The sequence below is a fragment of the Oryzias latipes genome (genome assembly GCF_053564925.1).
Source record: "Oryzias latipes strain Hd-rR chromosome 1 unlocalized genomic scaffold, Olatipes_Hd-rR_3.1 chr1_Y".
NCBI lineage: Eukaryota > Metazoa > Chordata > Actinopteri > Beloniformes > Adrianichthyidae > Oryzias > Oryzias latipes.
In genome coordinates, this window is record NW_027616335.1 from 7,845,685 (window position 1) to 8,126,656 (window position 280,972).

A 280,972-nucleotide genomic window follows, 5' to 3' on the forward strand; every position below is an offset into this window, starting at 1 on the left:
GCAACAAAAATGCCTTAATGTTAAAGAAAAATGCTGTTGTTTTCTTTGTTCAAAACAAGGTCTTGGCTCTTTGTCAGTTTTCTTTTTTTGCCAAACTTGTATTATCTAATGAGGCTTAACATTCTTAAAAGTTAAAATTTAGAAAGTAAATTGATTAAAATGTACAAAAAAGTGACCCAGAAGCTCATTCTTCTATCAAATAACACACAAAAGTGGAGATTTTAGTCACTTGGTCAAAGTCTTTGGTTTAAATAAACTATACGTCTTAGATAACGGCACAGACCTGTGGCTCTGTGCAGAACCAGGAGCTGGTTTTATGCATTTTTTAAAATGCATTTTATGCGTATATCCATCTTTACCGAGATGCATATACGGTAGGTGGGCCAGCGGTTAAGGCAGTCTAAAGGTGGAGTGTCCAAACAAGGTGAGAGGTGAGGTGCAACCTGGAGAACAGGTCCAGTCTGTAACATTTTAACCCTTGTGCTATCTTAGATGACCCCACCCTTGCATTGATGTGCTCTCCCTACCATGACAAAGGTGGATAAAGGTGAAGAGGATTTCATGTAATCCATGGACACCAGTGAAGATCCCAAATCATTGAAGAAAAAAGGTTCAGCGCACTGTCTAGTGGGTCTAGATCACATCTGTCAACCTCAAGGCCCGGGGGCCAAATGTGGCCCTCCATGTGATTTTATGTGGCCCGCGAGAGCATAAAAACTTTTAATTTCTTAAAATAAAAATAAAAATTGGTGTGTATTTATTCATATTTAGGGGGAATTGAACTTAAACTATCGGATTGGGCAACTATACATTAGGGCTTAAACACTGTCCATATAACCTAACCTGACAGAATCAAATTTAAAAGGATTTATGCTAAAGTAACAAGCAAACATATGTTTTCCATGTAACTGTAATTGTCACTTCAAAAAGTTATAATAAATAAATAATGAGTTATTTAACATTAAGGATTAGTTACATTTATTTGTCAGTGCATTTAGTTACATGTATAAGTCAAATCTGGCCCTTTGAGGACAGCTGCTATGCTGATGTGGCCCTCAGTGAAAATGAGTTTGACATCCCTGGTCTAGATGAACCAACTCCCAATGTTAAAGTGCCTAGGATAGCACAAGGGTTAATAATGTTTATGTCTGAATTCTTTTCCCACTTACTACACAGTGAACAATATAGTGTGTTCACGATTTTGTAGTGCTGTCAGAATTCAATTCCAAAATCGAGTGCCCTAGAAAATTTCCCCAAATTCTGCGAAAAACCAGTGTGCATTGATGCTCACTATATTGGCAAATACAGAACACAATGGCTTGCATTTCAATCATTTTTGCAAAAAAAAAAAATTATTTAAATGTATTTTTCTTTTAAACTATCATTGTTTCCACCTGAACAAACTGAACATTGATTCGATTTTTATTTCATGTCATATTCGCACTTTAAAAAAAGAAATAGTGAGCATGGTGTTCGAATTGCTTTTAAAATCCAGGGTATATATATATCGTTTTTTTAAGTTAGGTATTAGGGTGGGAATTCGGACACATCCTCTGTTTATATAATAAATTGTAATATATACCTATTGCAGTATCTCAGAGTAAAACAAGGACATTTTGTGTGCAATTTGTGTTCTGTTATTTTCACAGAGTGAACAGACAGAAGACACCGTTGTTTGAATTTAAAAAAAAGTGTTATTTTGATTTTTTTGATTATGAGACTTTCTCTATGAAATGTTTGGTCTTTCATATCCTTTATGTAGATTTAACAAACCAGGTCAGCCTAAATGTATTTACATTACTGCAATGAAAGGGAAAATAGGACTAAATTCTTATAGCAAACGGCTCTGTAAATTTAACGAAGCTGTTTTTTTAACTCTTGTGCTATCCTAGGCACTTAACCATTGGGAGTTGGGTCATCTAGACCCACTAGACAATGCGCTGAACCTTTTTTCTTCAATGATTTGTGATCTTCACTGGTGTCTGGATTACATGAAATCTTTCCACCTTTATCCACCTTTGTCATGGTAGGGAGAACACGTCAATGTAAGGGTGGGGTCATCCAAGATAGCACAAGGGTTAAACTAAATAAAACTTTGATATAGTTTAAAAACCAAACACCAATCTCTCTAAAAGTAATTTTAAAAAATCATTTTACGTTAAGTGTTGACAAGTTATTATTTGAAAAAATGAAAAAAGAAGTTTTAAAATGTTCATGTAAATGCACAAAACCTCCACAGACTGTTGTTTTCATCAGTGTAGACACAACTATGGCAAGCAGTCTTAATAAAAGCAGGATGTCAACCTTATCTGTAACGAAGATAAAAGTCATTGCATTTTTATTCTATTTTTATTTATTTCATAAAAAATAAATGCAATTTTAATGCATTGACATAAAAAAAACATTATTTGGAAATTGGTCTCACTAAGCAAATCCTTCAGTTTTAATTACTGAAAAGAAAAACGACAATAAGGCGGATGTTAATTGTTCCAGACATAGGAAGCAGACAGAGATAGGCAGGGAGTGGCCTGATAACAAATGAAATCCTCTGTTTTATCTTTTTCATGGAAGAACAAAGAAATGATTATTAAACTCATATCACAGTTTCCCTTCCTTTAACCCAGTGGTGATGCTGTGAAGAAAGACAGAGGAATGATAACCCTTTGGACTCAAGTGGGCAGATCTGCAGGTTATTTTAAAAGTTCAGGAAGAGGATGAGTGGCCAACACCCTGACACAGGCGGTGCGTGACCCAGATCCGCAAACATCTATTTTAAGCACTTTGTCATTAAATAAACTAAACTTTCCCTGACAATAGTTTAGCCATCCTGTCCACATTTAAGAGCAGAGACACATTTTAAAAAAACTGGCACATTTAGTAGCTGTATGCTCCACAATTTTCCAGCCTATCAAGGTGTTTCAGTCACATGGTAAACACAATAATAATAATTTAAAAGTATTTTAAAGCAGAAAAAGATGGTTTTTTGTTGCAATGTTTACAACCAAAAGCCTTTTACCTAAAAAAGAAAAAAAGGTATTGCTTATTTACGAAGCCCCTGAAGGAACATTGAAGCCCTGGAAGTTTAAAATAAATGATTAAAAGAATTAACTGGTGCGCACCAGTTAATATTTTTTTTTACTTGAATTTTTTTCTTCTTCTTCAAAGTTCCTTTAGGGGCTCCATACTTAATAAAGATGAATGAATGCAAACAAGCCCAGCGGAGAACTGCAGAGAACTGATGTGTATTCGTCACAGTTAAGTTCAGTTCAAACTTTCAAAGACTCTCACGTCCATCTGGCCTGTGTTTGTTACTGGATATTCCGCCTCGTCACGGGCCAAACTGCAAAGCTCTCCTCAGTGGGAGACCTGGCAGAGCCCTGAGACTGTGGACCTCTCCTGTTACAAAACATGCACTGCAGCTGACGGCTGACTCTAAATGTCACGCAGACTGCAGGAGATGCTGACTCTCTCACATACGCGACATGCAGGATGTCCTTTTCATTTTCAGTCAAAGCAGATTGTAAACATTGAACAAAGTCTGGACTGTGGCTGATCTGTAACCACAGCAGCAGGAGTTGACTTGTGGTGGAAAGAATGCTGGCCTTTCTGACCCCATGTTAGGCAGGTTTAGAGCTTCAGCAGTGCAAAGACCCACACTGTAATGACATACTGGGCCTTTAAAGAGCATGGGAAAACTCAAGACAGGGACAGCCGTGCAGGTTTCCAAACATGTATCAGATGTATCATGATGCATTTCATATGCCAAATCTTCATATGCCAAATCAAGTGCCCCAGAAAAAATAAATCTCTTTGTGAAATTACAGTAAATTATTTGGCACCTGAAATAAACATTCTAATTAGCTTTCTTTTTATCCTTTTTTTTACTGAATTTAACATGTTTATAGACCTAAAGACTTGCAGGGATTTGAGTACATTTGTTTTAATGAATTTATTCACCAAAGATGAATGTCAAAATCAACCTTCTCAAAAGATTTTTTAATGAAACCTCCTTCACAATCATGACAATCGTGAGATATTAAAGGTTACAAGGGGTCCAAATTTCTATTGTGTAGTTATGCATGACTTGGTTTAAGTTAGGAGAACATTGACATCATCTAGCATGAATTAGGAAATCAACAGAACTGCTGAAATATAATTTGAGAATTTGTGAAAACAATTTCAATTTTAAAAAAAAGGTTTACACTGCATCTTATGACACCAACAAGCTGCATTGTAGTAACAAGAAGCTGTCTTATACCACCAAGATGTTTAATTAACACCTGAAATGTTGAATCTCAATAAAATATCACAGAATTATGAACCATGAAATGGCTGCCATTGTTTCAAAAATCAGGAGCATGAGATCCCAAAGAAAAGTCTACCATATAGGTTGATATATTGATTTATTTCAAGCATGAATTTTAAACAATACAAGAATTTCACAAATAAAGAAATACATTGGGCAGCACGGTGGCGCAGTGGTTAGCGCTCTTGCCTCACAGTAAGAAGGCCCCCAGTTCAAGTCCCGGCTGGGGGACCAGAACCAGGACATCAATGTGTGGAGTTTGCATGTTCTCCCAGTGGATCTGTGGGTTTTCTCCAGGGACTCCAGCTTCCTCCCACTGTCCAAAAACATGCTTCATAGATTAATTGGTTTATCTGAATTGTCCCTAGGTGTTAAGGTGAGAGCGCATGGGTGTGTGATTGTGGACACTCTACCCTGCAACAGACTGGCAACCTGTCCAGGATTGGCTCCAGCAGCCCTGTGACCCCAAAAGGGAATAAACAGAAGAAGATGAATGAAAAAAAAGAAATGCATTGAGTATAAAACAAAGATGTTGATGCCATCCTCTTAACTGTCACATCAGTCATCAAATTTAATTATTAGTAATTAAAGTCAAGAGTTTGATTTATTACTCAAAAAGGAGAGGGAAGAAATGAACAATATGTAATCACACTCCTTTTTAATTTTATATTTTTGCATAGTTGTCAAAGTCAAGTGCAGATTGTTTTGTCAAGTAACAAAATAGAGTGCTGTTGATTATCCTAAGTAAACATTTTTTCATCATTTCAGTCAACAATAATAAGTATTACACATCATGTATTAGATATGTGGTAGTAATTTGAAAATAATTGTAGATTTTTGCTGGTTATTTCAACAAGCTCATAAAATGCTAAACAGTCCTTTTCTGTGTCAAGAGACACATCAGCCTAAAGCGAATTACCACCTACGTCTTACTCCATTAAAAACTATGCAGAAATGCCTTTGAAAGCAACTTTGGCATCTTGTTATCATTACTCAGTGCCATCATGTCTACTTTTCTATGTGAGATGCAGTCCTGTCATGTACCTTCATTTTAAGTTTGACTGCTTGCTGGATCAATACTGAACTTCTGTGTGTGCCGATCAGCAGTCCAGCTGACGGATCCCTTTACCTTTATCAACTAACTACCCCTTCTAAATGTCAGACAGTTTCATGTCAGTTACCTCGCCAACATTTACAAAATAGAAATGTCACGGTGTCCGAACTGTCAGTCTATTTTATCTCATTCTGATGTCACAGAAAAAGAACACCTGTCTGAAGAACACCTAAACTGCATAATATTTATGAAAGCAATGTCCAAGGCTTCTTGACAAAACACGTTTTTCTACTATATTATTTATTTATCTAATAGGATTAGGTGAGGGTTTGTAAGTATAGCCAAATTAAAATAGTGAAAATTGACATTTATTGATCTCCTGGATATTCACCCCTTGTGCTATCTTAGATGACCCCACCCTCACATTCACGTGTTATTCCTACCCTGACAAAGGTGGAAAAAGGTGGAAAGATTTCATGTAATCCATGGACACCAGTGAGGTTATCAAATCCTTGAAGAAAAAAGGTTCACAGCACTGTCTAGTGGGTCTACATGACCCAACTCCCAATGTTAAAGTGACCAGGATAGCACAAGGGTTATAAGGTGGATGCAGTTTGATAAAGCTACCACTAGATGGAGGCAAATACACATCAATGTAAACCAGTGCACTCTAGAGAATTTTCCAGAAGAGAAGTGGAGGCTTCTAGTGTTATGGTTTTTCTCAGTCGCTTAATTCTCAGATCAGAATTGAAGTTTGCAAATACGTGTGTGCATTTCTCACTATGGATTTCTTGCAAAAGCCTGTAACTTTCTCAAAATCTTTAGTTCATCTCTCAAAACTAAGTCTTTATGTCATTGAACGTGTCAGTGCCATCAGAATGTCAAGTCCTTGTGACATTGTCTACGAACAAGACAGTCAAATTACTTAGTCATGTTGTCAATATAACTGTGTACTTTAGAGGGAGGTTCTGATGTAAACTATGGCTAAAGTTTGGATGACAATTATTGTAAAATGTAAGTTACACCTTTTTTGTTTGATTGCAAGAGACTGGACAAGATTCACATTTACACTTTACAGTTTTTCTCAGTCGATTTAGTACAATTCTCAGATCAGAATTGAAGTTTGCAAATACGTGTGTGCAATTCTCAAAACAATTTGTACAAACAGCAAAACACTATGGATTTCTTGCAAAAGCCTGTAACTTTCTCAAAATCTTTAGTTCATCTCTCAAAACTAAGTCTTTATGTCATTGAACGTGTCAGTGCCATCAGAATGTCAAGTCCTTGTGTCATTGTCTACGAACAAGACAGTCAAATTACTTAGTCATGTTGTCAATATAACTGTGTACTTTAGAGGGAGGTTCTGATGTAAACTATGGCTAAAGTTTTGATGACAATTATTGTAAAATGTAAGTTACACCTTTTTTGTTTGATTGCAAGAGACTGGACAAGATTCACATTTACACTTTTATTGTTCATGTTGTAATTTTTTGACAGACCATGTCATACCAACATAGAAAAAACCCACTGCAAACAGTAACACAAAGGGAGATAGGACAATATTCTGTCCAACAGTACAGGCAGTGCAGTAGGAATTGGTGTGGTCTTCCTACACCTCTTGTCGTTCCTGTATGTTAGGACACAAATTCTCATCCACATCACAGCGAATATCCTCTCTTGCAATGCAGCGAAATATGTTTGTCACATTACGACAACTTGGTCAACCATTTTGCAGTTAATGACTTTTACGATGAACTAATGACTAGGTGTTTTGAGGAGTAAGACTTTTGCACAGTGAACTATATAATACATTTTGATCAATATAACATAAACAATTGATAATGTAGCAAAGAGCAGAGAATTGTTCATAATCATTTGCATGGATGTACCAAAGCAATTGCAACTTGTTCAAAGAAGTGAGAAACTGCTTATATGATGTGCACAAGTGACATCATGATGTGAAGATTGAACAAATAGTTTTGGGAATTTCATTCTGATCTGAAAATTGTGAAAAACTTTAAAACTAGACAAACTGTTGAAACAGGTTGGGCCTGTGCTATAAGTCTATTTGAAATTACTGGAACTGTTTTAACACAGTGCAATGAACAATGAATAGACAGGACATGTTTTATTCTGCACTATTAATAGATGAAACTACAGTGTTTTTAGCATTTTTATTTTTTTTACACGCTGATGCACAAGCAGATTTACTTTTAGGGACCAACTTTTTTAAATTGTAATTACATGACTTTAACCTGTATGGGAGACAAATATGTAAAATAAATTTTAAAAAAAATAAAGCAACTCTGAGATCCAGCATACAAACTAAAACAAGTATGGATTGTTTTCATTTTGAAATTTGCTGTTTCTTTCTTTTCACAAATTATTTTTTTCTATATAATAGCATCTGAGGGGTTCTTTTAAAGATTATACAATACTTGCATTTTAATTAATTTTTATATTTATGCCTCATTGACACTAAACATGTTAAATTGTTTACTTCCAAAATAAGACAGAAGTAACGTTTTGACTGAACTTAGAAAACAGTCAGAGGTTTTCTAAGATCTTTTTCAAAATCGCACAACATCAGATGTTTTATTCAATAAAACCCATTTTCAAGACTTGAAATTGTTTAATAAAAACGTTTAATGATGCAATGAATTATAAATAACTGAGATGGAAACAAACTGCTTTCTTTCTTTCTTCTAGTATCTGGCAGAATAAAGCTCAGTTTGCCCAAAGAAATCCTGCAATGTTGGCGCAGAATGAATGACTGTCATATTCTGAGCACAACCTCATTGTGCATTTATGTGAAAAGTGGTGCTAAAAGCACAATGGCCCAACATTTTCAGCCACAAGAACAAGACAAAGTTGCAAATAACAAAAGACATGGTGACATAATGCTCATCAACAGAGTGGAGGAAGTGATAATAAACCTCCTCTCTCCAATTCAATCAAAAATAATCCCTCCATTCACTCAGTACCAAGCAGTGGCCTCCTCCTGCCATACCATGGAAGGGAAGGAGGACCAGTGCCAGTCTTGTACCTAGTCTGCAGCCTTTCAATGGGCCTTTGTAGATGCTACCATCCTCTCCCCCCAGCCAGCCCCGGCAGCCCATTCAGGAGTGTCACATGGCACTCCCACTCAGCGCTCATCTCACAATGCACTCCTGTCATTTGCACCTCATTGACATGCACTCAAAGTGATGTTCAACGGGGGAACGGCCGTGCTCTTCCACCCATTTCAAAGGAAATCGAGTGCCGGGCTGGGTGGCCAAAGTGTGGCTTCCTGGGTACAGACTTCATATTTCTTGGGAGGAAGTGTTTGAAATGAGGGTGTGAGTTAGGAGCTGCCATTGACTTGAAGCAAATCCAACTGAAATTCAGACATATTCTAAGAAAATACTAAACACTCACCATCAGGAATGTTCATGTTGAGGAAAGATTTGTAAAGGAAATTCTTGCGTTTGGTTCTCCTTTGTGGTTTCTAGAAATGTTACTCATCCCAGAGCTGATAAGTTAATTTTAGCACAAGGCAGTTTACATGTTTTGTTCATCACTCAGTGTATCACACTAGAAGTGTATTCTGCTGGGAATCTGACAGATATGATGACCTAAAAGGGGATTTTAATCTTAATTGATCTGATGTGTCAACATTTTAGTTCAGGGCAGTGGTCAGCACTCCCACCTCACTGCGAGAAGGCCCTGCTTCAAATCGCAGCTGAGATCTTTTTTGTGGACTTTGCATGTTCTGCCCATGCATGTGTGGACTTCCTTCCACAGTCCAAAAACATGCTTCCGAGGTTAATTGCTTACTCTAAAGTGCCCCTATGAGTGAGTGTGTGGGAGCGATTATGTGGCTGTGTGACAGACTGATAACCTGTCTGGGGTGTACCCTGCCTTTGCCCAACAGTAGATGGGACAGACTCCGGTGACCCAAAAGGGATAGTGGGTTAAAAAAATGTAATGGAACATTTTTTCATTTTATTTATGGGTAATAATGAAAAAGGTGGGGTCCCTGCTGGTTGTTTCAAAAATAATTTGTGATATTTTGTGACCTCAACAGGTTCATATGAGACTTGAGTTTAGCTTGTGACAAAAGAATTTGGACTTAACTTGGAAAATTGTCTCAGTATTTTAGTAAATATCTATCTATCTGTCCGTTAGGACAGTCAGTAGTGTGGCTCACATGTGTAACTTTGTACCATCAGATGTTTCAATTTCACATTTTATAGTCATGTTTAGGTACATAAAGATGGAATCCATCTATTTTTTTTTACTACATCACATGAACAAATAGTCTCTCAATGGATAAATGGCTTTGGAACTTGAAAAATAAAAAAGCACACACAAAAACGTGCAACTCCATTCATCATTAGATTTTATTCCATTAAAACTGATTTTTTTTTTTTTTTTGCAGAATGTGGGTTTGAATGGATGGATGGATAAAAGGAAAGTATGAATGAAAGGACAGACAGTTTGAATTCGTTTAAAGACGTTCTACAGCTTCAAAAAAAAAATAATAAGTGACATAACACTAACAATAAAAATAGTGTGTAAAAAATGAATTAAATACTTTTTAGGCTGTCGAATGTAGCCATTCTGATTCCCAAGCTTTTATGGTGTAAAAAAAAAGCCTAAAGGACATTGTGCACCTGTTTGATTTCCTTGCTGGTACAATAAAGTGCATTGAAACTGTCTGGATTCTGAAACGAGCACGCGCTTCTCAGAACCTGCATGCATGATGAGCTCTTCTAGTCCCGCGTGCTGCATCTCTCTCTCTCTTTTTGCGTGCTGCATCTCTCTTCCACCCTGGAAGTCGTCCGGGGTGGGCACTTCTCTCCTCCTTCTCCACCTCCTCCTCCCGAGAGCTGCCTCTGAGGAGGTGGGGTCTATTTACAGTGGTAGTGGGCGAGTAAACGTGTACGTGCGAAACGTGTCCACTGCCAAGGACGACTGCAGTTCCAAACGACGTACATTTTTGGGGAAAAACTGAAACACTTTCCTCCTTAAAAATTAAATAAATAAAAACGGACTCCCTGTGGGCTTTCCATCCACCCCCACTTATTAGAAACCCCGTTTCCGCTGCCGTTTGTTCCTCACATCTAGTATTAATACGTCTGCCCAACCCACCGCCCACCGTCAAGCTCGCAGTCGCAGACAGGCGGAGCCGGGGCTCTGTGATGAGGAGGTCGCTCTGCAGCGGGGGTTTGCGTAACATTGCCATAAGAGGGTTTGGGTCGAGAGTAGCGCTTTCAGAATTGCTCTTCGTTTGTCACTGAGGTTGTGCGAGGAAACAAATAAGCCCATTCGAGAAGAATAAGGCGGCTACAGGGGCGGATTGGCGACTGCTGGTAAGTGAACGGTTCTTTAATTCAGGTACAGTTCAGAGCTAGTAGCACAATTAACGTGCAACTTGATAGTTTTGTCAACACTTTTATGGCCCACTTAACACAATAATGTGTTTTTGTTTTTAATTTACAAATTAAATGTATTTATTTTCCATTTTAAAATGAAATGTCTATAAACAGTTGGGATGGTTGTGCTCGTGTTACGCTATGTCATTCGTGGCTACTGCTAGCTAACGAGCCGCCGCCCATTTGGCTGTCCTCTCATAAACTGTGGCGTCAGAATGCTAACACGCCGAAATATGTTTAGCCAAACGTGGATGTCGGCGAGCTCATGCATCCACTGCCAGTCAGTGAGCTTTTACTTTTTCCCTCGTGGCCGTGCTTTTTGTTTGTGTTTTGTGCCATGTGCACAATAAAGCTCATCCGTCAGGGTTAAAAGCTTAACTCCGTGTCGGGGGGAGGTACCAAAAACCCCCCAGTGAAAACGCGTGGAGCTTCGTGCTGACAACTCTGGTGGCTTTGTGTGAACACAAAGTAGAACAAAGAGGCTTCTGCCTGATCCACTATTGAAACCCCCTAATGCTAACGGAGGAGAATTTAATTGAAAAAGTTGTCAGTCAACTCTCAGGAGTTCAGAGGTGCCAGAAGAATGATTATTGCGTTAAGATCTTGCTTTGGAAGGAGCTGTCATCCAGCCTGGATGTGTTTTTGCCATCTTTTTAAATGTTTAAAAACCCTTTCAAAACCAGTTATTACTGTAAGATCACTGGGAGAGGAGTTGTCTCTTGAGCATGAAAGAAAACTGACTGGTTTTGGTTTTCCTTTGATTGGAACACACCCCATACATTCCAGAACAGTCTACATTCAAATGATTCCGCACATCAAAATCTCTACTCTCACATACAGTTTTTGGTGTATGGTGCTGTCCCCCCCCTTTTTTTGTTTTCATTTATCTTGCACCATCCTTGTCAATTCCCACATTAACCAAGCAAATAAAAAGATCCTATAGTTTATAGAAGACTGGTGATGGATTAGTCATCATTTGTGATCACATATTTCAAAAACTAGTGTACTAACTAACCCCAACCTTCCCAAAAAAAAGAACTGCAGCACGCAGATCTGTGGGCATTATTTACATGTTGGTACACACAAGTCCTGGGGCCTGTTTCAGAAAGGAGGTTCAACCAACTCTGAGGTTAAACTTGAACTCTGAGTTGGTCAATCGAGAGATTAACAACTCTGAGTTTTCTGTTTCAGAGAAGCTGATCGGAGTTAGGTCAATCAATTCTGAGTGGACTGATTCGGAGTTAAGCGTGCGCACCGCGACTATAAGAAGCCATTATCAATGGAGCGGAGATATTACGAGTCACCATGGCAACCGTGGAAAAAAAGGGGTCTGCATATTTTTCGTCAGCTGAACTTGACGTGCTGCTGCAGAGTTACAGTGAATATGAGCACATATTCCAGAAGAAAAGCAACACCGCTGCATCTGCAAAACGGAGACCGTTAGCGTGGGAAAACATAGCTGCTCAAGTTAATGCGTAAGTTTGCATTTAAATCATTGTTATAAAATATTGGCTGTAATAACTTTTTAAATAGCGTAAGGTGTGAAATAAAAAATGGCGATTATTTAGGTGTACTTTTGAAGTGTTATTCCTGGTGTAATTGCATGAAATGCTGCACAGTGTACAGAACCAATCTGGGGGAAAAATGCATTTAACGTCGGTAATGTTTAGAGGACTTTTTTTGTTAACCTTCCCCTCTTGCAAACGTTGGTCAGTTTAATATTAATACATTCAATTGTGTTTTTAAAAGTGAGCTTATGTCTACCCTTGTATTGATCAAGTGGTATAGGTTTATATGGGATTAAGAAAGTAAGCAGTGCTAGCACATTGTGTTTCCAAAAAGTAATTGTTACATTAATCTAAGCCAATGTCCCTGATTTCATTTTCATGTAGATGAAATCCTGCAGGAATTAAAAGAACATGGCAGCAGCTAAAAATGAATTATAAAAACATAATTCAATCAGGTAAAATTTGAGCATGTCATGGATGTAGGCTTTGTTGACAATATTTGACATATGAAACATCTACATAGCAATACATATCTAATGTTGTTTTCATTGTATATATGTAATTGACTGCAACGAAAAACGGTAACGCTCAAACAAAAACGTATGGGGAAATGACAAAAAAATCGAGTCTAGGTCTCAAAATCCTTGCACGAAGTAAATGTAATTCTCTACGAATTAATGCAGCCTCCTCGTCTATTGGGTCCTCCAAAAAAGGACAAGCCATTCTTGTCACTTGTCTCTGTGTGACGGAAATTTGGGCAATGAAGGTTAAAGCGAAAAAATACCGCTTCGTCTTTAAAAAGGGGAGGGGACCGGCAGAAACCTTGAGTTTAGAGAATAAAACCTGCTCCCGACCAGGTTTGGTTCACAGCGTAAGTAACCATGGACACTGACTCCGAGTATAAGTTACCTCTCTTTCAGAAACGGGTTTGACTTACTCTGCTTCTCTGGTTTAACAAACCTCCCATTCTGAAACGGAAAACCCAGGGTTTCCCTGATTTCAGGGTTAACGCACTCAGAGTTTACACTTAACCTCCTATCTGAAACAGGCCCCAGATGTGTTTTTCTGTGGAAGGTAAAAAATGCTCAGATTCCTAGAATTCGATTGGCTGACCAAAACATATACAAATTAACATGAATTTTGGCTGTTACTTTACCTTCCACTTTCGGCTTCTCCCATCAGGGGTCGCCACAGCGAACAAGTCGCATGGTAAATTTGGCAATGTTTTACGCCGGATGCCCTTCCTGACGCAACCTTCTCAAGCCGGGCTTGGAACTGGCAGAGGTAGAGAAGGGAACAGGGAGCAGCCCGGAGTCGAACCCGGGTTTCACGGACGGAAGGCGCCGCAAACCAGCACGAGCTAAACTGGCTCCCTGAATTTTGGCTGTTACTATATTCTATTAATATACTACATATTGTGGTTGTACCATAATTTTTTACTTCCAAAAGTTGGCAAATGGGCTTTTATTTTTTTTTATCCTCTACCAGAAACCCCCTAAGTAAGTCCCATCTGTTATAGCACTGTCATCACAGAATTTGGGGAAATTTGACAACTAGCATTCGCATATTGGGATGAAGTCCAATTCAATTTTATTTGTATAGCCCAAATTCACAACAACAGTCGTCTTGATGGGCTTCGTATCGGTAATTGAAAAAGTGAAACATGAATTCAAAAAGATCATGAATACATAAGAGTTCAACAGGAAAATACTGAAATGAACTAACAAACTGACTAAGCTATACTGGCATCTCTGCCCTTAAGGCAGAGATGCCAGTGCAGAAACCTTGCAGAAACCTTAGGGGTGCCCACATAAAGGAGGGATCCTCCCCCAGGACGGACAGGCGATTTACCAGAACTCATAGAGAAGAATTAACTTATCTAACTCTACAACTACATAAATAAAGTCCAGCAGACGAGCTTCATCCAGGTACACGGTCAGGAACAGGAGCATGAATGAGCCAACTGGAATCTGGAAGCACTCCCACTCCCCAGGAGGGGAGAGGGAAAGGGGGACAATACGTGACTCGCACTGCACCAAACAGAGGCATGGGAAGAGAGAAGAGAAGAGAGTAGAGAAGAGAGGAAGGGTAGAAGTAGATGAGGATAGAACCCCAGTGCACCATAGCTACCCAAGCTTCAACTTCTAGCAGCCTACTAAAAACAAATTGTTATTGTTATTAATTTTAATTTAAACACATTAACATTAAGTTAAATAATCTCTGAATACTAACTAGTCTGACAATAAGCCTGTCCAAGGAGGAATGTTTTCAGTCTAACTTTGAATGTAGAAACTGTGTCGGCCTCTCTTACATGAGCTGGGAGCTTATTCCATAAAAAAAACAGCTTTCCTTTGCTTGTAGTCGTTTGTATCTGATGATACACATTAACAGAAATAAATAAAAAGGAGGAGTTAATCATGTGCCTTCACCCATGCACCAGTTTTCATCTTTTCCCCTTTCAATAGGTAGTGTTGATTTACCAAAACTTGGATTCTACTAATATTTCCTTTGAAAGTACAGTTGTGTAACTGTTCCGGGCGATAAGGCACCACTGCTGCAAGTAATAGGCTATTTTCAATTTGGCCAAAAACTTAGTTCAACACTTCTCAGTTAGATGAGATGCAACCGGGATATAGTGGTTAAAAATAATTACTCTTTTGTAATAGGAATTTTAGTTTCTTTGTACACACCGCTCTGAAATCTTTAAATATGTTCAAAAGGGGAAACGTGTCAGTGATTGCTACATTATACAACACTTTCTTCAGCCTTCCTGTGGGGTTGATGCAACAGTGCAGGGTTGCAACTCCGGAAAATCAACAGACGCAATGCACCTTTAAGGAGAATAGTAACCTCTTTGTTGGTTACAGACCGGAAGTTGAGTTTTGATGTTCACGTCTGAAAGTAACTAAAATTATGACTGAAATAACATATAAAATGTCCCTTCACTTTGTGGTGAGGGCTTCCATGTTCAAAACTTTCATGTTCACGCGTAGCCAGCAAGTTTCTCTGACCGTTTTCTGGCTCTACATACAAAAAGTGTGGGCATTGACTGTGCTTTGCAGGTTAAACCAGGTCAAACTTTGTCCAATTGAGGGCTTTGATTTTGTAGTGACATATGAATGGTGTCCCTTTTAAATCACAGAAGTGCCAACTGTTTGAAAATTGATCATGAAGGGGAAATTTATAATTGTGATTTGTGCCTGGCCAGAATTACAAGACACCACGTCTTTCATATCTCACAATTGATGTGTAAAAGGAAAAACCTGGAGTGAGATGTGCACCACTGCACTAAACCTCTCCAAACAGGTGGTAGACAGACGTATTCTAGCAAAAAGTACAAAAAGGAGTGAAAAAAAGAAACTCCTCCCTGCTTGTCCAGTGTGAACACTATAGTGTTATGTATTTAGTGTACACACACAAAAGTATATACCTATAATAAACAAAGATGCAGTTATAGGCCTTATAAGCCAAGAAATTACCACAAATAAAATAATAAATATAACACCAAGTTTTTTATTTTTAATTTGTAGCTTTGAGATTAGTGGTTTAGTTGCTGTTTGTCATTAAGGCTGCAGGGAACAGAAATAGTAAAGTGTTTACTTGAAGAAGGCAATGAGGTCATTTAAACATATGTTATCTAATAAAGCTTTAGTTACAACTCATCACATTTCTTTTGACCGGGGGGGGGGGGTATTCCAGAATGTTTAAGCTACCCTGACTTTAACCCTGAACTCTGTCTGAAATCCGCCTGAACTTGCTTACTCCGGGTATGTCAGTTCCAAAAGACTGGATATGAGTTTTTTTCACAACTCAAATTTACATATTTATCTAACTAAATGTCATGTTACTCCAATTCAATTAAATTTACCATATGTCCGACTTTAACATTACTCAACTAATCAGTAGGGGTGCTAAATAAACTCATCATCCTCTCCCTCCCTCTCACTCATGGTCCAGAAAGAATTAAACATAACAGGACAAATAACTCGGCAATACACAGTACAACAGCTAAACACATTTGGTCAAAAACCCACATTTAAACCCAAATCCATCCAGACAACCAAAGGGAATGGTATCCCACAATCCCTTGCGGTGCCGACCGAACAGCAGCACCAAAGTTACACCTACTTAATTGAATTAATTTGAATGAAAGTAAAAAAGTAAAAAGCCATATCTGGCTCTTTTGATGGCCACGTCTGGCTCACAGACAAACCTTTAATTATTTAAAAAAAAAAAAGTTTCATTAGACCTGTCCTTCTCGGGCGCGATGCAATGCAAGTTTGTAACAGCCTGAAACCTGTGAATTGCCTCCCGTCTTTGAGAATGAAACAGGGAAGGGGTAGTGGGCGCAGGCAGCAAGGTGAGCTGCGCTCTGACTAGAACACGCTGCCCGTCAAATCCCAAACACTGCAGCGTTTGAGGGTTGCTGTACTGACAATGTTTGGCTCCACGTCTGCATGTGAGCAGTCTCTCACATCTAAAGAACATTCAGACCAACGACGATCACGTTTAACGGATGAAAGTTTCAACGCCTGGATTAATCTTAAACTCACCATGTATCAACCAGACAAGACCATCAGCAAAACCACCATGCAGCACCAGAAGTCGCATTAATTCTAAGAAATACTCCTCATTTATTAGCAATAGCGTAATGTAGCGTCCCTTTCCCACACTGAGGCACGGAGACTTAACCTCTTTTAATGTTCTTTATTGTGGTTACTGCAGGCCGTAACAAACGGCGTACAACTAATTCAGCAACTCCTGAATCTCTTCCACCGAGAGCGTTCCCCCCGCTACTTTATATTCTCCCGCTCCCGAACCAGCCCTCCTATTTCCCTTATTCGGCCCACAGCTGAACCCATTGGTCAAAACTCCCCAACAACAGGCTGAGTGATAGAACTGAGGGCCAATCAACATCTTTGCTTGATGCGTTCAATGAACTCCGGAATTTAAAATGCGACCCAACAGCCACCCAGTCCAACTCAGTCGGCTACAATAACAATGTTATTAAAAGAATCCACAGACATATTGTACTTTAAAAGTGTTGAAATTACACAAAATGCACAAATTCACTTGTATTTTTAGTTTTAAACATATTGTATCCCTCTCACGAAATTACATTTAAAAATGTGTGCCGTTTATGGCTCTCTGGGCCAAAAAGGTTCCCGACCCCTGCCCTAAGAGCTCTATGACTTGCACAGGATTTAGATTTTCATCTTGTTGGTTGTCTTAGACACTCTTTCATAACGGAGAGGTTTATTTTTAGTGACAGTGATCCTATCCTCAGCAGACCAAGGCTCTTCTTACTTTAATGTAGATAGTTGTGAAATTACATTCCCTGGTGTGAGACTTGCTGCAAGAAAACCTATCTTAATTTGTATGACTTCTAACAGATCAGTAAAATATTTAAATTTAAACAACCTGATTTCTTTTGGTGTGAAACCACCTTTGATAATAAATGATCATATGAACCAATAAACATACTTGTAACTTTAAAGGAGCTGCAGAGAAAATGAACACTTTATGCCAAATGTTAACAGTTAAAGAAGCACTAAGAGTTCTAGGAAGTATGGAGAATAGAAATCCTAAAGAAATGTCACATTAAAATTTGACATTAAGCCTAAAAAAACAGTTTGTTTTAATTAAATTAAAAGTAGTTTGATGCATGTTTTTTATGTCTTGTATATACTTTACCTTTCAGAGTTCATATTTACATTGTTTTTGTAAAGATGTCATATCAGTGTTTTATCAGTTATTTTCATGTCATGATTTATGTTGAGTATTGCAGTTTTTACAGTAAATGGTAGTCAGTAATAATAAAAACTCACAAATTTCCGACTTAGATTTTTTCAAATGCCAGGTCTTTCAGGAAATGCTCACAGCTCCATCAGTAGCTGCGTTTACATTGACAAAAGTAATCGGAAAGAATGCCTGATCGGAAGAAAAATGCGTCATATAAACACGCCGTTCGGAACACTCTGCCCCAATCACTCGTTTGGATCAAAATTTCTTTCCGATCGAGATAGGTGGGTTATGCCGATTGTTTATCCGATCGTGTTGCATGTAAACAGTTCATTCTGATTGTGTGTCACTACTACTGTGGTTTACGTCACGCATAGAAAGTGCGGTGCTCCAGAGAAGGCAGAGCGCATACAGGAGCGACCAGCTGCTCAGCGCGAGTGAACCTTGTCTATGAGCAGAGCAGCCGGAATTATAGCTTTGTGTTTGCGGACAGACCAGTGCTGCTTTGTTACGTGTGCGCTCCGGGGGTCGAGGCTTCCGACCCGCCACTCTGGGTTGGCGGCTGCCGGACTCAGGAGAACCGTGTTTCCAAGCAGAGCTCGGACCGCCAGCTCACACAGCGGCTTTGGGACGGTGTGCGAACTTTTCAAAGCAGAATGTGTTTCAGTCCTTAGAAACCATTCAAACATTCACATGGATTTGTTTCCAGTCGTGTCCTGACAAAATAAAGGCTGATGTTGTTCCCACATATCAGCCAAGATGAAGATTGCAGCATTTCCCGCATGGATTTTGTGTTCATCAAAGGCTAAATGTTGTTAGCGCGTGTAGCCCACTCCTAACCCTGGGTTCCTCCAGCTCCGTTCTTCCACCAAAAAGAAGCACTGACCACACGGATTTAAAATAAAATGAGGAGCGAACAGACGCTTCATAATAATCATAATATTAATAACAGCATGTTTAGAAGATCAACTCCTATATTACCGAGCTGCCGCATAAATGTATATGGCAACTCAGTTTATTTACTCAATTCCTCTTTGGTATTTTCAACACTACTGCGCATGCCCAAATGATTCATTCCTACTGAAAGTGTGACCATGTGAATGTTTGTTCTAATCGGAAAAAGGTTTTCTGGGCCCATGTACACGGTTGAATTTTAATCCGACCATTGATCAAGATATTTTGCACATGGAACCACAGCTACTATTTCTGCCTTCATGTTCCATGTGCTGCTTACAGTGAAGTCAGTTAGTCTGTATCCTGTAATAACTGAAATACTTGAACATTTAAAAAGAAAAGATGGTAACCAAAAGTTGTGACAAATAATTCAAACATTTTAAAGTTTTTTTTGTATAAAAATAGTTATGTAGTAAAATGTAGTGTAGGTTGCAGCCTGACTGTAGACTTGTATAAATAGGCACATTAAGGAGCCTGTTGGTGCTTCTCATTACATAGTAGATTTATGCGTTAGTGGCCAGAATGTAAGTTGAGAATTATATTAACGTGAACATTTGACCACCACAGCCAGCACATTTTGAAGAACTCCTTGCTTTGCCTCAGAGGCTCGGGTGTTGGTCGCTGCCCTTTGGCATATTAAGTTTCAGATGAGCAAATCACAGCACCTATGGTGGTAAGCTAGTGGAAATTTCCACTTCTCAGTCAGATGGCATGCTGTAAATGTGATCTTGAGGGTTGCCGTCTGAATTTCAGCTGTGCAAAGTTACAGTGGACTCGAGGTTTGTTTGCAAAGGCTGTTTGATACGTGATAAACTAAACTAGAAATTGAAACTATAATTATTTTTGGGGCTTTCTGTGGGCATGGGTTTAAAGGATTTTTGCAGGATCATTGCCTAATCCTTTCACATTTGCCAGAAGTTGTAATAGTGTTTAAGTCCTTTTGTTGCTTATATGATGAAAAACTGGTTCATTCACTATTGATCGTGGTTCTGGAAAATCGATAGTTGGTTTGTCTTATTTGGGAAGTATTGCTGTAATCCTGTTGGTTAAGGGGCAAAGTTTGTTGTTGTTGTTGTCGTCGTCTGTTAACAATGTTACAGATGTGTAAATGCAGAACTTGACATATTTGTGATTTACAGGTTTTCCATTCAGACCTGCCTCAACTCGTATTAATCTTTGGGTTCTGTAAATCTTTAAAACTGATTTTTTTTTTTTCACATATTGGCAAAGTGAGTAATAACAATGTGCTGTGCTGTGGAGTTTGTTTTTGAATGGATTTCATTGTGGAAATAGCCATCAGGGTTGGAAACATTGTCATACAGAAAATATTGTATTTGCTCACTGAGTTGGGAAGTGTAAGTATCCCAAGAATTCCACCACTTGTTGGATTACAGTTCAGGAAGTGGAAAATTATAGGGAACTTTCACTTTGTATTCTTTTTGAATATTCACTCCTACAAATGAACTTGTTGGAGTAGCATTCCTGTTTGATTTGTGCCCTTATCCAGTATCCTTCTGTTTTCCATCACATTTAAGAGGAATTGTTTTGGCAGCAGTGTAGTTTAGGAGCTGGATAGATCAGTTGGTTGAGCGCAGGACTGGCATATGGGAATCAGGGTTTGATTCCCAGGAGAGTTTCAACCAATGTGGGTCCTGCCTTACTATGCATAATACTCCGGCGTAAAGATCTCTGCCAAACCACCTTTGGCAATTCCTGTCTGGATAAGCCGAAAGGTGAACAACAACTGACATAAATATAATTCATTTTAGTTACTAAAGGGGCTAACAGAAAAGTTCTTGTTTATCAAGTTTTCACCATTTAATATTTTTATGAATAGTGTAGTAGAAATAAAATTTGAAACGCCCTCTTGTCCTCACTTTCCCAGAGTGCTTAATATTAGACGTTTTAAGAATTTTCTTAGTTTTTTACGTCTATGTTTTTATCACAACAGAGTCTATATTTAAAAGTTTGCTTGTTTTCTGGTTTTTGTTTATAGAACCTGGTTCATGGAAACTGTTCGTCTGCCTTTCCTGTTGCTGCCTATTACATTTGCCTTTGTTTACAGGACTAATAGCCTTTTACTAAGTATTGCTGCCATTATTGTTTTGGTAATAATAGTAGTAATAGTGGCAGATTCACATTTTCTTCATTTCTATATAACTATTGACTTATCACTTCCTTGACCTACTTGATTTGTTTTCTTCTCTGCTCTTTATACAGTTTTTCTTTTCACATTTTAACAGTTTGAGCTGATGTTTTTATTTGCTAAGATTACTGTAAAACTGCTGTACTTTATAATTCATCACCCTGAATTAATGTGGGTTTATGACTATAACATATCTAACATAGTCACGATTTCAGGATCTAGCTGGTCAGAGCCTTTTTATTTACACACAAAATACTAAAATATGATTTCTTGAGTTATCAGATCTTTCATTTCAATATCTAAGCAAAATGTGATGAGATATCAAATGACCTTATGTAGATATCTACTCAAAAAACATATATTTCCTGACATGTTCCCATGTTTTCTCTCTGTGTTTTGTAGATTTACATCTCCATGTGTTAACAAAACAAGGGAACTGGAAGTTGCTTAAGATATGAGAGAGTTTGAAATTCAACACAGCCACTGCTGCTTTCTTGTTTGTACAAACCGGTCACAGCTTTAGTGCGTAGTTTGAATATTGTTGTTTACTGATTACAACATCAAAGATTGTAGGTTATGGTTCTTTTCTCATAGGTCTTCTTGACCTCTTTTCTTACAAGACTTAAATAGAACGTACAGCATGTTTGTCTAGGAAACAGACCACGTTATGGCTCATTGAAATGCAGGAAGATGTAGTTGTCGTTGTGGTGAGACAGCACTGCCCCAAAGAGTCATAGTAAGGAGGGGCTTGAGTGGGAAAAAAGGCGCAGAGAAAGGCAGGGGTCCACACATCTGAACAGACAGAAATCTGGTGAACCTCAAATCTCAAGAAGATATGTCGGCGTTTAGCTCTTCAACATGAAAGCACCAGAAGGGTACGTATACAAAGGTGTCTTGTGGTTTACATTTTTTATTTATTTACAGTTCTTTTATGGGTTGCTCAAATATTTTATTTTTGTTGTTGTTATGAGCAATGTGTAAGGCTAAAAAATAGGTTATCATGTCTTACGTGGCAGCTAAGTATCACATTTTTATTTTTTTTTTTGTAGTAGAAGAGATGGTTGGTGACTCTTCAGTGCTTGGTGAAGATATGGTTTCTAGCGGTTTAGGGATTCCTCTGTTTTGTAGCAGAGCACAGGTTTTTTAGGGAGTGGTGTATTGTTGTCAACAGTACAAGAGTGGGAAATGTCCCAGCTAAAGTTGGCCTTTTTCACCAGAGTGTAGTGTGGCAAAGTGAAGTTGTCTGGTGAGGGAAGGGAACAAGATAGCGTCCCAAAAAAAGCTGCAGTTATTCTGGTCTCATCTGCAACCTCCACCTCCTCCTCCTCCTCATCCTTGGGTTAGGCACAGACATGCCTGGTCTTGTTCCCTGTAACACACTGAGTAAAGGATCTTTACTATTAAGGCCCATCTTCGTGTTCTTTGACAGTTTAATAAGTTATGTTTTTAAATTAATGTTTGAAACATCAAAAGCACAAGTTTCAAACTGAACCTTTTTTTAAGAGGAGCACAACATGTTTTACTTTGAGAACCTTATGGAAATGTGTGGCCTTGTTTTGCTTGTAAAAACATGCATCAGTTGTGTTTGTAACAGTATGTAAATATGCAGGTGAATGAGTTTTTAAACCTGTGGTATTGATTTGTTTATTTATTTTTTGATTATTATTATTTATATATTTTTCAGAATGTACATTTATTCCAACAGTACCTGCATAATTTCATACATCTTAGACATTTTTTATTTAATTGGTTAGTTTTATACCATGTCTGTATGTAGTTGGTCATTATATCTATTTGATCCAGGTATTTAATAGAAGAATTCTTAAAAATTAGATCCAAATTTTCACTTTAAATTTATTTGTCTTATTTCTATCTGTTTTGCCGTCTTTTATTTATGTAAGTAATTATGCACTCATGCTACATTTCTTTCTCCTTACAGAATATCCATGAGCTCCGATTTTCCACACTACAGTTTCAGGATGCCAAATATAGGGTTCCAAAACCTTCCCCTTAATATCTACATCGTGGTGTTTGGGACAGCCATCTTTGTCTTCATCCTTAGCCTCCTCTTCTGCTGCTACCTAATAAGGTATGAGCCAAACTCAATTATTATTGGAATAGAATGGGATTATCTTAGAATGAGGACCTTTAGGATCATGTTGTTGGTCTGCTAGGATGGCGTCATTCTGGTTTTTCTTCTTTCTGGGAACTTTATTGGGTTTAGAAAAATACCAACAGTCCTATCCACTCTTTGAAAAGTTCTAAGATAAATTAGAAGATTGAATAAGAAGAAGCACATTTTTGTTCTTGAGATGAATTGTATTACCCTCAGGCCCTACCATATTTTTTGTATTTGCCTTACAAAATCAGATTATTGATGTGAGTACTCGTAAAGGAAAACCGCATACCTCTGACCCACCAAATAGGAAAATAAAAAAACAATCATGATGAAATGAATAAAATGCATACCAAATTGAGATATAATTGCATGATGCTTGTTAAAGCACATTTGGCGCTATTTTTCATTTTAACAAGCGGTTAATGTGGTTGAGAATCCCTTACAGTTGGTCAGAATGTTGAACAGCACAGTTTGGAAGGTAACACTGATACTAAAACTGGAACTATTTTTGTAAAAAAAAAAAAAAAAAAAAAATCGCCCCTCATCATTCTGTTAAATCCAATTTTCAGGGCAAATGGTAAGTACAATCAAAATACATTTAGCTCTTTATTTTCCCATTAAAAAAAAATACATTGTCTTTGATTCAGTACCATGATTCAAATTTACACAGTAAAGATTTTTATAAAAAAGAAAAGCTGCTAAAGCTGCATTCTCCCAAAGGACTGGGTCAGCAGGGATCATGTATGCATGAAACTGCATTGCTGCGTGTGCTAGTAAACATTTCTTTACAGACATTAAATGCATACAATGAGGGTTTCCTATTCAGAAAGTGAAGTCCTCTGTTACATCGCTCTTTCCTGCTTTTGACACAAGAGCGAAACCCCACTCTTCAAGCCGATGTGACATTCCCACAGAGCTCCATTTGCACACACCCTTTGACAGAAGGCAGACTCTCACAGAAATACTCAACCGCTTCTCTCAGTAAGACACGAGTCTGCGGAGACAGGTGAAAAATCTGTGTGGTTTGTATAAGCAGTAGGTGTGTTTATTTAGCGCTGGGTTTTTCTGTGGAGAAGCAAAAGCTGCAGTTGGGCTGTTGATGCATAGTTCAGTAATGTGTAAAATGGATGCAATGAAGGAGAAATGCATCACAGTGTAGTTCATTTTTTTTATTTACTTAGAAAAGTTTTAGTTGTTTGAAATAATCAATGATTTCAATAAAAGTGTAATAATTATGATTACATTGAGTTTACTAGTCTGACCCAGTTCCCTTTAAGTGTCACACATCAGTCAGCCATGACCCTCTGACCCTCGACCTTGCCCTTTCCCCTTGGGAGTCTCTGCACCTTCACTCACTGACTTCCTTCAAAATGTCAGTTTCTCTCCTAGACTGTGCTGTTTGTTTTACAGATTCCTCTCACTCAGCTGCGAGAGGTTAAGATTACTAGTAATGGAGGTAAATCTTACAAACTAATGAATTTCTCTTATCTCTGCTCTTTATCCCCACCCTCCGTTTCTGCAAATGTAAATCTCCCTCTCAGCACATAGATTCTGCTATTGATCCGTGCTTGTCTTATTATCTGTTCACTGTGTTCATTGAGTTGATGTTGAATCCGTTGATGCTCCACTCCTAACTTGGAGTTGTGCAAGCCTCTGTAGACGTCTCACCAAACCTGCAGTTTTTGATGTTCTGTAAGACTGATTTTGACTGTGTACATGTTTATTTGACTTCAAGTGTGGCTCTTAAAAAGAAAAAAGGAATTCTTTATTTTCGTATTTGTGTGCTTTTTGCATTACTAAATTAAATCATTAAAATTCCTCAGTGCAATCTTGAATATGTTACACAACTTTTACTCGTTTGTCCCTATTAACTTAACTTTTGGGCTGTTTTGTCTACATGAAAAAAGGTATTTTAATAGCCTGAACCTGAATCTGAAAAGTTATGTGGAAGGAACAATTCCCCTTTACTTTATTCTCTTCTTGTCATTTTTGTCCATTTTTCTTTACTGTTCTGGGATTTATAAATGTGTCTTTTTTGCCCGTTGTAAATCATTAATTAATCAGAGAAATGATCTGTCTTTGCCTCTCTCCAGGTTACGACACCAGGCGCACAAAGAACTATATGCATACAAACAAGTAAGAATGCACGTTTATGCTTTGTTGAAATTCAGGAAGTGACATCATTACCCAGTACTCTTCCACTGTAGCTACTGCGTCAGTTTGTTTGGCATTTCCTATGACACTTTAAGGGGATCATGAGGATCATCAATTTTCATTTTCAAAATAAACTGCTGTTTTTCACACGCGTGCCGTTCCAAAAGTTCACAGAAGCAGCAACTAGTGGCTCAGCTTAAAAATGGCATTTTAATAGACAGCACAATTTAAGCCAATAAAACAACAATATGGGTACAGATGGGACCAGGTCGTCCTGTTCCCAAATTGTGAAGCTTCAGCATAAAATCAGCCACGTTTAATAAAGCTCTTGAGCACACACAAACAAACACTGTGTTCAAACAGATGCTACTGTGACAGTGCCTCTGTACCTTTTTATTCATTAAGCACATTATGAGTTGTGGTCTGATAACGGCGCCACATCCAAGTCCTGCCTCGGTTTACACAAGACCATCAAACCCATAAAGTTTGTGCATTCACAAACAGCCGGCATGTATTTGTGAGAATCCATGTTCCAGAAATGAGTTGCTATAAAAACCAAGCATCTGTCCTTCGTTTAGTCTGACTTTTTATGAGACGGGTTTGAGTAAAGGGCTCCTTTATTTATTTTTAATGCTGGTATATAGATATCTATAGCTACACTGACCAAAAATATAAACGAAACACTTTTGTTATTGCTCCCATTTTTTTATGGTATGAACTCAAAGATGTGAAACGTTTTCCACATGCACAAAATAACCAGTTCTCTGAAATATTGTTCACAAATCTGTCTAAATCTGTGATAGTGAGCACTTCTCCTTTGCCAAGACAATCCATCCCACCTCGCAGGTGTGCCATATCAAGATGCTGATTAGACAGCATGATTATTGCACAGGTGTGCCTTAGACTGGCCACAAGAAAAGCCCACTCTGAAATCTTCAGTTGTATCACACAGCACGATGCAACAGATGTCGCAAGTTTTGAGGGAGTGTGCAATTGGCATGCTGATAGCAGGAATGTCCACCAGAGCTGTTGCTAGGGAATTGAATGTTCATTTCTCCACCATAAGCCGTCTCCAAAGGCGTTTCCGAGAATTTGGCAGCACATACAACCGGCCTCACAACCTCAGACCACGTGTAACCACACCAGCCCAAGACCTCCACATCCAGCATGTCCACCTCCAAGATCGTCTGAGACCAGCCACTCGGACAGCTGCTGAAACTATCGGTTTGCATAACCACAGAACTTCTGCACAAACTGTCAGATACCGTCTCCGGGAAGCTCATCTGCATGCTTGTCGTCCTCATCGAGGTCTCGACCTCACTCCAGTTCGTCGTCGTAACCGACTTGAGTGGGCAAATGCTCACATGCGATGGCGTCTGGCACGTTGGAGAGGTGTTCTCTTCACGGATGAATCCCAGTTTACACTTTTCAGGGCAGATAGCAGACAGCATGTGTGGTGTCATGTGGGTGAGCGGTTTTCTGATGTCAGTGTTGTGGATCGAGTATCGCCCATGGTGGTGGTGGGGTTAGGGTATGGGCAGGCATATGTTATGGGTGAAGAACACAGGTGCATTTCATTGATGGCCTTTTGAATGCACAGAGATACCATGACAAGATCCTGGGGCCCATTGTTGTGCCGTACATCCAACAATATCACCTCATGTTGCAGCATGATAATGGATGGCCCCATGTTGCAAGGATCTGTACACAATTCTTGGAAGCTGAAAACATCCCAGTTCTTGCATGGCCAGCATACTCACCGGACATGTCACCCATTGAGCATGTTTGGGATGCTCTGGATCGGCGTATACGACAGCATGTTCCAGTTCCTGCCAATATCCAGCAACTTCGCACAGCCATTGAAGAAGAGTGGACCAACATTCCACAGGCCACAATAGACAACCTGATCAACTGTATGCGAAGGAGATGTGTCGCACTTCATGAGGCAAATGGTGGTCACACCAGATACTGACTGGTTGTCTGAGTCCCCTGACCCCCTCAATAAAACAAAACTGAAGATTTCAGAGTGGGCTTTTCTTGTGGCCAGTCTAAGGCACACCTGTGCAATAATCATGCTGTCTAATCAGCATCTTGATATGGCACACCTGTGAGGTGGGATGGATTGTCTTGGCAAAGGAGAAGTGCTCACTATCACAGATTTAGACAGATTTGTGAACAATATTTCAGAGAACTGGTTATTTTGTGTATGTGGAAAATGTTTCACATCTTTGAGTTCATACCATAAAAAATGGGAGCAATAACAAAAGTGTTGCATTTATATTTTTGGTCAGTGTATATAGTGTATATAAACAGTATATATCTATCGGATGTCTTAATTCAATTATCTGCTAATTTTCCTTTTTGCCCCCTCAGGTCATCCAGAAAGAAAAGGTGAAAGAGCTAAATCTGCATGAGGTAAGAACGTGCTATCTCTGGCACTGCAGTATAAGAATGTCTTGTTCCAGTCCTCAGAGTGAAAGATCAACTCTTTTAACAAACCTAGACAAGCGCACTCTGTACTTTGATAGCAATTTGTACATTTTAAATGTGCAAATCCTGCCTTATTAATGATAAAACAATGTATTATTTTGTCGTTTCTGTGTTGCATTTGTCCAGAAATGGGAAATAAACTAGTTTCTGGAAGAATACTGAATTTGAATTGGGTAATACACATGAGATGCAGACGCACGCTATCCTCTGTTGTCTTTTTTTGTGAGCTGTTGAGACACACTCATGGCCTATTGTTTGTCATTCACATGACTTAGTTTCATGACGATCATGTAGTTTAATCATGAGTTCCCTCCCTGGTCTTATTACATAATTTTTCATGTCAGTCTAGCTTTGTTGGAAAATTACAAGTAACGTTTAAAGAAACAGACCTAGCTTTACTTTAAAGTCTTCACTCAAATAACCCAATTCCCAGAAAAGTGTAGCACAAAGGAAAGCTTTTAACAGTTTTTGGTTGGAATTTCCCGGTCTGTGTTTGAGCTTCATGCTCTGCTGTTTGTGTTGAGAGAAACTCAGACATCAGAAAGCGTTATGTGAGGGATGTCTGGGACAGACAAGCCGAACTAATGACCTTCCAGGTCATGAATAGAGGCATAATAACTGCCTGAGTGAAAGACCTGTTTATAGAAGCACAAGACAATCTTGGAGACGCGTCAACATTTTATGGAATGTGTAGAAAAGGAGTGGGATCAGTTTGCGGGTCTTTGCATGCTCAAGTGTTTTTTCATGCGTTAGTCAACCCAGTCTTCTAAAAAGGTTCTCCTTTTGAAGACCGGCTTAAAGTGAACCTAACAAGGATTATGTAAGGAAAAAAACGAATGGCATAAATGTTTGTACACAAAGTGATACTGATGGGATTATTTGATAAGAGCTTTAAGCTCCAAATATAGCAGCGGTGTCTTCTTAAAAACGTATACATGCGAGGCTCTCTGACTTTTCTTGATTGTTAATAAAAACACACACAGAAAAAAGAAGTCTATTTTGGAGTTGACTGTCTGGACCAGATGTTTTGGGATATTCAAAAAATACTGTCTTAAAAAGAGTGTATAATACTCAAAAAAATGTTAACATTTTGAAGTAGGAATATCTAAACACTTTTCCCACACATAAATCCTATTTTAAGCCCTTCAATGGTCCAACTGTTCTTATTTCTAGACCATAATCATCTGAAAGTGACACTAGAATGACACATTTTAAGATAAATTTGTCTAGTAAATTAAATGTAAAGGTGTTTACTTCCAGACTTCTGTCCCACTGTTCTGTGTATTTGTACTGTTGGGAGTCTAATACGACTTTCCTGTTTCCCCAAATTAAGAAAGTCTGTTTATTAAAAAAAAAAGACCAGTCATCGTTTGCAAATCTAACTTCTACTTAAAAATATTATGTAAAAGTTTAAAAAAAGAACTCGTTTTAAGGAAGCCGACGGGCCGGCGTGCTCTTCACCTCCGCTCCGCTCCTCAGAAATTCGCACTGCCCCTTCCTCAGATGCAAAAGTCTCTTACACGCGTTTTTGGGTTGTCTTGAGCTTTTGTGATGAACCGGAGGAGACGCGTTACTGGAAAAAAAACAAAAAAAAAACAGCGAATATTGAAACGCGAATAAGCTTACAGTATAGATGAGCTGGTCCACAAGTTAATTGGCTAAAACTCTCGATATAAGGCAGTATTAAAGAAATGCGCTAAAGTAAACCTCTGTTTTGCAAGGTTTATGTAAGGCAATGAGGAATAAAAGGTTGCTTTTTGTAGTTTAATCGTTTTCATGACCACTGTGATTGTGACATAAAAACCTCTTTAAAAACATTTACCTCTTCATTAGTAAAGGAGAGAAAAGCAGACTTCCTAAGGAGATATTTCTTTACCCAAGACTCCAAAAGAGGGGCTGGCCAAGGGCCCCCATGCTGTTCTTTTCATCCACAGTTTTCCATCAAGCTATAAAGAACAGAACATTTTTTTCTTTTTCTTTTTCTTTTAAAGGAATTTGTGTTGCTAACTAAAAGTAATTGTTGCTGGGTTCGACAGCCAAAACCAAAGAGTGAAAATAAACTCTTCAGCCATTAAAGACCCCGTTGAGGTTTTGCATGGGAAACACTGGTCGGACCAACAATTGCTTTTCCAGTCCTCCCATTGTGAACTGCTTTGCTGGCCATTGCTCACTCTTGGAGCAGACTGATAGGTGTGGACACAGTTCAGTCAGCTCAGGAAAAAGGTTTCTTCTGCTCCCAGCTGCTAAGAGATCATTCCACACGCTCCTACTGACACATCTGCTCTGACTGTTAAATCCTTTCCCGGTCTTTTTACCTGCCCATACCCTGGAGAGATTCCACAATCTGCAGCTGTTGTTGACATGGTTTGGTGACCCCTACGTTAAAAGGTCATTCACACATTTGCTGGTTTTAAATCTCAGCTTCTCTGTTTCACATGTCGCGCGTTCCTACTCAGAACGCCAAACCTCACGTTGACCTCTGATGCCCTGCATGTGCCATTTGCAATTTGAAATGAACTGAGAAATCGGCAAAACCATTAAGGGACAAATAAAAGTGCAATGTTTTGATAGAAAAAACAGATGAAATTAAGAGTTCAAGAAAGAAAAAAGACTTATTTTGACTTGTAAATATTTAGTTCCACTGAGGATCACTCGACATGTGCAGCGATGTCTTTTGTCCCTGTGCAGAGTGTGTGGTCCTTGGATTTAAATCTATCGTAGCCAGAGGACGGGTATCTGTGGATTGGCGCTGTCACAGAAGCAGCAGGGCACAAAACTGCAGCCTGGCATGTGTCTCTTGGTTATGAGGTCCCTGTAATCAAATGACAAGGAGATTAAACGATCTCTGCTGACGTCTGGATTTGTTAGAGGATCTCTTGATTCACCAAAAATATGGCTGAGAGGTTCTTGAAAACTGGTCACACTTGATGATTGGATGTAGTTGTTGGACTACTTTTTTTTTTTTAATCCATACATGTGTTGTCACCCAGCTAGTAACCAAATCATGAGTTCTCAAATGTGATTTTAATTTGGAAATGGCAACAAAAAAGGATTCTTGATTAATATGGGACACACGGTTACACCCCACTGCCTTTAGATTTTCTTCTTTCTTACTTTCTCATTTGTCAGCAAAAAAGTAATTGAACATATCTTTATATAATACCATGACTCAACTTCAAGACGTCACCTGGATGAATGAGAATCGTTTACATATCTCTATGAATGTTTCTAGCCTCACAGATGACATTTTCCTCCTAAAGGAGACTAACAAAAGGACTTCTAAAGTTCTAAAAGTCTGCAATCCATATTTGTGAAAGTGGTACATGCATTGCGGTAAATTTTATTCTAGAATATAATAATATACGGTAACCAGATGTAGGGATTTGGAGAAAAGAATTATAATAGCGCTGCCATAAGTAAAAAAGAGAAATAAGTATAATTGTTAGTTTTTATTTATTTTTTGCTTATTTTACTTCTGTTTCTGTAGAATTTACTAAAAAATGAATGCTATACATAAATTTTGAAAGGTAGAACTAAATGGTCTAGTTTTTCACGTATAAATTAGAAGACTTTGTTCATTTCCTTACAAACATGCATGGATGTAAAAAAAGGCGTACACACTATTTCCTCTAAATTTCTTACAACTGTATCCAAGGAAAAGTGATTCTACATTTCTATGTGTGCTTTCCTGGTAATAACAAGCTCTTTCATGACCTTTAGTGCATATGTGCACCAGTGTTTAGAAAAAACCTGCATCTCCATGCTTAAATCAGTATAAATGTCACACGTTGTGCTTGTTAAAGGTGTGTGTCCATTCCAAACAAAGACAAACATCTGTTTCGTAGAAATTCCTTGATGTTATCACTGGACATACGGGATGAAAACTGGCTGATTTATGCTAGTAAAATGGATGTTTGAAGGACTATAAAAAGAAAAAAACATAAAATAAAATTCTAAGAATGATCAAACATTCAAAGTTACTTTACAGCTTTTTCTAAGAGGCGTTTGATTGGAACAGCGGCCGTGTGTTTTTTTCTTTCAGATATGTGCTGTATGCTTGGAGGAGTTCAAACAAAAAGATGAGCTGGGGATTTGCCCGTGCAAACATGCCTTTCATAGGAAGTAAGTACATGCTTTTATATAAACGAATACATACACACACACTGCAAAGGATGCATGGATCAGTGCAGATTTACTTCATGATATAGATCATTAATATGCATCCTTTCATGTTCATATTATAGGTATATTACATCAAAAGACGCAGGTTTATCCCACGCTTCTTTCAGGCTCCACTATTTCAGCAGAGTTGTTTACGACAGCGTGATACGTCCCTTGACCTACTTTTTTCCCACCGGTTGTCACAAGGGTGATGACCGTTCGCGGCACACACTGTGTTCACAAGTAGAGACGTGCTGTTCATGGGAGGGAAGGAAAAGTTGTTGTGGTTTTTTTATGACAAGACGATCAACCTTACTGTAACAGTAATCTACAAATGACTCGCTATTATCATCAAAAAGGAAGATATTTCTCAAAAGTAAAGAAAAATCAGAACACATCTGTTGCAATTTTCCATCTCCCTCTCCATTTGCCTCCCATCAACACAAATCACCAATTAATCATACAGTACTGACCTCATGGCTGTGGTTTTATTGTGAAAGCACCCAAAAGCCGATGAAGTCAGTACAGTTACTGAACTAGAAATGGGCTTCGATGAATGTTGGATCTGACAGAGATGGCAGTGTTACTGCTCTCTCTGCTGCAACAAAGACACTAAATGGAGTTTAGCAAAGCTTAAATCACGACTGACTTTACGGGGGGGAAAAGGGCAAACCTGTATGAGGCATACAAACATGGATGAGGTCATAGGTCACTCAGTGAGCCCGTAGGGTGAAAATGTTTGTGCACTTTTTGTCTTTGGACATTCTGTGAGTGACAGGTCAAAGTAAACACTTTAGAAACACGTGAGGGAAAGTAGGTGAGACAAACAACTAGAGTGTGGTGTGAGGGCGTCGTACAACAGCGTCACCCGTGCACGCAACTTATATTAGCCTTGTAACCCTTGTTTTATCTTTATTGGATTTATAACTTGTGTTTGAGGGGAGGGGAGGATGCTTTGTTTCGTTTGCGTATTGTTGTTTTGTTATGTGTGGGACTGAGGCTTCGGACTGCGATCCGTCCCGCCGCTCTGGGTTAGCGGCTGCTGGACTCAGGAGAACCGTGTCTCCGGGCAGAGCTCGGACCGCCAGCTCACACAGCGGCTTTGGGGCGGTGTGTGAGCTTTTCAAAGCAGAAATGTCGCTCAGTCCTTAGAAACATTTCAAACATTCACGTGGATTTGTGTTTCCAGTTGTGTCCTGACAAAATAAAGGCTGATGTTATTCCCACATATCAGCCAAGATGCAGATTGCAGCGTTTCCCGCATGGGTTTTGTGTTCATCAAAGGCTAAATGTTGTTAGCTCATGTTAGCCTTCTTCCAGCTCCGTTCCACAAAAAAAGCACTGAGCACACGGATTAAAACTAAAATGAGCGAACAGGCGCTTCATAATATTCATAACATTAATAAAAGCACATTTAGAAGATCGTCTCGTATTACGGAGCTGCTGCATGAATGCATATGGCAGCAGTTTGTTTACAACGGGACTCATTTCCTCTTCCGGTATTTTCAACATTACTGCGCATGCCCAAATGATTTATTCTGACCGAAAGTGTGACCCATGTGAACGATTGTTCTTATCGGAAAACGTTTTCTGATCCCATGTACACGGTTGAATTTTAATCTGACCATTGATCCGATCAAGATATTTTGCACATGTAACCGCGGCTACTGACCCCACAAGACGGGTATCGGCGTGTTCAGCGCCATCAAAGGCACATTAACGGTGGGATCTGAAGAGCTGTACCCCACAAGATGCCAAAAGGGATAAATACTTCATGGTACACATACCACACACACGACAATCCCACGTTCCACTTTCACAACGTCCCTTGAGTTAGCCACACTAACTTTAAGGGAACTGCAAGACACACCCACACTCCTTAAGATGCAGGCGCTCCTCTCTACGACCTACGATTCGTACGATTCGACCCCCGTATGGTCACATTTTAGTTTCAGATTTGTTGCTTGTTATTACATCAGAGATGTAATGGCCAAAAGAAATTGCGTTGATTCGGCCTGTAAAAAGAAAACGGCATCACAGTAATAAATAGGAGGAGCACATTTGCAGGTCAAACACTGGTCTGTAGGGCAAGAACAACAGAGTGAGACATCAGTCCTTAGGTAATTTCAGAACCTTGAGATGTTTCAGGAGGCTGATGGCAGTGGAATATGACTATGCATGACTAATGTGGTATTTTATATTTTAAAATTGAACTAAATGAGCATTTGGTTGGCTTTTTAAACCATGACCAATTCCTGTCTCCCAGGTGCCTCATCAAGTGGCTGGAGGTTAGGAAAGTGTGCCCGCTGTGCAACATGCCCGTCCTCCAACTGGCCCAGCAGGCCGGCAGCACAGAGCCCCCCGCTCCTGTTCCGCAGCCTTTGCCCGGAGTTGAGAACCTGGTGTAGCAGAACTGACACGGTACACAAAAGACCCGCCCATAAACATCCCTTCACTGGCACACCTGGACAGCTGGGTGTGAGAGCACGGACAGAAGAAAACAAAACAGTGCTTCTGCAGCCGTCATTATCATCATCATTGTCATCCTCACCTCCCGTCTTTGCATTCATTCACAAGAGGATTTTCTTCACATTAGCTCCAGCCGGTAATGAACTGTTTCTCTCAACATGGACGATGAGGACAAAAGCCGACGCCGAGGAGCTTTCATTTATGTTCTTGTCACAACCAAAGCACTTTTCTGGGGACACCAGCGACAGGAGGAAAAAAAACACACAAGCCAAGAACTTTAATACACTAAAGTCTATAATTTCTTCTTTTTTTTTTTTTTTTTAAACAAGCACTTTATCAAACCGTAATTGCTTGTGGATCTTAGTCCCAAGGCAATGTTATATATTTTATCCAATGTTTTAGTGTAAATAACAAATCCTAGTGTTTCAGCTTGAGTTGATGAACTTTGATTTAAAAACTAACATCTCAAAGGGACAGTAGGAACTCTGCTGGTGAATATCAGAGAACATGGAGAAGGGTTTGCACACAAACATGAAGTTACAGTCAAAACAACCAATGAATGTTTTGGCTGACTTGAATGTGAAGATCTGGACGGTAACACAGTGATGCTCTGCCACTCCAGGAGTTCCTTAAGACTTTTGCTTCAACAGAAAATCCAACATTCAAAGTTACTGCTGCCAACATTAAACTGGAATTAGCGAGTGTAGCCAAATGCTTGGCGTGTATACGAAGCCTCCAGGTGATGCACATTTGCAGATGATGCGTTTATGTGCAGCTGCATTGTGTGAACGGTTGAAGGTTCCAGTGGATGGCTTTGAACAGAAAGCAAAAGTGGCAAACTTTTTTTTTTTTTTTTAGAGAAAGTACCTTCACATATCTCTCAGCAAAGCTGAACAAACTCCTCCTCTACGTCACAACTGCACACTTTTCTAATTTAATTTTAATTAGTACTGTTGCATCAGGAGAACAGGTTTACGGTTTGGCACCTGCACCACAACCACTGCCTTCAGCAGAGCCACCAGCCCAGCTTTTGGCTGTCAGCAACACTGCCAGAGTGGGGCGGTCAGCAGGTTGCAGTGGAACAGCAGTTTCATTCATGCAGGCTCACATATTGGACAGTTCAGCCTTTGGGCTGCAGCGTTCTGGTGCTTTCGTCTCTGCCTCTTTCTGTGCGGTACAGGGTGCTTTTGTTCTGGGCTACACTGACTCTGAGCTCTGCTTTTGTTTGGCCGCTTTAAGGAAATTGGTGGTTTTGAGAAGTTTTTCTGCACAGACTCTTGAGTGACATCGGAGGGGAAAAACAGTCATCTGTATCCGTATGCTACCAAGAAGTGGCAATGAAGGATTTTTCTTTTTTCTTCTCATGAGAATGAATGTTTGGTGAGAATTAGATCATGTGGCGACGGCTCAATTCACAACTGACCCAAAAATGAAAATAGATTAAATTATTCTGATTGCTCTTTCCTGTTGTTGGAATAACAACCAACCAAGTATTATTAGGTCATAGTAACAGACATTGTTTAGTTCTGAATGTAAAAGGCCAAACGATGTCATCCTCTAGCTAGAAGAAGTTGATTCTCTTCACACAGTAGCTCGTTTAAATGGAGCTTTTCTCAAACTGTCATTTAGGAAAGAGCTTACAACGTTATCAAGGTTTGTCTGTGCTTTAAACGCTTTGTAATGAAATAAAATAGAGAATAATTGAGAATTAACAAAAAATGTTGAATTTTAATGATTTGAACTAAACTATCAATGCAGTAATACATGTTCTTAGTATACCTCTTCAACAAATCTGATTGTAGCTTTACCTGCACTCAGTTGGATGGTTTTATTTTTAGCACTGTTACAAAGAGAGCAATGTTTAAAAAAAAAAAAAGTTACGCTGCATTTTGCTCAAGCAAAGTGTTGTCTCCTAACTCAAATTTTTCGTTTCGGTTAAATCGCTCCTCAAACAGTGGAGAGGATGGTTTCTGGGAATTCTCTGGGGAGTTTTCTGGGAAAATGCTGTAAAAACACAAAGAGGTTTTATGACTTTACACAGAGTACGGCCTCAGATGTAAATTTAAAAAAAATAAGACTTTAGATTTGGAGAGCTTTAAACATTTGATTTGTTATAACTGAAGCTCTTCTCTCAACTAATTGGAACAAAAAAGAAGTTCCCGTAGACGTTGGCATCTTTACTGTCTTTGTTTTTTTAAATAATTTTTACTGCTTAAAGTACGATTTCATAATCCCAGAAATATTTGTCTAAACAAAGATTTGTTAGCATTAGATTTGTCACTGAATGTATGTTCTGTGTGAGAAAGAAGCAGAGATTTAATGTGAAAGCATGTTACTTAACGATGGTTACTTTGCCACTTACATTGTTAAATGTCGTCCAGAAAAGAAAGTTCTTTGTAATGTAGTCAGCAGCTGACACCTTCCTGCCATTTCTGCCTTTTTGTTTTTTCATTCTGATGATCTTTTTTCTTCACCTGAGCTTCCTGACTTGCCTCCTCTGTAATGCACCGAGCCCTTTTGAAGTGCCAACTAAAAAAAAAAACGTTAAATGTAAGAATGCATTTTTATTTCTTTTCTTTTTTTTAAGAGGGAGTCCTTGTGAAGTATCCTCCTAAAAACCGGACTGAATCAGTCATGAATACATGAATGTCTTCCCACAGCTGAAATCATCATTGACGTCAGTGTTAAAAATAGTCGCACAGTTAGGAACACGGTCTCACAATGACAAAACCAGCGATTTGTGCCCAATGAGAAGGCGTGAGCGATGCTCTGAGGTGTTTGTGTGACGGTTGGCTGGGCCAGGAACGCCTCTCCCAAATTAGGGAGGAGGATAAAAAGAGACAAAAGTGGTCCTTTTCTTTTGCAGTTGAGTTTGATCGTATCTTCCAGTACTTCTTTTTATTTATTTTCACTGCCTTCTTGAACTGAACCTTTCTTCTGTGTGTTTGGTTATATTTATTTCTGGGTAGCTTTTAAAAACTCTCAAATAACCTGCCCCCCCCCACCCCCACCCCACCACCACCTTGTCCAGGCACCCCTCTTCCTTTCTTTTTGTATTTATTTTTAACACTGATTGTTTGTGAACCATCACAGACATTGTTTGTAAAACTAAGAATTCTGCAGCAGAATATTTTTGAACACAGTTTGCTGTACAGTATTTGTAAACTATTTTTGTATATTGCTATTTGGAAGAAATTAATATGCATTTTCTTTTCTTGTTTTTGCTAATTTTGTGTTTTCTTCATTTAATATAAAATGTTGCATGTGACTGACTTGAAATGTAAATAAAAAAATTCCAAATTTTGGAAGTATTAATTCTGTTCCTTTCTTTGCATGAACAGTAATGCATTTATAAAAATGTATCTGAGGTTACAAGTGTTAGATTACTGAGTCCAAATTTTATCAATTTCTCGTTAGCATTTTAATTTGATTATACGGTAGCTGAACTGTAACTTACAACAAGATTGAGTGAAACGTTTAGCAGCTAATAAACCAAGAAGTCTTTCAGAGAAATTGCATTTTTCTTTACTCCATTTTTAAAGAGGATTGTGGTTCAACAGCACCCCCTTGTGGCTAAATGTTGTAAGTGGCCCGTTGTAATTCTATTACAATTAACCCTTGTGCTATCCTAGGCACTTTGACATTGGGAGTTGGGTCATCTAGACCCACTACACAGTGCGCTGAACCTTTTTTCTTCAATGATTTGTGATCTTCACTGGTGTCCATGGATTACATGTAATCTGTCCACCTTTATCCACCTTTGGCATGGTAGGGAGAACATGTCAATGTAAGGGTGGGGTCATCTAAGATAGCACAAGGGTTTTTAAAGGTGGTATTTGAATATAATTTGTTCGCATGGCAAAATCTTAACCCTCATGCTATCTTAGATGACCCCACCCTTACATTGACATGTTCTCCCTACCATGCCAAAGGTGGATAAAGGTGGAAAGATTTCATATAATCCATGGACACCAGTGAGGTTCACAAATCATTGAAGAAAAAAGGTTCAGCGCACTGTGTAGTGGGTCAAGATGACCCAACTCCCAATTTTAGAGTGCCTAGGATAGCACAAGGGTTAAACTGAGTTTGGCAGAACTCTTGCAGCTCAAAGGTCATTTCAGTGAAACCAGTCATTGAGCCATCCTCATCACAATACTCCACTGCTGCACAGTTGACCACATTCATTCCAAACTGTTCAATTGATTCATTGATTTCACCCTTTTTTTTAATAGTCTAATGATCCCTAGATGAGGATGTGTGTTTGTGAATTTGTGTGGCCCTGTGATGGAGTGGCAAACCATCCAGGGGGGTACGCGACACCAAACATCACGTGATATACCCCGCTAAAATTAAACCCAAACAAGGGGAAACGGTCCAATGAAGGGACAGAAGAGGAACCTGCACCCGCTAAAAAAGGGAAATCTGCCTTCAACAGGCAGCAGTAAACGTGCCTTGCTTTGTACTGGTCCGCGGTGACAAAAAGGTTGGGGACCACTGTCCTAAATGTTTTCCAACCAACCTGCCATTGAAGCTCCTTATTGGCTAAACACACCTGATCCAGGTCATCAGCAGCAAATAAGGCAGGGTTTCTGGAAAACCAGCAGGACACCGGCCCTTGAGGCCTGGATTTGGGGAACCCTGGCGTAAAGAATTCAAATGAATTTAGAAAACAGATGGATGATTTTTATTTATTTATTATAATTTAACATTTTTACCACATTTATTTTAGTACTGGAATCCCTTTAACCCTTCAGCCATGTGGAAGTGCGTAATCGTGGGTGAATGGGACTGTGACTAAATCGCTGCATAGACGGGATGTAAGAATACCGGTAAATAAATTGTTAAAATATGCCATCTGTTCTGTTTTTTGGTTTAACTTAAACATTTTTTTTTTTCCATTTTCACATCTCAGGAACATCTTCTATACCAAAATGTGTAAAGGTTGAAGCTTTTACAGAAATTAGAAAATAGGTTGAAACATTTTTTTATTATAAACCATATTTTGAATAAAGTTCTTCTTCAACATTCAGTTTCTTATGGCAACTACTTTTTCTGTAAATATTTGTTTCTTACTAGATAGAAATTTGACACCACCCCACCAAAAAACAAAAATAATTGTAGAATTATGCTTTAAGAGTGACTTTCCTCTGAAAATAAAGCAGAAAGCATCTCTTTCTGGCTTATGAACAGCTCCAGTCGGATCAGTCAGTACATTTTTAGTAAAACTACAAGACAAAACAGTGGATTTCATGGCAATTTAATGTTTACATTAAATCGTGTTAAATATTTGTGTGTGTTTTGGTGTTTGAATTTGAAGCCAGAGTGTCTCTCTTCTCGATTTTGCGGAGCTGTTTCTTCTTCATCCTCTTGATCTTAGCCGTGTTCCGGATCTATGAAACATATTAGGGAGAAGGTTGGCATGTTTTATAAAGCAGATGCGTGAGAATCAGAACGGAGGAATTCCATGGAGTCTGCTTCGGACGTACCACTTGCACAATCTCTGCTTTGCGTTCGTTCTCTGCGCGGCGTTTCAGGTTTTCTTCCCTTCTCTTCCTTTTTTCCTAAAGAAAACAGAACAGAGCAGAGTTTGTTGGAGGGGCCACAGCATGGACCCTGCAGTGCTTCAGCACACACACGCCTTCACGTTACCTCCTTCTGTCGTGCTTTCTCCTCTTTAAGCTTCAAAGAATACGCCTTCACCAGCTCCTTTTCCCGCTTGGCCTCCATCTTCTTCTCCCATGAGGAACACAGTGGTTTGTCTCGCAGCAAAGCAGAGAACCTGGACGAAAAGCGTCCCATCACATATGTGGAGACAGACATTCGAATGGATCATTGAGAGGAACTCAGCAAAAGAAAAGTATAATATTTACAATTAAATGAACAAGGAAAGAAAATGTTTAGATGTTTGTAAGAAGTTAAATAAGAAAATGTTCTTTTTAAGAAAACCCTTAGTTACAAAAAAACGCTTCCTCAAACTAATCATTTGTGGCCTCAAATTTGTATTTTGCGTGCTTAAATGAGTGTTTAGTAATTCATGACCATGAATAAACATTTGATTAGCATTTTGTAGGCACAAATAAGTAATTCATGGCCAGATATTAACCCTTCTATTTGCAAGTGAGTATTTTGTGCCTTCAAATTTCCATTTTGTGGCCAAAATTAAGTACTTGATGGCAACAAAAAATTAACATTTTAACAATTTGACCACAGAAAAAAGATTTTTGTGCTAAAAAATTGGTAGCTTGTGTAGTCAGATTTGCATTTTGCGGCCACAATTAAGCGTTTCACGGCCAAAAAATTTTGTCAAAATTTTGTCAAAATTGCATGTGGTCAAATGAGCATTTTGTGGGCATAAGTTAGTGAGAATTGAAGATATTTAAATACTAATTTGTAAACAAATTAATACTAATTTACAACATACCAGTTAGTGGCCAAAAACGAAAAATTTGAGGAGTAAATTATTCTTATTGTTATTATCATGACTAGAGCCCCCACATTCTAGGAAGTGTTCCGTCAGATGGGTGAAGGTTCAGAAGAGAACAAGCAGACAGACTTTTTGCTCCTCACCGCTGTTTGTTTCGGTCCTTCCACACTCGTCCTGATTTGGGTTTTCCCAAAGGAATGACTGCGCTCTGCTTGACGTTTGGAGCAGCAGGAGGAGGTTTCTTCTTCTTTTTCTTTGGGATGGTTTCTGAACTCGCAGGAGGAACCGTTTCTACAGGCTCGTATTTTAGCACGTCATGGTGGTCTCCGCTAGCTTCATCGCCGGCTGCTTCCCCCACCGGCTCCTCGTTGTGGTTTTCTAACTCTGGTTTCGTTGACCCACTGCAGTCGTCTTCGAGGGGATCACCGGGTTTGTTCTCTGGTCCTACCGTGTTTTGTGCCTCCACTGCCGGCAGCTCTTGGAGGACAGAGCGCCTCGTCCTTCTGCTCGGAGTCTTCACCGAGGCGGCGGGAGTGCACAACCTGCGGCCACTCCTGGTCCGTCTCGGCTCCTCCTGGACCGGCTCCTCCTCGTGTCCTCCTTCGGGAGCGGGATTTTCTTCCACCGTGGGCTTCACTCTCTTGGGCATATTGTCAGTTTTGCGGTCAATAACATAAAAACTGTGAAAAACTTTACCCACGTGGGTCCAGACTGTACTTTCCTGCCATACGTCATTCTGTTTCCGGGTTTCAACGTGAGATGTGAAACAAAAGTACGCATTACTGCCACCTACAGGTGAGACAGCGAAGGTGCAGCCTGCAGTTGGCGTTTGTAGAGACTATGGCTGTGTCCGAATTACCGCCCTAACCCCTAACTACTAAAACCCTATATAGTGCGGCACTATATAGTTCTCTATATAGTTCTCTGAATTTTCAAAGCAATTCGGACACCCGTGCTCACTAGTTTTCTCTTTCGGGTGTTTTCAAATGGCGCTTGGCACGGAAACAAAGTGGCGCATTACTGCCACCACCTGGTCTGGAGGGGAACTACTTCTATTTAACGCGGAGAATGACACCCATTTGTCAAATTAAAAATATAATAAATATGAACATTTTATGAAGACTATTTATGAATCTGCTGAGTTCTGATCATGGAAAATGTGGCTGATTTATAAATAATAAAATTACAAACACATTGGTGTAGATTTTATGTATTAGTTGATAAATAAACCCCCATGTTATTACTCCATGGCAATATTTATTTTTGTGCCGCTGAACGATTTACGGGCTCTTGCGAGGAGGCATTTTTTTCTGTAGTTTTCTCTTCTACCTTACTGAAAATAGCTTTAAATATGAATCTGTCCGTGTTCCTGGCAATAATTCAACCGTTTTTGATGGGATCAAACCAAAAACGAGCAGATATGCACCATCACAGGACGGCAAGGAGAAGCAGACGTCTCAGAAGATTTCCTCTGGAAGCCCTGGCCAGACATGAACAACCTGTGAGTTAAACTTAAAGTTTTTTATTAGTTCAATTTAAGCATTTGTCACTAATTGTGCTCAAGGTTACACAGTCTGCTGGGTAAGAGTTTAAAATTCTTTTTCAACACTGGACTATTAACTGTATAGTCTAACTACATGAAACACTTGTGAGATCAAAGTTTAGTATTTTTTATTCAGAGTCAAACCATATAACTTGATTTAAACAAAAATACTTTAATTTTTAAATATTTATATAAAAATCCAAAAACCCAGCCAAAAAACACGCGATTTTCCAGCATTTATAAATACGTCATAAACTAAAATGTAAGACATCAGAATAAAATGAAACATTAAAAAAAATCAGATTTAATTTTCTCAATGAAATAATTATTTTTCTATTTTCCAGGGTCTTCCACGTCTCTACTGCTTTGCCAACATAAAGGTGTCTGTCGTGGCCCTTCACGCTGACGGTCAGTCCGACACAAAACCAGACCGGCAGACCCGCAGATCGGTTGACCCGCAGGACCATTGAGCATCTGGTGGAGCAGCTTCGGGTTCCTCACACTCTGGGGGGGGGGCACAGGAGACTGAGGTCCTGGTGTTTCTTTTCTGGCTGGCATGTGGCGCATCTTACGGTGTGGTAACCAGGGCCCTTTACATGCCACGGTCCACTGTGAGTGACGTTGTCCACAGGACGGCAGACCGCATCCTCCAGCTGATGAGCAGGGTCACCCAGCATCCAGTGGGAATGAACTACCATAAGTCACCTCTGGTTTTATAGCAGCTTGCTTGGTCTTCCACCTTCCAAAAGGTCGTGGGGAGCATTGAGAGCTGCCACTGAAGAATAAAGGCCCTAAAAGAAAATACAGCTTGTTATTTTAACAGGAAGCTTTTTTATTCCATTCAACTGCAGGCTGTAGGTGACTCTAAGCCAAATTTAGAGATATTTTTGTTGGGAATCAAGTTCAAGGATCAGTCCACAGTTCACAGGTTCTACGTAAAAGCCCCATTTATGTAAATCAAACATTACCCACCTGAAGGATCCTTTTGGGTGATGGTGGGTATCCCTGCATTGCTCATCCCATCACGCTGCTGACACCCTACAGAGAACCCATGAGGAATGCGGTTCAGGCCCGTTACAACCAGAACCACTCCAGAACACGCTCTGTGGTGGAGAGAGCATTTGGCAAATGAGGAGGAGAGCAATATTTCTGGGGGCACTGGAAGTAAAACCAACCTTTGCAATGAAAATCATTGCCTGCAGTTCAGTTCTGCACAATCTGTGCATCAGCGAAGGGGACTGCTGGGAGCCACAGATGTTGAGCCACACCAGGAACCAGTAGGACGGGGAAAGTGGCGTCCGTCTGCGAGGACAAATCTCTGCATTCCTTTCAGCTCCAACTGTGACACACATGACTCTAGAAGACCAGGATTATTGTTAAGATGTATAAAAATAAATGTTAACATAAAACGAAAATGTAAATATGTACATTTGATATTTATATGAAAATCCCTTTGAGATTGTTAAAAATGGCTCAGATTTAAATAATGCATTTAAATAATTCATTTTTGTTCATGCATTTATTAAACAAATTGCAAAAACAACGACGACGTTACATTTTTGAACAATATTTTAAACTCAGGTAAGCTTAACAGACTCTCCTGTCACTCTTTGTCCCTTCTTGCTCTTTCCTCCTCTCCTCTTTCAACAACAACCGTTACCCCAACATGACAACGATTACAGTTTAATGATAAATAAATACAAATCTGATCAAGTGTCTCTCACTCCCATCCGGCACGAGCTTGCCTGATAACAAACAGGCTTTCTCCATCCACAGATGGATCAGATTTTCCTTATCCTCGTCTGTCCATACATATATAAACACATTTTAAAAATGTGTTAATAACTTATGACTACGGTTAGAACTCACTGCTTTTTTATGTAATATCAACAGCGTTTGTTTTTAGCCTTCAATGCTAATTCGCGCTAGCGTTAGCTTTAGCATTACCGAAATTGATGAGCTTCAAAACAATGTAGGTTGTCGATTGAGGAATATAACATATTAAACAAGTCATCTTACGTATTTACAAATATATTTTACAACATATACAAGATACTTTTAAATATACTTACATTTTTAAGTCCTCTTTCTAGCGCAACCGTCCGCCATCTTTGAATAATTCAAACGCAGTGTATTGTGGGTCACACGCAATGCATTCTGGTATGAACGCAGTGCATTCTGGGCAATATTCGCCGATCGAGTGAGCATCGATCCACACTGGTTTTTCGTAGAGAATTCTGGGAAATTTCTAGTGCACATGATTTTTGAACTGTAGATTCGGACAGCACTACAAAATGGCGACCGCACTATATAGTGCACTATATAGGGGTTAGGGCGGTAATTCGGACACAGCCTATGTATGAAGTATTCAATCCTGCACCAATACAAAACCTGTTAAAACAGTCTAATTTAAAACATCAAAAAGAAGGTTATTATTATAATTAGTGTTTTTGTTTTGAGTTAAAGTGCCTTTATTCTTTCTTTTAACCTGGAAAATCAATAATCTATTGTTGTTTGACTCAAACAAATTTGGACAAGGTATGGAATGTCTTGTGCACTGACCATATATGATGGTCATGTATGATGTTCTGTATTTACAGTATTTGTCAATAAAGTTCATAAATAAAAATACCGTTAGAGCACTGTAAAGCAGCACAAGGAACAAATGCAGACAAACAAACTGTTATAAAATAACTGTTATCAATAGACATTAAGGTTATAATAATGGCTTTGAAAAAAACCAAAGAGAGGCAGTGACGTAATCAAATTTAAGTTTTGACCGAGAACAAGTACGGACAGATCAAATGTTCTGTGATACCAGAACAAACACTAATAGACTTTATCATAACTCTCACATGTCTTTTGTCTATACACTTTCTTTTAAACTGGAGAAAATGTAAACATCTTTTCAAATCATTCTTTTGTGGGTTCCAAAGTTTAACACAATATTATAAATAAATAAATGCATAAACAACACATTTGTTTTAAAGTAGTGCGAGCAACTGTTACTTGAAATCAAACACTTTTTAATTTCAGTTTTTCATTTTCTTTTGTTAAATATTTTCAATTATTTCAAAAAAAGGTTCATGTCATCTGCAAAAAGACAAGATTCAGTTTTTTAATAAAAATAGCTAGCTATTACTTCAATTAAAAGCAAATATATAAAAAGTAATTTAATGATTAATTCCAATGTAATCGATATAAATGTATTTGGTTTTATCTAAAGTAAAACCTGCATATCCAAGCCCATTGCTAAAAAAAAAAAAAGCAGGCAAGACAAGGGGAATAGACTGTATGAACGTCATTTAACATTTGGGTAATCTTGTGCAATAAGAAGATCCATAAATTGGAAGCTATTTTTTTACATGCTATTCATTTATTTGTTTGTTTATTTTTACCACATAACAATTCTTCAACATCTTTGAGAAGTATACACCTCGTGTGAAAGGTAAAAATAAAATGAAAATCTAAGACTCGTGTTTGGGGAAAAGAAATTGCAAAATAGTGCCACCGTGCGGTTGCATTAAATCACTGCATCAACATGTCACGTGATTTTACTTCCGCGTCTCGTGATGCCGCTCTGCTCAAAACACAGCACTCAGGAAATTCAGTTCCTCAGCGGTTCTGTCGTTGGGAGTTTTGATTAAACAAAAAAGGTTATAAACAGAACGGAGCAGCAGAATTCAAAATGAGACTGATCTTGTCTTTGTTGAGACTTAGCTTCCTGCTTACGGTGTTGTCTGTACAACGGGTAAGTTTAACTTTACATTGTAGTTCTCCAGGTCTATCATGTTGTTCTGTTTATTAAGGATGTGTGTATACTGTTAATATAATTAATACTATTAAACAAAGCTCTGGGGTCGGTTTTTATATGTAAAAAGATAGTATTGTGTTTGCTTTTCATTTAAATATTTGTATTAATTTCAAATATGTCATTTAAAAGGCTTAAAATGGTTTTAAAGAATATTCAGACAAAAAAAGCGTACACAATTTCAATTTAATGTTTTTTTCTTTAGTCATTTCCTTCATCAATAAACATTTCTCCCTGTAGTTGCTTTATAATGTCTCGTGTTATTTTTCGTAATGTTGTGACCTGCAGCTCTGGGCAGCACCTTCATTCAGCCTGGACTATAACGCTGACTGCTTCCGTAAAGATGGCCAAAGGTTCCGCTTCATTTCAGGAAGCATCCACTACAGCAGGATCCCCAGAGTCTACTGGAAAGACCGACTGGTGAAGATGTACATGGCCGGGCTGAACGCCATCCAGACGTGAGTTCCTCTCTGCACTCGGAAATCTGGTCTGTGAGTGGCTGACACACTTTTTTGGGGGGGATTATAAATGTCAGGGGTCAATCTTTGGATGCAGGTACATTCCCTGGAACTACCACGAAGAATCTCCTGGCATGTACAATTTTAGCGGGGACAGGGATGTGGAATACTTCCTGAAACTGGCCCAGGACATCGGCTTACTGGTCATCCTTCGGCCAGGACCCTATATATGCGCAGAGTGGGAGATGGTGAGTGAATCGCTTTGAGTATTTGTCTTTGCAGAGTCTAGAAAAGAAACAGAAATTGTTTTTTTTTTCTCACAGCTGACAGACGTTAAACAAATGAGCTGTAATCATAAAAGCAGAGCGAACATGAATAAAGTTCAATCTAAAGTCTCATGGTGTCACATGATGGTGTTTTTTTCAGCCAAGAAGGCGTGCTGTTAAGGAAATATAATGGAAAAGATGATCACTTTTTAAAAAAGACCACACAATGCTCAGCTCTACTTTAATAGTGAGGGGCCTAACAATGTTAAGTTAATTAAAGTCTTAATTGTCTTTTGATCTATTGTAAAAGTGTCCCCAGTGGTCTTTTTATTGTGATTATGATGTTTTTAGTCAAAAGAAAAAAAACTTTTATTTTCTGGGACATAGTTTCTACAAAGCTGCAATAATTCATAAAAATTTCTCCTCTGAGTTGTGGGCGACAGCCGATGGTGCAGAGCAACCCCGCCCTCATTTCCCGTCACCCATAACCAAGAGCTATCCGTTTACACCAGGGGTGTCAGACTTCAGGCCTCAAGGGTTGACCTCCTGCTGTTTTTTTTAAGAAATCCTGCCTTATCCACAGTTGATCACCTGGATCAGGTGTGTTTTGCCTATATGGAGCTGCAATAGCAGCATATTTGGCTAAAGTCTACCACACCAGCTATGGAGGGCTGGAGCTTGACAGCTGTGCTTTACACACTCTCCTGCTAGTTTACAGCCCCATTACACCCCCAACCTAACATCACTGGTCCAACAAAAATGGCAGAAAACATTGGATCTACCCAGCCGTACAGTTAGTCAGCTCCGACAACGAAAATAAAGACAAACATGAATCTATTTGTCTGCAAGTGGATGCATCAGAATGGAGCGGAGCAGGGAGCTTGTGTTCCGCCTAGTTTATTTCCTACGTTACAAATACTATATTTCTTCACCTATTTTTGTCTGCTCTGAATGACTTGAATAAAGAAATACTGAGAAATACTTAATTTTCTTTATATAATTGTTTCCATCATAAGAAAAATACCTCAAGATCATGTTAAAAACACCAAAAAACAATAGTCATCTGAGTGGATCTTTAAGCAGAATTTTTTTATGCCGTTTGACTTTCTATAAAACTTCATTTTTGTAACTTTGTTTGGGAACAGATGCTTGCTGCACAAGATTCCTGAGAGTTTTATGCTTGTAGTTGATGGCTGTTCTAAGCTAACATCTCTGAATCCGCAGGCTTTTTTAATTTATTTATTTTAATTGTATTTAAAAACCTGATCTACTCACATTTTCTACAGATAAGATATAGAACAGGTTTTGAGCAAGTGGAATGTCATTGGTTAGTTAAAAAAGGAGGAAATAAATATAGTTCATCATCTTCTGAAAGGCATAAAGGTAGTCACGTTTTTTTCAGCATGCTGCACTCTTTTTTTATTTGAAAGGTAAATCATTTGCAGCAGAGATCTTTGCTTTTGATCTGAAGCTTTATTTGTTTGTTTCTACCTCTCCAATAGGGCGGCCTGCCAGCCTGGCTTCTCAGTAAGAAAGACATTGTGCTGCGATCTTCTGATCCAGGTGAGCATCAATCTCAAAGAGACAACTTTTGAGCCCAGTCATCACCTCTGTAACCGGCGGCAACCCGTTCCAGATTACGTGGCAGCTGTGGATACATGGATGGGGAAGTTGTTGCCCATGATGAAGCCCTACCTCTATCAGAACGGCGGCCCCATCATTACTGTTCAGGTGGGCGAGATGTTCCTGCGCACCGCCTGAGTTCAGAACTTGGAGGAGGATGAGACTTTGTATTGAATGTTCAGGTTGAGAATGAATATGGCAGTTACTTTGCCTGTGACTACAACTACATGCGCCACCTGACCAAGCTGTTCCGCTCTCACCTGGGGGAGGACGTGGTTCTGTTCACCACAGATGGCGCTGGCCTGAACTACCTGAAGTGTGGCGCCATACAGGGCCTGTATGCCACTGTGGACTTTGGTCCAGGTCAGTGCTCACCTGTATTCTGCAGATTACACATGACTATTGGCAGAGTGCTGCAATAAGAGTTTTGTTGGAACATTTGGCTTCCTGCTGGTGTTCAAACTGGCTCATTTTTGGAGAAGTCACACACAGGAAGAAGAAGAATAAAAAAAGTAATCGTTATCTTTGCATTCTGGCTTTTCCAGGTTCAAATATAACTGCAGCCTTTGAGGCACAGCGCCATGCTGAGCCTCATGGACCTTTGGCAAGTGTCTCCCACCTTTTGATTTTTGTGTTTCAGTTGAATTCTTACAACACGAATCATCATTGTCTTCCTCCACAGGTCAACTCAGAGTTTTACACTGGCTGGTTGGACCACTGGGGATCTCGTCACTCGGTTGTATCCCCAGATTTGGTGGCCAAGTCCCTCAACCAGCAGCTGGCAATGGGAGCAAATGTCAACATGTGAGTCTTTGCTGTGCTGAGTTGCCAATTATCCACTAAGATACAGGATTAAACTTGGGGTTTCTGGAGAAATCTCCGAAGACGTATGTGATCACAGATTTATTTACTCGCAGTTTGCTGCTTTAAAGACTAAACGATAAAGTCCCACTTCGATCGTCTTTTGATCCATTTTGAAACCCTACTCCCACTTCCCTTCATCCATCTTTTTACACTCTCTCCCGCTGGCTTACAGCCCTTCACAACCCCAATATAACATTACCGGTGCAACCAAAATGGAGAGCAATGTCAGAGCTATCCAGCCCTACAGTTTTGAGGCGGATTCCAGCGTGCACGAGGAAAAAAATGATGTGCACGGATCCAGTCATCTATAAGTGGATGCATTAGAATGGAGCGAAGCAGGGAGCTTGTGACCTGCCAATTGCATTTTCTACTTAAAAAATACGATATTTTCCAAAGGCATTTCTCATCTGCTCCTGATTCCTAACGATTGGAATAAAGAAATGTTTCAAAATGGTAATTTTAGCTTAATTGTCCTAATATGTGTCAGAAAATGCCACAAAAAAAGCTACAAACATCATTTTCATCGGAGTGTGTTTTCAAAACCTGTTGACAAATTTAGGGCAACCAGGCTTTTTCCATCCATCACAGATGTTTGTATATTTTAGCCTCTTGCCTTCCCTCTCCTACAGGTACATGTTCATAGGTGGAACAAACTTTGGCTATTGGAATGGTGAGTGTGCTGTACGTAAAAACCACATGAGTTTGAAGTAACCCCCTACCACAGGGTCACCGCTATCTCACCTCCAGGTGCTAACTCACCTTACAGTGCACAGCCCACAAGCTATGACTATGACGCTCCGCTGACGGAGGCAGGTGACCTGACCGAAAAATACTTTGCCATCCGAGAGGTCATCAGAATGGTGAGAACAGACAGTCATCTATCAGCATGATTGACCGTATAAGAGAACTGGACTGAGCAAAGAAAACGGACTATTTTCAGTTCCAATGAAATGACGTTAGTTCAGTCACCACCATGTTGGAACCAAACAGCATTAGTAAGCAGTGATTTGTCCGCGTCAGTCTGAGTTTCTATGGCAACCACCCTGGACAATTAATTGTGAGCCTGTTGGAAGTCCACACCCCTTCCACTGAAAGGGGGCTTCACGAAATCTGTCAATCAAACATTTTGAATGTTGGACGTGAGGCCACCTGCTTTTATTGAGGCATCTGATTGGCTAGTTTATACTTTGAATAACTTGCACTGCCGAAGAAATATAGTGAAAAAATATTAGGATTAGCAAGGACATGTTAAAAAGTTATTGGCACAAGAATACAATGAGTGAGTAATAGCTGTTTATTTCTTAATCTGTGGGATTTTTTTGGCTTTGAGCAGAGGGTACTTCCTGTTTGGAACACGAGAGGGGAGGGGTCACTCAGTCCAGCTGTCATATACAGTCAATTTTCATCACAGATACACTGTTTCACTAAAGATGTTCTCATTGTAGTATCGGAGAATCCCAGAGGGACCAGTTCCACCGTCGACCCCCAAATACGCATACGGGGCCGTTACCATGAAGAAGGTTGGATCTCCGTTCCGGTATTTAGTTCCTGAACATTTTAGCTTCGAATTTCTGTACTTACTCTTTGTACTTACACTATGATCCTCCGTCCCTTTAGCTGCAGACAGTAGCGGACGCTCTGGAAATCTTGTCTTTCTCTGGTCCTGTCAAAAGCACGTATCCTCAGACTTTCATAGATTTAAATCAGGTATTCTTAAAAAAGATGTTATTCTTCAGCTTTCATAAATAAACTTGGGCTTGTAATGATTTTCTTTCTACCTCTAGGCTTATGGGTATGTTCTTTACAGAACCACATTGCCTGTGACCTGCAGTGAGCCCACGCCCCTGTCATCTCCTCTAAATGGGGTTCACGACAGGGCGTATGTTTCTGTAGATGGGGTGAGTCTTGTTCTTCACCATCAGATGTTTACAATGCTTTTCTATGCTTTTCTTAGATATTGTATGACATAAAGGATTTTCGATTGGTATTAAAGTTTGTAGTATTTTAAAATTTATGAAATTCTGAGGCACTTTCTTTCTTTTAATATATGCTCCAAAGGTGGCTGCAGGAATCCTTGAAAGGAACAAAGTCATAAGCATCAATGTGACCGGGAAAGCTGGCAGTCAGCTGGACATGCTGGTAGAGAACATGGGCCGGATCAACTACGGGAAAGGCATCAACGACTTCAAGGTTCATGAAAATGCATTTTCAAGCCTAAAGATCCACTGAATGGCCTTTTACCTCTGTTGAACTGACAAAAAGTGAGTAGATAGTCATTAGAATTTTTCCATTTTTTAACTGCTGTCATCGGATGTCAGGGTTTGGTGTCCAACCTGACCTTGGGCAAGGATACACTCACTGGCTGGACCATGTATGGTCTCAGCATAGATGATGCTGTCAGCCAGGGCCGTCTTGGAGAAACACCTTCTGCATGGGCAAACCCTCCTCAGCCTGCCTCTCTGTCCACACCAGCCTTCTATGGAGGAAGCTTCATAATTCCAGACGGCATCCCAGACCTCCCCCAAGACACCTACATCAAACTGCCCAACTGGAGGAAGGCATGTTCAGTCTAGTCTTTGTACCTAACGGGTATTTAGAGGATTTGTTTTCTTTGTTTATTTTAGTCTTTTAGGATAGAAAACATCTTAATAGACAAAGGATGAAGCAGCTCTGAATAAAGATTTGTCAATCAGTTGTCAATGTTAAAAGAAAATAATGATTTCTGAGTTCTTTTGTTTGTTTTTTTCATTCATTTTACACTTGATATGACAGAATCAGAATCCCACTCATTCTGTTTATTTTTAGGGGCAGATCTGGATTAACGGTGTTAATTTGGGACGTTACTGGCCGGCTCGAGGGCCTCAGATGACACTCTTTGTGCCGGTCAACCTTCTCAGCACAGCTGCACCCAACAACGTGACCGTCCTGGAGCTCGAAGGGGCTTCCTGCAATCCCCAGCCGTGCACTGTGGAGTTCTCTGCCACTCCCATCCTTAACGCCACAGTCCAGTCCGAGGATGAACAGCACAGGAGACTCTTTGCAAAGGAAGATTTACTTTGATAACAGGGGAACTTTGCTGCAATAAACAACCCAGTTTGCGCTAAACTTTTTTGTGAGTTTAATCAGTTTGAATTTTTATGTAGGATTTTAATTGAGGGAAAATCTTTATGTCAAAGTCATTTGTGCGTGCCTACCTCACTGATTGTGCATCCCCTGTATTGTCTCTCACAGTGTTTTTCTGCAAAAAGCCATTTCATATTACCTTGAAGTCCATTTAAACAAAGTTTTCTATTCAAAATAAACAGGAATATATGTTTCCAGGTGTAAATAATTCATTTTTTTGGTCAAACCTAGATATTAACCCTTGTGCTATCTTAGATGACCCCACCCTTACATTGACGTGTTCTCCCTACCATGACAAAGGTGGATAAAGGTGGAAAGATTTCATGTAATCCATGGACACCAGTGAGGTTCACAAATCATTAATTAGTAGGTTAATAATTATTTTTATTGTTTGCAAAGCTTTTGTAACCCTTGTGCTATCCTAGGCACTTTAACGTTGGGAGTTGGGTCATCTAGACCCACTAGACAGTGCGCTGAACCTTTTTTCAATGATGTTGTGGGCTGACGCTCTCCAGTTAGCTGTGAAGAATCCCCAAAGGGTGAACTGACTTATATGTTGCTGATGTCTGATGTTCTTTCAGAGACCTGTGAAAAGGTTATTTTCAACAACAGAGAAAAATTATCAAAGTTCTTTTTTGTTTTGTTTTTGAGAGTGCATGAATGCAAATACCTGGTTTTGGCTACCTGTAAGAAAACACTTGAAGTATTGTGCATTCCCTCAGCGGGTGCTATTCGGTGTTCTACGCCTTTGGAGGCCACCCATTTGAAGACTTGGAGAAGAAGGTAGGTAAGGAATAGCTTAGATCTGGTCATTCAAGCCCGGGTGGAGTAGCAAATGTTCAAACGAGAACTTTGAAGGCGTGGTAAAGAGGAAAAACATCTGATTCACAGTTTTGATTATAGTTGTTGTCACTGATGATGTCTTATGGGGCAAAAGGAAAGAAATAAAGAAAAAGATTGCTTGTTGAAATTACAGGGAGACTTGTTATGTTAAAATGAGAACAATAAACACATCAACACAGTGGGTTTATAGAATTTGATAAGTCCAGCAGACTTGGACAGGGTTCAGGTGGTGTGGTGGCAGCACAGTCTGAATAAGGTTGTATTCAGACTGGACACATTTGATTCGTTTATAGTGAACCAGAGTTCCTTTCCCTCGATAATCCATGACAAATTTCCAGTCTGAATACACAGAAGAAAACCCTGAAGCAGGACCAGAAACCACTTTTAAAGTTTTATAAATGATGACTAAATGACTAAATGCTGGTTTGGAAGATAAAACAGAAATAAAACGCACCAACCATGTGATGGAAAAACAATTGGGGTTTTGACAGCTAGACTACATGTTTTTTATTGTTTGTTTGGGTAGAAAGCTTTCATGTTTTCAGCAAAAACTGAGGACAATGTTTCCATTTTTACACTTAAAAGGTTTTTGAAATCTCAGGATGTTGCACGACTATCTTGGTTAATGTATCTCTATAACATCACGTTTCACTAAAAAGGAGGATGTGTGTTTTAATGACAGGGGATTCAAGCTGCTCTCAGCTTCCTGGCCCTGGCTTAATGTGTATGCAGTATTGGTTGGACGGTCCATACCTCACTTTTAGGAGAAGCGCTATTATGTCTGTTTTGGCCGTGGATCAGAGCTCTCTTAATGCAGAAATCCTATAAGGATCTTGAAAGTTTACAGTTCACATGTGTTTGGCAGATTTGAAAAGGCTTTTTGAGCCTGCCCCTTAGGGTTTCTTGGTAGGTATGCTTTGGAAGTAGGAGATTCATTGCCTGCTTTTGGGAGCAAAACAAACAGAGGAGGAGTTTGGTTTGCATTGCCAGCGATAAATCAGATATGGACTTATAATTATTGTTTGTCATTCAGTCTATTCGTGGCAGAAGGGTTTGGAATCCTGTCTTCGTTGCTCTTAGATAATATGCTTCTATGGTTTCCTCCAGCCCGGACCTCCACCTCTCACTGGAGTGTATGAAAGAGCTGGGATTAGAAAAAGGAACCCTAAGTCCAAGAAAAAGGTCAAAATTCCACTCTCAGAAATGTACCATTTACTTGGCTTGGTATACTTGGGTATTTTATGCTCTATTTGACATAGTTAGGGCCAAAGCACGTAGTGCAAGGACCATAATGTATTTGTAATGTTTGTTAGGGCCCACGCACGAAGTTCAAGGACCCTATTGTATTTATAATGTTTATTATTAGGGCCCGAGCACGGAGTGCAAGGACCCTATTGTATCTGTAATGTTTATTATCAGTTTTGTTCTTTTTATTCTTCCGACAAGAGTCACCTTTTTGAGGCCTGTAACATACCTGAAAACTCACCAAAGTAACCCTAAGTCCAAGTCCAAGTCCAAGAAAAAGGTAAAAATTCCTCTCTCCATTTACTGGAGCGTCTCTGTTCCTACCCCCACCTGCAGCCATGAGCTGGGTTGAAAGGAACAGTTCAGATCATAGATTCACAAAGCCAACATTAAGTTTTCTTCACAAGGAGGCGGGGGTCTCCCTTTATAGGGAGACAATTTGGAAGGGGACTCAGAATGGAGATTCTACTCATTCTACTCATACTCAACGTGTGCAGCAAGATGCTGGGGATTTTCTACTAGTCTGTGGTAGCAGCACCTTGTTCTCCTCTGTGGTCTGCTGGGGAAGCAGCATTGCAGTCAGTGACGCCAACAGACTGAACAAGCTGATCAGGAAGGCGGGTTCTGTCATTGGCTGCAAACAGGAAACATTTGAAGCAGTGATGGATAGGAGGTCACTGAACAGACTCCTTTCAATCATGGACAACCCAGAGCATCCTCTCCACCCTGTTCTGGACAAACAGCAGAGCTCCTTCTCTAAGAGGCTCAGACAGCTCCGCTCCAGACTGCCCGGTACCACAAATCCTTCATACCCAATACAATAACCCTGTAATAACCGTTGCACATTTTTTTATTACCTATTTATTTATTTTTCCATTTTGAACATTTCTTTTGCACATCTTTTTACCTTCACTGTTATGTAAATAGATTTTTAAATTATACTACCTTGTTGTTTGCATTTATGCTACATTTTCTTTGTTCTTGTTTTTTATATTGTTCTTAGTCTTTTTTTTTCCCTCTGCTGTCAGTTGCTATGGTAACAAACAAATTTCCCACGTGTGGGATCAATAAAGTAATTCGGATTCTGATTCAATGACATATTTAGATGTAAATATGTCATTCTTGCTTTATTTTGGGCATTTGCAGGCCTCGCACTAGAACAAACTTCCCCTAGAGATTTGACAATAATGACTCCAAACTCCGGTTTTGCAAACTAGACCCATGTCTGATGTTATATCGCGAAGCTTTTAAATTTTTCTCAGCTGTTGGACATGACAAGTTGTTGAAATAATACTAATGAACTTAAAAAAAAGAATTAAAAACTTCCAGCAACTAGATTTTGTCTGTTTTTAATTCTACCCCTTCCTACTTTTTGATCACACATTATTTTTGCATTGAAAACTAAACCTACAATCAATACAAAAATGACTTGTTTTTCATAATGGATTATGTCAAGAAACCAATTTGATGATTTCATTCACTTTAGTCCTTCCTACTTTTTATGCTCTAACACCGCGATCCCCTATATTTTTTCTCCTTTTTTTTTTTTTTTACTTTTCTAATAATAATGTCTAAACTTACTATCCTAACTGGCCTACAACTAAAAACGGTACATTTATTTAGCTAATTTTTTAAGGTTCCCTGCCCGCTTCATGGATGCCAAGATAGAAAGCCGGTTGGGTGGTTTTGTAGCAGGGTCCGCCAGAGTTATTCTTTTCCCTATACACACCAGAGGTGACGTGTCCTGACTCATTCCTGTTACCGACACTTTTGGGTCTTTGCCAGTGGAGCTGGTTTGTAGATATGTGAGCTTTCTATGGTTATAGGAAGTGCGGGCTGGATTTCCGTACTGTACGGAAGGCAGTTGATACGGGTCCCTAACAGGGGTAGGTCTCTTGTGTACCACCGTTTGTATTCTGTGCTCTGCTCTGGTGACAGTTCCACAACTTGTTTGAATTGTCGCATCCCTTTTAGTTTGTTTAGTTGGAGGTTTTGACAAGTTTAGCTGAAAGGGTTGTTTTGTCTTTCCCATTCCCCCTTTCATGACACCACTGTCTCTCTTTCTCTTGGTGTCATCGAGTTTCTCTTGATGAAGGAATTCCTTTGGGCCCTGTTGATGTTCCTTCTCAGAACAAGGCTCTTCATCAGAAAACTTTTTCCTTGTCAACTGAACCCCTGCTCCAGGTGCCACCCGCCTTGGTCTATAATGTGCTCCTTCATTTTTGCGACATATATGTAACAGGACATTGCCATATATGTCTTTGTAGCAATGTGCATTTGTTGGCTCCATGTTTTTCTTTGTTCGTGTGAGGGATTGCGCGTGCACCTATAAAAAAAATGTTTTTTTATTGATTTCCAGAAGGTCTATATGTAGAATTTTAACTATTATCAGAGGATGTCATTCTGTCAAATTCTGACACTGGATTACATGTAATGATGTCACAATATTAATATGACATCAATGATGTGTCTAATGTCATCATTGTGACTCATTGTGACATCAATTTAATTAAGTGTAATCAGATTGTAATGATGTCATATCTGATGATGTCACAGTTCACCTTAACCTGATTTAGGCCACACACTGGTTTAATCATATTTATCAACTATAGTCCTTCAGGAAAGGCCAAAATAACTGCACCTGAAAAACAAAACAAGAACAAAAAAACTTTAAGATTAAAATTTTAATTAAGTTCACTGCTCTCCTACAAAAAAAACAACAACTTATAAATACTTTTATGGCATCTATTATTACATTTTTTTCCTGGCTAAAAAGAAAAACATGTCATAAAATCCCACATTTTATCTGTGAAGTTTTCTACGAAGATTCTGTCTGAAGATTAAACAAACGTTAGCGCCACATTTACAGCATGAATGATGTTAAGCTAACATCACTGTCTGCAGCAGAAATTCACATAAACGATCACAAACCTGTTAGCATCTGGTCTGTGGCAGTCATGTATGGAAAATTCCAGAAGGAGGGCCGACTGTGTGCTTTTGTTGGTCCAATCAGCATGCAGAAGTAAACTAAGCTGCATAGCGATAGGGGGAAGTGAGGTGCCTACAATTGAAAATTAAACACTAATCCCGTTTTATGGAGGGAATTTTGTATTTTAATTCCTGAGTTGAGGTAACGACTAGTCGATCCCATATGTAAAAAAAATAAAACAATATTGCATTAAAATAGGCAAAAGTGACAAATTAAACTACAGTACATCACACTACATTAAAGAAACTGTTTTTGAAAATTACAAGTGGTTTTTGTTTTTCTCTTTTTCATTTATTTCTATATTTAATGAAAAATGCCAAATAATATTATTTAGAGCAAATATAAGGTTACTATTAATAATTGCCATATGTAAAAAAAACACAACTTTGGACAAAAATGAGCAGACAAATGAGCAACAAATTAATGTTTTTAACCCTTGTGCTATCTTAGATGACCCCACCCTTACTTTGACATGTTATTCCTACCATGACAAAGGTGGATAAAGGTGGAAGATTTCATGTAATCCATGGACACCAGTGAGCTTCACAAATCATTGAAGAAAAAGGGCTCAGAGCACTGACTAGTGGGTCTAGATAACCCAACTCCCAATGTTAAAGTGCCAAGGATAGCACAGGTTTGTTTGTTCAATTATGGAGGTTTTTCGTCAGTTGTTTGTTTTAACTCTTTTTAATAATTTCCTATTTTTTTAGGAAAAATGTTCAATCATGTTGTTCAGACAAGCTATGTTTGTTTAGGTAAATCTTTTTTTAAAACTAGTTAACATCCACATCTTTATGACTAAAAATTAACTCAGAGTGTACGCTTTTTTGGCCAATTCTGACATCCATCCATCCATCTTCTTCTGCTCATTCGGGGACCGGGTTGTGGAGACAGCAGTCTAAGCAAAGATGCCCAGCAGACTCCCACGTCCCCAGCCACTTCCTCCAGCTCCTTGAGGGGGACCACACGGCGTTATCATTCCAGTTGAGAGACATACCCTGTGCTCGAATTGGTGCCTGAGCCTAATTCTTGTTTTTTAACACATTCTGCCAAAAAACAAACATGCAAATGACAAAAAAGCCACGATTTGTGAATTCTCTTTTCAGAAAACTATTACTATTGTTATTATTTTGACCAAACCAGTCAGATGTTTTGCTGCAGCTTTGCAACTGATGTTTCCACCAACAAAGCAAAACTGATGTTCCAGTTTGCTTTGTTTAGTTCTGCAAATTTAATACAAATCTACTGCATAATCAGCAAATAAAATGAGCCAATTTATCTGCAGGGCTCCTCAAAGGTCAAGAATTACATCTTAACTATGAAAACTGTGTCTAAATTTAAGACTGATAAACTTTTTGTCAAAAAAAGAGATAAAATAAAAGTTATGCACTTTCTGGATTTAAGTTGAGATTTTTTTCTTCTGTATTCATTCATTCATTCATTTTCTATTCCGTTTTTCCCTTTAGGGTCACGGGGCTGTCAGAGCCTATCCCGGCCACTTGTGGGCGAAGGCAGGGAACACCCTGGACAGGTCGCCAGTCTGTCGCAGGGTAGAATGTCCACAATCACACACCCACGCACTCTTACACCTATGGACAATTTAGAGTTGCCAAATGACCTATCAAACATGTTTTTGGACGGTGGGAGGAAGCCGGAGATCCCGGAGAGAACCCACGCATGCACGGGGAGAACATGCAAAGTCCACACAGAAAGGTCCCCCATTGATGTTCTGTTCCAGGTCCCCCAGCCAGGACTTGAACTGTGGCCGTCTTGCTGTGTTTTTTTTCTTCTGTAGAAAGCCAAATATCTTTTGAAATATAATAGAGCAGATAAAAAAAAATCAGGCTGGCTAAGCTTCATTTTAGTAATAAGATTGCCGAATATTCACTAAAGTTAGATACATCTACGCAATAGTTATTAATCAGTCTGTGATTTTGCTGCAATAGTCAATAAAACTTAGTATCTAACTGTCTGCAGCCGACCATGGCTAAATTCAAAAGCACCAACTGCAGTTCAGTATTTGGAACTATATGAAAATGTGATTATATTGCCCCCTGGTGGCAGCAAAAGGTACCTGCATCTTTATTCATAGAATAAGAAAAAGAAACATTTGCTATTGGATACATTTATTGAACAAAATATAATATCAAAACGTCCATACTTTTACAAATATCTGTATACAAAAGAGCCTAACTTATGAAAAATAAATATTTCTGTGCAAATCATGAGTACTTTCAACATTGCTAGAGAAATAGATGTTAGGAAATATAATACCTGAGGCCCAATGTCAACACAATGTTAGGGAAAAAGCTTTTCTATACCAAAGCCTTTAAAGTCACATTGATTCACGTCTCACAAGAAATATTTGTTTTGATTACAAAGATATTCTAAACAGGTTGACATGCTATGACACATAATGCAAAGGCATTGGACATGAAATCATCTAAATTCTAACGTGTTTGTTGCACTAACTACCCATTAGTTCCTCAGCTGCTTCATATACCTATGACTTTCATCAATGAGCAGGTGTTAGACTTGCTTTGTTGAATGTAAAGCAATTAATAAAAAAAATGTAAGTTTATAAAATTTATGCAGTCCCTTCTTATATTGTTTGGTGAAGACTTTTGAATATTTATTCATAAACTGAAGAATTACCGGTAATAAAAAAGAAATAAAAATAAAATAACTAAGACAGATAAAGGAATAAAGGCTTTGTACTAATCAAAGTAATGTATTTTACATGTTTATAAAAAAATTACATTTCTAAAGGTTCATTTTAGGCATCAACCACAAAGTACCACATCATTTAGAAAAAAAAAGGAAAACATTTCTGTGTTCAGAAAGTATTATGTTGCTAAAAATATACACTGAAATATATTAAAGCATGTTTTCTCACATTCAATAATCACAGTTGCTGAAAGTACATCTTCAACGGAAGAAAGAAAGACAAAAATGCTATCGTTAAGGGCAGTTGCATGTGATCTTAAGGCTTTGGAGGAACATCGAAATAAATCTATAAATTCACAGATTTGCATAATTGGCTTAATAGTGAGTCAAGCCTCAAATACAAGAAATGATTCCAGTGCACCAGTTTTGGGGATTTAAACAAAACTGGATCAATGAGGTGCTGATATTTTAAAGCTTGTACTGAACATTTCTGGTGATCACAAAGTGTGCTAAATCTGTGCTTCACAAAGGAGTAAATGCATAACAGGAATACTCAATAGAGATTCCATGATTTCTCATGTAAAGCCTGAGAGCTGGTGAATAACACTGTAAAGGAGTTTTTTAACCTTTGACACCATTTTAAAGTGCAACCCTGTTATATAGTTAATAAATGTAACAGACTTGGTGCTTCATTTCAGACCAATATGACACAAGCCCAGATGAGGGCAGGGATCTTTTCATGTTTAGCTGACAGTGGACCATCGTAGATGTCCTGAAACCATGAAAGCAGCAGTGGAGGACGCACGGCTCCAACAGGTGCTTTGGTGTCTCGCTGCTGTTGAAGTGGTCAAAAAAGTCCAACCCTGGCCGTGTTTAGGTGACCTTGACGACTGGCTTCTTATGGACGCAGAGGAAGGAAACGTATGGCACGCCGATGAAAGCCCACTTCTCATTTGGCCAGAACATGATGACGGGGCCTCGCTCCGGTGCTTCTGTGGCAACATCAAAGTATGCGAAACAAACGCAACCCAAGTAGGACGCCAGGCAAATGAGGATGTGCCTGTGAGGGAAAGAGAATCATCAGAAATGTAGAAAGCCACAAGGGAACAAAAATTACATAAAAATCAAGGAGGGGGTTACATTTTTTTTGTCTACACTGATGTCGAAATGTTTTCCTGAATAGAAACTGAAACCTCCCAATATTTAAAACAAAAAAAGTAACATGTTTGGAACAATCCATATATTTCACATGCTTTAGAAATAAACCAGCATTTCCAGAAGAGTACCAAAATTCAAATACAGCCAAACAAATCATGTGTACTAGCGAGTTGTTCAGATGTTTCTGCCAGAACAATTTCTCCCAGCAGACTTTGAGCGTACCAGGCGCAGTGCAAATAGGGGAAGTTAACAGATGACCACATTTCACAGAATATCCTGTCGCTGATCCAGCAGAGTAGAGCCAGTGCCCACCAGGTCCCCGAGATCAAGCCCAGCTTGAACACACGTGGGTTTTCACACCTGCCCAGACAAAGAAACAGAAGAAACTTGACAAAATATACGCACAAGTTGTACTTTTTTTCCCTAAGTTATACCACCAGAAAATGAAGAGTAAAGTGCCTTATTTCCACTGGTTGATATATGAACACAAACTTTTTATGTTACCAATTTGAAGATGAAAGAATTCAGACAGATATCCAACAATAATCCAGGATTTGCACCTTTAATCTCTCACCTTTCAGGTTTTTTGAAGCTACACAACACCCAGACCTCCCTGGAAAACAGCATCACTTAAATGTTTGACAGACTCTGTATGCAGAGTGTTCCATAAATCAACACCCCGCTGACCTACAAAGATATGCTAATCCAGAGGGCCGCTGATAAGCTATTCTTAGTGTTGTCCTCCTTACCGACTGCAGTTGAGGTAAACAGTCATGCAGAGCTGCGTTCGTTCTGACAAGGTGTCACCTTCCCTTCAGACCGTGCATCTGATGAAGTCGCACCATTTCACCTTGAAGTTCCAGGAGGACTTGAGCTGCACGACACAGCGAGCTTTCTTCAGCTACAAGGAAGAGCCTCGAGCTCACAGCCTGCACAGTTTTTCAGTGATAAAGAAAACTGCCCGTTCCAACAGACTCTCACTGTTTTGTCTGCTGATTTCTTCTGGAAAACAGATTTCTTAATGACCTTTACAAACTGAGGGAAAAAAAACAACATTCAATTCATTTATTGAACTTGGCAGCAATGACTCTTCTGTGCTCCAAAATGACTTCTTTAGCTTTTATTTAAAATCCAATTATAGCCTAATTTTAAAAAATTGTAAATACTGAAAAAAATCAGAAATGCTGACCTCTGTGGTTGAATTTGAATCTATGCAAAGTAACATTTTTGCCATGTCTTCAAAGAAAAAATGGTGTTAATGTTTTATGTTTTTTTCCAATTCTACGGGTCGGAGTCCTAAAAAAGTCCTAAAAAAGCTTTAGGTGAATTTTGAAGAAAATTTTAAAAACCTTTCACACAACACAAAATCACCAACCAACTCTTTGTTGTCAACAAAATGACTTAAAAAAGCACCCTTAACTGTTTAAATGACACAGGCCGCCTATTACAATCTGCTATTTGTAGGAAAACTTGCTTTTTTCCCCAAAACCGAATAGAAAAAAAGTAAAAGTTCAAATCTTAAAACAGGAAAAACAAGCTCCAGATACCTTTAACCCAATAACTTTTGACTTTCTGGTAATTGGATACTCTGGGGGGGAAAAAAGTTAGCAATATTGCGGGAGAGTTGCACAAGTACACAATCCCAGCAAAGAAATTTTAACTTCTAACAAAACTAACCTACAAAGTTCAGCAAAGCAGGGCGGAGATCACAACAACTTCTAATCGATTTAGCTTCTATGTCAGTGAGCTGCAGCAGCAACACAAACAGCAAAAGTCTTCAGATGTTAATATTCACAGTGGGTTTAATGAAAAGAACTGGAAGTGATAGCATTAGATTCCTAAAACCTTAGCTCCATTACAATAAATGTCCTAGTGAGATGAACTCCTAAACCGGATTACATAACCAATCCAGAAAGGGGGCAGGAAAAGTGTCGCTGCTTCTCCTTAGTAGCAGGAAGTCTGGAAATGAAAGGAAGCGGGTCGTTAAGCTGTTGTAGACGGTCGTCATAGAGCAACGTGAGGTTTCAGTCTGCAGTCCAGGCATTCAAGTCATTCCGCCTTAAATTCCTTATAGCTTCTGCCTGTAGGTCAATCAACATCCCTTCCTGCTAAAAAATCAGCACTGAATTATAAAATTCAGTCAGAAATTACAGACACGCCTCTGATAAGAAACAATGAGAAGATTTATGGTTTCAGTAAAGGAAGCAAAATAAAGGCTAAAGTCATCATTTTTGCAAATCTTAGGAAAACTATTTCAATCTAAACCATGAAAAGGAAGCATTGTTATTATATTAGTTTGATTTTTATTTAAAATAATCATGCAAAGAAATAATAAAGGACAGAAAATTGTGAACTTTGGATGATATAATAGCATTGGTGAGTAGATATTTTTAGTTCACTTTAGCATAAAAAACAATGAACTAAGTAGAATGCAATTACTTTACCAGTGTATTTGAAAAAGATAAGAAAACTAGTAATACATAACCTGCATAGCTAATTTACAATAGAATATCCTAAAAAGGTTCACAAAAATGGGAGACTTTTCACTTCAATTCTGAAAAACAAATCTGCTATCAAATCTAAATAGGCTTCCTTTTTAGCTATTTTTTTTAAATAAATGTGGCTACAATTAGGACACAACGGGCTGCAAACACAAAAGTGGGTCTGGTAAGTTTCTACTTTGAAAAATAGGTTCTGTATTCTGCAAAGTAAAACAGAAACCGCAATGAAGTTATTTTTAGATGTGCGTGCAAAACCATCAACTGCTGTGTTTTTGTCAGTGTGGTCATTAAAACAGGTTTTCCCGCCTTCAAGTGGTTCAAACTGTATTCTATACTGTAGTCTATAGTGCATCTCAAAATCCCAGCATTTGATTGGAAAACAAGCTTTCTACTTTCCCCGTCATAAAAAATAAACCTTTTCTGCTTCCTAATGCTAAAGAGAGTCCGGATACTTTTCTTTGAACGCACAGCTCCAATCCTGTCACTGCACTAAAAGAAATGAAACAAGAGCCTTGTTTTCATTTTTTTTCCTTTGGAAAAACATCTGACTCACAGTTTTGATTATAGTTGTTGTCACTGATGATGTCTTATGGGGCAAAAGGGAAGAAAGAAAAAAAAAGATTACTTGTTGAAATTACAGGGAGACTTGTTATGTTAAAATGAGAACAATAAACCCATCAACACAGTGGGTTTATAGAATTTGATAAGTCCAGCAGACTTGGACAGGGTTCAGGTGGTGTGGTGGCAGCACAGTCTGAATAAGGTTGTATTCAGACTGGACACATTTGATTCGTTTATAGTGAACCAGAGTTCCTTTCCCTCGATAATCCATGACAAATTTACAGTCTGAATACACAGAAGAAAACCCTGAAGCAGGACCAGGAACCACTATTAAAGTTTTATAAATGCTGACTAAATGACTAAATGCTGGTTTGGAAGATGAAACAGAAATAAAACGCACCAACCATGTGATGGAAAAACAATTGGGGTTTTGACAGCTAGACTACATGTTTTTTATTGTTTGTTTGGTTACAAAGCTTTCATGTTTTCAGCAAAAACTGAGGACAATGTTTCCATTTTTACACTTAAAAGGTTTTTGAAATCTCAGGATGTTGCACGACTATCTTGGTTAATGTATCTCTATAACATCACGCTTCACTAAAAAGGAGGATGTGTGTTTTAATGACAGGGGATTCAAGCTGCTCTCAGCTTCCTTGGCCCTGGCTTAATGTGTATGCAGTATTGGTTGGACGGTCCATACCTCACTTTTAGGAGAAGCGCTATTATGTCTGTTTTGGCCGTGGATCAGAGCTCTCTTAATGCAGAAATCCTATAAGGATCTTGAAAGTTTACAGTTCACATGTGTTTGGCAGATTTGGAAAGGGCTTTTGAGCCTGCCCCTTAGGGTCTCTTGGTAGGTATGCTTTGGAAGTAGGAGATTCATTGCCTGCTTTTGGGAGCAAAACAAACAGAGGAGGAGTTTGGTTTGCATTGCCAGCGATAAATCAGATATGGACTTATAATTATTGTTTGTCATTCAGTCTATTCGTGGCAGAAGGGTTTGGGTTTCGAAGCCTTAGAACCCCGTCTTTGTTGCTCTTAGATAACATGGTTCTCTGGCTTCCTCCAGCCCGGACCTCCACCTCTCACTGGAGTGTGTGAAAGAGCTGGGATTAGAAAAAGGAACCCCAAGTCCAAGAAAAAGGTCAAAATGGCTCTCTCCATTTACCGGAGAGTCTCTGTTCCTACCCCCACCCACAGCCATGAGCTGGGCTGAAAGGAACAGTTCAGATCATAAATTCACAAAGCCAACATTAAGTTTTCTTCACAAGGAGGCGGGGGGCTCCGTTATTTATAGGGAGACAATTTGGAAGGGGACTCAGAATGGAGATTCTACTCATTCGAATCTCTGTGGTGAAGCATTGTGTCTGATTGGGAAGAGACTATTAAAAGTAGGGGTCGTTTGGACTACTGACCCCATGACCTAAACATGAAAAACAATGATGAATGGAAACCACAAATGATAGCAGAAATTTCCCACGTACTTTGCTTGGTAAACTTGGAAATTTTTATTCTATTTGATATATTTTTCTTTACATTCATAACACTGTTTTTGTTCAGCTGGAAGGCGCTTGAAAAGCAACCAAGAGTCCGTGATGTGAAAAAGCAAACAACAGCAAAATATTGTGTACTTTTGGGGGGCGGAAGTCAATCAGTCAGGAACACAGGAAATGTGTCCCATTTAGAAGAACAAAAACAACCAGCTTCAAACGATGACGAGCAAGGCCATCGTGTCAGGAATAATGCACAAGTTAAACAATAGATGACTTAAGGTTTTAGGGTACGGGAGTAAAGGCTTGTAGGAAACAGAAAAAAAACACATCATACACTCTCAAGACTTGGAGAAAAACATTTGACACATTCATTCGCAAAGACAAAGAAGGGCGGGCAAAGTGGTTCCAGGAACATTCTTTAGAAAAATAAGATGCTCTGCCTGGAAAAGACGGACAAGCTTAAGGTCAAAGGTGACTCACTGCAGTCATTTCTTTAAAGTCTCCTCTGTTATGTTGGCAACTAATGACTATAAGAGCTGATTCATTATCACTATTATCACTATTATATTTAATAGTGATTATATTAAATATAATGAATATATAATTATATAATAATATATTTAATATTATTATTAAATATTTTATTTAATAATACCAAAACAATAGCAAATAGAGTCTTAAGAAAAGGATCTAAACTGACTTCTACCGTAAAGTCAAAACAAAAATCTTACAGCTTCAAAGCACATAGTTCACAAACAAAGCTATTGGTTAAATGTGGTAAGATTTATTTTATATTTATGTAGATTTAGGATAAAAAGAACATTTAAAAGCTTTTCCTAAAAAAAAAAAATAACAATATACTGCCTCTTCTCTAGTAATTCTCTCGATTAAGCTCTAAAAAAGAAGCCTGGCTGTGCAAACATTTCCCCATTTTTTTTTAATATGACACTATATTGGCAGAAACATTCATGCTCCTTTAAAGGTAAAGTAATTCATGCTTAAAGTTCCACTCCAACTATATTTACTACAACCCCAAGCTAACATTAGTGGTGCAACCAAAACGGCGAGCAATATCGGAGCTATCCAGAAGTACAGTTTTGAGCCAGATGCTAGCTCGTACCTGGACAATGAAGAAGTATATGGGTCTGCAAGCGGATGCATCAGAATTGGAGTGGATCAGGGAGACTTTGGCCCTCCTATTTCAGTTGTTGCATCACAACTTAGATTTTTTTAAACTATGGCTTTTTATCTGCTCCTGATCCATCATGATTTGAATAAAGAAATCCTATAAATGTAGTTTTAATTTTAAATTATTTTATACATAATGAGAAAAATCCTGGAACATGTTAAAAACTCTCCAACGAAAACTGTGTTTTCGTTTCTGTCTACTTAAATGTTGACAGAAAACATCTATAAATGTATTTTGTGCTCATTCATCTTCTACCGTTTGTCCCTTTCGGGGTCATAGGGCTGCTGGAGCCTATCCCGGCCACTTATGGGCGAAGGCAGGGGACACCCTGGACAGGTCGCCAGTCTGTCGCAGGGTCACACATATCACACACCCATGCGCACTCACATTCACACCTATGGACAATTTGGAGTGACCAATTAACCTAAGAAGCATGTTTTTGGACAGTGGGGGGAAGCCGGAGTCCCCAGAGAAAACCCATGCATTCACGGGGAGAACATGCAAACTGCACACAGAAAGGTCCCCCATTGATGTTCTGTTTCAACCAGGGGCCTTCTTTCTGTGAGGCAAGAGCGCTAACCACTGCGCCACCGTGCAGCCTGTATATGTTGTGCTACATATATATATAAATTCACTCAAAAGGTTTACCTTCTGTATCCGGGAATAAAAAAAAAAGAGGTCTCAGGCTACGTTCACACTGCAGGCTGAAACAACCCAATTCAGATTTTTTTTGCTCCTATGCAACCTGAATCTGATCTTTTCATGACAGTCTGAACGACACATCTTTTGATCTTTTCAAATGCGACCCAGGCCAATTGGGTATGTGGTCCTGAATCCGATACGCATCCGATCTTTTGAAATGCGACCTCCGTCTGAACGGCCAGGCCACATTTATCCAACCCGTACGTCATTGATACGCTTCAAACGTCATACTTCTGCGTTGAAGTAGGCGGAAACGAAAACATAAACATCAACCATGGCGGACGATGCTGCTGAGACCAGTCAGTGGAAGGGAAGCGAGGTCACCAATTTGATTCACATTCGGGGTGACAGCTCTATTCAGGCAAAACTCGAGGGCTCTTATCGCAACCAGGCGGTTTTTGAAAAAGACGATCCTGGCTCCAATGCCAGCGAAAAATAAAAAGCCTATGAGCCAAATACAAGGAAGTTAAAGACTGGAACAAACTGAGTGGCCATCAACGTATCACCTGTCCATTTTACGAAGAGCTGGACCGCATTTGGGGGGATAAGCCCAGCGTTCAGCCACTAGAACTGTTGGACAGCTGCTTTGGCCAAGAGGAGCCCGAGGAGGAGAGCCCGGGTCCCGAAGCTGTCTCGACCAGCCTGGCTAGACACTCTTGCAACTGTATCAGTGAAGCCACTCACATCAGTATTCCACCACTCCTGGCTGCGACTCCGCACCCACATGTTTCTCTGTACCGACGTTGCTAACACTGCTCCACAAAACACCATGTTCAAAAACCTTGCTGTCCTCCTTTATAATTTTCTTCTTCAAATGAGAAGATTGTTATTGTGCTGGCTCCTTTGTGAAAATAAATTTAATAATACAAAAAGAGCTCTGCTGTTGACAACACTATTGTTGACATCCATTGTTAACATTTTTCCCCCCAGCTTTATTGAACATAACATTCCATTGTTAACGTTAGCCACATACGCAAAAAATAGAAATAAAAATACATCCGCAAACGAGTGACGTCGTTCACCGTTGAGTACTCTTCTGCGTATGCGGGTCCCTTCTGGGTCATTTCACGGTCACACAGGAGATCACAAAAGGCCTTGCAAAAAATCTAATTTCAAAAAATTGGAATTGAGCATTAAGCCCTGCTGTGTGGACGTAGCCTCTGATTTGGCACAGATATAAGATGACTCACTCAACCAAAATAAATAGATAAATACATTTAGCAATGGGCGGCATGGTGGAATAGAGGTTAGTGAAACACAGTCCAAAAAGTTAATAGGTATTTCTAAATTGCCCATTGGTGTGTGTATGTGTGTGTATGTGTATGTGTGTGAGACCCCGCAGTAGACGGGTACACACGAAGGGTGTACCCTGCCTTTACCCAACTGTGACCGGAACAGGCTCCGGCACCCCCGGGAGCCCAAAAGGGATCCAGCGGGTTAAGAAAATGGATGGATGGATAATCGCAGCATGATGGTTGCTAAAAAGCACATAAACTGTCCTTTTACTTAGCGGTGCAACAGATCACAGATTTCCCCGGTGGCAATCCACTGGACACGTGTGTGCGAACCATGGCTAGTGATCCATACGGATCATGAATCAGCCATGATCGGTTGCAGCCCCATTTTTTTTAATAATTAAAACCAATGGAAATATATTTAATATGTTTTGTTCCATTGAGCTGCAAGAGATGGAGAGTGAAATATTCTGCTGTGGAGTTGGTGTGTTGGCGGACACAACAGCTTTCTAATCAGTTTAAAGTCTCTTGTTTCAAACTCTACAAACCTTTTCAGCTCTGATATGAGCAGCACCGTGCAGGGGATGCCCAGAGTCATCAGCGACAGAGAGTTGATGACGGGTTTCACGAAGGCCAGCCCGGTAGTGATTCCCGACAAGATACCAATGACCAATTTGAAGCGGGACCTGCACAGGGAGGCAGCACACACATATTTACAACTTGTTGTAGAAATGCAGAAGAAACAAGAGAATGACTTAAGACTCTTTCCGGACTGAACCAAAGAACATAATTTTGAGAAACTAAGTAAAAAGCTCAGCAAAGACTGAGCAAGTCTAAAAATTCATTTCAAAGGGGGGTGGTGGAACGGCCATCGCAGCTGGGTGACAATGAAAAAAGAAGTACCGACATGTGATGCAGCCATTTACTGGTGTCAGCTATCCTTGACAGGTCTATTATTAGAGTCACGGCAGTGGGGACATCATGCGACAAACCACTGACCCACAGTAAACTCAAACACCAAAAGCTGCTATTACTTCTGCTTTAAAAATGTGTCCAGTATTTCCCAAAACAAAGACAACTAGATTAGAACACTTCTAGTCTATGATTATTTTTTAATCAGTTCCAGGAACGACATGTTTAAAAACTTATATCCAAATCTTTTGGCTCCCAACTAATTATGAAAGAAAGAAAGATCACTTAAGTGTGCATACCGATCTCTCCTGAAGATCCTTGGCAGGTATCTTTTAGGAAACCACATGGCGATGGCACACATGAGCACCCATAAAATGGCCAGCTCGTCCAGCATCTGACCGAGGAAGCTGAGGGTGGCGTGGAAATAAGTGGATCCTATTCCTGGGAGAAAGAGAGACACTGGAGATTTAGTCTGTGAGATCAGAAACGTGTTTGATCAAAATATGATCAGGAACTATCTGCTACAAAACAAGAGAATGTCATAATGTCTTTTAAAGGCCAGAACTTATATTTTTTTAACCACAGGACAATTAGGTTTTGGATCTGGGCTGGAAAGAAGTGTAAATAACTTAAAAAAATGACAAAAGTATTGTCTGTGGATTTTTTTCCTTTGAATTTCAGATTAAAAGAAAACAAAAGTAAAAACAAAACTGTCAGACAGCGAACAATTTTAAAGTTCTGCAGTGAAAGACGGGAAGAATCCTTAGCCTCCATGAATATTTATTAGGAACAAAAGAAGTGAACAGCTTTTTCAATTATGAAAAAAAAAGTCAAAGGACTCAAAACAGTCACCAAACGTCAACATCCCTGACCTTTTTTTGGCTTTAAATGGGTTTTTCAGGTGTTTATTATGCATGCATCTGCAGCCATGTTGTCTCTAAAAAGGGTTTTCTACTCATGCTTGAGAACAACTGGGACAAAGTTGTATTGTATCTTCTAACCAATGAGACCAATGAGCTTATTCGCTGTGATGATAAAGAAGCCAGACTGTTCTTTTGTGCCATTTTCTACAGTCTTACACTTTTGAAACATTGCATCAACTGATTTAGGCAACTTTTACAAGCTTCAAAGTTGTGGTTGCATGAAATAACTCTTTAGTATGTTGTGCCGATGCTTTATCTACCGCACAAGTCTCGACAATTAAACTCTGTGTAAAAAGTTTTAGAATGATAGAGTATCTTCTTTAACCAAACCAGTCTGTTAATCTCTGTGAAAGAACGGCGGAATCTAATCTGTTTCTGTTCATCAGAAGTTTAGGCACCACAGCCTCTTAAGGGAGAGACGAGATGTACTCAAACGCAGACACAGGATGGATCAGTCAGTGCCCCACTGTTATCAATATCCAGCAGACATGAAATTATCAGCATAATCTCTTGTCATTTTAACAGGCGTTAAAGGAATTTCCTTCACTTTCCTATGTTAATTTACCATTAGTTAGACAAAAATGTTTAAATAAGCAAATAATCTGTGGGTTTTTTTTGTCTCACGCCTATTTTTTTTTAACTGTCAGAAGGTGAAATAAACATGTTTTCGTGTTCTTTAAACCTATACCACATCTCTTACTCAAAAAAAAAAACTTAATTGTGCATCCACAGATTTTTGAGAATACCATAACATTAACTGATAATTAAAAGAAAGTACCCCCCCACCCCCCCAGGTATACTTTATAACCAATTGTCTATCCAGTACTTGTAGCAGCAACTCATGTTTACATCTTGTGAGTCTGATTCAATAGGAGCCAGAAATTAGATTTTTAAAATATGATTAAAAAATAAATCAGAAAAGTAAATGAATACAGTAAAATAGTTATTCGAAAGTACATCTTCTTAGTATAGACTACTGTTTCCATTAAAGTCAGTGGAAATGTCATCTAAAGACTGAAAAGGAAGTGACTTCTATCAACAAAACTGGAGGGTCCTTAGAACTTTGAGAAGTGTGCAGCCACACTTCACGGTAGAGAATAAGGCATTTTAGAAAGGAGACGGAAAATTGATCATTTTGACAAAAGAATTATCAGGTGAAAAAGACAGTTACAAGCATGTTCTTTAATCAAGGTCGACCTACTACGGTTAACTTTCAGTGAACGAAAGTTTAACGACCCACATTTGGTGTTCTTGTGGCATTTTTGTCATGATAGACATTTCTGAGTATTTTTTCATTCAAATCGTGGTGGAAGGCTTACACCATGGCCAACAGTACCGGCCACAACAACGGAGGTGAATTTCTAACTGCTGCTCTGCAGAAACTATTTTGGAGAAAACGACAAACATAAAATACCACTGGGAATCCTTTTACAATAGATCAAAAGAGGACAGCAGTGGGACTTTCAGATTTAAAAACTAAAGTAACCTACTTGAATTTACTTAGAACAATGCAATTCTCCATAAATACAGGGTAAAAACCACTAAAATCCAGTGGTTTGTAACAGAATTCACTGAATCCAGATAGCATAGAACTGTGCCAGAGGCAGAAAATGTGTGACAAACCTCTGCATCCAAACAGGCAGGTTTCCAAGTGGGCCAGTTAGATTGTTACATAATCACTTGTTAACAACTGTGAAGGACAGCCACTCACAGTGTTGAAGTCAACACTGGCCACCACAATTTAACCCCGAAAAAGGAAGGAACCCATAGATGTTGATTGACTAGTTGTTTAGTAAATTGCCAGATCAATCAATGTGAAAACTGAGCATCAACCATGACTCTATATTGGACTCCTTCAACAAGTCAACGTACATGTCAACTTCTCCTTTAACTAGTGTTGGATGACAGTAAAGACATTCATTTAGTCAGTGTCACCCACCGACAACGACCAGTAGGATCCAGATGAGGTAGATCCCACTGTTGAAATGCGTGGCGTATTGGCGGAACAAGCACATCAAGATCGGCGGCAAAACGAAAAACAGTATGTTGCTGATCTGGAATGACAAACAAAGAAGAGCCATGAGGAGAGCTCGCGCTAGCGGCGCGCGAGGAGAGGACAGCAAACGTGTTGATTCTGTGCAGTCATGCGGGGGATGGGGGGGGGGACTGGGCCTGTGAAAATGATCGTAAACAGCTGCAAAACAACGTTAGTTTCAACTGAGGTGGGATGGAAAAGTTTCAAGACGGCGGAACAATATCATGAAGAAGAAGATGTAAACAAGATTGCATCATTGTTGTCTCGGTGTGAGACTTTCACTGTAACTGACCGTGTTGTAAAATTCTGCGATGCCGGGGTAAATAAGGTAATTGCCTTCACACCAGTCCACTTCGGAGCTGCCAGCCTGCAACTGGTCCCAGAAAACCACATTCACACTACCCATGTCTGGGCTAGTTCTGTTGATGGAGTGTCCACAACAGACAGATAAATACAGCACTCCTCTCCTCCGGCGCGGTTTGGCACATAAAAATAAGGGATTCAAAGATATCAACTCGGTGACTAAACGATCGAATTCCGTGTCTGAGACCCCACGCGCTTTGTACGCCTGAGCTGGTGTCCGAAACAGCTGATGGACTGCATTTTCTGACCGTCCTCTCTTCGACAAAGCCTCCTTCTAGTCATGACGCTAAGCCTCCTCCTCCTCTCACAGCTGCTCGGCCGTCAAAGACTGCACTGCCAAGATGATTCGCTCTAATTTGCATTTCCGGTTTATCCCGGAAGTGAACTCTTTTTCTCAACTTCTTTTCGGCTGAATAATCACTTTCTTATTTTCATTCATTTATATATTTTTAGTATTAAAATCTACATTTATGCTTAGCGCTGCTGACTCTTTATTTATTTTTATTTTTTCCCTAACTTTATTAGTAGAACGTCAAACATTACATCTCTCTCAATCAGAACTATTTCTGAATGTGTCTGAGCCACAGTGTTCTGTTAGGTATTTACGCATAAAGCCAATTAAATGCATTACTTATGAACAAGTCTGACCGTATTAATGCAGACACAAAGGGCCACAATCTAGCGGGCAGTTAGAAAGGCCATCTGATGTAAAATTTAATGAAATATGAGAATTCTAATCAGATCTTCCATACTGGATCTGCCATGGCCCAAGTTAACAACAACTCAAACTCTCTTTGACTCTATGAAAGAACAAATTCTCCAAATTAAATAGTTTCTAATAGGATTTAGACTGAAATTCAAATCATAAAGTAAATAAAGTTAGACTCAGAACGAGTAGCCTCTACTACTGGGCTATCTGAAAGATTTAATGTACGATATGTTAAAATAAAATTTCTACAGCACTCATTTTACCAAACACAATAAAACAAGGGGTATTTACCACAATCCTTAAACCCAGTAAGAATCCAAAACCAATTGACACATGAAGATCAATCACTTTGCTCAACAACTATAACACATATATTGGTCCCTTGCTATACTGCTATTTACCTGTCCTGGTCACACATGTTCTTTAATTTTTTTTAGTGCATACTTCTTTTTTATTTTTTTTTGGTCGAAGAAAGAGAGGAGGCAGAGGAGGCAGAAGGGTCCGTGGCCAGAGAGAGAAGGGAAAAGGCAGGAACATAGGTTTGAGAATAGGGACTCTTAACGTTGGCACAATGACAGGGAAAGGCAGAGAGCTGGCAGACATGATGGAGAGAAGGAAGGTAGATGTACTGTGTGTGCAGGAGACAAGGTGGAAGGCCAGCAAGGCACGTAGTATTGGAGGAGGATACAAACTGTTCTATCATGGTGTTGATAGGAAGAGAAACGGGGTAGGAGTGATTCTGAAGGGGGAGTTTGTAAACAGGGTTCTAGAGGTGAAAAGAGTCTCAGACAGGATGATGAGCCTAAAGTTGGAAATTGAAGGGGTGATGGTGAATGTAGTCAGTGGGTATGCGCCACAGGTTGGCTGTGAGTTAGAAGTGAAGGAGAGATTCTGGAGTGAGTTGGATGAGGTCATAGAGAGTTTTCCCAGAGGAGAGAGAGTTGTTATTGGAGCAGACTTTAATGGGCATGTTGGTGAGGGCAACAGAGGTGATGAGGAGGTGATGGGCAGGTTTGGTGTGAAGGAAAGGAATCTGGAAGGACAGATGGTGGTGGACTTTGCGAAGAGGATGGAAATGGCTGTAGTCAACACTTACTTCCAGAAGAGAGAGGAACATAGAGTGACATACAGAAGTGGAGGTAGGAGTACTCAGGTGGACTACATCCTATGCAGACGAGGTCATTTGAGAGAGGTTAATGACTGCAAAGTGGTAGTAGGAGAGAGTGTAGCCAGACAGCACCGCATGGTGGTGTGTAAGATGACTCTGGAGGTCAGGAAGAAGAAGAGAGGGAAAACAGAAAAGAAGACCAAGTGGTGGAAGCTACAGAATGAAGAAACTTGTGAGGAATTTAGGCAGAAGTTGAGACAGGTCCTGGGTGGTCAGGATGAGCTTCCAGAGGACTGGGAAACTACAGCAGAGATTATCAGGGAAACAGGTAGGAAGGTGCTAGGTGTGTCATCTGGAAAGAGGAAAGACGGTAAAGAGACTTGGTGGTGGAATGAGGAAGTACAGGAATGCGTCCAGAGGAAGAGGTTGGCTAAAAAGAAGTGGGATGTAGAAAGGACTGAGGAAGGTAGACAGGAGTACAAGGAAGCGCAGCGTAGAGTGAAGAGAGAGGTGGCAAAGGCCAAACAGAAAGCTTATGATGAGCTATATGACAGGTTAGACACAAAGGAAGGAGAGAAGGACTTGTACAGACTAGCCAGACAGAGAGACAGAGATGGGAAGGACGTGCAACAGGTAAGAGTGATAAAGGACAGAGATGGAAAGGTGCTAACAACCCAGGAGAGTGTACAGAAAAGATGGAAGGAGTATTTTGAGGAGCTGATGAACGTGGAAAATGACAGGGAAAGAAGGGAGGAAGATGTGGTTGTTGTGGAGCAGGAAGTAGCAGAGATTGGAAAGGATGAGGTTAGGAAGGCTCTGAAAAGGATGAAGAGCGGAAAGGCCGTTGGTCCTGATGACGTACCTGTGGAGGTATGGAAGTGCTTAGGAGAGACAGCAGTGGAATTTCTAACGAGGTTGTTCAATAGGATTTTAGAGAGTGAGAAGATGCCCGAGGAATGGAGGAGAAGCGTTCTGGTTCCGATCTTTAAGAACAAGGGTGACACGCAGAACTGCAGCAACTATAGAGGAATAAAGTTGATGAGCCACACAATGAAGCTGTGGGAAAGAGTAGTGGAAGCCAGGCTTAGGAAGAAGGTGGAGATTTGTGAGCAGCAGTATGGTTTCATGCCCCGTAAGAGCACCACTGATGCCATTTTTGCTTTGAGAATGTTGATGGAAAAGTACAGAGAAGGTCAGAAGGAGCTGCATTGTGTGTTTGTAGATTTAGAGAAGGCGTAAGACAGGGTGCCGAGGGAGGAGCTGTGGTACTGTATGAGGTCGTCTGGAGTGGCAGAGAAGTATGTCAGAGTAGTTCAGGACATGTATGAGAGAAGTATGACGGTGGTGAGATGTGCTGTAGGTCAGACAGAGGAGTTCAAGGTGGAGGTGGGACTACACCAAGGATCAGCTTTGAGTCCTTTTTTGTTTGCTATGCTGATGGACAGGCTGACAGACGAGGTAAGACAGGAATCTCCCTGGACAATGATGTTTGCAGATGACATTGTAATTTGCAGTGAGAGTAGAGAGCAGGTGGAGGAACAGCTAGAGAGGTGGAGGTTTGCTCTGGAAAGAAGAGGCATGAAGGTCAGTCATAGTAAGACAGAATACATGTGTCTGAACGAGAGGGATCAAGGTAGAAGCGTTAGGTTACAGGGGGCTGAGGTGAAGAAGGTGCAGGAGTTTAAGTACTTGGGGTCAACAGTTCAGTGTGATGGGGAGTGTGGAAAAGAGGTGAAGAGGCGAGTGCAGGCAGGTTGGAGCGGGTGGAGGAAAGTGTCAGGAGTGTTGTGTGACAGAAGAGTGTCAGCAAGACTCAAAGGAAAGGTGTACAAGACAGTGGTGAGACCAGCTCTGCTCTATGGGTTAGAGACGGTAGCAGTGAGACAGAGACAAGAGGCTGAGATGGAGGTGGCGGAGATGAAGATGTTGAGGTTCTCTTTAGGAGTGACCAGGTTAGACAGGATAAGGAACGAGTACATCAGAGGGACGGCTCATGTTGCCTGTGTTAGGGACAAAGTCAGAGAAGCCAGACTGAGATGGTTTGGACATGTTCAGAGGAGGGATAGTGGATATATTGGTAGAAGGATGTTGGAGATGGAGCTGCCTGGCAGGAGGGCAAGAGGACGGCCAAAGAGGAGATACATGGATGTCTTAACAGAGGACATGAAGTTGGCTAATGTTAGGGTAGAAGATGTTCATGATAGAGTGAGGTGGAAAAGGATGATTCGCTGTGGCGACCCCTGATGGGAAAAGCCGAAAGAGAAAGAAGATACTTCTTTTTTATTTCACTGCAATGCATCCTGGTTGGCTGTTGACTATTGTCAATCAATTTCCTCCTTAAGTCTTAGTAACTATTATTGATCTGTCAGCTATTCACAACATATCTATTAAAATAACATACTATGAATAATACAATAAGTGTAGTAATGCACATAACTTTGAACTAACTAAGTAAAGTGAATATTAGAAACGACCTACAAGAAACCACACCAAAACTCTTGGGTTCAAACAAATATCTTGGTTGAATTTTCCTGGTGAGAATGGAGTGCAATTTTTTATCCACTTTACACCTTATCCATATCCAAAGATACAATCAAAGCAATATAACTTCACCTGGAAAGGGAAAACATATTACATTAAAAATACACTATTATAGAAGCGTATGAAGAAGGGGGTGTAAAGTCAATAGATTTTAAATGTCAAAATGGCATATTGAAAATTAATTGGCTAAGGCATTTTTTAAAAATACAAAATAAAATCTGGTTTTATAGAACAAAATAACTTTTGTATAACATTCTGTGGAATTGAATTGTTACTTAGAAATGAATTGGATCTGAAGAAGGTTCCCCTAAAACTTTCCTCATTTCATTAACAGATATTATTATGTTGGAACATGCTTTACAAACCCAATATCAGTCCTCACAGCACCCCAATAATAAACTTTCGATATGTATTATAAACGTGAATCTATACTCTTAAACTTGTTAGAAAAGGGCATATGGTCTGTAATTATGGTCTAAATTCAACATAACTAATCAAAAAAAAGCAATACAACTTAGTAGTTAAGTCCATACCTCCAGCAGTAATACAAATGGCATCTAATTTATGCAAAACTAACTTACAGCCATGTTTTTACATTGCCTACGGTAAGTGGTTATGGTCTCATAAAATCTAGTTTTAAAAACCCTATTATTCTAAGCTTATTTAACAAAGAACTATGTCTATTAGCAATGTTTCATGTAAGCAGAAGTTGCATAACTTCAAAGATTTATTGTAGGATTCTTAATGACATAGATCCCTCAGCTGATTTCCTTTGTAATCGATTTGGTTTTCAAAACAATAACTTTTTCTTTGGTTAAGAATGTGTTGATACACCCAAAAACATTTTTTGGAGTATGTATGGCACAACATTTTGGGACAATATATAAAACTGGTTATCCAAATGGATGCTAGTTCCAGCAATAAAATTAAACAATGAATGGTTAGGTTTTATTGTAAAGAGACCTATGCTCAGTATGACATGCCAATTTATTCAATGATGATTCTAGGAAACGTGTTTTATTCACAAGAATGGATTTTTAAAATGTACACCAAATTTTGTTGTTTCACCATAAGAAACTCTGTATTTTGTTTTCTGTAATGAAGTATATGAGAAAAGTAAAAACTGCTTTGAAATTAGCTGAAATGGTTATTATAATAATAATAATTCACTTTATTTCAGACTCAGATGCGGTTGATAAAAGCAGACAGATACAACATACATTATAAAAATAATTAATAAACAAAGAAAAATTAAAAAACAAAACAAAAAACAAAACTACAGTTTACAACCATTTCAAAAGAGTATAAGTCCACTGGCCTTCCAGGTTGGGGGTTTGGCACAGGGCTAACCACCCGGCCCTATAAAACTAAGATGGTTACGGAAACAGCACCTAGATCAAAAACCACTCTAAAGTGCAAGGGGCCTCCAGAGTCACAACAAGAGACTTGTATGAATGACAATGGTAAAAGCCAAACCTTGGAACCCACTGACAGGAGGATGGAAGTCTTGAGCACTAAAACCAAGACCAGATTAGGATTCTGGAATGTACGAACAATGTACCAAACAGGAAAATTGGCACAAGTGACATCAGAGATGCGTCGATATAATCTTCATATTTTAGGTGTTAGTGAAACCAGATGGATAGGATCCGGCAAAGTCATAACATCAACAGGAGAAACATTACTGTATTCAGGCAGAGAGGATAGTAAGCATCAAGAAGGAGTTGCCATCATTTTAAAGAAATGAGCAGAGAAAAGTCTAATTGAATGGAAACCTGTCAACAGTAGATTGATTAAAATCAGGATGAGAGGGAGACATACGAACATGACCATAATTCAGTGCTACAGTCCTACCAATGACAGTGAGGAAGAAGCAAAGGACTCTTTCTATGAACAGCTAGATACAGAAGTTAAGCTCACACCAAGATATGATGTTTTGATCATCATGGGAGATTTAAATGCAAAAGTTGGAAAAGACAACAGTAACAACGAGAGAGCAATGGGCAAGCATGGATGTGGGACAATGAACGAGAATGGAGAGGCTGATTGACTTCTATAATACCAACAATCTTGTGGTGGGGGGCACATTGTTCCCACATCGTGATATCCACAAGCTGACATGGTACTCACCAAATGACAGAGACAAAAACCAAATAGACCACATGATGATCAACGGGATGTGGAGAAGATCATTAATAGATGTTAGGGTCAAGCGGGGAGCAGATGTTGGAAGCGACCATCAACTTGTTACGGCAATGATAAAACTGAAACTGAGGAAATCTCAAAAAATGGCCCATGCTCCAACAAAATTCAATGTTCAGAAATTACAAGACCCTTGGATAAGACGTAGTTTTGTTCTACAAGTCAAGAACAGATTCCAAGCACTTCAAGATTTGGACACAGAAGTCAGTGTTGACATGATCAACTCAACATATGAACACATCAAGACTGGTTACCAGCAGAGCGCAAAAGAATGTCTTGGATTTAGAACCAAGAAAGGGTCTAAGGAATGGATTGAGCAGAGAACATGGAAGGCCATTGAAGACAGACGAAATCTTAAGAATCAGCTTCTTAACACCCGTTCAGAGAGACTCCAAACAAAACACAAGCAGCAGTACAGAGAAGCCAATAAGACAGTAAAAAGGACGGTGCGCGCCGATCGCCGAGCATATATTGAGGAGTTTAATTAATAAACAAAGAAAAATAAAAAAACAAAACTAAAACCAAAAATACAGTTTACAACCATTTCAAAAGAGTATAATCACTGTGCCCAGTGTTTCCTCAAGGCGGAGGTGTAGCGGAATGAGCTGTTAAAAATCTGAAGCTAACGGAAAACCCCTAAGCATGAATGTTGACCAGGATTTAATCCTGAAGGACCAGCCTGGACCTGTAGCTAATTTAAGAAATTTAAGGCCCAGAGGCCAAGACAGGCATGAAGTGAAAAGACAACACACAAAACAACAAGTCAATTGTACAGATATATACAAATTAACATGATATACATGCATCATTTTTACTATAGGGTTCTCTGATAGAATACTTTGGATGGATCACAAATGTTGAATTGATTTTTTGGTCCAAGGACACTACGAATTGAGAGAACGGGATTCAACCCGCAAAATCGTTGATTATCGGACGACCAATTCTACTTCTTGAGCTACTGATTTCACCAGATAAATTGTAATTTCTAGACTGTACAAGTGACGGAGAAGGTTTACCTTTACACAGCTCAAATTTGGGTTCGAATAGCAACTTAGCAGCAAACCAGTAGAAGCTGTGCTGCTGAAAGTAGAAGAAACAAAACAACAAGTCAATTATACAGATGCATTTTAAACATTAAAGATATACTTTGTTTTTACTTGTTGTGCATCTCTTCCTGTCCCATTTTAACATGCCGTTCTCCCTTTTTACTTCCAGACCATTTTACTCATTACCTTACTCTCCATTTATTATTTTCTAATTTTTCTCTTCCTGTCTTTTTCTGTGGTCTTTGATTGATTGGGGGGTCTAAGAGCAGGGATGCCAGTTTAGTCAGTTTATTAAAGTTTTGGTATTATCCTATTGAATTCTATGCATTTAAGATCCTTTTTGATTGTATGTTTACCTTCCAATTACCGGTATGAAGCCCACTAAGACGGTTGTTGTTGTGAATTTGCTATATAAATTAAAATTGAATTGAATTGGTACCCGGGGTCCCCAGCCACCCACACATGTTAGCAGAAGGAGGAAATCTGCCCACCGGGCGACCCCTGTGGCAGTTCCGTCTGCCACAGGGGTCCCCCAATGCCAGAGAGCAGGGGGTTACAGGAGCATGGAGAAAGCAAGCTTCCCCACCGCACCATTAAACATAAATCTGTAAAGTTAATGCTCAGAGTTTAGTAAGTTCAGTTTAGAATCTTTCTATTGAATTGTGTGTGTTCATGATCATTTTGATTTTATGTTTTACCCTACTTCTATCTGCACAAAACCCATCGAGACGACTGTTGTTGTGATTCTGGGCTATACAAATAAAATAAAATTGAATTGAATTGCTTTCCCTTATGATCTTCCTTGCAGGTTGTGGGTTGCTGCTGCCGCGGGTGCAGCGCAGAAACTTGCCACGTTTTTTTACTTTTTTTCCCTGCTTGATCCTTTTTATTCTTATTGTATCCTTCTCTTAAACTAGCTTTTAAAAAAAAAATTCTGTGTTTTCTTTTCTCTTCTGGGGAACCTCCTTTTACGTGCAGCTTGTTTGCGTTTTGCAACTGTCTTCCTGGATCGATTCTGCACATGCGCAGTAAGATGGACTGTTTCAATATTATGAATAAAAAAGGGTGGAGAGACCCACACATACTACGATAAGAAATGTGCTTCCATTAAATTTTAGCGAGACGATTTTGGTCCTAGACATAACTATTGCCACAAATAAGTGAGTGTATTAAAATATGAGTGTATTAATCATGAGTGTATGAAAGTTACTTATGGGGCCCTCAGAAACTCAGCGTCCCAGTTAACCACCTATTTTTGTCCTATGGTTAGTCCGCCCTCGACTACATACTGTCATGTATTTATTTGATGATGTTTTGTTCCATACTATTCCTGTAGAGTTTTATGACTGGCTTTACTTGTAAGTCTTGTTTCATTATTTTACGACTGTACCGACATGTAATTCATGATTTAAAAAAAAAAAAAAGATATCGCGAGAATTGCGCGTAATATCTGAGACTACGTAGCGGAAGTTCAGCCTCTTTCCCCGTGGTGGACCAGCCGTTTGGTCGGTTTAGCACAATGAAGGTATACAGATTTTGGGATTATATTTGTTATCTAATCGAATTTCTTTTTAATATAATCACATAAAGTACGCCATGATGGTCACTTATTAGTTTGTGTAGTTTAAGACTAAAATGTGGATTACATGCTGCGGATGAGGTGTGATTGAGTGCTTGCAGTATCGGGAGTGAAGCCTTCGCGAAATATGCACAGCGAGAAATACTTGTGCTACTGTAAATACTTTTAAATGTATGTTGAGGTTTAATTCCTCGTTTTTGTTATTACACCTTTTTTAACCATCGTTTTAAAAGCCAGAAGTCGTTTACTACCGTCTTGGCTAAGTTTGAATGTTGGAGCCGGCAGGGGCCTGTTAGCCTTCACGGTGTGAAGTAGCTAGCTTGCAGAAGTGGACTAGCTAACTCTTTTAGTCAACTTTACTACACACAAAGGACATTTCGATCAGACAAATGCATTGTTTTGTTTAATATACACCCTCCTTCTTTTTCCCTCCTGTAGCTGAACATCTCATTTCCCGCTACTGGCTGCCAGAAATTGATAGAAGTTGATGATGAAAGGAAGCTGCGCACCTTCTATGAGAAGCGTATGGCCACTGAGGTGGCTGCTGACCCTCTGGGTGATGAGTGGAAGGTAAATGATTCCTTAGTTATACTCTTTTTGTCTTATAGTTGGGGGGGCATTTCTGAAATGGCTGTTGCACCTACATTCGACCCTGGTAAACTTGACTGGTAGTTGCTAAGGGGAGACATTGGTGCCAAAACAACTGCAGAGCATCCTACCAGATGCGACCAGCCCATGTGACCATGGCTGGTTGAAACAGAAGTGCTCTCTCATTTCTCCCTGCTGACTTGCTGTATATGCATGTGTAATTTAAAGATCAGAACGTATCAAGGGCAACTATCAAATTATTTTTGTGACAAGAAGCCGTTGTCTATGATTTTTATTTGAAGGATGTTTGATATTTAAATGAACTTAATTGGCTCAAGACTGGATATGACAGCTTGTTTAAATTACCTCACGCACAAACGGTGTTGAAATAAATTGTATTCTTTCTTTTTCCAAGGGTTATGTGGTGCGCATCAGCGGAGGTAACGACAAGCAAGGATTTCCCATGAAGCAGGGCGTTCTCACTCAAGGCCGTGTGCGTCTGCTTCTAAGCAAGGGTCACTCCTGCTACCGTCCCCGCAGGACTGGTGAGCGCAAGCGCAAGTCTGTCCGTGGGTGCATTGTTGACGCCAACCTCAGCGTTCTCAACTTGGTCATCATCAAGAAAGGTAACTTGGTGATCATGATTTCTACGGGCATTGGTATAGATGACGTGTGACTTACTTTCATTTATTGGGCTGCATGTTTTAACGGAGGATTAAAAGATTTGAATGTGATTTCTCCAGGTTTCTGTGAAAGCACATTAGGAACCCTTTTGATTGTTTCGTAGTCAAAAAGGGGGGACAGTATGTGCTACAGTAACTGCAGAGCTGCTTTCCAGATGCGACCAGTCTTGATAAAGTGGATGGTTGAACTGCATTGCTCTCCCATTTTTTATTCATCTACATTTTAAATGATGTTCTGTTTTCAAACAAATGTTTATTAATTTTTACACCAAGTAAAGTAAGAAAACTAATAGTAAATTATAAATTTTTTTCCTTCCTCCTTTCCTAAAAAAACCTTCAAGGTGAGAAGGATATTCCTGGACTGACAGACAGCACTGTTCCTCGCCGCCTTGGTCCTAAGAGGGCCAGCAAGATCCGCAAGCTGTTCAACTTGGCAAAGGAGGACGATGTGAGGCAGTATGTTGTGCGGAGACCCCTGACTAAAGAAGGTTAGTTTGGAGCTTGAACTCTCTTCCAGTACACATCCAAGTTATGTAATCATCCTTCTTCTTCCTGAAGGATTTTCTATTTCTGTTGGATTATCGCTGAAAGTGTGTGTGGAGGGTTATTGTTAAAAAAAAGGTGAAACTGAAGGAGTGAGGTGTGTTTACAGTTCAGTGATTCAGTGGTTACAGATCATCTAGTGCTTCAAGCAAATTTAAGGTTACTTTAATGTAATTTCTTCCATTTATCCAGGTGTTTTGTTTTAATGCATTTCTTTAGTTTTTTGCTTTTTAGGACTAAAGTAGCATTTTATGTTGCATAGAATTCAGTTTTTTAACTTTTCCATAATTTGAAATGTGGTTTGTCTCTAAATTATAATGATACCTAATAAATTGTCCTTACATTGCAGATTTTAAGATATAAATCACAAGGTGCTTCACAAAAAACAAAGTAAAACACTGAGTAAAAATAGAATCAGGAGAAGGCCTTTTAAAGAGATTTTTTTAAGCTGTTTTTAAAGAAAACACCACATTTACAGATCTGAGAAAGGGAGTTCCAGAGGAATGGAGACACTGTTGCTAAGACGGTCATCGTAAAAATGCTATAATTAGGCACCAACTTATTGTTGATTGAGGAGCCGGTGGATCGGATTAATATCTGTGACGCGCTGCTACAAAAACAAGGACACGCTGAAATCCGTCTAGGTTTTTTTAACCCTTGTAAAGAGGAAAAAATGCAGCAGCTGGTATTTGCGCAGTTGATGGAATAAAGTGTACGATTGAAAATGTGGCAAACCAACAAGACCAATGCATGTAACTGGTGAACAAAAAAAGCTCTTCTTCCTTATCGCTGAGCAGGTGCATGAATCTTTAACATATAGCTCTTCAGCATGATCAGTAAGATTAAACACTGTGTCATCGCTACAAACCTCATGATTAACTAAAACAGTGTATGATTTGATCACATTTGAATGTTTTTAAAGTTATATTGCTGTGGAAAAAAGATGGGGAGGTAAACATCTATTTTAAGCACGTCGAGACGAGTACTGTTTCATTTTAAATACAAATCTTATAGTTAATTCTAATTTGAAACTCGAGTTCAATAAGTCTAACCAGAAACCTTGGGTCATCCCTTGGAAAGTAATTGTTTGTTTTTTACTGTTAGACTGTACTGGAGTGCACTCTGGTCTGTTTTAGAAAAAAAGTCTTTGCCAAATTGGATCCCCTACAAAATTCCATTAAGTGTTTCAATACAGATTTTGGTAAAAAGAATCTCTCATTGACTTTTTCACCAAGAAATCTTTGATTAATGTTCTATTCGTTCTTGGTTCTTTTAAGCAAAGTTCAGCAGACGGTTACTACTCTTGATAAGTACGGGTGCAGCCACCCTTTATTTTATTTAGGGTGACCATAGGGGGTAAAACCCTCAAGGTTTTTCTAAACCAGCGTACCAATTGGTAGTGGGTTGTTTGCTTCTGTGTGACAGCATCTCTCCTCCATTCTGGTAGGCAAGAAGCCCAGGACTAAGGCTCCCAAGATCCAGAGACTGGTGACACCACGTGTGCTGCAGCACAAACGCCGTCGCATTGCTCTGAAGAAGCAGCGCACCCAGAAGAACAAGGAGGAGGCCTCAGAGTATGCCAAGTTGCTGGCAAAGAGGATGAAGGTTTGTCTTTTAAGCTGGTTATTGAAAATCAGTATTGCTGACCTGCTGTCATGCTCTTTTAATCTCACATGCATGCACAAAATGTCACATTTCACTGTTAACTGTAGACATTAACTCTAGGTTTATAAATGTTGAAACATATTTAAAAAAATATTCAATTCGTTTAGCAACAAATGCAGACCCTTGATTTCCTTGAACATGTCCTACTTTTTCATAGGAGGCCAAGGAGAAGCGGCAGGAACAGATTGCCAAGAGACGTCGCCTCTCTTCTCTAAGAGCATCTACATCCAAGTCAGAGTCCAGCCAGAAGTGAACACATGTCACAATAAAGAATTGAAATGAACACCTATGTTGTACTTTGTGGTGGGGGAGGGTGGCCTGCTATTTAATATCTGAGCTGTCACAACGGCAAGAACCATGTGCTCCTTGACTTACCGTAACTTTACCATTACCTCAATGGAATTCCAGCACATTCTGAAGCTCAAAAGCAGCTTTATGCCAGCAACTGTCAAAGACTCAAACACTGGAACCGCAGCTCAAACTTGTGGCTGCTTCACTATTATTCCTAATGCTTAAGCTACATTCACACCGCCCTCAACTTTTTTAAACTGCCATCTTTGAAGTCTAAATGCACATTCCAAGCTTCCACAAACAGCCGCACAAGTTCTGACTTTTCAGGCTCTACGTACAAGACATGACCATTGGACGCACATTGGAAGGTAAACCAGGTTCAACTTTGACCAATCGGTCCGATTTGGTGACAAATGGATGACCTTTTTAATAGTGCCAAGAATTGGTAACTAGTTTGCCAGGCCAGAATTACGAGTAAGTATTCTACATGAATAGTTGAAACACCTGGATTAAGATTCATGACATTTACCCACTTTGACATTTCACTCCAGTCTTCCAACTAGTCAAAGTAACTAGGCGACGAACGTACATTAGTAATGGATAGCGACAGTCCTGTGTAAACATGGGCTAAACATTCAAAAATGCACACAGCTTAAGGCTTTTATTGTTGGGAAAACCTCAAGCCTGATCCTCAAAGGACTGAACACTTCTGCTTAACGCATGCCTTTAGGAAAATCAGCAAGCAGTTATGTTGAGCAATAAGCAGGAACCGCTGATAAATCTGAATCTTTTATTAGACAAAGTTTTCTAGGAACAAGTAGTCAACAGCGAGTCACATTTTCTCAGCAGCCGTTGTGCAGCGCGGAAGTTCGGGCAGGTCTCAGCCGGAGAGCAGGTGTGGTCTTCCAGCAGGTATTCTTGTAGGGTTTGGACAGGACCATAGGATGACCTCTGCTTTGAGACTGCTTCCGTTCAGGGGACAGATGGCCTAAATTGTACATCTGAGTGATGAAGAAAAATGCGCTGACGGCCAGGTGCTGCATGTATTTTTGCAGTTCTTGAAGTCTCCAGGTGGTTTGAAGATCCTGCAAAAAGTTGGAAACATTTCATGGAAAATGCTTACCTAAGCATGTTTAAAAGCAAAGATGTAGGTCAATGCAGATGCAGTTTTTTTTTTTTTTAAAGGGGGGGTGGGTGGTTTATGGCAACTCCCGCCTCCAAGGTGAACTTCAGCTAGTTTGAACCAAGGAGGAAATTCTGTTTTTTGGAAACATTTGAAAATTGGAAGAAAATTTAAAAATGGGCAACATCTGCTAATATCTTAATAGATGGATCAGAAGTGTGAAAGCTTTGTTAGAGAATTCTGACAAGTTCTTTAGCACAAATGCTGCATGTGAGACATTCTACCATGTGCAGCAGAACTGAACATACCTGAAAAGACTGGACCTTGCAGATGACAACGTGATACGTTCTCCTATACAATTTAACAGAAAGGGAAACGATCCGGGATCTTTCCCTGCCACTCCCGCCTTCAAACCCCTCAACCAAGTGGGCTTTTGTTTCTAGGAGGAGAACAAAGTCTGCATTTAAACTGACTCCAAGCTGCCTCACGGGAGACGTCCAGATCCTCTTACCGTTCTCCTCTTCAGTTGGAGGCAACACGTGGTCCAGCAGAGCCTCAGAAAAGTCCAGGCCCACATTTGCCAGGGAGAGCGCCCGTTCTGCCACAGACTGGGTCGTTCCATCAGCCGGAAGCATCCTGGTCACAATCCAGGACACTGTGTGCTGGAGACACTCCACAGTTCCAGACGCTGCGATGCTCACCTTTCCCCGGATCTCATGGATCTTGGTTTTGGCCGAGGCCACAACCTGTGACACGAGGAGGCGTTAACCTGCTTGGTCTGATTGTCTTGAGAGGTTTGAAGGTGGGATGTTACCTGATCAGTGGGCGACTGAATGATGGGGAAAGATGCTTCAAGCCAATCCAAACTTTTGCATGCAACATTATTTGCAAGGGAAACTGGAGAAATGGGGTTTTATCAATTTGAAAATAATCCTTTCACAATAAAGTTATGGATTTAAAACTAAAAATACCAAAGTTTTAAGGGAGAAAAATTTGTTTATAACCCAAAACTGACATTGCAAACTTATTTTGTGATTAGGCAAAGTGTCCATCCCTACCGGAAGAACCCTTTCAAAATAAAAGTACTCACTCTGGTTCTCCAGTTTGTCCATGAGCGGTGAGGCTCGGGTGCAGGCCTCGGTGCTCAGAGCGCCCACCCTGCTCTCTAGCGCCTCACACAGGACCCTCAGACCGGGGCTGCTGCCCTTTGCGTCCTTGTACAGAATGGACAGAGCTGCACAAGCAGAGCGAACTGCAGGCAGCTTGGCCACCCTGGCAGCTGCACTCACCGCTTCCTGACAATTAAAAACATAAAAATAAAACGTGTGCTGCATTTTAAATCTTAAGAATTGGGTCCAACAACAAAGAAGCAAATAAACTTTTTTTTACTGCATTGCACTCACCTTATTGTTGTTTGAGGGCATCTTTTGCGCACTCTGGAACATAAAAATAAAAGTCTTGCAACCAAAAGTTTTGTCTTAACCTGCTCGGGAAAAGACCCACGAAGAAACCATCAAGGCGTGGGGCAAAACAAGCCGCCTCACAGGTGAGGCCCCGCCCAAATACCCGGATGAGGCAGCTGATCAATTAGCGCTCACCTGAGGCCAAATCAGTACAACAGCTTTTAAAGAATGACGAGTTTTGACATGTTTAGAATATGATAGGCTACAAACCTCAAAAGCGACTAAACAATATTTTTGGCACGCTTAATCAACAAGATTGGGCCAAGAAAGACTGTATATATGGCAAAGAGAATTCTATTAATATTTGCTGTTCAGTTAAATCCTTACTAGTTTAATATTGAATGATTAGGTATAAGTAAATATTTTGATCATCTTAACATTAGTTGTAATTCCCACATGACATTAATCTGTATCTTGATTTTTTTTTCTGCTGTTAAATATAATACGTATATATCAAACGTATATATCTATGATTTATCACAGAGGTTCTTACTGTTATTTATACCATTTGTGGTTTTATTGTAATAAAATAATCTTTTCATAAAATGTTTTTTCTTTGCTTGGCTTAATTTTTCTGAAACTAATTTGCCGCACAAGACAGGTTTATGCCTAAAAAGAGGTTTATTCCAATCAAAAATAAGCAAATAAAAGGCATAAAACCAAAGAAAGCAATAACATTCTGGATTAAGGCATGAACTGGTATGTCTGCAGATGTGGCTCAGACGCATCCTGTGCCTGCTTTTCATTCTGACGCACAAACGTTTCGCCAGAGGTCCATTAGAATAATAATGCTTCCCCTCCTGCACGGGGCTCCTACAGTTGCGCACGCTCTGCTACACGGGGTGTGATGTCTGTGGTGCTGATGTTGCGGCTGTGGCGGAGACTGCAGCCGCAGCAGCCCGCCTCCGCGGCGCGCAACGTGCTGCGAAGCGTCAACTCGGTGTGCGTCAGGGATGAGGCGCACATGAGACCCTCATGTGCGAGTCACAGAAAGAGGCACGTGTAGTGGGTGGTCCCCGGCACATGGCTTTCACGTGGCCCCAGCAAACACAGAGCCCCGTTTCCAGCTGCCACAACGTCAGTCCGGTGCGGCAACAGCAGCACGCAACATCACTATACCATGGCTGTGGAGATGGAGCCCACGGAGTAAGTGCAAACTCAGATTTTCCTGATTTTCTTCATGATCACTTTACAGAGGCAGAAAAATCACAACTTTTGTCTTTTAGATTGGTTGGCATTGATTGAAGAAATGACATCATTGGAGAGAGCATTAAATGCTGTACCTTGTCTTGAAGAAGTGGCTCTGCTGCACACATTCTGGGCATAATTTTCAAACTACTATTTGGAATGAATAATTATTATGGAGCCTTCTGGTTGCAGCTTTCCTCTGATGTGCTATTTTAAGAATACTGTGGGTTGTTATGGAAAATGGCATTTTTTCCAAGCTCTATTTTCTATACCTTACACATAATGTTCAATTTCTTGTGCTTGTTGCACCGAGCACGCTCATCCAGCTGGTGCCAAGGATGAGATTCTGTTTTTTCATTGCTTTCTTGAAGCCCCTAAGTTAATGTTGTCAGTGCCAGAAGGAAGCCACATTGGGGCAACATTGGTGCGCAAATTTGTGTGTGACAACGTCAAAAAAAAAAAAAAAACGTCATTAACAGTTAGCTCTGACTTCTACAGTGTGATCCGCCTCATAATGCAGTACCTGAAGGAAAACAACCTCTACCGCACGCTGAGCACCTTGCAAGAAGAAACCACCGTCTCACTCAACACAGTGGAAAGCTTTGAAAGCTTCATTGCAGACATCAACAGGGGTCACTGGGACTCTGTCTTGTTGGCCATCGAGTCCCTCAAGCTGCCTGACAACACACTCACTGACCTCTATGAGCAGGTCAGTGTTTGCTTTGGTTCTTCTGGAGAGGTGCATCTCCACATTGATCTTCATCCAGAAACCTCCGTTCAGCTCAAATGTCCTCAACAGGTGGTGATAGAGCTCATAGAAATGAGGGAGGTGGGAGCCGCTCGCGCTCTCCTCAGACAGACTGATCCCATGATCATGCTGAAGCAGACCCAGCCTGAGAGGTACTCACGTCTGGAGAAGCTGCTCACTCAGCCTTACTTTGACCCCCGGGAGGTGAGAAAACCACTTGTTTGTGGGTCCTGACAATGCTCTATAGGTGGGGGTGTTTTTACAAGTCGCTCTCTTTTAAACCACAGGCGTACCCTAAAGGCAGCAGCAAGGAAAAGCGGCGCAGAGCTCTGGCTGAAGCTCTAATGAGGGAGGTCTGCGTGGTGCCACCTTCTCGCCTCATCGGGCTTTTGGAACAAGTCACTGTGAGTATGGAGATAAAGTGGAAAGAAGATTCTCAGTTTCTTAATACTCACTGCAAATACAAAGCTGCAGCCAATACTGAATTACTGCATTCTATAATCAAATATAAGCTTGCAAATTATAATAGCTTTCAGTTAGTTAGGTATCTTTACTTTCAGCTGGAATAACTAAAGCACAATCAGATGTGGAAGATTTTACTAACTACTTAAAAAGAGCAACCAGAAATTGCAATTATCCTTGTTTACTGGAGCATTAAGTCTTTTTTTTCACATTTTACAATCCATTCATGCTTCACTTTTAAAAAGTCTGAATTCTTGGGAATTCTCTGGTTCCAATCGTTCATTCCATTTTTTTTCCTGCTTTTAAGTCAGAGGCAAAATTTAAAAATTAATAAATGTCTGCAGAAAACTCTTTTCATGTTAGCTGCAACTTTCTATTTGAGAAAATAATTTTGATAAATTGATTGGTTTATTTCAAGCATTTTCAGCAAAAGAAAACAAGTTGAGTTCAAGTTAATGAACTCAAATCCATATTAATACATGGAAAATTAATAAATAACATTTCAAGACAATGTTTAAATACATTTGAGTTATTGACTTGGCAGTCAAAACTGATAGCATGAGAAGTGAAAATAGAGTTTGTGAGGCGATTTCTGACTTGATTGAGGGGAGTGTGTGACGATTGTTACTAATCTGTGTTACAGTGCATGACACGGCAGCAGAATCCGGGTTGTATCTCTGCCGACATGATCGTCGACTCTTCGGGGAAGAAGGAGCAACATGTGGAGAAAGACAGTTTTCCAACGCAGCTGTACAGACACATAAAGGTGAAAACACAGTCTGTGAAACATAAAAATTAACTAGTATTTGGACAAAATCAAAGCTTTAGGGTAGCAGTCATTTAATTGAATGTGCTAATTTGTTGGTTTGTATTTTCTTGGACTTTTGCCAGACACAAACACTGAAAACGAATTGCTTTATTCACCTGAAGAACCCACTTCTGCTGTGCTTTAGTCATTTTCCTCTGGATGGAGCCACAATTACTCCTTATGTCTTCTCTGTGCCAAAACTGATGAAGAGTAATGGTCACCCCACTTGCAGAGGCCGACTGATGACCTTTGTTTCTCTGACGTTGCTTGATGTTTTCTTGAATTGACAAATATTTCAAAATTTTCCTCTAAAAACTAATTTCCAAATGTGTTCTGTCTGCACAGTTTGGGCGCCACTCACATGTGAGATGTGCCCGTTTCTCACCTGATGGACGGTACTTGATAACAGGATCAGTGGATGGCTTTATTGAGGTCTGGAATTTCAACACAGGAAAAATTAACAAGGTAAATTTAGTTGTCAGTCTATGAAGTATATATATCTTCAAATGATGGAAGATATTATTTCACCAATTTCTTGTTGCGGATGTAATTGTAGGACCTGAAATATCAGGCCCAGGACAGCTTCATGATGATGGACGACGCCGTGCTTTGCATGTGCTTCAGTCAAGATACAGACATGCTGGCCACTGGAGCTCAGAACGGCAAAATAAAGGTTAGTTTACTCTGATGTGCCTTTGTTTTCTTCCAAACATTGCTAAAAAAAGAAATACAGTGTAAAAGATATTACAGAAAAAAGTGCTCATTTGAAATAATTTCCCGTGTCTGCGTGCGTGTGTGTGTTGGTTGACTGAGTAGGTGTGGAAAATCCAAAGTGGTCTGTGCCTGCGTAGGTTTGAGCAGGCTCACAACAAAGGTGTGACTTGTCTGAGCTTCTCCAAGGACAACAGTCAGATCCTCAGTGGTTCCTTCGACCAGACCCTCAGGTGAGACACCATGAAGGAAATGACATAGACTGCAGCTGCATGGCTAGTTATTCAAGATCCGTCTCAGCAATTTGTTACTGGGAAGGTGTTTGGAAACATGTATGAACTTTATACACATGGAGAACTTAAAACAAAAAAGTAAGATTTTGGTTCTTATAAAAATACTATGAAGGATGATTTTAATGATCATGTAATAAAAAAAAAAAGAAGTAAAGCGAGTAAAGGAAAATGACAACAAAAAGTATTTTTTACTTGTATAAGAAGGCATGTGGGAGGACAGGAGATATACAGATCCCTGCTGTGACTCACAGCTGATAGGAAGCTGTTCATAGATCTATTTCCCACCACACAGAAGTAAAACCTGATATTAATATATATATATATATATATATATATATATATATATATATATATATATATATATATATATATATATATATATATATATATATATATATATATATATATAAATATATACATATATATATATATAATTTATAATAAACAAATATATAATTTGGTATACTACAGTTTTCTGGATTTTCTGTTTCTCCAAGGATTTCACTTCGATGTGTTCTTTTTACATTTTCAAACGTAACTATAATTTTTGACTCAGCTTATTCTCAGTGTTCCATGTTTAAATGACTTCAAAAATAGTTTAAAAACATCTGCTTGTTTTGGGGAAAATTTAATTTTTTGTGGGTAATTTTGTAAATGTTTGAGGATCCCTCTTTTTCTGGAACCTAAGTTTTTTTGTATTAAAAGAGTAGAAAAAGAGAGATTTAAATATTACATTTAAAAAATAAAGAATGGGATGCCTGATAAAAGAAGTCATAATGTCCCTTTGAAGTCCTTTTAAATATATTTTTTACATTGATTTCCTCCTCATAGCACAACCTGTCATTTATGAAGCTTATTAACATCCATTGTCTTCCGTTTGCATCTTTTTTTGGTCAAACCTGATGAGTACAAGAATACATCTTTATGTTTTCTCGTGTGCACACACAGTGCATCTCCTTCACTTTAAATGTTGTTTCTGACTCCTGGGGGTGCGGGCTGCTCCGTCAGAGGCACATGTGCTGTGTGGGTGCAGCTCAGACACCATGTGCTCAGGCACAAAGCTGCAACGTGTTCCTCTAGAGTCAGAATTCCTGCACAAACAGCAAATCGTCTGCGCACAGATGTAGTGAATCTGTGAGGCGTTTTGTCACGGATTAACCAATCTGCACCCAAACACACCACCAGCTAAAAATAACAGCGGGGTCTGTCTGATCTCGAGAGAATTCTTCTCTTCCAGAGAACCATTTTCTTTTGTGTTTTTTTCAAACCCTCTCCGTGTCACCCATTTTTCAACCATGTCATTTGCAGAATTCATGAACTGAGGTCGGGGAAGACACTCAAGGAACTAAATGGTCATTCATCATTTGTAAATGATGCAGCCTTCATCAGAGATGGATCTCACATCATCAGCGCTTCATCTGATGGCAGCGTGAAGGTACAATTCACACAGGAGTCTTACGCAGTAACATCTCCTGTAAAATTTACTGATAACTACCTAAAAATGATAAGTTAATCACCAGGAAAAGTAATTATCCGTTGTTTTTTATGATTTTATCTCAATTAAAACTCATTTTGTGAAGAAATTCCATTTGCTCCTGTTGTAAAATCTTAGATTACATGTACAGACAAAAAGTACTAGATTTAAGGTTTTAGGTATTGTATTTTAGAGGTATCTTTTTTTCTTTTTTTTTTCAGATTTGGAACATAAAGTCCTGTGAATGCATTAGTAATCTGTCAGCAGCGCCAAGTATTCCTGTGAACAACGTGATTCCTCTGCCCCAAAATCCCCAGCACTTTGTGGTTTGTAACCAGTCCAGCACAGTGGCAGTCATGAGCATGCTCGGTCAGGTAAGTCTCCTGCAGCCAGTAACTCCAAGTGAGAACGATTTTGTCTTAAAAAATGCCAGAAAGTTGTAAAGCATTTAAATGACTTATTTGATTTACTCCTAAAAGTGCAAAAAGTGGATTTTTGTAACATTAAGATTGTCTTGGAAATTACTGTTCCTCAAAAAAGCTTTGAAATATTTATCTATTAAAAAACATACAAATTAACACATATTTGGAAAATCTTGCAGGTCATTAATGTGTTAATTCAACTCACTGGCTTAAAAAGAAGTTAAGAACTAATTGAATTGTTTCTGCTGAAGAAAATCTTCCATCACTTCTGTCTTCATTAAAACTGGCTAAACGCTAAGAAATACAATTAAAACGTGTTAAAATATGTCTTCTTTTCAAGCCTTGTTTGCTGAATACAAAGCTCAAACCTAAAGCTTCTGAACTGGAAATAGGATCATCAGGTTTTATTAGAATTTTATTAAAGAGGCAAAAATGCACTTGAAGAAAGGTTTTTTCTTTTTTGTTAAAGTCTATGTAGCTCAGTAATTGGGTTGGTCTGATTGGACAGGTGTCAATTATTTCATTTCATTCACCCTTTCATTTCACAAATGAAAGTGAAAGTGTTACATGTTTAGGCAGTTTTTCTGAAATTATAAGTGTGATACACCCAAGGTTACATGCATACGTGACCCTTGAGGGCAGAAACAGTAACTGAAAGCTCACAGTGTTTCCCTCTTCCTCCTCAGACTGTGAAGACCTTCACTCCTGACCGGTCACAGACAGTAAACTTTGTGTGTTGCACCACGTCACCCCGGGGGGAGTGGATCTACTGTGTGGGCGAGGACTGCATGCTGTACTGCTTCAAATACTCAACAGGAAGGCTGGAGAAAACGCTGACTGTAAGCCCCGCCGCTGATGAAGAACTCTTATCTTTAGGAAGCAGCAACCATTGGTCCTGCCTGTTCACTTAGTCAGCTGCCAGGCTGGGGACAGAGAGGCTGATGGGAAAATGTCAACATTTGTTGTTGTGCATTCACAGGTTCACGAGAAAGATGTCATCGGCGTTGCTCACCACCCACACGAGAACCTGCTCGCCACGTACGGCGGGGACGGCCTGCTCAGGCTATGGAAGCCTTAAGGATGGGAGGCAGTAGCTTATGGCAGCTGCATCTGTGGGAAAGAATGTTTTTAAACGGAGTTTTTTTAGAACAACGTATAAACAAACACAACAACAAACCACTTGATCGCAAACTGTTGAGGAACATCACTTATAATCTGTAGCCATAATCTTATTAAATCATATTTTATGGTAAATGACAGACATTTGCCTTTGATATGTTTTATCTTTCTCTTTTTTATCCAATGAAATTCCATAAAATGTATCCATTTAGGAACTTGAAACTGTTTTTGGCTTATATTACAACACATTTTGAGGATATTATGCCGTTTTGAGTGGCGTCGCAGTCTTCCATGCTTTATGCAGTCTTCCACATACTGTACATCCAATCTCAGTGGTGCCATTTCCCTCCAAATTCATCTTTTTTCAAAAGACATATATTTAAATAGTTACTATCTTAAATTTATACCTTTTCTGGTCCAAATTCTTTTTAATTTACTGATTTCTGAGTGTTCTCTGCATGTTATTTCAATTCCCTGAATGCTGACGTATACAATTTCTAGTATATGCATGGGGATTAAACTTCTTTTTTTTGTGTGCTTTCATAACTGTGGCTTGTGCTATTATTATTTTTTATACACATTGGTGTTTTTTGTGGATAAACATGCCTGCAGATGAAAAATAAAAAATTGTATTGCACTATCTGGTGTTGTGGTATATTTCAAAGCAAAGTAAATGTTCACTATAGTATATAATCTGTGAAAATTTAAATTATAAAAAAAAAATCTCAAATTGTCAGTTTTTTTATAAAGGTAAAGTTTAAAGTACAAAGTCTGAAAATGAGATTAGATTAAAAAAAATTTTTTTTTTTAAATATTTTTGTACATTAAGACATAATAAAAAAAGCCCAGACAAGTTATGGTTGTAGATAAATACAAGCTCAGATTTAAAAAAGTTTTATCAGTTTTCTGTCAAAAGATGTCAATTTCTGCTAACGGAAAGTTTCCACTTGAGAAAAATGTTTCAGCTTTCAAGGAAAACCTCAAGAATAGCCTTAATGGTCTTGTTGCTAATACAAGGAAAAAAAATTAAAGTAATCTTATAAATTAGGACATTTTTATTTATTAAGAAAAACATGAGCACAGACAATCTTGGTCAAAAAACAAACCAAAAAACAAAAGTTCAGTTTAGACCTTGAGATCCTTTCGTTTGTAGCTCAGTCCTCTGACAGTCTGAAGACTAAGAAATGCACATTGTTTAAAATAAAATCAGCACTTTCTTCTGTGATTCCATGTGTTGCAACATCCAAAGAAAGTCCAAGGCAACAGAAAGGAATATTTAAGTCATGATCAAGCTTTGAAAAAAGGTAAACACTTCAACAGGGTATTAAAACTGTCCATCTTTAACCTTTCTTAATCAATTTAAATATTATACAAATACCTTTTTTTCTGCTTTTCCTCTTGATAGAATTTAAATACAGTTTGGCACAGTATAAGATGGGTTAGATAACAGCACTTCTTAAATCTTTTAAGGTGTACAGAAGCCAAGTATCATCCAGGTGCTTTGGAGTTTATTACACTTACAAAAAAAAAGGGAAATCCATATTTCTCAAACGTGGAACACACTTTCTTTACATTTGACGAGTACAAAGCAGTAAAATTTCAAGCTAAAGTCAAAAATGACCTTTCTGAATGTGTAGTTTGGCGGCCTGAGCCTAAATGCTTTCCTGGGTCGGGTCACTGTGTTCAAAAGGATCTGGCGATGTTTAGAAAATAGCCCTTAAAAGGGAAACCCTGCCTAGATGTTTTGATATCATACATACGTTTTTATGTGCATTTCTTCATGCTCACGTCTAAACTTTAAGAACGTTCACGATTCACATGGAAGCCTTTAGAAATTGCATTAGGAAAACACCAAAGACATTTGTTTTCAGGTAAATTTGAATCCAAGTCATTGCACTAAAAATAGAGGAAGAGTTCTTTTCTCTGAGACTCTAGTGATTGATGCTAATCTGTGTAATCACAGTGTGATCGCTAAAAAAAACAACAACAAAAAGAAAACCATCAAAGTTGGTCCCAGTGGTTACATTAAGTCCTGCAAGTCCTAAACGTGTGACAAACGCTGCTCATCGATCTAAATCTGTGAAATAAATTAGAAACTTACTGTGAAATGTTTTTAGGCAAAGAAACCTAAAAAAAAAAAGGTCAAGTCATGAGAAAGGAGGATTCTGGGAAACAGTTCATTAGGATGTCTGGCATTGCACGCCGCCTGTGCTGGCGTAGTCCTCCTCCTCCATGTAGTAATACTGACGTCGGTGCCGCCTCCGGCTCTCCAAGTCGCAGTCCTCCAGCTCGGCGTAGATGTAGAGGTCTTCGTCCATGCTCTCCGGCTCCTCCGCTGCAGTTTTTTCTGGGAGGTAGCGCTTCAAGTCCTTCAGTCTGTTCTTAGGAAGGAAATTGGCGGGCGGGAACACCACCTGATGGAGACGCGTGTGTTGAACAGAGGAAGCAGCCGTTTTGTGTACGTCTATAGCTCCACACTACTGCAAAGGATGGAAAAGTCTTTCTTTGAAGTACTTACTGAGAAGTGAATGACCAGAAGTCCCTTCTCAAAGGGTCGGCGGTAAATGGGCATCCCTTCATTGAGGATACATTTGGTGTCTTCAGGCTTTATTAATTCTCCTGTGGTTAGAAAAGAGTAAAAAATAAAACAATTAGACAGGCTACAGTGTTACAATTGAAATGTTTGTATCATAGCAAACATACTAATATTTCACAAATGCACAATCAATTAGATCCTGTTTACCTTCCCGATTTACGTTAGGTAAAACTAAATGAGCTGAAATATTGTCCATGTTTAAGGCAATTTATTCAAACTCAGCATACGCATTTACAATCTTTAGTTATTTTTAAGCAACACAAAACTGAAAATCATTCAAATTAATAGACGTTAACAGATTTTTAATTTTTTAATAAAAACTAAAGCCAATATGATGCAACAAAGAAAAAACCTAAAAGTATTTAAATCCAGTTTTGACAGGTTTACAGCCAGCAGTCAAAGTGTTTTATTATGTAAATGGAATCAAGTCAAAACCAAATAACTGGAGTTTTGAACGGTTTATAACATCTTCATACAAAAGATAATAAACCAAATTCAAGCATCTATTCATTCGAAAATCTTCAAGCTTGATTGATGACAAAATTATCTCTGCTGTGAAAATGTTTCAGCTTACATAAAAAGAAGCAATGCTTTGATAATAAATAGGCCTTTAGCAACAAATTCTTAAATTGTGAATAAAAAATGAATATTTTAAACAACATAAACTGATTATTATTACAACAGTGTTTTAAACACAGCAGGTAGGCGTGCTTTAAGTGTGATTTTATATGAATCTATTAACCTCCGTATAAGGTGGAGAACTAATAATCGACCAAAAACCAAACAAAATGAAAACATGTCTGCCTGCTTCAAAGGACGTTTACTGAAAATGTCAAAATCACTGAGCTGATAATATTTCACAAGATCAGAAGCTTGTGAGGAAATGTTTCTCATTAATTCTCTGTGGAATCCAGACAAACCTACAACTCAGCCCAGGCTTTAAATGAACCACCGCCACTCTGTAGAAACTACGTCCTAGAAAACGACTGTTTTTTTGGTTAAACACGGCTAAATCATGATTAAAAGAACTCTGACAATAGATCAGAAGAGGACTGGAGTTGGTCTTTAAAAGACCCACTATAGCTGCATTTTGAGCCGAGGTACCTGGATGTGATGTGACGAACAGAGTTCTGTTGTCCAGCGTCTGGACGGGCCTCTTGAAACCACATAAAGCCTCAACCAGCTGCAACTCCATGGACATCACCAGGTCACTTCCTCTCCTGAACAGGTTTAAAGGAAGAAAAGCAAAGACAACTTTGAAGCATAATCTAAAAAAACAGCAGCATTTTCCAAATAAAACAAAAGAATATAATTAAAGGATTCAGTGGCTTAGACATTTTAAGTTGAACTATTTCCCTCCTTACATGCAATCACAATTAATCTTGTCATATGTAAAGTACAAATTCTTGCTCTTGTGCCAACATTTCCACAAAAGACGAACTGTTGTTCTCACCTTGTGAAAAGCGAATGTTCACGCAGGTCCAGAACAATGATAATATCACCTGGTTCTAGACCGGGCTCTTGGTCTCCCTCCCCGTGGAAAACTATCTTCTGACCATCTTTCATTCCTGGACACAATCGTTCAAAGGTTAAAAATAGTGGCCGTTCCTACACATTGACAAAAAGACTTGTGGTAGTTCTCCCTTTAGTCTCACCTTTGTCGATGTGGACCTCCAAGATCTTCTTTTGCCGCAGAATCTTCCGGCCTCCACATGCTTTGCAGCGGTCCTTGTGGCTGATTCTCTGTCCTTGTCCCTGGCAGCTGGAGCACACAGTGGACACTTGCTGAACCATACCTGGGAGCAGCTGGTGAACCCGGACCTGCATTCCCGTTCCATGGCAAGACATGCACACCTGTGCCGCTCCTTTACGACTTCCACGACCTGCAAGAGAACAGAGACCTCAGAACGGTGGACAACAGAGCAACAAATGAAATCAGAGCGACACACTAGTTACTGCTGAGGTGGGACAACAGAGATGATCGGGTCTTTTCCTAAATGCAGACCAATTTTAAAATCATTTCTTTAACATGTGTAAGTGACTGACTGGTTCTTGGAGTCTTTTCTCAGGTTTCACATGTCTTGCAGTGGTGCAAACTAAACAGATCTGACTCCAAAGCGATAAAAAATATCACGCTAAAAAAAAGAAGTGACCTCAAAACCAAGAACAGTGTTGTGAACTGAAATATGTGACTTCCTGAGTTCAGAGCTATTCTATAAAACAAAATTTAAACCATATTTTATAAAAATGCAAGATCGTGTTATTGTAATAAAAGTCAGGCACCGGGGATTTCAGGGAACCTTAAATTAGATTTAAGAACATTCACAGATTCAGAAGCAATTCACCGTACAACAACAGATGAGACAAATGAAAAAAGATCCAATTAAACATTTTCAAATGTTTTCTAACCTTACATCATGACTGTAAAATGTAAAGAAAAGAGCTGATTTTAGGTTTCATTCGGTCTGCACATCTTGGTTTAAAAACACTTGAACCTGATCCTTAGATTTGATTGTTGGACAAAATCATTGTCTGGCTTGTTTGCACTTTCCTGTCCTAAAAGGATGCTACTGGAAAACGAAACAACTTTGACACCTGACTGTGTCGGAGCTTAGACTCTAAATATGATACATACATTGTGTTTGCATACATTTTTTTGTGTTCGCACTACAGTTGTGTAGTGCTGCCTATTGGGGGAGCTCTGGCATCACACTGCCAGCTTTAGTTTTCCAGGCTAAAGGGGAAAAAGGAATCAAAGGGTTTTTTAAATCTGATTTGATCTTCTGCTTTAACTTGATCCTGACTCTTATACGAGTTGGATTATGAAGCTTTTTAAGTAAAGCCCCTTAAAGGACTGGAGGATGTTTTGGAATGTGGGTGTGAACAAAACGAACATGCAGGTCTAGAACTAAACCTTCATTCAGTCACATTAACACTCAACAATGTGAGGAAAGATAAAAGAACAGTAACTCAATCTGACAACCTGTGCTTTTAGGGAAAGTCTTAGTTCTACCTTAAGGCCAGCTCTACTTCATGCTTAAAAAACAAAACAAAAAAGCATGAAATTCATTGAACGCTTCACTATCAACCAAATACTAAACAGAAACTTTAATCGCTTTCATCTGTAAATATGCAACTCAGCGATGCGTTACCCTGATCTGTTCCAGTAATAATACTACTGATGACTCTGGTTTCAACGTTTTATTTGGAAAACACAAATTGTAGAAATGAATTTAGAATCTCCCAGTCATTACTTGAGAAGACGGATAGAAAACATTTCTAGGAACATCTCTACCTTGAGCTACTGCAGTAAACTCTGGAGCACTGTCGCCGGGGGATTTTCACCTGAGCCAAACTATTTACATGAATTTCAATGTGGCGTGTCAAGCCGTCCGTGCCTTCACAGGGAAGTCTCACGTGTCCCAGGTATGGATGGACCAAAGACCAACTTTCTAGTGTCATTTTAGTAATTTTTTTAATGAATTTTTTGTTTTCAAATTCCTAATTTTTCAGTAATTTTTTTAGCATGTTTTTAGGAACTTCCTATGTTTTTCATTTTGTTACACATACTACAGTTGAAAAAAAAAACTTTAATTTATTATGTGTTGTCGTGTTTTGATCTATTTTTTTTGACAAGTACTTTTTGTTGGGTATATTATTCCGGGTAAAAATTACCCGACAAAAGTGATGGTGTGTAACTTTTGATAGCGAAAGAGTTCCAGGGTTAAACAAAGTTTTAAAAAATTCAATTGAATTTTATTTGTATAGCCCAATATTACAACAATGGTCGTCTCAATGGGCTTCATACCGGTAATTGTATAGTAAACATGAAATCATAAAGAACATAAAGTTATAAAAATTAATAGGTAATGGCTAAACTAAACAGTCTAACCCGTCCAGTATATTTTCTTTATCACAACTACACTTTTTCAACAATTTGAAATAAATAAATATTTAGAAATGCAATTTTAAGCTTTTCCCCCTAATATATGCCATCCATCATCAGAAAAATGCCACTAGAACATGTTAAAGACAACAAAAACGCATTTTTATCAGAGTGGATATTAAAAATATTTGGGACAAAAAGAATTCCTGCTGCTGTGAACATCGGGAATTCTTGGTAAATATTTAGCACATTTGATTTTGAAAGTACTAAACCCATCTATTTATTTCTGCAGAAACGTAGAAGTAGTGTCTTTGCGGCACAGAAGATTCTCAAAAAAACTGAGCGGCGAAAGACTTACCCTCACACCTCTCACATACACAGTTCTTCTGCACGGCTAGTTTTCTCGTTGCTCCGTTATAAAGTTCCTCTAAAGATACAGTGATCTGGTGCACCATATTCTTTCCTGTGAATGAACAAAAAGACAACTTTTTTTCAAGAATCATACAATATTATGATTAACATCTATAGAAACATAACTAAAAATACTGTTAGTGATGTTTAAATCCTACACGACGACACTTTAACTCATTCAGAGCATAAAAAATACATTTGCTTGTCAGTGTTGGACTTGGTACAGTCCGGACCGGGGGAACATACAGAGGAACCATAAACTATATACTTCAAAACAAAACCCAGAGTGTGTTTGTTGTATTCTCATTATTTATTTTACCTTTTCGCTCTCTTTGCATCCGACTACCTCCACCAAAGAAAAAGTCAAAGATGTCCATGGGTGATGCAAAGCCACCGCCACCGCCGCCGCCACCAGTTCCCCCTTCCTTTAATGCCTTTTCGCCTCCCCTGTCATAGATTTCTCTCTTCTGGGGGTCTGACAGCACTTCATACGCCTGTGAGATCTGCTTGAACTTTAAAGACAAATCGTTTAAGAAAAGAAAAGAAAAACAAGGACGTTTGTGGCAGCTGCGTTATGTGGTACCTTCTCTCCTTCTGTAGGATTTTTGTCAGGGTGATATTTCAGGGCGAGCTTGCGATAGGCCTTTTTCAGCTCGTCAAGTGTTGCGTTAGCCTGAACGCCCAAAGTGTCATAAAATCCCATTTCCTTGACCATGATAGGTTTTTATAGGCCAGTCCTAAAGAAAAAACAATAACAGTGTGTTAACACACACACACTAAACAAATCTGATCCTCATCTGGTTAATCTGATGGTCCTTATCTGTTAATGACAGTTAACAAAATTGGGAACTTTAACAAACACCTAAATAAGAAAAACAAAATAAATAGCAGTTACTGCAAGAGTGAAAGGGAAAAAAAGAAGGGATGAAGCTTACAGCAGAAAAGCCAACTTTTTCTCAGAAATGATAAACAAAGGTGAATGAGGTCCAATTTTCTTACTTGTGTGTTGCCCAATTCTAAGATTGACTAAAATGTGACCAATAAGCAACCAGACGCTGAAAAAAGCAACAACAGAAAGAGTCTTAAGTCTTTACTTGCTAACAAAGCAATCTGATTATGTACTAAAATATTTAAACAACGTCAGATCTGAGCATTGCTGTTTAAAAAAACATTTTTTCAGGCATGTAAATGAGCATGATGGGAGTTTTTGGCTTAGAAATTTTCTGTTGTTTTGTGTGAGAAAACAGAGACGGTAGCTGTGTGTGTTAGGACAGATTGTTCTAATAGAAAAAAACAAATAAACAATGCTGAGACTTTTTGTTCCTCAGGTCAGTTTTACCCGAGAAGCTCTAGCAGCAAACGGGTTATTTGCTAGAGTCTGTTCATTTGGTCAATATCATAGCTGAAAGCTTCTAGGGATTTAGAAAAACACCGAAAATATAATGCAGTCCGACAGGCTCATCATGTCGACTAACATTGGTGTTCTGCTTACTACTGTTCCATTATCTGTGGATAAAGTTAGATTTCTCTGCGTAGAGGGGCACAATGATTCGGCCTTTGTAGCTAATTTAGCTACTCATGTCGTAGCTATGTATGTCATCAACATGGTGGCTTTTTTGCCAATTTTTTTAGCCAACAAATCACGTGTGGGCTGTTGTTAATAACATGTTTCGAGAATTAGTGGTTTTCCAACCTTAAACGAAGACCACGCTTAGCACCCTCACAAGACTGCAGCTCACAACGGCTCTTCCAGAATCTTCCTGCAGCCCTCTTTCTGCCGACTGCTGGTGTGGTGTCGAGTTTTGCGCGCAGACATCTACGTCCACCTCGCGGGAACGCGCGTCGACAGCTAAACCCGACTGTTGGTACTTGTGACCGCACCATGTCGAGTTATGTTCTTTCTCCCAAAAGATATCAATATTAACATGACTGAAACCCACAAATTTAAACCTAAATGAAAAAAAGAACGAATCTAACTTCAGCACAATCACGTTTCAGAAAGTCAGTCATAATAAAAGTTTTAGATACAAAAAAGTGATATTTTAAATATTATTTAAAAAGAGCCAAGCCTTGTTGAATTTTCTGAAACTGCTATGATTTAATGTCCATTCATTGACAAACCAACCAACCAAGAAGAAGAAAAAAGACCAAAAAATTAAAAAGCAACAACTAAAAAATAAAAAAAAATAAAAAGTTGTTTTACAAGATATCATTTTTATACAAGAAAACACGTTTTTATGTCGTTCACAATTTTGCTGTTGTTGCGCGCTCTCGCAAAGTGAAGAACTCTGGGAGGAGACAGAACTTCCCACCCCACCTTGTTCCTCGGTCGCACCCTCGTTCGTCATCACTCCGCGACAAGTTGAACAAACATTCAAACGTGTCCCGCTGCTAAATATTAGGGAGAAAAGCGTAACGAAATGAGAAAATGCCCATTTGCTGGCTCATTAGTGAAGAGGGGAATCACAAACCCATTCACCTGCCTCATTTACAGACAGTTGTCGTGGGTCGAGGCCCAGAAACTACTATCAAAGACAAAAAATGCTCCCGGCATCAAGGTAACGATGTTACCTACAAAAACAGTCTCTAGATTTCCTGTGAGTTCAGTAAGAATGTTAGGAAAATAATCTGTTATTGTTTTAGTGATTTCAGGGATAATACATTTAAGAAAACAGCAGGAATTGAATGACTTGAGCATCAAGTTATTTTCATTCATGTTTGTAAAACGAAATGCAAAGTTTTAACCTGTCTAAATGTTCCTGACTTTCCCATCAGTTGAACTGAAAGCTGAATGCAACAAAGGTTATGTCAAAGTGAAGCAGGTAACATGCTCACAAGAATGATCAGTGGTATAAACAAAATAAAAAGCCTTATTGCTGTACATTTTGTATTATTTTTATTGTTCTATTTTTTTTACCTGTTTTTTTTCTCCCCTCCCTAAGCTGGGGTTAAACCCCACCTCTGTCGGCTCCTTGGTGGTGGGTAAAGGCAATGAGGTCAAAATGAAGCCTGGAGAGCAGCTGCTCGTGGTCAACAGCCTTTATCCATACACCGTGCAGTTCAAAGAGGACACCACCGGGAGCCAGGGCGCCACCAAAAGACCACCAGAGCCAGTCAAAGAGAATGGAGGAAGCCAAAGAGAGACAGACTGCCTGAAAGCTGGACAACTCACAGAAAAAGTCGCTGCAGCTGTCATTCCAGGAGAAGCCACAAAAACTAGTGTGAGGAGAAACAAAGAAATCTACAATCTGTGATTTATGCCTAATATACAAATTATTGTTGCAGACCTGGAGAGTTTTTATTTAAATATTCATTCTCATAATTCATGTTAACTGACATTTTGTAGGGAATTTCTGGGCATTGGAGTCAAGGCTTGAAAACTTCAATGCAAGACCCCAAAATGCAGGTAGCTATAACTCAACATTACTTACTGATAAACGTACGTCTAAATTGAAACTAAATTTAGGTTTTGTTTCTGTTTTAATTGATCTTTTTTTTTTTTTTTTAGATATACAAGGACGATACAGTTGTAGTGATCAAAGACAAGTATCCCAAAGCTCGTTACCACTGGCTGGTTCTTCCATGGCAGTCGATTCCCAGCCTGAAGGCTTTGAAGGCAGAACACTGCGATCTGCTGAAACACATGCAGAAGGTGGCTGAGCGCATGATTAAGCAATGTCCAGAATCCAGCTCACTTAGCTTCCGGACTGGTTATCACGCCATCCCAAGCATGAGGTAAGTCTTTATTATGTGTGTTTATTGGGCTGTTACTCCTTAAAGTACACCATCCATCCATTTTCTTAACCCGCTGTATCCCTTTCGGGGTTGCTGGAGCCTGTCCCAGCTACTGCTGAGGAAAAGCGGTTAACACCCTGTACAGGTTGCCAGTCTTTTGCAGGGCCACACAAACACATGCACACCTCGGGGCAATTTAGAGTCACCTAGTAAACCTATGATGCATGCTTTTGGAGGAAGGCCAGAGTGCCCTGGAGAAAACCCATCGGGAGAACGTTCAAACTCAGCAGAGAAAGGGCCCTGCTGGGAATCAAACCAGGGCCTTCTCAGTGTGGGGCGAGAGCGCTAACCACTACCCCACCGTCCAGCCTCAAATTTCCCCATACTGTTGAAAATTAATAAAGAATAATGAAGAGATGCAACAATTCACTTTCTGGTTTTTCAGGTCACAGTGTTGTTTCACTTTGATACATGTGTATAACAAAATAATAATAAAAAAAAAATTGGTTTTTATTTATTTATTATTATCTAGAAAGCAAGTAACAGTAAACAAAGCCCTTTAGTTTGCTTATAATGACCCTGGTGTAATGTGATAAAACTATATTAAATTTAGCACAATGCTCGTATTTGTTACTTTCAACATAAACATATGCAAACATATGCAGTAGGGATGCAACGATTCCCCTGAGAGCTTGTGCTGAAGCATCACTACCTGGATAAATAAAGGTATTACTGCTTTAAATGTGCTCATTGTGGGTTTGTTTTCAGAGCACAATAAATCATCAGAGTAGTGTTACACGAGGACATCTCGGCTGAATTTGACATTTTCCCACTAATGAACCGTTCTGTTTACACTCTTCAGTCACATCCACCTCCACGTGATCAGTCAAGACTTTGACTCTCCTTGTTTGAAGAACAAGAAGCATTGGAATTCCTTTACCACAGATTACTTCATAGATTCTGAAAGTAAGAGCAGACTTTATGTTATTGATTGATTTAGATGTGCTGTGTGTAAAATCAAGCGTTTTCTTTTTTTAGATGTCATTCAGATGCTTGAAAAGGATGGGAGCGTCTCTGTGAAGGATGGGACTAGTGAGCTGTTGAAATTGCCTCTCCAATGTCACGTGTGTCACAAAGAGTGTCCCACCATTCCTGCCCTGAAAGAGCACCTGAAGCACCACCTCTCTAAATAACCGTGGGACTTTTTTATTCTGGGCTGTTTTGCTCTAAGTTAGCTCATTTTCTAGAAAATTCAGAGCGGGAACATTATTTTTTCAGGGTTTCTGTCTGTTGGAGTTTGAAGTCAAAATACCCAGATATTCTTCAGAAATACTTGTTATCCATCACATGTCACAACATTCTTTAGAGTTGCCTAATAAAAAAACTCTACATGTTGCAATAATTGTTATCTAAATACGTAGTTCTCCTTTTTCCAAATTTAGCTTTTAAGCATTTTGACTTTATTGTTTGGTTAGTGTTGACTGTGAAGCATTTTTTATGGTTTTGTGTGAACAAACAACCGTTTTGAGTTTGAAAGACTTAAGTGATTTTCAGCAAATAATATATATTAGTGAATAAACTGTACTGAACCAAAAGACGTGTCAATGGAATAACTCTGTCACCATCTAGTGTTCAATCAGAAGAATTAAGTTATAAGGGTAAGAGAAGGTTTAAACCGTATGTATTTTGGTAACCCTTCAGTGGCGCCTCCAGAAATTTTTCATGGGGGTGGCCAGTGGGGGGCCACATTAAATCTTGGGGTGGCACACAAAAACCATGAGCTATATTTTTAAAATTCATTCTACCAAACGTAGTAAAACAACCTTTAGAAAACCAATAGAAAGATAAATGCCTACTGATATTTTGTAGAACATGAATTTATAGTAGATACTACTAGTATAATAACTAATAGATACTAGTAGATACCATTAGTAGATACTACTACTGATATATATATATATATTTTTTGTTTATATTCAATGCTTAGGTGTGTCTGCTTGGGCTGTTCGGCTCTTGACTGAGAGATATCTACAATAAACAAAAAATGAAATCTGTTGTTCTGAAATAATAATAAAAATATCCTTCTAATTATTAATTATATCTGTAGACATTTCTATTCAGACTTATAATCATGAAACATTTTTATTATTAGGGTAACATAATTCTAACTTCACCAGTTGGTCCAGGAACAGGTGGAGCCCCTGCTTATGCTGAGTTCTGCCTTGTTTCTCTGACCAATGATGCTGACTGTCCCTCCTCTGATGCCGTCTCATCTTTGTCTTCCTTATTCTCTTCTGTCATTCATGCTGCTCTGTCTCATCTTCCTCCTCCTCACTACTCCTCTGTTGCTCCCCTACCATCTCTTTCACTCCTTCTGCTGCACTTTTATTCTTAAAATAAGAATATATGTTGAATTTCTCTTCATTCTCTGAAAATGGACAGACACAAGCATCAACTAATGACTATAGGTAACTCTGTGGAAACAAAAACACATCAAAATGTTGCGGTAACACAACAACCAGTGCTTAAATAGTGCCATGAAAATGAGTGGCTTGTGACAGGGACATCCTTTTTTTACTTATTAATAAGAAGTAATGACACATCCACCGCCGCTGATGATGTGGCGTATTTGCACCAAGTATTTGCACACTGGGTTTACATGTTTTGCAGACCGCATGTTTTTTACACCTTTGCAGCTGTATTTATTTAATATTTAATATTTATTTCTTTGTTTAATAAGAATCTAATTTTTGATAATAATTTTTCATAATAATTTTCTGTGATATTTTTAATTATTTAATATAAATGTCATTTGTGATGTCCTTTATTGATGTTATATTATATAGATTATTTCTGAATGTCGTGTTGCTGCCATAGATAAATGAAATTTCCCCATTGTGGGATTAATAAAGTCATCTATCTATCTATCTATCTATCTATCTATCTATCTATCTATCTATCTATCTATCTATCTATCTATCTATCTATCTATCTATCTATCTATCTATCTATCTATCTATCTATCTATCTATCTATCTATCTATCTATCTATCTATCTATCTATCTATCTATCTATCTATCTATCTATCTATCTATCTATCTATCTATCTATCTATCTATCTATCTATCTATCTATCTATCTATCTATCTATCTATCTATCTATCTATCTATCTATCTATCTATCCAGATCTAAAGTACAGTAAACAGATTGTTAAAGACCCACGGAAAATATTTAACAGGAAAAGAAACGTAGCATTTTGGGATGTGTGATTGTGTTTGCGTGCGTGCGCTCTCGCGCGCACGCGTGTGTGTGCGTGCTGAAACCGGTGCTCGCGCGATGCAGGAAGAGAGGGGGGAGAGCGCGTGTGAGGGTGTGGAGCGCATACACGCGCGGTCAGTCGCCCGTTTTGGACTTAAGGAAACAGTAATAAAGAAAGTTCATCTTTAGTGACTGAGACTGGTTCTTTTGTCTGACCGGCCCAGAGGATCTGAGGGTTCGAACGCGGAAGTGAACCACGCGTCTTATTCATTCTGCGTCCAGCGGCTCCTCTGTAGATGTCTGCGCACTCAAAGGCAGCAGGGAGGGGAGGGGGTGAGGGCCGGTTTAGGTGATCAGAGCGACTTGCCCGCTTGCTGGCTGTGCATTTGGGATGAAACGCACAACTGATGCTACCACAGCTTATAGTGGCTACTGGGGTGGCCACTGGGGTGGCCAGGTGTCGGAGAGGGGTGGCCATGGCCACCCCTGGCCACCCCCTGGTGGCGCCACTGTAACCCTTGTGCTGTCCTGGGCACTTTTACAGTTTCTAGACCCACTAGTAGACAGTGCGCTGAACCTTTTTTCTTTAATGATTTGTGATCTTCACTGGTGTCCATGGATTACAGTATGAAATGTTTCCACCTTTATCATGGTATTGGGAGAACACGTCAATCTAAGGGTGGGGTCAGCTAAGATAGCACAAGGGCGAAAGCACAAGCGCGGTTCCAAGAAAGTTTTTGCTGTAAATAGTGGAACTGGTGTCTAAATGCTATTAACGAACTCGTTAAAAGGTTGATGGCCCGTACGGGGATCGAACCCGCGACCTTGGCGTTATTAGCACCACGCTCTAACCAACTGAGCTAACCGGCCACTTGACGGCGTTATAGTGAAAATACATAATAATACACATATGTGTATTGTCACGGTCACTTGTTTATTGAATTTGTGCAAAATTGCATAAATATCTTATAAAAATCAATTATTAACAACATTCCTGCTTTGTTATACTTTTTGAAGCTCAGTTTTTAATAGAAAAAGTACATAATTTATTTATTTTACAATGGTAAATATCTAACTTTGTATTACTGAAAGTTGCATTAAGCCAAAACTACTGTTTGGATGTAATAAAAAAAAATGCCGTCTCCAATTAGTGCTGAGGTTTAGAAAATAAATTTGTTCACAAAGAAAAACAATCATCTCCTCAGTCTTAACTCCATGTTTTCCTCATCTGGCGTCATCAGTCCGTGGACAGAGAAATGTGCATCATCTCCTACGCTCTGGACAAAGTACTCTTCACTTTCACAGCTCTGTGTACCATTCACACAGTCTTTGGCTTTGAACTGCTCAGACTCAGCGCTGTCACTTCCGTCACTTTCATCACTTTCCTTTGAACTCTTGCTGGCATCGCTGCTGTCGCTGGTCTCTTCGCTCTCCTGGCTTTCACTACTATCGCTCTCAGTGCTGTTGCTGTTGGCAGCTGCAAGATCTGTGCTGTCGCTGCTGCTGTCTATGGATTTTTCCAGCAGGGGAAGGTTTGCACGACTGCCAGCAGTCACTGAGATGTGAGTAAGCTCCTTGCTCACACCTTCTGAATGACCTTCGACCTCCCTGCTGGTATTGTCCTCAGTGCTTGAGACATGACCAACGCTGGAAAACACCCTTACCCAACTCTGCTGCGGGGAAACAAACAGCATTAGTTAGGGCTAGCTCCAGCTAAAGCAGGCCACCGGTCAAAGAGTGTGCAGCAACTCACCACTTTGCGGACGTTCTCTTCGCTGCCCATGCTGTCATCTTTGGTTTCAAGCATAGTGTCAATCTGTGCAAATATTTGTGAAGCATATGAGCCAAAGGAACCATACTATAAAGAACTATTTAATTTGATGGAGCAATTTAAAAAAAAAAGTTCAAATAAATGGATTTATCTATCTTACCTCGATTATCTCATCTGACTGGCTATCACTCTCCTCTGAGGTCTTTTTGTTTTCACAGAAAGGAAAAAAAACTTTAAAATCAATATAAGTTAAGCATAATTATTACACAAACTGCATTGTAGAACAGCCTGTATTTATATATCCCACCTTGTCCTCTGAAGCAGATTCAGACGATTCAGACTCTGTACTCTTCAACAAATAATAATGAATGCATTATTGACAGAGTTGCACTCGTCTTCAATTTTCAACAGCAATTTGTGTATTTTAACTTACTTGTGTGGAGGCAACTTCCTCAGAGCTCTGAAACATAAAAACAGGAAACATTTGCCCATGACTGGTAAACATCAGCACAAAAGGAATCACAAGTTAGAAACAAAATGTCTTTCTTAATGTGCTGGGATAAACAGATACTGCAGAGAAATTACCTGAAGCTCCGAAGTGTTTTCAGAAGATTGTGAAACAGACAGACTTTCTGTCTGCAAAAAAACCCCAAATTAAGCACACAGCACAGTCGATTTAATTATACCCACAACATCCATTTAAGATGTTTTTATGTCAAGTCAGGCTTGGGTGAATGTACTTTCTCCAAAGATGTGTGGAGATAACATACAGTAGGGCAAACAATAGTCTAGGAGATGTTTTGCGTTTTATACCACACCACTTTTTTTTATTACTGTTTTTTTGCTGACTCTACTGCTGCATTGCCAATGAAATAACTAATGCATTGATGGAGAATTTTTTGATATATAAAATGTGATTGTACTTACTGAATTGGAATCCTGCTCATTTGAAACCAACACATTGTGCAAAATCTGTCAGAAAGGACAGAAAAATGGTGAACACATTAAAATCCACATACTTTTTAACTTGTTGAACGTGATATAAAACAAAAGTATAAATACACAAACAAAAAAAAACCACATCGATATTATTATTCTGCTATATTGTGCCTGGGGAAACCCATTTGCTTTCAGTATTCACTTACAAAACTATGTTGTTTTTTAAAAGTATACTTACTGGGTTTGCAAAAACTGAACCAATCAGGCAAATTGTTATAATGACAGTCTTCATTCTGTAACACAAAGTACACAAATATTTAAATAAGGTCAATTTGACTATTTCAGATTATTTGTTAAATTGCATCACTATGAATTAATTTAAAAAAAAAGAACCAAAATGCAACAAGTGTGTTGTTTCAGACACTGTTCTGAATCCCATCATGCAGTCATGTGGAGTTAAACATGAAACACAGAATTGATCATTCTGTTTGGATGTTAGATACAGCTGTTACATATACATAACATCTGATGTTATTGTGTAAAAAAATGAGATAAACAAAATAAAGCACAAGAGCAGTTACCTTGTAAGGATCACAGCTCCTGTTGAAGAAGTCTCACGATGTTGTCTGCTGCCAGACTAGAATCCAAACTTTTAAAACAGTGGAAGAGCAATGCTGCACAATACCTCAGCGACTAGTTTACATATGTATATATAGGTATAAATACTTCTATATATACATACGTAAGTGACCTCAGCTAAGATAATTGCATCATTTCCTTTTGGATGTCTGTCTCCTGCCAACACATGAAGGTGTATTTTTTCCCTGAAAGTCTGCTTTTAAACAAACTGACACTGGCACGATGATGATTGAAGGCACACACAAACACCCACAGTTCCATTCACTCTCACATATATTTTCTCCACCCCTCTCAAGCCTTAGGGGAAACATAGCTTCGCTTACTAAACCATAGGGTTTGTGGCCTCTTGAAAAAACAAACTCACCCACTTGGAGAGAAAGCGAGAGATACTCAGGTCAAGAAAAGCACACGGCTGTTGTGTAAAGTTAATGATTAAACATATTATTTTTTCCTTTTATTTCTGTTCAGCATCATTCAAAAATAAATTACAAAGCACACAAACACAACAAAATTCTTTAAATAAAATAAAACAACTTATGGGAACCTCCTTCTGTCTGATCATTATGCAAAGTTTAACAAAATTACAATTAAAATCTGTGCAGAACTTATTTTGTTTTCCACTGGGTTTAGCAAGGAAGTTGTTATTGTAAATAAGCCTCATTCCTTAGTGAAGGAAAAACCATATACAGTAAAAATCCTAACTGAAGACTTCCAGTTTCCCTCCCCGATGCTTATAATTGCTTCCTGGATGTCCATATTTGGTCAAACCCAAAATAAGATGACAGAATTTCTTGTTTAATCCCACGCTGGATCTCCACAAAGCAGAACAAACTTGTAATTAGTCTGGATGTTCGCCAGTCCAGAGGTATCCACCAAAACCACATGGGAGGAGTAAGGGAAGGATGATGGATGTTGGCTGGGGAACACTGTGTCTGCACATTCACTCCAAAGTGACTCAAGTTTTAACTTTAAACTGAACCCTTCAGCCGGACGGCAGATTACCTGTTTTTGTTTTTGGATGAGGAGTTTTCCTTTCTGTTTCTCTACATTAAATGTCACAAACAGAAGAGAGTGGAAACACGGATCCCAGGTCAGGCCTTGAATCACTAAATCTGAGAGGATGCACACACGATTCTTAACAAAAAATAGTCAACAATCAGAAAGAAAATGAACAAACTTAGATGGATTGATGCCTTTTCACAGATAACACTGGAGGGGAAATGCTTATCCTTTTTTACCTTCTCAATTAAAGCAGATCCTTTAAAAATATCCCAACACTGTTCTCAGATTCTCAGATATTTGAGTTACGTACGGTTTTTAGAAACGCTTTACAATAGAGTTGCGATTACATAAATTTGCTACTTCCCCCTCTGTTTCAAGCTACAAATCAAAGTCTATTTGACAATACTTGTATTTAGTTATTACATTGTGACTTGTGTGTACTATATTTATGCTTGTGAGTAATTACAGCCAAGAAGATGGTATTATCATCAAATATCTTTGTATATTTTCTTTATTTTCCAATCAATGTATGACTCAATGTTTGAAATCGATTTGATGTATCTTCTTTATTGCATTATTATATTCTCAATGCTTGAAATAAATGAATAAATCAAATCTATTCAGATAAATCAAATTCTAATTGCAGAAGAGGTCACACAAAGGTTTTCTTTGGGTCAAATGTTTTATTGCTCAGAAGAAAAAACAAAAAAATGTTGTCACAGATGCTGATGTAAACTTTACTCTCAAACCAAAACTGCCCTTTCCATGACAAGCACTTTTCAAAACTTGGCTGATTAAAAACATTATTTTCTAAACCTTTATTTATTCCACTGCAGAAAGCCACAAACCACAGTTGAAAGGGTCAGTCTGTGCTTTTATGGAGTTTTCTTTTGTCTGTTACAGAGACCATCAGTGACCAAACCAAACTTATTTAGTCTAAAGCAGAAACCCATTCTGTTCTAAATGTGTCTAGATGGCTACTGTGGTGGGGGATTTACAGGCTATGCCAGCAAACGATAAAGACGAGGCAGCCAGCAGTCAAGTTCTAACACACAGGCCAAAGACACAAAATTTATTTCACAATATGTCCAGATTGGAGATCATGTTAAAGCATAACATCATATGAGACGAAATACTATTTATAATAGAAAAAAACTTCTGTTTTATATCCTATTCCATTGGCCTTTTGGTACAAAATTCTGTTTTTAAATGACAATGTTACAAGTCAGAACCATCTAATACTGTCAGTAGAAACACTTAGAATCTTAGGTACAGCAATTACGATTTTTACATTGACAGAGGCCTGTTATTACTCCATTGGATGGAGTGACATCTAATGGCCACAACAGTGTCGTTTTTATCGCTTTGTTTGAAGAGGCAGGATGCAGCCGGTAACGGCCAAAAGACATTTTAATATCTTCAAGAAGCAAAAAGTTAGTTGAATAGTATTTTGTGAATTTAGGGATGATTCTTGTTTTTTTTTCTTTCCTTTTTCTCTCGTTTCATAAAAAAATATATTATTCTAAAAATAAAAAATGTTTTCATTGATTCAAATTAAACTGAATTCAACTGAAAACCAACAGGGGTTTGAAATACGTCTCTACGTCTATGCCTTACCCCAAAGACCCTCCCAAAGTTAGCAGTGACATCGCAGACCCTGTGTGTTCAGAAGCCAGTTTGTGTGGAGTGCTTGTCTGGCCTTGAATACAAAAGCTCATCCTCACAGGTGCAACACTGGCACACATTGGTGTTTGTAAGGAATCTCTTTTCTTTTCCTGTGACTGCCAACTGCAGGTAAAGACTGACTAATCAAACTTTTAAAATGTTTTCTGGTGTAGTTTTTTTTTTTTAAATCTTTCTACTTTGTAATATTTGCGCATACAAATCTGCGAGAAACTGCAGTCTTTGAAACTGCTCTTGACATATATAGTTATGTACATTTATATTCTACTTTGCTGTTTAATGGGTTATTCTCTTTAGGGGTCGCTACAGTAAATATCACATAATATTATTTTTTTATATGTTATGACATAGCTAATAGACTGTTTATGGTTTTAACTGCATTTGTTTACTTTTGTTTTGTATTCTTACATGAAACAAGACTTTGATACCTATAACTAAAGAGAGCAAAAATGTCATTTTTGAAAATTAAGAAAGAAAAACATGCATTTCAGCTGTCACATGATATGCGTGCTTTTTTAAGCACCAATATTTTACAAAAGTTCAAAGATGGATGTCTGACTGTGACATTAAGGTAACTTTTGGATACCCATTCCCATAAAATATGCATTTTGCTGTTTTGTTTAGTGATTATTCTGCTGGACAGAACCCCACTGTCTGTATTGTTTTTGTCCAGAGTAGCGACACGTTTGTGGACATAGCCAACTTTTTCCAGTCTGGTAACTTCAGTTGTTGATTTTAGCCCTGATTGTGACTTTTCAGAGAGGGACACATCTCTGAGGTCTGTAACCCCGATAACAAGCTACTATCACAGCTCTGCTTTTTCTTATGAATGTGCTGGAAGCATACAGAAACAACAATTTTTGGCTTTGAGTGTCATGTATTTAAAAAATGCCTTCTGTATTTCTCTGTAAGCAGGCATGAGGACCTGCTTGGTGTTCATTTGCTTCCTGGTAGCAACCTTTGCCATGTCTGTGAGTGTCAAGATTGACAATTGAAACCTACAAAAACAAAAGGTTTTTGAGTTTAAGGGGATTTTTCATTGATTGCTGTTGTGTTTTAGGTGAAGGGCAAACATCATGGAAGACACAGGGGATTACAAAAGACTTCAATCAAGGAAAAGGTATGCAAAAAAATGTAACCAAACTATGTTGTCAAAAACATTGTGGAAAGTAGCTATTTTGTCACTAAATCAGACGTACATTGGTAAAATTCCACATGATTAAATCAATGTTTTCCCTCTCCTGTTAAGGATGGGATCACGGAGGAAGATAATAACCCACAAGTGTCCCCCACCTTAGTCCCCTTTGACGTCAGCAGCATGGAGAAGGAAGATGGAGAACCAAGCTCAGATAGTAACACCAGTGCACAGAAGATCAAGGAAGTGAATGGAAAGACAGACCAGAGCACGGCAGTCCTGATGAGTGAGGAGGAACTAGTTGATCTCCTGAAGAAAGAGTCAGAAGAAGAAGAGGAAGATGGAGAAGTGAAAGAGTTAGAGGATGAAGAGGCAGATACTAGCAAGGTGCTGAAGAAAACCAAGGGTAAAGGTGAGAAGAAAATCTCAGAGGAAAGCACAGAGGTAAAGGATGAAGAGGAAGTGAGGGATGAGGGCATGGAAGAGAAAGAGAAGGAGGGGGTCAAGGAGATGCTTCTTGAGAAAAAAGTGGAAAATCCTGCTGGCAGAGAAGAGAAGGTGGCCTCACCAGAGGAAACAGAGAGCAGCACAGAATCAGAGATCATAGCAGATCTTGATTATGCTGCTGACAGTGGAGTAGTCCGACCTTTGCAAACTGTATCAGCTGAAGTTATCACCTCTGCTCATGAAATCCAGTCCATTGCAAAAAAAGATGCATCCGATGATCAAAATAAAGAAGATCATGAGGCAGAGTTCCAGCAAGACATGCAAACCACCAGCGATGATGTGCACGATGACGACACTGCAGCCAAATCTGAAGAAAAAAGCACCAAGCAGGAAGAACCTCAATCAAATATCGACCCTGGGAAAGAGGAAGAGGCAGTCAAGGATGACAGCAAAGCTCAAACCAAGGCAAAGACAAGGATGCAGAGGAGAAACCAGCGAGCAAGAAAGCATTCTCCACAGAAGGATGAGGGGCATCCTGAGCAAACACAGAGCGAACAAGAGCCACAGGAGTCTCAGGAACCCGGCACCAGAGGCGGACTTAACAAAGCAAAGCGGAGAAGGGCAGAAAAATGGGTAAATATTTAATCCACCCATCCGTTTCTGAACTTGCTGTTTCCTTTATGGGTTCCTCGAGGTCACAGGAGCCAACTCCAGCTTTGTTCAGCTGAAGGCAAGGTGAACTTAGGACAAGGAGTGTGTTTAACATGATGCAGCTGTGCAAGAGTCAAATTGTTCAAGATAATTGTCAGTTTTCTTAAACAGATATTTTCCATAATCTAACTTTTGTTATGGTTTTGATAGCTATAGAAAAAACAGCGGTTACTTGAAAAGCACTTTTCCACATTGCTTTAAGGCCCAAAGTGCTTTACTGTCACAGCCACCCATGCACACACTGATCACACTGATCACACACTCCACTGTCCAAAACTGGCACCAACCTGTAACCATTAAGAGCAATTTGGAGTTCAGTGTCTTGGCCAATGACACTTTTGACACATGGACTGGCAAGGAGGAAACCAAACCAATGATCCTTCAATCAGATGTTGACCGTTCAATCACTGAACCACAGCTGCCCCTTAAACATTTAAAGAATTAAACTTTTTTTTTCAAACTGACCCACTGAGTCTTTAATGAAGACAATGGAAAAACTCTGGAGTTGCCAAAGTCAAGTAAATGTATTAGTCTGGCTGAAAGTATTTCTTATATTAACTTGTCTCTAAATATCATGGATGTGTGACTGTCCAAATGTTAAAAAAACAACAAAAAGTATTGCTTTTAGAAACAAAAATGTGTTTCTCTTCTTCTTCTTCAGGGTCATTTGGTGGGACTGAATCCAGTGCAGATCAGATCTTCAGTGAATCTGCACCCTCAGTCAAAGCCATCCGTCACAGGAGACATATACGTTGAAGAAAGCCTTACTGGTTAGAATTGAAAGTTGATGGAAAAAATCTGATTTTATTGATTTTAATTGACACATTTGTTATCTTTTTGACTTTTTTGATAGAAACTTTAAAAATAAAAATAAATGAAAATTGCTGTGATAACAAGCTCCTCTTATAATAACAATATAAGTGAACGACACCAATTTTTATCACCAGAACTTAGTAAATTATCGAATTAACATTTACAAATACTATCAAATACCTCAGATTTCAATGTGTTTGTGTATTTTGGGTTATTCTTTTGGGTTTTGTAATAATAGAAGGTTCTTCAGTAGAGTCTGGTCAGCAGTTTTGACCACTAATACACTATCCCAACAGTCCCACAAGGGAATTTGCTGACAAGGTTATTTTGCTAAAACTTCCGCATGAGTAGTGCCCGCTTTGCTTTACAGTCACTACCAAAACACAGCTCTGCAGGCTTAAGGAGTGAATAAGGGAGATCATGCTGAATTTAAACACCGCACTAGCTCCAACAGAGGAATGTGGAAGATGATGTGGAGCGTTCATAAATCATGGTCACTCAAGGGAATAAAACAACCAGTGAAAAAAACTTTCATTTTTCTAATGTAATGCTGTAATGTAACAATGTCAGAGTTAAAGTCCTTTTTATTATTATTATTTTTCTTTTAGATCCATGTTATAATTTCCGTTGCAAGCGTGGAAAAACCTGTAAGCTTGATGCAGACAACAAGCCACATTGTGCCTGCCAAGAACCGGCAGAATGTCCAGCCAGCACTAATACATTTGATAATGTGAGTATTTAGAAAAGTGCCAGTGACTGAACTTCAGAATTTTGCTTATATCTATTCCACTCCTTTCAGGTTTGTGGAACGGACAACAGAACTTACGATACATCATGCCATCTCTTTGCTACTAAATGTAACTTGGATGGGACTAAGACGGGCCACAGGCTCCATTTGGACTATAGTGGTCCATGCAAACGTGAGACCCAGCTGTTTCACTGACTAACCTCATTGTTCAGGATCAACCTTTCACACTGCTCTGTCTGTTTGTCCTGCTGTCCCTCAGTGATACCTCCATGTTTGGAGAATGAACTTTCCCAGTTTCCGCTGAGAATGAGGGACTGGCTGAAAAACGTGCTTCTGCAGTTGTATGAGCTTGACTCCATGTCACCTGGCTACCTCACCCCAAAACAGCGTTTCAAAGTAAGACTCATGACACACATTTTTTGTGTTATGAAAGTACACCACACTCTCCTGTTTGGTCCAGTACTTGTAAGTAGATATCATTTTTTCACCCTGGGATACAGCAATCCACCTAATAAATCTGAAAAAAAAAAAAATCAAGAGCCTTTTTCATATAAAAACAAAGAAATGAGGCTCTCAAACTGAGAGAGAGGCTCTCTCAGTTTGGTTTGAGTAAACAAAAATGAATTTTTAATGGGATTTTAATGACTGAACCTAAAAAAGAAATCAAAATAGAAATCCAAAGTTATTTGACTAAGTAACTTGTTGATCTGCAAATATTACATTACCTCCTGAAGGTTGGTCTGAACCCTTGTGCTATCCTAGGCACTTTAATGTTGGGAGTTGGGTCATCTAGACCCACTAGACAGTGCTCTGAACCTTTTTTCTTCAATGATTTGTGATCTTCACTGGTGTCCAGGGATAACATGAAATCTTCCACCTTTATCCACCTTTGTCATGGTAGGAAGAACATGTCAAAGTAAGGGTGGGGTCATCTAAGATAGCACAAGGGTTATTTGAGAAATAATCATATAAAACACCTTAAAGTACCAGATGTTTTTTGATTTGTATTGAACATTTAAAAAAAGGTTTTTCAAATTCCAAGTTTTGCGAAACCATGTAACGTTCTACTTGATTTACAACTTTAAAAGGTCAAAACAAACTCTTGATTTTGCAGGTCAAGAAAATCTTTGAGAATGAGCGACGCCTTCATCCTGGTAACCACACTGTACAGCTGCTTGCACAGGACTTTGAGAAAAACTACAACATGTACATTTATCCTGTCCACTGGCAGTTTGCTCAGCTGGACCAGCACCCTTCAGACAGGTACATTTGTTCGTCTGTGTTTAGGCTGACATTTCTTTTCCTTTTTTGTAACTCTCCGCTGTAGGTTTGCAAAAGTGTTGGTCTTGGACACAAGTGCTCACACACCAAAATACTTGTTTATCTAGGAAAGCTGGGTCACCAACTTCAAATTAAAGAACCACAGCAGACGTTATAATCTAAAGTCTTTGCTTTTTTACATATAGAAAGTGCTTTAAAAAAAAATCTTTAAGAATCTTTAAGGTATTTAAATCCTGTACTTGAAAATAATAGTATTAAAGAGTATATTTCCTTGAAACTGAGACCTTAATGAGATTGGTAATCAAAGAAATTAATCTAAAAAAGTTAAAAATACATTTTAACAACTCCTACTACGTTTTAAATGAGTTCATGTAATACAAAGTCAATCCTGATTCATGATAACAATTTTCTTGGGATGTAGCTAGATTAATCGTGACTCTCTTTTTGCTTAAACAACACAGGGTTCTGACCCACTCAGAGTTGGCACCACTCAGGGTCCCGCTGGTACCAATGGAGCACTGCACCTCGCACTTCTTCCAGAAGTGTGATGCTGACAAAGATAAACAGGTTTCCTTCAAAGAGTGGACCTCCTGCTTTGGTATCAAAAATGGTGAGTAGCAAATAACGGGACTTTCTAATTAACTAATGTGCCACTACGGCAGGGGTCTGCAACCTTTAATGCTGGATGAGCCATTTGGTCCAGCTTCTTGCTGATCAAAAAGCAGCAAGAACTGCAAAGTCCCACCTCACAGTTTAAAAATTTTTTTGCTGCCATTAAGCTTTTCATTTGTAAAATATGGCTGATGAATATTTGAAATAATTGAGTTATAAAAGTGTTGCATTTCTATTATATTACTATTGACAGCAGGACACACGTGCTCCTTCCAAAATAAAATACATGTGTCAAATAGTATCTTGATTCAATGGATTTATTTGCAATTACACATTGAGAACGTTGTCTCTTTACAGCGACCAGACAGAGTAAACCACTCTGACAGTAGATCAAACCTGTTACTATCATTTTGCTCAGTCATTTGACATGTGCATTTTGGAGGAATGGTAAGGATCTCAGTGCTTCTTGAGCACCTCTTCATGATTGGTGTTATGTCAGCTGTTTGTTGTTGTTCACCTTTCAGAATATACCTTCATTGGTCGTCACAACAATATTTTTTCGCTTACATGTTGATGTAAACTATCTTCTCTGTCCTCAACCCCCTTTTCTTTTTTGCAGATGATATGGATCCCAACTTACTTTTCTAAAAATGGATTCTGGACCTGTTGCCCCTCATAAAACTGTATAGCTGCTGGATGAATCATCTTGTTCTTGTCATGTCACAACACACAAATTCAGACGAAAAACATGACTGCACCTCCTGATATACAAATAATTATTATGGTTGTGGGTTAGGTTAAGCTTAGACATTTACCTCGGTTATCTGTACCCTGACTTGAGTTGCTAGGATTGTTGTATTACATGCAGAATTACCCTGTAACTCCTGACAGATTAGTTTAATTTTAAATCTGTGTTTTCTCTACTTCTGTGATTCAAAAATGGTGCTGCTTCATTAAACGCTGATGTGATCTTGTTTACTGTAGTTGACATTAAAAGTTTCATGGAAAACAAAAGCTTGTCTAATAATAGATTTGTGTTTCAAAATGCTCACTGAAAAATCCACCTGGTTTGTTAAAATGCTTTATTGTCATAGGTCGTTTCTGAATGCCTCCATGATATGAATGCAATCTGCAATCATGGGTTTGAAAATGCAAGTCATTCATATGTGGTGTCGGTTTGCCACTTCATAATGGATAATGGCGCTCTGTAAAGCTGCAAAGCAAAAAATATCTCCAAGCTTGGTCAGAGAGATTACTCGGATTTGTTGCTGTTCTGATTGGATACCTTTGGTGGATCACTGACTCACCTGTTTTCTATATAAGTGAGGAAAGAAGCAGAAGATCACCTGTTGGTAGTGTGCTGTCACAAAGCTCAAACATGTACTGCATACTGTGGATTATTTTCCAGATTCTTGTCGTTGTGGTGCAGGCCGATGTATCCTCAGGGAGTGCTGAGGCTCTTGCGAAAGCAGCAGCCAAAAACAATGGAGGAGCTGTGGGAGCAGCAGCCGCTGGCAATGGTGTCAACGCTCAGAATGGGGCTCCTCTCATTGGTGAAACCATTGCTCGCCTTCTCCAACTTGGCGGGTCTCTGTTCATCCAGCCAGTCGGAAACCCCGGAGGCCAGGCTCCTCTGCAGCAGCTAATTCCCCTTACAGCTCTCCAGCAAGGTGGGGCCAATGGAAATCTACAGGGGCAGATGGCTGGACAACCTGGCGGGGGACCTGTGATGGTGTTTGGTGTGCTGCCACAGAACAATGCTGGAATAGACCCTCGGCAAATGCAGATGATTCCAGTGGCTTTGCCAGGGAACCAGCAACTTCCAGGGGGTGCGGCTGCTGCTGGGCAACCGTTAGGAAGATTGAGATTCCAACGTTCGGTGGCAACCCGTCTCAGGAGGACGCAGTCTCCACTGATGAAGACAGCAGCCACCGAAGAAGAAAAAGACGATGAAGAAGAAAGCTCTGGGATGGACCCAGAGGAGAAGCATCTGAATCTAGACCACACAACTCCAAGAAGTGTCCCATGAGTTTTGTCTGTGCTGTTCGTAAACTACATGGAAATTACTGTCATCGACACAAGAAATAAATAAATAAATTGATGATTTCAGTTTAAAACTGCTTGTTTATTCTTTCAGTCTGAACATATACACCATTTGTCACTAAAATTATATCTATCTAAGAAGGATAAACCATGTAATCTTAAATAAAATCCCTCCCCACTGAGGGTTCAGCCCCAAAGATTGCAGTTATTTTGGATGGAGGAGAGAAAAGACGCACAAGCCTCTACGTACAGCTCAGTGCCACCTTGCAGCATGTTTACATAAGACTTCCTCGCTTTCTCTAGCAAATAAAGGGTTTTTATTAGAGCTTGTGAATAACAAAAAATGAATAACAAATCGTTATCTCTGTATTATGAAGCACAGAAAAAGGAAATAAAAAGGTGTGATTTCTACAGGAAAAAAATGGGATTCCTAATTGGAACAGCATGACAGTGTACAATTAAAGCTCCAGACCAGACTTCCCACGTAGTGTTTACCTGCCTGGCTGTGGGCTGCTCAGTCAGCAGCTGAAAAACCATTCCACAGACCAAATAATGAGACAACCACTCAGAGTGTTTCAAAACCTGTTGATAGGACGTGTATGGCTGGAAACACCTCACATTCTCCGGACAGGTCACCAGCTATTAGGAAAATAAGCAAACTTTCATTAAAGCTTTTAGAATAATCAGCTCCTTTGAAAAACTACTGTTTCTATCAAAACCCTTAAAGATAAAGATGTATCTGCAACTGGTGGGACTTTTAACATAAATCATATTGTTTTTAACTTTGACATTCAAAATTCAAACATCAGCCTCGACACTTATGCTCAAAATATGAGTCAAGGTAGATACACAGACTAAGAAATCATGATGTCTGCTCATACTCTATGTCAGGTATAATTTCTTAACACAAAAAGTGTAAACGCTTTCATTTCTCTTCTCTTTGGTTTTATTCATCAGACTGTTTCACGTTTATTTTTTTTAAGTTTAGATTATTAATCAGACTTTAGTTTCACTCTGCTTTTTTGTCTTGGTTAGAACTGGTTTGATTTGTCAATCTCAGCAGCTCCTTCTAATTTTGTTAATGAGTTTGTTTCTTTATTTTCTGTGGATCTGGTTTTAAATCTTATTTTCTCCTACTTTTGTTCTTGTTGTCATGATTCAGGATGTGGTTAGCACTCTCATCTCATAGCAAAAGCCCCTGATTCAAATCACAGGTGGGTTCTTTCTGTGGAGGTTTTCTACAGTATTGTCCATTAGCAAGGATAGGCTTTGTCAGCACCCTGGCTTCCTCCCACGGTCCAAAAACATGCTTCATGGGCTGATTGGGAACTCAAATGGCGTCCTTTGGTGGTGTGACTGTGTGCGTCTCGTGATGTTCTGGTTAACTGTCCAGGGTGTAACCCATCTTCGCCCAGAAGGGATAGACTCCTGCAGCTGACACTGCACAGGACTAAGTGGGCATGGAAGGTACATAGATTATTAGTCATGTTTCAGAACATTCACGGTGTTAAATCACGTTTCCTCATTACTCTTTAATTTTCCTGTAATTTTCTCCTCGGCAAACCACCCTCAACTTGACAAAAACCTCTTGGATCTGTATGAAAGTAGCTTCTGTGCCTTTTTAACAGAAACAACTATTATATGTATTTGGAAGTCAATGAATCATTTAATTTTTGCTTAAATTTAACCTCAGTGTTTGGTGGGATCAGTCATTAAACCCATTTGCACTTCCTTATAAAAACACATCAGGTTTCTCATCCATGGTCACCTCTATATTACCCTGTGTTTTTTTCTTTGCTATAAATATTTTAGTGTTGTTTAGTGATGATTTTTACCTGCTGGCAGGCTTGTTTTTCTATCTGGTGACTTTGTGAAACTCTTGTGGTTCTCAGACTTTTAGAAGCCAAAATCAAAATTTAATACCAGAAAATAAAGCTAATAAAGATTATTGTGTTTTCTGGTATCAAAAACTGGTGTTGTTGTTTGGTCATTATTTTAATTTTAATTCAATTTAATTGTGGTGTAAGTTAAAGATGTTCTTCTGTACTGTTGTACTATTTATTGTCACTTTGCAGACAAAATAATTTCCCCATTGTGGGCTGAAAAAAAGTCTTATCTTATCTTATCTTATCTTATCTTATCTTATCTTATCTTATCTTATCTTATCTTATCTTATCTTATCTTATCTTATCTTAAGTAAGGCTTTAAAATGTAATTTATGTTCCCCTGTGTTACTTACATTGTTAACACAATTACACTTAATAAAATTCCAAAAACTGATCAATCCAGGAAGTTTCTATTACATGAACATAGTCTGGTTTTATTCTAAGTATAAATGTTTCTTAATTCACTTGTTTTTCATTCAAACATCTGTACTTAACCCTTGTGCTATCTTAGATGACCCCACCCTTACATTGACATGTTCTCCCTACCATGACAAAGGTGAATAAAGGTGGAAAGATTTCATGTAATCCATGGACACCAGTGAGGATCACAAATCATTGAAGAAAAAAGGTTCAGAGCACTGTCTAGTGGGTCTAGATGACCCAACTCCCAATGTTACAGTCCCTAGGATAGCACAAGGGTTAATAATCAAGTAAAAATGTTTCTTAATAAATGTTTTTTTTAAATGACTAATTTCTTGAATAAGATTAAAATTAATCTCTACTGTAGTTAGCGAAGGGTCAACCTGCTTCTTGCATTGCAGACATGAATAAAAATAATATTATGAAATGTCACAAGCAGTTGGCCCTTTGCCTTTCATTGTGTCATTAGCAGAAAGCACCTAATAATAATGATGTCAGCTTCTAGCCATTCATGACCACAATCCACACCGTTTTAAGGCTTCTTGTAGGTTTTTGGTTAGTAAGTTTCACATATCCCTCTAACCACAAATCTCAAGACACTGACTCACTCAGTCATTTAGTTGTGGTCTCTTCGCTGAGTAAAGATTAGTGTAAGATGTGGAGAAGTCCTTTATCTCTATGAGGTAAAAGACAGCTTACACTCCTATAGTCCTTTAATGCTCTTATTGTTAAAAATTAAGATGTCACCTAACAAAATTCCTCTGACATGCAGGTGACAAACACACTGTCCCAAAAGGCTCTTTCTAATTGGCTCGTAATAATCTCTTGCACAGATAAAAAGCTGTTCCGAATACAGAGAGTTACCGTGTTCTTTCAAAAGTTTGAAGCGAGAGCACATTTGACTGATCCCAAGTGGCAGAATGAAGTTTCTTCTCTTTGCTGCATTCATAGCAACCATCAGCTATGTAAGTATAATTTACATATTAGTATTTGCGTTTCTTTACATCCTCGCTTGCTGATGGTATAATTTGTTTTATTTCCTTTTTTATTGCAGGTTAATGCAGGCAAGGTGAGATCAATGTGAATGTATTTATATTTTGCCCAGGATTTTAAATGATTTCATGTGAAAAACATACTTTTTTCTTTGGTCTGTCCAGACGGCAAGACTCTTGGCAGCCATGAATGCAGGAATGCTCAATAACATGATGGCAGGAGGTCTGAACCCCCCTTTGGTGGCCGGCGGTGGAGTGGGATTCATTGGACAGCCCCAGTTCGCTCAGGTGAGTGTGAGATGTTGTCATCTGAACTCAAACAGGAAAACAGATTCTTGATGTATAAATCAAATAAGAACACATTTGCAACAATTTGTCTCCTCAGTTTGTTCCTGGACTCCCCACCTTTGCCCTCCGTGGTCCTGTGCCTAATCTGTTCCCTGCAGCAGTCAATGGGGTCTTTAATAGAAATTACTTCCATCCATGTCACTTGTAATGGTGTAACTGTCTCAGAAAAGTAATAACTGAAAATAATCTTCATGCCTTTTTTGTTATCTACCAGGTTCCTTTCATGGGTGTTCCTCAAATGGCCCAAATGCCTCAAATAGGTCAAATGGCCCAAATGCCTCAAATGGGTCAAATGGCCCAAATGCCTCAAATGGGTCAAATGGCCCAAATGCCTCAAATGGGTCAAATGGCCCAAATGCCTCAAATGGGTCAAATGGCCCAAATGAACCCACCTCAGCAGCCTCAGATGGTACCTATTCTGTCACAACATTTATAACTAGTTAGAGATTTTACAATTGTTAGACAGACTCGTTCTCTTGTTTTGTTCGTTTAGGTAATGGGAGGCGGTGCCGCCCAGCAGCAGCTTCCCCTTCAGCCTGATCCACTGAGAAGATTCAGGGTAAGAAGTGATGAATCTGAAAAATTGACAGTCTGCATGTGCCACAAATACAATCTAAGTGTTCCTGTCTGTTTCCAGCGTCAGACTTTCAAACCTCAAAATAGTCTGAGATCCACCGTGGATCCTCAGGTAAGACTGAAAAACACGTGCAGAGATCAAGTGAGTGAGGTTAAAGTGCGTTTATTGGACCTCTATTGACAAATAACTACTGACTTCTTTCTTTATCTCAGATTGAGGTTCCCGCTGAGTCAACGGCCACAGCACCACCCTGTGTTGAAGAAAAACGTGCAATGAACTAGAATTGCTTCTTCAACACATCACAAGGAAGCATTTTTTTATGACTTTCTTTATGTACTTTCAATGCTTATGGATTTTTTGGGCATAATAAAAATTCTGATTGCACCATGTCTTCTGCTTATTGTATAATTAGTAATCTAATTAAAAAATTGGGATTTCTCTGATTTGATGCTCAGAACAGTCTCATTGAACTAAATGCACTCCAAATTTGATATCTGCTGCCACCTACAGGACAGCGAGGAAACAAGACAAATTGTCACAACAAATCATGATAGACATGAACACGAGAACTCAAAAATACTCACTCAAGATCATCCCAGATAATAATTGTAACCCTTATGCTATCCTATGGGGTCAAGATGACCATTGACGTGTTCTCCCTACCATGACAAAGGTGGATAAAGGTGGAAAGATTTCATGTAATCCATGGACACCAGTGAAGATCACAAATCATTGAAGAAAAAAGGTTCAGCGCACTGTCTAGTGGGTCTAGCTGACCCACCTCCCAATGTTAAAGTGCCTAGGATAGCACAAGGGTTAAGCAAGTAAGAAAAGTGTATCTATATGGCACTTTTCCCAGAAAGAATCACAAAGTGCTAAACATAACAGGTTAAAACAACATCAAAAACAGGATAAAACAAGAAAAAAAACCTATTACCCGGTAAATATAAAAACCTGAAATCATAAAATCTTGTCAATATAAAACCAACATTTGCTGTATTCAAAAGGTCTTTAGTTGTGTTTTAAAAACCTCGACTAAATCAACTGAGGATTAGGACAAATGGGTTCCATGAAATGCATTTGTCTATTTTTAAAATGTGTGTGGAGGACAACTAATAAAACTTGACCAGAGGTTTTAACCCTTGTGCTATCCTATGGGGTCAAGATGACCCTTGACGTGTTCTCTCTACCATGACAAAGGTGGATAAAGGTGGAAAGATTTCATGTAATCCATGGACACCAGTGAAGATCACAAATCATTGAAGAAAAAAAGTTCAGTGCACTGTCTAGTGGGTCTAGATGACCCACCTCTCAATGTCAAAGTGCCTAGGATAGCACAAGGGTTATGACAGGGGTGTCAAACTCCAGGGATCCCGCAGGTTTTCCAGAAAACACATTTTTTAAAAGGAAATCTGAAATTAACCCAGAGCCAGTGGAGTGCTGCTAGAACTATTGTGGGTCTAAAGATGTGCAGTGGAGTTCTAATTTTCCTCAAGACAAATAAGTTAATTTTGGCTTGAACAAGTAAAAAGATCTTTGCACTTCTATGATTGAATCCGCAATGTTTGTCACCCTCAGTCTTTCACTCAACAACGGCCAAGATAGGTTCCAGCAACCCAGTGACCCCCAAAGGAATCAAGCAGGTTTAAAAGATTGATAAATGTATGTCTCTCTGTCCAATCATCTAAAGTATAACACAAATAAAATGTTAAAACAGAAACAAATTGACTGAAATTTAAAACTGAGAGATCAAATGCCTAACATATTATTAGACCCATCAGGCAGTCAGTGCCTTACAGTCTAAAATGCAGAGCACGAATTTCCCAATGTGGGATGAATACAGTATAATAAATTAAAACATGAAAAATAAAATAAAATGATATATTTTTAAATAAACAAAATAGTTAGCAAAGACACATTCAGGTGTCACCCGAAATTACTCTTTTTTCCTGGTGGTTCATGTACATATTAATGCAGCTCATTTTCCTTTTTTTAACTTGTCCTGTCCAAAAGCTGAGCACACGGATAGCAGCTGAAGGACTGTTGTGTTGGACATATTTTACTGTTACAACAGGCGGTTCTGGATCTTCTAACACACTGGTGTGTATTTGTATAAACCCCTTTTGTGATTTAGGCTAAACTTTATTTATATTGATTACATTTGTTTCCATTTTTTGTTGTTGGACCGGACGGGAAAATAAAAAGAGGAAAAAAGGGAGGGATATTGAAAACAGGGGGTAAGGGCACAGAAGAAAGGGAGAAAAGGCTGAAAAGGAAGTCTGTACGATGATTACAGAGGTGGTGGTGGGGAGGGTAAAATCATAAAGCAGCAATATGCTGGAGGATTATCATCATTACTGTCTGGTGTAAGTGTAAGTCAAAAGGGGCGGGGTCTGTCCACGTATATACTCAAGTGTTACAAGCATACCTGCTTGCTCCATAAACCTTCGCATACAAACATGTCAACATGTACTTAACCAAACTAAGGTTCACACGAACATGTACATACAAACCAACACATGTAAAGCAGTTCAATCTGTCACATATACTATTTATATAAGGTGAGCTGACGCCTCTGCTCAGGTGGGTGTTTATGTTCTGCTGAGGTGGATGATAGAATGCAAAAAGAGGGAGAGCGCCCAGCAGTCCCCACACCAAGACCCCCGCTAAAGCGGTAGAGGCAGCCAGGTAGCCCTGGTTTACCAGATAGAGGGAACCTGGACCCCGGACCAGGGCCAGCAGGACCACCACAAAGGGCCCCAATGCCAAAGAGCAGGGAGGCACAGGAGCACGAAGAGTGCAGGTCCCAGCCCAGCCAGGAGGACATCCCTCAGCCCCGCCAGAGGGGCCAGAATGGGACCCCGACCCCAGACGAGCAGCCCACCACCACCCCGAAGCTCCGGGCAATCCCCCCCTTAACGATCCACAGGAGACCCGCCCCAGGCTCCAGGCAACCACCCTCCCACTTCATGGGAGGTCGGGAAGAGAGCAAGGCAGGGACCGTCCACCTCTGCCCATGAGGTGGACACCTAAGACAGGTGGTGGTCCCCGAGAAGCATAGAAAACTTGCATGACCAGGCTCACCCACAGTTGGAATGCAGGTCATTTTTATAAATAAGATTGTATACATTTTTTTGATGAGATATGACTTCTTTCTAACTTTTCCATCATGCAGGACCTGATAGACAAATATTTGCTCTGGTTGTAGAACACTAAACCACACTCTTTGCCTATGTAGTCAGCCAAACTCACAAAAAGCATTTTAAGTTACTTTTTCTAAAGTACAGCTTCACTGCTTAAATGCTGGGAGACTTCTCCTGCATCGTCTTACTTTGAGATCCAACATGTCCTGATTCAGCCTTTAAGGCGTCAGCCTTTATGGACTCTTGTGTATAATATCTTGAATGTACAGGGAAATAAAATTAAAGTATTTAAAAAAATGTATCTGTGTTTTAATGTTCTACTTTTGACATTTGAAACAAAAACGTCTTACTTTCAGTCACTTGTGCGTAGCAGATAGCATTTTTTCACAAATCTGTTTTAAAAAAAGCTGAACGATAAGTCAAACGTCACAAAACGCAGTGTAACAAAAACCCCACACTGAAGCTGAAGCAAGGTGCAAAGCTGCTTAGGACAACTATCATCATTTGCATCAATTCAGTCCAATTAGATTTCAACATCAGTCTAAGTATGATGAAAAAGCAGTGACAAGTGTCTGATCACAAGTTTGCTCCTGTTTTTCTCATGACATGTCAACATTTCTAATGGCTATAATTACATGCTGAATTGTTAGAAATGCAAAACTGATTGTTGCTAAGAGGAGAACACATGGGAACATGTCTACAACCTTTAGTTATTGCACTAAGTGGGCTGGTAAAAGGACAATGCTAATCTGTTAATTTCACCAACACTGGAAACAAGTTTAAAGTCTTTCAGCAGAGTTGGGAATAACTTGGCCCAGAGCATGACTTGATGTTTGGAGACATGACTTATGCATAATAACATACTTACCTGTCCTGTGTTGTAAGTGTCTGAGTCTGCTGCTTTAAGGACTGTCTGTCACTCTGACCGCACATTGTCTGGATGAGTTGTTGGTGAACTTGAGTGGCTGTCGTGTAGAGAATTTAAAAGCCATCCAGGCGAGATGAGGAGGCAGAGAGAATAGGAAAGAAGAGCCAGAGCAACCCTAAGATAGGTTCGTTAACACTCATAGAGCAAGAGAAAGCATCTTTTTCTCTGCAGTTTGGATAAGAATTTTCATAGTATTTGTTTGAAACAAGTTTCTTATTTCAACTTTCTCAAGGACATCATGAAGCTGCACGCTGCCCTTCTGTTGATCTGCCTTTTCAGAGCAAGCCTTCCTTTGCCTGTAAGTTATATTTCTACGTAATGCATGTGCATATTTTGACATGTCATTGTACAGATCGACTAACTTGTTGATGTTTATTCAAGGTACTTATTGCCAGCAATAGCAATGAGGTAATTTTTAAAGTATCTATCACTATTAAAGCCCTCGTTTCTAACTATGTGCATACAAAAAAGTCAGATTCCCTTTTCTTATCTAAACCATTTGTGTGTTCAGATATTGAGACTCAATGGATTAACCCTTGCAGCTCTTGGACAAGCTCAGGTATGAGACTGCATGCTTTCTCTGCATGATGCCTTCTCTCAGATCTTAGAACTCACCTGTGTGCTCCTCTTTCAGGCATCATCCCTGTTACCCCAACTTGTTCTCCAGCAGCCTGATTTGTTGCTGACCCATCAGATGCTGAATCTAAACCCCCAGATAGCAGGTCCATTTGGTCCCCAGGGTCCACAGCTGCTGCTCCCGAACCAGGGCGGGCAGGTGACATCCGTGTTTGTTCCAAACGGTCAGCAGGAGCAACTTGGACCTCAGCAGGATCCCAATAATCCCAACATCCCTCAGCAAGCCCAGAACCCAGTGCAGGTAATAAATTCCATGATTGTAAAACAATACCTTGTACCTACACTGTGACTGGAGCTTTGAAGCTAACCAAAATTAATTTGACATGTTCTCAGATGTACCCATCATTTCAGTACCCATCTTTTGGGTTCCCTCAGTTTCCCAGACAGCAGGTAAATTACACACTAAGTGGGGATACAAAAATTAATCTTGAGAGAGTTCATCACTGATGTTGGTCCCTTTCATTCGCAGGGCTTTCGCTATTTTGTTCCATCTTACGGTTATCCGCAGCAGAGGAATCCTGCCATGCTCCAACCCAACAACGGACAGCAGAACCTGGACAGAACCACCCAGAGACCTCAGCTCCCCCTGCAGGTCAGACATAAAGGAGACCATGAATGTTTGAAAATCAAAGATTTCAATGTTTTTTTTGTCCTTTTAATCAACATACAGATATTAGTGATGAAAAGGGTCAAATAAAATAGTACATTGACTTTGACCTAATTCATGTTTTGGAGTTTCTGAACACGATGATGAGTCAAATTGTTGACCACGGGATAGTAATACTCTGTAATTGTGGACATTGACTCATAAAGCAGTGATGGCAATGGCAGTTCTTTATTATAACAACACCAACATGGGTTTCTGTGGTGCTCCTGGATTTTTGACAGTGATAAATTATCCTTACTAAACTTTTTTTTTTAACTTTAACAATACATTCAATCCTATTTTCTCAGACTGGCTCTAGTTATATTTACATTATAATATTTTTGCATATCATAGCTGAAATCTTTATTGGTCTGGATCGTTAGTTTACTTTACTTTTGAAGCATCCTTGTCATTTGAGTTTTCGCGCATTCAAAATTTTCCTCCCTACATTCATTTTATGAAGTGGCTGTATTCCTTTTGGGGTCATGAGGCTACCGGAGCCTGTCAACATGTTTTTTTTTTTGGAAATTCCAACAGTTTGGAAATTTTGCTTTTATCACTGAACCAAAAGACAATTTGGCGAATGTGAAGAGTTTCAGAAATAGTAGTAACATCAACATTTAAAATGCATCAGTGCTGTGTCTGCATCTGACTGTATGTGTTTGTTTTTCATATATTTTCTTGCATCTCATAAATTTTAGCAGGGTTCCAAGCCAAAGCTACAGACGGAAAGGGTGAGTTTTTGACTGAACTTGCGTTGTAATTCAAACCAACCAACTGATGGACAGTTTAAAACTCAAGAATGTTTATCAGTTTGACTATCCTGCTATTTTACAACATGGTTAAATTCTATTTCATTGTCAGACATGGCCCGCCGGGACACAAAAAGAGTCCTCTACAGTTCCTCCTGATCCTCGAGGTGACGCAACTGGTCCTGGGACTGATGAGGTATATTCGCACAGAAAAAAAGTCTCATTCTTTTTCTGAAGGTATTTCCTTTTTTTTGACTTAGCTGTCTTTTTTCCCCTCACCAGGGCAATGTCAACTTCCCCTTCCTGTTTGAGCCATAAAGGAAACCTGCTAAACAAGTGAAGCATAAAGCAAATGCTGAAACCTGACTGAGACTTACTGGAAACTGCATGCTTTTAATATATATAATAAAGAATGTCATCAAATATGATGGTGTGTGCAGTATTTTTTTTTATAATCATAAAATTATAAACCAAAATGTTAGGCATTTCTTCAAGATTCAAAGATTCAAGATTTAAAGGGTTGATTGTCATATGCACAGTAAGAAACGGGTTTCCCTGCACAATGAAATTCTTTCTTTGCTGTCTGCTCTGAATGCCAAAAAGTATAGAGGAAAATTCATGCACAACATACACACAAAAACACAAGATGTCGAGTGGCAAATTCTAAAACTGCAAATGTGCAAATGTGATAATAACAGTAGCGAACGGTGAGGATGTGCAAGGGTGTGCAAGGTGCAGTTTGTTGTTTCAGACTCCTGTCAGCTGTTAAGGAATCTGATGGCAGAGGGAAATAAAGAGTTCTTGAGTCTGGTGGTCCTGCACTTCACACTCCTGTACCTCCGTCCTGAGGGGAGGAGAGTGAACAGACCTTGTTGCGGGTGGGTGGGGTCCTTGACTATGGAGGCAGCTCTCCTGCAGACCCCACGTTTGTATATGCTCTGCAGCGATGGAAGAGGAGTCCTGATGATCTTGGATGCAGTCTTCACCACTCTCTGCAGGCGTTTGCCGTCCATGGCGGTAGAGCTGCCGTACCACACTGTGATGCAGCTGGTCAGAATGGACTCAACCATGCAGCTGTAGAAGTTGCTGAGGATCTTTGGGGACATGCCGAACCTCCTCAGCCTCCTCAGAAAGTAAAGCCGCTGATGAGCTTTCTTCACCAGCTGTGACGTGTTTAGTGTCCAGGTGAGGTCCTGGCTGAGGTGGACCCCCAGATATTTGAAGCTGCTCACCCTCTCCACTTCCAGACCCTGGATAAGAAGCGGCTGATGAAGGTTCTTTATCTCCTTCCTCATGTCCACTATCATCTCCTTTGTCTTGTCTGTGTTGAGGGTGAGGTTGTTGTCCTCACACCATGTCACCAGACTGGCCACCTCCCTCCTGTAGGCTGCTTCGTCCCCAAGCTGGATACATAAGAAAAACACAACAAAACAAATTTATTCCACTTTCTCAGTTATTGTCTTAATAGTTAAGAGACTTTTATTTACTTTACTTTTACAACAAAATGAATCATAATATCTGTGTTGACATAAATTCAAATTATAACAACGTTTCACCTTTTTTGTGTGGGTGTGGGAATCCTGTTCTCAGTGTTTGAACTGTCGCCTGGCAGAGTGAGCAGCAGTCACAGCAGTGCAACCCAACAATCTAACTCTGCTCATTAAGGATAGCACAGATTTTTGCAAGCAGTCTCATTTTGCCTCAAATCCCACCTGGGGACACCGAGGTTTATGTTCTCTCTCTATGCATGTATGAGTTTTCCCTGCTTACCACCTCTTTTCAAAACTTGTCCTGTTAGGTTGACTGGTGACTACTGCAAGTTGGAAATCTGTGTTCCTATTTGGCCCTTTAACCCTTTTAGGTTTGCTACTAAAGTTTAAGGCTAATCCTTCCTGGCAGTTCTTGTTACAATCCCCACAGTAAAAACTCGAGCCTGCTACTTTTCTACAATTCTGTTGAATTTTTGCTCCTCCTCAGTTCTCCCAAAGGAGCTCACAGTTTTATGAATGTTGTCAAATTAGCCAAAATTTGTTACTTTTTTTACTTACCAAAAGCATTGGTTATTTTTTAGATATCAGCTGGAATACTGTAGATAGTATAGAAAAATCGAAGAATGGAAAGTATGAAGTGTGGAGCTGAAAAAATCTCACAAGGGGGCGCCATTTACATCTTGGATCTCAAACAGTGAGAGGTGGGGAGTGCCAGAGCATGCGCCTCATCTGCGCAGACATTACAAATGACAGAGTCCACAACCAGTTTTAGATTGAATATTGAGAACAGGTACAGGAAACTCATCAACCAAAATTGTTTGGTAGAATTTAAAACCCTTCACTGACATCTTCCAGACCAATTTATGTTTCTGTCTTTTTTTTTATATAAAAAGCAGAGTAAACTATAAAAAATGATCTTATGGATGTTTTTGAGTTGCAGCAAAACATAATAACATAACAAGTACATGAAAATGTAGACTGCGTTTCCTTAGTACATTTAAACGATAAGAATGGCTGAAATGAGTAAAGTTAGGTTTTGTTTGGTTGCTGCCATGAGTAACATGACAGTCTGCCCTTCAAGTACCTGTTGTGTTTTGAAATTGTTGCTGGTGGCTGAAAACAACAACAATAGAGTTCCTTTTTGACTTTGTTTAAAAAAAATAGTGTGTGAGTATTATACTTTCTTGTAGGGATAACATTTGTTTTCATAATGTAGCTAATAACATGAACACATAAAAAAGATGCAGCCATGTAAATTCCTTGCAGCATCCTTATCAACATATTTATATAGGTGAGTTTTGCTGCTATTTGGACCAAAACGTGCTTAGCCAAAAATTACCAGAAAGAAAATCTATCTTGCCAAGATGTCAATAAAGATTCTCAGTTATCCAGGTGACACTGTCTTGAATTTGAGCCATGACATCTGTTACTTTCATCCATGTTGCCTGGATGAGTAGCAAAATATTGCAAGGAGGGAAAACATTAAATCCAGCTTTTATGACTCAACTTCAAGACATCTTAGATATTTGATTGTCTTTAGTTAATTAATAGCAACTCCAAACCAAAACTTTTAGTTCAGCACTGCAGGACTGCTTTGAGACAACACAATGGAACATTTTCAGGAAAGCAGCAACTTACGATAATCAAATCAACTTAAATCAAAGTTTATTTGAATAGCACCTTTAAAACACAAGGCTTTCAATAATGCGGTTGGTGATGATATCACTGACCTGTAGGAATACACGGTGTTTGTCACTGACTAGCTTAAGAAATGTGTGGATAATTTGACAGTGGTCAAGACCACCAGGAAGAAATCAAATTACAAACCATGGCTAACAGGAGAAGTACGTTCCTTGTTGAGAGTCTGGGGCAAGGCATTTAAATCAGGAGATGCAGCAGCATATAGTCTGGCAAGGAAAAACCTGTCACGGGGGATTAGAGAGGTGAGGAAGCTGTATACACAAAAACAATATACCAGAATAATCTCACTCTGCGGCTAGCAGGTGTGTTGATAATATTTGAGTGTGTGTGAACAGGCCCCGCCCTTTTTGTACTACATTTGAACCGTACCGTAACGATAAACAACCAGTAAACCTGCCTGCTCTATGCTGCTTCATGGTCTTACCCCCCTTCCCCTCCTATTATCACCCTCCTACCCCCCCCTCTCTCTAACGTCCCTCTCTCTTGTTCCCCTCTTTCCTTTTCCGTCCGGTCCAACACCAAAGATTTTCAAACATGATTGAAATTAATAAAGTTTGGCCTCAATTACAAAAGGGGTTTATTCAGACATACCTTTGGTTTGTCTGAAGATGAATAACCCCTCTTGTTAGAATAAAATATGTCCAACACAAGAGGCCCTCAGCTCTCATCTGTTTGCCTAGCTGTTGGACAGGACAAGTTAAAAAAAAAAAAAAATAAAAAATAAAATAAAAAAAAGAATAATCTCACTCTACTGGAGGAACTTCTACGCCCAGTTTGAGGTAAACAACACAGATGCTCCCGCTGTCATCCAGCGACACAGCATTGCAGCTGCTGACTGCTGAGGTGAGGAAGGCTTTCTCCACTGTCAATCCACACAGAAGCAAACTCCCTGGACAGGTTCTGTGAGGTTGCATGGAGCAACTGAAAGATGTCCCCACCAATATCTTTAACGCATCACTCAGGCAGGCATTTGTGCCCACCTGTCTGAAAACTGCTGTTATTACTCCAGTCCCAAAGAAGTCAAATCCAGCCTGCCCAAATGACTTTCACCCCGTGTCCCTCACACAAGTTGTGACCAAATGTCTACAGCACTTGGTCCTAAAGCACATCAAGAACATTCTCTCAATCAATAAGGACCCCTTTACAATTTGCATGTAAAGCTAATCAATCCACGGAAGATGCCATCTCCACCACTCTCATCTGGTCACATCTGGAGAGGAAAAGAACCTGTGCTAGAGTCCTCTTCATCGATTTCAGCCAGGCTTTTAACATGATTATTCTACAGCAGCTGGTGGAGAAGCTGAGGCTACTTAGTGTGGAAATCGCAATCTACAATTTGCACACTGAGCTTTCGGACAGACCGGCTGCAGACATTCAAGACACACATCAAGGCCCATCTCAGTGAGCACAGGCTCAACACAAGGGTGTGTCCTAAGCCCACTGCAGCTCAGTCTGCTCACGCACGATTGTGATTCAGCCCCAACTGCATTGTTAAGTTTGCAGATGACACAACAGTGATCGGTCTCATAAACAACAATGATAAGTCTGCATAAAGAATGGAGGTGGAGCAGCTAGCAGTGAGGTGTAAATCCCATAACCTCCGGATCAACGTGGACAAAACAAAAGAAATGTTGATCAACTTCAGGGCATCTGGCAATCACCACAACACATATCTGACCATAAAAGGAGCTGCTGTTGAGAAGTGGAGAAGGTCAACAGTGTCAAGTTTCTAGGGGTGCAACTCACTAATGGCTTGTCTTTCTTCTCAACCAACTCCACAATGGTCATCAGGAAAAAACAAAAGCCCCTCCATCTCCTCCAGAGACTCATCACCATCTACAAGGGCGCCATTGAAAACATTCTGACACAGAGCTTTACATCCTGGTTTGGCAGCTACTAGGTTCAGGACAAACAACGGCTCAGCAAGATTGTTAAGTCTGCGGGCAACATTGTTGGTGCACCTCTCCTGTTCCTGGGGGAGTTATACGAGCAGCGCTGCATACGCAGAGCAACCTCCATCCTTACGGACCCTCAGCACCCGTCTCGTGTACTGTTCCCCCTCATGCCATCAGGGGAGAAGTTAAGGAGTATCAGCTGCAGATCTAGCAGGATGTTAAAAAGCGTCATTCCACAAGCTGTGAGGCTGCTACAGCTACTGTTGTCCTCATTCATACATGCTCTCACAAACTCCACACCGCAATAAGACCCATTAGATTACCCCACCATCCACACCACCCAGATACACAATATATGCCTATGGACCCTCACAACCAACCCTCTCATAAAAGACTGCTGCTGAATGTACATACTCACTGTATTGATTGAAGACTGGCTTTAATACTGAATGCTGGCCTTTATTTTATTGCTGTTTTATTCTAGTTGATTGCTATTTTTCTCTGCTTTTATTCTATTTTATTGCTTTCTTTTTTTGTACTGTCATAATATTGAGGAACAACAACTCACCTGTGTATTGTGTGTATTCCTCTGCAAATACAATGAGTGAAATGACAACAAACAAATCTTGAATCTTAATGTTTCCCCAAACGTTTTTTTTCCCTTTCAGTCTAAATGCTGCTTGATTTATCTCCAGATGACAGAAAAAACTTAAAGACCTTTCTATTTAAGGTAATACTAAAGTGTAACTCTGCATAATTCAAATTAAGACCTATCATCACTGGCTACACATTGGATAATATAAAATGCCATCCAAGCAGCACATTATGAAGCTTTTTAAATTAGGGAAAAATATCTCACAGGAAACACAACCCATGTCCACCTCTGAATTCTTTCTTTTCTTATAAAAACAAATAAAAAAACTGTTTAATTTTATGATTTTTTCAGTTAATAGTTAAAGTATCTTTACAGTGTATTATAGTTAGTTATCTTGCGGCCGGTTTAGCTCATGCTGGTTTGCGGCACCTTCCGTCCGTGAAACCAGGGTTCGACTCCGGGCTGCTCCCTGTTCCCTTCTCTACCTCTGTGCCGGTCCCAAGCCCGGATGCTTTGAGAGGGTTGCGTCAGGAAGGGCATCCGGCGTAAAACATTGCCAAGTTTACCATGCGACTTGTTCGCTGTGGCGACCCCTGATGGGAAAAGCCGAAAGGGAAACAACATAGTTAGTTATCTTAATATCTGTTTTTTATCTTCCAAACTGTTCAAAACACACACAAACATATATAACATATATTCCTCATACTGACATTTTACAGGCATAACATAATAGATGGAGATGAATGATTTGCCACGGCGACCTCTAAAGAGAACAGCTGAAAGCTAAAGCAGATGAATGAAGTATTCTGAAGTTAGACAGTTGGTTGATCATTGTACTTTCCTTTAATTAAAACTATTGATTTACATTTTCCTATTTGATTGTTTTTTTTTTAATTTATTTTGTCTTTGACAAGTTTTCATTTCTATATGTTGCCTTGCCCTGGCTATGGGTTACTTGTGGAATGTTGTTTAGGTAATCTGGTCCAGCCTGGACAGCCATTTGATTATGTGTTATGTTCATGCAGTACTATAAATTCTCAAAATGTGACCCTCTTTCAGTTTTTTATCTTTCAGTCAGACAAACTCATGCAGTAAAATATTTATTTTCACATCCTTAGTTTCACATTCTTAGTTGGCATTCACAATCTTTTCATTTGGCATAAGGCTCCGTACAATTCCATGAGATAATTTTTCCATAAAACCTTTGGGTGATAACCCCGAACGGACCCTACAGGTGGTAGCCAGGGAGGAGGGTGGGGCGACGAATGCAGCGCTGCGGTAAGGAAGAGAATGAACGGCTGCACACCTGGACTTAAATAGGACGCTGAACAGGTGAGTTAATTAACTACCCGCCCTGGGGGTGGGAGGGGGGGGGGAGGACCGAAGCAAAATACTGCAGAGTCTGCCTTCCTGAAAGGCGAACTCGTTCGCTTATTTATTTGCAGCAAACTAACAGCTGCTTGACAAAACCAAAACTTCAGAATCCATCGTGGCAAGCGAGGCGTTAGTTATTCTAGTGATTAACTATTGCAGTTGTTTTAGCTTATGTCTCAATGTATCAGTCCCACACAGTATTGCAACTGTTTTAATGACACATAAGCTGTCGGGTGTTAAATAATATTGAGACTTTGGTTCCATGAGCAGACGTGGCAGACACATTAGTTTATTAAATTTCATCACAGTTTGGGGATTTTTCACAGACATTTCTGTCAGATGAAGTTCTCTTGGTCATTTATGATCTGTTGTTTGACCAACATTATATGACGACTTTAAAGAAACTGTGACAGTTCTAAAAAAAAAACAAAAAAAAAACAACTCTCTGGTCAGCACGGTAATTGGAAAAATTATTGAAACAAAGAGCATAAACAGAATCTGCAAAAGCAGTTGGGCAATTCCTATTTAAATTTCTATTTAATCATCACCAAAGAAAGTACTTAAATGGATTGGATTTTCTCATTTCTATAGACTTGATGCAGTTTTGTGATGCAGTTTTTACTGATAGGTTTTCTTGCAGTAACTTTGAGCTATGATTAAACATTTAAATAATTATTTTATTCATTTATACATTTTTACCAACCGTCTGAAGCAGATTTATGGGCAAATTCACACACAGAAATCCCAAACTCTTCAAATTCACCTTGAAACGCTTTTTATGAAGCAACTCCTTCGTTACCCAGGCAGTGTGTTTGGGATCGTTGTCATGCTGAAAGACCCAGTCACGTTTCATCTTCACTGGAGTGTCTGGAGTGTGACTATTTGAGGTTTTATATAGATAACTAGTTCAAACAGGTGCCATTTCTACAGGTAATGAGTGGAAGACAGAAGTTCATATACAGAGAAGTTAGAGGTCTGTGAGAGCTAGACACCTTGCCTGTTTCTAGGTGACCAAATACTCATTTCCCCACATAATTTACAAATAAGTTCTTTAGAAATCAGACGATGGGATTATCTGGATTTTCTTTTCTCATTTTGTCTCTCATGGTTGAGGTTTACCTAAATACCTGAAATGTACACATCTGTCTAATCTTTGTAGGTGGGAAAACTTGCACAATTGTAAATAGATAAAACAATAAATATAATAAAACAAAGATTTGGATTTCAAATTTTCACAAACCTTTAATATTTGTTAAAAGACAAGATTTAAAGGTGCAGGTGTCATCAGTGAGAAAGTCAAGGTGAGGTCAGGAAGAGATATAAGCATTTCCCAAATTACAATTTTTGTGCCAAATTTAACATGGAATGAACCAGCTTGTAAAATCCCTACAGCGTGTGAGCATTAACAAAAACAAACACAAATACAAACTCAATTAATTGTAAAAAGAAACAAACTAATGAGAGCAAACCAAATAAATGAAAAATGGAAAAATGGAAAATGAACACAAGCTTCCCATCACAATAATGTACTAAAAAACATACCATGCATCCAAAAGAGACCTATCTCTGGATGCATAGCAGCGTCTTTTTTATACAATGATCTCTCGCGTGAAATTCTTTTGTTTCTGTTGTGATTGTAGAGTTTTGGATTTGGTGCTTCATCGGAAGGAAACCCTCTTAGTTTAAATAGTTAAACTTAGCATGAACTATTTTAACCCTTTACATACCTTCTCAGGTAAACAGGAAAGCACATTCAGAAAACCTATTAATAAAAACATTGATTGTATTACTCCCCCAAGGCAAAAACATTTATTTGTAATGATTTTGTCTTAGTTGGGTTGTTAAAAGGTTACGATATTTGTTATGGTCAGGAAAATTGTTAGGAAATGTTACTATTATTGATTTTTTTCCTCATAGCCAGCCTGACTTCATTTTATAAAATATATGTTATAGATAATTTCTTACGGAGTTATGAATTCCACATCTTCTGATGTAAGGATTTTCTCTTCAACTTAGTGGGTGTTGCTTCCTATTCAAGAACTGAATTTGATTTCCAATCAAATGCTTGTGATTTCAACATGTCTTCTGCGGCTGATGTAAGTAGATGACAGAGATTTGTTGAACTATTAGAAGCTTTAGTATGGGGCTGGAACATTTCATAATGGTTGTACTTTTTTCAACAGCTCTGCTCTTGTATATAAGAGAGGTCTAACAGCCACTTCAGCACTGCAGAAACTTCCAGGATCTTCTCTAACCATTTGTTCAAACTGTGAGGACTTGACTTTCATTATGTAAACATTTTAATATGTTTTTTATCTTCCTAAAATTTCTCATTTGTTTGACAGGTGTCATCATTAAATCAACAATGCTAAAGGTAGCACTTGTGCTTGGATGCCTCTTGAGCCTCACTCAGGCTGTAAGTTTGAAAAAACTTATTATTATTGCAGCAGAATTTAGTTGTACATTTCTTTCTGTCATTGTTGTTAAATAATTTAGGCTAATCTAATATGAAAACATAAAAACGGTTGTGTTTTTACAGAGAGGCCACGGGGTGTCCCATCCAAACAGGGGCGGTTCACAATCTGGAGAGGTGAGTTATTCCTCTTTTAAAAAAAAGCTTCAAAATATCCGTCAATGTGAATTGTTTTCCTGATCCATGTTTGCTAATGTTGTCCACTATATGAAGGCTCCTAGACCAACTACATCAACTAGACCAGCATTGGATAGCACATTCCTTCAGCTCCTCCTCAACCTGCTGCAACAGTATGCTACAGCTACGACCGCTGCAACAACTACGACTGCAACCACGGCCACGACTGCAACTACAGCCACTACTGCAACTACAGCCACGACTGCAACCACAGCCACCACTGCATAAAATGGAAATCTGTGATTTCTTTCTAAAATGATTATCATTCTGTTCCTTTAAGAGAGATTGAGCACTCTTTGTTCATCTTCATTTGATTGGAAAAATGTCACAGTTTTTTGGTCATTTGTCAAATAAATAATTTCAATGCAAAGCATGTTTTGTCTGGTAATTTGGTGCATTTTTGTTTCCTATAAAAAATACTTTAAAAAACATCTACATCTTTATATTTTGAAAATAGGAAAACTATTACTGTAAATGTAAATAATTGATTTAACATTAAGCAACAGTACACCAAAGAAACAAAACAAATACTTTTAAAGGAACTGCTGGGTTGTCTTAAAAAAAAAAAGTTGTAACATATAAAAATGTATGAAAAGAGCACAGCAGAACGGAGCTCCAACTACAGCCAAAAACGTCCTTTTTAATTAACAAAGTTATAAAAACAAGACAAAGGGGGTCTTTGTCATTCAACAGTCCAGGGGTAGGTGTTTAATACTGTGCCTGTTCATTGCATTCAATGAACCCAAGCTCACTTTTTTCCTCAAAGAAATTAAAAAAATCCAATTAAGAAGCAGTAATGTAATGAAATGTATACATATAAAGGAGTTAATTTGCTGATTCTTCTATTTCAGCTACAACACTGTTCTATTTAGGCTTGAATGTAACATTAGACCTGATAACTTAGTAACCACAAAGGTATATGCAGATATAACAACAAAACACCATAAAAAGAATGGATTAGGTCCATATAGAAAAAATACACTCAGGGATTGGTGGATTCAAGAAAAATTAAATTAATAAAATGTATTTATTGTAAAATGCTCATGATCAATGACAATGCAACTTGAATGCTTTTGAGATTTTGAATCAGACACAAGTTGTGTATAATTGTATAAACCCATTTTGTATTTGAGGCTAAACTTTATTTATATGAATTATGTTTGCATACATTTTGTCAAGAACTGGTGGTGGAAGACCCAAAATGCAGGGGCCCGGGCTTGGTGACAGGAAATAAAAATTAAATAAACAAACTGAAACATGACAAAACTATGGGGAGAACCAAACTGGTGACACAACAGAGCAGATGACCCGACAAAGATGAACAGAAACCTATGGAGTGATATTTCTGCCACCACGTTGCACACAAAACTTTCTAAGTTGCACACAAAACTTTCTAAGTTGCAGGTGAAAATATTAAATATTTGCTTTTCAATAATTTATTATTATGCTTTGATATATTTTTTTTGCTTTCAACAACTTTTTTTTTGCTTTCAAAAAAGTTTTTTGCATTTGCAAAACACATTTTTTTGCGTGCGTTGTGTCAAATCTCGCTTTTGTCCTATCTTTGATTTTGCTGACTACTTTGAGGGTGACTTAGCGTGGTATGACTGCCACTGGCATCGCCAAAAAGGAAATTGGCATGCGTTGTGTGTCATCTCACTTTTTTACTATCTTTGCTGAGTTAAGTTTCGGTTTGACGTGACAAGCTGCCATCAAACAGCTGCTGATTGGGCCAGATTCTAACCAATCAAGTGTCTCTGTCTCTGCAAATTTCTTTTTTTTTTTTTTTTTTTTTTTTTTTTTTTTTTATAGATGCTCATATACAAACCAAATTAAGGTGAACAAACGTTATAAATGCACATATAGAAAGAAAAAGAAACAAAAATGAAATAATAGGCAAATGCAAGGCCAAAACAATTCAAAATAATAATACTTTTGATATATTCTGATAAATGACTGTAGTTTTCTTGTTTTTGTTAGGAATGCATTTAAGACACTTATAATAATCAGAAAAATAATTCAAAAAAATACTAAATAAAGGGCATGTATTTTTCCATTTACACAAATGAATGAAATGTTTACATAAAATAATAACAACATTAATGACATCAGAAATTCCCGGGTCCAGATTTTCCATATAGAAAAGAACATCATATAAGGAAAAAAAGGGAATATTTAAAATTTTGAGTGACAACCAATTGTGTATATCAGACCAAAATATTTTAACCTGGTTGCAACTGTAAAAAAGATGTTCTAATGTTTCAGTTTCAGATGAACAGAATATGCATGGTTCCGATTCAAATTTGAATCTTTTATGTAAAAAATCTCCAACAGGGTAAATTTTAGATATTATTTTAAAATGCGTTTCTTTCATTTTAGGAGGAAGTGGGTACTTTGTGTATAAAGAAAAAGATTTGTTCATTTGGGTGGTTTCTAAATCGCATCTATTGTTTATACTAAAGTTGCAGAAAATTAATTGTTTAAAGGTTAGAGTTATTAATTTATTGTTGCATTTTTTATCTTTTAGGGGAATATTATTAATTTTCAGCTCCGAAAGTTGTGGTTTGATTTCATTGTATTGTAGTATGTTTTGAATGAGATTAAGTAGAGGTATGGGAATTGCTTTACAGACTTTGTTATAACAGTTACTAGAATCCTTAATCTTGTATTTGGTTACAAACTCATAGTATGATAACAGCCTTCCATCAGTACGCATCAAGTCATGGACAAAATACACACCATTACCATACCATTCAGACATAAACAAGGATTTCTTGTTTACAGTTATAAATCTGTTGTTCCATAAAACAGTGTTGTGAGGGGAGAAGTTATGGTTGAAAAGCATCTTCCCAAATTCTAAGGCTTGTTTGTAAAAGTTTGATAGTTTTATTGGTACTTTTGAAATATTATAATCACACTTCAGCAAAAACTCCAGTCCCCCGACCTTACCGAAGAGTTTGTTTGGGATATGATACCACATAGAATGAGGCTGGGAAATACAGCCTTTTAACCATTTCATTCTAAAAGCCACAATCTGTGATTCAACATCTAAAGCTTTTAAGCCGCCATTTTTATAATCTCTGACCAATTGTGATTTTCGTATATAGTGAGTCTTATTTTTCCAAATAAATTTAAAGAGAATAGAATTAGACAACTTGATGTTCTTTGGGGATGTATATAATGAGTGACAGGGATACACAAGTCTTGAAAAACCTTCCGCTTTAGATAATAGAATGCGGCCAAATATTGATAGGCCACGTCCCAACCATTGATTTAAAGTTTTCTGTATTGTTTTTAGTCTGGGAGTGATATTTACACTTTCTCTATCATTACTATTTTTTGTTATTATTAGACCAAGATATTTCACTTCACTTTTTACAGGTATGTTTTCAATAATACTTTGATTGCAGGTATGTATAGGTAAGATTTCACATTTTTTGAGATTTAGGGTAAGGCCAGATGCTCTTGAAAACAAAAGTATTTTATTGATAACAACAGGTACCATATTTTTATTCTTTAAAAATAAAGCTGTGTCATCAGCAAATTGACTAATTTTAAATTCCCTGTCTAAAATGTTAATACCCTCAAAATCTGGAGAATATTTAAGAAAGATGGCTAGTAATTCCGCTGAAATTATGAACAACAGCGGGCTAATTGGACATCCTTGGCGAACACCTCTATTAACAGGAAAACTGTTTGAGAAACCTCGGTTGAGTGCAATGTTGCTACTTATGTCTTTGTAGAACATTTTAATTATGTTACAAAATTTTGATTCAAAGCCAAAGGTTTTCAAGGCATTAAACAAAAAGGCGTGTTCTAATGAGTCGAAGGCCTTAAAAAAATCCAAAAAAAGGATAAGACTTTCCTGAGGAATAATTTGATTGTAATCTAATATATCTAAGATTAAGCGAGTGTGGTGGTGAATATGTCTCCCCTTAATAAATGCTGATTGTGATTCGTCTATGATCTGAGATATTCCTGATTTCAGTCTGTTAGCATAGATATGTGCTAGTATTTTATAGTCACAACAAAGAAGTGTGATTGGTCTCCAATTATCAATTAATAACACATCTTTGCCTGGTTTGGGTAAAAGGGAAATAATGCCTCTTTTCATTGTAGGTGACAACATCTGTTCGTCGATGCATTCATTGAATGCCTCAAACAACATTTCTCTGATGTCAGTCCAAAAGTGTTTGTAGAACTCAGCTGTAATTCCATCAGGTCCAGGTGATTTACCACTGGCCATCTGGGAAACAGCTTTATCAAGCTCATCTATAGTAAGTTCAGATTCCATGAGATCTCTAAATGTCTTGTCTATTTTAGGGACTTTATCATAGATTAACCTTTCAAATAAAAGTGTGTTTTGATTTGAATATTGAGTAGTGTAAAGATTTTTATAGAAGTTGGTGATATAGTCCTTAATATTGTTTTGATCGTCTACTAGAGAGTTTTCTATCTGTAACTTAGTGATTGTTTTTTTCCTTTGTCTACTTTTTTCCAAGTTAAAAAAGTAAGTTGAATTTTTTTCTCCATCTTCCATCCACTTTGCCTTTGAACGAATAAATGCTCCTTTGGCTTTTTCGGTATAGAGTTCATCTAATTTAGATTGCAATTTGTTAATTTCAATGACATTTTCCTCACTCAGTTGAGTTAAATTACACAAAGTGTTTAATTTTGAAATTATTTCAGTCTGTTCTTGTCTTTTTTTTCTAGCCAAAACTTTTCCTTCTACAATTGCAATTTTTCTAATATTAAATTTCAACCACTCCCATCTATTAATAGGAGACAGGTATTGTATTTCTTTTATTTCAGGAATAAGTGATTTGATTTTTTTACAAAAGTTTTTGTTATTTAAAAGGCTATTATTGAATTTCCAGTGGGATGTTCCATTTTTTGGTTGATTTTTTTCAGGGGAAAGAGCCAAAGTGATAGCACAGTGGTCAGTGAGAGGAGAGTGGGAGATATTACAATTCAAGGTTGAAGATGTTAGATTACTTGTTACTAACCAGTAATCTATCCTTGAGCGTTGAGAGTGTTGAGAGTTATTCCAGGTGTATTGAAGCTTATTTGGATTTTTTCTACGCCAAATGTCGATAAGGTCGAGAGAGTTAGAAAATTCAGAAATAATTTTATTGAAATGAGGAGAGTTGTGTTGAGTTGGATATCTGTCTTGGTTTTCATCTGGTACTACGTTAAAATCACCTGCAACAATAATCTTGTCAGTTGCATACATCTGTTTCCAGTTGATTATCTTGTGATTTATGTTTGTGAGGAATTTCTGATTTTTTGTCCTATTATTGAAACCATAAATGTTAACAAGAATATATTTAGTGTCGTCCACCTCAATGTTAACCATTACCCAATGACCTTCTGTGTCACTTTTATGATCAACAATTTTACCATCAAAATTATGTAAGAAAATTGCCACTCCTGCTGAACGAGGACTTCCATGAGATAAATAAATGTTTCCACTGCCCCACTGAGATTTCCAAAAATCAAAAACTTCTTCACTACTGTGTGTCTCTTGAAAGAAAAAACAGTTCACGTTAACTTGTGCCTTACAGTAAAGAAAAATTGCCTTGCGCTTTGTTACATTCTTAAAACCACGAACATTTAAAGACAACAAAGAAAGAACCATAAAGAATAGCTAGAAAGCAATTTACTCCATAAAGGGCTATAATGCAATTTCACATTTTTCTAATCGGTTTTCTCAAAGCTGTAATAACATTTAACACTATAACATACCAGCTTTGGATTTATTTTCTCTCTTCTTCTTCAGGAAGATGTCTTTGTCCATTCAGTCTAGATGAAGGAGTGTTGGTTTCAAGCAGTGACCTGATGACCATCGATGACCGCGTATCCGTCCTTTAAAAAGGCCTTGAGTCCTCTCTTCCTCGCCTCCTCCACTCTCGGCCAAAGACGCTGACGAGTCTCCCTGTCTTCTTTGCAAAAGTCTTCTTTGAAGCGAACATTTAGATCTTTGCAGATTTTTGCATTTTTTGACATTCTCCAGACTTGGTCTCGAACCACTCTCATTCCAAACTGGATGATAATCTGTCTTGGTTGGTTATTTTTTCCTTTCTGTCCCAGCCGATGTACTGTGTCCACTGAGTGTCGTAGTTCCTCAACGTTTACCGACATCACTTTGGAAAGGATCTTAAGAGTTTCATCTCGTGTGATTTCCCCTTCTTTCTCAGGAAGGCCAATCAGTCGCAAAGACCATCTTCTTTTATATCTTGCATGTTCCAGACACATTTCACGGAGAGAAGCATTTTCTTTTTGCATAGACACCATCTGCAGTTTGAGGCGGTTCACATCTTCCACAACACTTTTAACAGCAGCTGTATTTGCATCAACAGATTCTTTAACTTGTTTAACTGCATCTGTGATCTCTTGCAGTTGAAACTCATATCCTTTCAGATATTCGCTTTGAGTGTCAAACTTGGTTGTCAGGGTTTGAATCGCGTTAAAGAGGACACTGTTGGATATTTCCTCCTTGCGTTCTTGTGGAGCATTCTTTTTAATCTTTTTAGGGTTTGGGCTTTTTACCGGTGTGTGGTGTCTGTTGACTCTCGTTTGATCTTGTGAGATGTCTTCCTGTTCCTCCATCCATTCAACTTCTCCCTCGCTGCACGTCTGTCCTGAAGCCACTAGATGGTACTCATGGTCTTTGCTAGTGTTAGCCATTTCTTCACGTCGAAGTTTGAAAAATATAACGAAAACAGTGGTAAACAAACCTCTTTCAAGCTGAATCGGTTTGAGAGTTCTTCGCTGGTATTTTCTTTAGCTTTGGTTGAACTTGTCATATAGAAAGAGTTATTATTTCAGGTAAAGCGTCGGAGCCCCGAAAAAAGTAACCGCTTATTCCGCCATCTTGGTAACACCCCCCCTGCAAATTTCTTTTTGGCAATGCCAGTGGCAGTCATATCACGCTAAGTCACCCTCAAAGTAAGTAAGATAAACAATCAGACACTCTATACGTTTTCATGGGTAAAATGTTGAATAAAATGCAAAAGAGTAAATGAATAAATAAAAAGCTAAAACTTATGAATAAATGAATAAAAGCCAACTATAGTTAAACACCCTTCTTTCTTGAAAAAGGTGTACTGTATACCTGTTTTTTCCAAAACCTTAACCATGAGTTGATCATGTAAAACCTTTTTCTTACAAAAGGCTCTGTAAATGCTTCAAGAATTAAAATGGCACAAAGTCTACAGATGCAAAATATAGAAAATGAATTTCTATAGAAAAATCTGAAAAGCAAACCCAGAAAAGCATTTTTTATACATGTCCTCCATTGTGGTAGTAGTTGTAGCGTTAGATAAGTTAATTCTTCTCTCAGAGTTCTGGTAAATCGCCTGTCCGTCCTGGGGGAGGATCCCTCCTTCATGTGGGCACCCCTGAGGTTTCTTCGTTTTTTCCGGAATCCGTTTTTTTAGGAGTTTTTCCTTACCGCGAAGGGGGGTCTGAGGGCAGGGATGCCAGCATAGCTTAGTCAGTTTGTTAGTTAATTTTAGTATTTTCCTATTGAACTCTTTGTATTCATGATCCATTTAAGTTCATGTTTTACTTCGAAGCCCATTGAGACGACTGTTGTTGTGATTTTGGGCTATACAAATAAAATTGAATTGAATTAAATTGTGATAAAAATGCCACACGAACATGTTTAAACATCAAAACCACAGTTTTTATTGGTGTGAGTCTTCAAAGTATTTTAAAAGTTAGAAAAAGAATCCAGACATGCACAGAACAGCCACAAAAATTGAGCTGCAAACTAAAAAAAATCTGAAGTACAATGTGTAGCTATAAGAAAATACTCAACAGTAAAAACAGTAGATCATTTGGAAAACAGTATTACCTTAGCTGATCTACAATCGAGGCAAAATATGGAGCAAAACAACATTCTGAAGGGTCCTATTGTCAATGGTGTGTAAAATGTAGAATAAAATACAAAAAACCCTTAAACTCTTATGAATCTCTTCAACTGCAAAAATATATATTAGATGTGTATTTTCTCAATTTGAAGAATTGGGGAAGAAGCTACCAAAGTCTTCTTTAACCCTTGTGTGGTGTTCATATTTTTGTTACTCAGCCAGTGTTCGTGGGTCTGGTGGACCCGTTGCATGTTGTGGTTTTTAATGCCTCACAATCAAACACTTTGATGTTAAAATACTCGACAGATGTTTACCTCATCCAACTACAATCAGTATATTTGGTTAATATTTGCCCTTTACCTTTGTTAGATCACATTCATAACTCATTATTTAAAACGTGATAAAGAAAATCACTTAAAATCAAGATATGAGTGGAAACAAATTTTCAAGTGAAGCAAGGGTTTTCAAAACTACTGACTTTTATTTATTTGAACACAGAAACTGAACCCATTCAGGTGCACAACACAAGCTGAACACAGAGTAAACCTATTAGTCAAGACAACCCATCAGCCCCATTGAACACATGGCCTTCTAGCCACTAGTCTATACAACACATGGTCCTGGCTGCTGATGGCCTGGTCCTGTGGCTGGGTGCTGATGGCTTCGTTTTGAAACTGGCTGATGCTCAATCTAAATGGTAAATGGCGTATACTTATATAGCGCCTTTCTTCCTACAAGGACAAAGCGCTTTACAGTCACAGACCCATTCACCCAGTCACACACACATTCACTCACACATTCAGACCCTGGTGGTGGCTCCGCTGCCAAACACAGGCGCCCGCCCACCACCAGAGGCAAGGTGGGGTTCAGTGTCTTGCCCAAGGACACTTTGACTCATGGGCGTGCAAGGCGGGAATTGAACCTGCAATCTTACGATCATGGGTCGACCGCCCTACCGCTGCTCCACGGCCACCCCAATCTAATCATTTTCTTCAGAGTCACTGTCAGACTCTGAATTTTCAGAAATGTGATCCTCTAATTCTGAAACCTCCTCTTCTGAATCGTCTCCCTCTACATCATCATCAAAAAAGTCTCTCTCTTCTAAAATCAATTCCAGGACCCTCTGCGCAGAAAGTCTTTTGGCCATTTTGATCAGTTGTGATAAGAAACCACACTGACAAAGCTATATTTAACGTGTCCCGCCTCCAATTTGTAGCAGATAAAGAGCAAGATATTAAAGATTCCCGCAAGAAAGTCAAATGGTCAAATGTGCGGGAGAACGAGAGCAAACAGAGTTGATGCTTGAATTATTCTAACAATGTTGCAACCTTGTGCGGGAACCGCAGGTGCAAAAACAGAACTCACATTTACAGTGAATCTTTCTCTCTCTGCCACTCTCTCTGTCTTTCTCACTGGTCACACACACCCACACACACACACACACACACACACACACACCCACACACACACAGCAGGCCCAGACAGGTGGAGGACAGAGTGTAGGTACATAAAACATCAATTTCCACACTTCTATTAGCCCCGGGTCCAGTGGACCCGAACATCTTATATAGAAATGTGTTGGGGGGCAATACGGTGTGTGGTCATTAAAAATGTATTCTGATATATGTTCTTCACAGAAAATGAGCCAAGGCCAGTGAGTCTGAGTTTGAAAACTTAATCAATTGTATCATTTTTCTTTTGATAAAAAATGAAAACACACAAAAATGAACACCACATAAGGGTTAATGGGCTTGTAAGGCAGAGCTGAGAATCCCAAATAAACCAAAGACTTAGTGGCATTTTTCACATATTTTAATCAATGTTTGCAACAACAGTGTTTTTGCATAATTTGTTAAACACATCCGTGCAATACTGTGTGGAAGGTGTATCATTGTTTGTCTAACTATTAGTTCCGGGTGTTACACTGGAAGATTTTGCAATGGTTGCAGTTTCCTAACTGCTCTGCTCTTGTTTATGAGAGAAGTCTAACAGCTCAGCACTGCAGAAACCTCCAGGATCTTCTCTGACCATCTGTGAGGACTTGACTATACCGATTTTATTTTTTCTGACATGATTTCAGACCTAATTTTTTTTATTAATTCTTTCAACAGGTAAGATCTTGCTGAAGGTAGCAATTGTGCATCGATGCACACTGAGCCTGATTCTGGCTGAGCTAGGTTTTAAGGTTAAGTTTAAGTTTTGCACAACGCTTTCTGTTGTTGTAGTAAAGTTAAGTTTAGACAAACCCAAGACATGAAATCTGGTGTATTCTAATAGGTGGAGCATCAGCGGTTTGCCCGCTCCAGCTCTGACTCTGGTTCCAACTCAAATGAGGTGATAATGTCTCCGTCCACGTGAAGTCCATCAACACATCTTCTATCTATGAGGTGTTGCTCCAGATTCTTGCTCTCCTACAACAAATGGCTGCAGCCACAACCGCTGCAGCAACTACGACTGCAGCCACACCAGCTCCAAGCACGTAAAATGGTCTGACAAATGAAGATCAAGTCTTTTTTCTCCACCACAGTCAATGTTTTATGGATTTTTCTTGTCAAATAAAAACACTGATGCAAAATACTCTGAATTAAGTCTCCCCCCCCCCTCTTTTTAAAACCATGTTGCTATAAAAATAAACCCACCAACACTACAACATTTCAAATGTGTCAGTGGTTTGATATGAGCCTGAGACCTGGACTAAATCATTCCTACAATAGTTCATGTTGTGTAGATGAAATTTAAATGACTGTTATTTTTAGTTTAGTTAAGCAAGCATCCAACATACTTTATAACTGATTTTATGTCTTGTACAATTAGTGAAGCCCATAGAAGATATACCTCAACTATGAGAGAGAAAATGAGAAAAAAAATCCAGAAAATCACATTGTCTGATATTTAAAACAATTATTGGTAAATAAAGGTGGAAAATAAGTGTTTGGTCAGCAACAAAAGTTCAGCTCAATACTTTGTTTTATACCGTTTGTTAGCAATGACATCAGTCAAACATTTTCTGTAAGTCTTCACAAGGTTTTCACAAACTGTTGCTCATAATTTGGTCCATTCCGCCATGGAGATCTCCACTGGAGCAGTGATATTTTGGGGCTATCGCCGGGCAACACAGACTTTCAACTCCCTCCGAAGATTTTTCTAGGGGGTTCAGATCTGGAGATCTGGATCTTACGAAACCACTCCTTTGTTACCCGGGCAGTGTGTTTGGGATTGTTGATGTCCTCAAAGACCTGGCCACGTTTCATCTTCAATGCCATTGCTGATGGAAGGAGGTTTTCACTCAAAATCTGACGATACTCTGCCCCATTCATTGTGTTGATTCTTCTGCAGCGGACCGCTCTGGAGCTGCACGCAAACCTTCACATGTGCTCTCTGGTACAGACATCTTCACAGAATATTACAGGTTACCCAGTGAAAAACGAGACTGCAGACACTTTTCCAGAAGCCATTAAGACACCCATGAAGAACAAGGGGCAGGAGGCTCTGCCTTTATTTATACTGACACGTAACTTTGCACTGAATAAAATAGTTCCCAAACAAAGCATATAGTGACATTTGTCACACTCTAACACATTCTTATCTGTTCACGGATCAGTCGTCCTGGTTCCTTTGCTGAAAACCAGCCCCAGAGAATGGTGGGCGAAGGCAGGGAACATCCTGGACAGATTGCCAGTCTGTCGCAGCAAATACTTATTTTCCTGCCACAATTTACAAATAAATTCTTTAAAATCAGACAATGTAATTTTCTCTATTTTATTTTCTCATTTTGTCTCACATAGTTGGGGTACACCTATGATGAAAATTACATGCCTCTCTCATCTTTTAGAGTGAGAAAACTTGGACAATTGGTGGCTGACTAAATACTCTTTAGACTCATTTTAAATAAAAGTTTATTGAATTGAAAGCCCTCCGAGACGGCTGTCGTTGTGAATTTGGGCTATACAAATAAAATTGAATTTAATTGAATTTAATTAAAGTAAGATGTTCTGACAAAATATGATTCACAACATTAAGTTTAAATGCTTTCCACACTCTTGCTGCAATAGCATTGCTTTTTTGTTATATGTACAAATGTAAGAAATCATTTACTTAAAATGCCTGAAACATTTGTTACAGTCACACTTAAGTTATCCTTTGAGTCCCTCTCCAATCATCGTTTAATCTATTTTTTATGGAATCCCAGTGGTCTCTAATGATCATTATGCCATTTTTAGCTCATGGAAAACCCCTGCCATCAACTAAGACAGATTCTGCAAAGTGGCAGGAGTTCAGTAGAAACTCACCTCTTACTTGTGGGTGTTGGCACAGAATAACTGCCTGACTTCCCATCTTCCGTTTGTTTACACACTTACAGCCCCTAAAAGCCTCTACCTAAAATTAACAGTGCAACAAAAATGGCAAACAACATCAGAGCCCTTCAGCTGTACAGTTTTGAGCCAGACACCAGCTCAGACGAGGAGATCAAAGACGTACATGTATCCAGTCGACTGCAAACGGATGCATCAGAATAGAGCGGGGCAGGGAGCTTTTGGCCTGCCCATTGTATTTTATACTAAACAACTTTAAGCTTTTTTATGCAGCATTTTTTGTCTGCTCCTGATTCACAACAATTTGAATAAAGAAATACTCAGAGACACAGTTTTAATCTTATTATCTTTATATACGTTCTCCATCATAAAAATAAAATGCTACCAAAACATGTTAAAAACACCAAAAGATTTCCATTAGAGTGGGTCTTTAATGTTTTTTTCAACTGTCAGAAGTTTATTCACCCGTCATTTTTGTCTTAAAGTTCCCTTTAGGCTTGTGCGGCCATCTGAAGGGAACTCATGAAAATGGAACATGCGATTATCATGCGTGTGTTAAGTGTATTGTGACGTATTTGTTTAAATAGTGTAAGTTGCGTGCACTCATGACGTACAGGTGCCCTTAAATTACACTGTAGTCGTTTGCAGAGTGTACTGGCTCCTTACTGATCACACGTAAATGCTGTGTGGAGGTGATACGTCAGAGGCCCATAGAAACTACAGTCTGATTATCTAAATTCCTCATTTCTAACATTAGGCTGCGTACAAGAAGCTCACAACAGGCACACAAGGGTGGGCAAGGAGACTACACTTTTCACCTAAACTGCACTGACAGGCCCCTTCATCAATAAACATGGTTGGTGGGGATGAAAAAATGAAAAATTCGTACGACGTACCTGCGTCTCACCAACTTCATCCTTACTTACTGGTCTGGTTTAGACAGTATACATTATATTCTATTATCAAAGAGTCTATGGTTACCTCTGTTTTTAGCCTTATGTGACTATTAACGCATTTCTTTCTGTGTCGTTTTTTTCTTCTTCTATCTATTGGGTAAAGATGATTTTTTTTTAAAGTCTTGTGTGTGTTTAGTTGAAAAGTTACACTTTTGTATTCATTCAGAAAAGTGTTTACTTTTTCTGGAAAAAAGAAATTACCATCGTGTCACACATTACGGAAAGATGATGGAATATCTCAATTCTGAGTTTTCTTGTGGAACTAATCTAAAATAAAAAAAGAAAGACAATGAACCATTAGCACATGCAAAAAAATTTTGGTTTATTGTAGCTATTAAAAGTTTCCTCTGCATGGAAACTGGGTGTTGTCTTCAAATTACTTCACATATTGTAATCATTGCATCTGGCATTTGTGAGCTTTTGTCTGATTAACAATTCCAAAAAGAGAAGACAAAATCTACAAATGCCTTCTAAGTCCAAACAAATGTTTGCAGCAACAGTGTTTATGCATAATTTGTTAAACACATCCGTGCAATACTGCGTGGAAGGTGTATCATTGTTTGTCTAACTATTAGTGCCGGGTGTGACACTGGAGGATTTGGCAATGGTAACAGTTTCCTAACAGCTCTGCTCGTGTATATAAGAGAGGTCTACCAGTCAGTTCAGCACTGCAGAAACCTCCAGGATCTTCTCTGACCATCTGTTGAAGCTGTGAGGACCTGACTTTACAGAGTATAATGCTGAAAGTGTATTTCAGACCTAATTTTTATTATCAATTCTTTCAACAGGTGTGATCATTAAATCAACCATGCTGAAGGTAGCAATTGTGCTTGGATGCCTCCTGAGCCTCATTCTGGCTGAACCTGTAAGTTTGACCAACTTATTATCACTGCACTTGATTGTGTTTGCAGAAATCTTTCTTTTACTATTATAATCTACATGTCACACTAAAGTGAAACATGAAATCTGGTTTATTTTAATAGGTGGAGCATCAGCGGTTTGCCCGCTCAAGCTCTGGTTCCAACTCTAATGAGGTGAGTGTTTTCTTTGTCCACTTCAGTTTGAGCTCATGAACATCAGTTCATGTGAATCTTTTCTTTCTTTCTGTCTGTTAATGTCTCCGTCCACATGAAGTCCTCCAACACGTCTTCCATAAATAACGTGTTGCTCCAGCTCATCCTTGCTCTCCTGCAACAAACAACTACAACTGCAACTACGACCACTGCAACAACCACGACTCCAAGGGCAGCAACATAAAATGGAAATATCTACTAAAGAATGAAGATGGAGCTTTTTTCCACCAAAGTGCCTCAACACTCTTCATTCTACTTCATTGAACATAAAATCAAGTTGCTGTTTTATGGATTTATGATCAAATAAAAAATATCAATGCAAAATACTGTGAATGAAGTATTTTTTCCTGCTTTTAAACAACATTGATGTAAAAAAATGCATGAAAATTTCAATTAGGTGATGGTTTGACAGTTAGAACAACAAGTCAAAAAGCTTGCACTGACGCTCACCAAAATAATGCCAACATGGTTCAAATATGTTCCGGGTTACGGGCAGGGCGCGTGGCGTGTCTCTCTGCCTCCAAAAAAGAGACCTGACCATGGCCTCTAAGAAAACCCAGGAATACGAAGACCTCAAAAAGACCCTTGATGATATTCAAGCTACGATCAAAAAGCGCTTTATCGATACTTTATGATTTTTAATTCTGTCTGATAAAAACTGGGAACCGGATATTGATAAATCATGTAATAAAATGGTTATAGTATAACGGGGTGGGATTATATAAGTTCGCTTTCTTCCACTCCCTTTCAAGCAATATTTATTAATATGTCTAATTATCATACATTTGATTAGTTACTTTATGAATGTACAACTGATGATTATATTGCTTTGGTGTATTATTTCTACTTAATTGCTTGAAATAAACCATTTCAAATCAAAAAAATATGAAAACACTTAACTGAAAATTACTTTAAATCATGAAAACGAAAAATATTTATCATAAGCAGACCATCACCAACTACCGGAGACCATCCCCCCGCCCCTCAGACAGTTACCACCTGGCTGAGGAGCTTAACGACTTCTACTCAAGGTTTGAAAGAATATCACCTTCACCTTCCCCCTCAGCCACCATTTCCATCACACAGGAGCCACCTGCAATCCCAACCTCCCCCACACCTGCCCCCTCATCCGCACTGATGATCTGTGAACGAGATGTGCGTCAACAGTTCCAGAAGCAGAAGATCAGGAAGGCTCCAGGACCCGATGGAGTCTCTCCCTCCTGCCTGAAAGTCTGTGCTGACCACCTAGCTCCCATCTTCACCAGGATCTTCAACAGCTCCCTGGAGATGTGTGTGGTCCCTGCTTGTCTCAAACTCTCCACCATCATTCCAGTCCCCAAGAAGTCCCCAGTCACAGGACTAAATGACTACAGACCAGTCGCCCTGACCTCGGTAGTCATGAAATCCTTTGAACGACTGGTGCAGAACCACCTGAAGGTCATCACAGAGCCTCTGCTAGACCCCCTGCAGTTTGCCTATAGAGCAGACAGGGCAGGGGATGACGCAGTCAACATGGCTCTCCACTACATCCTGCACCACCTGGACTCTGCAGACACCTACGTACGGGTTCTATTTGTGGACTTTAGCTCTGCATTTAACACGATCGTCCCAGAGCTCCTCCACCACAAGCTGTCCCAGCTTGCCGTGCCTCTTCCCACCTGTCAGTGGATCACAAGTTTCCTCACGGATAGGAGGCAGCAGGTGAAACTGGGTCGCTTCACTGACTGCAGATCAGGAACCCCCTGTGAAACTCTTGAAGTTTGCAGACGACACCACAGTCATTGGGCTCATGGTGACGGTGATGAGACTGCATATAGAGGAGAAGTGGAGCAGCTAGTCCTCTGGAGCAGCCAGAACCACCTGGAGCTGAACCCACTTAAAACAGTGGAGATGACAGTGGATTTCAGGAGGAACCCCACCACCACTCCCCCCCCACTCACAATTCTCAACGGCACTGTCCCCTCAACAGACTCACACGGGTTCCTGGGGTCCACCATCTCACGGGACCTTAAGTGGACCGCTCACATTGACTTGGTCCGGAAAAAGGCTCAGTAGAGGTTGTACTTCCTGCGACAACTCAGGAAGTTCAACCTGCTTCAGGAGCTGCTGACCATCTTCTACACTGCAATAATCCAGTCTGTCCTGTCCACATCCATCACGGTCTGGTTTGGTTCAGCTACCAGACATGACAGGAACAGACTACAGAGAATAATTAGATCTGCTGAGAGGATTATTGGTTCCAGCCTTTCCCCATTCAGGATCTGTACCGATCTAGAGCCAGGAAGCGGGCTGGCAGGATCGTAAAAGACCCCTCTCATCCTGGACACCGCCTTTTCAGCCTCCTTTAGGACAATGCGAACCAAAACCACTCGCTACAAAGACAGCTACTTCCCCCGAGCTGTCACTCTTATGAACTCCTGACTCCGGACTACTCAGGGACACTGTACAATCACATTCCTTTATTTAGTTATGTTTATTTATTCATACAGCTACCTTACAACTACCTTCTTTTTATTATCTATCTTTTATTATTTATTCTTTTTTACCTTGCTAGTTTGCACGAGAGCACAAGTAACCAAGTCAAATTCCCTGTACGTGCGCTGTACTTGGCAAATAAAGTGATTCTGATTCTGATAAGTGTTTTGTTCAAACATTTTTTTAAATTTGGAATTTCACAAGATTTTTAAAGTTTTAACACAAGCACAGCAGTGTTTATACTTCCTACCAAAGAGCCCAATATTTGACAGTTTTCAAAACAAAAGTCTTACATAAAATATTAGCATTTCATACTTTTTTGAACAATGACATTAGGCACCAAGACCAGTTTTTAAAATATAGATCTAACAAGCATGCAGGCCTTATAGCTACAATTACAGATTTTGAGCACACATTATAATCTTGGCAGTTTACAAATTTTGAAGAAAGCACAATGTTCTGTCTTCGTATTCTTCTCAGCATCAACTGCAATTCCTCAACACGCAGGTTTCAGAGTCGTTGTGGTGCCATGAATAATGCCATGAAGAGTTTTGTGCAGTATCAGTGCCGTCTCCACATTTGGACCCACAGCGCTCCGGATTGTCAGACTGACATCTGGTCATCGCCGGGCCCCTGACCCATGTCGACAGCCCTCGTCGGGTTCCCGCTCAGCTACCTTCTGATTCGTGGGCCAGACGGCTGAAATCTGAAATCTGTTGAACATCAGACGATTTTGGGGATGTTGGAGATCAGTCAATTATCACGCTGTGGTCTTCCTGTCACCTGCCTGTTACTGGACTGCCCTGCGTGACTTCGAAATGGAAACTGGACTGCCCTGCGTGACTTCGAAATGGGCGGCCACTAACTGATGTCAAAAAATCGTTCGGTCTCTCTAAAATTTAACTTTTTCTTAAAACCTCAGCAGCCACCACACAGCGTGGAAAATAGTGACTGCCGCCTCCAAAAACAAATAAAAAAAATTAAATGGAAAAGAGCAAAAAAAGTAAAATATCAGAAAATAGCTGCGGTTTGTGGAGGTTTCACTAAATCAAAGACTGACACTGAGACTGACAGTATGAAATGAACCTTATTACAAAATTGACCAAGCATTAGAACAAAACAAAAAGGCTCCCACAGAAAAGTCAAGTCTCAGGGGGTCAGTGTGAAAGTTGCAGATTAAACTGTAGACAGTTTTTGGCAACTATTGCTGATAAACCTAAGTTCATCACACATAAAACGCACTTTTCTTTTGAAAATGTCTTTCTCTGCCAAAACAGATTTGAAGTGTTCACTTTGAACAAAACTAAAGCTGTTATCATAGTAATGGCCACGTAACCCTTGTGCTATCTTAGGTGACCCCACCCTTACATTGACGTGTTCTCCCTACTATAACAAAGGTGGATAAAGGTGAAGAGGATTTCATGTTATCCATGTTATCATTCAATTCATTCAATGTTATCATTCAATTTATACGAACACAGGCATGGTGAATGTTTTTTTTATAGACCTGTCTCCAAGAACATTGGATATGTAATCCTATGTCTGTCTGTCTGTGCGCATGAGGAAATATACGTCGATCTGTGACATAAGTCCTCTAAGCACCGTAAGTTTAGTATAGATACACTTAATACTTGTAAGCTGCTGTGTGGATACTGTGTGGCGTGTGTGCGTGAGCAGCAACACATGCAATTTGCTTTTGATGTTCATCTTATCTCATGACTTTGCATTATCATCAGCCTCCAAAGAAGATGCGGTTCAAGTCTGTGGTCATCAGTCAGACAATCGTTTGCCTTTCCTTTTATTAAGACATGATCAAACTCACACACCTCTTTAGGGTGGGTGGCTACACACTGGTAAGGTTGCGCAGTCTGACAGAAACACATTAGATCAAGGAGAGCCCTAACTGACTCTGGCTTAAAGGTTTTGTAAGATCATGCACCACTGTTCAATGGTAAGCATGTTTTATATGAATCCCTTTTGAAAAAAACAATAATATTATTTTTACTGAATTTAAAATTTGGACAATTCTTGCAGCTTAGAAAATGTTCTGTTGATCAAAGAATACAGATATTTTCCCTTTGGTGTCCTGACACTAAGCCTTTTGACAGCAATAGCTCTTCATTTGAAAAGTCAAAGCAGAGATGTTCCGTGCACAATGATAGCTTCTTAGACTTAAAATGTACAGTATTGGGAGAAACCAGCTTTATTCCGAGGTTTGACTGAAATGATTTTAGAAAGCCCTAAAAGTGTCATATTGAGGTTATAGGGCTAAAACAAAAATGAAAAACATTGAAGCAAATTCAACAACAAATACGTTAAGAAATAAAATGAAATTTAGCCCTTCACCTCTTAATGCTTGGGGGTGATGTGACGTACAGGTTGTTGACAAAATTGGCAATAAATGTCTATTAAGAATATGTTGTTGTTATAAATGAAAGACCCTTTGAATGTATTTAGAGAGCTGAGGCCACAGGAGGACATCATAATTTAAAAAATTTAAGGCAGGTTTGGGAGTTCTGCATGCCTCTCTGGGTGTTTTCAAACTGCAAAACCTTTTGATTTCTAAGACTGAGACTATGTTATGATTATGTTTTTCAGTCTGGTAATACTTAATTATTTGGTTACATTTTTTGTCAGTCGCTTTAGTACAATTCTCAGATCAGAATTGAAGTTGCAAAAACGTGTGTGCATTTTTCAAAACAATTTGTACAAACAGCAAAACACTATGGATTTCTTGCAAAAGCCTGTAACTTACTCAAAATATTTAGTTCATCTCTCAAAACTAAGTCTTTATGTCATTGAACGTGTCAGTGCCATCAGAATGTCAAGTCCTTGTGTCATTGTCTACGAACAAGACAGTCAAATTACTTAGTCATGTTGTCAATATGACTGTGTACTTTAGAGGGAGGTTCTGATGTAAACTATGGCTAAAGTTTGGATGACAATTATTGTAAAATGTAAGTTACACCTTTTTTGTTTGGTTGCAAGAAACTGGACAAGATTCACATTTACACTTTTATTGTTCATTTTGTAATTTGTTGACAGACCATGTCATACCAACATAGAAAAAACCCACTGCAAACAGTAACACAAAGGGAGATAGGACATTATTCTGTACAACAGTACAGGCAGTGCAGTAGGAATTGGTGTGGTCTTCCTACACCTCTTGTCGTTCCTGTATGTTAGGACACAAATTCTCATCCACATCACAGCGAATATCCTCTCTTGCAATGCAGCGAAATATGTTTGTCACATTATGACAACTTGGTCAACCATTTTGCAGTTAATGACTTATACGATGAACTAGGTGTTTTGAGGAGTAAGACTATTGCACACTGAACTATATAATACATTTTGATCAACATGACAAACAATTGATAATGTAGAGCAGAGAATTGTACATAATCATTTGCATGGATGTACCAAAGCAATTGCAACTTGTTCAAAGAAGTGAGAAACTGCTTATATGATGTGCACAAGTGACATCATGATGTGAAGATTGAACAAATAGTTTTGGGAATTTCATTCTGATCTGAGAATTGTACTAAAGCGACTGAGAAATACTGTAAATATGGGCTACAAGAAAGAGACCATTGTGATATAAAAATCCAGCAACTTAAGGTTTAAAAAAAAAACTGGAGTTTCAAAATCTAGTGTAATATTCCGTCTTGTATACTGTCACAATCCTATGCAGCTTCTGTTTTAGTGACTTTAGGCACTGCTCCTTCTATTATGAGATGACTTCAACAATTTAGTTTATTAACAGTTTTTTCATTTAAAAGTATAATTGAGAAGGTCAACATTCAGAGCAGGATCAAAAGAACTTTTCTGATCTACTACTGAAGCTGCAAAGACTTAAGCCTTAGTCACAACTGCCTCTATGGGTTATTATGGACTGTCTACAGGTGAAAGATGGGCAAATCTATGCGGGGTGGGGGGGCACAGATTTTTAATGAAATACGAAAATGTTCATGTCCATTTTTGTCAATGGGCATGATGCAGGGGTCAGGTTGGTGTGAACACGTAGGCAAGGTAAGTAAGGAGGAGGTAGGTGAGACGGAGGTATGTTGTATAGATTTGTCTTTTTTTTTTTTGACCGCCAATAGCGCTGTTCAAGTGATAAGTGTGCACTTTATGTGCAGACTGGCCGTTAGAAATGGGGAACTTAACCAATCAGAGCACAATTTGTGTGGGCATCCTACAGGCATCTTACGAGCACTTATGTATCACCTGCACACCCTCCACACGTTTTGGCTATAAACCCACGCCCATGCCTATAAAAAGAATATTGGTTCAAATGATTTGTTCAAAATACTCAAAAGCAGAAATGCGCTAAAGAAATATCATGTACAGTGATCCCTCGCTATAACACGGTTTACTTTTCACGGTTTCGCTACTTCACGGATTTGCATCGTGCATTGTGTTCTGCATTCTGATTGGCTAAAAAAGTCACCCCGCTTCTTCTCTACCTGCGCGTCAATAATGTTGCAGTTTAATATGTACACGTACGTAAATCAGCTTTCCAAATTACGTACATGCAAATCATCTTGCAATTTCAAGTTTCTCTAAAACCCATAGAAAAAGAGCGACAACAACTGTCAATCACTATGTTTCTTCTCCTGAACAAACACAGCTGCACCGCGGGCTTGCCTTGAGAAGGAGAAAACACTGCAGCTTCTCAGACTGAAGAGCATTGAAATACACCTGAGCCACTATTTGTCCGTTTGTACTTTGTATTTTTTTCATGATCATTTTAAATTTTCTCCCGTTTAATTCAATTACTCTCGGTTCGCGGTGGGCGGGGCTAATCTCCGCGATTTGAAGCCTTCTGTTCACATTGATGATTCAAATTATTATTTGACAGTACAGTACAGAAGATATTTGTTGAAAAAAAAAACGTTTTTAAAGTACTTTGATTTGTGAAACAAATGCTTGAGCCTGTAAAATGGTTTGTTCTTTCTTTTCAATGTATAATAGAGTATTTAATTGTATATTAATTGTTAAAAAAATAGAAGTTTCTACTTCACGGATTTTGCCTATCACGGGTTCTTTCTGGAACGTAACACCCGCGAAAAACAAGGGTTTACTGTATAGGCATGTATATGTTAGGAAAAGCCTCTGACCACCTGAACAGAAATGATCTATTCAAGACTGAATGTTTCCTCATGACTCTATGTGCTGCATTTGACACAAAGGTATCTCATTATTTTATTACAGAGACTAAAGCATTTCATTGGTAATAGAGGAACTGCAATGAATTTAGCTTTACCAGTGAGAATCAAAATAGTCATTTACGATGTACGGCGGGTATTTAAAGGGTTTTCAATACCTCATTAGATAATGTTAAACTCTACACTTTCGCGACAAATAAAGTAAATTAAAAAACACCATTGAGTTAATCCATGTCATCATAAGGATTCTTTAATAATTAGGCCACAAACACCTAAAGTTTTCAAATAAATAATAATTTTTACGTAAGAGTTTTGAAGGTGTAACACGTGATTACAATTCTTATGCAGCTTTTGACTCACATTAGTCACTGTTCTTTCTGACAGAGAGTTTCTCAATAACTGCTCCTGTAAAAGGTATAAAAGAGAAGGTCAGCATTCAGAGCAGCATCACAAAAATTTTCCTGATCTTCTTCTGAAGCTGCAAAAACTTGACTGTAATCATATTTCCACTTGCTTCCAGTATTTTCTGAGATGATGCTAATTTAACTTGCTGATAAAGACTTGAAATTTGTTTCTAGGTGTGAAACCATGCTGAAGTTAGCACTTGTGCTTGGATGTCTCCTGAGCCTCACTCTGGCTCAGCCTGTAAGTGTGATTGTGTCTTGTTATTAAATGTCTAGGGAGCGATACTTAGATTGTGGGAAACAGGAAAGACACCTCAAGCTTCAAATCACACATTTTTTTTTTTTTTTTTTTACAGATGGAGCAGCAGAGATTGGCTCGTTCCAGCTCGGACTCCAACTCTGGGTCTAACTCCAATGAGGTAAGTGTTTTGTTATCCTGACAACTTACAAATCATTTATATAAATTTTATTTTGTCTTACCTTTTTCTTTTCTTTTAAGGGAACCACCACTGCAACAACTACAGTTGCAGGAGCAACAACAACAACAACTGCACTATCATTAGTCCAGATTATTGCTCAACTGCTGGCCCTACTGGGGCGAAATTAAGTCTGTCATGGAGTCAGAATTAAGCAAATGCTTAAAAAACATTTAATTTGGTATGGCCTTCCTTCTGACCAGGCCTCAATTGTTTTTTGCTTGTCTTTAAACAATAAAAATAAAATTCATCTTTAATCCTTCATTTGGTGGTATTGTTTTGTGGCTTTATCATAAAAGAAATTTGGTCAAACATCTCATCATTAAATCAAGAGAAACTAATTTATTGTTTGAAAGAATTTAAAAAGTCAACTAATTGAATTGAACAAGTCAACAAACTGACTGTATTACTTTACAAGTGAGAAACACTAGATAAAACAGTAGATTAAAAAACAGACTGAAACTCACAAATGTTAAAAAAGACAAGGTATAATAACAAATTAATAAAGAAAATGTGTTTTACGTTTTGTTTAGCAGAATATTTTCAAAAAACAAAATGATTAAACAGTTTTTTACAGCAGTAAAGCTCCTCTCAGAAATGATTTTGAAAATACATGCAACATGTTACACCAATCTGTGTTTTCAAACATAACTGGTGTCTTCAATGTCAGGAACTGGTGGTGTAGGACCCCAAATGCAGGAGATCAGGTTTAGTGTCGGACACATACAAATTAAATAAAGTTGACAAAAACCATGAAATAGAGGAGAAAACAGATGATCTAAGAACGAAGAATTGAAAACCAGACGCTTGAATTCTCTGGGGACCACAAAACAAATCAAGACAGCAGTGAATATCTGACAACCTAAACCTTTTGTGTCAATTTACTGTACAGTGACTCCTCCCCCTGGTGTTCGCGACAGGAAGTGCCTGCTGGCTCCAAGAAGCCAAAATCCCATAGACTTCTATAGTGAAATAAACAGCTGTTACTCAGTCATTGTATTTGTCAGTATAAGCATTCTTGATCTGATACCTATTTATTTTAGGATGTTCTTGCTAATCCTAATTTTTATTTATAATGTCTTGTAGTGCAAGTTATTCAACTTATAAGCTGGCCAATCAGATGTCTCAATCGGGACAATAGGTGTGATTGACAGGGGAAAAAGCTGACTACAGAACATGAGGATAACCAATGAAATAAAACTGACACGCAAAGGTCACAATCCTCACATTTAAGCTTGTAATTCTGGTTCTGTTAAGGTTGATAAGTTAACATGGATAGGTTTTTGTGGAGGTTTGTGCCACACTGAACATAGACTTTAAGGTGAAGGAGAAAAACTGCAATGTATTCAACTAAGTTTTCTTAATTTTTAATGATTAATTCTCTAAAAAGTAAGAAATCACTTACTCTAATAATACTTAATGATCACCAAAGAACAGTAGAAACACAGAAACTGAAAAGGAAGGAGCTGGAGACAGTCAAGATGCAGATAATAAAGATTTTGATAGAGACGAGGACCGGAATATAAAGCAGAGTCAGGAACTTGTAAAATATGTGTACGTGGTACCTGAACACACTCATAATGAAGACAACAGATTAAAAAAAGAAATTATCCAAATGTAAATAATCTGTCATGTTTAGTACAGATAAAAGAAAAAACATCAATTCCCACTCATTTGATCAAAGTCATTGTGTTATAAGCAAAAGACAAATGCAGTCTTAAAATGAATTAAAACATGTTTGAGTAACTTATTAAATGATTAAAGAATTGAGTATATTTATAGTGCACAAATTAGCTGCTAATTTATTAAGTCTTCAAGCACAAGCATATTTGAGTGAACAATTGCCCTGGATACAGTGGAGTATTAAGTATGTGATCCCTTTCTTATTTAACAGTCATTAACAGTCTGTCATGTTAATGGTTGGTTCATTTGAACTGTGAGCGATATAAAATTACAGAGTAAATTAAGAAATCAACTTTATATCATTTATTTGATGTCGTATGCCTTTCACTGAAGGTAACAAGTATTTGAACCCTTCTGCCAGAAGACTTTCTATTTTTTGGTTAAATCCTAATTAGCAAGTACAGAGGCCAGATGCTTCTTGTAGCTGATGACCAGATTTCTGCTCATATCAGAAGGAATTTTGGTTCACTCTTCTTTGCAAATGACTTCTAAATTGTCAGATTTGGTGGCTGATGCTCAGCTAGAGCCTCTGCATTGGTTCTCTAAATGATTGAGGTCCGTAGACTGGCTGGCCCACTTCATGACCTTTATGTGCTTTTTTTTAAACCATTCTTTGTTTGCCTTGGCTGTATGTTTTGGGTCATTATCATGTTGGAAGATCCATCCACCATCTATTTTAAGCTTCCTGGTGGAAGTAGGAGGTTCTCACTATAGGGATTTGAAGGTACATAAAATCTGGTCCATCCTGACATCGACATGGTGAAGTGGCCTTGTGCAGAAAAACCCTCTGAGGTATGATGTTTCCACCTCTGTGCTTTGTATTTCCTCCAAACACAATGGGTTGAGTTGATGCTAAAGAGTTCAATTTTGGTCTCATCTGACTGCAGCCCCTTCTTCCAATCTTTCTCAATCATAAAAGTGTTCACTGGCAAACTCCAGGCGGGCCTGCACATGTGCCCTCTGAAGCAGGGGGTACTTTGGGAGCACTGTAGGAATTAATCCATTGCAGTGCAAAGTACTACCAATGGTTTTCTTGGTGACTGTGGTCTCCGCTGGCTTAGGGATCAACTAACTCCAGCCATGTCATTTTAGGGCTATTTCTCACTGTTCTCAAGCTCATGGAAACCCCACCGGGTGAGATCTTTTTTGGAGCCCTAGACCGATAGGTCGATTGATGGTCATGGACAATTCCACCAATAGTTTTCACCCTAACCCTCAGCGTCTTTCTGATGTTTTTTTTAGTTCATTCTTGTCTTTTATCTATAGGTTTATAATGGTCTCCATGAAATCCAATGAAAGCTCTTTCTCATGTTGGAGAGTTTGAAGTCTGACTAATTGACTGATTCTGTGAACAGTTGTCTTTTATACTGGGGATTAGTTCAAACAGCTGTCTTTAACTCAGGTTACAGGGAGAGTCTAACTAGTCTGTAAGAACCAGAACTCTTGATTATTACAATGGGATCAAATACTTATTTCCCCCAATGAAGTGCAAATAAATGTATATGAATTTGATAAAGTCCATTTCTTGATTTTTTATCTCTCACTGTTCAAAGGAGCCTACAATTAATTTCTTTTCGGTGGGCAAGTCCGTACTGCAACATTTCTTAACTTAACCAACAGCCGTGTTGTAAAGCCAGCTTATTATTGAGCCATGTTCAGGAAAGAGTTGTGCACAAAGTGAGCAAACAAAACATTCCTGTTGCAGCTAAAAGGATGACATAAGAGAGAGCTTCAGGGTGCTGCATCAACACCGGCCACATGCATACTTTGTTTAGAAGGACAGACCATTTTTCTCTATGCTCTGTTTAGCAGTCATTCATTCTCTCCACACAGCTTCCCGGTCAACTCTGGTGCCCTTCTTTGTGGCTGCTGCCTCCCATTTCACCAGGCTTGCGTTGCGTTCTCAGCATTGCCAGTCAGCTTTCAGCTCTCTCTTGGCTACCTCCCGTCTTCTGGTGCACTGTCCACCTTCAGTTCTCTGTTTGCGCAGCCCACCAACAGTAAGTCCCAGGAGCTGTCAGTCCAAGTCCTGTACCTGCTCAGAGCTCCATTTCAGCAGTAGTAAGGGGTCCTTTCCAACGGCGCCCAGTACAAAGCAACCATTAACATGTGGTGGAAAACAAACCTTTGGCCTACAAAACATCCAAGAAATAAAAGAAAGCAGCACATAACCTAAAGAACTGAAGTCACACTGAAACATAAGGACCAGCAGCAAATTATCATTGCAACACATCCGGCAGACTTGAGACACCTGTAACAAGATAAATATAAAAATAAATCCACCAAATGAAAAAAATGTACATAATAAACAGCTAAAGAATGTATTACTCATTTTAAGTTTCTAAAAGCTTGCAGGTCTATAATTTCTTCCATTGCTTTTGTTCTGAAAATCCTTACTTTGTTACAGTGGCCGAGAGGTGCAAGACATGTTTACATTTAAGAAACAACAACAAATCCCTGTACAAATGAACAAATACTGAAACACAACAGCAAATTATGGAAAAATATTACAGAGTCCTAAAACACAACAGCAAAGCACAAAACACAACAGTAAATCAGGAAACATAACAGCAAATCAGGAAACACAACAGCAAATCAGGAAACACAACAGCAAATCAGGAAACACAACAGTAAATCACGAAACACAACAGTAAAATCACGAAACACAACAGCAAATCATGAAACACGGGAGGAGCGCACACACGCGCCTGAATCATTCATGAGGAGCCGCACACAAACGAGGCGGACTCTGACAATGACGAAAGGGAACCTGACCTGTTTGATAGAAATGTAACCCAGCTGTTCATTTCAGATACAGAAGATGAGGACTTTGATGGATTTTTGGATGCTGATTTATAACTGAAAAAATAAAAAATAAATCACAACCAACTCAGTTTTGCTCCCGCTGCCTTTTTAAAACACACAGTAGCGTGAACGTTTTACCGGGATGTTTTAACGTGCCCGCGCCCTAAAACCCGATGCGCCTGTATGTGTCAAATACAGAAAAAGCATCCATAACTGAAACTGCACCCTATAATCTACACTGCCTCCATTGTAGCTATACTGGTCTGTGAATGTGCATAAATGTCCCATTGATGATCAGAGGGACCGTAGGTGCAAACTGGCAGCCATGCCTGGGTTATGAGGAGTGAATGAATATTTAACACATTGACATTATTGACAGCGCTTTGGGCGTCTCATTACTAAATGCAGAGGAAAACATTATGAAAATGCCTGACCATGTGTTTTTGACTTAACTCCAGGGACTGTTAAAAGCTTTTGCTCAAAAACTCAAGGATTTACTAAAAAAAAAGTGTTAAAAGCATACCTGAAGCGTACAGGGAACCAAGAGAATCAACTCAAACTTGGTCTTGTATGCTTTTGTGCAGCTGAATGTTGCAGCAGCTTAAAATGGGAAATGCTGTTTTTATTTGACAATCTTCTCTTCTTAAGGGACACTCTGCCCTTTTTTCTGAGCCACACAATCCCACACGTGTTACAGTCAGGCAAGCAGGTTAGAACCCTGATGCACATAAGAACTACACACAAAGATGTAGCAAAATCCCCATGGATTTATTTACAAAAAATAAGACCATAACCACAGCAAACTGGATATCTCACAAAACAAGCCAATATCGAAGGCTCAGGGACAGTTCATGAAATTTGATTTGATTTTTGATTTGATTTGAAATGGTTTATTTCAAGCAATCAAATAGAAGTTATACACAAAAGCAATATAAACATCAGTTATACATTCATACAGTAACTAATCAAACTTAGGATAATTAGACATAATTAATAAATATTGCTTGAAAGGGAGTGGAAGGAAGCGAACTTATATAATTCCACCCCGTTATACTATAACCATTTTATTACATGATTTATCAATATCTGGTTCCTAGGTTTTATCAGACAGAATTAAGAATCATAAGGTATCAATAAGGCACATGCCAAAGATGAATTACTTAAGTACTACGTCAAAAATAACTATTTTAGAAATTAACATGGCAAATGCAGCATCTGAAATATATACAAATTATGTTACTTTTAAAAATCATTCATATGCTTTAAAAAATAATACTATACCAGTAAAATAGACACAACACTGTTTCAGGAGTTGTCATAACAAAATTTCATCAAGTATCAAAAGTTAAAAACATGTGCAAAGTTATGCTACATTAGGAAAGATTTTTGAATCAATTTATCAATTTTAGGAGCTAGTGAAGTAATATCATCAAAAGTCAATCAATTTAACAATTTTCAAAAGTGATTAATCATTTGTTTTACTCTTTTTATATATTTTTATTTTTATTTTTTAATTTTTTTATAATAAAGTAATGCTGTTGGGGAAAAATAAAAAGGGTCCATAACTGTCGATTATCCAAGGTTGGTATTTCTTCTTTTACTGATAACAGCTGATCTCCTGGGTTCAAAACAGAGTTTATAGTTCTCTTCGATGTTATGACTGCAGACATTAGATTCAGGTCCATATCCTTCTTCAGCTGATATCAGCTGCGGTGAAAGTTGAGGTCAAGTTGTCTGCAGGTCAGAACTCTGCTGTTATTCAGGTTACGTCAGACATACAGAGAAAGTGATGATTCCAGGTGTCATATTTCTTGAAATTATTTGGCTCTTTGGTTTATTACTCCACGTTGTTTCAGACAACCGTAATCAAGCACTTCTCAAAGTCCTTCATGGTGTTCACGACCAGAACCTTGGTCCGGTCCTCTGGACCGAGTGGTTTGACATAAATCCTGCAGCCTTTAACCCAAGTGTTCTCAATCTGGTTCTGCTTCCTGAGAAGCCGTGCATGTTTTGAGATTTCAGCATTCCTTCTAGTCAGATGGTCGTTCAGATAAACAGTAGATCCTCTGAGGTTTTTGCGTAGATTCATCAGAGCTAGCTTGTGTTTGTGATTCACAAACCTGATGAGGATCGCTGGTTTATCCGTCTCCTTTCTCCTGGGGAGCAGGTGGCAGGTCTCGATGGTATTGAGATCCAGGGAAATCCCTTTAGATGTTAGAAATGAATGTATTTGCTGTTCCAGAGACTCTCCACTGACCTCCGTATTAGCACTGCCAGCTACGCTAGCGCTAGCATTAGCAGTGCTGGCTTGAGGCTTGATCGGTAATCCAGTGAGAATGACATTATTCATCCTTACTTGCTGTTCCACATCGTCCAGTCTTTTCTCCAGAATCCCGACCTGGTTTTCTCGCTGCTCGTTTTGAGCCCGAAATCTTCGGAACTCTTCCATCATATCCCAGAGCGGTGTTAGCTTAGCCGACACTTGATCCATAAAACTTTTCAGCGTTTCTTGAATAATGTCAAGAGACTTTTTGAGTTCTTCATATTCCTGGGGTTTCTTCGGGGGCATGGTCAGCTCTCTTTTTTGGAGAAAAATCAACTTTTTAAGTAATTTGAAGATAGTTGTAATCGCAGAGAGGCACGCCACGCGTCCTGCTGCTGTAACCCGGAACCGGGTTCCGGTTCCGGAACCCGGTCAATGTGGCTGATAAGCAAAGTGCAGGCAGCTGTGACTGCTTCACAGGAAAATGGGTGGAGTCACAGCCCGCCTGTACAGAAACCCAAGAGAAGAAAAACTGAGCAACAAAACAAGCAAATCATAACAACATGTTTTCTACACTGCCTTGCTCAAACAAACCATTTTTAGCCCATTATTGAACTGTCGCGACCTTATGACAGCAGTCTTTAAAACCAAGTAAATTTTGTAGCATGAAAAATCACATTAACAGTGGTGGGTTTGAAGGACCAATGATGAGAATCTCTGGTATAATATATTGATAAGCTACATAATAAATCATTTCCATAAAAATGGATTGACAACAGATTTCTCATTTTTAAAGTGTTTTAATTAAGTCAAAAGCTTTTGCAATCATGTCTAGCTTCTGTCCAATTACATTAGTCACTTCCTTTTCAAGGAAAATCTTTCCCAATGAAAGAAGTTTCTCAACATTGTTGCATCTGCAAAAGTATAAAAGAGACAGTGAACGTTCAGAGCAGCATCACAACTACCTTCTTGATCTACTGTTGAACCTGCTAAGAGTCAACTGTAAATACATTGTTCTTACTGGGTTTTAGCATGTGTTACTATGAATCTCATTTTAACTCAACTAATAGTATTTGTGAACAAAACATTTCCTTTTTTTTCCAGGAAGGAAACCATGCTGAAGATAGCACTTGTGCTTGGATGCCTCCTGAGCCTTACTCTGGCTAAATCTGTGAGTGGGATTGTTTCACCTTCATTTGTTCTTTGTAGACCAGGATAAACACCAGTCTCTTTTACTTTTTCCAAAAAAAAAACATGTACTTTGAGTAAATGCAGATGAACACATCACTTATTAAATTTTCTTTTTTTACATTTCACAGGGTCATCATCCTTCTCATCATTCCAAACACAAACACCACTCTGGGTCGAGTTCACATGAGGTTGGTACTTTCTAACATAGACAAGTCATGCAGGGTCTTCAGCTTCTTGATTGACTTTTTTCTTTAAGGCAACCACCTCTGCAACAAGTACTACCACTGCAGCTGCAAGTACTACCACTGCAGCTGCAACTACTACCACTGCAGCTGCAACTACTACCACTGCAGCTGCAACTACTACCACTGCAGCTGCAACAACCACACCACCGACTACTACTACTCCTTCAGCAACTTCTTAAAAATGCAAAAAAGTGACATGGAGCGAGAGATCAAGGAGTGATAGAAAATCATCTTATAATGAATTGTTGACATTGTTTAGCACTTGATCTGTATTGTTCAGAATTTGTGAAGACAAATTAAAATCAAGGTTTTCTTGCAAAAATATTTTTTTCTTGAATTATTGGAGTCTTCAAAAACTAAAATATTTTTGATACACTGAATAATGAAAAAATGTTTTTTTATAATACAATCAAACATTATTTCTATTCTTAAAACTTTTACTATAATAAACCTTTATTTTTTTATTTATTTTTCTGAAACCATGAACACGTATTTAATAAAATACTGAAAAAAAACATTTTCAAACCTCCACTGAGGTCCATTGATTATTATATTTTGCTAGTCATTTTTCCTCTTGTTATATTTTTATGAGTGGTGTAGTCATATTGAAAATGCTTTTTCATCATTGACTGTTTAATGTGCAATGATCCAATTTCTCTGTATTGACAAAACTTAAAATTTTTGCAAAAAAACAATTTTGATTGCTTTACAAGCAAAAAATAAAAAGCAATAAAACCAACAGAAACCAAAACTCTCCAAACATATTTAGAACCAACATGTACCATTCACGTAGATTAGTGTTAAATAGCGCTCTGTAGTCAGTTTTGCTGGTCTATATAAACCTATATAAACCGGATGTAATATTGCACAGTTTAGTCTGACGTCAATGTTAAAACATTGTGAAGCACATTGTAGTAGTTGGATGTTACTGTATAAAAATTGACAGTGGTCTGCTTTAGAAACAGGCGTCTGCAAGAACCAACAACTACGGCTGGGTTGATAAAATCGATTAATTGATCTGAATCAATATAAATTTAAATCAGTAATCGATCCATAAAAGTAGAGATTGATCTTTTATGCCTTTCCTTTTCCAGTGATCCAACGCAAAACAGCAGCAAAAGCCAAAGTCTAGTAGCTTAATGCTAATAAATAAAGGAATTTCCCACAGGATGGGGTTCAATGTTTTGCTCAAGGATGCTCCGACACATCGGCAGGAAGGGTGGAAAACGAACCTGCAATCTTCTGATCAGAGACCAAATAAAGGAATCAAATATAAATCAGTGTGTAATCTGAGTCTGTTTATTGGTCCTTGTTCACACTGAATTTGGCCACAGGTAAAGTTTTGAAAAGTTCAAACATGTATATCTCTCTGCAATAATCCATTTATTTAGTTCCAGTGTTTTACTTGCAGAGCTTTCTGACCAACATCGTCTGACAACTATTGCACGTTGCCTTTACTCAAGCACACCTGAACAACCCCATCATTAAGAGGCCTTAGAACTGCAGTTTAGTAAAGTTTACAGATCTATAATTTCTTCAATTACCTTTGTCCTGAAAATCCTTACTTTGTACTAAGGATTTAGGTGAAATTACAATGATTAAGAAACTCAATTCATGTGTCTTAGTGCTACTTTTAGATTCCAAAATTTGCAAGAAAAATAGTCACATTTAAATATGTGACTATTTGAACCAAATGTTGTCTTTGTAAAAACGGTGGGTTATGTTAAATGTAATGTTTTATAGACACCAAATGTGAGAGGAAATTCTACCTGTTAAGAAAATTCCTCCATAAAGGGATAAATTCTTGGCATTATTTAAGACAGAAATATTTTATTATTCCTTGAAAATATAATACACAATCCTAAAACTGAGGTTTTCTAAATTATCATGCTTCTACATCAGCATATTATTATTGAGGAAAGGTGTGAGCCATTAGTGACTGAAGATAATCCATCTGTAAGATTTTACAAATAAGATCTTAATTGTTGGTGCAACAAATCCTTAAAAACTTGTGCAACTTGTGTCCACAATCCTCAGTCACTCCTCTTTCTAGGTAAAGATGTCTTAAAGAGTACACTTTCTCAACATATCTGATCCAGGGAAGGTATAAAAGAAAACATGAACATCCAGAACAGCATCACAAGAACTTTCCTGATCCTCTGCTGAAGCTGCAAAGACTTGACTGTAACTACATTTTAGTATTTTCTGTGTGATGTTGCTGCAGCAGTGATTAACTGACTTTATTTAACCTGATGATAAAGATTTGACCTTTGTTTCCAGGAGGGAAATCATGCTGAAGTTAGCTCTGGTGCTTGGATGCCTCCTGAGTCTCACTCTGGCTCAACCTGTAAGTCTGATTGTTTCAAACTGTTTCATGGAAAGAAGCTAAAATTTATGATAAAACAAAGGATTTTTCATGACAATAGACAGATAATTACATTGTTTTCTTGATGTTTCTACAGATGGAGCATCAGAGATTTGCTCGTTCCAAACATGGGCATCATCACTCTGGGTCGAACTCACATGAGGTGAGTGTTTTCTGTTCTGAGTAAACTTTTAAATGACATCCTGTAACAAAGTCCTGTGAGAGTCGTCTGTTTTAATGTTTAACTTCAATGTTTGTGATTTTATCAAGGCAACCACCACTACTGCAACAACAACTGTTGCAGGAGCAACAACTGTTGCAGGAGCAACAACTACACCATCACTGAGCCAGCTGATTCTGCTCATCCAGCAACTTCTCAACAGAGCAAGATAAAGTCTGACATGGAAAATTGCCTTTCAATGAATTGTTGACATTGCTTCTCCTAAGATTTGCTCTTGTGAGAATCCTGTGAGACAAATATTTTTTGTTGTTGCTCAGAATGAACATCAATCTGATATTATAGCTGTCTTCAAAATCTCACAACTATAATAAATGTTAAACAGCAAACTGAACTGTCTTGTCTTTTTTTTTACTTTAATGGGTCATTCTGCCAGTTTTTAACAACTGTTTTTTTTAACAACATTTACAGTGGGACAAAACAGTATTTAGTCAGCCACCAACTGTGCAAGTTCTCCCACTTAAAAAGATGAGAGGAACCTGTAATTCTCATCATATGTATATGTAAATTATGGAAAATACGTATTTGGTCACCTACAAACAAGCAATATTTCTGGCTCACAGACCTAAAACTTCTGTAAGAGAATACTCTGTCCTTCAGTAGTTACCTGTCGTAATGGCACCTGTTTGAACTGGTTATCTATCTAAAAGACACCTGTCCACAACCTCAAACAGTGACACTCCAAACTCCACAATGGCCGAGACCAGAGAGCTGTCTAAGGACAAAAGTAACTGACCTGCACAGGGCTGGGAAGACAGGGAAGACTGGGAAGAGCAATTATTAGGAAATGGAAGACATACAAGACCACTGATAATCTCCCTTGATCCGGGGCCCCCTGCAAGATCTCACCCCGTGGGGTCAAAATGATCACAAGAACAGTGAGCAAAAATCCCAGAACCACATGGGGGGACCCAGGGAATGATCTACAGAGAGCAGACCAACCAGTAACACCCTACGCCACCACGGGCTCAAATCCTGAAGTGCCAGACGTGTCCCCTTGCTAAAGCAAGAACATGTGTAGGCCCGTCTAAAGAGAGCATTTGGTTGATCCAGAACAGGATTAGGAGAATGTCCTTTGGTCAGATGAAACCAAAGAAGAACTTTTTGGTAAGAACTCTACTCGTCACATTTGGAGGAGAAAGAATGCAGAGTTGCATCCAAAGAAGTGACCAAAACACCTGCTAACGCATGCATGCAAGCCCAGCGAGGATCACCGCTCAGTTAAGATTGCAACGATGCAGTTGTAAAATGCGGGGTCGCTCGGTTAGAATTGCACTTACGCGGTTGTAAGGTTCGCTCACTCTGTTCCTGAATACACTCGCTCAGTTTTCTTTGCGCTCGTTCAATTAATGGCAGCGATGAAACAATGTAAACCTCGTGGAAGCAGATGCTTTGACTGAAGGACACACTGGAAGATGACAGGAAGAAAAATAAAACAGGAATAGAAAATTAAAACGCATGACATTTAAACAAATAAAGACAAAAAATACAGTTTAAATAATAAAAAGCTATATGCAAAATGTCTAATAAAAATGTTTATTTTTAAGTTAATTTGAAAGGCATAGAAAAGACAAGCAGCTCTGACGATCTTCTGCAGGCTGTTGTAGTAAAGAAAACAAGACAAAAATGCTGCGCCATGAAATTTTATCTCAACATCAGTAACTGTAAAAGCATCCTTAAGGATGTAAAAAAAGATCTGATAAGTAAGAAGAAAGACCCATTAAACATTTTAAAAAGTGTAACTCTATCTATTCTGAAGTACATGGACAGGCTAAAAAATGGTTAAAGTAAACAGCGTATATGTGCATAGCGCTTTTCTACCTTCCTCAAAGGCCCAAAGCAGTCACAGTCCCATTCATTCACCCATTCACACACACATTCACAACCTGATGGCAGCTCCACTGCCTAACAGTGGTGCCAACCTATAACCACCAGAGACAAGTGGGGTTCAGTGTCTTACCCAAGGGCACTTTGACACATGGGTGGGCAAGGCAGGAATCGAACCTGCAATCTTCCGATCAGAGGGCGAATAAAGGAGTCAAATTTAAACCAGTGTGTAATCTGAGCCGGTTTATTGGTCCTTGTTCACACTGAATTTTTCTACAGCTGAAGTTTTGAAAAGGTCCACCATGTATATGCCTCTACAATAATCCCTTTGTGGAGTACCAGTGTTTTACTTGCTGAGCTTTCTGGCCAACATTGTCTGACAAGTATTGCATGTTGCATTGCTCAAGCCACCTGACAAACCCCATCATTAAATGCAGTCATTAAAATCACAGGAGTGATGTGTCCTAAGAATCCAGATGTGATCAACTCCGGTATATTGAGAAACTACATCACAAAAATAGAGAAAAAAACAATGCTGACTTCTCATTTAGACAGATTAAAATTGTTCAAATTATTTTAATTGTGTCAAAAATACAGTACAGACTCTCTCCAGAATTACCACAATTATTACTCATTCCTCTTTCTTTATTTCAAAATCAATTGTTTTTGATTGTGGTGGTAAATCCTATAATCCTGTGCAGTTTTTGTCTTTAATCACAAGTACTCTTGTAAAAAAAGATTTCCAAGTAAATGCAGTTTCTCAACAAGTTTTCTCCTCCAAAGGTTAAAAACAAAAGGTCAAGATTCTGAGCAACATCACAGGTTATTCTCTGATCTTTTTCTGAATCTACAAGGACTTGACATTATTTCAGTATTTTCTGTGGTGATGTTAATTTTTTTCTCGCTAATATATCAGGGAAATTCCTAAATACAGAAATTAATTTAAAAAGTGAATTGTTGTATTTTGCCCCCAAAAAACTTACCATTTAACCAATTTAAAATAAACTTTATAACACACATTTTTACACATATTTATTGAAAGAAAAACTGATAAATGTTAACTATCTGTGTTTTGTTTTTACATAATTGTAATTTTTTCCCCTATTTTTTGTAAAAATTATATTACCGTACTCAACTTTTTCTTGACTCACTTTATGCAGCAACATCCTAAATATAATATTCCTTCTTTTTTCAGAAGAGTTGGTTCTCTAAAGCTGCAATAAAACCAGATAAATATGAATAGATGCTAAAGTAGAAATCCACTCATAATATTAAACTATAAACAGTTATTACGTTACAATGTTACTAATTAGAATTTACATCCAGGCTGGCACAGAGGTTTCTCCTCTTTACTAATGGTTTTCTTTGTGAGTGGAGTTTGCATCTCCTCCTGTTGCATGTGTGGGTTTTTTAATAATAGGATCCTCTCACAGTCTGACAAAAATGTTTCACAGGGTGTTTGATGGTGGAAAAGCCAGTTTTGAGTTAATTTATTTGGATGCTTTTCACTATATTTTATCAAATGATTTGCAATTTAAAGCAGAACATTTGCCTAAAATCTCTTATTCAATTGTTTATTTTAATTTCTTGACTGAGGGTAGAATGTTGATGTTGTTTTCTTAGACTTATTTTTCCTCAAAAACTATAAAGTATATAACAACATATTTCTAAATAAGTTAAGGCTCAACCTATTGTGACATACATTAAATTCTGTTATTACAACAAAGATATATTGCTCAGTAACTTGTGACTGAGCTATATGTTTAAAATCATTGACAACACCATTGTTTTTCAGTGTGTTTACATGCACGTACAAATCCCCATAATCCTGTGCAGCTTCCATCAGCAATCAGTGTTTTTTTACACAGAATTTACCAGAGAATGCAGTTTCACAACACCTCAGTTTTTCTGTTCATATAAAAGAGAAGGTCAGCAGTCAGAGAAGCATCACAACGTTCCAGATCTTCTGCTGAGGAAGCAAAGACACAACAGTAATCACAATTGATTGGTTTCAGTATATTTTGTGATGCTGCAGTGATGTTTTTATTATTATTGAACTTAACATTTTTGATCTGTTGATAAAGTCTCGATGTTTGTTTCCAGGTGTGAAACCATGCTGAAGTTTGCACTTGTCCTTGGATGCCTCTTGAGCCTCACTCTGGCTCAACCTGTAAGTGAGAATGTTTCACATCGTCACATGTCTGGACGCTATGATTTGGTATGCAGAGTAGGATAGACCCTAAAAACTTTGAATTTTCAACAGATGGAGCATCAGAGAGTTGCTCGGTCGAGCTCAAACTCCAACTCAAATGAGGTGAGTGTTTTCAAATCTGATAAATTAGTCCAAAACTGCAACCCTTGCTCTAACAAAGTCCTGAAGGTTTACTTGGATCGACGTTTTTCTGATTGCTTTAAGGCCACAACGACTGCAACAACAGCTTCAACCTCCACTCTGACTCAAATACTTGCTCTCGTCATACAGCGACTTATTGCTGGAAGATAAAGTCTGGGATGGAAGCATACATCAACAAGTGATTAAGAAAACATGTCTACTTCAATGTTTTTGATTTGTTGCTGTCTTGACTGAGTGAAACAGCCTTCATGTCTTTACAGATTTAAATAAATGCAGCAAATGAAAATGAAAACAACTGCTTTTCTTTCTTTTCAAATCCTCATCATATCTCTGTATTTCTCAGAAGCCTTTGGTTTTGTTCACCTTAAATGTCTTTTACATATACCCATATGAATAAATGTAATGTATATAGACTAAATAATTTGATCTCCTACTAATAAAACCAGAAACCAACTCAAAGTGGTTTGCAGCTATACTAAAACAAAGATTTGAATGATACAAAGATGCCCTAAACTATCTTTCATCTTGACAGAGTTTTCAATGACATATATAGGTTACCAAAGGAGGAAAATATGCAATATTTGGATTTATCTTCTGCATTGGCTTTAGTAGACCATAAGATTTAATAATCAAAGATTTATAGAACATGCACCCAAACGGGGGTTGACCTGTTTGAGTTCTGTTGTGAGGGGCCATTACACCACACTCTATAGTCAGTAGTAAGATAAGATAAGATAAGATATTCTTTATTGATCCCACATTGGGGAAATTTAATTGTCACAGCAGTTCCAAAAAGCAGAGAAAAGTGACAGCAATGTGCAAAAGTGAGGGGTGTTCCAAAATGTGCAAGTATACAAATACAAAAATGTGCAAAAATAGAAAAAGTAAGTAAGAGCTTATGTACACTATTACGACATAACATATGTTATGCCTAATAATAAAATTAAATAAAAAAGTAAAAACACAGAATATACAGATGAGCTAAGGATGTATGATTACCGGTTTTTACATGCATATTTAAACTGTGACATTGTACAATCTCACAGCTGTTGGGATGAATGACCTGCGGAACCGTTCCTTCCTGCATGGGGGGTGTAACAGTCTGCCACTGAAAGAGCTGTTCAGTGCCTCCACTGTCTGATGTAGTGGGTGAGAGGTGTTGTCCATGATGGATGTTAACTTGGCCAACATCCTCCTTTCACCCACTTCCTCCACAAAGTCCAGTGGGCAGCCCAGGACAAAACTGACCCTCCTGACCAGCTTGTTAAGTCTCTTCCTGTCTCGGTCTGTGCTGCCTGCTCCCCAACAGGCCACGGCGTAGTGGATAACAGAGGCCACCACAGAGTCATAAAATGTCCTTAAGAGAGGCCTGCACACTCCAAAGGACCTCAGTCTCCTCAGACGGTGGAGGCGACTTTGGCCCTTCTAATACAGGGCATCGGTGTTTTGAGTCCACTCCAGTTTCTTGTTGAGGTGAACACCCAGGTACTTAAAACTGTCCACTACCTCAATGTCCGAGCCCTGGATGCTCATCGGTGTGAATTGTGGTGTTCTCCTCCGGAAATCAATCACCATCTCCTTTGTTTTACTGGTGTTCAAGCACAGGTGATTACGCTCACACAGGTCAGTCAGAGTACAGGTCAGTCCTTGATGACTGACCTGTACTCCACCTCGTTCCCCCCCGACACACAGCCAACAATGGCCGAGTCGTCAGAGAACTTCTGGAGGTGACAACTGCCGGTGTTGTAGGTAAAGTCCGAGGTATGAAGGGTGAAGAGGAACGGTGAGAGCACCGTCCCCTGAGGAGCACCAGTGCTGGAAACCACCACCTCCGACACACAGTTGTGTAGCCTCACATACTGTGGTCTGTTGGTGAGGTAGTCGGTCGTCCATGCAGTCAGTCGTCCGTCCACTCCAGCCCCTTCCAGCTTCTCTCTTAGCAGAGCTGGCCGTATGGTGTTGAAGGTGCTGGAGAAGTCAAAGAACATGACCCTCACAGCGGTTCCGGTGTCCTCCAGATGGATCAACGCCCGGTGCAGCAGGTAGATGACAGCGTCATCCACCCCGATGTTCGGCCTGTAGGCAGACTGCAGTGGGTCCGTTGCGGTGCTGACCACTGAGCGAAGGTGGCTGAGGATGAGTCTCTCCATGGTCTTCATCAGGTGGGAGGTCAGGGCTACTGGTCTGTAATGGTTTGGCTCCTTAGCGTGCGCCATCTTAGGAACCGGAACCACACAGGAGGTCTTTCACAGGGCTGGGACCGTCTCCAGACTCAGGCTCAGGTTGAAGATGTAAGTGACCACCTCACAGAGCTGGTCAGCACAGTCCCTGAGCAGTCCAGGTCCGATGCCGTCTGGACCTGCAGCTTTCCTGGTCTTGAGTCGCCTCAGTTCCCTCCTCACCTGATCAGAAGTGAGGCAAAGGGGGGTGGAGGTGTGGGGCAGAGATGGTACGGCTGTGGATGGGGGTGGTGTGCAGTGATGAGAGTGTTTGGGGGTGGGGGTTGATCAAATAAGTATGTGATCCTTTTCTTATTTTGTTGCTTTGCCCAGCTAAAATGAAACTGTCATGTTGTCCTGTTAATGGTTGGTTTAATTACAACCAATGGGTTTTACATTGTAATGTGCAATAATGATTACTGAAATGTTTAAATTACAATCCATAAGCTATTGATTTTGTTTACTTGATCTGCAATGTGTAGCAATAATTTTCTGGTTTAATGTTATCATGTGTTCTAATGATAATCAATTATTATTACATATCGGTACCGTTACTGTTTACTGAAGTCATGAATGAATGTTTTCTGAAGATCATCAATCATTTCTAGGTACCGGATTTTGTTACTTCAAGAGAATCTATCTACAACCGGATTTAAAACACTGTAAAACTATCAAATGAATGAACTCAGTAGGGGTGGGATTATATAAGCTTGCTTCTTCCCACTCCTCTTCAAGCAATAAATCAAGCTCTACTTATACTTCAGTTAATGATCACTGTATTTAATTAAGCAAATGTTATTTAAGTGACATTTTTGTTTTATTTTCTGTCTTTTTAATCTATGCATTTCATCATTTCTGTAATGAGTTTGATGAATATGTCTAAATTCTTTATTGCTTTGACTACAATGCTTGAAATAAATCAACAAAATCAAATGTGGGCTGGTGTGAAAGTAACCACCTGCTGCTAAACACCAGGAAGAAAAAAGGAGCTGGTTCTGGATTTCAGGAGGTCCTCACCATCACACTCACCGGTGAATATCCAGGGCTCAGACATTGAGATTGTGGACACATTTAAATACCTGGGTGTTGTACTGTTAAACCTGAAAGTCACTGTTTAAAGGAGCCAACTCTTAATTTATTTTCAGGTCATTCAAATCAAATTTATTTCAAATCAAATCGACATTTACATTAAATAAAAAATAAGTCTACACATGACGTGAAGAAGCCTATGCTTATAAGACTCCAATCCCCAAAGGTGGGCAAGTCCGTCCAGGAACATTTCTTAACTTCAGCAACAGCTGTGTAGTAAACCCAGCTTATTGTTGAGCCACTTTCAGGAAAGAGTTGTGCATGAGGTGAGCAAACAAAACTTCAGACCTGGGTTGTTGTGCCTTTGTCACAACTGGCATTATGGGTAAATATGGGCTGTCTGCAGGCAAAGAATTGGCAAAAAGGTGTCATGCTACTTGTTTTAAAATGCATATTTAATATATTAATCTAAAAAAGTTGTAACTGGTTAATTAGATGAAAAGACATAACATCAACAATTAAATAGTCCATCCAATCCTCAAGCTGCTCCTTAAGTATCCACTGTTAAACCAGTCATGGAGGAAGAAACATTCTTGTTGCAGCTAAAAGGATGACAAAAGAGAGAGCTTCAGGGTGCTGCATCAACACCGGCCACATGCATACTTTGTTTAGAAGGACAGACATTTTTTCTCTATGCTCTGTTTACCAGTCATTCATTCTCTCCACACAGCTTCCTGGTCAACTTACTTTGCATTAATAGGGGGCAGGTTAACCTTCTGAATTCTGACAAACTCCAGCTGCTTTCTTGGTTTGCCAGACCTTTTTACCCCTCCTTTTCTTCATGTGTTCAATACTTATTCCCTTTGCCATTTCACTTTATTACACATAACTTCATTTATGGACATAAATGTTTGGATTTCTTTCTATGTGTGCATTACTTGGGTTGATGCCGACATCTGGTGAAAATTTCGTATCAATAGCTCGATTAGAAATATGTTTTTTGAGAGAAATGTTGACGTTTTCAATACTTATTTTCCCCGCTGTATGTACAGACAGGGCAGACAAGACACAGGTGAACACGATCAGGGCAGATGGGGACCAAGGAAGTACAACTCAAGACAACACAAGACAGGAACCCTTACAAAATAAAGCAGGAAACAGAACCAAACAAGACAGAACAGGAACTAAAGCAAAAACCAAGACAAAACAAACTCAAACCATGACAGTGTGGCTGCTTCTCAAAGCTTGCAGATCTAAAATTTCTTCCATTGCTTTTGTCCGGAAAATTCTTACTTTGTACTATTGAATTAGGTGAAATCAAGAAACTCAACTCATGTGTCATAGTGCTACTTTTAGATTCCAAAATTTGTAAGAAAAATCACATTCAAATATGTGAACATTTGAACCAAATGTAATCTATGAAAAAACAGTATGTCATGTTGAATGTAATGTTTTATAGACACCAAATGTGAGAGAAAATTCCTCCATAAAGGGATAAATTCTTGGAAACTGGGCATTATTTAAGACAGAAATATTTTATTATTCCTTGAGAATATAATACGCAATGCTAAAACTGAGTTTTTTTTTTGGATTATTATGCTTCTACATCAGCATATTATTAATGAGGAAAGGTGTGAGCCATTAGTGACTGAAAATAATCCATTTGTATGATCTTATAGAAATAAGATCTTTATTGGTGGTGCAACAAATCCTTTAAAGCTTGTGCAACTTGTGTCCACAATCCTCAGTCACTCCTCTTTCTAGGTAAAGATGTCTTAAAGTGTACAGTTTCTCAACACATCTGATCCAGAGAAGGTATAAAAGAAAACATGAATATCCAGAACAGCATCACAAGAACTTTCCTGATCTTCTGCTGAAGCTGCAAAGACTAGACTGTAACTACATTTCAGTATTTTCTGTGTGATGTCGCTGAAGCAGTGATTAACTGACTTTATTTAACCTGATGATAAAGATTTGACTTTTGTTTCCAGGAGGGAAATCATGCTGAAGTTAGCTCTGGTGCTTGGATGCCTCCTGAGTCTCACTCTGGCTCAACCTGTAAGTCTGATTGTTTCAAACTGTTTCATGGAAAGAAGCTAAAATTGATGATAAAACAAAGGATTTTTCATGACAATAGACAGATAATTACATTGTTTTCTTGATGTTTCTACAGATGGAGCATCAGAGATTTGCTCGTTCCAAACATGGGCATCATCACTCTGGGTCGAACTCACATGAGGTGAGTGTTTTCTGTTCTGAGTAAACTTTTAAATAACATCCTGTAACAAAGTCCTGTGAGAGTCGTCTGTTTTAATGTTTAACTTCAATGTTTGTGATTTTATCAAGGCAACCACCACTACTGCAACAACAACTGTTGCAGGAGCAACAACTGTTGCAGGAGCAACAACTGTTGCAGGAGCAACAACTACACCATCACTGAGCCAGCTGATTCTGCTCATCCAGCAACTTCTCAACAGAGCAAGATAAAGTCTGACATGGAAAATTGCCTTTCAATGAATTGTTGACATTGCTTCTCCTAAGATTTGCTCTTGTGAGAATCCTGTGAGACAAATATTTTTTGTTGTTGCTCAGAATGAACATCAATCTGATATTATAGCTGTCTTCAAAATCTCACAACTATAATAAATCTTAATCAGCAAACTGAATTGTCTTTTCTTTTTTTTTTTACGTTAATGGGTCATTCTGCCAGTTTTTAACAACTGTTTTTTTAACAACATTTACAGTGGGAAAAAATACTATTTAGTCAGCCACCAATTGTGCAAGTTCTCCCACTTAAAAAGATGAGAGGAACCTGTAATTTTCACCATATGTATTCTTCAACTATGAGATAGAAAAGGAGAAAAGAAAATCCAGAAAAAATACATTGTCTGATTTTTAAAGAATTTATTTGTAAATTATGGAAAATAAGTATTTGGTCACCTGCAAACAAGTAAGATTTCTGGCTCGCACAGACCTAAAACTTCTTCTGTAAGAGAATACTCTGTCCTTCAGTAGTTACCTGTAGTAATGGCACCTGTTTGAACTGGTTATTTATCTAAAAGACACCTGTCCACAACCTCAAACAGTGACACTCCAAACTCCACTATGGCTGAGACCAGAGAGCTGTCTAAGGACAAAAGTAACCAAATTATTGCCCTGCACAGGGCTGGGAAGACTGAATCTGCAACAGGTAAGCATCTGGGTGTGAAGAAATCATCTGTGGGAGCAATTATTAAAAAATGGAAGACATACTAGACCACTGATAATCTCCCTTGATCTGGGGCCCCCTGCAAGGTCTCACCCCGTGGGGTCAAAATGATCAAAAGAACAGTGAGCAAAAATCCTAGAACCACATGTGGGGACCTAGGAAATGATCTACAGAGAGCAGACCAACCAGTAACACTCTACGCCACCACGGGCTCAAATCCTGAAGTGCCAGACGTGTCCCCCTGCTAAAGCAAGAACATGTGTAGGCCCGTCTAAAGAGAGCATTTGGTTGATCCAGAACAGGATTAGGGGAATGTCCTTTGGTCAGATGAAACCAAAGAAGAACTTTTTGGTAAGAACTCTACTCATCATATTTGGAGGAGAAAGAATGCAGAGTTGCATCCAAAGAACGTTCAGTTGTTAGTTTTGCTGGTACTTGTAAAACGGAAGTAGCATCTCACAGTTTTGTCTGTTGACCCGTAAAAAGTGTCAGCAAGAACCAACAACATTTATGGCGTTTATAACATCTATGCTCATAGGACTCCTGCATGATTCCCACACAAACTACACTCTGTGTAATTTCCTCATTTCTAAAAGTCACGCTGCACACTAGAGAACAGCACTAACAGACTACTTGTGCACTCCAAAGGATTTGGAGGTGTTGAAAACATTTAAAAAACGTACGACAAACCAGCGTCTCACCAAGTTCACTCTTACCTTCACTTGTGTATTGCACAAATAGTTTTAGTATGACCTGTAGCCCGGAGAACAAAAAGTTGCTTGATTATTTGTACTCAATGGTTCAGTGAGTGCTGTATGACTTTGTCATTTGTGCCCATAAATGTTTGGCCAATTTTTTGCCCGCAGACAGCCCATAGCCACCCGTAGATGCAGTTCTGACTTACACTTTCCTTTGTTTTTGTTTTTTTGTTGTTCAAGGCAACCTCCACTACAGCTGTAATTTCTGCAGGTGCAACAGCTACGTCATCACTGAGGAAGCTATATCTGCTCATTCACCAACTTCTAAATTATGCAAACTAAAGTCTCACATGGAACCACTAAAAAACTGTTTTTTTTTTTACTAAATAAAAATAAAGTTACTAAACTTGTTAATTTTAAAATCCTTGATGTCTTCAGGAAAATCGTGAATAAAAATATTGATTGAAAATGAACAATGTGTTTTTTGCCACCCCCAAAAAACACAACATAAAACAATTGTTATCAATTAAAATTGTTTTAAATTTTTACATAAATATTTAGAACTTTCTCAAAATTCCAAAAGGAAATTTTAAATGGAAATGTTTGGTTTGGAGTCGCTGGACCCAAAAATGCAGACAGGGACTTAGTTTGATTTAGTGAATTTTATTGTAGGATGAAAAGGGGTTTGGCTTTGGATCTTTGGCGTTGGTCTTTGTGTTCTTTGATGTTGGCTTTGGTTTTTTTGGTTTTGGTTCTTGGTTCTTTGGGTTTTGTTCTTTGGGGTTGGTTGTGAGTCCTTGTGGCTTTGGTTCTGGTGGCTTCTGTTCTGGTGACTTTGGTTCTGGAGGCTTTGGTTTTTGGTGGCTTTGGTTCTGGAGACTTTGGCGTGGGCTTTGGCGTGGGCTTTGGCGTGGGTGTAGGCTTCGGCGTAGGCTTCGGCTCGGATCGGTGAGCCCTTCATGAAAGCAGACGAACCAACAAAGGCTCGAGGGCGAGATGGACTAAAATAGGTTCACTGATTGGATGCTGAACAGCTGTGAGAGACCGGATCCTCAAGCAGGTGTGCGAGGACGACCCCGACACCTGACAGGAAAACACATTTTAGGGAAATTATTTTGGAAGAGCAACTAGAAATATCATCTATGCAGGTTGTCATAGAACTGTAAATTTTACATACATTTTCTGAAGCATAATGACATTTTTTTTCTTGGCACACTTGATGCAGGAATATCCCAAAAAAGGTTCTTCTTTATCCTAAAAGGTGGTCCTCTAAAACTTCAGTGGAAGCAAATGCTGCTGTAGAAATATCCACTTCTAACATTTGAGAAGGCAAAAATTAAAAAACAAACAACCAAGTGAGCTGATATCTGTTTCACTCAGTAATTTGACACTGGTTTATAAAATTGACAGGAAATAAATGAATTTTAGTTTACTATAATAGCAGGTACCAATCAAATCTTTTCTGCAGCTTTATGAAGTGACCAATAACTCATTTTCTGACCCGTGAAAAAACAGATGACTAGACTTTTTAACCAGAATAGCTAAATATGGAGAATTGTCATCAGTTTTTACTAAACAACAGCCTGGCACAGTATTTGGCCCCGTCACTGCAGGTTTCTCCAGCCTGGTTATTTTCTAGGTGGAGTTAACATTTGTGGGTTTTCAACACCGACCCCTTGTTTCTTTAAAAAATGTTTGATATGGTGATGGAGTTGGTAGAATTAACTCTAAATGTTTTAGAGCCAGTTTTGTGAGACTCAATTTGGATGCTTTTCACCATATTTCTGTTGATAGATTTGTAGATCTGGAGCACATTCGAGCAGCCGTAAGTGTATTTTTAATGTATTTTTTTATTTACTTGCTTGACTGATAATAGCTTATTGTTGTTGCTTTTCTCTTTTCTGTAATGAATTGTTCCTCAAAAGCTTTAAAGTCCATAGTAAATATTTCTTAACTAGTTAAATATCATTAAACATTAAACTCACACACATTAAACTCTGTAATTACAGCAAAGATATATTGCTCAGTAACTTGTGACTGAGCTATATGTTTAAAATCATTGACAACACCATTGTTTTTCAGTGTGTTTACATGGACGTACAAATCCCCATAATCCTGTGCAGCTTCCATCAGCAATCAGTGTTTTTTTACACAGAATTTACCAGAGAATACAGTTTCACAACACCTCAGTTTTTCTGATCATATAAAAGAGAAGGTCAGCAGTTAGAGAAGCATCACAACGTTCCAGATCTTCTGCTGAGGAAGCAAAGACACAACAGTAATCACAATTGATTGGTTTCAGTATATTTTGTGATGCTGCAGTGATGTTTTTATTATTATTGAGCTTAACATATTTGATCTGTTGATAAAGTCTCGATGTTTGTTTCCAGGTGTGAAACCATGCTGAAGTTTGCACTTGTCCTTGGATGCCTCTTGAGCCTCACTCTGGCTCAACCTGTAAGTGAGAATGTTTCACATCGTCACATGTTTGGACGCCAATGATTTGCTATGCAGAGTAGGATAGACCCTAAAAACTTTGAATTTTCAACAGATGGAGCATCAGAGAGTTGCTCGGTCGAGCTCAAACTCCAACTCAAATGAGGTGAGTGTTTTCAAATCTGATAAATTAGTCCAAAACTGCAACCCTTGCTCTAACAAAGTCCTGAAGGTTTACTTGGATCGACGTTTTTCTGATTGCTTTAAGGCCACAACGACTGCAACAACAGCTTCAACCTCCACTCTGACTCAAATACTTGCTCTCGTCATACAGCGACTTATTGCTGGAAGATAAAGTCTGGGATGGAAGCATACATCAACAAGTGATTAAGAAAACATGTCTACTTCAATGTTTTTGATTTGTTGCTGTCTTGACTGAGTGAAACAGCCTTCATGTCTTTACAGATTTAAATAAATGCAGCAAATGAAAATGAAAACAACTGCTTTTCTTTCTTTCCAAATCCTCATCATATCTCTGTATTTCTCAGAAGCCTTTGGTTTTGTTCACCTTAAATGTCTTTTACATATACCCATATGAATAAATGTAATGTATATAGACTAAATAATTTGATCTCCTACTAATAAAACCAGAAACCAACTCAAAGTGGTTTGCAGCTATACTAAAACAAAGATTTGAATGATACAAAGATGCCCTAAACTATCTTTCATCTTGACAGAGTTTTCAATGACATATATAGGTTACCAAAGGAGGAAAATATGCAATATTTGGATTTATCTTCTGCATTGGCTTTAGTAGACCATAAGATTTAATAATCAAAGATTTATAGAACATGCACCCAAACGGGGGTTGACCTGTTTGAGTTCTGTTGTGAGGGGCCATTACACCACACTCTATAGTGAGTAGTAAGGTGTGAGTCCTGCTTCCTTATTGACAACGCACAAATGCTGCACGCATGAGGTGTGCTCATAGGACTCCTGTATGATTCCCACACAAACTACATTGTGTAATTTCCTCATTTCTAATAGTCACGCTGCACACTAGAGAACAGCACTAACAGACTACTTGTGCACCCCACAGGATTTGGAGGGGTTGAAAACATTTAAAAAACGTACGACAAGCCAGCGTCTCAACAAGTTCAGTCTTACCTTCACTTGTGTATTGCACAAATAGTTTTAGTATGACCTGTAGCTCAGACACCAAAAAGTTGCTTGGTCATTTGTACTCAATGGTTCAGTGAGTGCTGTATGACCTTGTCATTTGTGTGGATCAACTGTGTGCCCAAAAATGTTTGGCCAATTTTTTGCCCGCAGACAGCCCATAGCTACCCCTAGATGCAGTTCTTACTTACACTTTACTTTATTGTTTTTGTTTGTTTGTTTATTGGTCAAGGCAACGCACACTACAGCTGTAATTTTTGCAGGTGCAACAGCTACGTCATCACTGAGGAAGCTATATCTGCTCATTCACCAAATTATTATGCAAACTAAAGTCTTACATGGAACCATTAAAAAAATTTGTAACTGTTTTTTTTTTAGTTAAATGAATTTTTTTTTTTTTACTAAACTTGTTTATTTTAAAACCCCTGATGTCTTCAGAAATATCGTAAATAAAAATATTGATTAAAAAATGAACAATGAACTTTTTGCCTTCCCTCACAAAACACTCCATAAAACAATTATCAATTGAAATTGTTTTATATTTTTACAAAATAATCATTCAGACCTTTCTCAAAATTTCAAAAGGAGACTTTTTAACTGGAAAACACATTTCTGTGAAATTCTTTTAGAATAACAACTAGAAATATCACCTATACAGGTTTTATTATTGTAGAATTATAGAACTGTGAACTTTACATACATTTTCTAAAGCATGATGACTTTTTTTTTCTTGGCACACTTGATGCAGGAATATCCCCAAAAAGGTTTTTCTTCTTTATCCTAAAAGCTGGTCCTCTAAATCTTCAGGAAAAGCAAGACTGCCATAGCAAAATCCACTTCTAACATGAACCATTTACTGTACAGCGACTCCTCCCCCCTGGCCTTCCAGACAGGAAGTGCCTGCTGGATCCAAGAAGCCAAAATCCCATAGACTTCTATAGAGAAATAAACAGCTGTTACTCAGTCATTGTATTTGTCAGTATAACCATTCATGCTCTGATACCTATTTATTTTAGGATGTTCTTGCTAATCCTAATTTTAATTTATAATGTTTTATAATGTCTTGTAGTGCAAGCCATTCAAGTTAGAAACTGGCCAATCAGGTGTCTCAATGAAAGTAGGTGGACTCACGTCAAACAGTTGTCACATTAGATTGACAGATTCTACCAAGTGGTAGGGGTGTGGACTTCAAACAGGCACACTTCTGATTGTTGAGAGCAGTTACCTCAGACCAATCACCTATTTCTGGTTCCAACATGGCGGCGTCTACATTGCGAAAAAATGGCAATTGAATTGAATTGAGTTGAAATGGGAGGTAAGCCATATTTTTATGGGTGATCTCATTTTCACTCGGCCCAGTTCTCATATGGGGACAATAGGTGTGACTGACAGGGGAAAAAGCTGAATACAGAACATGAGGATAACCAAGGAACTAAAACTGACACCCAAAGGTCACAATCCTCACAGTTAAGCTTGTAAATCTGCTTCTTTTAAGATTAATAAGTTAACATGGATAGGTTTTTGTGGTGGTTTGTGCCACACTGAACATAGAGTATAAGGAGAAGGAGAAATACTGCAATGTATTCAACTAAGTTTTCTAAATCTTTAATGATTAGTTCTCTAAAAAGTAAGAAATCACTTACTCTAATAATACTGAATGATCACCAAAGAACAGCAGAAACACAGAAAAGGAAGGAGCTGCAGACAGTCAAGATGCAGATAATAAAGATGTTAATAGAGACGAGGACCAGAATATAGAGCAGGGTCAGGAACTTGTAAAAGATGTGTATGTGGTACCTGAACACACTGATAATGAAGACAACAGATTAAAAAAAGATCCAAAATTATCCAACTGTAAATGATCTGTGATGTTTAGTACAGATAAAAGAAAAAAACATCAATTCCAACTCATTTGATCAATGTCCTTGTCTTATAAGCAAAAGACAAGTGCAGTCTTAAAATAAATTAAAACATGTTTGAGTAACTTATAAAATGATAAAATAATAGAGTAAATTTATAGTGCACAAATTAGCTGCTTTTTCATTAAGTCTTCAAGCACACGTCTATTTGAGTAAACAATTGGCCAGTATACAGTGGAGAAAATAAGTATGTGATCCCTTTATTATTTTGTTGCTTTGCCCAGATAAAATGAAACTGTCATGTTGTCATGTTAATGGTTGGTTCATGTGGGGTGGTGTGAAAGTAACCACCTGCTGCTAAACACCAGGAAGAAAAAAGGAGTTGGTTTTGGATTTCAGGAGGTCCTCACCATCACACTCACCGGTGCATATCCAGGGCTCAGACATTGAGATTGTGGACACATTTAAATACTTGGGTGTTGTACTGTTAAACCTGAAAGTCACTGTTCAAAGGAACCAACTCTTAATTTATTTTTAGATCATTTAAGTCAAATTTATTTAAAATCAAATCAACATTTACTTTAAATAAAAAATAAGTTTACACATGACGTGAAGAAGCCTATGCTTATAAGACTCCAATCCCCAAAGGTGGGCAAGTCCGTCCAGGAACATTTCTTAACTTCAGTAACAGCTGTGTAGTAAACCCAGCTTATTGTTGAGCCACTTTCAGGAAAGAGTTGTGCATGAGGTGAGCAAACAAAACTTCAGACTTCAGACTGTTGTGCCTTTGTCACAACTGGAATTATGGGTAGATATGGGCTGTCTGCAGGCAAAGAATTGGCAAAAAGGTGTCATGCTACTTGTTTTAAAAATGCATATCTAAAAAAGTTATAACTGGTTAATAAGATGAAAAGACATAACATCAACAATTAAATAGTCCATCCAATCCTCAAGCTGCTCCTTAAGTATCCACTGTTAAACCAGTCATGGAGGAAGAAACATTCTTGTTGCAGCTAAAAGTATGACATAAGAGAGAGATTCAGGGTGCTGCATCAACACCGGCCACATGCATACTTTGATCAGGAGGACAGACATTTTTTCTCTATGCTCTGTTTAGCAATCATTCATTCTCTCCACACAGCTTCCCGGGCAACTCTGGCGCCCCTCTGTGTGGCTGCTTCTCAAAGCTTGCAGATCTATCATTTCTTCCATTGCTTTTGTCCTGAAAACTCTGTACTATTGAATTTGGTGAAATCAAGAAACTCAACTCATGTGTCATAGTGCTACTTTTATATTCCAAAATTTGTAAGAAAAATAGTCACATTCAAATATGTGACCATTTGAACCAAATGTACCGTAATTTCCGGACTACAAGCCGCTACTTTTTTCCTGCGCTTACAGCCCTGCGGCTTATTCAGTGACGCGGCTAATTTATGGATTTAATTAGCGGCCGCCATGTACGTACTTTTGAACTCAGTGAATGTTTGTACTCTTTATCTAACACCAAGCACAAGACATTTATATTCAACACACCTCTAAGCAGCCAAACAGCATGGAGTTGACTTCAGGTCTTAGACACTTCAGTCATGGTTCAACAAAATGAAACACGCATGCCCGGCCGCATCCCAGAATCCTTTGGGGCCATTAGACCCAACGTGCACGTGATCGCCGCTACAATATGATGAAGCTTTCAAGTTAAAAGCAATCGTTAAAAGCAGCGTAAAAAAGTCCACCGTCACCAACGGGTTTGGAAAAGCCGGTTTGCTGCGTGATGGAGAGAACAGCGCATGGAGTGAATTTACACTCCATTTACGGTTTGTAAGGAAACCGTAAAAGCGGAATTTTGCTTTGAAAAACTCACAGCCTCCGTGTGAGCTGGAGACATCTCCTGCTGATTGAGCTGCGGGGCCGATGGCAGTCTGAAGGCTCCCACACGTAACAACGCACCCGCCCCTCATACACAAAACGTACAGTATTAAGTCCGATTGCTTTGCACAGAAACGATTTGCTCCATCCACCGGCGCAACGGGGACGAAGTGCTCCTCCTTGAAGCAGCCCTGGCCAGAGGTGTCGGAGTAGATAGGAAGGGGAGACAAGGAGCGCGCGGGGCGGGAGCGGAGCGCAGAGGCGTCCGCGGAGTGCAGAGGCTTCTGAATTCTGACGCACGCGCCGCACTGAGGCGCGCGTATCACGCTGAGGCGCGCGCTTTTCAGTCGCCGCTGCTGTATTTTACCGTTGTGTTTTCTAACCAGTCCTGTTACTCCCATAACGCTGCCGCGACACAAGCGGAAGGAGAGCTGTACCCGTTCACCCCTCCATGCACTCCTGATACTTGCTCATTCTTAAACACGTACAACAGAATGGCGAGCCGGGCATTGGCCCCGCCTTTAGCCCCTAAGACTCATGGGAAATGTGGAATCGCTGATGTAAATTTCCTCATCATAACTGAGGGATGTAATGTTGATTATATGGTTACTGTTAGTAATTTTATGTATGATACCTAGATTGTCAATAAGTAAAAAAAAAATGAAATAAAAACACCATAACTGAGGAACTTGTGAACAGAATAGAGGTTCATGCTGTTTGACAGATGTCGATACACTCAATTACATAAAAGAGGTAAAGCTGGAACCACCCACAATGTGCTAATGAAATGCACTCACTCTGGGATTCTGGCCGTGATCTGTCGGGACGGACTAACACATGCGCGGCTTGTACTCTGACGCGGCTTGTGTATGTATAAAACTAATTTTACACGTGAAAATGGGTAGGTGCGGCTTGTAATCGGGTGCGCTTTGTAGTCCGGAATTTACGGGTAATCTATGAAAAAACAGTATGTCATGTTGAATGTAATGTTTTATAGACACCAAATGTGAGAGAAAATTCCTCCATAAAGGGATAAATTCTTGGAAACTGGGCAATATTTTAAGACATAAATATTTTATTATTCCTTGAAAATATAATACACAATCCTAAAACTGAGGTTTTTTAAATCATCATGCTTCTACATCAGCATATTATTAATGAGGAAAGGTGTGAGCCATTAGTGACTGAAAATAATCCATTTGTATGATCTAATAGAAATAAGATCTTTATTGGTGGTGCAACAAATCCTTAAAAACTTGTGCAACTTGTGTCCACAATCATCAGTCACTCCTCTTTCTAGGAAAAGATGTCTTAAAGAGTACAGTTTCTCAACACATCTGATCCAGAGAAGGTATAAAAGAAAACATGAATATCCAGAACAGCATCACAAGAACTTTCCTGATCTTCTGCTGACGCTGCAAGGCTAGACTGTAACTACATTTCAGTATTTTCTGTGTGATGTTGCTGCAGCACCTGATGATAAAGATTTGACTTTTGTTTCCAGGAGGGAAATCATGCTGAAGTTAGCTCTGGTGCTGGGATGCCTCCTGAGTCTGACTCTGGCTCAACCTGTAAGTCTGATTGTTTCAAACTGTTTCATGGAAAGAAGCTAAAATTTGTGATAAAACAAAGGATTTTTCATGACATTAGACAGATAATTACATTGTTTTCTTGATGTTTCTACAGATGGAGCATCAGAGATTTGCTCGTTCCAAACATGGGCATCATCACTCTGGGTCGAACTCACATGAGGTGAGTGTTTTCTGTTCTGAGTAAACTTTTAAATGACATCCTGTAACAAAGTCCTGTGAGAGTCGTCTGTTTTAATGTTTAACTTCAATGTTTGTGATTTTATCAAGGCAACCACCACTACTGCAACAACAACTGTTGCAGGAGCAACAACTGTTGCAGGAGCAACAACTGTTGCAGGAGCAACAACTACACCATCACTGAGCCAGCTGCTTCTGCTCATCCAGCAACTTCTCAACAGAGCAAGATAAAGTCTGACATGGAAAATTAACTTTCAATGGATTGTTGACATTGCTTCTCCTAAGATTTGCTCTTGTGAGAATCCTGTGAGACAAATATTTTTTGTTGTTGCTCAGAATGAACATCAATCTGATATTATAGCTGTCTTCAAAATCTCACAACTATAATAAATGTTAAACAGCAAACTGAATTGTCTTTTCTTTTTTTTTTTTACGTTAATGGGTCATTCTGCCAGTTTTTAACAACTGTTTTTTTAACAACATTTACAGTGGGAAAAAATACTATTTAGTCAGCCACCAATTGTGCAAGTTCTCCCACTTAAAAAGATGAGAGGAACCTGTAATTTTCACCATATGTATTCTTCAACTATGAGATAGAAAAGGAGAAAAGAAAATCCAGAAAAAATACATTGTCTGATTTTTAAAGAAATTATTTGTAAATTATGGTGGAAAATAAGTATTTGGTCACCTGCAAACAAGTAAGATTTCTGGCTCGCACAGACCTAAAACGTCTTCTGTAAGAGAATACTCTGTCCTTCAGTCTTGACCTGTAGTAATGGCACCTGTTTGAACTGGTTATTTATCTAAAAGACACCTGTCCACAACCTCAAACAGTGACACTCCAAACTCCACTATGGCCGAGACCAGAGAGCTGTCTAAGGACAAAAGTAACCAAATTATTGCCCTGCACAGGGCTGGGAAGACTGAATCTGCAACAGGTAAGCATCTGGGTGTGAAGAAATCATCTGTGGGAGCAATTATTAAAAAATGGAAGACATACTAGACCACTGATAATCTCCCTTGATCTGGGGCCCCGTGCAAGGTCTCACCCCGTGGGGTCAAAATGAAGAAAAGAATAGTGAGCAAAAATCCTAGAACCACATGTGGGGACCTAGGAAATGATCTACAGAGAGCAGACCAACCAGTAACACTCTACGCCACCACGGGCTCAAATCCTGAAGTGCCAGACGTGTCCCCTTGCTAAAGCAAGAACATGTGTAGGCCTGTCTAAAGAGAGCATTTGGTTGATCCAGAACAGGATTAGGGGAATGTCCTTTGGTCAGATGAAACCAGAGAAGAACTTTTTGGTAAGAACTCTACTCATCATATTTGGAGGAGAAAGAATGCAGAGTTGCATCCAAAGAACGTTCAGTTGTTACTTTTGCTGGTCTATACCTGTAAAACGGAAGTAGCATCTCACAGTTTTGTCTGTTGACCCGTAAAAAGTGTCAGCAAGAACCAACAACATTTATGGCGTTTATAACATCTATGCTCATAGGACTCCTGCATGATTCCCACACAAACTACACTCTGTGTCATTTCCTCATTTCTAAAAGTCACGCTGCACACTAGTGAACAGCACTAACAGACTACTTGTGCACTCCAAAGGATTTGGAGGTGTTGAAAACATTTAAAAAACGTACGACAAACCAGCGTCTCACCAAGTTCACTCTTACCTTCACTTGTGTATTGCACAAATAGTTTTAGTATGACCTGTAGCCCGGAGAACAAAAAGTTGCTTGATTATTTGTACTCAATGGTTCAGTGAGTGCTGTATGACTTTGTCATTTGTGCCCATAAATGTTTGGCCAATTTTTTGCCCGCAGACAGCCCATAGCTACCCGTAGATGCAGTTCTGACTTACACTTTCCTTTGTTTTTGTTTTTTTGTTGTTCAAGGCAACCTCCACTGCAGCTGTAATTTCTGCAGGTGCAACAGCTACGTCATCACTGAGGAAGCTATATCTGCTCATTCATCAACTTCTAAATTATGCAAACTAAAGTCTCACATGGAACCACTAAAAAACTGTTTTTTTTTACTAAATAAAAATAAAGTTACTAAACTTGTTAATTTTAAAATCCTTGATGTCTTCAGGAAAATCGTGAATAAAAATATTGATTGAAAATGAACAATGTGTTTTTTGCCACCCCCAAAAAACACAACATAAAACATAACATAAAACAATTCTTATCAATTAAAATTGTTTTAAATTTTTACATAAATATTTAGACCTTTCTCAAAATTCCAAAAGGAAATTTTAAATGGAAATGTTAGGTTTGGAGTCGCTGGACCCAAAAATGCAGACAGGGACTTAGTTTGATTTAGTGAATTTTATTGTAGGATGAAAAGGGGTTTGGCTTTGGATCTTTGGCGTTGGTCTTTGTGTTCTTTGATGTTGGCTTTGGTTTTTTTGGTTTTGGTTCTTGGTTCTTTGGGTTTTGTTCTTTGGGGTTGGTTGTGAGTCCTTGTGGCTTTGGTTCTGGTGGCTTCTGTTCTGGTGACTTTGGTTCTGGAGGCTTTGGTTTTTGGTGGCTTTGGTTCTGGAGACTTTGGCGTGGGCTTTGGCGTGGGCTTTGGCGTGGGCTTTGGCGTGGGTGTAGGCTTCGGCGTAGGCTTCGGCTCGGATCGGTGAGCCCTTCATGAAAGCAGACGAACCAACAAAGGCTCGAGGGCGAGATGGACTAAAATAGGTTCACTGATTGGATGCTGAACAGCTGTGAGAGACCGGATCCTCAAGCAGGTGTGCGAGGACGACCCCGACACCTGACAGGAAAACACATTTTAGGGAAATTATTTTGGAAGAGCAACTAGAAATATCATCTATGCAGGTTGTCATAGAACTGTAAATTTTACATACATTTTCTAAAGCATAATGACATTTTTTTTTCTTGGCACACTTGATGCAGGAATATCCCAAAAAAGGTTCTTCTTTATCCTAAAAGGTGGTCCTCTAAAACTTCAGTGGAAGCAAATGCTGCTGTAGAAATATCCACTTCTAACATTTGAGAAGGCAAAAATTAAAAAACAAACAACCAAGTGAGCTGATATCTGTTTCACTCAGTAATTTGACACTGGTTTATAAAATTGACAGGAAATAAATGAATTTTAGTTTACTATAATAGCAGGTACCAATCAAATCTTTTCTGCAGCTTTATGAAGTGACCAATAACTCATTTTGTGACCCGTGAAAAAACAGATGACTAGACTTTTTAACCAGAATAGCTAAATATGGAGAATTGTCATCAGTTTTTACTAAACAACAGCCTGGCACAGTATTTGGCCCCGTCACTGCAGGTTTCTCCAGCCTGGTTATTTTCTAGGTGGAGTTAACATTTGTGGGTTTTCAACACCGACCCCTTGTTTCTTTAAAAAATGTTTGATATGGTGATGGAGTTTGTAGAATTACCTCTAAATGTTTTAGAGCCAGTTTTGTGAGACTCAATTTGGATGCTTTTCACCATATTTCTGTTGATAGATTTGTAGATCTGGAGCACATTCAAGCAGCCGTAAGTGTATTTTTAATGTAATTTTTTATTTACTTGCTTGACTGATAATAGCTTATCGTTGTTGCTTTTCTCTTTTCTGTAATGAATTGTTCCTCAAAAGCTTTAAAGTCCATAGTAAATATTTCTTTTTGGCAAGAAGGTGTCATGCTTCTAGTTTTAAAAATGCATATTTAATATATATTAATCTAAAAAAGTTGTAACTGGTTAATAAGATGAAAAGACATAAAATCAACAATTAAATATTCCATCCAGTCTTCATGCTGCTCCTTAAGTATCCACTGTTAAACCAGCCATGACGGAAAAAACATTCTTGTTGCAGCTAAAAGGATGACATAAGAGAGAGCTTCAGGGTGCTGCATCAACACCGGCCACATGCATACTTTGATCAGGAGGACAGACCATTTTTCTCTATGCTCTGTTTAGCAATCATTCATTCTCTCCACACAGCTTCCCGGTCAACTCTGGCGCCCCCTCTGTGTGGCTGCTGCCTCCCATTTCACCAGGCTTGCGTTGCGTTCTCAGCATTGCCAGTCAGCTTTCAGCTCTCTCTTGGCTACCTCCCGTCTTCTGGTGCACTGTCCACCTTCAGTTCTCTGTTTGTGCAGCCCGCCCACAGTAAGTCTCAGGTGCTGTCAGTCCAAGTCCTGTACCTGCTCAGAGCTCCATTTCAGTTATAGTTAGGGGTCCTTTCCAACGGCGTCCAGTACAAAGCAACCATTAACATGTGGTGGAAAACAAACCTTTGGCCTACAAAACATCCAAGAAATAAAAGAAAGCAGCACATAACCTAAAGAACTGAAGTCACACTGAAACATAAGGACCAGTAGCAAATTATTATTGCAACACATCCGGCAGACCTGAGACACCTGTAACAAGATAAATGGAAAAATAAATCCACCTAATGAAAAAAATGCACATAATACACAGCTAAAGAATGTATTACTCATTTTAAGTTTCTAAAAGCTTGCATATCTATCATTTCTTCCATTGCTTTTGTTCTGAAAACCCTTACTTTTTACTATTGAATTAGGTGAAATCAAGAAACTCAACTCATGTGTCATAGTGCTACTTTTAGATTCCAAAATTTGTAAGAAAAATAGTCACATTCAAATATGTGACCATTTGAACCAAATGTAATCTATGTAAAAACAGTACGTTATGTTGAATGTAATGTTTTATAGACACCAAATGTGAGAGAAAATTCTACCTGTTAAGTAAGTTCATCCATAAAGGGAAAAATTCTAGGGAACTGGCCATTATTTAAGACATAAATATTTGAATATTCCTTGATTATATAATACACAATGCTAAAACTGAGTTTTTTTTTGATTATTATGCCTCTACATCAGCATATTATTAATGAGGAAAGGTGTGAGCCATTAGTGACTAAAAAGAATCAATTTGCATGATCTTATAGAAATAAGATCTTTATTGGTGATGCAACCATTCCTTTAAAACTTGTGCAACTTGTGTCCACAATCATCAGTCACTCCTCTTTCTAGGAAAAGATGTCTTAAAGTGTACAGTTTCTCAACACATCTGATCCAGAGAAGGTATAAAAGAAAACATGAATATCCAGAACAGCATCACAAGAACTTTCCTGATCTTCTGCTGACGCTGCAAAGACTTGACTGTAACTACATTTCAGTATTTTCTGTGTGATGTTGCTGCAGCACCTGATGATAAAGATTTGACTTTTGTTTCCAGGAGGGAAATCATGCTGAAGTTAGCTCTGGTGCTGGGATGCCTCCTGAGTCTGACTTTGGCTCAACCTGTAAGTCTGATTGTTTCAAACTGTTTCATGGAAAGAAGCTAAAATTTGTGATAAAACAAAGGATTTTTCATGACAATAGACAGATAATTACCTTGTTTTCTTGATTTTTTTACAGATGGAGCATCAGAGATTTGCTCGTTCCAAACATGGGCATCATCACTCTGGGTCGAACTCACATGAGGTGAGTGTTTTCTGTTCTGAGTAAACTTTTAAATGACATCCTGTAACAAAGTCCTGTGAGAGTCGTCTGTTTTAATGTTTAACTTCAATGTTTGTGATTTTATCAAGGCAACCACCACTACTGCAACAACAACTGTTGCAGGAGCAACAACTGTTGCAGGAGCAACAACTACACCATCACTGAGCCAGCTGATTCTGCTCATCCAGCAACTTCTCAACAGAGCAAGATAAAGTCTGACATGGAAAATTGACTTTCAATGGATTGTTGACATTGCTTCTCCTAAGATTTGCTCTTGTGAGAATCCTGTGAGACAAATATTTTTTGTTGTTGCTCAGAATGAACATCAATCTGTTATTATAGCTGTATTCAAAATCTCAAAACTATAATAAATGTTAATCAGCAAATTGAATTGTCTTTTCTTTTTTTTTACTTTAATGGGTCATCTGCCAGTTTTTAACAACTGTTTTTTTTAACAACATTTAGAGTGGGACAAAATAGTATTTAGTCAGCCACCAATTGTGCAAGTTCTCCCACTTAAAAAGATGAGAGGAACCTGTAATTTTCACCATATGTATCCTTCAACTATGAGATAGAAAAGGAGAAAAGAAAATCCAGAAAAATTACATTGTCTGATTTTTAAAGAAATGATTTGTAAATTATGGAAAATAAGTATTTGGTCACCTGCAAACAAGTAAGATTTCTGGCTCGCACAGACCTAAAACTTCTTCTGTAAGAGAATACTCTGTCCTTCAGTAGTTACCTGTAGTAATGGCACCTGTTTGAACTGGTTATTTATCTAAAAGACACCTGTCCACAACCTCAAACAGTGACACTCCAAACTCCACTATGTCCGAGACCAGAGAGCTGTCTAAGGACAAAAGTAACCAAATTATTGCCCTGCACAGGGCTGGGAAGACTGAATCTGCAACAGGTAAGCATCTGGGTGTGAAGAAATCAGTTGTGGGAGCAATTATCAGGAAATGGAGGACTTACAAGACCACTGATAATCTCCCTTGATCTGGGGCCCCCTGACAAGAACAGTGAGCAAAAATCCTAGAACCACATGGGGGGACCCAGGGAATGATCTACAGAGAGCAGACCAACCAGTAACACCCTACGCCACCACGGGCTCAAATCCTGCAGTGCCAGACGTGTCCCCCTGCTAAAGCAAGAACATGTGTAGGCCCGTCTAAAGAGAGCATTTGGTTGATCCAGAACAGGATTAGGAGAATGTCCTTTGGTCAGATGAAACCAAAGAAGAATTTTTTAGGAAGAACTCTACTCATCATATTTGGAGGAGAAAGAATGCAGAGTTGCATCCAAAGAACGTTCAGTTGTTAGTTTTGCTGGTACTTGTAAAACGGAAGTAGCATCTCACAGTTTTGTCTGTTGTCCCGTAAAAAGTGTCAGCAAGAACCAACAACATTTATGGCGTTAATAACATCTATGCTCATAGGACTCCTGCATGATTCCCACACAAACTACACTCTGTGTAATTTCCTCATTTCTAAAAGTCACGCTGCACACTAGAGAACAGCACTAACAGACTACTTGTGCACCCCACAGGATTTGGAGGGGTTGAAAACATTTAAAAAACGTGCGACAAGCCAGCGTCTCACCAAGTTCACTCTTACCTTAGCTTGTGTATTGCACAGATAGTTTTAGTATGACCTGTAGCCCTGAGACCAGAAAGTTGCTTGATTATTGTTACTCAATGGTTCAGTGAGTGCTGTATGACTTTGTCATTTGTGCGGACCAATTGTGTGCCCATTAATATTTGGCCAATTTTTTGCCCGCAAACAGCCCATAGCTACCCATAGATGCAGTTCTGACTTACACTTTACTTTATTGTTTATGTTTGTTTGTTTATTGTTCAAGGCAACGCACACTACAGCTGTAATTTCTGCAGGTGCAACAGCTACGTCATCACTGAGGAAGCTATATCTGCTCATTCACCAACTTCTAAATTATGCAAACTAAAGTCTCACATGGAACCATTAAAAAAATATTGTAACTGTTTTTTTTAACTAAATAAGATTAAGTAACTAAACTTGTTAATTTTTAAAACCCTTGATGTTTTTAGGAAAATTTTGAATAAAAATGAATAACAAATGAACAATGCGTTTTTTGCCTCCCCCAAAAAACACTCCATAAAACAATAACTCTATTAATTTAAATAGCAGGTACCAATCAAATCTTTTCTGCAGCTTTATGAAGTGACCAATCACTCATTTTGTGACCCGTGCAAAAACAGATGACTCGACTATTTAACCAGAATAGCTAAATATGGAGAATTGCCATCAGTTTTTATTAAATAACAGACTGGCACAGTATTTGGCCCCGTCACTGCAGGTTTCTCCAGCCTGGTTATTTTCTAGGTGGAGTTAACATTTGTGGGTTTTCAACACCGACCCCTTGTTTCTTTAAAAATGTTTGATATGGTGATGGAGTTTGTAGAATTACCTCTAAATGTTTTGAAGCCAGTTTTGTGAGACCCCACTTGGATGTTTTTCACCATATTTCTGTGGATAGAGTTGTAGTTTGGGAGCACATTCAAGCAGCCGTAAGTGTATTTTTAATGTATTTTTTTAATTACTGGCTTGACTGATAATAGCTTATCGTTGTTGCTTTTCTCTTTTCTGTAATGAATTGTTCCTCAAAAGCTTTTAAGTCCGTGGTAAATATTTCTTAATTAGTTAATATTGAGAAAGCTAAACCTATTGTGACATACATTAAACTCTGTTATCCCAACAAAGATATATTGCTCAGTAACTTGTCACTGAGCAATATGTTTAATAGCCTTGACAACACTATTGTTTTTCAGTGTGTTTACATGGACGTACAAATCCCCATAATCCTGTGCAGCTTCCATCAGCAATCAGTGTTATTTTTTACACAGAATTTACCAGAGAATGCAGTTTCACAACACCTCAGTTTTTCTGATCATATAAAAGAGAAGGTCAGCAGTTAGAGAAGCATCACAACGTTCCAGATCTTCTGCTGAGGAAGCAAAGACACAACAGTAATCACAATTGATTGGTTTCAGTATATTTTGTGATGCTGCAGTGATGTTTTTATTATTATTGAACTTAACATTTTTGATCCGTTGATAAAGTCTCGATGTTTGTTTCCAGGTGTGAAACCATGCTGAAGTTTGCACTTGTCCTTGGATGCCTCTTGAGCCTCACTCTGGCTCAACCTGTAAGTCAGATAGTTTCAATTCAGTGAGAAAATTGTTTGTATTCAATGTTTTAATTGTACAGAAGAAAATGATTTAACTCCTAAACTGCACGTTTTTTTCTTAGATGGAGCATCAGCGATTTGCCCGCTCCAGTTCCAACTCTGGTTCTAACTCCAATGAGGTGAGTGTTTTTCTCGTTTTCTCTCTTTCAGCTTCTGGAAATATAAGTTGAGGATATTTTTTGTTCTTGTTGTTCGTTTTTGTCTTTAATGTTGGTTGTTTTCTTTGTCAAGGCAACTACCAGAGCCACAACTACAGTAGCGGGTGCAACAACCGCATCCTCCCTGAACCAGCTAATTCTCCTTCTCCTCCAACAACTTCTTAGAGGATAAGAAGATCAGAAATGCAGGCCCAAAGAAAGCAATGTGCTCTGGTAAAATATCAGAACAGGGCTTCCTTCATTACTGACTGACATGATTGAAAGAAATAAACAGCAAGAATGAAAAATCTGGTCTTTGTCAAGTCTTTAAATGTTTTTTTTATTTTTATTTTTTTAAGTAAACTTTTTGTCAATCCCTTGTTTAATGGAATGTGTACTTGTGGACTAAAGGTGATGACACCCATGGATGTATTTCAAGATAGCGGAATTCATGTTTTATGCAAAAGATTTATGGCGATTTAGGATGCAAAAATGAAAAGAGTCAAAACGTACTTTTCTGACAATGCTATATAAACACAATTTTAGATTATTATAAAATTAGGCACAATATTTCAACACATACACTTTAGAAATGTATTTAATTAATAGAAAACTTATCTTAAAAAACAATCACGTTAAGCAAACAGATTAGAAAATATTTGAACAAAATGTTTTATTTTTATTTTGACAAAACTGTACAGATTTCAACATACATGCTCAGTTTTTGATTTCCTATGGTGAAGTGAGACAATGCTTGGCTTAAAATAATGACAAAACAAACAAAAAAACGCCATCCAATTCTGACCTGATGTTTTACCCCTACTTTGGCCTAAGCCAGGGTTCTGCCACCCTTAATACTACAAGAGCCAATCCGGGCCAGTTTCTTACTAACAAAAACTCAGCGATACCCCAAAGTCCCACTTCCTGTTTAGAAAAATACACTATTTTTTTGTGGCCATTGATCCAATAATTTTTCAAATGCAGCTTTTAAATTGTCACAAAAATCTAATTTTAAAAGGATTATAAATAAAACTTGATTTAAACAACAAACTATATATAGTAAGTACAAATAATCAACATTACATCAAATTATTGCAATCTAACTTGCGGAGTACCACAAGGCTCTATCCTAGAACCAAAGTAATTTAATCTTTATAGAAATGACATTGTTAATGCATCCAAAAGGTTCAAATGTATCTTCTTTGCTGACAACACAACATTTTTTCATGTAGGTGATCATTTAGAACAATAAGTGAAAATAATGAAACAATGGTTTAATGTAAATAAACCGTCACTAAACTGCAGTAAAACATCTGTCATGATATTTAGCAATAGACAGACACACAAACCCAAACTTGAAATAGATGGTACTAAAATTGACAGAATGAAGAAAGTTAAATTTCTGGACATTATCATTGATGAGGACGGTATTACTTTAAAATCTATTTCAATACTATCAAAACAAAAATAGCGAAACAACTGCAGTGGTACATAAAGTTAACTCAGCTCTGGGTAACAAAGCACTGTATGGAACTCCTTGATTGTCAATTACTGTATTGAAATTTGGGGAAACGTGCAATACATACTAAAGTCAACTTTGTATTCAACTAAAAAATATTAAGAATCATCTATGGCAAAATAATTTAAAATGAATGCATAAAGAACATCAGAATTGTCTGTCACTCATAAATGTCACTCAATATAAAAAGAACATTAAAAAAAGACTACGTAACCATGGTTTAAATAGATGTTAATTTTTCTCTTGGACAAAATTCTAAACAAACACAAAAGAAAGATGTGTTTCAATTCAAGGTGTCAAGATTCAGAATAATCTAAACCATGTATCAATTAAAGAAACCAAATCAAAAACACCTTTAAAAAATCTTGTTAAAAAAGAGCCGCTCCAAAAATACAAGAAATGAACCTTGTGGCCAAATTCCATTTAACTTAGAAAATTAGAAATAAGACAAATTTGTCGTGCCTGGGATATTCTGGAATATTAAAAACAAAAGACTATGATTTAAACCACAGACATGTCTATGTGCTAAAGGAAATGTTTATGTATATATTTGTCACCTTTGTCTTTTTTTTCCGTATGCAGCTCCCCCCCTCTCTATATAGTTATTAATTATAAATGAAGTATTTTTCCACATATAGCAACTTTAACTTATTTTACTTATTCCAGCTGCACATATAATTTCCCTTGAAAATAAGATTCACTCTGTCAAAAAAGATCCTCCAGCTGCAGCAGCTATATTTTACTTAAGACAAAAAAGCCAAGTCAAACCTCTATCAATAGATTAAACCTTTTACTATCATTTTGTTTAGTCATTTGACATGTTTAAATCCAAACATAAATTACAAAACTTGATTAACTAAAATAAATTTGAACAAAACTACAAACCCCAAACCCAAATCATGTGCATTATTTTGCAGAGCCACAATGGAGGAAAAAGGAACTGCATGTGGTTCTGGAGCCTCAGGTTGCAGACCACAGCTGGGGCCTGTTTCAGAAAGGAGGTTAAGTGTAAACTCTGAGTGGGTTAACCCTGAAATCAGGGAAACCCAGGGTTTTCCGTTTCAGAATGGGAGGTTTGTTAAACCAGAGAAAGCAGAGTAAGTCAAACCCGTTTCTGAAAGAGAGGAAACTTATACTCGGAGTCAGTGTCCATGGTTACTTACGCTGTGAACCTAACCTGGTCGGGAGCAGGTTTTATTCACTAAACTCAAGGCTTCTGCCGGTCCCCTCCCCTTTTTAAAGACGAAGCGGTATTTTTCGCTTTAACCTTCATTGCCCACATTTCCGTCACACAGAGACGGTCTAAGTGACAAGAATGGCTTGTTCTTTTTTGGAGGACCCAATAGACGAGGAGGCTGCATTAATTCGTAGAGAATTACATTTACTTCGTGCGAGGATTTTGAGACCTAGACTCGATTTTTTGTCATTTCCCCATACTTTTTTGTTTGAGCGTTACCGTTTTTCGTTGCAGTCAATTGCATATATACAATGAAAACAACATTAGATATGTATTGCTATGTAGATGTTTCATATGTCAAATATTGTCAACAAAGCCTACATCCATCACATGCTCAAACTTTACCTGATTGAATTATGTTTTTATACTTCATTTTTAGCTGCTGCCATGTTCTTTTAATTCCTGCAGGATTGCATCTACATGAAAAGGAAATCAGGGACATTGAATTAGATTAATGTAACAATTACTTTTTGGAAACACAATTTGCTAGTACTGCTTACTTTCTTAATCCCATATAAACCTATACCACTTGATCAATACAAGGGTAGACATAAGCTCACTTTTAAAAACACAATTGAATGTATTAATATTAAACTGACCAACGTTTGCAAGAGGGGAAGGTTAACAAAAAGGTCCTCTAAACATTACCGACGTTAAATGCATTTTTCCCCCAGATTGGTTCTGTACACTGTGCAGCATTTCATGCAATTACACCAGGAATAACACTTTTTTATTTCACACCTTACGCTATTTAAAAAGTTATTACAGCCAATATTTCATAACAATGATTTAAATGCAAACTTGAGCATTAACTTGAGCAGCTATGTTTTCCCATGCTAACTGTCTCTGTTTTGCAGATGCAGCGGTGTTGCTTTTCTTCGGGAATATGTGCTCATATTCACTGTGACTCTGCAGCAGCACGTCAAGTTCAGCTGGCGAAAAATACGCAGACCTCTTTTTTTCTACGGTTGCCATGGTGACTCGTAATATCTGCGCTCCATTGATAATGGCTTCTTATAGTCGCGGTGCGCACGCTTACCTCAGTCCACTCAGAGTTGATTGGCCTAACTCCGATCAGCTTCTCTGAATCAGAAAACTCAGAGTTGTTAATCTCTCGATTGACCAACTCAGAGTTCAAGTTTAACCTCAGAGTTATAAGAAGCCATTATCAATGGCGCGCAGATATCACGAGTCACCATGGCAACCGTGGAAAAAGAGAGGTCTACGTATTTTTTGCCAGCTGAACTTGACATGCTGCTGCAGAGTCACAGTGAATATGAGCACATATTCCCGAAGAAAAGCAACACCGCTGCATCTGCAAAACAGAGACAGTTAGCATGGGAAAACATAGCTGCTCAAGTTAATGCTCAAGTTTGCATTTAAATCATTGTTATGAAATATTGGCTGTGATAACTTTTTAAATAGCGTAAGGTGTGAAATAAAAAATGGCGATATTTAGGTGTACTTTTGAAGTGTTATTCCTGGTGTAATTGCATGAAATGCTGCACAGTGTACAGAACCCATCGGGGGGAAAAATGCATTTAACGTCGGTAATGTTTAGAGGACTTTTTTGTTAACCTTCCCCTCTTGCAAACGTTGGTCAGTTTAATATTAATACATTCAATTGTTTTTTTACAAGTGAGCTTATGTCTACCCTTGTATTGATCAAGTGGTATAGGTTTATATGGGATTAAGAAAGTAAGCAGTACTAGCAAATTGTGTTTCCAAAAAGTAATTGTTACATTAATCTAATTCAATGTCCCTGATTTCCTTTTCATGTAGATGCAATCCTGCAGGAATTAAAAGAACATGGCAGCAGCTAAAAATGAAGTATAAAAACATAATTCAAGCAGGTAAAATTTGAGCATGTCATGGATGTAGGCTATGTTGACAATATTTGACATATGAAACATCTACATAGCAATACATATTTAATGTTGTTTTCATTGTATATATGTAATTGACTGCAACGAAAAACGGTAACGCTCAAACAAAAACGTTTGGGGAAATGACAAAAAAATCGAGTCTAGGTCTCAAAATCCTTGCACGAAGTAAATGTAATTCTCTACGAATTAATGCAGCCTCCTCGTCTATTGGGTCTTCCAAAAAAGGACAAGCCATTCTTGTCACTTGTCTCTGTGTGACGGAAATGTGGGCAATGAAGGTTAAAGCGAAAAATACCGCTTCGTCTTTAAAAAGGGGAGGGGACCGGCAGAAGCCTTGAGTTTAGTGAATAAAACCTGCTCCCGACCAGGTTAGGTTCACAGCGTAAGTAACCATGGACACTGACTCCGAGTATAAGTTTCCTCTCTTTCAGAAACGGGTTTGACTTACTCTGCTTTCTCTGGTTTAACAAACCTCCCATTCTGAAACGGAAAACCCTGGGTTTCCCTGATTTCAGGGTTAACCCACTCAGAGTTTACACTTAACCTCCTTTCTGAAACAGGCCCCTGGTCTAAGGACAACAAACTGGCATAACAAGAAAGCAGACATGGTCTGATGGTTGTTTGCGCCACCCAGTGCCTAATGTTATGTTCTTGTAACATGTCAGATCCTTCGAAATTCAGTCAGATCCAGCATATTCTATCATTTATTACATGGAAGCTGCATCTATCAAATGTGAGCAAGAAGATTGTGCCCTGTTTTTAGCCACATATTTACCTCTTTTGGAAGCTTTCACTGTATAATTTACACCTTTCATGCTTTGCATCTAAAAGATATTTCAAACAAACACATTTTATTCATCTCTTTTATGAGGACCAACAGCTTGAGTACAATTTTAAGAAAAGCTTAATGTTTTTGAGGCATTTTTAACATCGTTATAAAAAGTCAGGAGGACATCCCCTAACCTAAACGTCTTGTGAATGGGCTACTTTACAAACTGGACAAAACTGCAAACACAAGTCACATCCTGGCAGCAAAACAAAGCCTTTCCTATTGTTGGCTGTTTCCTAACTGAGCAGAGATTAACAGTGATTTCTTGATAGCCAGTGGGCAATCATTTTGCAAGATTCGCCCTGCAAGGAGGTGATTTCATCGCCTTTATGACACAAGTCAAGTATCAAAACTGAGCTATATGTCAGCAGACAGTATTACGGGAGGGAGGTTTCCTTAAAAAAAAGCTTAACTACCACCTCCGCAGGGTTCAGTGTCTAGTCTTTGTTTTTGCCATCACATTTCCTGCAGCTCTTGTGAGAATATGATGAAAGATGTCTGTCCTGCTGTCCTAATGGCATCTTCTCATGTGCTCAGAAACTGCCCAGCATTTTAGGCTTGAATGTTTTTTTATGTGTTCTGCTGTTGTTTTTTTTTACTTTCTGCATTTAAGCACAAGTTCCATAAACAAAACGCCATCCCTGACATGAACAATTAATCATCTGTTTTCAAAGAGAACACACAAACAACACAAAGTGCATTAGAGAAGGCTAAGTCACCGTCACGCCTGCACAAACTCACACACCCAGACATCCAAGAAATGCATGCACAAGTCATTCATGGATCTCTTCTCCCAGATATCCAGACCACTTAAGATGACATCCAGATACTTAGATATCCTTCTGACAAAAACATACCCACCTAAAGTTTTTTCCAGTTTGAAGTGTCTAAACATCCTGAACAAAAAAATTAAATTTCCAGAAAACCCTGAGTTACCTAAACCCCTCCCCCTACTAAGTGTTAGAGAAGATCAAAAAGTAATTTGTGTCCGCTGAATTGCTGTTTGATTGGTTTCGTCATTCTGAAATGTGGAGGCAGAAGATTTTATTAATAGCAGAGTTTTACAACATTATAAAACTTAGTCATCCATGAGTCTGCAGTATATAAGCAAAGTTTTGTAGCCGTGCTGTCATTCTCCTGACCAGTCAAGCAGCCTGCTAACGTTGTAAAGACGTGATTGTAACTATTCTATTATTATGGCTTCCTTTTTATGATTATGATGCTGAATATGGATTTGTGATGCTTATTTTTGTTTTAACATTATTTTGTTTCATCCACAGGTGATCGTTCAACTATGCTCAAAACATCTCTTGTGCTTGGATGCCTCCTGAGCATCGCTCTGGCTAAATTTGTAAGTTCAGAAGAATTCATTGTATTTGTATTAAACCTTTGTGGCCTTAGAGTTATATGTGCTATTTAACTTTTTTTTTTATTCAATAAAGCATGACAGGGGCCATGAAGAACCTGAAAGATTCCCCCCTAATCTTCCCTTTCATAGAGTAAGACTCTTGTTTTGCCAATATTTTAGACATATTGTAACCAAATTTCTCTGTATGTGAACAGAAATGTGTTTTTGTCGCAGGGAGAAGGGGATTTCCATCACCCTCCTGGCCGACCTTTTGACGCACAGAACTTCCTTCAGTACCTTCTGTCCATCCTAGAGAAGCTTCAGCCGACCACTTCACCCAGTACTGATACTACTGTGTCTGCAACCACCAGCGCCACAGATACAACAACTGAAACCGCCGCCACCACTCCTGATGTTGCCACCACCGCTGCTGCTAGCACCACCACTCCTGATGTCGCCACCACTGATGCTGCCGCCACCACTCCTGATGTCGCCACCACTGATGCCGCCGCTACCACTGTTTTATGAGATCTGAAATCATCCTCTTCAGCGGACATCAGTTACATCAATTGACAAGGTTTAGAATACTTTCAATGAACATAATGGTGAAACTTCACTTGTTCTCTGAAAATGCTGCTTAAATAAAACATAAAGTAAAAAAATGTACAGTTTGCATGAGTTTGTCTACATTACAAGTCATACATAAATACGTTAAAATTGAATATTTTCTATAAAGTGAAGATTCACATGAAATTGAAAAAAAAACATCAGTATTTTAGTTATATACAACATAAGATGAGTAAGAAATGAAACTATAAGGAAATCTGACAAAGTGAGAGCAGCTGTAAGGAGGGCTGACCTTCCACTGAATAAAGCATTGAACAATTTGCAGGTGTGTAGTGACTTCTACTGGTGGCTGTTGGTTATTGCACCCCACAGAAATGACTGAATGTCTGCACACACCACTTTTGTAACTCTAAATAAACACATGCAAATGGAAATTTGTCAGTTCACAGCAGAAGATTTTTACACACAGATGCATATTTTTGATGCACAAGTATTCACATTCTGTATTACAAGTTCTCAAATCAAATCTACAAGTGCGTTCTTTTTGGAGCATTTTTACCTTCATATTTTTTCCTTAAGTGCATAAAAAGCTGCTGAAGAGAACTAAAGTATGAATGTTTTGTTTTATTATTTAACATGTTGCCTTTCTAGTGACATTCAATCCATGAAGATTTCTTTTATTACATTGATTTCCATTAATTTCTACTTTGGTTAATTTGCTCTTCACTAAAACTCTTTGTAGGAATTTTACATTGTCAAATATGAGAATGGAATTTTGCCTTAAAAAGAAGCAAAGCTGACGGAAATTTACTTCGGGGTCAATATAAACTAAACATTCAACACTTAAGCAGCCGGGTTGATAAACAGTATCTCCCAAAATATAGAATACGTTCCAGAAAATATTGTAAATAATAAAAAATAAAAAAGTAATGTTCATTAAATGCCACCAAACAGGCAGAAAATAGTAAAAAATATGCAAATGTGTGTATGAATGTTTATACTGATGAATCTAAAACCAATAAACAAGGTGTGGAAAAACTTGTAAGCTTTATGATTTAAAACCTTGTAAGCAACTTGTAGCAGCAAAGACTAGGAACTTTTTGTTGCCTTTTGTAAAGACTTAACATTCCTCACAAACTTATAAAGAAATTGTAATTACAATAAAATCTTTTGCATTTGTGTTTTTCTTTTTCTTTGGGTTTCATCTCAACTCTGAAGTTTTTTAAGTCACAACTGCTAATAAATGCACAAAATAAGAGGAAACTGTCAAAGTTATGTTAAAGGGTAAAGTGAAATTGATTAACATCATTTGCTGCTTGTTGACTTTTATCTAGCTTTTCTTTTTTCATAAATATCGAATAAATGTGTAATTTCTACATATTGATTGATATTAAACAAGAACTATTGAGTAAAAGGATGTTAAACATGTGACTATTAGGCTTTAGAAGTTAAACTTTTACTAATCTGTCCTTTTCTGTCCTGCATTTCCACTTGTTATATTTCATTCCAAAAAGTAATGGGATAATTTTTAAAATTGGGAAAACAACCATGTTATTGAGTCTTTATAAATGATCAAATCAAAAGTACAGTCTACAATAAAATGTGGGATTACAGGGGAATTTTTTTGTAACCAACTAAAGAATCATTAAACCAATTTACATTAAAACATTTCTCTGCTAATCCAAATTAATTTGAACATTTTGACTAACTATGAAGTATTTAATCAGCTTTATGTTTCACTTTAGAAAAAAAAAGCAGATTGGAAAGGTAGATTTTCAAATAGGAATGTGTACGCTGTGTTAGGGTGTGCACTGCTGTGGCTCCTGCTGAGGAAATTAATATGATACACCATGTGTAAACAAGATAATTACAGTCTTAAAAAGATTTTGGGAAGAAATTGCTTCATGGGCGGATGTGTAGCTCCAGGCACGGCATATTACTGTCAAAACCCTTCAACAGTAGTATGAAGGGGCCATGAAGCCCTTCAGCTTTGTCAATCTTCACTGACTTTATTCAGCATTTGTGTGAAGGTAATAAAATGCTGCATGTTCTAGTCTGAGATTTCCAAGCCTGCATGCATGATGGTGTAGCTGTGGAAAATATGGACATATTGTTGCAATTAACAAGATGATTAATACAATGTATACTGTAATGTTACAAAAGCACCGTCTGGGAGAAAGACGGTGTGGAAATCCCCGTGTTAATTTTTTGTGAACCTGACCACAAGATTAAAGATGAAGCCACACCTTTGTGGTGTTTGAGCAATGTCGACACACTTGGGCTGTTTAAAAGCGTTTGAGGTAGAAGTGGGGATCGATATTTGATTCACCTTTCTACTCCTCTGCGACACAGTGTCAGTTTTAAGCTGCAGGAGGTCCGAATAGCAACATGAAGTGCATCATGAAGACGTTCCTTCTCATGATTTTCCTCCTCGTTAGTCCCTGTGAAAGTGTAAGTACAACATTTCTTGCTTTTGACATGTTCTGGAGCTTTTTGTTTTATTTATGTTTGGAAAAAAATGTTTTTCTTATTTTTTTTTTAGAGAAGACACAGGAGTGACAGTTCTAGCAGTGAATCCAAAAGTTTCGAGGTACAGACGGAACCTTTTTTAAACTGCTTGTTTCATAGGCCCCCTCCTTCATATGTTCTTTTGTTTTGTCTTGCTGTAGAAATTGAGGCCCTTACTGCTAGATATCTGTAGGCTTCTTCCTACTCTATGCAACCCACCTGCGACATCTACAACTGCAACTACGACAGCAACAACACTAAAAACCACAGAAACTGCAGGGACCCCACGTGGAGACAGCCTCTGAACTGCGCCAATGCCTAAACAAGATCTCCACATGGAGCTGCTCTGCTTCTCATGGAGAGTGTGTACTCCAAAATGTAATGCACTGTTAGTTTTGTGTTTGCCCACCTCTAAGGCCTACACAAAAAAAATCTGAATGTATTGTTGTGACTATTGTTTAAATTTGAGTGGTGATTCTTCCATATTTAATACAATTTTTTTCTATTTTATTTTCATAATGTGCAATAAAAGCTGCAGTGAAAAACCTAAAGGATTCTGCTGTGAAACGAGTCTAATTGAAGCAAAAATGTAGACCTGGTGAAAGGAAGGATCCTGTTGGGAGCGTCTTCTGCAGACACTAATGACAGTGTGCTGATGACACAACACTGTAATATCCACTCAGCGCACTCACATGACCATGCTGGATCAGCACAGCTTAAGTAAGGGTGGAAGCTGAGTCTGTAACACAGTGTGTGTGTGTGTGTGTGTGTGTGTGTGTGTGTGGGTGGGTGTGTGTGTGAGATTTATCCTCTTGATCAACATTTTCATTCACTCCTCTGAACTGCTGACTACTTTGAAAAAAAAGAGAAAAAAAGAGATTCCCATTACTGACTTTTCTCAAAGTTAAATGTTTCTAGTTATAGATGCCAATATTTTAATGTTTACTTTCTAAATAAAGATGAATCTCAATATATAAACTCTGAATATGTATTTTAAGTAATGGATTCTCATCTGCAACCAACAAAAATAAACACAGAAACACACTTGACATTGTTTCTTTGCAGATATGGGTGTATTTTTTTAAGTGAACAAAAACATGGCAGCAATGTAATGTAGTGTGAAAAATAATTTTGATATACCATGATATAGTATTAGTTTTAGCTCAGAAATATGCTTTTAGTTTAGTTTAGATTTTTTATGGAAAAAATATCTAGTTGTTTTATTAAACTAAATCTTCTCCTTCACTTATCCATCAAATCTAATAATTTCTAATAATGGCAAACGGTGTACATATATCTATCTTCCGAGAAGGCCCAAAGCGCTTTACAGTCACAGTTCCATTCACCCATTCACACACAGTCACACACGGATGGGGGCTCCGCCACGTAGCTTCCAGTGTATATAAGTGTGGAGAATGTCCGTAATCTGTAGGGGTGTAAGAAGTCATTTTGATAACGATATAATTCTTATCATAATTAGTGGGGCCGATACAATTCATAGTCAATATTGGTTAATTTTAAACGATCGGATTCATTGAACTAAAATTGATGCAGGACATCTTTAGTCAAAAATTCAACCAGTTTGACTCAAAGATAAATAGCTGGGTACTGATCAGTGCACGTGAAGTTTTCCAGATTTCTTGTATTTTTCAAGTGTAAATGAAATGTGCGTACAAACAAACAAGCAAGTAAACAAGAATAAATGGTAAATCCATTCCTATTTTAGTTTCCTAAAGTTCAATCCACTGTCGTTTTTCCACATCAAAACAATCCAAACAGAACCTCACTGAATGATCACATGTCTTTGTTAAATTCAGTGCATTGGACTGTATTGATCTTCTTCCTCTTTTGGCTTCTCCCATCAGGGGTCGCCACAGCGAACAAGTTGCATGGTAAACTTGGCAATGTTTTATGCCCAATGCCCTTCCTTACGCAACCTTGTCAAACCTGGCTTGGAACCGGAAACAGAGGTAGAGAAGGGAACAGGGAGCAGCCCGGAGTCGAACCATGGTTTCACGGGCAGAAGGCGCCGCAAACCAGCACGAGCTAACCCGGCTCCTCATTGGACTGTAATGATGCTTGATCATTTTTTGCTGCCATCACGTATGTGTTGTCCACTCTGATGGTACTTGGCCATTTTGATATTATATGAAAATAAACCAACTGTACCTCAATCCAATAGTATTTTCCAATATCAATAAAATCATTTTTTTTACTTTTAAAACAATTTTATAACAGTCTAAGTTGATTAACAATTTGCCTCTGACAAATCGATCTGGTTGGATCGTAAATTGAATCACCAATTTAGTCAATTAATCGTTTAACCCATAGTAATTTATGAAAAAATGTTAGTTGCCTGCAAATTAGGACAAAGACTAGCATCTAATGCATCATTAGTTTTGCTGCTTTCAGAAACCTAATTTTCAAAGGTCATCATTTACAAACTTAAATTTTCTTTGTTGAAGTGGCTCTGCCCTCTGCTGTTGTATAATGTGCATACCTTCATTCACTGGGTTTGAGCCAGAAGATCTATACAGGTCCTTTGTAAAAATGTTAAAGTACTGTTGCTTTTGTTTTTTTCTTGTCTCCTTGATGTTGTCACAATAATTGAAGTATTTCCAACATCTTTACAGAAACTTCGTCTTTCTAAATTTTTTCTTTTGCACAGTTCACATATCTGGTCTGATGATAATTACAGTGGTTAGACGTTAAGACATTACAGCAGATTCTCTGAGTAACAGGAAACCTCCAGTCCTGCACTTTAAAATGTTTATCTATACACTTTTTTAGACATTACAGCATCATAATTAGAAGAAACAGGCATTTAAGGGAGTTTAGCACCATTTCCTCGGTTAACACCTAAGTACTTCATTTAGAACAGATGTTTTAGGTTAATTTTTTTGCGTTTCTTTCTGCCATATGATTGGTTAGCTCCTTCTGCGAGCAATACATAAGTCCACGCTCCCATCAAAAAAACGGCAGTGAATTTACCCCCAAAGCACATGCGCTTCAGGTCCTTATTGATTCACTGGAAAAAGCTGAAAGTAATTGGAACTTTTAAGCTTAGAAATGATTATCATATTGCTACTGTCATGTATCACCCTACTGGTGTCTGCTGTACCGGTAAGTTAACTTTGAATCGGAAAAAAAATAAATTGTTTTCTACAAATACAATTTAGCATTGTACTGCTACTGAGTGATTTTTAAAGAAATTCTAACTCCTAAAATTCTTCTTTTCTTTTCTCAGGTTGCCCCAAACACCCATGCCCGCATGCTGCCACAAGGAGGAGCCACTCAAAGAATCCATCCTGTTCAGAGCACAAACCATAAACCTGAGGTTCAGACTCCAGCTCCTCTTTCTCCCATCCAAGAACAAGCACAATCTGGGATTCCCCAGCAGCCAGATCCCCAGGCCGTCCTCGAGCCCAGCCCCTCATTGCCACAGCACACCTGGTATCCACAGGGGGGCAGCACCCCAATCAACCCCATGCCTCAGAATGTGCCCCCATTTCTACCTGCCAACCATCTCACACTAGGACAGCTGCCTCTGGTAGGACATCAAACAGGAGGAAACATCAGAGCGTATTCAGATATTAATTTGAATGTGATTGTTTGTTTGTTTTCTGAAAAAGGTAACAGTAGAAACTAAAGGCATTCTGATATTTCATGTTTTTTGTGTTAGCAGATGTTTCCACCTTATGGTTTCTATCCACTATTCGCTCCACCCTATGGCAATCAGATGGTAAGGTATTGCTAGTCTTCATGCCTGCAGCTAGATCACACACAGACTCACAGAAATGATAAAACTCTGCATGTTGGAACTATGGACTAAAGATCAAAAAATAAAAGAAAAAAATCCCAACCACAAAGTTAATTGAAAGGTTGTGCCTTGGAGTCTTATACATTTTTTACAGCAAGAAAAAAATGTATACGTAACTTTTATACTAGAGAAAGTGTTGTACACATATTTTTGGTTGAGTTATGATGCTAAAGTGCATAATGTTCTCTTTTATCACATTTTCTAGGTTATTTCCGCTTTGTGGGATCAATAAAGTTTTATTTTATTCTATTCTATTCTATTCTTCATAAGGCCACTGCATTGATCTTGAATTGGTAACAAGACAGAATAACAAAAATAAAAATCTAATGGATTTTTCTTTTATCATCCACAAAGTTCTCTCCTTATGGCTTTCCATCGATTCGCGAGTCACCTTTTCTTCAAGCTCCAACACAGCAGCTGCAGAACAATCAAGCACCGCCAGCAGAAAATGTAGTTCCTGCAGGAGCTGCACCTCAGCAGACACAGCAACAGGTCTCCTAATATTACACAACATAAAGAGGAATTTACATCAGGTTTCATCAAATATAATGGAGAGATAAATAATTATGACATGATAATACAGCATAGATTTTCTCCACAGAACCCACCGATTGTATACATGTTACAGCAGCCCATGGTAAAGAACACAGTAATGCGGATTAAAAGTTTGGTTTAGGAGAGTTAAAGAATATCAATCTTGACAGGTGTTGTTTTTTTTTCTAGAACCCTGCAATTGGAGGTCTTAGCTCAGAGGAACTTGAGGTAAGACAGACAAGATCTGTATCTGTCCCACGGCGTGTTCAGGCAGCCTGTTAATAAACTCAGTGATCTCTCTGATGATGAAACTACCCCCCACCTACCATACCTTCCAAAGTATGCCTCCATGTCTCCATTTCAGATGCAGGCGAAATTGAACCAGATGAGCGTGTACAGTGTGCTCACAAACCTGCCTGCAGGTGCTGGACCTGTGCAACCCGAGAACCAAGCCGCTGGACTAACAAACCCTGGGGAGCAAGGTGCCACGCCACATGTGGGAGGCTCAGCAGCAGGAGTTCGCTCATTACAGGGCCCGGCATGTTCCGGATCACTGCTGAACTCCAACAGTGTGCCTGCAGGTGTGAAGACTGCAGTGCCTGAGGCTAACGCCGTCCAGACTCAGAATCACGCCAAGAGTCTCCCCACAAATCGAAACTTAGTCCGTAGCAAAGCTAACTGATAGGAAACAAGAAAGTGCTCAGTGTAATCTGTGTCTGTCCAAGTGATGTTCATCTGTTATTGTTGTTGCCTTTCAATAAGTAGAATGAAATAAAAAAGAAGCACAAGACAAACCAAACCTGCACATTTCCTTATTTTCTAATTAGCTGTATAGAAGGCTTTTGTTTACTTTAGGTTATTTTCTTAAACCTGGATCTTGTTACGTGTTTAAAAGCACCCACCAAATTTGTGCAAAGCCAGAGGTACAATCTGAGCAGACATCAATTAACAACAGCTTTTGTTAAGAAAAATGTGTTTGCTTATTTATGTACCTCGCAGCATGTAGTCAATAATGAGTCTTCAGGGACTGTCTGTCACTTTAGCAGCTAATTGCCTCGTCTGTGTTTAGCAGCCAGCTGCTTTTGTGGATTGTTCCCTCATCAGACCATCAGGTGACACAGAACCCAAAACATATAAATAACTAAAATGTAACATTTCTGTAAAAAAAAAAAGACATTTGTTTACAAGCTATTAACAAAAACTGCATTTGAACAAAAAAATAAAAATTCATCAGTGAAATCTCACTTGTTGTAATACAGAAATGTTCTTTTTGGAGATTTTTCTGGCATGTTACTATAATATTACACCCATTGCATTGGATCAATGGGCGATGGGGCAAATAATGAGAACAAACAGAAAAAATGAGGCAGAAAAGCAACAAACTCATTTAAAAACTAAGGGCAGAGAGTTCAACTGTGAAAAAAAAATAGTTATTTAAAAGGAGCTACAAACAGATGCATTATCAATTACTTCATCAAACACTTTGTTTTTAGATATTCATCTGTGGTATTTTTGGCAAGTTCTTTGTCTCTGTGTGTGTGCAGATGTTTTGATCACTCTTGTGAATTTGAATGTCTGTTACGGCTGCTTATCTGTTCTATCTCGTTCAAAGAAGTTCTTCATGGCACAGCTGAACATTGTCCTTGAAATCACAGGGGGATATTTAGTGTAGATTCCCTTTAACCAAAGACGTTTTAATACAAATTTACCCGAAAAACTCATTTTTTTCAAGCTTATTTCACCATTCTTTCCTCACATTTGATGGCTTTGTAACGAAACCAGAACTACATTAAATGGTATGATAACATTAGTGAATATATTCATCCATAAAAGTGTGTTTTGTTTGTACCCATGTATAATGTATAATGTATCAACTTTGTTTAAATGTAAAGCGTTGATGATGAAAGTTCATCTCATCTTGGAAAACGTTTTCTTGAGAAGAGAAAAATGTTTCCCCCCAAATCTCTGTGTAGTTTTCGGTTTGATGTTTCCGCCACAAAAAAAAAACAAAAAACAAAAATGAGAAGTGACACCACATAAAAATCTGTTTTAGCTCTTAGTTTAAATCTTTTAATTTCAATATGGCCATTATTTGAAAGACTAATTTAAACATTTTCTTTGTTTTTCCATTACTTCTGGTTTTATTATTATGTTTTTGTTATATTTTTACATGAAATATCTATGATGTTTTTGGTATTTTTAATTGTGTGTTGAGAGATACTTCATTTTCAGAATAACATTTTGAACTTGATTCATTGCTTTTAGGAGCAAAACTCCTTAAAGTTCTTAAAAAACTGTGGATGCATGTTAGATTACATGCAATCTTAATCATATTATAACTTTAAAATTGTAGAAATGACAGTGTAACTTAGCCAAAGGAGTTTACCTAATTAGTAATAATTGCAAATATAATGAAAATATAGGTCTTTTTAAAAGATCACAACCTTCACTCAGATTTGGAGCCCATTTGATGAATCTACCAGGATACTCATTCTTAATCTCTACATAGGTTTAGTTCCCAGCAGGTACATTTCTGTGTGAAGTTTGCATGTTCACTCCATACACTCCAGCTTCCTCCCTCAGTCCAAAAACATTCTTCTTAAAGTGTCCAAGTGTGAGTGTGTGCCTGTTGACTTGCCCAGTGTACCCAAATCGTCGCCCAACAGTAGTATGCCAAAAAGCACATAGCAGGTTAAGAAAATGGACAAATGGATGATAAGACAATTTATACAGTTTATATATATTACTGAAAACACAGAATTAGATCATAATTAGTGAAAAGGATTAGCATGAGACAAATCAGTACTACACATTACTGCACACTGTGTCCAAACTGATTCAGTAGACTTTTGGTGCATAATGACTTGTATGGGAGGCAACATTATTTGCTTTAATGTTTTTGATTGTGCAGTTTTCATTTTTTTAAGTACTGCGTCACCAAACAGACTCCAGCTGGGAAAAAGCTGTTTTGGAAACAAGTTGTGTGTGAAAGCTTTCAGAACTGCAATGTCTGACGCTGTGGCCTGACTTCACACCCTGGATCAGTGTGTGAACAAGACTAAATGGATTCATGTTCTGGCCCTGATCAGATTTCTCTTTATTTACCCAACTCATGATGTGTTAATGAAGGTTGTACAGGTCTACACTTCCCTTTGTATGTAGCTTGGTATGGAAACAACTCAAAGTGACTCATTGTGATTATAAATGCAGAATTACTATAGTACTGAAAGTCTGATAATATCCATAGAAAATATAAAAAAAGAAAACGCGATATAATGACATATAATTGAATTTATATATATATATATATATATATATATATATATATATATATATATATATATATATATATATATATATATATATATATATATATATATATATATATATATATATATACATATATATATAGTCAATTCAGGTTGTTTTAAAATGCTATACAAAAAGGTGTAAAACATGCAGTCAAGCTAAATTAGTTCAATTTTTTATTCCAATAACACTAGATTGTTTAAAGTCTTGGCTTCTATAAGTGACCGAGAGTTTTAGTGCAACCCCCAAACTACACGAGCAAAAAGGGACAGTGAAGAGGAAAAGCCTCTCTAAAGAATGGAAACAAGCCTCCAGCAGACTCAGTGAGGACTGTCTGAGACACGAAAGAGACAGGAGGAAAAAATAAATAAATCACACACATCCATATTAAAACCAACAAGGTATGTTAGCGATGGCAACAAGTAGAGAACAGGATATAAATGAATAAATACAAATCCCCTGAAACATCTGTTTTGGTAATAATAAGTTAATAAGTTGGTGATTGCAGCAAAAGGGGGGGACCGGGAGGTGGACATTTTTGTCCTTTCTAAGCTAAACATTTTACCTATTTGGATCAATGTCTAATGGGGTGGGACTTCTGTTTTTTTTTTTACTTCTTTTTCCTCTTGGTCCTCTTGGTATTTTCTAACACATCTTCAGACATTTGAGTCCCTTCAAACCATAAAAATATGAAGTTTTTCTCCAAAATCTAATCCCGTTTGCCAAACTATCTGATCTGACTGTACGCTAGATTTCTGAAGAAAAATACAACCGTCTCATTGTATGGCTGATCTGCAAGTTGTTGCTTAACAAAAACAACAGGTAGACACAAATTAACCATAAAAATTAAATTTTCCATTTTCTTCATATGGTTCCTTCCATATCAATGGATTTATTATGGAGAAAGTGCATGCAAAAAGTCACAAATCGAGGATTTGTTGAAATAAAAAAAGACTCCCTGCACTTTGTAGAGTTAAAAGAGTCTTGCACCTTTTGCCTGAGTATCCTAGAGTAATTAATGGGGTTCAAGCCAAAAAGATAAATATGTTTATGGATTTTTCTCACGAAGACGGTGTTGGCAGCTTTCGATCATAAAGTTTCAAACTTTGGCTCAACATCAAAACCTGTCAAAAGTTCGCGCATGCTTTGTTTTATCAGCGAATAAATAGGAGCAGGTCTCTCAGTGCAAAGCACATCCCTCACCTTGATATTCTGTCTTCACGTTCTGCTGGAAGAAGAAGGTAATGTAGGCATTAAAAAAGACAGTTTCATACAAAAAGAATATTACTAATTCTGAAAATCCTCTTTAACAGCTCACTTCAAAATGAAATTTATTCTGCTTGTGTCCTGCATTCTTGCGGTTGCTTTCTGTGCCCCTGTAAGTAAATATTTTGATTTAAAACATCTTTTAAGAAGCTACTTTTTGACATATAAAGTATATAGAATACATCCCTCATTTTCTTTATTCAGGATTTCTCACATTGACATTGTGCTTCTCTCATGAAATAATTGTGATTTTAAAAAGGTTGTGTTTGTTGGATCTGATACATTTTTAGTGACAGTTACTTTTTGGATAATTTTATCTTACAGAAACCACAGGGTTACAAGGAGTTTGACATCCATCATGCTCCGGCTGAGGTGCAGTTTTGTATGATGAAGTAAAATTAAGAAATAGAAATTCTTTTAACTTGGTTAGTATTCTTCACAGGCAGCCCTGGCCATCCCTGCTGGAGCCCCAGCTGGAACTCTCGAAGTTGTAAGAAAAAATAAAATAAAATTCAGCTTTGATATTACCTTTTATTCTCTTTGATGTGGTACTATTGTTGCTGACCTGGATGACTGAGAATCTCCACAGACTTACTCATGTTTCCGTCTTTTCAGCTGCTCCCAGTGAACAGCCTCAGACAACCAATTGGAGGAGCCGTGAGTAAACTATAATGTTTTATAAATGATTAATTTTGGACATTTCAGAGCCTAAAATGGAACAAACCATCACATTGAGCATGTGCGTACATAATACTTTTGCACGCCCATGTGAATGTCCAATTGTGTTTTCCATTAAAAGGTGAGTGGCTTCATTAAACAGGAGATTCCACGGGGAAATGGTGAAGATGACGAGGTGGTAAGTGTCCCCTGATTTTATTTTGAAGGCAGGAAAATATTTTGAAGTTGCACTGATTTGATGATCTGAACTTCTTCTTTTAGTACTACCCCTTTGGCTTTAACGTGGCAGCTCCCGCTGCACCAGCAGCTGCTGCTGCTGACCCCGTCATCCCTGCTGCTGTTCCTGCTGCTCCTGCTGCTGTTCCTGCCGCTCCTGTTGCTCCAGTTCTGGTCGTCGCTGCCCCGGTAATAATTGAATAAACTGACTAAAAATTAACATTCTGGCCATATTTTAAATAATTTGATTAAATGGCTGCAAGAAGAGAGGAAATTGCAACAGTGATGAGGGCATCAAGTTCAACAAAGTCTTTAAATGACGTTTTTGGCAGAGAAACACTGACTCGACAATCAGATCACATGCAGCACGTTGGCATTACTCTTGTCTGACTCACCAGAGACCTGTCATTTCAGGCTCCCGTACCCAAGGGAGATGATGAGGAGGATGAAGATGACTGAGAAAACATCAGCATTTTCTTTTTTTGCTACCAAGTGAGCCAACAGGTAAAACACCTGAGAAAAGTTAGGTGTTTTCACAGATCTTTTCACAAAATGTTCTATTTTAGTGACATTTGACAAAATTATGTGTGCAGATATCCAATGTTTAAGTATTGATGAGGATTATTTGATTCTTTTATTTAAGGTGACTGGACGAGTAAGGCTTTCAACCCCTCAATACCCCCATCTCAAGCCAGCACTTCTTTAAGTGATTTACAGATACGGTGCTTTGCTGCCTAACGGAAATGCACTGTGAACATGGTGCTACTTTAGTAAATCATGACAAGTAACAAGCTAAAACTTAAAATGTGATTTTGTTTTTTTTGTTTTTTTGACATCTTTGCATGTTTTTTCATCTCTATCTGCTGTCATATTTGCCAATTGTCTAATAAATAAAATGGTTGCATTCGCAGATTCCTTTGTGGTTCTTCATCATCTGAGAAATATTTCTGTTTTTAATGAGTATAATGAGTAAAGATTGGAACTGCATGATGGTTTCCATAAAAACACAATGAACCAAAATGTAACAGAAATATGTCCCTTTCTCAGAAAGCAGCCTCCTGAGACATTTTAAAAATATTACTGGCATACATTCAAGGTTGTTTTCAGCTTTCTTGGAGGACACTGCCTTAAACCATCTTGTTTCAATTGTATGTGTAACAAACGCATAACTTAACTGACAAATTTATGGTACTTTTTGAAGAAATATTTGATCAGCGATAGATCAAAAATGCAAGTAACGGGTGGCTTCTAGATTCTGATATACCTGTTTATACAAAAAGAGTAAAGGTGCTCTGCTCCAGACAGTATAATTAACCTGAGTACATTACTCAGAGAGTGGATTTGACCACTGGTCATTTAGTAAAGCTGAAGACTAGACATGTTCTCTGTACCCCCTCATTGAGTGAATTCCCTCCCTTTTCCTCTCCTGGGATTGGCCCATCGAAGAAAGCAGGGACTCTATAAAAGCAAAAGGGACTGTTTGCATGATACAATGCAATCAGATAGCCTAAACTCATTGTTTTGACGGTTCATTTTTGTGGGTGTTTTGTTTCTGAGGGTGAGTTTATGAATGTTTGCGCATGAAAACAAACATTCAGTGAGAATTTTATCAGTTTCTAATGATGAGTGTTGATATTTGTAGGGACAAAATGAAGTTTGCCATCCTGTGCCTGTGCCTGGTGAGCACAGCCTGTGCTGTACCAGTAAGTCCAAGACAAAAATCAGATTTACTTTCCCCAGTAAAATCTGTGTATATGTCACCTAGCAGCATTTGTGTTTATCTTTAGTTTCAGTACCTGCCACACTTCCCAGGCTCCAGACAGCAGCAGCCACCTGTACAGGTAATGCAGATTTTGCTATAGCTTTTGCTTTATCTCATTTGTAAGAAAAAACTCATAAATATTCTTTTTGTAAACTTTATCCAGGGGAACAATCCCTTTTCATCTGGTTTTCCACAACCTGGACTCCCAGGAGCTTATAGTATAGAACTGGTATGTTATAGTACTTCAGAGTACCTGGTGATATTTGTAAAATAAAACTCAAAAGTTATTGAGCTCTACTAAAGGTACTTTTGTTTGTGTTTAAGATTTACCCTCACAGATTTCCTGGTGGTCCCACTGGTGGAGCTAATCCAACACAGGTAAGAATGAACACGGTTCTGTAAAGTCTTAATTTATAAAGAATAATCAATAATAGTTTGAGCGACTTTTGGTCCTAATTGATCGTCTTTCCTGCAGCCCTTTTCTTCTTATGGTTTCATCAAATACTCCATTCCTCAGCCACCAGGCAGACAGAGTTTAGAGATTGTAAGTGTTTGCCTCCTGCAAGCATTATTACGTTTGGCACATTAACTAATCATAATGTTCTTGTGTTTTCCTCTGCAGTTCTACCCCTATGACTTCAGTCAGCAAAGGGTAAACTATATATGTGCAATATTTTGCACAAGTGCTATCATAATATGTATGTACTGAAATGATTGAGTGGGTTTTCTCTGGTTTCAGATTGTGCAGAACCTTCCTCCCATGTCAAACCAACCCATAATGCCAGATGTGAGATGATTTTATTTTGAAATCTAAACACATTTATATCTTGCTGCTGTTTGAAAACCCTGTTTGTGTGTCTTTTGCATCTTGCAGGTTTTCCCAATTGAATATCCTCCTCAAAACATGCCTCAGCAAACCATAAATGTAAGAACTGAAAAATATACCTGAAAAGATTTGTATGTAGCCTCTTGTTCCATTTTCCCCTTCTTCTCTTTACAGAAGCCAACCTCTGATGCCAAAGCTGTCCCATCCCAGGATCCACTGCAGTCACTCCTGCAGAATAAGCCCACACAGGCAAGCCAGGTAGCCTTTTACTTTCCAAAATACTTTGAAGCAGGACATGTAAAGAAGGATATGTAAGGAGTATGTGTCTTTGCAGGTGCATCCAAAGGTGTAAAGGAGCTCCTCCGTCATTATCTGCCAGTGAACCTGGAAGTGCTTGACAAAAACTGAAATTACGTTAAATGGAAGCTTTTCATGAAAGTAAATAATGAAAAGAAAGAATATTAGCAGAAAAAAAGTTTGACTGAATTACATTCTTAGAATGATTCATGTTAAAAAAACAACCTTTTGATTTCTTCATCCTCTGATTATTAACAGTAAGCTATTGTAGGTCTGCAGACAGGAATTTATTTTTTATTTTTTTCTCACAGCGTGTGCTGCATCTTAGTTCATGTTGTTTCACGTCCTACTGTGTCATTTTCTTTAATAAACAAACACTTTGAAGCATTTCTCTCATGCCTACCGTTTATTGTGAAACAGTTTGGAAGTTGACTGAAATTAACTTATGAGTGATTTCTTAATAAAAGCTATCAACGTGTGCCTGTAATGTCTGGTAGACTGTTCAACTGGACAGAAGGCAGGGAGTCCAATTCCCGGCCTTGAGGGCCAGTGTCCTACATGTTTTTCAACCAACCTGCCATTGAGGCACCTTATTGGCTACATATACCTGATCCAGGTAAAATCCTGTTGATAAGGCAGGATTTCTGGAAAACCAGCAGGAGGCCGGCCCTTCAGGCCTGGAGTCTGACACCCCTGCAAAAGTTTTTTTTTTTTTTTTCAAACCAATGCAAATGAATTCAATAAATAAAAAATATGAAAGAGAACTGATTAAAAAAAAGCGAATGACAAAAATCAAAAAATGGGGCAAAATATACTTATTTAAAAATGCAACTCAGTTAAATCCAGTCAAAACAACTTCATTTCTCTGGTATGAACTTTCTTTGCCGGTTGAAGACAAACAATCAACAGTAAAATCAGTGTTACAAGCATACACTCAATAAAATACAGCTGTATACACTCAAACCTGCTAAAGCAACCTCATAAAACGTTTAAGGAAAAAAAAAGATGCAGCTGACTTAGCTGCTTAACCCTTGTGCTATCCTAGGCACTTTAATGTTGGGAATTGGGTCATCTAGACCCACTAGACAGTGCTCTGAGCCTTTTTTCTTCAATGATTTGTGAAGCTCACTGGTGTCCATGGATTACATGAAATCTTCCACCTTTATCCACCTTTATCATGGTAGGAATAACATGTAAAAGTAAGGGTGGGGTCATCTAAGATAGCACAAATTATCAGTGCAAAAACCTAAAACTTAAAGACTCACTGACACCCATCTTCTGCCCCCTGGTGTTCTCTTTTTATACAAAGCAAATAACAAAGAAAGGAAAACAGCATTTGAATTTATTCATTATGAGTCACTTTATTAAAAGGAAAGATAGTACATATATTTTTGTATAATCTTTTAAGTCATGCTTTTGGGTGTCAACACGTTTGTACTTAAGGTATATAGTCTGCATAAAAGGTTCACAAACACTTTGCATGAACGTGTGTGGCTTTCCCCATTCTTGGAATATGGGAAATAATACATTTTACATCAAAAATCCCCCAAAAGGTATTCTCAAGTTTTAATAATATTTGCATTTGTGCAAATTTATAGAATTAAAAAAGCAAGTGATAAGTACAAGAACGACTATCACAGATCAACAATTTAGGAAGAAATTATAAAAGGAAATGAGATTTGGGAAAGATTTCTTTTCCACATACTCATCTCATCTCCTCTGTCTGACAAGTCTAAAATTATCTTCATCCCAGGATTTACTATATAGACATTACAGCAACTGAATGTTATTCAGCCTACATACCACTGCTTAAAGACATTAAACTAAATATAACTATTTCAGTGGTTGAGCAAATTTCCCCGCAGTGAAATGTAACTTCTGTAGACAAAGACATCAAGGGAAAGTTCCTCTGTATTTCAGACCCTGAAGTAAAAATCCTGTCCCAGCATGATTTTAATTTTTATCCCCGCAAAGCAACATGCCGTCCTCTCACGCTAACACTCTCTGTTCTTATTAGGGATTCTTTGTCATAACTCCAATCATCAGCTGGTGGAGTTTTGTTGAAAGAACCAGGAGTGAAAGATAATTTGATCCAGCAAACCTTTTTGATATGATATTTTTTTAGCTTAAAGTTCTCGATTTGTTGAAGCATGCATAAAAATAACCAGACAACTGAAAAAAAAATCATGACAGAACGGGGCTTTCTTCGTGGAAGTAGGCTAAATACACTCACTGGCCACTTTATTAGACACACCTGTCCAACTGTTCGTTAATGCAAATTTCCAATCAGCCAATCGCATTGCAGCAACTTCATGTATTTAGGCATGTGGACATGGTCAAGACAATCTGCTGCAGTTCAAACAGAGCACCACAACGGGGAAAGGGGATTTAGTTTACTTTGAATGTGGTGTAGGAGATATTTTCTTGGCACACTTTTGTATGATGGTACTTAAGTAGCAATGTAGCATAGCATATCATAGCATATAGAAATGAGTCAGCTTCAGCTGTATGTGTAGGATGTGCTGCTGCAACATCAGGTCATTGTTGAAAAAATTCAAATATGAGCATTACAGTGTATGTCAAACTCTCCAATGTCTAAATGAAAAACATTGTAGTAGAATAAAGAGATCAATTCCATTAGTATATCTTCCTTTAATATAGAAGGTTCGGATTGTTCTGAAAGTTTGAAATAAAGCAATTAAAAAGCTATCAGGAAAAATGTGTATTAAAGTGCCGGGAGGAGGATGGAATTGTTTTTAAAATAAAAGTAGGACGTTTTGTAAAAGTGCTGTAAATGTAATGTATTTCTTTGTTGCTCTGCAGTGGTGATAAATGATCTTGGTTTGGTTTAGTATATCCCCTGCAGAGGATGTTCAAAACTCCTGATGCCAAAGAACTCCAGACAGCAGGGTGGCAGTACATCCAAATGAAAGAATGAAGCTAGATCGTGTTTTGTCCCATGTGCTGCTGTGCTGTTTGAAGGCGTAACACCAGGGTTTTGAAGATGTATGTCTGACACTGAAGGGCAGCATTTTTAAAGAAAAAGTTAGTCATGCAGCAGGTTCTCCAGCTTTTTAGGGTTGTGCTTTTCTATCCACCTCACAGAGGGAAATACTGTGAAAGCTCAGTTAAAAGCTAGATTATAGACTTAAATATAATGGATTAGCTTTGTTTCAACACTACTTTCCATTTGTTTTAGAATAAGAGGAATGAAAAAACACAATTGCTTTGTAATGTGTAGTGTGTAGTATTTTATTTCTTCTTCCTGTTCACAAGTGGTAGGGGGTGTGGACTTCCAATAAACTCAGTCCTGATTGGCGAGATTGACTGCCATAGACTATGAATGACTCAGACCAATTACTGCTTACTGATGTTGTCTGGCTCCAACATGGCAGTATTCATATCACGAAAAGATGGTGGCTGATTTAACTGGATTGATTTTATTTGGCTGGAACTGGGCGTAAGCCATTTTCAATGGGTGATGTCACACGCAGTCCAGTTCTCGTACACAGTCAGTGCTATAGGGACACCATATGTATAGTTTTGGTCTTAACAGAAGGGTTTCCAATGTTTCTTAAAGAAAATGAAAACCTAATGTAAATACATTTATGAATATAGCTTGCTTTAAAAGAGCACAACATAGCCTTTTTACTGAAGGCAACATTTTTATAGCAGTTTAATCAAATCTATTCAAACCTTGTTAGACAAAAAATCTCACTTAATAGATATTTTTTTTGTTTTTTTGTTGGTGTAAATGCAACCAGATATTGCATTTTTTCTTCCAGAAGTGACCTATAGTGTAGACACCCTGAACCTAGTGACTCCAGTAGACCTGTAAATTGTGTATTTCCCAGACAGCTCCTCAAACTGCAGCTGTAAAAGATTTGCAACTCAGCAAGTACAAGCCACCAAGATCTGTGTATTAAACAGTGTCCCATCCTGCTACTTTGCCAAACAAAATACAGACAGATTAACTCGTCAAATATGAAGCATTCCCACTGGAAAAGACGATCAATTTATAACTGAAAATAAAACAAAAACTTGTCTCATATGGCAGTGTCACATAACTTAAAGGACTAATAAAGAGACAGTTATCTTGGAGGGAAAACTCATTATCTCAGCAGATCTGAGGCAAGTCTGGGAAACTGTTTTGTAGATTACAGAGTGAGCGCCTCATTATCTGATCTGGAAAGAAAACGCTTTGAGACCTGCATTGTTCAAAATGACTATGATGTACAACCTAAACAAACGTATAGACACCCCATACTTATCATTAAAAATGTGTACGTGCTTGTATCGCATACATTGTCTGTAAATTATGGTTACTGGGAATGGAATTTCTGAATTTGGAGCACAGACTTATTTCTTTCAAGGCAGTGAGCCTTAAAGATTTATGCCAGGACAACACAGTTATTCATGTGATGTTTGTATTCAGAATTGATTTAAAGGTTAAAAATAGATCGTTAGCAAGATTACTTCAGGAAAAAATTCCAATTATCTTTTGAAATGATGTATAGTTTAATGAAAATGTTGCCACCAAACTCTGGGTTCATTTATTTTTTTTGTGTTACTGGCACTGAAGGAGCCCCTTGTAATTACAGTTGGGCTGTGGGGCGTAGCGGTTCCAGGTCTGAGGTCAGAGTCTTGACAGGGATCAAGTAAATTAGAAGGTCATAGAAAAAAATTCCTGAAGCTCAAACGATGGTTGAACACTTCTGCTTAACATCATTTCTCACTCTTTTTGCTCTATCAGATGTGTTTAAAAAATGACAAATTCATGTTTGAATGAGTACATTTCTTCACATATGTTTCTCCAACTGGTTTAATGAAGTGGATGAGAAAAATGAAAGTATGGTTGCTATTTTATCAATGTGTTGGAACAATTCTAACTGGATATCAGATCTGCCCGCAAGGTTCTTGCATTTCTTTTCACACCACAATAAGTAATATTTTGGGTTGCTTTCATGGATCTCCTTTTCTTTCAAGCTTTGGTTTTAGGGCAATAAAGATGAGCATGTTTGCTAAGACGACTTGAACAAAGCATATAATTAAGGGTAACCAGGGCCTCAACCCCACATACCACTTTTTCTTTGGTTTTGACACGTAAGACATTTCTTCAAACACATAGCTCTGCATGTTTTACTGGATGTGATTGGCTATCACTGGGTATTCCAGAATATAAATGGCTTCTTTGGGCAACATGAGGAAGACTTGGCTCCATATCTGAGAATCTGAGAAGATACTTTGTCTGCTGCAGAAAAAAAGTAAGATCTTTTTTATTTTTTGGGGAATTGGATTATTAAAAGGTTTGTTCTGAACTTTTCACCAGAGAAAAAAAATGTCTTTATGTTTTCGCGATATCATTAGTATGTTTTCTTAAAAAATAAAAAGTATCATTTTTTCAACAACAAAAAAATCTTCTTTTTTTTTTGTATTTTCTGCAGGACCTAAAATGAAGTTGTTTGTATTTTTGTACCTGATCATCTCCGCTTCTGCTGCTCCTGTGAGTCTCATTTTATCTTTCTTTTAGAAAAGAATGCATCTTTTGTTAAAAAATTTAAATGCTGTTGATCTTTAGAACTCCCTTATGTATATTTATTTGTGTCTTTCTCCTCAATTGCAGGCTCCAGACAGTGACAGCAGTGAGGTAAAGGTGCTCCTTTTGATCTGCTTTTGGGACTTGTCGCATCACGTTTTTGTCACGTCATCAACAACAGCTTTTTTAGAGAGGGGAAATAATTGCTTTCATTGCTCACCACTTCGGATGTCTGGTATTTATCCAACAGGTTGCAGCACATGCTAATGCAGCCCTCAGGCTCATGGAGCTGTTTAGGGTGTACCAGCAGCAGGTACAGGAGCTAACAATGTTTCACTTAAATTAGACTTGACTTTGAGGATCAACCATGAATATTTACCTTTTCAGGGACTTGCAAACCCCTTTCTTCCTGCCGCTGGTGCTCATGTGAGTTTTGAGATAAATTCTGTTTGACTTTCTGTAGCAAAAAGTAGTCAGTTTAGGTGTACTACAAGTATACTGATTCTAAAAGTGAGATAGTATCCTTGAAGTTTACTTTTTGTGTCCTATCCATATATTGTAAATTTAAATTGTTCCAATTTAGTCTGAATAAGTCTTCAGTTGATATACTTTCTACACTATCACATGGTCTAGGGTATTTACTACACATAATCCTCAAGTAGACCTCATAAAATATAACTTCAAGTGTTCTACTTTATGCAAATTAACAAAATCTAAAAAATCGTCAAATTCTCACTTGAGTATGTTTGATCTTTGCTTTTTCTAGGCTGGTCCTGCAGCGGCTGCAGATGTAAGAACCTTCATTACATTGCACCATCAAAACTCAATACTGCATTTAAATTGAATCATGTTTTAAATCCAGATAAATGTACCAGTCCAGCCAGCTGCTGCTGCCATCCCAGCAGGAGATGCCTCAGATGAGGAGGCTGAGGTGAGTCTTCAATTCACACCAAGGCTATTTTTTTGTCCCCTTTGTTTGTACTAAACTGATTTTTTCCATCTTGTAATTTCTTTTAATTGTTTAAGGAGCTGTTTGCTCCAAAAAAGTCACACAAATAGAAATAATGACACTCCAGGGTGTAAAACTGAAGTAACTGATGCATTGACAGTTCTGCTCCAGTTTCTTCAAGCTTCCTGGAATTAGTCACACACTCCTAACCAGACGCAAAGCTCTATTGTTGAATTAAAGGAAAATAAATGGCTCCACCAAAACTCCAGACACACGTGACATTACAGTGGTGAGACAAATTTAAATAAACCAACAATTATTCCGTGGATATATTTTGTCTCGGTATTGTCGGAAATTGCTGGGTGTTGCTAAGGTTTCTGCAACAATAACAATGAACCAAAACAAACCGAACATCCCAGCATGTGCTACTAACTTATACTTAAGCCTTGAGAATTTGTGTTTTTTTTTTATTCTTTCTTCTCATAAGAAAACCTTGTTGGAGATTTTGTAAAAGTACGCATGCAAAGGCTTTTTTATTTATTTAATCAAACAAGCCAACCAAAGATGCGCTTGTTTTACATCCTATTTATTGAGCCAAATTCACAGAGATTAGGATTCTGCAGCTGATTCTTCCTGGTCCAAATCAAACTTTTTTATTTCTTTTTGACTTTACTCCAAAGGATGGGAACCCAGGTCCCGGTGTTGGGGTGGCACCCCTAAACTCTGACGAGGAAGAGGAGGTTGAAGAAGTGGAGGCCACTGAAGTGGAGCCGGCAGTGGTGGAGACGGCAGCAGAGGCCACGGCAGCGCCTCCGGCAGCAGCTGCTGAGCCTGCCGTGGTGGATGTGGCTGTGGATGCTGCACCAGTTGATGATGTTGTTGTGGACGTGCCTCCCGTTGACGTTGCCGCTGTTGACATCGCCCCCGAGGTGGCTGTTGATGTGGCCGGTCCTGCCGCAGCTGATATCCCCGCTGCTGCTGATGTCCCGGCTGCTGGTGACACTGTGGCCACAGACGCAGCTGAGAATGAGGTGACGGGAGGCATCGCAGATCCTGCTGCACTGTAGCTGCCCTCCTCTGTTGTTAAATGACTGAAACACTCACATCTGATGTAGAAGAGAGGCAAAAGGAAAAAATGAAACCTCGAAAAACAACCTTTTCTCTTTTTTATACTCTAAGCATGAAAGTAGTTAGAAATTGTTTGCTTTGTTTTGTGTGTGTTTTTTTTATGTAGTTCCATTTGGCAAAGCTTGGAAGTTGTTGTCTTTTATTTTCCTGATTTTTCTGTGCTTGACATTAAAAAGCCTCATCTTTCAGAATGCAGCAGCGACGGGAACCTTTTTTTAGCAGAAAGTCAAACGGATGTAGCTTACATTATGTAGTGTCATGACCTTTTCCTTCAAATCTTATTTTCAAAGTCTTGTGTAGACTTATATTTCATTTCATGTAAATGTTGATTTGATTTGAAATAAATCTTGTACTACTACCTTTTCCTGCTTTCTATTATTGCTGTAAACCAAATAAAGTGCTGTTTGCTTCTATGCATGCAAATGCATGTATTCATTTTATGTTGGTGAGTTGTAAAAAGCACACCTGCCAACAGGGAGAGGTATTACCCCCCCCCCCTTTTTTTTTAATTTAATTTTTTTCGCAAACTGAAAAATAAAAAGTGTAGTCTAAATGACTCTACACACTCAAGAGGTTTCATGTTAATCTGACCTGAAATCTGTTCAGATGGGGCTGATCTAATAGGATCAGAAAGGGATTTGGCTGAGAGTGCTGACTAAGCAGAAGAGGGGCTTGTGCGCGTACAAGTGTGTGTGTTTGTCAAAACAAGAAATCTTGCAGTTCCTTTCAGATGGTCATAAAACACTGGTTACAACTTATACAATCGATAACACAATTATTTTTCTGTGTCGTGGGCTGTGATTGTTACATTAAATAAGACTCTTTAAAAAAAATAAAGATGAGCGATTGACTCTCCTCTTCTCAGCCAACTCTAATCCACAAATCCTCAATAGGGTCATTGGGACTCCATGACATAGTTAGATCATGCACTGCTTAAAGGTGTCATTTTCCTATCCTAGATGTAATTTTAAATGATTTTTGGTGTAAATGATTATCTAAAGCCTCTTAGACCAGCCTAAGATTTGGAAAAAAACAAACTAAAAAACAAGGTAAATGGACCGATCACACAATTAAGGAGTGGAAAGGTAAGACGATTAATTACTTCATATCTAGTTCCTTCAAATCTGATTTTACTCTAAAGGAAAAAGAACATTTTGATTTTAATCACTTTAGTTAATTATGGGTTGTTGTTTTTTTAAATTCATACAAGTCAAACAAGCTTTTCTCTATTGTTTAAAATGTTTCTGAAAGGTTTTAACAGATGAATAATAACAAATATGTCCAAGCTGGGATGTTTACAGTGCATAGATTGATTAAAATTCCATTAAGAAAGTATTTTTGTGAAAATTGAGACATTTGACTATTGTTACATTTTTTCAAGTTTTTCTGAATGCTGAATTTTGTTGTTTCACGATTCAATGTACATGAGAAAAGACAAATATTGGTAAATGAAATAAAAAAACAAAAGTTTTGTCAGCCGTCACACTCATTTGATGAGGTTTTTGTTCCCATTTGCACTGTGCCTCTGAAATGCAATCTTATACATTTTTATTGATGACTTGGCAAGAGGTCTTTTTAAACGACCTGCTCTAAAATAATTACTTCAGTCTTTTTTTTTTTACCTTTATTTTTTAAAGTCAAATATAAAGTTTGACATTGTTATGGTCAGTCTGCTTCGAATGCTCCATGAACCGTTCCTATAATCTAATGCTGAGGAGGAAAATGCTTTTTTCTCCTCCGTGTGCATAATTTATGGAAAGCAATGCTTTATTAAACAAATCCAGCATTCTATAAATGTGTTCAGAGACTTTTTAATTAACTGAAATGTTGTCTTTTTTCCCTCCAGCAATCCTCACAGTGGCTTATTCTGAATAATTTGTGATGTTACAAAGAACAGAGTGGTCTGTAATGGTTTGATAATTGAGAAAATGGGGAAAGAATGACAAATTAAGTGGAGGATTTTTAAAATGAAGTGAGGTTCTGCTTTGCAGCGTGGATTTTCAGATAAATATTTAAATTGCAGTTATTTACATAACATCTAATTAAAATAATTGGTATATTTGCAGTTAGCAATTAAATTCTGACCCCAATAAGTGTTTTGCTGTTAGGTCTTTTGTCTCAGATGAATGATCAAGTTCTTTTTGAGTATTGATCATCCTAAAAAACACTGATTTAGGACTGTTTTTACTTTATTTTTGTTAAATCCTAATTTATTTTTACTATTTTTCAGTGTAGATTGCAGAAGCGTCGCCATGAGCTCATCCACAGCAGTTCACCGCCTCTCTTTACCACCTCACACAGAACCACAGTCTTGCACCGACAGTGGAGAGCAAAGCGAAGAAGAACTGTAAGCTGAATCTCTATGAAAGGCTTAAATAAGGAGAAAAAAGTCAGAAAACATCATTAAATTAAAAATGTTCATTTAAATAAATGATTGCTGGGATTGTGTTTGTAACAGAAATAGACCAGAGTCAAATCCCCCTCATGTGACCAACACAAATAACAACAACAATAATGAAGAGTAAGATTTTAAGTATTTTAAAGCCCTTCAAAGCCCTTCAAAATAAGAGCCGCAGCAGATTATTCCCGTTTAATATTTTACCTGTTTTTTTAGAGAGGAAAAGGCACAAAGGAAAAAAGAGAGGAAGGAGAGGAAAGAGAAAAAAGAGTAAGTATTTTGTGATTCTATATTTAATATAGTTTTACAGCAAGAGAACACTTCAACTCATCTTTCTTTTTTAATGTTTTTAGAAAGAAAAAGAAGAAGAAGGAGGAAAAAGAAGCCAAAGAGAAGGATGAAAAGGAAAAAGTAGAGAAAGAAAAGGAAAAAGAGAAGGAAAAGGAAAAAGAGAAGGAAAAGGAAAAAGAAAAAGCAAAGGAAAAAGAGAAAGAAAAGGACAAGGACAAGTAAAAAAAAATACCAAAAAGCTTTATAGAAACTTTTTACATATTGTTATTGCTTGGTTTCTCCCATCACCTCTTTCTCTTTTTTTAGGCCTAAAGAAATATTTGTGATTAATCCAGCTGGGAATCTATATTACAACTGGCTGTTTTTCATCACAGTGCCTGTTATGTACAACTGGACCATGATCGTTGCCAGGTGACTATTAAATATGTAACTCTGTCAGCTCTGTAAGCTCATTAAAACTTCAACTTTTAAATAAAATAAAAACATAACAACATTGATTCAAATAGATAGAAACAATTTTAATGCCAGCAAGACTATCAAGAAAAGCCATAAACCATCAAATTATGTTTAAAAATGGAAATGTAAAGGCATCTTCCAACTCCTGCAACCTTCTTGCAAGTGTTGCGTTCCATTTTCTGTCCTCAGCAAAGTGCAGAAATGGTGACGCTTGTTGTTTTTAACTAAGGACTTGCTCTAAATTTGTGATTTAAATCATTCATTTTAAAGATCCGTGGGACAGGACAAAGATTTCTTGGCACAAGTGGAATTCGGAACTGTAGTATATTTTTTTGTATACAAGAGTAGAAACAACTTGTGTACCAGGCACTCAGAGAAAAATAAATCAAGACAAAAAACTGTGCTTGAAATAGAGACTGGAACCGGAGTGAATGAAAATGATCTGGATTTTAGAAAAAGTAGTGTCAAAAAGTCGACCATGATACTAACCTTCGCATGTCTTTGTTTTCTTACCTTTGTTTCTACAATCAGAGCTTGCTTTGAAGAACTTCAGCATGACTATATAATCTATTGGTTCTTTTTGGATTACACTTCTGACTTAATATACCTAGCTGACATGTTCTTCAGGACCAGAACAGGTAAAGTATTAATCCATCTAAATAGATCCTTAAAGTCATCAAGTTTCAGTGATACCAGTGAAAATCAGGACATATTTTCCTTTGAAAATAAAAATAAAAATTTATATTTATGTCTGACATTGCAGGCTACCTTGAACAAGGTTTGATGGTGAAAGACAAGAAGCTGCTCCAGGATCGCTATACATCCAGCTTCCAGTTCCGTCTTGATGCTCTATCCATGCTGCCGACAGATATTTTCTATCTTGTTTTAGGTCTTGATTACCCAGAGATCCGAATCAACAAGCTGCTGAGAATAGGTCGAATGATGGAATTCTTCACGAAGACAGAAACCAAAACTAACTACCCTAACATCTTTCGCATTGCAAACCTGATCATGTACATCCTCATCATCATTCACTGGAATGCCTGTTTGTACTTTTCTTTTTCTAAATCCATCGGCTTTGGGGCCGATGATTGGGTCTATCCAGCTCTGGATGATCCTGATGAACCGGAGTTTGGGCAGCCAATGAGGAAGTATGCGTTTAGTCTCTACTGGTCCACTCTGACGCTGACCACCATCGGAGAAACCCCCCCACCAGCTCTGGATTCAGAATTCTTTTTCCATGTGATGGACTTCCTGGTTGGTGTCCTGATCTTTGCTACTATTGTGGGAAACATCGCCACAATGATCTCCAACATGAATGCAGCTCAAGCCCAGTTCCAGTCTCGGATTGACAACATCAAGCACTATATGCAGGTTAATAATGTGCCACATAAGCATACTATTGTGTTGATCCCTTTTCTTGATGATTCCCTTTCTTTTTGTTCGTAGGCTCGAAAAGTCAGCAAAGAGCTTGAGTTGCGAGTCATCAAGTGGTTTGATTACCTGTGGAATAATGGAAAGGCACAAGATGAAAGAGAAGTGCTGCGATACCTCCCAGACAAGTTGAAAGCAGAAATAGCCATCCAGGTCCACATGGACACCTTGAAAAAAGTTCGTATTTTTGCAGACTGCGAGGCAGGACTCCTCATCGAACTGGTGCTAAAACTCCGACCACAGGTTTTCAGCCCGGGAGACTACATCTGCAAAAAGGGGGACATTGGTCGTGAGATGTACATCATCAAAGACGGAAAGCTAGCAGTGGTTGCCGATGATGGGGTCACACAGTTTGTTGTGCTAGGTAGTGGCAGCTATTTTGGTGAGATCAGTATTCTTAATATTAAAGGCAGCAAAGCAGGAAACAGGCGGACAGCGAACATCCGCAGCATTGGATACTCTGATCTCTTCTGCCTCTCCAAAGATGACCTAATGGAGTCCCTGTTAGAGTATCCAGACGCCAAAGGTATGCTGGAGGAGAAGGGAAGGCAGATCCTGATAAAAGACGGCCTGATAGACCTGGATCCCGCAAACATCAAACCTGAGGCGAAAGAGCTGGAAGAAAAGGTGGACAAGTTGTATAACGCAATGGACTTGATGCAAACTAAGCTCAAGAAGATTCTACAAAAGAAAAAAAGCGCTGACAAAGCACTCAAAGAGCGAATCAAAGATCTGGAGCGCCTGAGTGGAGAAGAAGCAGAAGAAGATGAGGAGGATGAAGATGTGAAAAAGGAAGCAACAGTGGAAGAAGCTGTGGAGGAGAGAGCAGATGGAAAGGTAGGAGATGATGAGGAGGAGAAAAAAGAAGAAGAAAAAGGTGAAGTGTCGGAGAAAGGTGAAGAAAAAAGAGGGGAAGAGGAAGAAAAACCAGAGGAAATGAAGGAGGAAAAAGATGAAGATGAAGAGGAAGAAGAAGAAAAGAAAACAGATGAGGATGAGAAAAAATGAAGCTATTTTCAATAAACGGAACAGCTGCAAAATATCAATTTCAAACATGTTTTAATAGAGAAAGTCCTTGGTTTTGGATTTGCTTCCTAAATAACTCACTGAGAGAATAAATAAAAGGTAATAGTGAAGTGTTTAACTGTTTACCATGAATTTGAATTTTGACCTTAAAGGGATGAATAAAGTTTTCCTGATTGAAGCTGCATTCATAAAATAACTTTTTTTTAATAATATGACAAAAAGTACTGGTGTAGGCAGGGGTCAGTTTAAACTCATATATAGTTATGTAACTAATATATAACTCATATACAGTTGAAAACATTTGTATTTTTAAGATAAACATTTTACCAAGATATAAAATTATACATTTTTATTCATATTGCAGTTCCAGAATACAATTGTTTCCCCTTTAACCTGTGACTGAAAAGGTTAGTTCCTTCATTCACTCCGTATTTACAAATTATTTTGTAAAGTTTTATTTAAAAAAAATAATAAAACCACCAAAAACCAGTGTATTAAACAGAAAAAAAAACATTCTTAAATATTTCTATGTCATTTTGGAAGGTTTTTTTGTTCGAAGAGACATAGACAATAAGGGTTCCACTCCAGTGCAAAGACTCTTTTTCTTTAGTTTTTTCTCCTTTTCTAATAACAAAAGTAAGCAAAACACAGCGAGTGCAATGTGAAATTCAGTGTTACTCAGTATGTGTGCTCTGATACTCCGTTCTAAAAGCCTGTGAAAATGACTTGGCAGAATAAGTGCAGCAGGGCAACAAACTATGTGTCATTTACCCTGAGGAAATTTCTGTCTCTGAGGCTGGTTTCCTGAAGAAGATGTTTTTCTTAAGGATTTAGTGCCTCACGGGCTTCTTTCCAGCCTTGGAACATCCATTAAATAAATAGCAAACTGGTCTGTTGTTCCATGTAGCTGGGAAAACAAGTCATTTGACGTGTTTTTCACTACTTGTATGCTTTGCACATGATTCTGTAAATTAAAATGGCATTCATAGATTGATATAATTCTCATTTAAACTGAAGTTTTTCACATATTTATTGTTTAAAAACTGTAGTTGCCTATAAGTGTACAAAAATCTGCAAAAGGTTTTACCAAATTTTAAATGTCTCTGATAAATGTCAACTTTTCTTTTGATTTAATTAAGTTTTCTGTTCTAACTTTTTAACTTGAAAGTTTTACAAATCACTCCTCTTGCCAAAACAAAAATGAGGTCAGTGTCTTCAATTTGATTTCACTTTGGTCCTTTTTTCTTTATTCTTTCCCTCTATTCACCTTTTCTACCCTCATATCAGAACATCTTTTATAAATCCTTTAGCTAAATTTAGGAGAAAATAACTACCAATTTAGGTAACAGGCACAAGTAATGGAGGTCATGGCTCACAAGGTGGCAGCCCTGTCCCAGCAAGTAGCAGACTATTATTTACCTCCATGAATGGATGTGAAGTGGTTCCATTGTTACAGGAAAATCACTGGTGCATGTCTTGTGTGCATGGGTTCTCAATCAAATTCATTTTCACAAGCAGGGAGAAGAAATAAGTTGATCATAGGGGGTAGCAGGGGTGCTGCTGGAATTTTAAGGGGATGCTGTGCGAAAATTCCCAGAAATCTCTCCAGCCAGTATTTCTCAAAATTCCTTTAACACTCACCAACAACGTGAAATGCATGCAAAATTCAAAATATGTCATTTGGGGTTTTTTTTCACAAAAAATACGAAAACCATTAAACAGCTTTTATTCAAAAACTAAATGTTTAAAGGAAAGCATCACATGTAAAACCAGAACAATTACAAACATAACTATATTTGTTATCAATCCGTTTGTTTTTTTGTTTTTTTTATGAGTGAAACATGGGAAGAGTAATTTATCCTTAGAGTCGTCATATCCCCATCTCCCATAGCCAAAGTTCCAGGTCTAGGTTTTTGGCAAAGTGCCTTTTTGGTAACAATGCAAGTCAGGGGTCACTTGATTAATTCTCACTGTGACAAGCAACTGCGATTTACTCTCTAATGAAAGAGTCGTAAATTACACCTTTTTCTGATTAGTCTCCATGTAAAAACATTCTATGCGTCCCCGGGATGCCACATGTGCAAAGTGAGCCTGACTATCGATCAACAACAACCACAAATCAATTACATGTTGGCATGATTTTTTGTTTTTTCTTACATATAAAGCATGTCAATTCAGATTCAGTGCAGCGTCTTGTGGAACCATATTGTGTACAGATGGAAATGATGAAAAACCTTTCTTGAAAACAAAACCTGCTTAGGTGTTATAAATTTTCATTTAATTGAGTACCCCCCCCCCCCCCCCCCCCCCCCGAACAAATCAACCCATGTTGTGTGTGGGGGGTGGGTGGCTGAAAGTGTGTCAGTATCGGCTGACCTCCAGCAAGCAGCTTCTTTGCAGAGGTTAACCTAAAACAGCAGACATCCCTGTATCACATTTACTTCAACTGTGTAATTTTGTAAAGAGGAATATAACTGTGGAACCAAATTATACTTTGCGGTCATTTTGTGGCTGAATTATGTCCACATAAAGTGTCTGTGAAGGATAAAAACAAAGCTATCATCACATCAGGCAATTCTAAGGTCTTTTTTTGAGTCTAATTGTGATCATTTTGGCCCAGGGGGGCTACTCACCAACAGAGCCGCAGGTAAAACATGTCTCACACACACGCAGACACAGATAGATTATTTTTCACATAAAATTTTGATCCCTCTGTAGACCTAACCTTTTTGGACATTCATAATTTGCTATGATAATGTATCATTTTTATAGGCGTAAATGCTTAACATCAATCTTTTTAGTACAACCCCAGCTTCTTTTTTTTAACATATATTTTCATTATTTCACACAATAATTCCACAATTAACCTGAAACTGTTCAAAAAAGTCAATTCCAGCAAGCAACATTTTATTTTGTCTTTATTTTTACTGCCAAAAAAAAGAAATTGATCAGTTTTCATATTTTACAACAAAGATCAAATGTGTAACGAAAAAACTAAAATTCATAAATGTAAAACTTAAAGAAGGTCAAAACAATGTAAAAACTGTCTAAAGAACCAGGCAAAGCTCTATTAAACTATGTGCAATGTCCCGAAGATGTATTCCTCGGTGGATCTCAATGTGTCAATTTTAAAACCATCACGTTAAATTTGGAATAAAAACTAGAATAATGGGGGGTAAGTGTCATTCTAAACAAATGATGTGATTGGCAAACACAGTAAATTTAGAGACAGCTAAGGTTTTTTTTCTTGGTTTATTTTGAAAGATCAAACCCATCAGTTGTTAAAGATGGCATTACAATGTGACCACCGTACCTGGGCTTCAGGTGTCCTTCATTGTTTATGCATGGCTGTCTCTTTGGGACTCATTAGCTGACTAACATGAATGACATCTCTACGCGATTTCCACCATCCTGACTGTCTATGCATTGGAACATGAGTCATGATTGTGAAACACCAAAGGTAAGACTCATTTCAGAGAGTTGTCAAAAATGTCAAAGGGAAACATATCCTGTGTTTTGTCTCTGCTGTTTGTTCGGTGGAGGTTTGTCACACAGTTTCAGGTCTGGAATCTTCTCTATTTCTTCTGTCAGCTGTCATCTTGGTCGTATTTATGGCACAATAAAAGCAGCTCTTTGAAAGCACTGAAAATATTCCAACCAGCTCATCAAATTCTCATCTCTCTGCCAGGTGTTTCCGTGGCCACATAAAAAAAACATTTATGCCTATGGTATGTAGCTATTTAGTTGGGACGTCACCTGAAGCCCTAAAGGTCTTTCTCGAATCAAAACAGAGTTGAACATCATGAATAAAATGTAAGATTACACAACTCTGCAGCAGAAAGATGTTTTTCACACAAAACTGAAGCTTTCAAAGCAAAATCTTTTTTATTTTTTCTACCTTTGAAAATAATGGTAAATACCAAATTTCTCGAAGATGTTCACAAAGATATATGGTGTAGTTAAGCTGAGAGATCTTGTGGCATCACGCAAAAAAAAGTATTCTTTTACCTCCCCACAAACTGTGTTTGCTAAAAAACTCTTTACATGTTTTTCTTCACTTGCTAATATCAGCATCAGCACAGAATTATGTTGGTACCAAAATGGAGGAGAATGTGTACATCGTCTTGTTTGTCAGCAGTCGTACCAGCTCTACAGACAACATGAAATCAATCGATTCTTGTTGCTTATAATTTTTAAGAAAAAACAGCACATAAAAAACCTTACTTAAAGTTGATGTTTGAACATTTGTTTGAAGCCCTCGCTGAATTGTCTTTGATTTATGGTAATTTACTTTTTTACTGTCTTCTAGTTTACATGCAAAATAGGACATTCGACTAATTCTATGTTCATCAAACATTGCAAATAAGCTCCAATTTCTGCCTTTTCTCAAATTGATTTAAGTTAAATCTGAGAACTTTTTAGTATGCTAACAAGAATTGCTGGACCACTGACAGTACTAGTTAGATCAACTCATTGGAGTTGTCATATGGAAGCGATTCTGTAGCATTATTAAATATAAAAGTCAAAACCATAAATGCTTTTTCATTTTCAAAATGAAGCTGCATTTTTTGACTCAAAATTAAATGAAAAAGCAATCCGCCAAAATGCTTTTTCATTTTCTTCTTCAACACTGCTTATTCTGTCACTTAATTAAAATGAAAAAGAAAATGGTATTTGACATTTCATTTTCAAAAGGTTCTCTGGTAAATGTGTAGCAAAATTCATTTAGAAATGACTAATTTGACAGTTAAAATGGATTAACAGAAATGCTTTTTAATTTTCAAAATTAAGCTGAATCAAATTTCTCAAAATTCAGAATTACTTCCATATTGTCACAGCCGCCTGCACTTTAGTTTGTTTCAGATTCAAATAGATGTCTCTGGGTCCTAAGTGTCGACTCGTTTTGCATGAATCCTCATCTGCTTCTTTTTGAAGCCATCACTCAGGTGTTTAAAGAGTTTATAGCACTTTTTGTTCAACACATATGCTTCTTTTTTATTAATAAACTGGAATTTGGCTTCTTGCAGCATGGTTTCCTTCTACTGTTCTTCCTGTTACAACTTTAAAGACCCACTCTGATCATCCGTTGATTGTTGGAGAGTAAGGGTCCACTCATTTCCCATCATCCCTTTGTTTATCCCTTGTGCTATCTTAGATGACCCCACCCTTGCATTGACGTGTTCTCCCTACCATGACAAAGGTGGATAAAGGTGGAAAGATTTCATGTAATCCATGGACACAGGTGAGGTTCACAAATCATTGAAGAAAAAAGGTTCAGAGCACTGTCTAGTGGGTCTAGATGACCCATCTCCTAATGTTAAAGTGCCTAGGATAGCACAAAGGTTATATTCTCTTCCAGTAACTTACTGTCCCAACCAAACTTTATGAGCAATGTTGGAGCTATCCATTCGTACACTTTTGAGCCAGATTCCAGCTCAGACGAGACAAAACAAAGATTTTTTGGATTCAGTCGTCTACAAAGAGATGCATCAGGATGGGGCAGTGCCGTTAGAGGTTCTACTTCAAACCTAATAAGCTGTTTCAAATGGGATTTTTCATGTGCTCCTGATTTACAACGATTTGAATAAAGAAATACTGGCAAATGCAATATTAAGCCAATTTTCAGTATATATTTCCTCCTTCATGAGGACAGTGTTGTTCAAAACACCAAAAACGTGATTTTAATCGGAGTGGGTCTTTAGCATCAATACTTTTTAAAGGTCCTTTTTGAAGGGCTTGTTCAGGGTCTTATCAGAGCTCAAAGACTCAAAAGAAAGCCATGCAGGTGAGGAACAGCCTCACCTGCCAACCCTGACTGCACGTCACTGACCATCAGATATCCACAGTGGTTGTCCTTTTTCTAGTCTGGGTATTTATTTGTTCATTTATATTTCAAAGTAGTCACCCAGACCTTATACCATTGCACATGACATCATCTATGAGGATCAAACATCCATTTCATTGCACAATATGTATGCTTTATAGTCATACAGCCGCTGCTTTATCCTTAAAACTTTTGCTGTTTGCATATTCCCAGGAGACAAAAATCTCTCAAGTGCCTGATGTGAATCAGAATTAGCCTTAATAGACTGCAGCAAGACTCCTTCTTCACAATGCCTCCATGTACAATATAAAGATGCATGTTTTGATTACATCATCAATTATTCAAGCTTCTTGTCCTAATTTGGTCATCTCTTGATTAGGAATGATTAGCATATTGTTCCTGTATAAAGAAAGATTTCAGGCAAAAATGAGTAACTCATCGGAGGAGCAAGAAAACATCACAATCAATGGAAGAACCAATTTACATTCTGCAACCCTTTAAGCTGCTCTCTGCAGTGATGGTCTTGTTTTATTGTGAGCTATGCAAATTTGTGAATAATTTCAAATAAGATTCTTTGTTTTCTTACTCTGCCATTGTTTATACTCCACATGTAATTGTAAGAATGGTCTGCAAAGCAACTGCTTGCAGAGCAGAGATGAGTAAATCTCTCGTGGCAACCAAAATGTTTTGACGCACTTTCCAGTGATTTGGGATTTGTTCCAATGTTCTTTGATTCTTGATACATAAAGTACAAATGAATTAGAAGTTGTAGTTCAGAAAAAACTCAACTTGACTGAATAAAAAAAAACGTTTAGAAGTATAATCAGAATATTTTGTTTTATTCTTATGGTGATGAAGTGAATCAGCTTTCTATGGAGCTCCTATAGGGCCATTGAAGAAAAAAAAAATTGAAGTAAAAAAATAAATAAAAAACTAACAGGTACGCACCCGTTAGTACCGGGTTAGTTTTTTTTTTTTTACTTCAACTGGGGATTTTTTCACCAGTTACTAATAGCCATTAATATAAATAGCAAATGGCTTCAGTTTGTCATAAGAATCCAAATGCCAAATATAATTTGGACCCTTTGGAAGCCCAAAGGGGTCCATTCGCAGTCCATTTTGAATGCACTTTGCATGCATCCACCAATATTAATATTAAGAGTTTACTCGATGATCTTTATTCTTCCTGAACCTGTTCTAAACTGGTGTAACCCCAGGGCCAAAACAAACCACATGACTTTAAAACTCGTTTAGGATGACGTTCAGAGATGATATCAATGTGACGGTAAGCAAGCAAAGCTGTAATCTCTTTGTAGACAAGGCACCGTGACTAACTGGTGTGCACCAGTTATTTTTTATTTTTTACTTCAATTTTTTCTTTTCTTCAATGGCCCTTTAGGGGCTCCGTAGCTTTCACCCGGCAATGAGAGTTTTTATGTTTGTGCTGAAATGCCTTTGTGGACCTAAAGGATTTGATGAGTTTCGAAGGAAATCTATGAAATCCAGAGGAGATCATGGCATAATGTCTACACAAACAGATGAAGTGTGTTTATCTAAGGCGAGCAGTTGGATGCCTTGAGGGAACTTGAGCCTGTTAGGTTTTGACTCTTGCCATGACAGAAAAAGAGAGTTAGATAAATTTTACCAGCAGGGAAAGGCATCACTGCATCTCCACTCATCCTTGATCTAGCCTTCCCATAGGTCTTTTAATTATGATAATACCGTATTTTGCCGAAATTTATAAACCTGTGTTTATTTCTAGGCCAGAGTTTCTGCAGAGCGGCAGAAGTTTATCTGAAATTTGCCTTTGTTGTGTTGGTACGGAGCCTACCCTGACTTCTCATTGCCACTTTGTTAAAACTCCAACCTAACATAATCAATGCAACAAAAATGGCGAGAATATCAGAGCTATTAGGCCACAAATTTTGAGTCAGATGCCAGCTCAGATGAGAGTAAAAAAGATGTACTTGGATCTATTTGTCTGCAAGTGGATGCATCAGAATAAAGCAGAGAAGGGAGGTAGTGGCCCCTGCAACTGTAGCACCTAGGCTTTTTTAAATGGTACCTGCTCCTGGATCCCAATAATTTGATTATAGAAATTTAAGCTTAATTTTCTCTCTCTCTCTCTCTTTATATATATATATATATACTGTATGTACTCCATCATCAGAAAAATGCCACAAGAACGTGTTAAAAACACCAAAAACACGGTTTTTATTGGAGTGAGTCTTTCAGACACAAGGTAGATCCATGAGTGCTTGCAACCTCATCTCAGAGGAAATTGATTATTTCTGCCATATATATGTAGAATATATATAGGATGTAGTCTCAATTTTCTCTTTGTGGCTTTTTTGGAATGCTGCTGCCACGCAGCATCTGTTGGGTTAGGAGTTGCATAATGTGCATGAAGAGAGAAGGCAGACCGTCTATTAGTTATTCATGAAGTTTGAAAGACCAGCGGCGGAAGGCTTATCAATCAATCTCTCTTACTGTTTGTGTCACACGCGCGCTAGTCTGCCTGTTGCTGCTGCCGCCTGTGGCTTTGCACGTTTAGAAGCCACTGCGGGTTCACGCACACTTCCACTGAGCTGTTTTGGTTTATTCACAATGGTCAGTGGACGCAACGGAGGAGGAGGATGAGAATGAGTCTCTCTTTTTTTTTGTCTTTTTAGCACTGCTTAACTTTTGCGTAATGAAAGCTGTGCGTAAAACATCTCCCGCCGTTCAAGTTTGGTACCTCATTCATTCTTAAACCTCCGTGAATCCACAAGCTTAACCACACCGGAGAAGAAGAGGAGAGGATGGGAGCCCCGAATAACGGATCCAACATAACGTCCAACTATACCAACCAGTTTGTGCAGCCCGTGTGGCGCGTCGCTCTCTGGTCGGTTGCCTACAGCTTGGTTTTGGCGGTGGCCGTTTTTGGAAATGTCATCGTCATTTGGATCATTCTTGCGCACAAGCGTATGAGAACGGTGACGAATTACTTCTTGCTCAACTTGGCGTTTTCGGACGCGTCCATGGCTGCGTTCAACACTCTGATCAACTTCATCTACGCTGCGCACGGGGAGTGGTACTTTGGAGAGGCTTACTGCAAATTCCACAACTTCTTCCCGGTCACATCTGTGTTTGCAAGCATCTACTCGATGACTGCGATAGCAGTGGACAGGTGGGTTCAACCTCACAAAATTATAAAACACAATTTAAATCGTCAAACTGCCCGTTTTTATGGAAGAGGAACTCCTTTTGGCATATGTTATCTGGAAAATTGGGAGTCTTATTGCAAATGCTGGACTCTTTAATAAAAAAACGTAAAAATAATAATGATGCACATGAAAAAAATATTGCTGTTTCAATGACCTGAAGTAATCTAATTTAAAAACGTGTAAATGATATTCTAGACATAGTGCTCCTGGTCATCAAACATGGTCAGGATAACCTGCAACAGATATTGAATAGTGCAAAGAAGAGCATATTATTTATTTATTTATTTTGAGTGCACTCTATTACATCCCAGGTGATGCAGGCATGGAAACAATGTAAGATCTCACGTGGACTCACTGTCATCTCTAAGCTTTTTTTTTTCATGTGATTTACTAACAGTTCTGAATTCTTCCACATGATAGTTTCCAATATAGGAGCAGATGATTATGTATCATTTACATACGTCTTTGGGCTCATCTCTCACTATAGATTTAAACTCCACTGCATTTCAGGACTGTGTTTGCACCTAAAATAAAAATAACCCCCTTCCTTTGTGCTTTTTTTTTTTTTTTTTTGCACACTCCTGGTTGCTCTCATCCTATTTTGCTCCTCTCCTCCCTTTTTTGTGCAAGCAACACGATCATCTGGGCTCTGATCAGTGGACTGTTTCCTTCATATAACACTAGAAAGCAATGAAGGAGAGAGCATTATGAAAAAAACACAAGGATAAGTTAAAAAACATAAAAATGTAATAAAGGAAATGTTGGGTGCTCCTATAAGTGTGACACAATGTTTTGTGCTGTTGTTTGAGGTGCTTTCCTCCTCCAGGGCTAGCATTGTCATACAGATAAAACTGCGCATTTCCTTGGGCTGGGACCATTTTTGCTCCTTTACAGCAGCCCTCCTTTATTATTTTTGGCCCGCAGTGCCCCTTCAGTTTTTGTCGATTGCTAACGGAGAAAGAGAACATCAGCGTGACTTACATGATTCAAATGTAACCTCAGGTCATGCTTTTTTGTGACCCCCGTGTATAACTCTCTCCACTTTGTCCAAATCTTAAAATGGCAGAGGCCACAGTTCGTGAAAATTTGTGAATGCTTCCTTCCGCAGACTCTCTGCTGATGTGGGTTTCTCTGTGCAAGAAAAGCAGGTTGATGTGTAAAATGTTTTCAGTCAGAGTTCTACAGTTCCTCAAAAATGTGATGTAAAGGTCAAGATGTAGATGATACTCAGCTTTTTACTTGATAAAAACAAAATGTCAGCAGAGAAGATGCATCGGTAGCAGCAAAATTCTGTGAACCTTTGTTCCCAGCAGGTCTGCTTTGGTTTATTGAAATAGATACTAAGTCATGCATGTCTTCCACTCACACAGAAGAGCTTTAACTCTTGTGAACGGTTCACTTCAGATTCCAACATAATGATTCGGTTTTAATATAGGTCAGCCATTTGACTGGGTTATCCCAAGGATTCAAAATATTTCTTGAACCATTATTTTGGTTGAAAAAGGTGTGTTTAGTCTTAAGACCATGGAACGATTATCTTTCCAAACAAAATCAGTCCAATGATGTACATCAAAGCATCAGAGCCATCTTCCAACTCTACTTTATCTCAGATGATGATTTTAAAGAACTTTGTACAGTCTTAAATATGTTGTAATCTGAGTTTAATCTTAATAATTTACCTTTATCTATTTATTTTGTACAGAAAAACGTATTCACTGTACAATACTGCATTGCCATCAACACAAGCTATCAATAACTTCCACATACATGTATTATTTCTATTTTTTACAGAAATCCAACCAGTTCATTACAATGTTGATGTGGAACAGCAAAAGTAAAATCTGTCAATCTTCCATCCTATTTCCCACAGATACATGGCCATCATTCACCCTCTGAAGCCTCGCCTGTCAGCAAAGGCCACCACAGGGATCATCGTGTGCATATGGAGCCTCGCTATAGTTTTAGCCTTCCCACTTTGCTACTTTTCCACCACCCAAGTCCGTCCTCGAAGGACCATCTGTTACGTAGCCTGGCCTCGCATGGCAGACGACTCCTTTATGTAAGAAAAACTTTTTATTGACCAAACTTTAAGACTTTTAAAACATTTTCCATTTGAAGCATAGCTGTAGCTTAGTGACATGCTCAAACTGAGTGATGACTACGACAGGTTAGTTTGAGTGCACTACACGGGACAAGACACTTAGAGGGAAATACTTTGGAATTAGTGGAAAATCACTCAAGATCCGTTTTTTTTATGATCCTACCTTCTTAGTATTTGAAGATGTTCCAGAAGAAAAGTGGAAGCTTAACCGGGAATTCAACTACACGTCTCTGATTTGTAGCTCATTAAACACCAATTCATTTTCCATGAAGAAATGCATGTATGTGTGTGTGAGTGTGTCTGTGTGTGTGTGTGTGTGTGTGGGTGTGTGGGGGTGTGTGTGTGTGTGTGTGTGCGTGTGTGGGTGTGCGTGGGTGTGTGTGTGTAGCTGGAAGAGCAAGACAGGCCATATTTTTAGCCAGGGCATTTCATTCTTCACAAGTAGTCCACAACAGATCTTCCTGTTAAATTCTGCCCTGCTGCAAACGTCACATGCTCTTAGCATGGTAAGAATCAACTGTCACAACAACAAAGCCAAAGTACCTGAGGAACTTCTCAGCATATACCGTTCAGGCAAAAAGTCTCCACAAATTATTTGACATTTAAAAGTCCTTGCAGTCTTTTAAAGAGATGATCTACAAGTTGCTTTTCAAAGTGATCCTTAGTTTAAACTGCAATGAATCTCATTTATGACCGATCAAGGAACAGAGACTGAAAAGCCCGGACGTCAACTTGGAAACAGAGACATGTAAGCTTAACCGATAGTGTCTGACATCACACATTGGATTCTGTTGGCAAAAAGGAAGCCTGAAGTGGTTTGGGAATATTGACTGGAGTTTGCTCCGCCCACCCCAACAGCAGACCTATAATGGACAATTGGATGGGACAAATCAAAGTTCTTTGGAATTGGAATAGATTTTTTTTAAGCAGTCGAAACAAAATAAAGCAACAAATAAATAGAGAATAATTATAGATATACCAAATCTAATTAAGATATTTAGTCATAAATTGAAAATTAGTAAAGTAAATTACAACAAATAAATGCACATATGTAAATTTGCACCTATACAGTACACACGACACACTGAATCCATTAAGTATAATGATTAAAGTTTGAGTGCATGAAAGGTATTGCCAAGCAAATGCACACATTTGAGCTCTAATACATACAAAATACAGCAATCCCCCATCACAATTGGCATGAAAAGAAAACAAAGTAATAAATATTGAAAAAATGTTAAAATGAAACAGGATACGTTTGTTTTAATTTGTTTTTTGTTTTTTTATTGAGGAACTGCAGCATTTGGTTCTGTGGTGTTTTGCAACTTTGATGCTTCAAATTCAGAAACAAGAGATGAGTGCTTGTTCAGAAATAGTGAGAACTTCATATTTGGTGCTGTGAAACAAAAAAAGTGAGATCTGTAGTTTAATTCATTTCGGGCTATAACCCTTGTGCTATCCTAGGCATTTTAACATTGGGAGTTGGGTCATCTAGACCCACTAGACAGTGCGCTGAACCTTTTTTCTTCAATGATTTGTGAACCTCACTATTGTCCATGGATTACATGAAATCTTTCCACCTTCATCCACCTTTGTCATGGTAGGGAGAACAGATCAATGTAAGGGTGGGGTCAACTAAGATAGCACAAGGGTTAAGACATCTTTCTACTTGTCGGGTTTTGAGTCCATTTTAACAGGTGGACTGATTTTTTGGGGACAAGTAGGTATGTTTGCTTCAGTAACAATCAAAAGCACCTAAACTAATTGGTGTTTTCTACCAAATTTGCTTTTACTGGAGGCATTTTTCAGCATTTACTCACTCTAGGCAATCCACACCAAATCGTACTGAAGCACGTTTTATGTCTTGGTCTAAGTTATCCATGGCCAACATTTACATCAGGAGTGTCAAACTCCACTCCTTAAGGGTTGGATTTTGCTATCTTTCCAAAACTGCTGCCTCATCTGCGACTGATTACCTGAACCAGTTGTGTTTAACTAATGAGTTTCAGTTTGGTTGTAAAACATGTGGGATGTCAGCCCTCGAGGCCTGGAGGTTGACACCCCTGATTTAAATAGTCTAAAACAATCCACACCAGAAGATGGGGATGCTATTAAACATAGTATATTGTGGTGTGTGCACTATTGTAGCTTGTTTGATCATTAAAGACCCACTCCAAAGAAAAATGTGTTTTTTGGTGTTTTTAACATTTCTTTTGGTACTTTTCTCATGATGAACTACAGACGTTAAGAAAATTAAGATTAAAATTTCTGAGCATTTCTGAATATTTCTTTATTCAGACTGTGGTGAATCAGGAGCAGACACACAAATGCAGTTTAAAAAAGCTTGCAATTGTTACGTAAAAAACTGCAGTCGGCAGCCAACAAGCTCCCTGCTGCACCTTATTCTGATGCATCCACTTGCAGACAAACGGATCCGTAAACATCTCAGTTTTCCTTGTCAGAGTTGGCATCTGGCTCAAAACTGTACAGCTCGATAGCTCTGATTTTGCTCGCCTTTTTTGTTGCAATGGTAATGTGAGGTTGGGGTTGTGAAGTTGGTGAAGTTGGTAAGCTAGTGGGAGAGAGTGTAAACAAAGGGAGTATGGGAAGTTAGAGCAGGCTCACGCCACACCAAGGATGTGGCCCACAATTCATAGATGAATTTTTATGCTCTGCTCTGCAGAAACTATGTCCAAGAAATCAACACGGTTTTTTGATTTGAGAAAAAAAAAAGGCATAACCATAATTAAAAGATCACTGGGAACACTTTTAAAATAGTTTAAAATATGATGGGAGTAGGACATTAAATGAAAAAAAACAGAGCTTACTGATGGTGTGGAAATGTAGGTTTTTCATTGCAGTGTCTCTTAAGGAGCTCAATCTTGTTTGTAATTTGTTTTGAATTGTGGATAATCTGTGGAATAGAAGCCAAGCACATTTAGAAAATCATACCAGACCCTAACTGCAACAAAGTCCACTGAACCAGAATCTAGTCCACCTGTCAATGCTATGTTGACAGGATTTCCCAAATTGTAGCCAGGTACAGAGCAGAGCGATCACACTGGCAAAACAAATAGGTAGCGTAGGTCAAAAGCACTTAAGTAAAGTACAACTTGACATTCGTAAGACTTGTCCTCTACTGGTTTAGTGGCTACAACACCATAAAGCCAACTGCTTTCTGTTACACAATTGAATATTGTTAAGGCAGCACCACTATACAAGTGACACTGGTACCTTCTCATGGAGTTATGGATCTGAGGGATTTGATGATCAGCCCTATAGGAACACTACATTGGACCATGATCCTCAGTCAATTATTCTTACACTTTCAGAATGTGGGAACCACATCAAATTTAAATTAAAATGGGAGATGTATTTAAGAGTGTTTAAACATGTATCACTATGTTTATTACCACCAGTTTTCTGATTACTATAATGCACAAGATTTGACAATTCATTCACCCTCTTTGCTGTTTATCTGCTTCCCTTTTAGGTATCATATCATAGTTGCAGTTCTGATCTATGTGCTGCCTTTAGTAGTGATGGGCATCACCTACACCATTGTGGGGTTGACGCTGTGGGGAGGTGAGATTCCAGGTGACACTTCTGATAACTATCACGGGCAGCTCCAGGCTAAAAGAAAGGTAAGCATGTTCTTGGGCAGTCCCACAGGAAGCATGACCTGGGGCGTCCTCATTTGCCTCACGATGCCTGAATACAAAATGAAGTAAAATAGTAACAACTGTTTGTCAGAAAGCTGCATGTTTGCGCAATTATTAATATATAGATCTCCCTCTTCAAAGGTTATAACCAGATGTGTAACAGTATTATGACAAGTTGAGACAGCTCAACTAGAAGTATTATTATATAAAAACCACATAGATGGAGTTAGCTGTCAGGTTAAAGCTGAAAGAAATTTAATTACAAGAACATTTATTTATCTTAGTTTTGCTGACTATTGACCTTATTTATATAATTTTAAGTATAAAAGAACCAAATTAAGTTAACTATTTTGGTGTTTATCACCACCAAAAGACAATAAAATGTTGTGGAATTCCCTTTTTAGAAGGGAGTAACTTTAACAGTTTAGAACCATAATAAATATTTTTAAGAAATAAAAATAAGCTTCCTGAAAATGTTGTATATTTTAAAATGCCAAAAATACATAGCACTTCAAATGCCCTATATCATGCTTTTCTTAAGCTTTTCAGAGTAAAGAATATCCATATATATGATAATATATTACCTTTGGCACACAAAAAAACGATTTTTCTATCACATGAGTTATTTTTGCAGCTCATTTTTCCACCTGGAAGTAAGACGACTTGATCTTGGAGCCTCCGGCTTTCGCTCCATCTGGGTGGCGGCCATTTCATGATGTCAACCTAAAGTTGGCCTTGGCAGCGTCTGCGTTTTGCTCACGAAAACAACAACATCCAAACATTTGCAAAGATGGATGTGCAAACTGGGGGGCCTTACAAATGCGTTTTGCTGATCAGTGCTAACTCCTCAGAGGAAGTGGGTGTGTGTGTGTTAGCCTGGGGGCAGTGCTGGCAGCGCAGACTCTTCCTGGAAGGGGCTGTCCCTCACTCTCATACGTATGAATGCGAGAACTCACTGTTTTTGTGGATAGGGAGTAGCTGGTGCTCAGAGCGCTGGGTTTTAGAGGAATTTTCAGAAATGCATGAATGGATCAAATTACTGTTCTGGGGTTGTTTATAGTGAGGAATGAACATTATAATACCTGTGACCCTTGTGCTATCCTAGGCACATTCACATTGGGAGTTGGGTCATCTAGACCCCACTAGACAGTGCTCTGAACCTTTTTTCCTCAATGATTTTTGATCTTCACTGGTGTCCATGGATTACATGAAATCTTTCCACCTTTATCCACCTTTGTCATGGTAGGGAGAACACGTCAATGTAAGGGTGGGGTCATCTAAGATAGCACAAGGGTTAAAATCTCAAATGGTGGATTGTTTTTTGGATACAGGCCCTTTAAATATTCGCTGTGCCACTTGGTAACCATTCCTGTTTTTGCAATTACCCCTGAAAATATATGCAGCAACATTTAGCCCCAGACACACTTCAAAAACATGAGGGCATGTTTTTGAGTACCGTAACAAGTGCATACATATGTAGTCTATCACTTTCAGCAGCAGGGAGTAAATGTGAACTCCCACCGTCACAGGAGTCTTGTTTTGGTCATGTTTTTTTTTTTTGTTGAAGTGGTGTCAGGGGAACAGATTCTTAGGTTAAAAAAAAAAGGTTTCTCTTCAGTTGTCATCATTTGTGCTGCTTTTGTGTGCTCAAAAAACATTCAAAACAAGAAGTCAATCATACCATGCCGTTCTTAAGCCTTTTATAATAAACAATATCCACTGGGTTTCGCTCCGTGCAGAAAGCGTTTTTGCCAAACGCCGTTAGCTCCACAGAGAAAGTGCTTTTGTGTGTTAGCCTGGGGTCGGTGCTGGGAGCACAGTCTTTTCCTGAAAGGGGCTGTTCCTCACTTGTCTACGTCAGCTCGACTCGTGACGAACCTGCTTGCTTTCGTTGGTTGGGAGGGACTGGTGCTCAGAGCGCAGGTTTTTAGAGGAATACTCAGAAATTCGTAAACAAAATACCGCTTTTGGGTTTCTTTTCCGTCAGTAATGAACATTATAATACACTTAAAAACTCAAATAAATCATTTTTGCATGGTACTGGCCCTTTAAGCCTTGACATATACAGTTAGTGATTACTTAGTAATGAAAGTGTCACCTGCTTTGTTATGCATGATTTGTGTCAGTCTGTTTGCTTAAAGCACTCCCAAACCTCCCGTCTGATCCTTCACAGGCTTTTCTGATGCCATTAAAACATAATAGTTGATTAGTTGGCTCATACATTTTCCCCCTTTTTTTACCTGATTTACAACTTTAACTTTTACAAAAGTTTGAACACAGCTGTTTATTTGACAAATTTGGAACTAATGTTAATTTACAATTATTTCAAAGTATAATTTTAGTGAAACATTTGCTGGAGAATCGACAACAATGCCTTCTGGGTGTGTGAGTGTTGCCGCTCTGTCAACATTTCAGGGAGGACAACCTTTAGGGTGTGCGACCTTTGTGATTGTCACTTATAGTCAATGCAACTAGACAGGCACGAGCTCTAAAAATCAACAGTGTCTTCAGGGGTTTGTGGGTTTGACTGCTCTTCGATAGGCATACCTAGAACCATGGCTCAAATCCTGAAGAGTTTGCAGCTTTCTTAAGAATTTTTCTTAAAGAAAAGACTTCGACCAAGGAGTAAATAATATACCTGTGTGCCTATCTGCAGGGAAACACTATGATTTTTCCTGAATTTAATTGACAGCAAGACATTGACATTGCACAAAACCTTCACCCCGGATTCTCAGTATCTACTAGAACAACAGGTCTACAGGACTCCCTTTTATTATTAACGGACATCTATTGATCCATCAAGTCACATTGAGAATATAAATCTTTAATTCAGTGAATATTTAACTAGGATGACAGACAGCAGCAATTCTTTAACTCGGCGCCAAAGATAAAAATGACATGTTAGCTACATTTTTATGATTTACCGACCTCATTCTCCTTGTTCAGTGAATCAAGAACAATTCTTGCGAGTATATTTCGTGGACTAACTTTTTATTCAAAAATATTCATACATTATATATATAAATATATATAAATATTCATACAGAAGAATCAACTTATCTAACCCTACAACTACATATTTAAAGACCAGCAGACAAGCTTCATCCAGACGGAGTTGGGGGGACAGTTGGGGGCGCGAGACGAGCCAGAGGCAGGATCCACAGCCAGGTGTAGGAGCAGGAGCAGAGACGAGGTACACAGTCAGGTACAGAGCAGAGACGAGCCAGAGGCAGGATCCACAGCCAGGTGCAGGAGCAGTAGTAGAGGTGAGCCAGAGATGAGGTACACGGTCAGGTACAAGAGCACGGATGAGCTAACTGGAATCTGGAAAAGAGGGACAGTACATGAATCGCACTGCACCAAACAGAGGCATGGAGAACTAAATGATGAATAATAATCAAGAATACAGGAGAGAAGGAGAGTAGAAGTAGATGAGAAAAGAGGACAGAACCCCAGTGCACCATAGTTACCCCTGCTTCAAACTTTTAGCAGCCTACTAACAACTAATGTTAGTGTTATTAAGTTTAATTTAACCCTTGTGCTATCTTAGATGACCCCACCCTTACATTGACGTCTTCTCCCTACCATGACAAAGGTGGATAAAGGTGGAAAGATTTCATGTAGTCCATGGACACCAGTAAGGTTCACAAATCATTGAAGAAAAAAGGTTCAGCGCACTGTCTAGTGGGTCGAGATGACCCAACTCCCAATGGTAAATTGCCTAGGATAGCACAAGGGTTAAACACATTAACATTAAGTTAAGTAATCTCAGAATACTAGCTAGTCTAACAATAAGCCTGTCCAAAGAGGAATGTTTTTAGTCTAGCTTTGAATGTTGAAACCGTGTCGGCCTCTCTTACATGAGCTGGGAGCTTATTCCATAAAACAGGGGCTTGGTGGCTAAACGCTCTACCTCCAAATGTACTTTTACTAATTCTAGGAACCACAAGAAGTCCTGCATTTTGGGAGCGAAGTGTTCTATTTGGATGGTTAGGGACTTTGGGGTCTTTAATATAGGGTGGGGCCATACCATGTAAGGCAGGGGTCGGGAACCTTTCTGGCCAAGAGAGCCATAAACGCCACATATTTTTAAATGTAATTTCAAAAGAGCCATACATTTATGTAGTGTCCCTTTCCCACACTGAGGCACGGAGACTTAACCTCTTTTAAGGTTCTTTATTCTGGTTACTGCAGACCACAACAAACGCCGTACAATTAATTCAGCAACTCCTGAATCTCCCCTGCCGAGACGAGAGAAAGCGCTTCTCCCAACTTTATATTCCCCTGCTCCCGCTCCAGCCCTCCCATTTCCCTTATTCGGCCCATAGCTGAACCCCATTGGTCCAGATTACCTAACAACAGGCTTAGCGACAGAACTGAGGGCCAATCAAATCTCTGCTTGATGCGTTCAATGAATTCCAGAACTTATAACGCGGCCCAACAGCCAAGTTAAACTCAGTCCGCGACAATATGTTTAAAACTAAATGTACAAGTGAATATGTGCATTTGATGTAATTTCAACATTTTTAAAGTACAATAAGTCTGTGGATTCTTTTGAATAACATTGTTATGCTGTTGCTGATAAATGATGAGTATTTCTCGTGGTAGTTCTGCTGATGGTCTAGTTTGGTTGATACGTGGTGAGTTTCTGCTTCATGCAGGCGTTGAGACTTTAAACGTGATCATAGGTCTGAATGTTCTGTAGATGTGAGACAGATTGCTCACATGTAGACCTGGAGTCAAACACACACTCACAGGCTGCAGTGAGTGACAGGCAGTGGGTTTTATGTTATTACAATCCCTGCGCGATTCACCTGTTGCCTGTCCCCCCACCCCCACCCTCTGCTTTCTTCCTCACACATCCCGTCCCCGCAACTGCGCGCTCTTTCTCAGAGACGGGAGCGCGCAGTTTTAGGCACGGCAATTCACAGGTTTCCAGCTGGTACAAACTCTGTGAAATAATAGATAATAGTAAACTGATAATGCTGGCGCTGATTTTTCTCTCCAAGCACCGTTACTACTGCGCGCCTCTGGCATCGCATCGCGCCCGAGAAGGACTGGTCTAATGAAAAAAAAAGTATAATTAAAGATTTGTCTGCGAGCCACATGTGACCATCAAAAGAGCCATATATGGCTCGCGAGCCATAGGTTCCCGACCCCTGATGTAAGGCCTTGTAGGTTAACAGGAGGATTTTGAACTTAATTCTAGAATTAACTGGGAGCTAGTGAAGTGAAACTAACACAGGAGTGATGTGATCTCTTCTGCTAGTTCCTGCTAACAATCTAGCTGGTGCATTCTGAACAAGCTGGAACTCTTAAGGAACTCTTAGGACACGCTGCTAACAAGGAGTTACAGTAATCCAGCCTAGACGTAACAAATGCATGGATGAGTTTTTCAGCATCACTCTTAGAAAGTATATTTCTGATCTTAGCAATATTCCGCAGGTGAAAAAAAGCAGTTCTGCACGCCTGAGATATGTGAGCCTTAAATGATAAATCCTGGTCAAATAAAACCCCAAGGTTTCTAACTGTGGAATGGGGGGCTATACTTACGCCATCCAGGGAGACTGAGCAGTCCTTTAAAGTTGGATCTAATATTTTGGGTTACTGATTATAATAAAGTTAAACAATAATCTTTGTGGACCGTAATGTTTGCAGACGACTTTGTCATCTGCGGTGAGAGCAGGGAGCAGGTGGAGGAACATCTAGAGAGGTGCTGGTTTCCTTTGTAAAGGAGAGAAGTGACCATCAGCTGCAGCAATGCAGAAAATCAGTGGGAGAATGTGAGGGACTCAAGTGGAACGGTTAAGGTGAAGAGGTAAATGAAGGTGGAGTAGTAGTCCATAAAAACAGATAGTGTGGTAAAGAGAAAAAGATCAGAGAACAAGCAGGTTAGATGGGGTGGAGGAAATTTTCTGGTGTGACAGAAGAGTGTCAGCAAGAATGACAGGAAGGGTGTAGAAGACATGTTCAGGGAAGGTACAATGGTAACGTTGGGAAAGGCTTGTGAGGTTGGAGCCAGAAAGGTAAATGGGTGTAGTGATGGAGGACATAGGGGTAGCATGTCTGTGTGAAAAGGATGCAAAGGATATGATTAGATGATAGCAGCCAAAAGGGAAAGATGAAACTTTGTAAGAACGTCACAATTTTCCAAAATTTTCTACGTTCTGTAAAACAAATATGTAGACTTGTCTTTCCTGACAAAAGAAATCAAATCCAACTTAATTTGTAGAGTACTTTTATGACAAATGTAGCTCAAGGTGCTTCACATAAAAATATTTTCCAAAGCAAAACATAAAAAGGACAACTTTAAAACACATACTAACAAACACAAAATAATACAGCAATTATGGATTAAGATTAAGCAATTAAGATGAGAAATAGAAATCAGACTTGATACTTAAATGAGGAAACAATATTTTGGCACCTTTCCACATCAGTGACACCAACACACACACACACACACACCCCACTCATGTTCACAGAGGACACAAACACAGGATCCCCGAACTTTAAGCAAGGAGCCAAACCCGGGAGTTCCCCCTGTTCACTGAGAAGGCTCAATCTGGAAGATCCCTCTGAGGAAGACACTGAAAACAAAATGTAAAAGGATTAACATACAAACAAGTAAACACAGAGATTAGTAACCAGATCAACTTCAAATAAGTAACACATAAAAACAAGAGGTATAGGCCTACAATAATTTAGATATTAAATATATGTGAAGTCTATTTGTCTCCAGTACAAAAGAGAACCAACATGATAAAACATTCTTGCACTTTCTTTTTTTTATTTCCTTTTTTTAATTGAGCAACAAGCATCAGATAAAAAAATAGCCATACAACAAATTCCTTTACATTAACTGATTAGAAATGATGGTCAACAGTCTTTATGAGATAGAAAAGAGGACAGAACATTGAAGCAGACAGTTTTAGCTCAGGGGTCAGGCTCACTGTTGACATCACGTCAATGCCTTTCCATTTATAAAATAGAGAACGTTTCTGTCGTCATCCTACAGCATGTTCTTAGTACAACACCCACATGCTGCCATTTTTCCAAGTATCCTTTAATACATAAAGTTTTGTTTCTTCTGAACACACCTTTCTTAAAAATCAGCATTGGTTTTTGCCACAGTTTTCAATTTTTTTCAATTAACCATTATTTCTCTTAGGAGTCCTTTCGAAGTGATTGAGCTGATCAATAGTTAAATAGCATAAATTGTCTGATTGATTCGTCTGCTTTCCTGCAAATGAGTCTTCATCCTTAAAGCCGTTTTCTCAAGTACTGCTGGAATGGAAAAGTTGTTTTTCGGAGGCAATTTGTCGCATTTGACGAAATGTTGTTTTCCGTGACGCACATTCATCCTTCAGCCTCTGTCCTGTCCTTATCACAGGTTTACGGGATGTGGAGCAAGTGAATGTCAGGCAGTTCAAGAGTTGAAAGCTCACTAGCTCTGAACAGTACAGGTTACAGAGAGGAGAGGACAGCCCCAAGCAATACTGTCAAGCATCACTAAGCAAAGTGTCTCAGAAGATGCTTTTTTTTCCTTTTTTACTTGTACTGCAAACCTGCGACTAAACACTATAAATCAATACACATTTTTGTAACGAAAGGTAAATATCAAGGATATCAAAATTTAAGTCTGTGAAAAAGCTGAAAATGTAAAAACATTTTTTGAAAATAACTTTTCTATGGCTTTAAAGTGAAGTACTTTAAAACTATTTTTGCCCATTTTTCCATCATAGTGCAAACTAGTTTTTCCTTTTTTACAGTCCAGAATGTGCAGAGAAGAACATCTGTTACGCTGTTGACATTTAATCATTAAGAAATGTTCATGTAAGTAATGGATACATCTTCTCACATTAGTTTTTCCAGTATAACACTTCTTACTCACTTGAAGCTAACCATTAATCATGTGTTCACACCTGAGAAGCTTTTAAATGCATGAAGACGCTCATCTTAATTGTGCTGCACAGAACATCACTGCAGCATCATCAAACAGATTTTCACAACCGAAAGGCCGGTTTTGTAAGGCGCTCTGTCTTGCATGCTGGGTAATGCCAACAAATTTAGCATTTGTCCTCGTATATACTACAATGAGGGCTCTATCTCAGTTATCTCAGTGACCATGTTTGATTTTAGTTTTGATTATGTCTATAGGCAATAAAAATAAATTAAAAAACATAGTTTTACTGTCAAAGCAATCTTTAGTTTAATTTTGGCAGATTGTTATTTTCTTGTTATTGTTACAGCAATAAGAGAAATTATAAATACAAAAATACATAAAAATACATGTTTATAAAATGTTAAATGGTTGTTACGGCTGTGGCCGTATTTGGTTTAACAATGGTTAAGAATTATTAGATTTTATGTCTGGGTAAATATAGTTCATATGAATATTCAAATTAATTTAAGTGCAGTTGCAGCAGCTGTCACGTTTGTATAAAATTAAAAAAGATTAAAAAAAGAAAAGTGACTTCTGCATCTTTCATAGCTTTAATATTCACTCGAATGAAAATTGTGTTTTTGGTGTTTTTAATATTTTCTTGTGCCATTTTAACCCTTGTGCTATCCCATGACTCCACCCTTACATTGACGTGTTCTCCCTAATATGTCAAAGGTGGATAAAGGAGGAAAGATTTCATGTAATCCATGGACACCAGTGAAGATCACCAATCATTGGAAAAAAAAGGTTCAGCGCACTGTCTATGGGTCTAGATGACCCAACTTCCAATGTTAAAGTGCCTAGGATAGCACAAGGGTTACAGATGATGGACATACACTGTATATAAGGATAATGAAACCTAAAAATGTGTTATTGAGTATTCAAGTATTCATAATCGTTGTGAATCAGGAACCAAAAAACGGTTGGAAAAGATTATCACTGATGTAGAACAGCAGGCAACTGTCATGGTTTGGGTTTCTTTGTATTGGTTTTTGCTTTCTGTTTTGGTCTCTGTCATGTTTGAGTTCTGTTTCCTGTTATATTTTGAAAGGTTTCCTGTTTTGTCATGTTTTTGAGTTTAACTTCCTTGGTCCCAATCTGCCCTGATCATGTTCGCCTGTGTCTTGTCTGTCTTTTCTGTATATAAGTCTTGTCTCTGCCTTCCTCTTGTGCTGGTCCATTAACGTCATTAATGTCTCTCATGTAATGTCTCTAATGTCTCTTCACTGACTCCCTTCCCATGTGTTCATGTTTTGCCCACAGTGAGTTTAGTTTTTTTTCTACTCGACAGCGCTTTTTGTTAGTTTAATAAACCCCTTGCCCTGGAACCATGTCCCTCCGTCTCTGAAATTTGGGTCCTTCATGCTCCCCACCTGACAGCAACAAGCGCCCTTCTTTGCTCCATTCTGATGCATCCACTTGCAGACAAACAGATCCTCTTTCTTAGATGATGGGAAGTAGGGGAAACTCAGAGGTGAATTACTAATTACTTACTGCCAGAAACTATGTTCTAGAAAATGATACGTTTTTTTCGTTTTGGCTAAAAATGGCATGATTTAATTAAAGACTACAAGGATCAAAAGATAATCGGAGTGTGACTTTAAAATATAACAATAGTTCTTATAAATATTTGTCTGTTTTTCATGTTTATTTTTGGTTTAGAATTGATGTAATCATTTAAAGAATATAATCTTTTTTTAATAAAATAACCATTGAGAAAAGAAAAAAAACATAAGCACAAACTGGCATTTAAAAAAAATCTCAAAAATCATTCACAAACAGGAAAAAGTCACACAGCGTGACAGTTAATGAAAGCAAGAACCACTGGTTCTATCCTTTGACTTAATCCACAGTGCCATAGTCTTGCACTACAGGTGCTCTATTTGAAGCTCACGCATGGTTCTCTTCATTCAAAATGTCATTTTGCAGAGCAGCACTAATGACTTGTTGTAAAGCAGCTTTGAAAGGCCATGTCTAGAAGCTTTATTGAAAGCTCCACCTATAGTCAGTCCTTCCTTCGCCCAAGTTTTAATTACTTATGCAGGCAAATGCAAAAATCCTTTGATGGTTATTTATTTCCTTTCATGTCACCTATTCTTCCATATTTCACTAACTGTAAAATATGTACATTTATGTAAGGAAATTAGCTAACGACAAGAAACCATGATGGAAATTGGTCAAATATTTGCAACCATATCTTTGTATTTATTTCTTTTCCCTTCATGCAAAACAGTTAAAGATTTAGAGACTTCAGAGCACTTACTGTGTGCAGGGACAGGACAGAAAAAACCCGATAATAAACGTCCTTGATTATCTGACCCTGAGGAAGCACCTCATTAAAAACAGACACTATTGTGTAGTGGAAATCACTGCATGGGGTCAAGAGCAGTTCTGAAAACCTGTCACGGAGCACAGCCTGTTTTGTTGCTGCTCCTCCAAATGAAAATTGAAACTCTCCCTTGCAAGACAAAAGCATAAACACTTGTCAGATTGAGGCAAAAGGGAAAACTGTGTGGCAAGAGTGACAAATGAGGCTGGCCATCCTCCACCATGCACTGTTTTAACGCCTTTTTATTTTTAATGAAATAGTTCACTGTCTAGAAGGAACGTAAATATCAACTTCATTATCCCTTGCTATCTTAGGTATAACATTGGGAGTTGGGTCATCTAGACCCACTAGACAGTGCTCTGAACCTTTTTTCTTCAGTGATATGTGATCTTCACTGGTGTCCATGGATAACATGAAATCCTTTTCACCTTTATCCACCTTTGTCATGGTAGGGAGAAGACGTCAATATAAGGGTGGGGTCATAGGATAGCACAAGGGTTATGTACATTTTATGCTCTTTCCACGTATGACATATCAGTCTTTCGTGATACATGTGTGACATATGTAACTAATGAATGTTTATGCCCGTGCCATTTGTCAATGTGCCCAGATGTCTTTTGAGGGTTTAGGCCGATAGGTCTTTATGTGAATTTGGTTTTAAGCTGTTCAAAATGTTGGATTGGTTGAGAATTTACGCTTATTTTTAGTAGTTTTACATAAGGGTTCTATGTAAGGGTTAATGGCCGACGAAGTATGCATTATCAGTTTTTAACACATGCCGTGGAAACCTGAACAGTCCGACGCGAAGGGAAAGTGATAATGCATACTTCGAAGGCCATTAACCCGCTTATACCATGGTCGCTCAGAAAAAATTCATCTCTTACCGCTTGTTTTTGTCTAATATGAAGCAAAAGGTTGTTTTAAAGAAGCCGGCGCAGTGATACAAAACATTTAAGCTAGGTGACCGGAACTTCTTTTTTCACCGTGCGGTTATCCTGTGAAATATCACTTTTTAATGTACACCCAGCAGCCAATCAGAATCAAGTATTCACCCGGACCAGGGTATAAGTTGATTTATGCCATGGTCCGGGTGAATAATCCGGTCACCTATAGCTTAAATGTTTTGTATCACTGCGCTGACTTCTTTAAAACAACCTTTTGCTTCATCAATTGGACAAAAACAAGCGATAAGAGGTGAACTTTCTCTCTGAACTGATTCTTTATTCTACTCATCGGAAAGATCAGCATATATGTATCGCTTTATGTCGCTGAGTCTTAACTGCAGCGGTGGTGCGGCGCAACCCGCCGGACCACGTAACAAATAGTCCGCTTTATGTGAGAAAAGCGATCCAAATTGGAAAAAAAACATGAATTAATGACTAAAAACGGGTTACTATTTATTTCTTTTGTAAGTGACCATGGTATAAGCGGGTTAATGGCCTTCAAAGTATACATTAAGAGGAAGGCGGAACTGTCCGACGCGAAGTGTCTGGATCATTCTTGAAACATTTGTGAACCTTTCACGTAACGATCACAACTTTTCTGACTTTTTCTACATATGTTTACGTATGACCAGTTTTCATCTGTGCAATTTGCGCAAAATGTACTCAGTGGCTGTGTGACATGGCCTTAATATGCTATATTCTTATTTAGCACACACATAGCTTTTTAGAATTGAATAAAAAAGGCAATATAAATAGAGTGTGACCAAATAGTTTACACAAATATTTTTCTTTTTGACAACTAATGACAAATAAATCCCATTTCCCTCACATTGCGGCTACATCGAATGTTTAATGTAGTTTAAAGTTTGCACTTATTCATTTGCATTTGTCTTGAGCTTTGAGTGTTTAGTCTGTCTCAAGCTTTTATGCTCAGCTACATTCAGTAATACGATTTGCCAGCTGGACACATTTTGCTTTTAAGTCAACTAATGGGAATTCATTTACTGCAATAATGAAGAGACATTAATCTGCTGCAGGGGTAAGTCTGGAGACAGTTTTGTTTAACTAGAGTCTAACTCAGTTTATGCATTAAACTTCTCATTACTCGCTCGCTTCCATTACTTTTTTGCTCTTCGAAATCAGCATCCTACCAATACATTTTTCTCCCCTCCCACTTCCTGTTTTTATTCTGTCCCTCACTCCCAGTGGTAATTTTCCAAGTGACATACAGGGGAGGGGAAAATTCAGACGGAAAGCAAGAGTGACTTATGGCCGTTCACTTCAGCCCCTTTTTAGATTGTTGCTGTAAAAATGTCTACATGAACATAACTGATGGGGGGAAACTGATCTGAGTGGGTTGATTGCTGCTCACCACGGTTTACCACAGACCTAGAACTACTTTTGTCCTCTTTAGGTGTTTGCTCCAAGCTTAAATTCCAAATGTTGAAATATTGTCTTCTCCCTGGGGTTTCACCCAAACAAACAACTGAAGGGCACTTAACGTTTTGGACAGATAATGCTGCATTGGGCCTTTCTACTCACCTTTTCAATTTCTTAACCAAAATGGCCTTTAAAATTGTGCACAGACACATTTTCCAGCAGCCATTTGTGTTCCAGGTTGACCCTTTTTTTCTTTTAGAAGTGAGACATCAGATTCTCCTTTAGAATCCAGTTGATATAAGATCAGAGTTTGAGTATTGGCCTGCTTCTGCCCCAGTTCCATTGGTATATTTTGAGTTGAAGTTCATATGTGAGCACAAATTGATAAATCCTATCTTTCTGGGTTGTGTCCACCCCCCACCCCCCCAACATGCTTGCTGTTGCATGTCCATTGCCAGCCGGCTCTTATGAGAAAATTGTTGAGATCATAAAGTCACTGGCTTGTAATTCAGTCTTTTATCTTATTCAGTTTTAGTTTGCTGCAGGTGAACTGCAATGGATAGTTGTTATCTCTTGAAAGGCTTCATGTCACATCCACACATTTATCTCCAACAGGATTTCGCTGTGAAACTCGAGCATGAATGCAGAGGTTACTGAGGCGATTCAAGAGCATTTAGAGCTGGGAAAAGTTTGTCTTCACGCATATTTGCATCATCTTCACTGGGTCATTTCCTCTGGTCATAATGAAATTCTTAGATTCTATCTAAAGTAAAGCACCTCATTTGCTTGTCATTTAAGTAAAGAGCAAGAACATCTCTCAAGTGTTTTAATAAGCACATTAAATCTAATTTGTTTCTATAAGGTCACCTGTAATAGATTATGTTCACTTCCTAATAGTTTGAAGGCAATTGCTTTAACAAAAACAAAATAATTTTTTAAAGAAACTTTGCAGGGAGTTTGCAATAAGCAGGTTTGAGCTGCGCTCAGGGTACCTACATTTGAAATGTAACTATCTATAGTTGAATTTACACTAAAATTAGTTTTGAGGCTTGAACCAAAATTAAACTGGTATTTTTATTTTCTGATTTGTGGACGTTTTGCATATTGCGTTAACTTCTGGATAAGCTTGCCAACACACCTGTCTTACCCTGAGAAGAGGAAATTGGTGTAATTTGTCCTTGGTAAAAAAGGCTTCTAATCACAGATGACTAAGATTATAACACATTGAGGAGTAGGCATAAAATTCCTGTAAACTTAAATGAAAACAAGGAAAAACTCATCAATAGCTTTAGCTAAAGCATTAATACTTTCTCAATAATTTCCTACAATGTCAGTCCCCAACCCTCAGCTTTGGACCAGTACCGGTCAGTTGGATAGTTGGACAGTTGCTGCAGAGACAAAAACACAATTTACATCTTTTTCTGTTTAATTTATAATCTAATTCTGAATGAATTAATATTATTATTCTCTCGACTCATATCAAGTCGCTCAATCACGTGTCAAACACACACCTGCTGCTTTCTTAAAGTGGCTGTGCCAACCGCTAAATGACAACCTAGGCTAGCAAAGAACCAAAAACAAACGTATTTGAAAAGAGCCAATAACAAAACAGGAGAAGAGCCTTCGACTTCAAAATAAAATCCAAGTATGAAGTTATTGTTTCCACACACCATAATGATGCATAATATTCAGCAACCGGCTGATAGTAAAATTGCTCAAATGGTGGATTCACGCTTATTATTATATTTAGAAAATATCAGTTTCGGTGACTTTTTCTGTTCTTGTCATCGCACCTCAAAAGTTGGACGAGGCTCAATTTGTTGTCTTTTGGAACTTCCACTTGGACAGTTATGGTTAAGAGAAAATCTATATCCCATTTTAATGGTTCCAACATGAAATCTAGAGAACAAATATGGTTTAAAGCAGCTGCAGATATTTTACAGAGTACAAAGATCCAAACTGATCCAACTACACCTTCAAAAGTTAAGGAAAACAAAATATCAGACCTCAGCCTCGTACAGCCCGGTCCAGGAAAATATTGTCTGACATAAACCAGGCCGAGGCCTAAAAAAGGTAGAGGACCACTGCTATAAGGTGCATTAAAGTCTTGTTTTTTAATTCAAATTGACAAGTTCTTGACATCCCATGAGGGTTGTGCAGTTTCTAGGTTTTGTGATGCTCAGTCACATGCTTTGATCCTGTCTCATCTGCTTCATTAATCTTAAAAATCTTTCTTTGGTGTGTAATGTACTGCACTTCTATAATCTTCTTGTGTGCACATATTTGGCTTCAAAAACACTTGAATGTTTTCATTCCGCTGTGATGTTTACACTCAAGTAGGACTTTTAAACCTCTTAAGCGTAACCCCTGGATGCCTTAATATATTTCCAGTCTGTTATGTTCTTACTTTCAAGTAGATGCTAAATTAAGGATATTTTGAAGCCGAGGTGGTTGGATATATTTTTGCATCAATAGAGGTCAATAGAAGGTTAAATGAAGAAACAAGCACATGTTTCTATTTGATGATGTGGGTGCAAGGACTTTGGACCATCAAGCAAATATTCTACCTAAAGTACTGTCATTACTATAAAATATGTACTTCATAATTTTACAGTTTCCCTAACAAGCTGTCATTTTTACTGCCGTATTGATAAAAGTGTCTGCATCATTTGTGTTGTCTATGTATTAATATGTGTTTGCTTTTTGCTACTTCTCCACTGCTAACAGATTTCCCAGAGTGGCAATTCTCCTTTCATGACGAGGAACCTATTGTATCTCAAATGAACCATAATAAATCTATAACTCAAGTCAAAGAAGTCACATCAAAGACTTCAACTCTGCATAGATTTTAGCTAAATATTTACACATTTGCACACTCGTGATGAACTGGTAATCTTTCTGAAGGGTTTGTCTCGCTCTTCAAGCAAAAAGGGGGTTGCACATGCAGAAAAACTGTTTTTTGAAGAAAAAGAATACAGGCAGTAAATGTATCTGTGATACTCACAATTACTGTATCTTTGGTTACCTGAATACAATTGTCAAAAAACAAAAACTAAATGTCATGCACTGCATGTCACATTTGACACCTTTGGAGAATCTTTCCAAAAGGGAAATGTCACTCCTATAGATTGAAACTCTTCCTTTGTATCTTTCTTATCAAGTTGTTCAATCATCTTTCAAACACTCAGTGCAAACTTTCATGTGTGGCAGCCAATTTCACACTCATTTCCTTCTATCAGTGGCACCCTTATCAAAGCCCACTGGAACTAAGGCGAGGAATTACACAATATAGAGCCAAAGATCAAGAGTGCTTATTGGAGCATTCAGTTTCGCAGTCTTTGAATTGTTTCAAAGTATCTCAAACTAAGAGGACAGCTTCAGATTTACCCATAAAATTACCATTCCAGATCTGATGGTAAAATATTTCTCCTTGTGGTCTTTCAATAAATCTCAATTTAGACTCTTTAGAGCAATGGGCTTTTATTTACATCTACAAACAAAATGGATGGAACTCAAATCCCTGATTCATGTCTTCTGGCACTGATCAGCTGGACAGGCAGACAGTGGCAAGTCATGGTTTTGAAATTCTTTAAGAGTCTTAATCAATCAATCAATAAGGAGAGCCCCCAAATCAGCTTTACAAAGTTAGTTACTGCCTCACTGAAAAAATAAAAAAACAGCAGTTTGGAGTAATGAGGACATCGGAGTTGCATTAACTATCAGACTGCCAGCTTAATGATCTATGCGCCACAGAAACTCATTTGGCTTGATGAAATGAACAGCCACTTCTGTGGCACCCACTTGTGACTCAAGCTCGACAGACCTGACAAAAAGTCTGAATATTACACTAAAAAATAATCGTACGTTTCTCCTGGTCAGGACAAAATAAGGTAAAAAATCTGGATCAAAAATACTTTTAAAACCTTCGACATATACAAACATATACTTTGTTTTTTGTGTGTGTTGAAAACTCTATAGAATCCTTTTTTCTTAGATCTTTTTGAAACCCTTTGATGACTTAATAGCTTAAACTCCCTGTTTGAATCTGTGCTGGCTGATGCTCTTCCCTCAGTAATGTCGGTCATTTTAAGAAATGAGTCGTCTTACGGTTACGGTTACGATTCAGAAGTGAAACCAAAGGGAACGCCTTTGATGGCCAATCTGAGGCGGGTTTGAAAGTAAGAAAAGCCAGATCACCAGTTACTTGGTGCCTCGTCATGTTTTCAAATGAGTCGCCATCTACTCCACAGTAAAAGGATCCAATTTTACACTCAATTTTTTAGCTCTGTGGTTAAATTTGATATTCGAGAAGATTATACAAGAGAGGAATTTTAATGAATGTTTGATTTTTCAAATTTGAGGTTAAATTTAAAATGAGGTTGTTTGTTGTAGAATGAGTTTGAATGGAAAGGCGCTGGTTCAATGAAGACATATGGGGAGTTTGTGTGGGGAGTTTGTCTCACAACAGTCAGTTGGTTTACAGTGTCTCCATTGGATCTCCAGTCCATCTCCCCTCCCCCTTGGCTCCCGGAGGAGTGATTTGTCCTGCCACCCCATGTCAAGTAACCTTAAAAATTAAAAAGAATTTTATGAAGTTTTATTTTAAAAGTACAAAGGAAGTTTTGAAACCCGTTTTCGGTTCTCTGCCCTTCTACCGCAACTTTGCCTCGGCTTTTGCCAGTCCATTGACATATCAATGGAAATAAAACTCTTGTGTTGTGGTGCAGAGAGACAGATGTCAGATGCAGACATGACGGAGGCAATGTAAACATTCCGATTGATCAATGAATTGCTCTATTTTTTTGTGTGAATGGAACGGATTGGAGATTTATCCCAATTGGACCAGTGTAAATCAGCCCTAATCACCAATGTGCCTGTGTATGATGAATGATTCATTCGCCAGTCCATTGATTTGTCAATGGATCCAATCCCCGACTTTTGCTTCGTCCTCGCTCACACCAATCCCCACTCATGTCTTCCTTTCCTATATCCAGAAACCTTCTCTTTGGTTTTCCTCTACCCTTTTTTACTGGCAGCTCATAACTCACCATCTTTTTACAAACTGCTTAGAATGAACTGAAGCCCCCAAATGCAAAAACAAGATGGCATTTTCATACAGGCAGAAGACTAGGCTTGTCTGCATTGGACCAGATCTTCTACACAGAGGAGGGGCAGCATCAAGAAGACTTCCAGCGAAACCCCAGTCTTTTAGGGGTGGGTGGTTCCAGAACGAACAGGCAGAAGTACACGCAGCGGGCAGGCAGAACTCAAAAGAAATTCTGCAGATTTACTTAAAAACCTTAAGTCAAGGGGCTGCATGCAACCACATTCAGTATTTGTTATAAAGAATACTTATATAATATGAGCTACAGAATCCCATGAGGATAAATACTTTAGTATTTTACTCAGAAGTGTTGCGTACTACCTTGCCTAAATCATTAAGTAATGCAAAATATTAAATGTATTTAGTAATATTTACTCTAGCAATTATAAACTAGGTTAAAAGTCAGAATAGTTAAACAACCAAATGCACAGTGAAAGTAAAAACAGCCTTAGATCGTTTTTTTGCGCTAGAGGTTATTCCAGGGCAGACCAGGGTCAAAACAGGAACTAGCAAGTAGCAGGATACAAACGAACATGCAGGACAGCTGCAGAGAGACAACAACATTCTGGCAGAGAACTGGTGGTGAGCAGAGCATTAAATACGCAGGTGAGCAAGTGCATGTGATGAAGGGGATCCTGGGAACAGCGGAGCGTACACAAGGAGAAGCAGAAACTGGACACTAACATAATCACTGCCCTGCCCCTTAGCAAAACATAGTATACTTGTAGATTAATTTAAGTATTCTTGAGTGTAAGTACAGCAGGTATACTATAGGCCATGTGTTTCTGGTGTAGGAAGTATGAATATTTCTTCAAACTAAATTGGAACACTCTAAATTTATAGCATATACTGTAGATTGTATATAAAAACCTCAGGTATAGTGCCTCACTTTAACCCTTGTGCTTTCCTAGGCACTTTAACATTGGGCGTTTGGTCATCTGGACCCCACTAGACAGTGCGCTGAACTTTTTTTCTTCAGTGATTTTTGATCTTCACTGGTTTCCATGGATTACATGAAATCCTCTTGACCTTTATCCACCTTTGTCATGGTGGGGATAACACATCAATGTAAGGGTGGGGTCATAGGATAGCACGAGGGTTATGCATATACTAGGTATACTTGTGTCTATGAAGACTCTCATTCATCCAGGTTGGTTCCATTGTAGTAGGTTTAGGGGATGTCATCTGGACTTGGTTTTAAAGTTAGAAGACGTTTCACCTCTTATCCAAGAGGCTTTCTCAATTCTGAATTAGCTGGTCAAAGAGCTGGTATATATGCGCTCATGGGGGAGGAGTCAGACCTGAAACTGGATGGTATTGTCTACTTAGCCTACATGGTTTCGGGTCGTTAAGAGTACTTTGTCCTCAGCTGGGGGTTGGGGGAGCCAGTGACTCCCTCCCCAAACTGGTCATCCCTTTCAGCTATTAACAACCCTGGTTTGGTTTGTTTAGGTTTCAAAACACTGCCGTAGATGGATGGAAGAATAAACCTGAGACCACCATTCTTATTAAGAGAAGGTTTATCCTTCTTGACAAAAATGGCTTCTTTCACTCCTCGCTCAAACCATCCTTTCTCTTTGGCTAGAATTCGGACTTCACTGTCCTCAAACGAATGGTTTGTGGCCTTCAGGTGGAGATGCACTGCAGACTCAGGTCCACTTGGGTTTGCTCTGCGATGTTGGTAAAGCCGCTTGTGTAGAGGTTGTTTGGTTTCTCCTATATACCGTTCCTTGCAGTTCTCTTTGCAGTGGATAGAGTACACAACATTACTCTGTTTGTAACTACAAACATATATACCAGCTCTTCGACCAGCTAATTCAGAATTGACAAAGCCTCTTGGATAAGAGGTGAAACGTCTTCTAACTTTAAAACCAAGTCCAGATGACATCCCCCTAAACCTACTGCAATAGGTATACTTGTATTACACTTAACCCTTGTGCTATCTTATGACCCCACCCTTACATTGACGTGTTCTCCCTACCATGACAAAGGTGGAGAGGATTTCATGTAATCCATGGACACCAGTGAAGATCACAAATCACTGAAGAAAAAGGTTAAAGTGCCTAGGATAGCACAAGGGTTACATAGATAACTTTTTGCTAGGCGCTCTCTAAACAACTTTAAACTATCGTAATCTTCTGCATATATCTCCAAAACATCTGGCATGAGCTGTCCCTCTGAGGCTTTCATTCCTTATCCTTCCCATCCTTTTCCCTCTCAGAAAGAACCTCAGCATCTTCACCTCTGCTACCTCCAGCTCTGCCTCCTGACTTTTTCTTAGAGCCACTGTTTCTAAGCCATCATACACTATTTAAGATTGCTGTTTATTTCTGTGTCTTGCTTGACAATACTGAAAACATATTTTTTATAAGCAATTAGTAATGGGACTTTGTTATTTAACACTAATACATACAAATTCTTGGACATGTCACTAAAAGTTTTATTTTTATTTTCCATGTTTAAATCATCTGCTTTCTGTAGTTTCACACACATAAAACATCAAAGTGATAAAAAGATAACTGACTCTTGGCTCTTGATCGTGCTCTTCATTTACACCCCAACAATCTCATATTCTGTCTGTAGTCTTTTTTTAATATGAGATTTTTCCAGGACAGACTTCAAATACATTAATTTAAGGATTTGTGAATGTGCACTTAGACATCACATAAGGTTTAGACCCAGTTCTTTGCAGTGTTAACATTTTGTACTGCTCTTAATTGTGAAATTTGATTAAAATGATGACATATTGCATATGTATTTCGTTATTGTATGTTGCATTGCACTTTTCATAAATTAACTAATGTCAATGGATTGAAGAATGTTATGTTGATAAAAAAGTAATGAAAGCCATTAAAAGCCATACTTTCGTATTATATTTCTTCTCATAATCTGAAATGAATCAGGTGGGGTTGGTAATTAATATCTTGTCTCCTAGCAACCAAGAAAACGACCTTGAGGTTAAGATTAAATCATATTGTCTTACCTTGCTTTACTCATACAGTAATCTGGAAATCCAAGTGCTACACAGGAAATTGAACATGCTGACATGAGGCTCATTTTTTATTTTGGTACTCCACTGCAGCTTTTTAGTTTTTCTTTTAAACCAGCAATATTTATGACATGAAGTGCCAGTTTGAAATTTTCTCCTTAACAACTGTGCCATGACCAGCTATAATGTAAACTTTAATACCACCCAGCAGGTCTTTTTTAAACACGTTTTGGCATTAACTAAAAAAAGTGTGGTTATAATAATATTGCACAAGGAAAAGTAGGTCAAAGTTGAAATGTAATATAAATTTTTCACCATTGGATAGCGTCATTCTTCATTTTTTTCAGCCCCAGTAAATAGAGTGGCGATCAGCCATAATTTTAATTATAAAGTGTGTTCATATTTCACAGACATTTGGCAGCACAGAAAGAAAGTTTAAAAAAAGCTCATTGTGAGGAGAGATTGTCACTCAAACCCAAATTTTCTTTCAAATCTGAAAAATATATACAGACAACCTATCAACTGTTTATTGTTGTCATACACCCCCGTGCTTCCGGTTCCTAAACCCTGCTCTAAGGTCTACAAGGTGAACGTTGAGGGCTTTAGGAAGACGATTCATTCATTCATCTTCTAATCTGTTTGTTCCTTTTTGGGGTCATGGGGCTGCTGGAGCCTATCCCAGCCACTTGTGGGCGAAGGCAGAGGACACCCTGGACAGGTCGCCAGTCTGTTGCAGGGCCACAATCACACACCCGTGCTCTCTCACACTCCCACCTATGGACAATAGAGTAACCAATTAACCTATGAAGCATGTTTTTAGACAGTGGGAGGAAGCTGAAGTCCCTGGAGAACATGGGAGAACATGGAAGCTACACACTGATGTTCTGGTTCAGGTGCTTGAACCAGGGCCTTCTTGCTGTGAGGCAAGAGCGCTAACCACTGCGCCACCTTGCAGCCGTCTTTAGGAAGAGGATGTTTGAATAAATACTTTAGGACGCAAAAAAGTTGCTTTGAAAGTGTTTGTATCTATAGCCCGATCAGTTAGTTCAGACAACTAACAAGTCTTTTATAGAGTGACAGTATCAGTGTCATAGATGTCTGATATAAAATGTTTTCATGAATTTAATTATTCTATCCAGGCTCTGAAGTTTCCAGATTTTTGGAAAAGATAAAAGTCCTTCAAAGTCCCACTCTAAAAACCTTTTGATCAATTGTAAAACTCAGAAATGCAGTTTTAATCTTAATTTTCCTTATCTTCCATCATGAGAAAAAGCTCCAAGAACACATTAAAAACACCAAAAATAAAAAATTTTATTGGAGTTGCTGATAATCCAGGTCACATTTGGTTGGCCTTTTAAAAAATATCAAGTGTCAACTCCCAAACTTGAGAGCAGCTGTCCTTGTTTAACCCTCCTGAGAGCTTAAACATGCAGACAGAGGAGCTGAAATGTGCTGCCAAACTCAAAGCCTCATGGCAGTAAAGTTTACATTTAGAAAGAAGGAATTATTAAAACTAAATGTAAATTTTACTGTTTTAATACATCAAAATTCACCTTAAAGTAATGATCCAAAATTTTCAATCTATATGTCAATACAGTCATCTTCTAAGGGGACTTCACAGATTTAACGAGTAAAACCAATCAGGGGAAGCAATCTTTCAGTCTTTTCTATTTCTGTCAGCGGTAAATGATGAATATAACCTCATATGACGATGTTGGGAAAACATCACTCTGATTACCTCATTAAAGATGCATGTAATTTTAGATTATATATATATATATATATATATATATATATATATATATATATATATATATATATATATATATATATATATATATATATATATATAATCAATACCCAAACTTTAAAGAAATCAATACTTTTAAAAAGGCAATTTTTTAATTGTTCAAAGGGAAATTAAACCGTTTCACAAATTTCCGAATCACTTTACGTTGAAAATTACTCAATGTCTTTTTTTTGTCTGAGACTAGTGTAGTTTAAAACTTATTGTTTTTAAAGAAATTGGATTTTAAAGCTGAATCTGGGAGATGCTTCACTGCTCATCTGAGAATATTATTCAGTCAGTTCTCCTGAAGAAAATGAATCCTGTAAATCCTGTTTAGAGACGATGTTGTCATTAACAAACCACATGAAAAAATGTTTTATCTTAATAATTTAAAAATATATATTCATAGTGTGTGTGTTAAATTTTCCTGTCAAAGAATTTCTTTCAGGCTAAATTAAGCTCTGTGCTCATCCCCCACTATAGTGCAGAACATTGATTTATGCTAAACTATCACTTATCACTATGTTTTTTAGCGTTAATGGAAGTGCGAGAAAATAATTATGGGTATTCTACTCACTCAGGTGTTTCAAGGTTTTAAAACAGCCTTGGTGGTGGAGCACCTGCAGAGATGGTCAGACAAAACGTAAAAAAAAAATGCTGCTGCCTTACTACAGTTTTAAAAAGCTGATGTACACTTCCTTCATTAGTGGAGTCTCATTTGTACTGAATGAATTTCTTTATAGTTATCATTTTTTTATTATCATTATTATTATTATTGTTATAATACATGGGCTACTTGTGACATAAAAACTAAAGGGACAGCCTCCAAAAAAATGTCTGTTTCAGGGGAATATAAACAAAAAACCGGAATTGATCTTTATTTCTTAAATTATACTGGTTAATACAAACTGTACTTATAGCAAATACTATTTTTATTCGTTGCTTTTAGAAAACAGTTGGTGACATGTTTAACAATCAAATTTGTTTTTAACCCATAAGAACCCAGACCTAATTTTGGATTTGGATTTGGAAATGGCTTATTTCATGGAATCAAATCACAAATAAAACTAAACAAGACAAACAACAGAAATATACATCTACACA

General features: G+C 38.5%; 19 protein-coding genes, 14 long non-coding RNA genes and 1 other non-coding gene across 47 annotated transcripts in view; 26 read left to right on the top strand and 8 right to left on the bottom strand.

Annotated features, from left to right (window-relative positions):
* Positions 1-10,258: 10,258 nt before the first annotated feature.
* LOC101163789 (RING finger protein 24) lies at positions 10,259-37,835 on the top strand. 3 transcript variants are annotated; one of them, XM_004065886.5, is made up of 6 exons: positions 10,259-10,714; positions 23,067-23,216; positions 25,340-25,382; positions 27,774-27,815; positions 31,933-32,012; positions 34,318-37,835. In XM_004065886.5, the coding sequence occupies exons 2-6, from the start codon at positions 23,074-23,076 to the stop codon at positions 34,457-34,459; spliced, it is 450 nt and encodes a 149-aa protein (XP_004065934.1). In that variant the 5' UTR covers positions 10,259-10,714; positions 23,067-23,073; the 3' UTR covers positions 34,460-37,835. The 3 variants fall into 3 exon arrangements, with proteins under 3 accessions (XP_004065934.1, XP_011474254.1, XP_011474249.1); XM_011475952.4 differs by having other exon boundaries at positions 10,492-10,739; XM_011475947.4 differs by lacking the exon at positions 10,259-10,714 and adding an exon at positions 21,851-22,002.
* A 1,926-nt stretch (positions 37,836-39,761) lies between these two features.
* On the bottom strand, positions 39,762-41,696 carry LOC144990332 (uncharacterized). Its single transcript, XM_078943520.1, has 4 exons — positions 41,088-41,696; positions 40,170-40,299; positions 40,007-40,081; positions 39,762-39,910 (listed from the first exon to the last, which is right to left on the bottom strand). Exons 1-4 carry the CDS (start codon positions 41,591-41,593, stop codon positions 39,800-39,802), a joined length of 822 nt encoding a protein of 273 aa, XP_078799646.1. The 5' UTR covers positions 41,594-41,696; the 3' UTR covers positions 39,762-39,799.
* A 754-nt stretch (positions 41,697-42,450) lies between these two features.
* Positions 42,451-44,688, bottom strand: LOC144990333 (uncharacterized). Its single transcript, XR_013654328.1, has 4 exons — positions 44,560-44,688; positions 43,663-43,843; positions 43,460-43,590; positions 42,451-43,278 (listed from the first exon to the last, which is right to left on the bottom strand). It is a non-coding gene; the product is annotated as an uncharacterized LOC144990333 (long non-coding RNA).
* Positions 44,689-46,045: 1,357 nt separating this feature from the next.
* LOC101167424 (galactosidase, beta 1) lies at positions 46,046-52,825 on the top strand. Of its 4 annotated transcripts, none has more exons than XM_004085465.5 (16): positions 46,046-46,238; positions 46,587-46,756; positions 46,854-47,004; positions 48,525-48,585; positions 48,659-48,753; positions 48,828-49,008; positions 49,191-49,249; positions 49,328-49,449; positions 50,139-50,179; positions 50,257-50,369; positions 50,955-51,029; positions 51,127-51,216; positions 51,294-51,407; positions 51,568-51,699; positions 51,828-52,067; positions 52,315-52,825. In XM_004085465.5, exons 1-16 carry the CDS (start codon positions 46,176-46,178, stop codon positions 52,567-52,569), a joined length of 1,962 nt encoding a protein of 653 aa, XP_004085513.3. In that variant the 5' UTR covers positions 46,046-46,175; the 3' UTR covers positions 52,570-52,825. The 4 variants fall into 4 exon arrangements, with proteins under 4 accessions (XP_004085513.3, XP_020556527.3, XP_020556526.3 ...); XM_020700868.3 differs by having other exon boundaries at positions 46,065-46,238; positions 46,669-46,756; positions 46,834-47,004; XM_020700867.3 differs by having other exon boundaries at positions 46,067-46,238; positions 46,669-46,756.
* A 6,993-nt stretch (positions 52,826-59,818) lies between these two features.
* Positions 59,819-73,821, bottom strand: LOC101163299 (alkaline ceramidase 2). Its single transcript, XM_004065884.5, has 6 exons — positions 73,378-73,821; positions 72,990-73,104; positions 70,427-70,568; positions 69,764-69,901; positions 61,757-61,894; positions 59,819-61,436 (listed from the first exon to the last, which is right to left on the bottom strand). The coding sequence occupies exons 1-6, from the start codon at positions 73,489-73,491 to the stop codon at positions 61,250-61,252; spliced, it is 834 nt and encodes a 277-aa protein (XP_004065932.1). The 5' UTR covers positions 73,492-73,821; the 3' UTR covers positions 59,819-61,249.
* An 8,501-nt stretch (positions 73,822-82,322) lies between these two features.
* Positions 82,323-86,395, top strand: LOC144990335 (small ribosomal subunit protein eS6). Its single transcript, XM_078943525.1, has 6 exons — positions 82,323-82,579; positions 83,072-83,203; positions 83,637-83,847; positions 84,246-84,392; positions 85,895-86,052; positions 86,270-86,395. Exons 1-6 carry the CDS (start codon positions 82,574-82,576, stop codon positions 86,363-86,365), a joined length of 750 nt encoding a protein of 249 aa, XP_078799651.1. The 5' UTR covers positions 82,323-82,573; the 3' UTR covers positions 86,366-86,395.
* A 784-nt stretch (positions 86,396-87,179) lies between these two features.
* On the bottom strand, positions 87,180-89,127 carry LOC144990334 (perilipin-2-like). The gene is made up of 6 exons (XM_078943524.1): positions 88,930-89,127; positions 88,617-88,821; positions 88,341-88,423; positions 88,038-88,272; positions 87,835-87,965; positions 87,180-87,488 (listed from the first exon to the last, which is right to left on the bottom strand). Exons 1-6 carry the CDS (start codon positions 88,969-88,971, stop codon positions 87,246-87,248), a joined length of 939 nt encoding a protein of 312 aa, XP_078799650.1. The 5' UTR covers positions 88,972-89,127; the 3' UTR covers positions 87,180-87,245.
* Positions 89,128-89,967: 840 nt separating this feature from the next.
* LOC101168770 (WD40 repeat-containing protein SMU1) lies at positions 89,968-96,851 on the top strand. The gene is made up of 12 exons (XM_023957139.2): positions 89,968-90,135; positions 90,676-90,886; positions 90,977-91,129; positions 91,213-91,329; positions 92,031-92,153; positions 92,541-92,660; positions 92,752-92,868; positions 93,012-93,139; positions 94,508-94,634; positions 94,895-95,047; positions 95,782-95,934; positions 96,075-96,851. The coding sequence occupies exons 1-12, from the start codon at positions 90,110-90,112 to the stop codon at positions 96,171-96,173; spliced, it is 1,527 nt and encodes a 508-aa protein (XP_023812907.2). The 5' UTR covers positions 89,968-90,109; the 3' UTR covers positions 96,174-96,851.
* Positions 92,337-92,862, bottom strand: LOC105354197 (uncharacterized). Its single transcript, XR_908872.3, has 3 exons — positions 92,724-92,862; positions 92,581-92,629; positions 92,337-92,472 (listed from the first exon to the last, which is right to left on the bottom strand). It is a non-coding gene; the product is annotated as an uncharacterized LOC105354197 (long non-coding RNA).
* Positions 96,852-97,251: 400 nt separating the features above from the next.
* LOC144981354 (dnaJ homolog subfamily A member 1-like) lies at positions 97,252-104,927 on the bottom strand. 2 transcript variants are annotated; one of them, XM_078943522.1, is made up of 9 exons: positions 104,801-104,927; positions 103,691-103,844; positions 103,427-103,619; positions 103,055-103,159; positions 100,466-100,693; positions 100,264-100,378; positions 99,915-100,030; positions 98,733-98,833; positions 97,252-98,628 (listed from the first exon to the last, which is right to left on the bottom strand). In XM_078943522.1, the coding sequence occupies exons 2-9, from the start codon at positions 103,820-103,822 to the stop codon at positions 98,395-98,397; spliced, it is 1,224 nt and encodes a 407-aa protein (XP_078799648.1). In that variant the 5' UTR covers positions 103,823-103,844; positions 104,801-104,927; the 3' UTR covers positions 97,252-98,394. The 2 variants fall into 2 exon arrangements, with proteins under 2 accessions (XP_078799648.1, XP_078799649.1); XM_078943523.1 differs by lacking the exon at positions 104,801-104,927 and adding an exon at positions 104,107-104,157.
* Positions 104,928-105,425: 498 nt separating this feature from the next.
* Positions 105,426-108,437, top strand: LOC101162025 (aprataxin). Of its 2 annotated transcripts, XM_020703331.3 has the most exons (8): positions 105,426-105,665; positions 105,883-105,929; positions 106,050-106,085; positions 106,167-106,328; positions 106,454-106,513; positions 106,616-106,842; positions 107,705-107,808; positions 107,881-108,437. In XM_020703331.3, the coding sequence occupies exons 1-8, from the start codon at positions 105,536-105,538 to the stop codon at positions 108,033-108,035; spliced, it is 921 nt and encodes a 306-aa protein (XP_020558990.1). In that variant the 5' UTR covers positions 105,426-105,535; the 3' UTR covers positions 108,036-108,437. The 2 variants fall into 2 exon arrangements, with proteins under 2 accessions (XP_020558990.1, XP_004065926.1); XM_004065878.5 differs by having other exon boundaries at positions 105,428-105,665; positions 106,050-106,328.
* Positions 108,438-110,898: 2,461 nt separating this feature from the next.
* Positions 110,899-110,972, bottom strand: trnai-aau (transfer RNA isoleucine (anticodon AAU)). Its single transcript has one exon. It is a non-coding gene; the product is annotated as a tRNA-Ile (tRNA).
* A 121-nt stretch (positions 110,973-111,093) lies between these two features.
* Positions 111,094-113,533, bottom strand: LOC101168524 (uncharacterized). 2 transcript variants are annotated; one of them, XM_011475871.4, is made up of 9 exons: positions 113,394-113,533; positions 113,051-113,105; positions 112,801-112,845; positions 112,459-112,509; positions 112,307-112,333; positions 112,181-112,222; positions 112,034-112,075; positions 111,856-111,918; positions 111,094-111,772 (listed from the first exon to the last, which is right to left on the bottom strand). In XM_011475871.4, the coding sequence occupies exons 2-9, from the start codon at positions 113,102-113,104 to the stop codon at positions 111,296-111,298; spliced, it is 801 nt and encodes a 266-aa protein (XP_011474173.1). In that variant the 5' UTR covers position 113,105; positions 113,394-113,533; the 3' UTR covers positions 111,094-111,295. The 2 variants fall into 2 exon arrangements, with proteins under 2 accessions (XP_011474173.1, XP_011474171.1); XM_011475869.4 differs by having other exon boundaries at positions 111,094-111,775.
* Positions 113,534-116,105: 2,572 nt separating this feature from the next.
* Positions 116,106-122,897, top strand: LOC144990336 (uncharacterized). Of its 2 annotated transcripts, none has more exons than XM_078943527.1 (11): positions 116,106-116,247; positions 117,052-117,107; positions 117,197-117,256; positions 117,386-118,351; positions 119,091-119,199; positions 119,851-119,972; positions 120,042-120,162; positions 120,250-120,386; positions 121,105-121,253; positions 121,733-121,881; positions 122,503-122,897. In XM_078943527.1, exons 2-11 carry the CDS (start codon positions 117,054-117,056, stop codon positions 122,529-122,531), a joined length of 1,896 nt encoding a protein of 631 aa, XP_078799653.1. In that variant the 5' UTR covers positions 116,106-116,247; positions 117,052-117,053; the 3' UTR covers positions 122,532-122,897. The 2 variants fall into 2 exon arrangements, with proteins under 2 accessions (XP_078799653.1, XP_078799654.1); XM_078943528.1 differs by having other exon boundaries at positions 116,128-116,247; positions 117,049-117,107.
* A 4,181-nt stretch (positions 122,898-127,078) lies between these two features.
* On the top strand, positions 127,079-128,533 carry LOC101161781 (uncharacterized). Its single transcript, XM_004065877.4, has 8 exons — positions 127,079-127,197; positions 127,287-127,301; positions 127,390-127,512; positions 127,610-127,681; positions 127,787-127,981; positions 128,066-128,131; positions 128,210-128,260; positions 128,362-128,533. The coding sequence occupies exons 1-8, from the start codon at positions 127,153-127,155 to the stop codon at positions 128,428-128,430; spliced, it is 636 nt and encodes a 211-aa protein (XP_004065925.1). The 5' UTR covers positions 127,079-127,152; the 3' UTR covers positions 128,431-128,533.
* Positions 128,534-132,205: 3,672 nt separating this feature from the next.
* Positions 132,206-134,677, top strand: LOC101161536 (uncharacterized). Of its 2 annotated transcripts, none has more exons than XM_004065876.5 (10): positions 132,206-132,344; positions 132,453-132,518; positions 132,602-132,628; positions 132,732-132,779; positions 132,855-133,097; positions 133,190-133,246; positions 133,326-133,448; positions 134,204-134,236; positions 134,367-134,450; positions 134,537-134,677. In XM_004065876.5, exons 2-10 carry the CDS (start codon positions 132,459-132,461, stop codon positions 134,570-134,572), a joined length of 711 nt encoding a protein of 236 aa, XP_004065924.1. In that variant the 5' UTR covers positions 132,206-132,344; positions 132,453-132,458; the 3' UTR covers positions 134,573-134,677. The 2 variants fall into 2 exon arrangements, with proteins under 2 accessions (XP_004065924.1, XP_020558968.1); XM_020703309.3 differs by having other exon boundaries at positions 134,207-134,236.
* An 8,774-nt stretch (positions 134,678-143,451) lies between these two features.
* LOC101161295 (uncharacterized) lies at positions 143,452-144,329 on the top strand. The gene is made up of 4 exons (XR_002291195.2): positions 143,452-143,578; positions 143,655-143,725; positions 143,849-143,899; positions 143,996-144,329. It is a non-coding gene; the product is annotated as an uncharacterized LOC101161295 (long non-coding RNA).
* A 13,358-nt stretch (positions 144,330-157,687) lies between these two features.
* On the top strand, positions 157,688-158,499 carry LOC101161034 (uncharacterized). The gene is made up of 4 exons (XR_177312.5): positions 157,688-157,813; positions 157,891-157,967; positions 158,086-158,136; positions 158,237-158,499. It is a non-coding gene; the product is annotated as an uncharacterized LOC101161034 (long non-coding RNA).
* A 15,764-nt stretch (positions 158,500-174,263) lies between these two features.
* LOC105354187 (uncharacterized) lies at positions 174,264-175,210 on the top strand. Its single transcript, XR_908861.4, has 4 exons — positions 174,264-174,454; positions 174,557-174,623; positions 174,772-174,831; positions 174,900-175,210. It is a non-coding gene; the product is annotated as an uncharacterized LOC105354187 (long non-coding RNA).
* A 1,791-nt stretch (positions 175,211-177,001) lies between these two features.
* On the top strand, positions 177,002-177,663 carry LOC144990437 (uncharacterized). The gene is made up of 4 exons (XR_013654429.1): positions 177,002-177,072; positions 177,169-177,235; positions 177,351-177,416; positions 177,524-177,663. It is a non-coding gene; the product is annotated as an uncharacterized LOC144990437 (long non-coding RNA).
* A 3,577-nt stretch (positions 177,664-181,240) lies between these two features.
* LOC144990431 (uncharacterized) lies at positions 181,241-181,963 on the top strand. Its single transcript, XR_013654425.1, has 4 exons — positions 181,241-181,309; positions 181,422-181,488; positions 181,582-181,632; positions 181,735-181,963. It is a non-coding gene; the product is annotated as an uncharacterized LOC144990431 (long non-coding RNA).
* Positions 181,964-186,678: 4,715 nt separating this feature from the next.
* Positions 186,679-187,585, top strand: LOC144990302 (uncharacterized). Its single transcript, XR_013654306.1, has 4 exons — positions 186,679-186,814; positions 186,911-186,977; positions 187,093-187,158; positions 187,266-187,585. It is a non-coding gene; the product is annotated as an uncharacterized LOC144990302 (long non-coding RNA).
* Positions 187,586-191,058: 3,473 nt separating this feature from the next.
* Positions 191,059-191,758, top strand: LOC144990432 (uncharacterized). The gene is made up of 4 exons (XR_013654426.1): positions 191,059-191,103; positions 191,216-191,282; positions 191,377-191,427; positions 191,530-191,758. It is a non-coding gene; the product is annotated as an uncharacterized LOC144990432 (long non-coding RNA).
* A 5,753-nt stretch (positions 191,759-197,511) lies between these two features.
* Positions 197,512-198,344, top strand: LOC144990264 (uncharacterized). Its single transcript, XR_013654271.1, has 4 exons — positions 197,512-197,595; positions 197,670-197,736; positions 197,852-197,917; positions 198,025-198,344. It is a non-coding gene; the product is annotated as an uncharacterized LOC144990264 (long non-coding RNA).
* An 848-nt stretch (positions 198,345-199,192) lies between these two features.
* On the top strand, positions 199,193-203,799 carry LOC144990265 (uncharacterized). Of its 2 annotated transcripts, none has more exons than XR_013654273.1 (4): positions 199,193-199,241; positions 203,148-203,214; positions 203,330-203,395; positions 203,503-203,799. It is a non-coding gene; the product is annotated as an uncharacterized LOC144990265 (long non-coding RNA). The 2 variants fall into 2 exon arrangements; XR_013654272.1 differs by lacking the exon at positions 199,193-199,241 and adding an exon at positions 202,958-203,073.
* Positions 203,800-206,290: 2,491 nt separating this feature from the next.
* On the top strand, positions 206,291-207,083 carry LOC144990263 (uncharacterized). The gene is made up of 4 exons (XR_013654270.1): positions 206,291-206,417; positions 206,530-206,596; positions 206,701-206,757; positions 206,870-207,083. It is a non-coding gene; the product is annotated as an uncharacterized LOC144990263 (long non-coding RNA).
* Positions 207,084-213,688: 6,605 nt separating this feature from the next.
* On the top strand, positions 213,689-214,258 carry LOC144990240 (uncharacterized). The gene is made up of 2 exons (XR_013654248.1): positions 213,689-213,745; positions 213,829-214,258. It is a non-coding gene; the product is annotated as an uncharacterized LOC144990240 (long non-coding RNA).
* Positions 214,259-216,345: 2,087 nt separating this feature from the next.
* On the top strand, positions 216,346-217,220 carry LOC105354180 (uncharacterized). The gene is made up of 3 exons (XR_908856.4): positions 216,346-216,612; positions 216,704-216,751; positions 216,831-217,220. It is a non-coding gene; the product is annotated as an uncharacterized LOC105354180 (long non-coding RNA).
* A 2,394-nt stretch (positions 217,221-219,614) lies between these two features.
* On the top strand, positions 219,615-221,830 carry LOC144990420 (uncharacterized). Of its 2 annotated transcripts, none has more exons than XM_078943628.1 (7): positions 219,615-219,792; positions 219,917-220,219; positions 220,352-220,411; positions 220,844-220,981; positions 221,091-221,126; positions 221,213-221,251; positions 221,388-221,830. In XM_078943628.1, exons 1-7 carry the CDS (start codon positions 219,739-219,741, stop codon positions 221,703-221,705), a joined length of 948 nt encoding a protein of 315 aa, XP_078799754.1. In that variant the 5' UTR covers positions 219,615-219,738; the 3' UTR covers positions 221,706-221,830. The 2 variants fall into 2 exon arrangements, with proteins under 2 accessions (XP_078799754.1, XP_078799755.1); XM_078943629.1 differs by having other exon boundaries at positions 219,617-219,792; positions 220,355-220,411.
* Positions 221,831-225,490: 3,660 nt separating this feature from the next.
* LOC110013344 (uncharacterized) lies at positions 225,491-227,404 on the top strand. The gene is made up of 9 exons (XM_020699512.3): positions 225,491-225,573; positions 225,646-225,710; positions 225,923-225,970; positions 226,041-226,088; positions 226,214-226,255; positions 226,398-226,454; positions 226,538-226,681; positions 226,907-226,996; positions 227,136-227,404. The coding sequence occupies exons 2-8, from the start codon at positions 225,657-225,659 to the stop codon at positions 226,949-226,951; spliced, it is 438 nt and encodes a 145-aa protein (XP_020555171.3). The 5' UTR covers positions 225,491-225,573; positions 225,646-225,656; the 3' UTR covers positions 226,952-226,996; positions 227,136-227,404.
* Positions 227,405-227,981: 577 nt separating this feature from the next.
* On the top strand, positions 227,982-229,764 carry scpp5 (secretory calcium-binding phosphoprotein 5). Its single transcript, XM_004084047.5, has 11 exons — positions 227,982-228,050; positions 228,135-228,195; positions 228,280-228,333; positions 228,418-228,483; positions 228,579-228,632; positions 228,730-228,798; positions 228,877-228,906; positions 228,994-229,041; positions 229,129-229,179; positions 229,255-229,338; positions 229,415-229,764. The coding sequence occupies exons 2-11, from the start codon at positions 228,142-228,144 to the stop codon at positions 229,430-229,432; spliced, it is 528 nt and encodes a 175-aa protein (XP_004084095.1). The 5' UTR covers positions 227,982-228,050; positions 228,135-228,141; the 3' UTR covers positions 229,433-229,764.
* A 4,733-nt stretch (positions 229,765-234,497) lies between these two features.
* On the top strand, positions 234,498-237,348 carry LOC101159416 (uncharacterized). Its single transcript, XM_011475762.4, has 8 exons — positions 234,498-234,641; positions 234,822-234,880; positions 235,001-235,024; positions 235,164-235,226; positions 235,301-235,339; positions 235,680-235,703; positions 235,776-235,844; positions 236,543-237,348. Exons 2-8 carry the CDS (start codon positions 234,830-234,832, stop codon positions 236,927-236,929), a joined length of 657 nt encoding a protein of 218 aa, XP_011474064.3. The 5' UTR covers positions 234,498-234,641; positions 234,822-234,829; the 3' UTR covers positions 236,930-237,348.
* A 570-nt stretch (positions 237,349-237,918) lies between these two features.
* Positions 237,919-242,788, top strand: LOC144990239 (cyclic nucleotide-gated channel rod photoreceptor subunit alpha-like). Of its 2 annotated transcripts, none has more exons than XM_078943279.1 (9): positions 237,919-238,075; positions 239,221-239,337; positions 239,449-239,511; positions 239,605-239,658; positions 239,742-239,897; positions 239,986-240,090; positions 240,667-240,773; positions 240,899-241,509; positions 241,585-242,788. In XM_078943279.1, exons 2-9 carry the CDS (start codon positions 239,243-239,245, stop codon positions 242,575-242,577), a joined length of 2,184 nt encoding a protein of 727 aa, XP_078799405.1. In that variant the 5' UTR covers positions 237,919-238,075; positions 239,221-239,242; the 3' UTR covers positions 242,578-242,788. The 2 variants fall into 2 exon arrangements, with proteins under 2 accessions (XP_078799405.1, XP_078799406.1); XM_078943280.1 differs by having other exon boundaries at positions 237,942-238,075; positions 239,226-239,337.
* An 8,131-nt stretch (positions 242,789-250,919) lies between these two features.
* LOC144990241 (neuromedin-K receptor-like) overlaps positions 250,920-280,972 on the top strand; it is a 37,752-nt gene continuing 7,699 nt past the window's right edge. The window contains exons 1-3 of the mRNA XM_078943281.1: positions 250,920-251,588; positions 253,496-253,684; positions 257,220-257,370. Of these exons, the coding sequence (XP_078799407.1) occupies positions 251,221-251,588; positions 253,496-253,684; positions 257,220-257,370 (708 nt within the window). The 5' untranslated portion in view covers positions 250,920-251,220. The remainder of the gene's footprint in view (positions 251,589-253,495; positions 253,685-257,219; positions 257,371-280,972) is intronic.

What these genes read in the sequence shown, in the direction of transcription:
- LOC144981354 (XM_078943522.1), bottom strand. Translation starts at nt 103,822, where the DNA reads ATGGTCAAGGAAATGGGATTTTATGACACTTTGGGCGTTCAGGCTAAC. An exon ending in ATCCTACAGAAGGAGAGAAG is followed by an intron (nt 103,620 to 103,690) that starts GTACCACATAAC and finishes TTGTCTTTAAAG; the next exon opens with TTCAAGCAGATCTCACAGGC. An exon ending in GGAGGTCCACATCGACAAAG is followed by an intron (nt 100,379 to 100,465) that starts GTGAGACTAAAG and finishes GATTGTGTCCAG; the next exon opens with GAATGAAAGATGGTCAGAAG.
- LOC101163789 (XM_011475947.4), top strand. An exon ending in TTCTGCTGCTACCTAATAAG is followed by an intron (nt 23,217 to 25,339) that starts GTATGAGCCAAA and finishes GCCTCTCTCCAG; the next exon opens with GTTACGACACCAGGCGCACA. An exon ending in AAACATGCCTTTCATAGGAA is followed by an intron (nt 32,013 to 34,317) that starts GTAAGTACATGC and finishes CCTGTCTCCCAG; the next exon opens with GTGCCTCATCAAGTGGCTGG.
- scpp5 (XM_004084047.5), top strand. Translation starts at nt 228,142, where the DNA reads ATGAAGTTTGCCATCCTGTGCCTGTGCCTGGTGAGCACAGCCTGTGCT. An exon ending in AGCAGCAGCCACCTGTACAG is followed by an intron (nt 228,334 to 228,417) that starts GTAATGCAGATT and finishes AACTTTATCCAG; the next exon opens with GGGAACAATCCCTTTTCATC. An exon ending in ACCAACCCATAATGCCAGAT is followed by an intron (nt 229,042 to 229,128) that starts GTGAGATGATTT and finishes TGCATCTTGCAG; the next exon opens with GTTTTCCCAATTGAATATCC.
- LOC144990334 (XM_078943524.1), bottom strand. Translation starts at nt 88,971, where the DNA reads ATGTTCCAGAGTGCGCAAAAGATGCCCTCAAACAACAATAAG. An exon ending in TGCCCTCAAACAACAATAAG is followed by an intron (nt 88,822 to 88,929) that starts GTGAGTGCAATG and finishes TTTAATTGTCAG; the next exon opens with GAAGCGGTGAGTGCAGCTGC. An exon ending in TCCAACTGAAGAGGAGAACG is followed by an intron (nt 87,966 to 88,037) that starts GTAAGAGGATCT and finishes TTCTCCTCCTAG; the next exon opens with AAACAAAAGCCCACTTGGTT.
- LOC144990239 (XM_078943279.1), top strand. Translation starts at nt 239,243, where the DNA reads ATGAGCTCATCCACAGCAGTTCACCGCCTCTCTTTACCACCTCACACA. An exon ending in TGGACCATGATCGTTGCCAG is followed by an intron (nt 240,091 to 240,666) that starts GTGACTATTAAA and finishes TTCTACAATCAG; the next exon opens with AGCTTGCTTTGAAGAACTTC. An exon ending in ACATCAAGCACTATATGCAG is followed by an intron (nt 241,510 to 241,584) that starts GTTAATAATGTG and finishes TTTTGTTCGTAG; the next exon opens with GCTCGAAAAGTCAGCAAAGA.
- LOC144990336 (XM_078943527.1), top strand. Translation starts at nt 117,054, where the DNA reads ATGAGGACCTGCTTGGTGTTCATTTGCTTCCTGGTAGCAACCTTTGCC. An exon ending in GGAGAAGGGCAGAAAAATGG is followed by an intron (nt 118,352 to 119,090) that starts GTAAATATTTAA and finishes CTTCTTCTTCAG; the next exon opens with GGTCATTTGGTGGGACTGAA. An exon ending in CCCCAAAACAGCGTTTCAAA is followed by an intron (nt 120,387 to 121,104) that starts GTAAGACTCATG and finishes TTGATTTTGCAG; the next exon opens with GTCAAGAAAATCTTTGAGAA.
- LOC101167424 (XM_004085465.5), top strand. Translation starts at nt 46,176, where the DNA reads ATGAGACTGATCTTGTCTTTGTTGAGACTTAGCTTCCTGCTTACGGTG. An exon ending in GGGCTGAACGCCATCCAGAC is followed by an intron (nt 46,757 to 46,853) that starts GTGAGTTCCTCT and finishes CTTTGGATGCAG; the next exon opens with GTACATTCCCTGGAACTACC. An exon ending in AACTGCCCAACTGGAGGAAG is followed by an intron (nt 52,068 to 52,314) that starts GCATGTTCAGTC and finishes GTTTATTTTTAG; the next exon opens with GGGCAGATCTGGATTAACGG.
- LOC144990420 (XM_078943628.1), top strand. Translation starts at nt 219,739, where the DNA reads ATGATTATCATATTGCTACTGTCATGTATCACCCTACTGGTGTCTGCT. An exon ending in CACCCTATGGCAATCAGATG is followed by an intron (nt 220,412 to 220,843) that starts GTAAGGTATTGC and finishes TCATCCACAAAG; the next exon opens with TTCTCTCCTTATGGCTTTCC. An exon ending in ACATGTTACAGCAGCCCATG is followed by an intron (nt 221,127 to 221,212) that starts GTAAAGAACACA and finishes TTTTTTTTCTAG; the next exon opens with AACCCTGCAATTGGAGGTCT.
- LOC101168770 (XM_023957139.2), top strand. Translation starts at nt 90,110, where the DNA reads ATGGCTGTGGAGATGGAGCCCACGGA. An exon ending in AGCTGTACAGACACATAAAG is followed by an intron (nt 92,154 to 92,540) that starts GTGAAAACACAG and finishes CTGTCTGCACAG; the next exon opens with TTTGGGCGCCACTCACATGT. An exon ending in TCCTTCGACCAGACCCTCAG is followed by an intron (nt 93,140 to 94,507) that starts GTGAGACACCAT and finishes TGTCATTTGCAG; the next exon opens with AATTCATGAACTGAGGTCGG.
- LOC101161781 (XM_004065877.4), top strand. Translation starts at nt 127,153, where the DNA reads ATGAAGTTTCTTCTCTTTGCTGCATTCATAGCAACCATCAGCTAT. An exon ending in CACCTCAGCAGCCTCAGATG is followed by an intron (nt 127,982 to 128,065) that starts GTACCTATTCTG and finishes TTGTTCGTTTAG; the next exon opens with GTAATGGGAGGCGGTGCCGC. An exon ending in ATCCACTGAGAAGATTCAGG is followed by an intron (nt 128,132 to 128,209) that starts GTAAGAAGTGAT and finishes GTCTGTTTCCAG; the next exon opens with CGTCAGACTTTCAAACCTCA.
- LOC144990332 (XM_078943520.1), bottom strand. Translation starts at nt 41,593, where the DNA reads ATGCCCAAGAGAGTGAAGCCCACGGTGGAAGAAAATCCCGCTCCCGAA. An exon ending in AAGGACCGAAACAAACAGCG is followed by an intron (nt 40,300 to 41,087) that starts GTGAGGAGCAAA and finishes CTTTTCGTCCAG; the next exon opens with GTTCTCTGCTTTGCTGCGAG. An exon ending in AGAAAGCACGACAGAAGGAG is followed by an intron (nt 40,082 to 40,169) that starts GTAACGTGAAGG and finishes TGTTTTCTTTAG; the next exon opens with GAAAAAAGGAAGAGAAGGGA.
- LOC101161536 (XM_004065876.5), top strand. Translation starts at nt 132,459, where the DNA reads ATGAAGCTGCACGCTGCCCTTCTGTTGATCTGCCTTTTCAGAGCAAGC. An exon ending in CAGCTCTTGGACAAGCTCAG is followed by an intron (nt 132,780 to 132,854) that starts GTATGAGACTGC and finishes CTCCTCTTTCAG; the next exon opens with GCATCATCCCTGTTACCCCA. An exon ending in CAAAGCTACAGACGGAAAGG is followed by an intron (nt 134,237 to 134,366) that starts GTGAGTTTTTGA and finishes TTTCATTGTCAG; the next exon opens with ACATGGCCCGCCGGGACACA.
- LOC101162025 (XM_004065878.5), top strand. Translation starts at nt 105,536, where the DNA reads ATGCCCATTTGCTGGCTCATTAGTGAAGAGGGGAATCACAAACCCATT. An exon ending in GAGAAGCCACAAAAACTAGT is followed by an intron (nt 106,329 to 106,453) that starts GTGAGGAGAAAC and finishes GACATTTTGTAG; the next exon opens with GGAATTTCTGGGCATTGGAG. An exon ending in CACGCCATCCCAAGCATGAG is followed by an intron (nt 106,843 to 107,704) that starts GTAAGTCTTTAT and finishes TACACTCTTCAG; the next exon opens with TCACATCCACCTCCACGTGA.
- LOC101168524 (XM_011475869.4), bottom strand. Translation starts at nt 113,104, where the DNA reads ATGAAGACTGTCATTATAACAATTTGCCTGATTGGTTCAGTTTTTGCA. An exon ending in GTTCAGTTTTTGCAAACCCA is followed by an intron (nt 112,846 to 113,050) that starts GTAAGTATACTT and finishes CCTTTCTGACAG; the next exon opens with ATTTTGCACAATGTGTTGGT. An exon ending in AATCTGCTTCAGAGGACAAG is followed by an intron (nt 112,076 to 112,180) that starts GTGGGATATATA and finishes GAAAACAAAAAG; the next exon opens with ACCTCAGAGGAGAGTGATAG.
- LOC110013344 (XM_020699512.3), top strand. Translation starts at nt 225,657, where the DNA reads ATGAAATTTATTCTGCTTGTGTCCTGCATTCTTGCGGTTGCTTTCTGT. An exon ending in CGGTTGCTTTCTGTGCCCCT is followed by an intron (nt 225,711 to 225,922) that starts GTAAGTAAATAT and finishes TTTATCTTACAG; the next exon opens with AAACCACAGGGTTACAAGGA. An exon ending in CAGCTGGAACTCTCGAAGTT is followed by an intron (nt 226,089 to 226,213) that starts GTAAGAAAAAAT and finishes CCGTCTTTTCAG; the next exon opens with CTGCTCCCAGTGAACAGCCT.
- LOC101163299 (XM_004065884.5), bottom strand. Translation starts at nt 73,491, where the DNA reads ATGGGTAGTGTGAATGTGGTTTTCTGGGACCAGTTGCAGGCTGGCAGC. An exon ending in CTCATATCAGAGCTGAAAAG is followed by an intron (nt 61,895 to 69,763) that starts GTTTGTAGAGTT and finishes TTGTCTGGGCAG; the next exon opens with GTGTGAAAACCCACGTGTGT. An exon ending in CCCTATTTGCACTGCGCCTG is followed by an intron (nt 61,437 to 61,756) that starts GTACGCTCAAAG and finishes TTTCCCTCACAG; the next exon opens with GCACATCCTCATTTGCCTGG.
- LOC144990335 (XM_078943525.1), top strand. An exon ending in CTTGGTCATCATCAAGAAAG is followed by an intron (nt 83,848 to 84,245) that starts GTAACTTGGTGA and finishes AAAACCTTCAAG; the next exon opens with GTGAGAAGGATATTCCTGGA. An exon ending in GAGACCCCTGACTAAAGAAG is followed by an intron (nt 84,393 to 85,894) that starts GTTAGTTTGGAG and finishes CCATTCTGGTAG; the next exon opens with GCAAGAAGCCCAGGACTAAG.
- LOC101159416 (XM_011475762.4), top strand. Translation starts at nt 234,830, where the DNA reads ATGAAGTTGTTTGTATTTTTGTACCTGATCATCTCCGCTTCTGCTGCT. An exon ending in CAGACAGTGACAGCAGTGAG is followed by an intron (nt 235,025 to 235,163) that starts GTAAAGGTGCTC and finishes TTTATCCAACAG; the next exon opens with GTTGCAGCACATGCTAATGC. An exon ending in TTCCTGCCGCTGGTGCTCAT is followed by an intron (nt 235,340 to 235,679) that starts GTGAGTTTTGAG and finishes TGCTTTTTCTAG; the next exon opens with GCTGGTCCTGCAGCGGCTGC.